Source organism: Perissodus microlepis, chromosome 7 (genome assembly GCF_051167445.1).
Source record: "Perissodus microlepis isolate ML-2025 ecotype Zambia chromosome 7, ASM5116744v1, whole genome shotgun sequence".
NCBI lineage: Eukaryota > Metazoa > Chordata > Actinopteri > Cichliformes > Cichlidae > Perissodus > Perissodus microlepis.
In genome coordinates this window covers 6,258,891-6,547,248 of record NC_140467.1, presented here as the reverse complement: position 1 = coordinate 6,547,248, position 288,358 = coordinate 6,258,891, and the positions used below count along the sequence as shown (strand labels likewise).

Here is a 288,358-nt window from a genome sequence, read left to right as displayed (position 1 = left end):
TAAAATGTGAAGCTCACTACTTGCTAGCATGACGCCAGTTAACATGGTGACATTTGAAAAGCTGAATTTAAAGCTCTTGCTCAGGAGGGAAATGTTAATATTGGAAAAATCAGCATGCGGTCTGATTTCAGACACTATTCTTGTGTTGTGTGTGCACTCTGATTTTGCAGTCCCTCAGTGAAATGCAGTGGAACAGCTTTACATGCAAGCACATGTACATGCACACTCTTAAAGATGAAACAAGTAATCAAATGATTACACAGTCTGTCTTGACTCCCTGAGTGCTATCAAGAGAAAACTTGAGAATGTCCTTTCAAGAGATTGACAGTGAAGGAAAACATTCCCCCCATGGCCAAAGTACTTAGCTGTTTTATGAATATGAAGCAGGAGAATGAACAACAGATTCAGTGACAGCAGTCTAAGTCATACATAGAATATTCTGAAGAAATGGGTCAACAGTTATCTTGCTAAAACCAGTTATGTATATTATGTAAATTACTACAACATATATTTATATTGCATTTTTGCAGAGTGTATTCACAAACAATTGTGCTGGTTCATTTATGTCATTGCCAAAAAAGATTTTTTGCCAAATTAACAGCTTTGCTCACAGGATGATGATAGGTCACTATAGTGCATTTTGTCTGACTGCAAGCAAATGCAATGCTCTGAATTTTTTATACAGATGGGTATGTGAGTGTGTACAGATTTGCTTTTTATTGGATGATTTATATTTATTACTCCACAAAACAATCCGGTTCTGCTGTGTGAGCTTTGCAATGAGTGCAACAGGCTTTTTGTTATTGTACCAGAGAACATCAGCATAAAACTGAGCATTTCTCAAATTTCCCTGTAATGTCAGTGTGTTCCTTTGCAGTTTCTATAGCTCAGCATGCAGCACCAGACTGAAATATGGGGTCCCATTCACAATGAATAAGAGCTGTCCTAGATATTGTCTGCGTATGTCCCAAAGTGTCTTACAATGTGTTCTGCTATGAGACACCATTGGAACATTGCATAAAAAGGGCCTTTATTTTCTTTCCTGAAGCAGCAAACACAGTGCACACTCTTGGATAACTGTTATACTGATGCTTGATCCTACTGAGACACTTTATGGCTGTCTTCAATAACTTAACTATAGTTACAACTTCACATTTACTTCACAGTACCTGTAGTTACATGCCAATATTGTTACTTCTCACATGTGCATGTTACATTCTCCACTGATCGCTACTCTGCGGGTATTGAGGGATCTCTCACTACCTATAGTGAAGCCCCATTTCACACACAGGTTACCAACAAGGCCACCTTCCTAAGAATTAAAGCTCAGATCTTTGTTAACATAAATCTTATGTTTTGATACTTTGTAAAAATGCTTAAGTGAACAAAGCATGCAAACATAATTTTGATGGCTTCCTATTTCTAAGCACTTTTATCTTAGAACTACAGCATCTGCAGCAAAGTCTAGTTTCTGTAGGAGCTCTGTGCAGTGTAAATAATTATCTATTCTAGAGCATTACAGTAGAAAAGTAAACAACCACACACTAAAATGCATCACATTACTTCAGGCATTGCCCCAGGTGGTGTCCAATCATTTAAAAGAATTCTGAAAAAAAAGACCTGGTAACCAAACAGATCATTATGGACAGATGCGGGGTAAAAGGTCTGTGGGAGCTCAGGGCATGGCCTGTGGCAAAGACTGGATATAATTGTTTCACCCTGAATTGAGATATCTGAACTCTGACATACCTGTGTATAGGAGAGGAACACTGTCGAGTAGGGTGAAAGAAAACAGGAGGAAAGAGGCGATGGAACAAATTACGGACTTACACAACAATGTTTAGTGCAGTGAACTCAAAAAAGACAACTAATGGCAAATAATCAGGCCATATTACAAAGACAGATCGAAATGTACAGAGGAAATGACAAAAATGAAGCAAGACACAGTTTAAATGTATTGTTGAAAATAAAAGGACGTATGAGAAATAAAATAAGTAATTATCTAATACTTTGAGGTGTTTAGGAGACAGAGTAAATTTGGATTTGGAACAGTCATTAGCTATGTGAAGTAAATGTGGGTCAGAGAATAACAAAAACCAAGGCATGAGCATACAGAATCTCCATAGGCATGCATTATACAGCCATCTGTATCTGTACATCAATCTAGTAGAATGACATACAGGGCGTCTGCGAAGGAGACATTTAATGCCTTGTCAAAACATTACCCCTGTGACTGTTCTCCCTAACTTTGACAGACTACCTTGTCAAGGCATGGAGCGTTTTATGTCTCCCATCTGCCTCGTCCTGCTGACAGGCGGCTGAGTCAGACGGTCTGGCCTGAGAATGGATGCATAGCACCATACTCAAACACACACACTCCCCGGCCCATTTATCTTTTATTTGTTCGCTTACGCAATGTGCAGCTGATGTGATATATGACTTTTGTGTGTTATCAATCTGTTTATCGCCAGATTCTGCTATGAAACTATGATTATGGGGCTATAGTCATAGTCTTAATCGATTCAAAGCTTCATGGGGCATGACAAATTAGTCTGACTTGAGACAAAGAGAATTATGGAACTTTAAAAAAAATCCTGCTCACCTCAAAACACACGTAAGAGAAATCGTTATCTCTACATAAAGAATAGATTCACAGTTCTCCAGTGTAACTTCATATACAGTAAATACTCTAAAACTTGACATAACAGTACTGCTTAGAATGCGATATGTGAATTGAAAGCATTGATGTTAGGTTAACGTAATACTTCCTGTGCATATTGGGTTTGAAGAGAAAAAAAGCGCAATAACTTTTTGTTTTTGGCAGTAGCAAAGTTCAAGTCATCACTTTAAATTGATATAATAGTAAATTATATTAATTTATTAGTGCTGAGGGCCAGGCCCCCCTTCTGTGGATCCAGGTGACCCTGAATCCTCTGTTAGTTAGGATGCAATAGGTCTAGGTCCAAGTGCTTCTTCTTCTTCATTCACTTTTTTCACTCAGTCATTATTTTTTATTCATCTCTGGTTCTCTTGCACAGTGTGTCTTCGTCCTCTTTTCCGCCCATTACCACCAAGCAGTCGCAGCAGATGGCTGCCTCTGCCTGAGCATGGTTCTGCTGGAAGTTTCTACCTATTAAAACAGAGTTTTTCCTTCCCACTGTCACCACATTGCTTGCTCATAACGGATTATATGATTGGTGGGTTTTCTCTGTTTTATTGTGGGGTCTTTCCCTTACAGTATAAAGTGCCTCAAGGTAACTTTTGTGATTTGGTGCTATATAAATAAAACTGAGTTGAATGAATTGTATTTATTTATATCTCCCCTTAATAGTAAAGCTTCTGAGATTAGCTAGTCAGTCAATATCTTTTTGATCCTACAAGGAAATTTTCTTTCTGGTCACTTTGTGTTTTACCTCTAGCATAGATGTTCAAGAAGTAAGTTAGAGCCTAAAGCTTTTGCTGAAGGTAAAATATTTTTGACAAGCAGAAACATTCTTCTTTCATCTAATTTAATGTTTTTCAGGTATATTCCTATAAGCTATTGCATCATCACTTTCTGTGTGAAAACAGCTGAATAAATTATAGACAAAGTCTTGGATTTTGAAGCCTTGGACAAAAGCAAATGCCCTGACTAAGCCAGCGTGTCTGTTTTGTTTTTGTTTTTTGTTGTTGTTGTTTTTTTAAGGCTCTGCCCGGTGTAGAGTATAAATTTTCCAGAGCACTCAAAGAATGTCTTGCTTTAAGTCGGGTTTGGATCGAAAAAGTTGAACCTACTCGGACCTACTCATCAACTGGAGTAGAAAAAGACAGCAACACATCAATGTTCCCTCTAAACTGCGCACGTGCGCACTGCTGGCACGGTCTCTGCGCACAGAAAATCTGCGTTGCGCACAAAAAAGAAAAATCTAACCTGAATTAAAATTGAAATTAATACTTTAACAATTCTGTTTTGCAGTGTTAGTCAGTAAGTGACAGGCTGCTCCCGTATGGGATTAGAACGATGCCACCTTATCCCATAGTCCAGCCAATAATGGATTCACATTCGTATATATGCAGCTAATCATCGTCATTGACAGGCTATGACAGCGTCCTTATGTGCCGACACCGGTGTTTTAGCTAGCAAAGCGGCTGATGTGGAGTGAAGCAAAGTTGATGACAACGTGTACAACCATTGGAGATGTGAGCAGGACAGACGGAACAATTGACGGAAAAAGTGTGTACCAGTTTTGATTTTGTGTTGATAGGCCACGTAAAACCAGAGTTATGATAAAAATATATGCAATGTTTGGTTTTCTTCCTGAATACTATAATTGTTTATATTTACTGCGGGAAGAAACGGTAAAAACGGCGTTTTATAAGGAAAACGCTCGAAAGCACTCTCGGCCTGTGAGCAAAAACAAAACCAAAAAACCCCACCCTTTCCTATTCGTCGAAAAAAGTACCATGTCGACCAATCAAAAAATGATATGGCAACGTGGCATCTAGTTGTTAAGAAACGGGGGGAAGTTTTAGGAGTGACGGCGGGGTTTTGAGATGTGAGAGATTTGAGACGCTTAGCGCAAATCTTGTGAAGTGAGTATGTAGTGTAGTCAATAGTTTTGTTGTGTGTGTCAGAACAATGAGGCGACTACTGAATGTTACAGGTGTTACAGGAGTGACACATCTCCTGTTGTCAGGCCTGCAGGTATCAGGCTGTTCTTTATCTCATAGTGGACCAAATTATTTTTTGGAGTGGCACAAATAATTTGTGTGGCATCAAATTTAATGCAGAACAGCTGATTGTTCTGTAAATAGTTTGAAATGTTTGTTTAAAAGCGCATTGGCAGCATTAAAAAAAAAAAAAAAGAGCTGCAAAAAGCTTTGCAGCTACCAGACCACAAACAAGTCAGAGCTAATATATATATATATATATATATATATATATATATATATATATATAGTTCAAGTTATTTTTACTTCCAATAGTGTTAACATACTGCACAGATCAATGACTAGATTTTTTTACATTGTCATTGTAAGTGGGCTAAAGCAGTTAATTAAAAGTAGTCTAACATAAATGTAAATACTGTAATTTGATTATTTTAATAAACCATGTAAACCACGTCTGATGTCGCTCACAGTGGGACCGCTCAGGGAGTTTGTGTGTTCGCTCACATGAAAAATTAGAGGGAACATTGCAACACATTCACTGTTTATAAACTAAAGGCTAGATATTCCCATCAATCATTAGAATTTATCTCAGACAAAGTACATCATAATTAGAAAATGTGCATGTGGCTGATGTATATACATATATGTTCCTACTCACAATAATTTACAAAAAATGTAAATAATTATTGAAGTAATCTGCTGTCTTTATACAATTTATGTAATGCAACACACATTTGGACAACTATGTATAAATTAGCATTTTGAGTTACATGTTGCCGTTTTTAACAATTTATTTTTTCAGGGCTTAATGGAAGTGCACACAACTGCCGCTTCTGCAGGCAAACAAACATGTTTCAAGCAATTAATTAACGGTCTTCTGTTTTGATTTGTCTGTGTTGTCAGTTTTTCTCCCTGAACTTTGTTGACGCTTGTAGGTTTCGTGTTTTGGTTAAAGTAATGCAACATGGCAGGTCTCGTTTGAAGGGTAACAATATCAAACAGAGAGAGGAAAGAAAAGCATACAAATAAACACAAGCAGCTAAAACCTACATTTTAGGAGTGATCAGTATCATTTAATATTTGTTTTTACAGAGAGACTGAACACATTCCCAGCTCAAATATTAATTAACTGAACTTGCTTTGTTCATGTAAATAGTGACAATTTATGTACACAGAAATCAGTACTGGGAGCTGCAACTGTCATGGTCTGCGGTGGGTGGCTGGAATTTCCATAAGGCTCCTGAACCTACCTGGGATCCGCCCCTGGGCAGGGCCACCTCCTCCAGCTCCTGCACACCTGGAGCCAATTGCAGCCAATCAAGCCAGAGGGATTTAAGCCAACGCTAGTTCGTCATCAACCCATGTTGGTAACAGGCCCTTATGCTTCAAGTTCTCTCTGATTTAGCTTGTTAAGAAGACTTTCTTGTGCTGTAGTTGCTGGATTAATCTTGGCTCACGCTCTACCTCCGGACTCAGGATACCAAGCAATCATTTTGAAAATCACTCTGTGCCTCACCTGCCTGCCCTCCTGCCATCACACTCTATCTGAAGACCCCGGATCTCAGGTCAGCCTTGCAACGCCACTCAGCTCCCCTGGATTCTCGTCACTCCCCTCTCAACACTCTGTCCCCTACTGCAAATAAGAATTGCTATACTTACCACTTCAAAGCTACCTCCGCTAACTCCACCGTCTTCTCTCTTCAGTGTGGCTGTTCCCTGCTCAGCTCCACTCTGCATCTCAGGCCCCGTTCCCTCGCCGTAGCCACGTTTCCCAGGCCACGCCACAGTCTTTTTTTTTTTTTTTTTTTTTTTTTTTTTGTCCTTGCTACGTTTCTAGTGCTTAAGCCTAATAAAATATTGTCAAACCAACTGCTGTCTCTGCTCTGGGTTTCTGCACCTGAGTTCAGTTCAGACCACTTGGTCCCGTGACAGCAACTGCATAGATTATTCTGCACAACTTTTCTGGAATCAACTGGTTTGTGTCTTTCTGATGTTCAAAATGTGTTGCTAACAGGTAAACTGCAGAGAAATGTCTGGTAGACATATTATGCAACATCAAAGATCATAGCATAGTTGAAGGTTGTTTCTCCCATCTCTTTTTTTACTTTAACTTTTTGCTGATATATTGGCCCCGCCAGTATATCAGCTGGATACCAGTAATAATGTGATTAATGTAAATTAACTTGCATGCAATAAAATGGTCATTTCCTTCCTGTATTTGGAATTATTCTCATGAGTAACACAGGTTTATAGTTTACAGTTAATGTTAGGATAAATAATGGATTAATAGGTTTCAGTCACTACCCACAGCTGACTGTTACACACCATCCTAGGGGGCTGGAGTGCAACATAAGGGAAAACAAAAAGACAGCAAAGAAGTAAATCCCACAGCTTTACAATGACTAGTCGTTTTATTAACTCGACAGGTAGTGCGCGTCAGGGTGGGCATGGCCAAAACAACAAACAAAACACACTAGAAATTAATCTGAACTGACTTACCCTATAGTGAGACAACCCCAAAAGAAAATGCAAGCCTCTTACCTGTCTCCCTACCAGAAAAAGGTTCTAAAAGAAACTGCTTCCCACCCCTACAGCTACCATGTCCAGATAGAAGTCTCTCTACACTATTTTCACTGCAGCCTAGCTCTTCTCATCTCGGAAAAGTCAGTCACATGGCACGAAGGGGCCAAACGCAGCTCACTGGCAACAGGAAGTAGGAGTGGGCTGCCAGTCCAGTCAGGTCCCAATATGTAGCCGGCCTCATTCCATCTTCCACAAATGGTCAGCCTCCACCTGGAAACTTACATAACACAAACATCACAGAGTACAAACAATGCCCCCGCCTGGTGTGGCGAGTAACAGCACCACACGGCAACAATGACCTGGGTCATAACAGTGACCATAGGTGAGGGCGGAGATCGAATCTCTGTTCACCACAAAAGACCAGTACAGCATCAGCACCAGTCAGTCTGTCAGTCTTCTGCTCTACTCTTCCCTCACTCATGAGCACCCAAGATACGTAAACTCCTTCACTAGGGGCAGCATCTTATCCCTGACCCAGAGTGGGCACTTCAGCTTTTTCCACCTGAGAATCATGGCCTTAGGCTAATTCTCATCCCAGCTGCTTTCACTCAGCTCCAAACCAACCCAATGCAAGCTGGAGGTCACTGCCTAATGAAGCTAAGAGAACCAGTAGAGAACCAATGTGAGCAGAAATACCCTCCTGGGAGTGAAGAATCCTCTATCTGCTGATGTGATGTCCCTGAGGGGACAATAAAATATATTGTATTGTATTGTACATAATCTGCAAAAACCAAAGATGAGATGAGATCCTGAATCCACCAAAACCTGACACTATTGACCCTTTGGCTATGCCTAGAAATTCTGTCCATAAGTTATGAACAGAAACTTTGACAAAGAACAGGCCTGGTGGAGACCAACACCCACTGGGAACAAGTGTGACTTTTGTGTGAATAAAGTTCTTACTACAGTTGCATTGGAGAAAACAAAAAACAGCTATAGCTAAATACAGGGAGTTATAGCACACTACCTGCTATGCTCAGCGCATCATCGCACGTGACAAGAGAAGCAAACAGTAGCTACCCTCCTGTCTATGTTACCTTTTTCTAGTAGATTTTCCAGCCAAGCGCTGGGCAGTCACATCAGCAGATAGGTAAGGGAGTGAGGAAGGAGGGCCATTTCTGCTCAGATTGGGGCTTGTAATGTAGCAATATCAAGTCTCCTTTCATGTCCGGCATGGCTAGCCCCACATGTCCCAGGGAGATCTGACAGCATTGCCAACATTCTGATAACTTCCAGTTTGGGAAGTTCCCAGCAAAAGCACCAGATGATAAATGCAGCAATGAAGTCGTTCTTCATTAATATGACTGACAGAGGATAGAAGATAGTTTAATTTATTTAAACTGCATAGGCAGAATTGGATGCTTTTGACTGGGGTCTCCTGGGACCCCACAACACTTGTATTTTTCAAAAGCACTAATCAAAGCAGTTCAATCAAGTTCACAATACAAAAATGTGAAAACAGTGAGAAAATAAATAAATCTGCAATGAGCTTAAATTTAAAATATATTTAAGTGGTATGAAATGGTAAAGATTTTCCTGTCCTTCTAGCAGACTGAAAACAGATGTTAGAGAAAGTGTTCAATTGCATGTCCAGTAACTGGTGCAGAAGGTTCTCAGGATCCATTAACTTTCCACGGCCAGAGTAAGGTGAATGATCTCTCTGTTAGCTGCAGGAGGAATCCAAAAAGTATTTGATTTAAACTGGATTCAAACAGCAAGAGCAATGATAAATTCCCTCAGCAAGTAATGGACACATTACACCAACTAACTCTTCAATATTCAGGCAACAAAAGCATTCCTTCACAATAACATGCCTGGAATTACACCACTTTGACTGAATTGTGATAATACTGGGATTGCACAACTAGTGCACCCACCACGTTTCGTTTTACAGTTAGATTAATATTTTAAAGTGTGTTGAGCAGGTGAAAACGATCTGTTCCCAATAGTGTAATGCAACAACAACAAACAAAAAAAACTTCCTAGCAGACTTGCAAAAAAAAGTAGCCGTTTCACCTCTGTTTAAATCATAATGACCAAGAAAAAAAACTTAATTAGCTGGTGAAATCATGAAAATAAAAGTAACAAATAAACATATAAATATTTGAAACAGACAGCAACAAGACATGCTTAAACAAATTGTCACCTCATGCAAAAATTTCAATAGTAGATAATAATAGATCAGTAGCAGATTAAACCAAATTCCCAGCAGTATAATGATTACCTGGAAATAAAGTTTCTATGTAACAACCATGAATTATGGATACAAAATGCAACTTGTTTCTACTGCATTTCATGGTAATATTGCCGAAAATTGAAGACCAAAGACAAAAACAAAACCTTTATATGATCAACGTAAAAGTTATAATATTGAATAGAGCATGTTTTTTTTATGACTGTTTTAATACCCCTGGAAGTGTGACTTTATTCAACCCACTATCATGGAAAAGTGTGTACTAGACATGCCTGTCCACCGTGTCTGTGTCACGCTTTGCCTCTCCGAAGCATGAAATGGACATGCATGCAGAAGTTGCAGTAAGCTGCAGTACCAGCAGAGAGAGATTTTATTGCAAGCCAACATGAAAATAATCATGTGAAGGCGTTTCAAAAGAAAGCTTTATTGTTTCTGCCATAGAGGGACCCTGGGATGTATTTGATACTTGCCTTGGTCACTAGCAACTTGCTTTATAATTTCTCTCTGCTGGTACTGCTTCAACTTCGGCATGCGTGTCCATCTCATGCTTAAGAGAGGGAAAGCGTCACATACACACAGTGGACCGGCATGTCTGTTACATGCTTTTCTGTGTTACTAAGTTGTTTTATTCCATTAGTTTATATATGTAGCTACATAGAATGATAATCTGTCTTCAAATCATAGTTCCCAAAACATTTATTATTGAGCAAATAATAAAAAAAATAAACAGGCTCCAATTACACCATGAATTCACCATAAAACCTATAAAGACAAACAAAAGCAAAAAATATTATTATTATTTCATTTAGGTTATTTATTTATTTTTTATTTACATTCAGACCATTTTTAATCAAGCTTCTCAGTAATCTGTAGACTTATCCAAAATCAGATTATGGCATGACAGCGAGAATCCACCCTGCCTTATATAAACATTTCAGGATGGTGGTAACAGTGCAATGGTGTGTTCGCTTTAATTATTTATTTATTGTTCCACACTTTGAGCCCCTTAGCAACTGAGCTTAATTTAGATGGCACATCCTACCTGACCTTGCTGACCATGTCCAACCCCATTATTACATTATTACGTTATCCAACCTCATTACAGCCTACATCATATTCAGATTCTAATTGTTACTTTCAGGTGGAAAACTAACCATATCACAAAGCTTGTATAACCTCTGGAGGGGTTTATTGAACATGATACCAGATCTCAAACCACTGGAATTTGTTGATTCAGGAGATTTGCATCAAGGCGTAACTGATAAAATGGATAATTATTGTAGTTCATTTGTTTCATGTAATTGTTGAGCCTATATTGCTAATTATATGACCCCATGCATATTTTTAACAGCTGCCATCAGCCTAACAAAGTATACTAAAACTGTATGCAACTTTTTTCAGGACCTAAATACATTTGGGAAGCACTCCCTAATGCCAACCTTTCAGGCAGAATTTTAATATGTACATCCACGGAAAAAGAGAATACAATTATGTGAAATTTAGCTTTTTCCAGTTAATTTAATGGTCTATAGCTGGTGCAAACTAATTAGGTTGTTTGAATAGTCTGTTGGATAGTCCCAGTGTAAATATATAGTTGGCTTAATGTTTTATTGTGGTGTGGAAATTAGAAAAGCACAGAGCAGAAACCTTAATGTGCAACTGTCAAGCTATATAAATATTAACATAATTGGAAACAGCCTTTTTTGGAAAAAGGCTGTTTCAAAAACACATTTGTGTTCATACGCTCATTGTTGCAAAAAAAAAAAAAAAATGCACGCAGTGAATCTTGTGTACGCAATGGTTTGAATGAAACAGGTGTAAGTATTGTATAGACTGAGATGAAATAGGGTCCTCCACAGGAATAGATTTTGTGATCCATATTTTCCATGTGGGTCATTATTGGGTAACACTTTTATTTGAAGAAAACTCTTGTTCACTGCTTTTTTCGGTACTATTGTCACTGAAACCAAAGAAATCCAGGTTTGCATTAACCCTAACCCGTTCCCTATTTATACACTAATACTACCCAAATAATAGATTTACATGATGAATTGCAAAAGCAAATCTTAGCCAAGCCCATGACAGTAATTACAGCACACGTCCTATATTATTTCTGAAGCAAGTAAAAGGACTGCCAGCGCTGAAAGCTTGGCCCACTATGGTAAGTAGGAGATAATGCTACAAGCACATAGGAAGGCTGAAGGACAGGCGCTCTCATGACTGTCAACCTCAGAGCACAGCTAAGCCCAGTGGGACAATGAGCTAATGCAATCTCTCTCTCTGTTGTCCTCTGCCTCTGATCCTCTCCTTGCACTTTACTTTGCTTCCTTATTTCCTTTCCTTCATGAGTTATACTCCTCGCTTATTCCTATCTTCCCTTGCAACTTTTAGGGTTTTTCTTCATACTGTAAGCCTTTCTCTTTCACCCTCTTATCCTCCTTCTTGTATCTCTCCTGTTTCCCCACCACCAGCTTTGTATTGTAGCTGCCAGGAAATGAGAAAGGCACTCAATTACTGTGCTCATTGAATCATTAATGTCAAGGTTGCTGTGTCTTCTGTTGGCCAGTAGGCAACAGTTAACAGACACAGTGCCTAGTAGCAAATCTTCTGCTGTATGTCCCAACAAGACAGACACAGTTTGATATGGGTCTCACTGATAACAAAGGCTTGGATGGAAATCATGGCAGAAACAAAGATAAGAGCAGTATTAATGATGGACCTGGCTAGCTCTGTATACACAGTGATAGAATGGCTTGGGCTCCTAACAGCAGCACCAGGTACATATCAGATGAGAGGCTGGTCTGGCAAAGAGACTCATTACAATGTAACCTTGTAAAACTGCCCCTTCTGTGAACATGACAGAGCTTTTATACTACTTAACCACACATGGAAGATTATCTATGGATCACATGAGGTTGTGCAGTTGCCAAGAATCTGCTTTCATAACATATGTTTGTACCTGTCAAGCAAGACAAATAGTCCATGTGGTATAAATTTCAGGGTTTGTAGGTTCGAAGCAGAATTTATGTTCATGTGTATGATATTATCTAGCTGTTCATTTTGCACCGTTTCTTTCAGTGTGAATATTTTTTCATAGATTTTGTGTCTGAACATGTGTGTTTTGGTGGGTTAAGACACAATAATTTTAATTTAATATTGCATCTAAACACAATGAAATAATTTATTTTTTAACCTCCTAAGACCCGAACTCTTCCATGGCATTAATTTTTAATTTCTCTTTGATATTTGTGCATATTTGGACCCGATGAATGTAAAAACAGAGAATTAACAGATTTTTTTGTTTGTTTTTTTTTGTTTTTTTTACCAGATTTTTGTTTCTGAGAAAAATGAGATCCACATATGAGGATATTCGTCTGAAATTTCGATAGAACAGTGGCAGTACAATGTCCTCGTAAGTGGATATCAGGCCCTTGTAGAGCAAAATTTAGTATTTTGGTCTAGACAACCCAAAATGTGATGTCCACATATGTGGACGCCAGGTCCTAGGAGGTTAAACTTAAATGTAGTGAATGTATAGTAAATTGAGTTGATGTGATGCTTAAAAACATCTTTGCAGCTATCTTTCAGTTTCTGAAAACTGAAGACTGAAGAACTCTAAAATATTGAAGTATGAGTACCTCTCAACATCACTTGAGTGCTTTGAGTTTACACTTTTATATGTAAGTCTGCTAATCTACACTTCAGAAGGAAATCTTGTCTGACTCCTTTTTATTTTTACTTTGATCGATTTTGGTTACACAAGTCAAAAGTCAGATACAAGAGTCTTACATACAATGATGTAAAACATCATTTTCTATTTTTTATAGAATAAATATGAACTGTTTTGCTTTCTAGCCTTGAAGCTACAAATACTAGGTTCTTCAAGGTTACAGTTTTGTGTTTTGATGTATTTGCAGTGATATTGTAAAGCAACCGTAACATATTTAGCACTTCTTCTATTTTGCTAAATATTCTTCTTTCTCCAAGTTGCATGTATGTTTTTTTATTTATTTTTTTTATTTTTTATGATTTCATCAAAACAATTGAATCTTTCAAAAAAAAAAAAAATTAAACAAATGCCTTTTAAATAACACACTTACTCCCCCCTGGTAACAGAAGAAGATGGTCAGTTGTTTGGCGAATCTCCAAGTTCCAGTTCCCAAACACCTACACATAAGGAGAGGTTAACAGGGCACAAGTTTTCCCCAGTGTGCTTGTGAGCTTTTCCTAGCTCTCCTATTTTGACCTGCTGTTAACGTTAACTTTGTCCAGTTGCCTCTCTAATGAATACAATATTGTAGTCATTAGCACTGTACAAATGTTCACAGCAAGAGGCCTTTCAAGTAATTACATATTGCTTTTCTTAAATCCATTTAGCATCTAAGAATATCAGTTGTTAGACAAAACCTATTCACATACAATCTTTGTTAAGAGTATGTTTTATATAGCCAGTTAAGTGAAACTCTTACATTTTTCTGTCTCAAGAGCATCCTGACTGACATATGTAGCATTAATTAAAAATAACAGGGAGAACATTCTAATTCATTACAAAAGAGCTCAATCTAGCTTTGAGCCCACACCATCTTTATGTAAGAAACCAGTGTAATAGTGCTGCCTAAAGCACATAACTATAGTTTGGATACTGAAGTAAAAACCTTTCTGAGCAAACTTTGTTTATTTTTAAGTATTTTGCAGAAAAAATGTATAACTCCAAAATGTTCTCATCCCCAGGCATCAAATATCCTTTGTTATCTATGCTATCACATAACTGGTCTCTGCAATATCATATGGTTAGATTTAGGCACCAAAGATTTGTGGCTGGAGATTATGAAAGACTTTGATTTGGGTTGAAACCCTTCACAATATAATCCTGGACATTCAAAAGATGACTCAGTTGTCTTGTCCATTTTGACATGAAGTACCTTCTGCATATCTCTGAGACCACAGTGACTTTGACAGAAAAACATACTTTTTAACCTTGGGAACAATCATAGCCTAAAATAATCAGAAATCAGGCAGTTATTGTTAAAAAAATATTGGTTAGAAAATATTATCATTTATGTATATATTTTGTCTCCTGTCTTCCTTTAACCATTTGCATGTACCTACCACAGGGTTCTTGTGCCTTTTTGCCAAGGTTTCTCCACAGGTTGGCAATTGTCTGTGAATAACGCTGCTTTAAATTCAGAGCAAACTGCACCAGCTGTCATATAATTCAAGTACCTTTACCTTGGTGAAGAATTTGAATTATTGGCTGTACTGTATGCTCCCTTATGCAGTATTGTAATCTGACAATGCTTACGGGCTTCATGCCATGAAAAGATATTTGCAGCACAGAAGCGTACTGAGACAGCACAGAGACCGAGGACATGTTTTCTCCCGAAAAATGTTTTCCCCAATATGACTTGATGCTTGCATGATAGTGAAATACTGATTAATAATTTTATCACACACGTAAGAGACTGCTGCTGTTTTGTGCAGGTGCACCAAACTACCCTTAATATTACACTGACAACCTATTCCAAACTGCTGCCAAAACATGCTCAGAACCAGGACAGAACACGTCATTGCGCAGTGGCTCCCTCATGTAACGAATCGTTTTAGACTTAAACTGTCTGTGTGGGTGCTGTTCTCCAACTGATCTTACCCTGACTTCTAAAGAGTCAACAGATGGTAGGTCTTTCTCCTTCACTTCCCTGGAGTGGTCTGTCTGCTTATTTTAAGGAATAAAACACAGTTTCTATTTTTAAAAGCGGGCTCCAAAATTTACTAAGATAATTTGCATCACCATCTCCTTCTTCCACTCTCCATGACCTTGCTCTGCTCAACACACACCCTAAAGGCCATGTCATTACCTCACCCCTCACACCACCAAAAGCACTATTCAAGTGAAATGAAACATTTAAAGCTGAAGTGAAACCGCTGGATTACAGTGACTCACTTCTGGCTCTAGCTTCTGCATGTTCTTTCCCCACCTCTTTTTTGCCCTTTGCAACTCATGCCCTTGTCTGTGGCCTTCCCAAATTGATGCATTTTACACTCTTCCTGTTTTTCCTTCAGCCTAGGGAACAACACAACCCTCATCTCTCCCATCAGTAATACTCAGGTTTGCACTGCACGTCTTCTGGTGTGTGTTAGTTCTCTAACCTTGTACAAACCTTTGACCACCTGGCTGCTATTCCTCTATGTCCTTGCCCTCTAATGACTCTTTATCCCAGTAGCAAGGACTGCAGTGTCACTACTGATGTGCCATCATATCATTAAAACTCATCTTTTTAAACTTTTTATTAGCTGTGTTAATGTGAATTTTGATTTTCTTCATAAAATACCATAAGTTTCCTTTGCCAGGCCGTATGTAAGCTGAGTGTGCTGTTACACATGCAATGCTATGGGAGAAATGTGATGCATCTGCACATTTCCTGTGCCACTGCCTTGTTATTGTGCCAAATTTAAGTGCTGCCTCTTTATAGTGCTTTTTGATATATGACTATACTTTCACCTTACACCTTGCCACACTCAACAATTTATGATTTTCACTGTCTTAGGTAACACACTGTCAAAGAAATGCTATTTATTTTTTCCAATCACACTTATTGACTTATCTTTGCACTTACAAAACAGCATATTACCATGTATTAGTTGTGCTATACAACTGTAAAGGCAACCTAAAACAAATCTCATTTCCCTCCATTTATAGGCACACAGTGATTGTGTGGTGGGTCTTGAGTGCTTTTAAATTGTGGTTGACCTAAAGCTCAATACCTTGCCTGATTGCGTCCAGTGCTGGTGCAGAAAGTGCATCAAAGGTGCTGCTCGTCCTGCTCACCACATCTTCTGCTCACATTTCACCTTCTGTGCAGATTCTAATATTTAAATTAGGTGTGTTTTCTTTTCCTTTAGATTTCCACAGTGTCTTGGTTTCAGACTTCAGTGTGTAATAACTTGGAATAACAAGACTAACAGTCAATAACTGTGCTGATGAAGAGGAGGTATAAAGCATGCCATGTTTTGCATCTTAGCACTAAAGACAAATTCCTATTAAAAACAAAACCAACATCATAAAAAATATTTTTTAATATAATTTTTTTACATAAACTATATTATTTTCAAATATTGAGGTTTTAATAATGGTCCTTTCAAAAACAAATATCATATTGCAGATATTAAAGCTATTCCAGAGAAAAAGATAAATGTTCACGGTAGCATTAAAGAAAACTTAAACAACTAGCAAAAGAACCTGCCTTTGTTATCATTTTAAGGACTGATAGACATTCCTTTAATCCATTTGAAAAATTAAAGGTTTTACTCTCACTCACTGTTTTTCTCATTACTTATACTTTAATATTTAAATGGCTCTTTTTCACTTTAAATCACATTTTCTCAAGATGCATACAAAGAATAAAACTGACAAAAATATCCCCCATTCCCATTCAGGAATGGCTTTCATTTCATTTGCAAATGATGCAAAATAAACCGCAATTAATGAGTCCTGAATGAAAACAGGCATGGGAGAGATGTGAGGCAGTGATTCCTGCTTTGAAAGAGGGCTTCTAAGAGCCCTCAGCTTCTTTCATGTATAATAGAGTAATAAAGCAGGCACTCTCTCAAGCAGGTACTGTATTTCATTACCATTCCATTGGGCTAATCATTATGCCCTCGGGAATAATTTTCCCATGTTTACCCAAACAGTGCAAAACAATACTGATGGATACTGTGATAAAGAGGGTCAGAAATTGGTGAGATTATAGGGGGAATTTGATTGTGTCATTTATTTCTCTTGCTGTGAGTAATTCTTCAATCATGCATTTCAAAGTCCTTTTTAAACACAACGTATCAAATTTCTTGATACACCTCTGAATCCACCAGACAGATTTCCATTTAAAGTGGTCCCCCTCTGAGTATTTTGCTAAACTGAGTGTACTAAATAAAATTATTATTATTACCGAATGGACAGCTTCCAATGGCCACCTTCCAGTGGATTTTGCAGTGTTTAGTTGATTCAGCCATGTGACATGTGCGAAAGATCCATTTCACAGTTGCTTTTGCAAGAATAAGAAACTTTTATCTGTAGATTATAAGTTTAGATCAGACTTTTTTTTTAATTCTTGCAAAACAGCTTTTTTTTGCTCCACTTGCCTTTATTGTCCAAATTAACAATAACGTATCTATATAATGATTTTATAACAAGCAGTCTGCTGTGAAAATGAGCACAGACCAAGCTCCAAACACAGACAGTAAGGTAAGTAAGATTACATTCATCTTAGTTTGACTGAGCTGAGTATAGGAGGAATTATTGCTAATTAAGAACACCTGAAACTAAAAGGAAAATCCATTCAGAAACTCTCTGTGCCTCATTATGATAAAACTGTAAGCGTTGATATTGATGCACTTTGTGAAACATTAGAATATTTATGTGGTTACAAACCCAAGATTCCCAGTTTTGCTTGGTAATGTATGACTGAGCTCTTATGAAGCATCATTATTACCAATCAAGCATAATTACTGAAATATGTTCAGAGTAGTGTTCTGTGTACCTTTGTCATCATTTCACATTCACTGAACTGGCCACATTATGCTTCACTGTAACTTTGTTAAGCCATTATGTCAGTACTACAGATGTTACATACTTATATATTCTATGTGATGTACTCCGCAGGTCCAAACAGCTGCTTTATGGTTTCACTAACAACAGATCAAAGGACAAATATAGGATGATAAACATGTAAGGATTCATCGCCCACCTCTGATGAACTGTATGCGCCGATAAATACATACTTGTCCAGCTGTAAATAACGTCAGCTGTGGCACAACTTAGAGAATAGTTAATCTGTGAATGAATCAAAATACAAGTATAAAGAGGTTGATACCTAATGTACATTTGTTTCATTGCCATTAAAAGTACACTAAATGGATAAAAAATTTCTCCAATTCTGCTGCCGTGGGTTCAATAAGTAACTGCTTAGTGTTGACATACATGTTGACAATATGAGCATAAGAAAACTATTTGTTATAAATGTATTACGGTGTAAAGTAACCAGGCTCATAAGTTATGGAGGATGACAGACAGATCTGGTTTAAAATGCAGGCCCCCTGATTAGGAAACTGTTCCAATTAGTAAAGACTTTGTGAACTTCATTTAGCTAATACTGTCATTAACAGTGCGTGGGTGATTGACTGGCACCCCTATTTACAAACCTTTGCTCTTATTGCAATTAGACTTGTGATTCTTACCACACATGTAAATTTTGTCTGCATGCATTCATGTATTTTTTCTAATGATGCCATTATTTGTTTACAATTTATTGCCATGTTTCTGTGTGCTCATATGCAATGGTAGCCCTTTACACTGAGCTAATATGAGAAGAGGTGGTTTCTTCCATGATGAACTGCTTTAAAACTGATCCCATTATTCCCAGGCCTGTGCCTGGCAGCGGCTGTAAAAGACATAAAGTCTTGGTGCTTAATCCTGTTAGTGCTGCAAACCTGACACTGCTTATTGGCTCTGTGGTAGTGTGTGAACATTCAGGACCTAACAGTTTGCCCTCTAAATATACTGTACAGAATTAAATTATTACAGTTAGACTTTGCTGCCTTTGCACTGATATGGACTCTTTTCTATAAAAGAAAAAAATGGTTTGCTAAATATATACATATTTCAACAGAGACAACTTTTTTTTCTAATTTTGGTCATCTACAATACCACAATGCATTTTAAATGACACAACTCTGATTCAGTTGAAGAGCACACTTTCAGCTTTGATTTACTGGGTTGAAGAAAAATATTGCATAAAAATGTGAGGAACTAAAGCAACCCCTTCATTACAGGGGGTCAAAAGTAATTGGACAAATTAAATAATACTTGGTCAAAAACCTTTTGCTGGCAGTGACAGCCTGAAGTCTTGAATTCATGGACATCACCAGATGCTGGGTTTCCTCCTTTCTAATGCTCTGCAAGCCCTTTACTGCAGCAGCTTTCAGTTAATGTTTGTTTGCAGGCCTTTCTATCCAAAGTTTAGTCCTCAACAAGTGACATGGATGCTCAGTTGGGTTAAGATCGGGTGACTGACTTGGTCATTCAAGAATATTACACTCCTGGCTTGCTTTAGCTGTATGTTTTGGGTGATTGTCCATCTGTATTATGAAATGCTGCCCAATCAATTTGACTGCATTTAGCTGGATTTGAGCAGACAGTATGTCTGAATTCATTCGGCTGCTTCTGTCCTTTGTCACATCATCACATCATGCCAGTGGCACTAGTGTCTCAGTGCCACTGGCAGCCATGCACGCCCAAATCATGTCACATGTTAAAGAGCTGAAACTCCTAAACCCTTCATCCAATTTGAATGTGGAAACCCTCAAATGAAAGCTGAGAGTCTACAGATTATTCCCGTGGCCATTATATAACTATATTTGGAACATGTAAACAGTTAAAAAAAGAAAAAACTTGTGTTAGTGTCCAAACATAATATGGACCTAACTGTACATTTTTGAACTTGAACAACTATCACATCAATTTAAGAATGATTGTAGAAAAACAAATTATAAATTATACATTTATATAATGAAGAATTTTTTTTATGTCATGATCACTGAGGAAGCAGTGAACATTTTAGCATCTATTTCAGTTCTCCTTGGTAGAGGACAGGTAATGATGACAAAGGGAGTAAAGTTACTCTCTGCAGTTGAAGATGGATTGGCTTGTCAACCGGGGGATCAGAAGTAGGTATAGTTTGGCAGGTCTTTGTCAGGACTGGGATCAGGGGACCACGCCTAGAGGAGGGACACCAGTGGCTTAAAATGATACCACAGTGGAAGCAGGACTGTAATATTCACTGTGGCATAAAGACCACATGCTATGTCGGTTGAAATGGCAATTTATCAGTGTGCTAGCTTGAAAGACAAAGCACGAGTAGGTAAGCGCTCAAGGTCCTGTAAAGTCATATTATAATCTTACAGTATGCAACCAAACTTTTTTCACGTAACTGAATTAATTGAAATAAAGTCTGGAGAGACTTTGTTAGCGGGAACAAATAGATACTTGACAAAAAGTTTCAAAGCCACCCACGTCGGTGCAGAAAATCACAACATCTCACTTGAAAATAAGTGTCCTATTGCAGAGGATAATGGACCAATCTGCATGGTAATGGATATATTTGGAATGGTAAGTGAGGAGTTAGACAAAGCTGAAATGGGCTGTCATGGTTTGGTAATTGTGCTGGGGAAAGCACACAATTGCTTCTCATGGAAAGATGAATATAGCATTCAAGAACAGGGGTCTCTGAAAGACAAAAACACTTGCCTGAGAATATTGACTTCTGGATAAATTAAGTTTTTAGGTTTAGGCATTTTCACATCTAGTTAAATCTTGTTAAATGTTAATTTCTTTATATGTTTAAACAAAGTATTTAGATTTTCTCGAGACTTGTATTCTTCTGAATTTATTCCTAAATTAGGAAATAGTATTTTGAACATATTATATTGATAATTTATATGTGATGTTTTTATCTCTAATGTATTGCTTTTCCATTAGTTGATGTCCAATTAATGAAAATGCGGGTAAAGGAAATAATTATATTATATTATATTATATTATATTATATTAAATTATAAAGAATTATAAGAATTATATTTTTGTAAATTTTATCTGAAACAGAGTACTCATTTATTTAATTCAGATAAATATTGAAGTGATAATAGATAATAGTTAAAAAAGGAATTATTTGTGAGTATGCTAGTGTTTAAATTTACAGATGCAATTCCAACATTAGTTTTAGTTTAAGAATTCTTGACCTGTATCTAGATTTTAATAATCTTCTATTTCAAGCTTGGAAGTGTTCTTATGATGCTGGCATGATCTGTTGGTTTTTAATGTTTAATGTGTACAAATGTTCTCACCTTCTGTGTGACCAAGAAAAGCACCGCCTTTCTGTTACTGTTAACGAAAAAAAACTAAACAAATGAAAGATGGGTGGATGGATGAAAACTAAACACTGTTTTAGGGTTCGGTGTCATTAATGTAGTTTTGCTGGTACCAACATTTCTATTTGTATATTACAGAATGAGGCTCAACGACATTTTCATAATTTTTTCCAAAAAGAAGCATGTAACCATGGTAACAATATTTACAGAAACAAAACAATTTAAAAGGGAAAGATGAAAATTACAAATTGCTGATAAATGGACACTGACACTATATAACTGCCTAGACCAAAGATGAAAATGAGCTCCTTGACTCTTGCTTAAGGAGCAACCATGAATTTCAAAATACCCTAAGGATCAAATTCATTAATTGTTTTACTTTGTTTTATTTTTTTAAGGATGCTTGCACTCAGATATTTATTAGTACTGTTGTTGTAGATGCAAAAAAAAATATTATTATATAATTATATTATATTATATTATTTTTTAAAATAATAATTTTAATGTTTGTTTTCATGTCCTTTTTAACTGAATGATCATGTTTTATGAAAACTATAAAAGGCTTTAAATAAAGCATTAAATGATTTGCTTTCCTGTAAGATTTAATCAAACTAATGTAATGATGCATCCGTAAGTGCAGTTTTAGTTAGACTGAATGGTGATCCTGCTGAGTGACAACATACACCTCACAAACAATCTGGACCAAGCTGAGTTCAGTACTTCTTGGCTTGTTGATTTTTACATTTTTTTTAACACAATGCAGTGATTACTAACACATTTGATGCAATTCATTTTCAATAAGCAAAACAAACACCTAGTGAGACATCATTAATTTGAAGCTTCATTGACAAATGCAAATTTTTTTGCAATAACACACTGTAAACACAAACACTTGAAATACTTAAATACAAAATAATCAATGTAAACTTATTTTTTTAAAACAATCCTACTAACTCAAATAGCAATGCTCTCTTTTGTATACAGATATTATGACTTTCCAAATTTAGGGGGGCGGGATTAATGAAGATTTAATGAATGATGAAATAGGCCAGTAGTGACATGGTAAGTGACATGAGCTAGTAAAAGAGAGGAAAAGTTAACCTTTGGTGATATGATCATGTAGAGAAATGGTTGCACTAGAAGCTTTTCCAGTGTGTCACAAAACAAATTGTGCCTTTGTCCATCTCCCAAATGAGAAACTAAAGCTGGATTGCAGAAATCAGTTATAAATGCACTTGTTAATATAGTTCATATGATCTGATGATGTGCTTGGCAACTAATCACACACTTAGATGTTTGTATCGGTAGTCAAATACAGAGAGAGAGAGAGGCATCACACAACACAAATGCCAAGTTGGTGGTGGCACTTAATGATCACCTGGTAACAGAAATGAGGAGGCTTGTATCTAAGCATGTATCTAACACACAATCGTAATCATGCAGTATCAACAAAAGAGTATGACATCATCAAACTACTGGGCAATTATCTGCATGTGAGTCGATACATGGGCATAACTCAGAAAAGCATTGGAAATAATACCAGAGGGCTAAATCATCAGCTACTGGTTGAAAGAGCAGTACACCAGGACTCAAAGACAGTACAGACCAACCTAAGTACCACCTGCATTGTCTTGAGGAAAGCTTATGACTTGGTGCCATATCAGTGTCATATATGGACTAGAAGTACCCCAGTCTTGATGGGAAACACCGCCAAGGGTGGTCGGGAACTTCAGGGCTAAGGTTCTTTGGGACTTTAATTTCCAGACAGACAAGCAGCTGCTGCACAACCAACCAGACATAGTTGTGGTTGACAAGAAGCACAAGACCATATGTGATAAATATGGAAATCCCAGTGGATAGCAACATCACACAGAAGAAATATGAGAGAACAGAGAAGGAGCTGAAACAACAATTGGAACAGATGTGAAGCATTAGAAACTGTAACCCTGTCTGTCCAGAACAATGCAGTTGCAGAATAATCTATTTGGCAGAGAAGATTTGGCAAGTGTTTCATGGGCCCAACCCACATACTCGAATCTGCTGCTCAACCCACAAATCAATTTTCCTTAAAACAGGCTTTCCAGCGGTATAATGCAAGTAGAAGTAATCAACCAAGAAGTTATCAACCACACAAATTTCCTTATTTTTGTGCAAAGTGTATACTTTGTGCTAACTGTATTTAATTGTTTAGTATGAAACAATTTGGAGCTGGTAAGTCTCCAGAGAAGGACATAATTTGTCAAAGCCACACATAAGAGATGTCTTAAAACTGGTCTTTAGAAGAATATCAATCATGTTTGTACTAATCATTTTTTTCCTCATAAAAACAAACATCCTTTTAGGGCAGGGCATGGCTTACTCAACACTTGATAATCAGAATAATAGCTGGCATGTCGACATAATTCCAGAGGTATTTTTAGCTAACACTTAGTTCCTTTGCCTGGAAAAATATAATGTTGTTTAATACATATAAATATAAAAGACAAAGCCAATAATGAGTAATCAGTGCTATTTCACAATGCTGAAGGCTATGAGTCATATTAAATATTGTCATATCAACTGTTTTTTTGTTTGTTTGTTTTTACTCATTTTTGACACTATTGTCCCCAGTATTCAGTGTCCTCTAAAACAGGGGGTAATGTTTTTAAGCTTTGCCAATTCTAAAAGACAAATATGAAGTGCAAACAAACTGAGTGAAACAGCCACAGCTTACTGCTATTAAAGGTACATGTGCATGTTTGCTTCTGAAAAGCTCCCAAAGCTTGCTGTGCTCATATCTGACGAGGCCTATCAGTGATACAAACAGCAGAGAGGACACACAAAACTGGTTAAAATGACCGAAGCTGTTGCAACTTTTTGTAAAGTTAATGAGCTGAGTGATTAAATCACAAAGCATAAAAGGACATGCAGATTATTGGCAGCAAGATTTGCTCAGGTAGTTATGATGGATTTTAATTGTAGTTACCATTTTCTTACTCAGGTATTATGATGGATATCAGAATTCTAGATCCATTGATTTATATTTTTCTTTAATCACAAATAATTAATTTTTCCTCACAATATACAGTAAAATATCACTTGTGCCAAAATATAACTTGTACATTTGGAACTATGTTGTAACTATTTTTACTATTTTCCACTAATAAAAAATGAAAAAAGAAATAAAATACAAAATAATAATAAAACAGTTCACAATAACAGAATACAAAATAAAAGAGGAAGGAACAAAGCACAATGGTAACAAACCAGTATATGCCTTAAAAAGATGAAGAAGAGATGTTTCTTAGAGCAGCTGTCCCCAACCCCCGGGCCTCGGACCGGTACCGGTCCGTGAGTCGTTTGGTACCGGGCCGCGAGAGTTGAGGCTCAGGTGTGAAATGTATGGTTTTCAGGGTTTTTATCGGTTTTCAGAGTTATTTTGTTTCGGTTTTCCTGGGTCTTTTCACGTGTGTTATGAATAAATCTTCTTTTTTTTTCGGTACCGGTACTAGTTTTATTTTGTTGTATTTATCCGCGACACCTTAAAGGCCGGTCCGTGAAAATATTGTCGGGCACAAACTGGTCCGTGGCGCAAAAAAGGTTGGAGACCACTGTCTTAGAGTGTCTAGAGACAAGGTTTTCTAGGATTTGTTTAGCTTTTGGCATGTGACATGCATACAAGGAAGGAGTTCAGTTCTTCTTTGTAGGTATTATTATTGATAAATATAATGATAAATTATATATCCATGTAGAGGAGGTGGCTGATGTTTGCTCTACTCCATATTTGCTATTCTTTTTAAGTTTTGTTAATGATCTGACTGAGGGTGTTTAGGCCAATACAGCACAGCAGTGGGGACAGGGCATCTCCTTGTAAATGCCACACTTGATGGTGACTAATACAATTGGCTTGAAGTTGGTCTCTAGTCTTGTTCGCCACGTCCCCATCGGATTCCTGATGAAGGCTCTTAGGGTCCTGGTGAACTTGTATACAAATGTGAGGCATTGAGTCACAGGCTTTCATGCAGTCAGTCCAGGCAATGCACAGGTTGATCAGTCTTATAGTCTTGAGTAACTGCCACAAGTCGCCGGTGTTTTGCCTTCTGCCAATTCCTTTCTGGCACATGCTCATCTAGTGAGTCATTTTCCTGTTCACTGCGATGCCTGACACGATTTTCCATGTTATTGGTCAGTACTTTTCAGATGTATTATTAGACTGTACATGGTTAGAGCTGCTCTCCTCTCTCCATCATACCGTAGTCAGAATCTTCCTGGCTAAATCACTGATAAATCATTGAAGCTTGTTTACTTACAAATGCTAGTTGTGTTTCCACACAAAGCGCAGACTGTAACTGATTGTAAAGCAATCAAAACAGAGTTAGTGGCAGCTTTCATTGCATGCTAGTTTATAATGTACAATGTTTACAATCTGCATTTGCAAACCACCAGAAATAAGCTGCGGGCTTCTTTAGCTTGACCATATTTTGATTTTTAAAAAATAGGACACTTTGTCCCAGTCATGAAGAACTTTAATAATACTGTTTGTTTAAAGAAAACGTTAACATATTTACATGATGTCTTCTCTGTGTGGTTAATGAAGGGTGAAATAAAAAATGTCATATAGGCTTTTAAAAGTCAACAAGTGAAAAAAAAGAGGACAGTTGGTCACCTTAGCTTCTTAGCTTGCTTAGACAGACTGTAAAATGGAGACAGCTAGAGTTTCCTATGAGTATAAAACAAGCGTACATTTCAGAAACAACAGGTAGTATCTTGTTCAATTATTCAACTTGTAAAATGAAAATTAAGCAGTCATGACACATCCTGGAAACAGACCAAGTGAAAATTGTGACTTTTTCACATAGTCCAAAATAAAATCTAAAAAAAGAAAACATATGAAAGAAAAAATAGGTTGTGCATTTCTAAATGTGAAAAAAATGACACTACACAAAGATAAACTATTCAACACATAGATATTTACATTAAATTTCATTTTTTTTAAATAAAGGCAGTATAAAAACAGCACTATTTGTGAAACAGATTGAACGGCTGATTGCCCCGTTTTTCACGCATTGGGTAAGACACTCCCTGTTCTGCTTCTGTTTAAATTCTCAATCACACCTAGCTACCTATAAATATATGATGATGAGGTTTTGATTTAACAAAGTTACAAAATGTTACAAAATGGAAATTCTTGTGTTAAATGTTACCACTGCAACAAACAAATTTCAAAAGGCACAGCGTTTACATTGAAGGCAAAAAGTCTCTATTTCTGGTTTGTTCAGTTTTCATTGTACACAATGAATAATGGAACAAGCTGATGCTTCAGTGAACTTCAGTGAGCAAAGTTTTCAGATTGTCTAGGCAGAGGTAACAAAAGCAAAGACATTTTCTTCTTAAGTAGAAGTGTTGAAACTTGTTTTAGTATAAATTAGTAAAAGTGAAAAACTGAAGCGAAGAAGTACAGGCTCTGAAATATGCTCAAAGTAAGAAAGTGAAAAGTAGCTCTTTGAGGACGTTTTTGCCAGCTATCGTTGAGCAACTCCAACTGAATCTTGTGCTATAATAAATTTACTTTAGTAAATGGCAATACAAACTTTATTTCCATCTAAATTGTAATTGTAATTAATTTACTCAATTATGAATCAATTATGTAGAACATGAGCAGAGAAATAGAAGGATTATTTTTTTTCTTTAAAAAAAGCTTGATTTTCTGTTGCCAATATTGCAAAGGGTGACTTTGCCTCCACAGCTAAACAGGAAAATGACTACAATCAGTGGTTAAAGTGGGATTCAGCAGGTGGGGGAACCCTGAAATGGGTTCTAGTGGCTTAGCCGCACAAAATTAGTTAAAATAATTTCAACTTTGATCAGCTGACATTTTCTGCTCCTGCTCTGAGGTTTACTACTCTATGTGGATTCAACAAGATGTTTCATGAGTTGTCTTAGTGGATTTCCATCCTCTACATTGATGGTTTATATTGTTTTTATAGTAAATAGTAAAAAGTTGGTATCAAGGTGGAATTCAGCAAGTAAATCTGAACATCATCAGCTTAAAAAATGTATCTCTGCTGTACTTAATGTAACCTAACTCTGACCATGAACACCATAGCTGCTGTGGACCAGTCCAACACACTGTTCTTTACTTTAAATCCATCACAGTTCAGAAAACTAGCCTGTTTATCATGTACTGAACTGCAGAGTATTTAAATTCAGTATACCTCAATTTTTTTTGCAGTACATTTCACAATGTGGAAAACACACAGCGTCACATTATATATAGATGCAATATCTGATTTTAAAAATACAGAAGAGGATAAAGGGCCACTGGAAAAAAAAAAGTCGGCACATCTTTTTTTTTCTTCTTTTCCAGAATTCTGAGGAAAAAAAGTCAGAATTTTGAGAAAAAAAGTCAGAATTCTGAATAAAGTCAGACTTTTTTCTCAGAATTCTGGAAAAGAAGAAAAAAAACAAGATGTGCCCACTTTTTTTTTCCAGTGGCCCTAATCCTTTTCTGAAAAAAAATTAATGACGACTTACATGTAAACTTTAAATTTCCAGTCTATCAAATACCACTGAGCAATCCTTACCTTTATATATAACCGTTCTTCTCACTCTCCTGCCATGTCTTTAGTATATTTCTCTATCTCTAAGTGATGTTAGCTCTCATTCTTTCACCAGGGCATTTGTGTTTTTTGTTTTGTGGAAACTGTTCCTCAAGCTAGACGACTCCAAATGGATCTTGGAACTTCAAGTCGGCCAACCACACCCGCTTGCCCACTCTCCAACGAACACTCCCTGGATCGCCATACTGACTAACCCCTCCCGGCTCCGGAAACCTTGTGGCAACATGAATTTCGGGTCCTGACAACCCGGAGTTATGATATCTTTTCTCTTCATGGGAAATACAGCAGCTGTACCATTAGCTACCAGATACACTGTGACTAACTGCACACAGACAGTTGGAGAATTTGCTGATATTTGTTGAGCTGAGCGAAATATTGCATTTGAAATTACCTGCCACTTTAAAGGTGTTACTAAACACTTCTTGTAAATGTTGAAGTATCATGACCACAACTTATGCACATCTGCACTCGAAATATCCTCCAAAGTGGCATTTCTCATCATTCAGCAATTTCAAATGAATTATTTTTTGCGCATGAACCTCTCTAGTAGTTATGTATAATAGAACGCTTATCTTTAACAAAGGGGTACCTACTTTATGCAGTGGTGTTAGAAAAAGACAGACTGACACAAAATATGTGGATGTTACACTATTTGTAACTTTATAATAATTTATAACTATAACACAGTGCATAAATCATCTGCTTAAGTTCTAACATTTAAATCAGTAGGTTGGGTTTTGATTGAAAACAGTAAAGTATGCCAAAGCATAAAAAATGAGCTTAATTTTGTGCAGTGAACTATAGCCTTACTCCCACATCTTTCTCTGCAATTAAACAGGCTACTTAGTATATGAATCCCTCTCTTTCAGTGCTAATGGAGGAATGAGTAAATCAATAATGCAAGTATTTAAGATAATCCAATTCTAGGCACTATTTTGAGCCAGCATCTTCTGCTTTTCTTTGAGGCGGGGAAGCCTCAAAGAAAAGCAGGAAAGCAACAAAAGCCAATTGATATTTTTTCTGTAATACCATTTGCAGTCTTACTGAATGGAGTCCAGAGAAGCCAGAATTCTAAAAAGTGACTACAAGACGAGGACGTCAAACCTGTAAAATAAAGTGTTTAATTAATATGAAATAAACATATTTCTTTTGTGCTTTTGTTTAGGTAAATGCAATGTTACATTCATCTACCTATAAGTTTTAATATTCTCTGGTATCAGAATGACAAAATTAATTAAAGATCTACAGTCGGTTAGTAATATTAACAAAGTTAATGACTAGATTTCATCACGACCATGATGTATCTATACTGACATACACACACCAGCTACCAATTAACAGCAAACTAACAAAGTGTTATCAAATATATAATTTTTTTTTTTTTTACTTATCTGCTTGTTTTAATTTTCCCAATACATAAACAGTATTGTACTGAGCACAAGTTGAATTCTATTCTATTCTATTATGTTGTTGTTTTTGTTGTTTTTAAGCAAATCCTTTCTTTACTGCTAGACATGTGCTTTTAAATGCACGTCTTTCTCTGCATATTAGATTATTAGAGACAGGGCCTTCAGGTCAGTGTCTAATGTTGTCCAGTGCTTTCTAGGGGCTAGGGCATGTGAAACAAGGGAGACTATAAGAACAAAAACAACAGCAAATAAAAGAGAACACTACACCACTCTGTGGCATGTAGTTAAATTTGACTGAGCATTAGCTCTCCCTATTTTACATCCCCAAAAGAGTCATTCATGAGTGTAGGCTAAATTCATTTTCCCTCTATTGTTATAGAGGTGACCGATACAGAAAATAGCCTGTATGAAATCTATATTGACAAATTCTCATTAATATTAGATATACTATTATCACTCATTTATTGCCATTTTGTTAGCAATAACACAAAGTGCTGTTACTAGTGGCTCAGTATTGTAGGTTGTTTGCAGAATTTTAGTTCTCCTGACATACTCAGGAGCTGTTGTACTTGCAACAGTGTCATACCTGATACCTCAGTGCTTGTATTTAGCCCATAATATAGTCTGGCTGTTTCTTGTGACAGAGCATGTTTCCTGATAACTGTGCATTCATGTTGTCCATTTCTTTTTATTTGAAAATTATGGTCATCTATATTATAACAATATATTGTTTGTACTATTCTCAGAGATTAGAATGTGGCATGTGCAATTGTATGTGAATACATGTATGTCCAATACAGTGATAGGTTCCATGATTTAGCAGTTGATCAAAGCTAATAAGTAGCTGATGTTCTTATTTTTTTCAGGCACAAAGCTGCAGACCAAAATAGCCTGGAAGTGGCTGACAAGCAAGAAACACATAGACAGAGCAAAAGAAGCACTGCCTAGTTAGCAAGATGGAGCTTGAAGAAAAAATATTGCAAGAAAACACTCAGTATCATTTGTCATCAAACTTGCTGATGAAGTTTACCTCCTGTAATATTGTTTTGTTTCCTCTTCCTGTATTCATAACTCTTTGAAGGAGCAGAAGGGTAGGTCAGTTTCATCCTCTGTTTCGCTTAGCCACAAAAAAAAACAGTAGAAAATTGCTTACTACCAGCATCTCGAACACCACCACACTGAGCACTGGAGCCCATCAGGGCTGTGTGCTCAGCCCACTGTCCACTTAACATTGATAGATCCTCTTTGGAGGTTGTCAAGAGCACCAAATTCCTTGGCGTTTACCTGGCAGAGAACGTCTCCTGGCCCCTCAACACCAGCTCCTTAACTAAGAAGGCCCAACAGCGTCTCTACTTCCTGCGGAAGTTGAGAAAAGCCCATCTCCTACCACCCATTCTCACCACCTTTTACAGAAGGACTTCCTGAGCCCACGCACTCCTCACACACTTTTCACCTTGCTGCATTCTGGCAAGAGGTACCGGAGCATTTGGGCCCTCACTCCCAGACTGCAAAGCAGTTTCTTCCCCTGACACACAGACACATACCTTCATACATCAAGTTACTTTTTGCACAATGCTCAGTCTTTTGTACAACCCACTGTCATTGTTGCGTTTTTCTATTGCACTGTTGTGTCTGCACTGTCTTGCGTCTGTATCGTTCTGTTGTGTCTGGTGTTCTACTGTTTTTGTTTTGGGTTTTTTGCAATTTTTGCACACTTGCACTTTATGTACTCCTGTGTTGATTGTCTGTTATATGATATACGTAGGACCATGGTCTCGGAGGAACATTGTCTCGTTTCACTGTGTAGTGCGATGCAGGATCACACTTTACACAACTAAAGGATAAGTCAGTCGAAATGAACAGTCAGATGATGTGATGCTTTTTTTTTTTAAATTTCCACCAAAGACCTACCTGTCTCTGCCAACATGGAGTTAACTGTGAGCTCCCTCCCCTAATATGTCCTTGGTTTCATTCATTTTTCATAAGACAAAATTGTAGAGACCAGGGTATTGCAACAATTAGTCAGCAAAATAGAGGTTCTTTCACCTCTTTTAAACTACTTTTACTACAGCTTCATTGTCAAGTGAATTCCATAGAGTTAAGTGACGAGGTATGGTCACAATATCAATGAAAAGTATATTTCAAAAAAAGATAAGAGAACATTTGCATACTTGGATTTTAATATGTGAGTAATATAGTCAAGCCTTTTCTGAACATCCACATTTGAGGTCTGGTTCTGTATAAAATTAGTGGCAATTTGTGAGGGTAAAAAATGCAGTGGGTTTCTTTTATGCAAGTGAAAGACAGACAGCGACAGAGAGAGAGAGAGCGAGAGAGATGTTTAAGGTCTTTGCAAAGCAGAAGCTGTCAACCAGGGATTAGCAGAATGAGCAGAAAAGCGACAATAGGCAGCAGCTTATATACTTTAGAAGACAGGATTTCAATTTTAATCCACTATAAATGAGGGGGAAAAAAGCAAAGAATACAATTGCCACCAGTAGGACTAAATATCCACACTCAGGAAGCTTATATTAAAAATGAAAAACATGTAAGGAACAATTGTAAATATAAGAAGTAGGAAACTCAAGAAAGTAAAAAAAAAAGTCATTGTGATTATAGTAAAGAATGGAGTAATAGGGTGCATACCAGTTAGATGTGTTTTTATTTTAGTAAAATAATTTTTCATTAAACATTGGCAGATAGAATGGGCAGCTAGATGAATACAGTCAGAAACATCATTCAAAAGTTGGAGTACTTGGAACTGGAATCCACAAGGTCCATAGCTATTTTACATAAACACATCCTCCATTTCATTTCCAAAATCAGAGGACACCTCTTTGTTTGCCAGGAGCTTTTGTCAAAGGGTAATTTTATGTCACGGACCCGGTTCCAGGGACTCGGGGTCCGTGAGCAGTGTGGACTACTATTATTATTATTATTATTATGGTTGTTGTTTGAGGGTTGTGTCTTCTGCACTGCTGCTGTCCTGTGTTCCGTGTTTGTGTACTGTCAGGTGTGTATGGGTGTGTGTGTGTGAGGGTGCGGTCGTGGCAGGCACTTTCAGGCCTGGTGGGTGGGGCCCTGCCAGCTGACCGGTCACACCCAGGAATCTCCACACACACCTGGCGCCGATCAAGCCTCATCAGAGGAGCTTTAAAACAGTGTGGCTGAGAGCTCCTCGATGCTGGATCGTTGAGTGACTTCCTGTCAGTCTCAGTTTAATGTGCAAGGTTAGTGCAAGTCTGCTGTTAGGTTTTGTACTCACGGCTGCCTTTTGTATGCGTGTTTTCCCAGGAGGAATTGTGGCAACCAGGAGGCAGCACACAGACAGTACACAGGGAACGGAGACAGAGCACGGGATAAGGCAGAAGACACGGAATGGGAGTCGGGATCTTCATCATCAAGTCCTGCATTTTGGGTCCTCATTCCTCTCATCCACGCAGACCGAGACATTTTATTATATTTTTAATCAAAAGTTTCTATTTACTTCATAGCTATGATTTCACAGACCAAAAGAAGATTCAAGATTTTGATCACCTTGTATGTGAGGAAAATAATTTTAAATTTGATTCTGTATTCAACAGGGAGCCAATGAAGAGGAGCCAAAATGGGGAAAATATGCTCTGTCTTTCTAGTCCCTGTCAGTACACTCCCTGCAGCATTTTGAATCAACTGAAGGATTTTCACTGAGTTTTTAGGACAACCAGATCGATAATGAAGCATTACAATCATCCTGGAATGAATGTGTGAACAACATTTTCGACATCCTTCTGAAACAGGATGCTTGTAATTTTAAAAGTATTGTAGAAAACAGAACTGGATGAAAGGAGTCATACATACGAGTTTAATACGCACACTGAAGGACATATCATGGTCAAAAACCATTCCAGAATTCATCACAGTGTTACTGGAGGCCAAAGTAATGTCATCCAGAGTAAGTATTTGGTTAGACGTGATGTTCTGTCCCCCATTATTTTTTTATTTTTTTTTATTTTTTTTTTGGTTTTAGGTTAGATTCTTAGTTCCTAGTACAGTAACCTCAGTTTTATCTGAATTTAGGAACTGAAAATTACAGCTCTTTCAGGTCTCTATGTCTTTAAGATTTTTCTACAGTTTAACTAGTTGATGTATGTCATCTGACTTGATGCATACATAAGGCTGGGTATCATCTGCATAGCAATGATATAGTACATCATATACTACTTTTAATAATACTGACTAAGAGGAGGATGTAATGTAAATAGCACTGGTCCTAGCACAGAACCCTCCGGAACTCTATAATTAATGTTAGCTGGGTCAACGAACCCAACAGTGACTTCTTATTAGTGCTGTCAGCGTTAATCTTGTTAAAATGACGTTAACGCCATAACCGCATTAAAACGGTAAATCTCTGTTAGCGAGTTAGCGCGGATCGCCCGTGCATGGGGCTGGATGGCGCTAATGCGTTAACGAGCTAACGCATTGACGCCGTGCAACCCCACGCGGTAGTGTTTTGGTTGTTGTTAGAATCAGAATCTTTCACTGTAGGAGAATGCAGCATCAGCTTTAATGCAGTATACTGTTGCATTTAAATCCGTCATTAACTGCACTAAATAACTATGTATATTTTCTTGTTTTTAGTTGTTTAAGATTCAAGAGGAATTCAACATTATTTTCATTATTTTATTTACATTATTTTTTCCACCTACTTTTAAGTTGATTGATAGCACTGAAGTACAAAACACAGCCTCACTTTGCTACTGCTTGTTTATAAAAAGTTCTTGCGTTAACATAGAAACACCCAGCTTTCAACCAAAAATAAAAGTGTCAAATGACATGGGCTTACTGGTTTTCTCAGCAGAGGCAGCAGTATTAGGTTCCACGAGTGCCTCTCTACTTACTGCACTTTCTCCCTTCTTATTTATTTGCTTGAGGATTATGTAAAAATACTTGAATGCTTTTAGAGTCTTAGTGTGACAGCATCTGCTTTCAGGTGCATCAGTCCATATTCAGTTGAGTTTGATTTTTCAAAAGTAATTCTGTATTTATTAAGAACAGCGTATTTTTTTAACAACATATTTGTAACAACAACTGAAGTAATATATTTGAGCTTATAATATTGCGGATATTTATTGAAACATGTTTAAATCTAAACAGATATACATAATATAATGTTAAGACCGAGTTCATATAGTTCTGACAAGCTTAAAAGTACTTGGTATGGCCACCTGTATGCTGGCCTCTTAAGCAACACTGTAAAAACAAAAACAAACAGTAATATTCCAGCAGCTGGGGCGCCAAAATAATACCATAAAATAACTTTCTCATAAAAATACGGTTATTTTCAGTAATGAAAATACAGTTTGTTGCCCTAATTTTACATGGGATTTTGCCTTTTTCAAGTGCTTTTAAACATTAAATTAGGAACATTTTAACGTGATTAAACAATGAAATTGTTAGGATGCCTGGGTCGTTGACCCAGGGTTTTTGAGTTTATTATATTATTAATTATAAATTCTAGTCTTTGGTTTCTTTGTTAGAGTTCTGTCTTTTGGTTCATGTCTCTGTCTCCCCTGTCAGCTGTCTCCCCTTGTCTAGTTCGCGTCTCTGTGTATCCTTAGTTGCTATATCCCCGTGTCCAGTCAGTGTCTGTGTCTGCCCTGGTCCCACGTCTCTGTTCCCTCTGTAGTGCCTGCATGGGAGTCTGTGTCTTTTGTTCAGTCTGTGTTTTGTGTTTCCTGTTTTACTTTGAAGGTCTCTGTCTCATTTCAGTGTGTTCAGGTTACGCTTTCTTGTCTCGTCAGTTCTGATTTGCCCCAGCTGTGTTTCCCTCCTGTTACCCATTCCCTGATTGCTCCCTCTGTGTATTTAAGCCCTGTGTTTCTTTGTGTCTGTGTCGCGATCTACCGTTTACTTAGCTGTGTGTTCTGTCAGTCCTCCGGTTTAAGTTGATTTTGAGTTTTTCCAGTTATGTTATATTTTGAGTTCTATATTAAAGCTGTTTTGAGTTCACGACTGTCTCCGGAGTCTGCACCTTGGGTCCTATTCCTGTCTGCACACAGCCACACATAACAGAAATTACCTATAAACAAGGTCAATGAATGCGGCAATATGAATAATAACACTTAAATGTACAGAAATATACAGTTAACAGTTGGTTTAAATAATAATAATGGATTGCATTTATATAGCGCTTTTCGAGACCCTCAAAGCGCTTTACAGTTCCACTATTCATTCTCTCTCACATTCACACACTGGTGGAGGGAGCTACAGTTGTAGCTACAGCTGCCCTGGGGCAGACTGACAGAAGCGAGGCTGCCATATCGCACCATCGGCCCCTCTGGCCATCACCAGTAGGCGGTAGGTGAAGTGTCTTGCCCAAGGACACAACGACCGAGACTGTCCGAGCCGGGGCTCGAACCGGCAACCTTCTGATTACAAGGCGAAGTCCCAACTCTTGAGCCACAATCACTCTAAAGAACGTTATTTGATGTAAAAAAAAAAAGTTTATAAGAATCATTTTATATATTTTTCCATAGCATCACATTTGAATTTAACAGTTCAATCTTTCAAATAACGGACCTATATTTGTGAAATTATGATACATTTGTGAATGTATTTTAACAATCTAAATATGCATATGTACAGACAAATATATTTAAAAAACAAGAAAAATATGTTTTATTACATTTACAGTGATTTTACGTTATATTACATTTGAAATGTAAAATCACAGTCTACTTATGTAAATTTAATGATATTCTAGAAAAACAGTACAAAACTGTAAAATACACAGTAAAATACTTTTATATTACAATTTTTTTTTACAGTGAAGCTTTCATTTCTTTAAGAAGTCTTCAGGAATAATTCTCAAGGCTTCTTGAAGGACATTAAAAAGCTCTTCTTTGAATGTCTACACCTTTTGATCTGCTCTGTGTATCTTTAAAAATGATTCCACACTGGTTCAGTAATGTTAATATCCTCTGTGGAGCCCAATTCGTGACTGATACTGTTTCACAGTGTATGTGTGTGTGTGTTTTTTTTAATCCAAATGCTTTTACTGCATTGGCAATGTGTTTCGGATGACTGTCATAATAAAAATTAAAACTGTTACCAATCAGACGCTTTCTAGATGATATTGCATGGTGGATCAAACTCTGACGCTACATTTCTGCCTTCATATTTCCATCAGTTTTAACAAGATCTCCAGCACCACTGGCTAAAATGTAGTCCCACACCATGATAGAGCCTCCACCATGTTTTACAAACCTCCAAAATGTAGACGCTCACTGTTGTGCCTTTTTCCTGACCTCCTCTATCCTGACGGTGAACAAAAAAAAAAAAATCTAATTTGGATTCAACACTCCATAAAACCACTGATTTTCAGTGCAGTTTTTGGGTAACTGGATATAACTTATCTCCTTTTTCTCCTACTTCACTTCTTTAAGAATGGCCTTTTGACAGCCACACTTCCACTGAGACCATTTATGATAAACCTTTGGCATAGACTTCAGGGCCAGGTGAGTCTTTTAGGTCTTGTGTCAGGTCTTTGCTGGATTTTCTGCCCTCTTTAAAGACACAGCTTTCAGATACTGAAAGTTTAGATTATGTACAGATTCTTCTCATGTAGAAACATTTTTTCTTCTTTTGATATTTACTTTTCCAGTTTTATTATTTTTTTAAATGACACACTGTGACAATTTGTCTTGCTAATAGCTCTTTAGGAATCACCTTGTTGTTGCAGAAATAACAACAGTGCTATTTATTCACACATTCAAACACATCCCGTACACAATTAACTACACCCTGTCTCCCTGATGTGCAATAGTACCAAGTGCAATATTCTCAATATAACACAGTATTTTATTCTATTTTGTATAGTATGTTATTCTTTTTTATCTTATTCTACTCTATTATTTGTTTGTTTGGTTGTTTTTTTCAATTTTCACAGCTCTTGTACTTTCTGCCATGACCAAAATATTTCCCACAGACTAATAGAGGTTTATCTTATCTTATCTTTTTCCTGTCAAATTGTGTTATTTATTTTTTATTGATTTATGTTGGTTATTTGCTATATTATATTATAGTATGAAATGATGTGTGGCTCAACAGTTTTTCACTTTGCTGTATACAAAATATGTGCATCTTAGCATCCTGTTGATAGTTTCATTACTGTCATTATGTTCCAACATTTGTTGCAAAGCACACATTCCTCTCATGAAGTCCTTTAATCAGTCATTGACAGCTTAAGTACATTTGCTTTCTCAGCAAGCATACAGTATGTCGATATATTCCATTTTCTTTGGCTGACATATAATTCAGCAGGACTCCTTGCTGATAACCTATGCTCTGAAGCGACAGCTGATGGTCTTTTACAAAGACTCATGCTCCCTGTGGAATCTACAGAACAGAAACAAAAGCAATCTTGCCATTTCTCAAGATCTGTCCTCTTGAGAGAGTGAAAAGTATCTAGTTCTAATTCTATTCAATTATCTCTCTTTTTCAAATATGTGCTTCTGCTTCACCATGAGTGTTAACCTGAAAAGAGTTGGCAACAAATGGGGGAGGAATTTTTCTCTTATTTTTATTGCCTTGATGAAAAACAAATACGAAGGTCATATTAGTGACACATATCAGTAAATTCATACGGAGGGGTGCCAATTAAAGGTTCATAATTATTAGGCTGCTATTGCTTTGCAGTAATTGCAGTTATCTGTTTGCAAAGCATGTAATAGACACACTTGTCCACTGTGTCCATTTCTGTCTTTGTCTCTCCCAAACGTGAAATGGACACGCATTCAAAAGTTGCATTACTGCATGTGGAAATTGCATTACCAGCGGGGGGAGATAATATATTTAAAGCCACAAAGTTGCGAGAGAGCAAATTATGTATTAAGTACATTCCAGGTTCCTTAATCATCAGAAATGATTAAGCAAGGCAACTAATATGCACATACATGTAAATATGTTAATAATATCTGTTTAAACACTTGTGGCTTGGAAAAAAAAACCCCTCCCTCTGCTGTTACTGCAAATTCTGCATGCATGCACATTTCACATTTTGGAAAGGCAAAGTGTGAAATGGACATGGTGGACCAGCGGGAAGAAATAAATAAATCAAGTGGTTACCTACATGAACTGGGTACAAACCCTTTTCTCAGTTATGAGACAGTTTTGGAATCTGGAAGAAAAATTGTAATATCTTTATGTGAGTTAGTAACACTGTGATACTGAAGGACACAGAGTTAAGCCTTGAGAGCTAGATGTTGTCAGGATAATAGTGAAAAAAAAACAAAACAAATAAATGCATGTAAATGAGAAACCTGCCAAAATATTTTTGTTAATTGTGAGAATTTATCATGTTGTCCCTGAGTGGTTCCTGTTGATCTCACATAAGCACTGTGCAGCAATCAACCACCCACTTGTGGTAGGCAGAGCTAAAAACAAACAAACCCTCCTCTGCACTGAAGTTGGCAAATGCATTGACTGTTATGGAGCAGGTAGACGATACAAAAGTAATTTGAAAACATGGATATCTATTGTTTCAAACATGTTTCAAAAGAAGAAGATTCTGTCAGAATGGTGGTGCACCTTTACCTATATGTCAGCCAGAATCAGCTGACATGTGATTTTTTTTTTCCCCTTGGGAGAAACCATGAGACAGAGCCCTCATGTGAAAGACACTGATAGTTAACAAAATGCACTGCAGAACACTTCAAATTGGTGTCAACACTTTCGACACGTACAAGCAGGCATAGCATAAAAAGAGAGCGAAAGAGGTGAGTTGAGCACTGCCCACAGCTTCTAAATATATTTTATCACGTGTTTGTGTTTGAGGATATCTCTCAAATATGACAGGATGAGTTGGTCAGTCAACCAGTTAACAAACTGCTCTTGTTTACCAAGGCCAGAATCCTTTTGGGGTGTTTATTAGAGCAGACTCTGCAGGTCCATGGTATTTCTCTTCTGCAGATACTGCTACCACCTCATTACATCCAGACTCCAGCCAGAGTGAAATTCCCCAGGGGAGCGAGGCACTGAAGCAGAGGCCAGACAAGCCCAAGATATTACTGGATGAATAAAGACCCTGTTGCACTGGGATCATCATGTAACAAGATGTTTTATGACCTTGTTTTAAAAAGATGAAATCACATTTGTGGCTCTTTCTTGCTCATTTTTTTTGTATTTTCTGCTTTCGCTTAGTACCACTCAGCAGTTTTATGTTTTGTAAGGCAAAAACAGCAACAGATGCAAACAAATGAGCATAATTTCATGCTGATCAAAACGCTGCAGCAGAACAATTTTGTCTCTGTTTAGTCTTTTTGTACTTTTATTTCTGTTGTCTCAAATTATAGTAAGGATTCCAGATATACACCATGAAATTGATAGACTATCTGAATGTTAATTCTTGGGAGTCCTCGATTTCTGTATCTATGCAGACCACAAGAGTACACTGTTATAAAGACCATTATTCCAGTGTATGTATTCTTTTCAACACTATCCTCAACAGTACAAAAAGTTATAGTTATATATAGTTATAGTTAAGTGTGTCTTTTAGTGTGCAACTGCCTTCATTATTGCTTTCAATCCAAACAATCTCACTAAGCAGTCGCTTACATTAAAGACAAAGAATTTTGACCCCCCAAGTGGTTGTGTCCTATTTAAGAGACAACCTGACAGGGGATAATTGATGATGATTGCTATTTTTTTCCCAGCAGGATAAAAAGAATGCAGTTACATCATCACAAGAGTTAAATAAGTAAGTAAACACACATTTTAAGTCAAATTCCTCATAATTGTTTTTTTTAAGCCTTTTGTGTCTAGTAGTAGAAAGAAAGTTCAAATGACACATCGGTTTTCACCATAGATTTCTCGCTTCAACAGGCAATGGAAAAAATCTCATGCACCTAAAATCAAGGTCAAATAAGACCCCATGAAAAGTAGATGGTTGGTCATTCATAAAATTACTCATCACAGCTAAACATTAAAATGTGTTCATCTCGCCACAAAAGCTTTTGGCCAGGGTAGAAGGCCAGGGTAGAAGTCTTTACAAAAATCTACATGAAAGTTTAATGTTTGAAAAATCTGTATTAACAATAGTTGTAAAATAAACAGCCTTGACTTTGATAAAGTCTATCAATCTACTAGCAGAACATCTACAGCTTCTTTTTTATAACAAATTGGAACCAATTCAGTTTGATTTCCTCGAGATGTGAAAAGTGCCAAATCAAGATAGAGTTTAAGGGTGACTGATGCATCGCTCAAAAGCCAAGTGCAAGTAGAAACAACTGGCCACTAGAGCTAGACAAATGTGCCCCAAGGCTAACCTCAGGCTGGCTAGAAATGATCTAGTGAGGGGAGTCAGAGACCTAAATGTCACAGACAGTCATGGGTCAGCGGGGCTGTCACTGTGAGACACAAAGGAGTGGGCTCCTCGTCATCTGAGGACCTTCCCTAAGGTGTCACTCAGATGAGGAGGAGCATTCAGTTAGGGTCCTGCCACATACTACAGCACACTTAGCGCTACACATCCTGTATGATGACAGGGAACAAAGGCCGCAACAGGATGCAACATAATTTAGAATATCCATATTTGTCTTTCCATATTAATCACATGTCGGCAGAATTGCCATCAAATTAAACATCATTACACAAGTCATTATGAACAATTCATTTCTGTTAATCACTATGGTATTAATAATTATCCCTGAGCAGATGAAAACTGACACACAAAGTAATCCAAAATCCATTTTAGGTTAGTAATTCATTTGAGCTGAAAGCAGCCAATTCTTTTCATGTGTCATTTGGGACAAAAAAGTGTCATGAGTGCTCGACTCTACATTTGGTTATACGAGAAAGGTGAGCCTGAAGATGAAGCTGTTGATTGATTGATCTATTTACCACCCTTACCTATAGCACTAATTGATAGCAACATAAATAATTGAGCTTCCTCCAAACGGTGCCTGCAGAGGCAGAGATTGAGGTATCTCTGCTCACATTGCAGCCACAGTATCCCAGACTTTGTGGATGGATGAAAGTTTAAACATGAGATGATATATATGCTTTGCCTTTGATTTAACTGATAAGGAGTTATCTAGAAGAATTTACTAATGAGTTTTCCAATCAGAGTAATCTACATCATTATTTGTTTTTTAAATATCTCTCTCTCTCTCTTTCTTTTTCTTTTTGCATCAAGCCAGATGCTTAGTGGGTCAGCAGTAGACAGCAGTGTCTTTTCCCTTTACTTAATTGTTGGAATAACAGGAAGCACCAGTTATTTATTTCTACTGTAATACTGCAGAAGAAGTTGCTGTGCTTTTTATTCACTGACTGAAAGAGACAAAAGAAAAACTTTTGCAGCATTGTAATAAGATATAGCAATTAATCCCCAGAACCAAGCTCCCTGCAGAAAACTGATAGTTCAAGGTGACCAGCTACGATTATGCAGTTAATTGACTGAACATAAATTATGAGATGGGGAAATCCAAAAGAGAGGTTGTTGTGCTTTGTTTAATGAATCTAAAACATAATATCATAGGTGGTTCAACTATACTAATACTCGCGCATTAGTAGTGCTTGGCATAAAGTGCTGATTGTAGCCAGTGGTAGATATTATCTATGACTGACAGGAGGTTTGGCAATATCTTCCTCTCTAATACCTCGTGCCCTGATCTACACATAATCATTTAAAACTCTAATTATAAATTAATTGATATTAACTGCTCAGATATGTTGTCTTCTTCTGTGTAGCTGTGTCTGTTTTGTTAACATAGAGTGTTGCTAATATCTCTTAATCCCTCAGACATAGTTCCCAACTGAGATTTCCCAGCCTGCTGTGACTACCTTATGTGCATTCAGTTGATTCCTATAGGTTTTCAATACAGTAAGAATATGAATTATTAAAACAGGATGTTATTAGTAAAAGGTCATTAAAATCACTCAATACAGTTCATTTGAGCTACTAAGAATCAACATTATTAAAGAATTATTGTTTTTATATTTTATTTATATTTTTAAAAATGTTGTCAGGTGAGTTATAATAAAGCACCATGTACAGTACAATGGCCAATTAAGGTGTGATCATGTTAGGTCAATGATACTCCACAGCCGTTTACAGCAGTCTTTTCAAAACCATTGAATCACAGAAAGACAAAAGATTAAGCCAGCAGAGTAAGAGTTGCAAAATTAAATAAATAAATATATGATTAATATATAATTTTGTTTAAACACAAATTTAATTATTTCACTGTTTAATTAATTATTTCATGATTCCTGAGCTGCAGGAGCCAATAAATTATTAAATATACTTTAAATGAAAGAAATTGATATTTTAATTAACTAATGGTGGATTTAATTAATTAATTAATTAAATGTGTATTTAAGAAATTATATACTTTTTCCATCCATCCATTTTCTTCCACTTACAGTACCCTAAACAGAGTTGCCCAGACCTCTCATTCCTTATCCATCTTCTCTAATTTTCCTTGAAGGATACTGGATTACTGCATTATGTCCTGAGTTGGCTCCAGGGTTGGTGGGGGTAATTGTGGAGGCCTGGTATCCCCTACTGTCCACACCCTCAGTAGGGGATACCAGGACAGTGAGAGTCTTGGTGAGCTAATTGTTAGAACAGATGAGATCAGGCAGATGTCTCAGTGGACTATCTGAAGAGAAGATTTGTGATATGTAATGAGAGTAGAGAGTGGGTGGGAAAGAACCTGATAAGGTGGAGGTATACGCTGAAGAAAGGAGGAATGAAAATCTGCAGAAGCAAGACAGAAAACATGTGCGTGAATGAGAAGGAGACAGGTGTAACCGTTGAGATGCAAGAAGCCGAGGTATAGATAAATACCTGGGTTCAACCATCCAAAACAATGAACAGTTCAAAAAAGAGGTGAAGAAGAGAGTGTAGGCAGGGTGGAGTGGTTTGAGACACTCATTGCGCATGAATGCCGTGGTAATTTTGGACTTTTAATGATTTCTTTGAATTGTTCTTTTTCCAGCATGGAATGATGATGGACAACATACATCTCTAATAACTCAAAAAAGGAATGGATGCACAAGTTCAAAATTAGTTTTTGATTTTCTCTTTTTCACACATGGTCAAAAGCATACATATATTCATATATTTATATGTATAAATATATATTTACATTCAAAAATAAAGTGGATGAGCTGTGAAATCGATGTCCATCTCAAACCGCACTTATTCTAAAAAAAACAAAAAATAATGACCCTAAAGTTGTGCTGCTGTTATTGAAATACTGTCCAGCTTTAAATAATCAAAACCTGGAGGAAGCTGGTCACATGTACAAGGCAATCGAGGCTGACCGGCTAACAGAGATGAAAATTACTGGATCAGAGTGATGACAGCAGAATTGAGTTTAACAACATGAGTTGCTGATGTTCTTAACTGATAAAAAGATTCCTATATTTTCAATACAGACACAGTTCAACAATTAGTGTTGAGCTGTTTCTCACGAGAGGTGGCTCCTGTAAAATCTGCAGCATAGATATGTTACTATTATGGATCCCGTCTATACAGAAAACTGACATAGGAGACCACTATTAAAGGCACATGTCCAAGGTTGGGCTCCAAGATGAGAGGCTGCAGCTGCGTCAGAACAAAATCAATGAACACTGTGGGAATAAATAGGCCAATCACTCAAACGGTCAGTGATATTGAGCGGGTGGAGACAGGCCACAGGCTTATAACAGTTAAGAGACACATGAAAGGGTGTCAATAATATGAAATAAGAGACCATGCTTGCTACTGTATTATAGCAAGGAGTTCTGGGATGTATGCGGTTTGCAACAGGGTAAATTAGATTACTTCTAGCTTTGTTTGGAACACCAGAAGAAATAGAAAGCAATCAGGAAACTTTTCTTTGTCAGTGTTTGATGTAATCTACACAATTTTACTTACAGTTCAACAAAGGTATGATAGTGATGATAGAAGAGGATTTTTTTAATCAGTCCTTCTATCCATTGTGTCTGTCTTTTAAAGTCCGATCCTATATTGTATAAAGAACCCTTTTGACACCTGCCATTCATTGACTAATAACAACAATGCTATGTATTTATGTATGTAGAACAAGTTTATTTTAGTATTGCGCCTTGGAATTCCACCTTGCCACTGTTGCCCATATACTATACTTTTTCAGAATTTTTTTTTACTGTATTCAATTATTTTTTCTTAAAAATGTTTTCATCTCATATTCTTGTGTAAAAGAGGACTGCACTGAATGGAGTTCTAATCAGAAAATGTTCTCATTTGTTTTCATGCTTACATTTCATTTTCAACTCAAATATTGTAATTTTAGCCTGTTTAGATCAGGAAAATAGATGCTGCTTTAAGTGGCAACAAAGCAGAACAATTTCAGGAATTTATGAGCAAAAGACTACATCTGCACCATCATCTAACACAGCAGGAATCCACTGATACTCTGTCTGTCGAGGACAGTATCTTCTGAAGTCTACATTTCTTGGCTGAATATGTCATAAGGCGCTGACAAGATCTGTCATATTTCAAAGACTCCTCCAAAATGCCGCTGAGAAAAGCAGCCGTCTCTTGCTCGAATTTGGAGGACACACTTGGTTCACCCTTTTCAGCATTCAGTATCCCATCTATTTTTATGGCTGAGTTCTGTCACAATCACTGTTTGGGAATAACAGTGATGAAGGATATGATATGAAGGATTTTTTTATTCTCATTATAATTCGTCAATAGTGAATCTAAAATATAAAATACATTAAATCAGGTTGAACTGACAATTAAATGGTAAATGGCCTGTATTTGTATAGCGCTTTACTTGGTCCCTAAGGACCCCAAAGCACTTTACACTACATTCAGTATTCCACCCATTCACACACTGGTAATGGCAAGCTACATTGTAGCCACAGCTGCCCTGGGGCGCATTGACAGAGGCGAGGCTGCCGGACACTGGCGTCACCGGGCCCTCTGAGCACCACCAGTAGGCAGCGGGTGAAGTGTTTTGCCCAAGGACACAACAACCGAGACAGGCGGAGCCGGGCTCGAACCGGCAACCTTCCACTTACAAGACGAACTGCTAACTCTTGAGCCATGATCGCCCCAATTAAGAATATACTGTCTGATATTCTTCATAATATGGACTTTAAAAAAAAAATATATATATATCATGTTGTTAATGAAAAACGTAAGCTGGACCATTTGTCTTTTTGGAGATTGTGCCATTAAAATGAAACTCAACAAGTGGATGTTATCAACACTGGCATAAAATGATTTTCGGCTCTTGTGGAAAAACAGGATTTTTTTTTTTTTTTGTTTTAATGTGACACATTCTGGATACATATGACTGTCAAAATCAAAAACTGCACATGCCTTACCAAAAGAGCACGAGAGCTGTTTTGGTAATTGGTGTGGATTTAATAACAACACATCTCATTGACTGATTTTTGAAATAAAGGCAAAAGCAAATTGAAAAACATGTTTTTGAACATGACAATCTGACTTCAGGTTCTTCACAGTAAGCAAATAGTTAACACAGTAAATTGTTTGCAAAATTACAAAAACTGTTGGTAGCCCATTCGTTGTTTGTTTTATTATATGTTTGGTTGGTTTTGGGTTTTTTTTTTCATTCAAAGACTTTGGAGTCCAGAATCTTTCTCAGGTAGCAACATGTCTCCAGCTGTACTTGTTTTGTTCCAAGTTGAAGAAGCTAAACCTCAATAATGATCTAAACTGCTGCTCCAGAAAGTAAGAAAAAATGCCCAAGTTAGTGGAAGTGCTACAAAAACAAACCCCTTCAGATCATTTAGACTAGAAAAATATCAATAAACAAATCACCATCTGAATGGGATTTTTTAATGGAACAGGACAGAGTGTAGCGACAGTACACTCATTCTCTCTGCCAACCAGCAATGTTAGTTTATTTACTATGAAATCACTTTCCAAAAAAAATAATCTGCTTTAAGTCCTAATAAACAAGCATTAATTGGAAATGCTCATCTTGTATTTATTATTTTTGTTGTAAGCAGGACTTGTTTTGCTTTTTTAATAATTTTTTTAATCTCAGCGTGATCTACATGCATTGGACATTCATTTTTTTGCTTGTTTTAAAAAATTTAATTGGTTTATCCTTGACAGGAAGTCTAATTTATACTAAGCCACTTTTATTCACTGTAATGTACATTACAGCTCAGTAATGTAGTCAGCCATATTTGTTCCATATTAATGCCTCATTTATTTATTCAGATTGTATTCATTTGTTATTTTTTTTTTACCAAAACAATACAAAAAATAAATAATCTGTCCTACTTGACTTAAATAATTGTCATGGTCTGGGTGGGTACCTGCAGGTCTCCAACAGCGGCTCCTCCTCCTTTAGGCGGAGTTCGGTTGCTCCTCCCTGGCTGACCACCTGTGAGCAATTATTCCGGCAGTATATCAGACCTGCGCTCTCAACCGTTCATCGCCTGAGTATCTGCTATCCCCATGTTAGTCAAGTGGAGCATTATTGCTCTGTTCAGAACCCGTGTGACGACTTACCTGTTCTTCTTGTTCTCAGAGGTAGCACCTGGAGTGGAGGTCTTGTCTCCCTCATTCCCGCTCTCCTGGACCTGGGCCGCCTGCTGCTGATACGACGCTGCCTGCCGGCCCACCACTCACTTGCCTGCCTCCCCACGTCTTGACCGCATCCGGGCCTTCCGCCCCACCTGTCCCCTCCACCTGAAACCAAGTAAGGCAACTCAGTTTAACTGTGGAGGATCGTTGATTGTCTGCTGGATCCCACTGACCGTGATCTCCTCTCATTACAGTGCCCCGGCCCCTTCATAGTCCTGTTTCCACCTCCCCGCTGCCTCAGCTGTTCAGCTGCCTCCTAGAGGTGTCTAGGTCACCCTTAGTTATCTTAGATTATCCTACGCGCCACTAGTGTGGTGGCGTCGTTTTGTTTTTGCTTGTGTTTACTTGTGGGCGGAAATAAATCCTTTGTTCTCTTACCGTCTCGCTTCCGGGTTGGTTTCTGCACCTGTGTCCATCCCTGTTCCCTCGTGCCGCTGGGCCGTGACAGTAATCAACAAAACAAGACATTCATTGCTTTACTAGCTCCTTTCAGCCAGCCACATTCCTCTCTACTTTGAGTAATAAGAGTTTGTAATAAGTGTGGAGGTAATTCACCCAAAAAAGGGCAACTGTGAGACAGGAAAAAACCTAGTGGCAAGCAGTAATTAAATTGCTCCTCAACCCCACATTACTGGTAGAAACGAGTGACATAAGAAAAGCAAAAGATGATGACAAATGATTAACAAACAGGCCCACTCACTTCAAACATGTCTGAGTATTCCCACCCCAACCCCCCTCCCAATTCTTGGCACGAAGGATTTAAAACTCCCTCTAACAACCACACATCAAATTTCAACATATCAAAGCTTGACATTGTAGGAGGAAGCTCTTGATGACTTCATTCTTTTCTTATTTTGGCTGTACAACACATCACATGGAGACCGATAACAGACACGTGCACACCGGCTGTAAATAAATGAATTTGGTCAAACATTTAATAATTACAGACTAGAAAAAGAATCAGCATGCAACAATATAAACATTTGAAACATGCCACAACTTCCACCAAAGTGAAGTCAGTGTTCCTCGATCTTTACCGCTACAATTGTTCATAAACAGGAATTGCAATTAATGGAACTGCTGCCAAAACAGATCAATATCCACACAGCAATGGAGCTTGAACTAATTAGCACATGTTTTCTACTGAACAATTTTTCATTGCAACAAGCAGAATGGTCAATACATTTATACCCTGTACATATGGATGATTCTGGTGCTGTAAATTGATTAGCCATGAACTGTAAATATGAATCAGTTTATTTTAAATACTTAAATGCTGCAAACAGCAATTGGGTAGGGGATGCGGGGGAGTAAGAGGCAGTTAAACTGCGGGATAGCTTTTTCATATATCGAGATCTTCTGATATAATTATTTTATTATATTTTTACATTTTATTGGTGATATAATGTGTTTGAAATAGCAGTGGGATGACTCAATAAGAACAACATGAATAATCCTGAATATCAATGCTTTCTGTGGCGCTTAATTGGCATGGTGACTAGAGACATTGATTAAGCTTTAATAGCTAATGATTCTGTCAAGTACTTCACCAGTGACTGAACTAAGTTTGATTTATCAGAAGGTGAATCAGGAAAGGATGCCTAAAGGATTCCATAAAGGACTGTGTATATCTATGATGGATGCAATTGTGCTAAAGCAGTACAAAAAGGAACATGTAAAGCAGCTAGATTGTACCTGTTCAGATTATAGTGAAAAAATCTGTGGTCTAGCTGGAGTCTCCCATAACCTTCATGCATCCATTTGGGATCCACCTGTTTAGTCTATAGTAGTGTGAGCTGCAGTCCGATAGAATCGGTGCTGGTGATATCTCACTCTGCTGTACAGCTAGACCTGCATTCAGGATATTGGCAGGATAATTAGTAGCAGTTAGCATGGGACACAGTGCTTTGAAGAAATTTGGGAAGCACCACACATGAGGCACTGGCCACACCTAGGGTCCTCTGAGATGGTTGCTAAGCAATAACAGAAGGTTAAATCCACTGCACTCACAAAGCATTTTGAATTAACAGCAAAGAAAGAAGAGCAGATCTTTACTCACTGGGTGCCTTCTCTATTGTGGAGCAATAAGAGCAAATGAATGGTATATCCTTTGTAATTAACATTTCTTTAACCTCATACCTAACAAAAATTATGACCATGTTTTAGCATATGTAGTGCAAATGCTCAAATCATAAGTGGATGCCAAATGGTATGTTTGTAATTATCACATACTTTGATATTATTTTGTACTCATATTTTTTTTTTCAAAAAAGCAAATATGAATTTTCTCATAAAATAAAATATAGAAACATGTTGCTTGTGATAACCTTATTGAAACTTATTGTGATTTATTTTGCTTATCTTAGTCCTGAATTAAGATGAAAGTCATGGGTTGTTGTTATGGAAGAGCATTTCCTTTGCTGTTCTATACCACAAAGTCATGTTTAATAAGAAACTTTAAAATTCCTAGTACCCTCTGACCAATTGACAGAGTGACTTTCTAGGTTGGCTTCTGATTTCTCTTTTGCTTCCTCTCTATTATTTATTCCCCAGTCAGCTCTTCCGGCTTACTTCTTCTCAGAAAGTTTGTTACAAGTTTTTTTTTCCCTTCCCACTTCATCTCTCTTTCTACCATTTGCCTCCGCCAGTAATAATTCTTCCAGACACAATTTTTAATGCATCTGGGAAAAGCGTGGTAAAATTTAGAGATAATGGCTACTGGTGCTGGTGTAGTCAAACCCTACATGCATAATCCCCCCAAAGGTGTGTTTACAAAATCCCTGCAAAATATTATACATGTTCAAGCCTGCCATTGCAGATTTTTTTTAATCACCCTGTAGTGGCACAACAAAATAACAAAATGAACAAATCCTTAAAGAAATATGGAACACTGCAAAACTAAAACCAGTAACAGAATGTAACCAGGTTAGATTATATTACTGACATATTTAATTAGTGTTATAACAGTTATTGAAGCACACAACACCTTGTGTAAACAAAGACTGAACCATGATGGTGAGGTCTGAGATGTCAAGTGGTCACAACATTTCATGTTGTTTATGTTTCACAAATTCATTATGAGAAATATAAGAATATTTAGTCACATTCAATATGTGACTAAATATATTGAATATTCATACAGCTGAACAAACCTGCTGCTACACTAATACCTGTTTTTGGATGCATTTCTCAACCCAGAATCACTCACAGCCCAACTGTAGAGTAGCATGGCGACTTATTGTATTAGCAAAAAATCTTGTATGTATGTGTGAATTTATGACAGCGTAGTGGTCCGGTGGTTATCTCTGTTGCCTCACAGTATGAAGGTTCATGGTCAACCTTTGGGTTGGTTGAGACATTTATATGTTGAAGTTGGTCTAGTTTTCCTTTGCCCATTTGGGTTCTCTCTGGCTACTCTGGCTTCCTCCCCCAGTTTCAAGACACACTTGTTGAGTTAATTGGTGATTTTCAATTTTCCATAACTGTGAGTCTGGCAGCTAGGATAGGCTCTAGCTTCCTGGTGGATACAGATACTACTTAGTCTGGTCTGAAACTAATCTTTGAGTAGTTTCCAAATAGGCGCTAGATTTTCTAAAGCCTGAAAACAGAGCCCAGTAAGGGCGGGCACAGGCTTACTTTGCCTGAAGTAGTACCCATACCCATAGTTTGTGAAATATATTATTATTATCTTTGCACAAAGTCTGAGCATCATCATATACCACAATTTATATACTATAATACAATTTTCATACGTTAGTATAACTGAAATTCTGATATCCATCCATTGGACTGGATCGGATTGGATTGGATGAATGCCTTTATTTGTCGGTTGCAGTTGGCTGCAATTGAAATTACTGACCTTACCGACCATACATAACATACACAAACATCACATTGGGGAGACAGGTCAGGCTAGATAGCAAAAAGGAAAAACAGTGAAATGTGTAACACAGAAGGGCAATCCAGGAGAAAAAAAGAAATTCTGCTCATACTGGTCCCCAAAAGGGAGTCAGTATAAGGAGAAAACAAAAACTCCATAGCACATAAAGAAAGGACAGATAAGCAACATCTGTGCACAGCTGCATCTGGGATGCTGTGATCTCGCGATCGCGCCTCCGGCTGAGCCGCTGTCCACATCGGATGGGAGGTAAGCATGGGAGGCGTTGGATTCAGGGAAGGGAGGGTGGTGGTGAGGGCGTATCAGTATTAGTGTACATGTGTGTGTGCGTGTCGGGATGTCTGTCCTGTGTTCAGCCTGAGAAGGTGTCCTTTCACCTATTAGGCGAAGATCAACAGTCCGCAGCCTTAATGTCCATCACTGGTCTCCCGGTGTATCTCCCCTTTAATAGCCGTGAGCTCCTCAAAGATCTTTCCCATATTGCGTTCAGTAAGAACACCCTGAGTACTTACAGCTCTTCCCACACTTTCAATCATAGCGGCTAGCCTTGTAGGCTTTTGAACCGCCGCTTTCTTCAATTTCCGATAAGCCAGGGCCATGCCAGCGCCGATCAGCAAGAACCCCCCTATCATGGTTCAGAATAGGTAGATGTCTTCCATGTCCTCAACAGACAGTCCCGCTTGGCACACGGCGTGCCACATCTGCCACCCGTCCATTGTGTATCCAGCAGGGAATATCCCTCCAGGACACTCGGGCTCTCCTGAACCCAGGCTTCTCGTCGAGAATAGAGTGCCAATTGTATTAAGGGACCAGTTGATCAAATCAATAGTTCTTCTTTAGGTTTTAGAGAATAAGAGAAAGAATGAGAGGCTCTCACAGGGTTAGAGTCAGACAAGACCAGACAAGGACATAGAAGCAGCAACCAAGGAAGATAAGGGAAGGAGAGGGTGAAAGATGCGTCTGCCTCCTCCAAGAGCCAAAGAGTTCTTTTCTGACACAGACAGACAGATGTCTTTGGATTGTGGGAGGAAGCCGGAGTACCCGAAGAGAACCCACGCAAACACGGGGAGAACACGTAAACTCCACACAGAAAGTACCCAGCTAAATGAAGTCAAACTCAGGACCTTTTTGCTGTAAGGCAACAGTGCTAACCACCACAAAATCATTCATCCAGACTGGGTAGAAATTAATACCATTGATGTATCTACTAAAAATCTCAGGGAAGTTTAAAGTTTCGAGTTTTCTGAAAAGCTTGTGAATGCGAAAACTGCAACGCAGGATTCTGAAATTCCTACAACTGGTGGATCTACTAGGAGGCTGAATGGTATTCTGGCCACCGCCAATATTTTTACTTCTAAAATGATATTGGTTAAATGATTTTCCTGTGCTGATGGTCTCCTTAGAATTCCCCAGTACAGTATTTTAACTGCTACAAAGGTAGTACAGAAAAATTATCCGCTTTACATTCTCAGTTTGTCTCAACACTTGCACATAATTTTCTAAGCCAATGCATCTTACTTAACATACTAGTTTTGAGTTTAAAACAGTAACAATATTTGATGTATATTAAATATCCAAAAAGACCGGTAGAGAATAATTTTTTGCAGATTTTTGATTTGGGCTCATTAAAAGATTAAAACATTAAAAAATTCTAGCATGTCAGATTTAGTGATGAAAGACTCCAAATGCAGACTCTTAGGCAATTCAGTTCAATTCAATTCAATTCCATTACATTCAGTGTTGTGACAACACAGTGTTATACTGTGTTGTCCCACAAGGGGAAATTAGTTTAGTAGCAGGGGCAACAAGGACGACATAGATGGGGAGACATACCCAATGAGTAAATGATTCCAAAGAATAAAACAGTGTCACAATGAATAAAAAACAAACCCTGAAACAAGACAATTCTATTAATGCAATAAAATTAACAATGATAAAAACCCATTAAAGTGGCTATTTGTCGTTAGGGGATGGGTTGCAATAGGAATGAAAGAGACCTGGAGTCTTTTGGTCCTCCTCACAGATACTCTAAAATGATGGCCAGTGGGCAAAAGTCAAACTCAATGTGGAATGGGTGGTTAAAACAATTAATAATAAAATAAACCTTCTGCAGCACATGCTTGTTATGAATGTCCAAAAGCCTGTCTTTCTAGTGCACTGAGATTTTTCTGGCAGTTTTTGCCAGAAGTCGTAACCTATTCTTGTTCTTCAGTCATATTACCAAATCAAGCAATGATATGCAACAGCAGGCAAGGATAAAATGAAAGCTATCTATTACTGAAGGAAAAAAAAGAATACACAGAGACACTAGGGAAACACTGAGAGCAGGGACTTGGTACTCAGTAAACAGAAAACAGGATGATGCGACAATGAACTAAGACAAATGGTGGGAATAAATCCATGAGGTAATGAGCATTTACAAGACACACCTGGGAATAAAAGAGAGCTGAACTAAATCTGCTAATAAGACATAGGAAGTATCTAAAAACAAAAAATACAGCACGAGGACAAATGACTAACAAAATAAAGCAAACAGAACTAAACAAGCCCATATGGAAAGGAAATAGTAAAAACTTATAAAAGTCTTGCATAAGATGTGGCCTACTTCATATAGTGAATCATATAAGGCTTATATGACTTACTCATGAAAGTGGGCACTCTCTCATTACTTTCATAAATTGTTTTAGTAAGTATCCAAAACATACAAGTTTCATTTATATAATTTTTCAAGGGATCTTATATCTGTTTTCACTGTTGTATACTTTTCATACAAGTTTCACACAAGACAGATACAAACTTTATAAGATTTATATATATCTTTTCCATATGGGAGGAAGCATCACTCACTTAACAATACATGAGGAACACCAGGGAGATAGGGTTAACTGAAAAAGGGAATGTGATAAACACAATAGTAACTGGTACAGAGAAAAAAAAACAATATACAAAAGAAACGCAAGACAATTAATGGTCGATAGAACTTAGGAGTCCAAAGAAAACACAAAATGCTGGGTCAAAAAACCCAGGACCAAACTTGGAAAAAACATGGGAAAAAAAGGCCCCCATGTTCAAACCCAAATATTTTTCATTTTCAAATATGCTTCTATGATTGATCAATGTGAATATTTAAAACTGACATGACTTCTCAACCTAAACCAGAGGAGAGACAATAACTACATTTTGCAAGCTAGAGTTACTATGGATTTTTCTATGGCTGCATGGTACTGCGTATGATAAGACCTCTAGTTTGTTCCGCCAATCATCTGAAGTGTATTGCTGATTACTTTTACAATTTGGCAGAAACAGAGTGGAGGTAAAGCTTACCCTATCCATCTTATTACAAATCTATAGCTTTTAATATTAATAGGCTTAACTCAGTATAATCCAGATTTTTCATCTCTGCTTCCTTAAAACGTGCAAATCCTGTTTTTGACTGAAGAAAATACCAGGGTGAAGTGAGGTTCTTGTGACACAAAGTAATGTTTTAATTTACATATAACATAAATTGACTGTTTGCTATTACTGTATACAGAGTAGACTTTTCTATACTGCTGTTCCAGTTGGAATCAACACACATCAAGTTAAGGTGTCCTAAAAGTTAGTGAACAGAAAATACTTTACATCTTCAAAGATTCAAATAAGCTGTGTGTGACATTCTTGATTTTTTTCAGTAACAGATGTTGTTTAAACATTTCCCCTTAAGCTCATTTTGTTCATTCCATTGGTTAATCAATAAGGAGTTGTGAAGAAATAAATTAATAACTGGATGAAAAGATTCTGATTCTGAGCCAGAGGTTTTCCAGGACTTTAATTTACATGAGTACTGTATTTTGTTTGTCCGTCCTAGGTTGATCGATGGTTCCCAAGCTCCTGATGAAATGGAATGCATCAGTTAATTGGTTTTACTTAGATAATACTATTGTAGTGTTACTTATAAGCACTGTATTTTTTATCTGTTTTTGGTTTTTATCTTTAACATATAAGCCATAGAATGTTCTTCCCTTCAGTCAGTGCCTGATAGCTGTAAATGACTCCCTCTTTTCAACGTCAAACTAGACTCATTTTAGACATTTTTATGCTGCTTCTATAGAATCAGTAGTCATATGTTTCCATAGGGTGGAAGACATGCTTTCTATAGAGTACCACTTAATCTTTCTGTAGCTTAGTTTACACCTTTGCATGCGTCTCCAGCTACAATCTGAGCTGAAAATGATCTGGAACAGTATGCCACCTTCTGAAATGGGACTAAATCATAACAGTTATGTTTGAAGGAATGCAGAGTGATCAGTGAACATCTAAAGATGGAGCGGGCTCTTGATGCTAAAGCAAAAATGAGCAGCTGCAGGGTGGATTTTGAGCAGAAATGTCCCGAGTCAGGGCTGGACTGGTAATCGGGAACACCTGATATTTTCCTGGTGGTCCGACGCACTTTTGAGCTGATGGACCACTAAACACTGGCTGTACAGGGACTAAAAGAAGCCTTTTTTTCATTACTGACACTGGTTCATGCAGATTGTAGAAAAAGTTTAGTGTGGAAGAAGTGGCAAAAAGGTGGAGCTAAAAGCTGAGATAAGATAATAAAAAGAAACTAAAAATAGATGCAGCAAAATGTGTCAAATTAACTGACATGTTAGCTATCAGGCTGCTGCACTGCGCACCGTGAACAGTAGTACCAGCAACAAATAGTAACAACTAGTGACCAGGCCTCACAGTTACAGGAGGTTGCTGTTGCTAGTGTGGAGAAGTGCGCAAGAGACGAAGAAGGTGAAATTAGCATGGTCACAGATTAGATGAGGAACATGATTAGGAAGGGATTCAATGATTCAGATAAAATGAATGGCCACGTTGCTAACAGATACTGTGTAACTTTAAATTATTGTCATATGCTGAAGTGCAACTGAGAACTAACCCAACAACGACTTGTGATTATAACTGATTAAAACCTGTTTCAATCAAACAAAATGAAACATATACATGAGAGAGAGAAAGAGAGCGAGAGAGCGAGAGTGATCATGGTGGGCCGCCTGGACCCGAAATGCCAGGGCTGAATTTTTGTCTCAGGACACTCAGTCTTGTCTCCAGATTCTCACAAGCAGTTTGCATAATGTGCATATCAACAAAGACTGTCGAGCAGATAGTCCAGGACACCCCAAGGGACACAATCAATGCCTTCTCCAAGTCCACAAAAAACATGTAGACTGATGGGCAAACTCTCATGCACCCTCAAGTGTCCTCAACAGGGTAAAGAGCTGGTCCAGCGTTCTGCAGCCAAGATGAAAAGTGCATTGTTTCTCCTGTATCCTAGGTTCAACTAATAGACGGCTCTCTTTTCCAGCACCTTGGCATAGACTTTCCCTGTGAGGGTGAGAAGTGTTGTTCCCTATATTCCCCTCTGGTCTCCTTTTTTGAAGATGGGAACCAACACCCCAGTCTGCCAATCCAGACCCCTAATCTCCAAATAACATTGTAGAGGCGTGTCAACCAAAACAGTCATATAATATCCAGAACCTTCAGGAACTCAAGGCCAACCTCATCCACTCCAGGAGCCCAGCCAGCAATTAGTTGTTTAACTGCCTCAGGGAGCTCACCCCTGGTATAGACGAGTCATCCCCAGACTTTCTCTATGGAAAGTCCTCAAAGTATTCCTTCCACTGCCTGACAATGCCCTCAGTCAAAGTAAACAACAGTGCTCCACCGCTTTCCCTTCCTGGTTCGCCTGATGGTTTGCCAGAATCTCTTCGAGGCAGTCCAAAAGTCTTTTTGTATGGCCTCTCTGAACTCCTCCCAAACCTGAGCTTTTGCTTTAACCATTGCCCGCAACGTGCTCCACTCGGCCTGTCGGTACTTATTGGCTGCCTCAGAAGTCCCACAGGCTAACCAAGCCCTAGAGGACTCCTTCTTCAGCATAATGATTTCCTTCACCTCTGGTGTCCACCATCTGGTTCAGGGCTTACCACCATGACAGGCACCAACCACCTTGTGGCCACAACTCAGTGCAGCAGCTTCAGCAATGGAGGTGCTGAACATGGTCCATTTGGACTTGATGTCCAGAGTCCAGAGAATGGAATGCTGTTTCTCTTCACCCAAGTGTCCAGAAAGTATGGCCGTAGATCTGATCATACGATTACACAATCAAGCATGTCCCTTCTTCGGGCTGTGCCTAGCCGGGCCTGATGGATTAAGGCTCTCCACTAGATGCTCGCCCTTGGACACCCTCCCCAGGCCTGGATTCAGGGCAGGGAGAAAACACAACATATATATTATGACTGGTTGTTTGCTTCTGTGTATGTATGTGTGTGATAGGTTTGTAGCTTGAACCTTTTCGCTGGAACGTTGAAGACAATATAATTACACAGCAAAAGCATTGAACACCAAGTAGGCAAAGTTCTTCGTGTTACTCATGCATGAGGGAGACCTGCCTGGAGTCAAGTGTCGTTCCACCACTTGACCCCCGTCAGACTCTCAGCCAGGTTCCCCATAGCACTCCTTTTATTGTGGTTACATGAATATGCATAGGGTCATTAACATATAACATCTTACATAGGTATACATGTGAACAAAGAATACTGTGTGTGTGTGTGTGTGTGTGTGTGTGTGTGGGGTCAGAGTGTGACCCCATAAATGACTTCCCTAAACCTGCTGGTCTGGAAGTCCAACAGTTCATCTAAACAAAAGGCACTTAGCCTAAAACAGATATAACCACGTTTATCCTACCATAAAACAATAAAACAAGGTACGACCTCTTCCCATGCTCCCAGGATGTAGGTGTGCATTCCAGTGTGGAATACACACCAAGCCTTTGCAGCCTGCTAAAGATCACACATCCTATCACTACACAATTGATTATACACCTCTAAGCATATATGGTTAAATATTTCTAAGCATAAATGACAATCAACAATACAAAACCTAACATTCCCCCCTTTTTGACCTTTATGCTAGAAAAGTTCCCAGTTATGAATACCTCATGTCTGACAGTTTCAATGCAAACATTTTTATACTCAGCATATGTCAATCACCCTAAATTACTGTAAAAGTACACAGTTTAACAAATGTATTAGCAGTTATCCCATTCCTCATTGATCTCATCCAATGGCAAACTGCATCCTACGAGCAAACAAATGAATTGTTAATTTAATAGTTAAAATAAGAAAGTAACATTTTCAAAAACATTCCAGCTTGGTGGTGCTTCCTCCGGGCGTGCAAATCACATGTCTCTCTGCAGAGTGGTTTAAGTTCTGCAGGGCGTCATAAATGTCTCTTCCAGTTGTTTCCATCATTGTCCATAGGACCAGAGTCCAAATGTATGTAGAATAAACATTCAAACATACCAGTTGGTTTTGTTGTTTGTCAACATGGGTCTCAGCTATCTCCAAAGCTGCAGACCTCTTCAGCACTCTAGTTTTATGGCCTCTACCAACCCCCATCACCTCACTTCAGGCCTTCGTCCTGCGAGGGGGATACTTATGACTCCTCCATTGTCCACGCTCTGCAGAAAAACCCCTCTGTGAAAAGGGTGCTGGGTCCAGTTATCTTACTGCTGTTATGATCCCAGCAGTCTTCAGAGTGTCATCGTATGCACAGTACAGTGACACAGCATTAGGTGATGTTCATAAGAAACTGCTGTCATCACCACCATAGCTTCTGGTTCCTGTGCTTTTCACAGAATCACGATGCCATCCTTAGACTCCCTCTGCGCTGTCGATGGAGCTTGGCACGCTCCCCTCATCCTTCAGGTGCCCGTCCGTTGTCCACAATCTCCTCTGTTGGCCTCTGGAAATCCCCTTTGCACAGCTCTCACTCCCACGCAGCTTCATGGTCCTTGCTGTGGCTCCAAAGTCTGATCTCATGATGGGCTCCAACCAGCTCGACCTTTGACCTCAACCACTGCCTGGGCTGTCAGCCATGCCTGGAATGGTTCTTGCTTCTCACTGGGCCTCTGGAGATTTCTCAGGAGATCCCTTTCAGCAATACTCTGACTGCTGCACCTGTATTTCCTTGCTAAGAGGAAAAAGTTCTATTTGGAGAGCATGTCAACAATCATCAAACCACATTCTTTAGTTCAGTGAACTTCACTTATAGACCATCAAAGCCTCATCTGAACATGGATGCACCACTTGCATAGGTTTAATACCTGTAAATGAACTGTTAATCACACAAATCACTGCAACAATCATAAAAAACATTGTTTCATGTTAATCCTGGACCCCTCCTCTTGACGCATGGACACTCCCATGAGTCAACTCATCAAACCTAGATTTCTGTCTTAAAGAAAAAGTTTAGCTAGATCATGTCCCAGGCAACATCAGGGCATCTCCGCTGGAGTAGCTCCGTAACCCTGCAATAAAAGATGTTAGCGTGATTTGCATATTAAGTTTGCTTAACACCTGGCTCTGCCAGGAGCCTGCATACACACCATCATGGCCTGGAAAACAAGATCTGGAAGTGAAATCAAACTTCACACTTATAAACAATTGTATCAGAAGAGTAATAAAGCATTCAGCATCAGCAAGACAAGTGTCATGTGCAGGTTTTCTCAAATCAGTAAATTACAATTATTTCCATAATTTGCCTCAGACATGGATCATCCCATGTACTCAGTCAACATTAATGTAATTGGTGACTTCTCTTAAGCAAAGTCACTCCACTCATATATTACTATGGGCTCAAAAGTGGCCAGCTAATGAGCACCATATTAAACTATTCCATAAACACTGCATCTCTTATTTGTTTTACTCATGTCACTTGTCCGCTTCTGCTGAATCCTCTACATGCACTCTTAGAAAAACAAACATTAGCAATACACATTGACCGTGGTCAGACGGTGGTCAGACACAGGTCGACAGGTTCCAGAGGTGCTATAAAAATACCATAAAGTTAGCCATCCATAGCTGTGGAAAGAAGTGACACTAATTTCTCACATGTTATTCACATTGTCAAAGTAACCTTCACATTTTCCCAACTCATAACCTATAAACACAGTTTCTTCACACATTAACCCAGAAATCCTGTAGTAGGAAAAAACATCAACCGGTTGTCCTGGTATAAATCGCATCATCAAGTCACATGAAAAACTGTAATGCTGTAGAAAAGAAAATGCAAATGTTAGCGCTGCGCAGATGTATACACACTTTCTCACAGTAACTTCTGTGAGCAACACAAGGTAGTGAATAACACCCCTGGTAGATGCACAGACACAGAAAGTGGCACTTAAAAGGTTAAATCATCACGCAACCTCGAATGTTGCCGTCATCTTTCTGCTCCTGTCAAAGGAAACACACATAGATTCATCTGCACCTTTGTCAGGTGGGGTTAACTTCGCACAGTCGTGTTACATCAGTAAAGTCTTGTCAGCTTTTGTCAGCTTTTACCAGTCAGTCAGTTTTTTTTCTCTTTCACTCATTCATTCATGCATTCATTCTTTCTTTGCTGATAGTGGAAACTATCGTCGCATTTAGTTTCCACTCTCAGCAAAATGACGTCATTTGAAAAAGAAAAAGAAGAACTTTAGCTCGGATTACATCACTGAATCCTTTTTGGGCAGGGACTCTCATTTTCTAATTGTCCCAAATAAGTGACTTTCTCCAGAGCCCATTTTAATGTGGAGAAACTCACTTGTAACAATTTCCTCGACGACGTGTCGTACAGCGCTTTCTGTTCTAATCGTGCAGATCTGCTCAAACGACAGAGATTATCGAACAAAACTTTCAGTGCACTATGAAAGTATCAAAATAAAAAGGCCTCGTTAAGTCATGACACAAGCTCCTCATCTCAGGAGGGTAAATCATACCATTAGCATGGTTTATCATACCATCATACTAATTGGCAGGCTCAACTTCACAACAAAAGAAAAATCATCAGCTAGATTAACTCCAAACCAACCATCAGCTGCACAACACACAACATAATCCTAATATGTCTTAGCTATGAGTTTAATCCTCAGGTCTGTGATCTTCACTCATTTAGGCCACACACCCATTTTATTCAGTTTTCCTTTTTCTCTTCATCATAAAACATGTGACATGTTGTCATGCACTTCACAAAAGAAGTTTGTTCTGACGTATTCAGAGTCGTGTATCTAGGTACAGGATTCACTCGCACATCAAAACAGGAAACTCAGTGTTTTAGAGTCTCCACTCAACACACAAAAAACTCCAACACATCTCATTCACTCGTGCTAGAATTCAGTCACCTTTCCTTAATCTAAGAACGATCAACTAATTTGCATATCAGCTATTAACCTACTAAGATGACAGGACAACAGAAATGCATGTTCAAAATCTTATCACAAAAATAGAATTTTCCTCATACAGTAAATTACTTGTGCTGCATCAATCAAGCAGGAAGCATCTCCCAATTTACTATATCAACGACTAAATTTATTGTCTGATCACTGGTTGGTCAAACCAGAATCTTTTTTTCCCACAAAAATTTAACTGTTGTCCTGCAACCTAGAGAGTCAATTGTCAGCATTGGATAAATTCAGTATTTGATAACGAGTGTCTGTTAAATTGACACTATTTTAACACTGATGAGAGATAACAAGCTGATCTTCATTGCATGTGTGTTTGTGTTATTAGGCAGGTTTAATGCATGTCTGTGGAGCTGCATATCCAGCAGAGCATGTTCTTAAAGCTGCCTTTCCTACACACTTCTCTGCTATTATTTGATCATTTCTTAACTAATGTGCTATGAGTCCACTGGTCTTTGCATCACACGAGGTGACTTGGACAAGATGATAAACAGACTCACATGCTTAAGATGTTGTCTAATCTTCATGAGCTCTCTTGTGTTTGTGTTAGTAGGGTTAATACATGTTCTGCTTGTGTGTGTGATTTTGTATATGTTTCTATTTTTGCAGTGTTTCAGACTTCTTCACAATTTTCCAACTTAAGCAGTCAGTTTTCTTTTCCCCAGGTTTGCTAACCCAAATTTTGATTTCCCCGTTAAACAACAAAACTCCTATGTGTTCTCACCACTCCTCTCACTCTGTTGTCCTCTCCCACTTCAACAGTCCAATAGCCGGCAGTTCTCTTTCAGCTTTGTCCTGTGTTCCACTGTCTCTTCTTGCCATTTTACTCCAAAGGTGTCAAATGTCAGTTCTCCTCAAACGTTCTTTTCACATGCACAGTGAAGTTGCAGCTTGTTGGAAACACAGTGCCATTCATCCAATCAGACAGGATGATGGGTTTGCTCTTCTTCTCTGATGCTGTTTGTCCACACTGCTGCTGCTTGCTGGGACTCTTTGCTCAGGACTTTGCTGCTGTCTCTTTATCTGCCATGTTATTGCTCTTTGGAGCTGCATTCCTTGTCTTCAGGGAGGAGTGAGAGCTCGCTTGTGAGGTTGAGAGACACATGGTGCTGTAAATAAGTCAGCCGGAAACTTGGCCTGAATGTTTCCAATGATGTTAAACTATGACTTTCTTCCGACCGCTGCATGTGGAAAATTGATTCAGGTCTGCTTTTCACCTGAAAATGACAAACTAAGACATTTTCATTATTATCATCACTGCTTAATCAACACACATCTCTCTCTCTCTGTTTTTGTGAACAGTCCTTACTTAAAAGCAGAAAATGAGATTGTCGTTGTTCTTGGCTGATCAACACAAAACCTTTTTCCTATGATTATTTTTCATCTACAATGTAAATTTTGTCTCTTTTTTTACTCTTTTGTTTTTTTCTTTACAATAGCTGGTGACCTGCAGAATCACCGCTCTCACAATTGGAGGCAATTACTTTTACACAGCGCACAAAAACACTGTGACGTCAGACACATTCACACCCACTTTTTCATCTGCGTAAATAAATCATTTGGCCAGTGGCATGTGCCATGGTGATCCATAAATGTGATCACAAGTTCATTTAATTATTTTCAACCCAACAAAACAAATAAACAAAAACATGATGCTGATGCTATGAACACTCTACACACATGAGTCAAGATGCAGGAAAACTGCTCACGGAAACGCTGCACACTCCAGTTATCACAGTTATCATAGTTCTGTTTCCCCTCTCTTTGAGGAGTTCTCAGCCAGCTCTCGATCTGATAATGTGTAGCTTGCTCATCAGCCCAGAAGAGACCGCAACGCAACCTCACACAGTGGATGCGTGCTTTGCCCCACAGTGGCAAAGACTTGCACTTTCATATTCAATTCAGCTTCTCCATCATGTACTTTTAGATGTTTCATACAGGGTTCAGCATATTAGTTGTTTTCACAGGTGTGCTCTATATCTCAACAATGGCTCATAATAAGACGACAGTCTTTCACACAGGTCAAGTGCCTCTATGCACTTCATTAGTTTAAATATTTGTCTATATCACTTCACCTCATATGTCATTGTACTGAATTTCAGCAACCCTAAGCTTAATGCAGATTACTTTTAACAATTATCCACCTCAATTAAATCTATGGTCTGGAGACAGTCTGTTGTCGATCAGGGCAAGCTAAGGAATAAACATTTTGTGTCAGTAAGGGGTGGGGGGAAGCCATTCACCAGAGCATATCTTAAGTGCTGCTGATGTGGACTGGCCTTCTCCACACGCTCTTCAAGGCTGGTGTGTTTTCTGAAAACTTCTAACATTTGAATCTCTTCCATTTATAAGCCTGCGATTAACCGCACGGCTCAGGTCCGCGTGAAACCCGCGCGACCGTGCTCGCGTGAACCCGCGCAGCTAAGGAGCCGTCGCTCTCTTTTATTTAAAGTCCAGCATAAACGTCTGTCACCCTCTGACACACTCTTGGTTGCCTAGGAACCCATGATAACAACAACAGCCGGTGTCACAGACCACGTGTTCTGCTCCACACCCACTCACACAAACACACTCAAACACAACAACAACAACAACACAAAATAGGCCTATTGTCCAGCACATTCTGGACCCCGCGGAACTTCTCAACGCCCCACAAAGTGGCGGAGAACTCACCTCTCGCTCCACAAAGCAGCGAGGAACTCACTTCTCGCTCCACAAAGCAGCGAGGAACTCAGTTATCGCTCCACAAAGCAGCGAAAAACTCCCTTATCGCTCCACAAAGTAGCGAACTTCTCAACGCCTCACAAAGTGGCGGAGACTGCACAACCACACGGTTATAGAGTCGGGCTCTAGGGACTTACTTGGTGTTGCTTAGCGTGTAATATCAGCCTCGGATCCCGCCGATCGTCATTCATCGAGGAGAAAAGACAGACAGTTAATCCACAGGAACTTCCTGGCTGACGTCAGTCTTTCAGCGTGTCTCTTCTCCCCTTGGTGAATGTCGACTCCAGGGATCCGGCATCGAAGGACCAATTAATGATAGGTTTGTAGCTTGAACCTTTTCGCTGGAACCTTGAAGACAATATAATTACACAGCAAAAGCATTGAACACCAAGTAGGCAAAGTTCTTCGTGTTACTCATGCATGAGGGAGACCTGCCTGGAGTCAAGTGTCGTTCCACCACTTGACCCCCGTCAGACTCTCAGCCAGGTTCCCCATAGCACTCCTTTTATTGTGGTTACATGAATATGCATAGGGTCATTAACATATAACATCTTACATAGGTATACATGTGAACAAAGAATACTGTGTGTGTGTGTGTGTGTGTGGGGTCAGAGTGTGACCCCATAAATGACTTCCCTAAACCTGCTGGTCTGGAAGTCCAACAGTTCATCTAAACAAAAGGCACTTAGCCTAAAACAGATATAACCACGTTTATCCTACCATAAAACAATAAAACAAGGTACGACCTCTTCCCATGCTCCCAGGATGTAGGTGTGCATTCCAGTGTGGAATACACACCAAGCCTTTGCAGCCTGCTAAAGATCACACATCCTATCACTACACAATTGATTATACACCTCTAAGCATATATGGTTAAATATTTCTAAGCATAAATGACAATCAACAATACAAAACCTAACAGTGTATTTTTTTGAGCCAGATGCACATCAAAACGTTTCTCAAACAGTTTGCTGTTGCAAACATCATCATTTTAAGTTGCAAACATATAGTATTTTTTTTAAGTCTGATGGTGCGGCTATTACTTTGTTTCATTTCATTTGCAAAATGTGTTGCAGTGGTTAGTGCTATTGCCTCAACAAGAAGGTCCTGAGTTCGACTCCATGATCTGGCTGGGCCCTTTCTGTCTCTTTGTGATAGCTCTGCATCCGACCGATGACTTGTTTTGTCCGCTTACCCTGTGATAGCTGAGATAGGTTTCATTTCCTAATTAGTACTTTTTCCAAAATATAATTTTGAACTCAAACACACTTACAAATGATTTTGGATGGAAGTAGTCTATAAAACTGTAAAAAGAAAAGGAAATACCAGAGGAAGCTCAAAATGTCAGGGCAACTTGATTCAATACCTTGTTTTTTTTTTACTTTTTTCAACTTAAATAAAATGTTAACGTTTAGACGTGTTCTATCAGCTTGCATTTTTGTTGTTGGGCAAGTTACTGAACCTTCAGCTACCTCCGTGTGAATGTGTCATGGTCCCCGTACCTCGCCAGCTGACGTCAGTCAGACGCCTGGTTTTGTTTATTCTCCCTCTCTCCCCTCTGCTCTCTCTTTCTCTCTCACTCTCTCCTGCTCTCTCTTTCTCCTGCCGGGGCGGAGCTCAGTGTGGGCTCCCGCCCCTGGCCCACGCACCTGGGGATGATCAGCACACCTGCCGCTGATTAAGAATTAGAGTGCTACTTAAGATGGCGGACCTGCTCAACTCGTCGCTGGATTGTTGAGCCGTCAGCGTTAGTCGTCCTGCAATCTGCAAAGTTTAAGTCGTGAGTACTCCTGAACCTGGAGACTAACGGTTTATCTGTATGTGTGTAGATTCCCCCCTGGACCCATTCCCTGTACACTGTGACTGAGCGTGAGCCAGAGTGGTGGTGGAGAGAAGAGGAGCTATTGGTGTTTAAGAAAGCTGTGTGGAAATCTTCCCTTCCTGGACTCCTGCCCCTTTCACTCCCGGACCCTGGAACCCCAGCCCCTTTCCCCAAACACCTTTGTATATATATTTCACTGTGGAGAGCACTGTAAATAAATTCACTCTTGTTTGAAGGAGTTTGTGGTCTGCGCCTGAGTCTGCTTCACTAGTCGTGATAGAAAGTGTGCATGAGAATGTTAGGTAAAAAGCACTTACATTTCAAAAAATGAAATAAAAAAGATTGTGTGTGTGACTGGATGAATGAGGCTAGTAGCAGTAAGTGCTTTGAGTGCGCAATTAGTATAGAAAGGCACTATATAAGTACCAGCCCACATTCTTATAACTGGATTCAAGAAATGCTAAATAAAGAGGATCCAGTTAGCTAAAACCTTCTTTTGTATAGTGTAGGGGTTTCCACATTCACTTCAGCAGCAAATGGTATCAGATAGTAGACTTGTAGTCAAGACTGCCTAAACTGAGACCAAGACAAGACCAAGACCAGAGGGTATTGAGACCAAGACAAAACCAAGACCAAGTCGAGACGAGACCAAGACCGAGACAGAAAAGTCTTTAAACTGCATCCAGATGCTGCTTCGTTTACAGGTGTCAGGCATATTTATGTGTTTTTGCGATGCACTCGCACAGCCCTCCTCACCACTGTCTCACTCACTGAGAGGACAGACACACGCTCCACTTGACTGTCGCGTCTCTCACCCTCGGTGTTTTTCACATAATGATATTATCCTATATCCTCACATGTGATTGGCCACAATATGGAGGGATTGGAGCATAGCTGAGCCACTGTGTGAGAGCTGAGCACCGAAAAGGAAATCAAGTGAGGAGCCGGCTCTCGCTCCTCAAAACTTACATTTAACTACTGATTTTATCTACTGTTTTGTTTGTTTGTTTGTTAATTAGTTAGTTAGTTTGTTTTCTTGTTTTAATCAATTTTAAATCATGCTTTTTATTTGTTTTTGTTTCTAATGTCTCTGTAAAGCACTTTGAATCACCTTGTTGTTGAATTGTGCTATACAAATAAACTTGCCTTGCCTTGCCTTGCTCAATGGGAGTCGACTCTTCTGATTCACTACAAAGCAGTCTCTAAGCACGGCAGAAATTACTGAAAGATTTATTAGGCTGTGTTTTGCTTTTTGTTCAAATAAGAATGACTTCATATAGGAAAAAAAATATATATCACATATGCAGGACACCTTAAACTAGTTTTTTAATTAAGCAGCAAGGCAGAACAAAATCAGGGCTGCAAGACAAGAGGACTAAACCCCAATTCAACCAGACCCAGAACTGATCCGGAATTAAAACAGGACTACAACAGTTCAAAATCAGGACTACTTAGGACTTAACCAAGACAGAACCAGAATCAAAATTAGATGGCTCTTGTTCCATCTCTGTTCTGTCCTCATTCTCCTCTCCATCTCCCACTCTGTTCCTCTCTCTCCCTCTCTGTTCCTCTCTCTCCCTCTTTGTGCTGACAGTCAAGCCAAACACCAACATCATCAAATATACAGTGAAACCAGATATTTACATACTCTTCATATAGAAACACAAACACTTTTTTAATAGTAACATCAAATCAGACTAAATGTTCATTTTTTTAGCTTGATAAATATATAAAAAACATATTTGTTAAATTTAAGAGTAAAGAGAGACATTGTATGTATTTCTTAATTGCAAATGGCACCCAAATTGTAATCAAAATTGAGCCACACTTATGGAGGTCCACAATTCTTTTCCTGGTGTTTTGGTTGATATTTCTTGATTTTCCAATGTCAAAGAAGTGCCTTATATGCATCCACAGGTGTGCCACCAGTTTACTCAAATGGACTCTACTAGTCTAACCTATCAGAAGCTTCTTAAGCTCAGAATGGAATCGTCTGGAGTTTTCTTATTAATTAACAATAAACTTAGTGTATATGTACTCCTAAATTTGATGAAAGTGATAAAAAATAGACAGCTCTCTCTCTCTTTATTCTGACATTTAACTAATTCAAAAGATATTTCAATATTTATTTATCTAAAACAAAAAAGTTTACTCTAAATTGATGTTTAACAGTAAAAAAAATGTTTTTATGTTTTTTCCCTAAAGTGTATGTGTATGAGTTTTTTCTGTGAAAGAAGCCCCTTATGTCCATTGTTGTGTTCATCAGTACATAACTGAAACCGATTTAGAGTGCTTTGTTTAGCCGTGGAGGGTAACAACTAAAAATATGAAATAAACACACATGTAAGCTAAGACTCTTTAAAAAAACAGCATTGTTGTTCGGCTTTTCATTCCATTTGTTGATTCACTCGAAGAGCAAGTAACGTAATATGGGTCAAGTGATCAGTTTGATATCAATCTTTTGTGATACACCGTCATATTTACATTATTTGTACAGATTTGCTTTGGTACCTGGTCAAACTTAAGCCCTCCTCTGTCTGCCTGGCTGCGCTTCTCCTACAGCAAACTCGCAGGCGCTCACATACAGGGAGTGCAGAATTATTAGGCAAATGAGTATTTTGTCCACTTCATCCTCTGCATGCATGTTGTCTTACTCCAAGCTGTATAGGCTCGAAAGCCTACTACCAATTAAGCATATTAGGTGATGTGCATCTCTGTAATGAGAAGGGGTGTGGTCTAATGACATCAACACCCTATATCAGGTGTGCATAATTATTAGGCAACTTCCTTTCCTTTGGCAAAATGGGTCAAAAGAAGGACTTGACAGGCTCAGAAAAGTCAAAAATAGTGAGATATCTTGCAGAGGGATGCAGCAGTCTCAAAATTGCAAAGCTTCTGAAGCGTGATCATCGAACAATCAAGCGTTTCATTCAAAATAGTCAACAGGGTCGCAAGAAGCGTGTGGAAAAACCAAGGCGCAAAATAACTGCCCATGAACTGAGAAAAGTCAAGCGTGCAGCTGCCAAGATGCCACTTGCCACCAGTTTGGCCATATTTCAGAGCTGCAACATCACTGGAGTGCCCAAAAGCACAAGGTGTGCAATACTCAGAGACATGGCCAAGGTAAGAAAGGCTGAAAGACGACCACCACTGAACAAGACACACAAGCTGAAACGTCAAGACTGGGCCAAGAAATATCTCAAGACTGGTTTTTCTAAGGTTTTATGGACTGATGAAATGAGAGTGAGTCTTGATGGGCCAGATGGATGGGCCCATGGCTGGATTGGTAAAGGGCAGAGAGCTCCAGTCCAACTCAGACGCCAGCAAGGTGGAGGTGGAGTACTGGTTTGGGCTGGTATCATCAAAGATGAGCTTGTGGGGCCTTTTCGGGTTGAGGATGGAGTCAAGCTCAACTCCCAGTCCTACTGCCAGTTTCTGGAAGACACCTTCTTCAAGCAGTGGTACAGGAAGAAGTCTGCATCCTTCAAGAAAAACATGATTTTCATGCAGGACAATGCTCCATCACACGCGTCCAAGTACTCCACAGCGTGGCTGGCAAGAAAGGGTATAAAAGAAGAAAAACTAATGACATGGCCTCCTTGTTCACCTGATCTGAACCCCATTGAGAACCTGTGGTCCATCATCAAATGTGAGATTTACAAGGAGGGAAAACAGTACACCTCTCTGAACAGTGTCTGGGAGGCTGTGGTTGCTGCTGCACGCAATGTTGATGGTGAACAGATCAAAACACTGACAGAATCCATGGATGGCAGGCTTTTGAGTGTCCTTGCAAAGAAAGGTGGCTATATTGGTCGCTGATTTGTTTTTGTTTTGTCTTTGAATGTCAGAAATGTATATTTGTGAATGTGGAGATGTTATATTGGTTTCACTGGTAAAAATAAATAATTGAAATGGGTATATATTTGTTTTTTGTTAAGTTGCCTAATAATTCTGCACAGTAATAGTCACCTGCACACACAGATATCCCCCTAAAATAGCTAAAACTAAAAACAAACTAAAAACTACTTCCAGAAACATTCAGCTTTGATATTAATGAGTTTTTTGGGTTCATTGAGAACATGGTTGTTGTTCAATAATAAAATTATTCCTCAAAAATACAACTTGCCTAATAATTCTGCACTCCCTGTATGTGCTGTGCTCTAGTGATGGGTCGGTCGCGAACGAAATGGCTCTTAGAGCCGGCTCCTTGACGTGAACGACGCGAGCCGGCTCCTTATCACGAGCCATGTTTTTTTTTTTTTTTTTTCTTTCTCTCACCCTCTCTCTTGCACTTTTTTTCCACTTCACTCAGCATGCGAGCCTTGTGCTTTACGCTGGGAAGAGGGGGGAGGGGCGGTAGTTACACTCAGTAGCACAGGAACAGAGCGGGAGGGAGAGACAGAGAAAGAGAGCCAGGGACAACAACGTCACATTAGAAAGGTATAGTAATCATCCACAACTATTTTCAGTTGCAGATGATAAAGGATTCAGAAAGTTTATTCATGCAGGTCCATATGACAGAGAATATGTATCTTCTTTTTGTTTTCATATTATAATTTATATTTAATTGTGTTGTGGTTTGCAGTGTTTTGTGTTGTTTCACTTTAAATTTGAAAAAGGAAAAAGCTGAAAATTTAAATAGTTAAAAGTTGAAATGTGAATAGTTGATGATTTATTTATTACATTTTATGTGGAATGAATAAATAAAAGTATATTTACGGTGGCCCCTACAGACAAAGCACATACAAACTTCAAATCACGTACGAACACTGAAGCACGTACGAACACTGAAGCACGTACAAACTCCAAAACACGTAAAAACTCCAAAACACATAAAAACTCCAAAACACGTTAAAAACTCCAAAACACGTACAAACACGTACAAACTCCGAAGCACGTAAAAACTCAGAAGCACATAAAAACTCAAAACACGTACAAAAGACAACAGAAGTGCTCCAGGATGCTAGGGGCAGTGTTGAGCTTTTGTTACCTAGTGGCTACACAAGCCAGCAAGTACCAACGACCGGATTTGGTGTGTGGTAATAACAGGTAAATGAACATTTTTTTTTATTATTTGACTATATATGAATGCTTGTGTATAAATACACAAACAATACACATATGCTTTCATGCTTTCAATTGTGTAATTTAAGTGATCTAGGTAGCTCTGTTTTGGAAGTTCAGTTCATGCTAGAAATGTGTTTTGGAGTTTGTATGTGCTTTTTGGAGTTTGTACGTGTTTTGTCTCTAGGGGCCACCGCATATATTTATATATAAACATATATAAATAAAACCACTTTTTTTTTTACATTAGTAATTCCTTTTGTGCATAATTTTATATTATTGTTAATAATAAATAAATGAAAGCAACAAAACAACCTGAAGAGCCGGTTCGGAGCCAAAAGAGCCGGCTCTTTTTAGTGAGCCGAACCGAAAGAGCCGGTTCTCTAAAAAGAGCCGGAAATCCCATCACTACTGTGCTCAGTCGCGTAGTGCCTGAGCTCGGATTATACCAAAATTAGGGGGAATCTACGACTGTGCGCTATGTGCTTCGAATATTGTGTGTAGTTTTTGTTTTATACAGTTGTCAGTCAGGCATCTAACTATGAAACAAATTACACTCCAGAAGACCCCAGGCTTCTGATAAAATGACCCGAGCTTAAGCCCAGTAAGCCACCCCCCCGCCCCGCCCCGCCAATGGTTGACTCCAAATTTCCCGAACACTATGTCAATCTGAGAAAGCAAGACCGAGGGATCCGAGACCAAGACAAGACCAAGACCGAGGGATCCGAGACCAAGACAAGACCAAGACCAAAGTCCGTCGAGACCAAGACAAGACCAAGACCACGTAAAAGTCTCGAGACATCCAACTCTATCAGATAGAAGGAAACACAAAGGATAGATAGATTGATGATATGTATGTTAAATACTACTTGTCTTTCTTTATCTGGTATTATATATTTTAATCGGAATTTTATGAGATTAATTTGTGTCTTCTGTCAAAGTCTCAAAGAAAGATGAATTGGTATGTCTGGTTTAAAATGTTTTAAAGTGTCCCAGTTTGTAAGCATGGCACATTTTCTCCAACGTTCTTACTTCAGAGTCAGGGTCTTCTGACTCAACAAAAATGAGAAAGAAAAGGGTGAGATGGCACAAAGGTCTATTATATGTTAAAACACCACAACAATATTTCATTTAAAACTGACAATTAAGATCATACATAACCAGATTTCCACCATACACTCATTAAATACTTGTTAGTTCCATGTCTGCTTCAGTGTAAGTCTTCATATGCCATGTCTTACTACTTGGGCTGTTTCTGTTTGTTATTTTTTATAGTGCTTATTATTAATTAATTGCTGTCATGTGTTCTACCCATGCTTTTGGCTTCCTCAGAAAAATCTGTGTATCAAACATCGTTAAAACACTACAATATAAATCTGAAAAAAAAAATCACCTGTTCTAGTATCACGAATTAAATTCATAAAAAGAGCTAGAGCTTTACTTCTGTGTAATTTCATGCCTTTGGGGGGAGCAAAAGCCTTTGATCTGGACATTCATCATCCAAATACATTTTGTTCCTGCATTGAGCTTTAGATTAATGAATTGGCACAGTTAGGAGGATTTTTCCCTCTTAAGACCTGACCTTCAAATATGTGCTTGCCAGTTGCAGCAAGCTCACTTTTATAAAACAGGAGTCTATAAAAGTAGGTTGTTTGTAATTTAGAGATGTAATTTATATGTACAAATTTAGAGCGTTTAGTGATAAACTGAACAATGCAATGATAAGCACCCCTATTAGTCAACAAGCAGAACATTAGAAAATGCAGCAAAATTAAAAAATATCAAATGGAGATTAATATGTGATTTGTTAGCTGTGGTGAGAATACAAGAATGGGCCTTTAATGAGGAAAGATCATGTTTAAAGTGCAGGCCAGATGTTTTTCTCAGCAAAAGCAGAGATCAAAACTAAGGTAAAAGTATGATTTTCATAAGCTCTACCAAGTCAGGTAGCCAGGAGTGTTAAAGCAGTATTATGCAGTCACTCGTATTAACTACTATTATATGGTAACTGCCTGTTACTTTAATGCATTGCTTTACTTACCCAGCAAATAGCCTTGCAAGAGGAACATTCTGTCCCTGGCCAAAAATGATTGTGGTTTGACAAGCAAGGCAGCAATGTGTTTTTGAAGCAGATGGCCTACAGGGCTCCTTTCTCTATTAGTATGTTGGGTATGTTAGCTTAGTGGAATAAAATTAAATGGCTGACAGCACGAGGCTGTTTCATTACACCTCACTTTGAAAACTACTTTTCATTTTCTCTTTCCACATCCTTGAATTTATTTATTTTAACCACCAAGGCGCTGGAAAGATTTTAAGAGATGTTGGTCCATACTGTTGTGATAGCATCACACAGCTCCTGCAGATTTTATTTAAATGTCCTGTTCTGGGACATCCCAAAGCTGCTGCTCTATTGCAGCGGTCCCCAACCGAGTCGTTTGGTACCAGGCCACAAGAGTTGAGGCTCCGGTTTCCCTGGGTCTTTTCCCATGTTGTAGTTGTGTGTTTTATTTTGAAAGAAATGTTTACGCTCTACCATAGCGACCAGAAAGCATTAAGGGGCAGAGAGGAGGATGTTACTCAATGTTGTTGGCGCATTTCAGGAGGACGCTGCTAATAAAGTTACACAATTACACAGTGAATTATTATTATATTTACAAAATACCACAGTTTTTGTCTTGGTTGTATCATTTATTTTGTTGTATTTATCCGCGACACCTGAAAGGCCGGTCTGTGAAAATATTGTCTGACATTAAACCGGTCCATGGCGCAAAAAAGATTAGCAAGATAATCTAAATGATTGAGATTTTTTGACTAGGCCATTGTATTCAGTAAACTCATTGTGATGTTGAGGAAACCAATGATTTGAGCTTCATAACATTGTGTGTTATCCTGCTGGAAGAAGCCATCAGAATATGGGTATGCTGTGGTCATAAAGAGGTTGACATAGTCAGCAACGATGTTGATGTTTACTGTGGTGTTTAAAGTTCTACTGAACCCAAAGTATGCCCAGAAAATATCCCACACATAATGACTCTGCTGCTTCCACCCTTAACCGTTCATAGGTGAGATTAAATCATGCGTTCATACCGTTTTTGCCTAATTTTAACCCTACCATCTGAATGTTGCTGGAGACCAGCCAAGAATTTTCCTGTGTGAGCCTGTGCAAACTGTAGCATCAGTTTCCCCATTCCTAGCTGACAAGAGTGATAACTCTGCTACTGCTAGTGTTGCAGCTAATCTGCTTGATGGGTAGGTCATCTATGAATCGGAAGGTTGGCTGGCTGCTCCAGTCTGCATGCCAAAGTATCCTTGAGGAGGGTATTAAACCCCAAGCTGCATGAATGTTGGATAGAAAAGCAGTTAGGCATAAAAAAGTGCTTATGAGAATGGTTGTTGAGGCATGTTGTATATAGTGCTTTGACTGCTCTAGTAGAGTAGAAAAGCACTATATAAGAACTACTTGATTATTATTTGCCATCTGCTTCAGGTTTCATTTTGAAAGAAGCTCTTCTGCATACCTTGGCTGGTAATTATTTTAGGTTACTCCCTATTAGCTCAAAGCTGTCTGGTCATTCTCCTCTGACCACTGACATTAGCAAGATGTTTTTCACCTAGACAACTGACACTCATTGGATAGATCATCTTTTTCAGGACATTCTCTATAAAACCCTAGAAATGGTTGTGCACAAAAATCCCAGAAGATCTGTTAGCCCATCTGGCAACAAACACTATGCCACATTCTAAGTTTCTTAAATGACTTTCTCCATTCTGATGTTTGAAGTGTAGCAGGTGGCGATAATCTTGTCATGTAAATATAGTTGCTGCCATGTGATTGTCTGATTAGGTATTTCCAATAACCAAGGTGTATGCATGTAACTAAAAGACGAAGGTATAGTATCATCAGTAAATGTGAAGAATAAAAGAAAAAGTTCAATTATTTTTCATAAAAGCTTGACTCTGGTGACAAACATCCCCAAAACTGATAGTTGCCCCTGAGGGCTGTAAGCAGACAAGTCAGTGAGTTGGTCAGTAATGCAAAACATAACCACTTGCTATAATACCATACAACCAATAGCAAATTGCTTTTTTTCCCCCCAAAACTACAAAATTTATAACAGAAAATCATGTTATTAATTATTTATTTAATTTTTATATTGTATGTAATGTATATGACAGAATAAAGGAGCTAGCTGCAAACTTTCAAACACATAATAATAATAATACAATTATCAATTGATTTTAAGTGTGATATAGATGACCAACAACTTTTTAATTTTACTCCCTACATTTTAAAACACATTGCTGTAGCTTCTACGCCTCACATTTTTGAGAACAGACTCATTACTTTAGGTTCATGTATCGTTTATACTCTAGGGTTAAATTAAGCTGAAGGAGTGCAGGTGTCCGCAAGTTGTAGTTGCAGTAATTCAGAATCTAGGTAGCGTGATAGAAGAGGAGTGTCACAGATTAGTAGGCAGAGGACTCACTCGCAGGACTCTGAAGTTTAGGGAGAAGGTGAGGGTTTATTTGCAATGTGACACCAAGTGAGAATATATACATATATACAGTGGAACAGATAACACGGGGCTCCAGGGAGTAGGCCGGGGTCCGAAGGGAAGGTCCAAGACGGGGGTACACACACGCTCTTCTTCCACTTGATCCGTAACTCACTCCAAATGTCCACACCAAAAAGCCCACGCTCACTCACACACATCCACAGAAATCCAGCCGGCAGGGAAGACGGGCAGGGAGTCTAGAAGGCCTGAACACAGAGAAAAAAAAAATGTCAGGAGGAAACTCTAGGAGATCAAAGGAACACTTTCATAGACTAGGCTACACTGACGCTAGGTAGTGTGACGATCCAGCGAGGAAGCAGCCTCTCTTGCCATCTTAAGTAGTCTGCCAGGATCAGTGTGAATGAGCCACAGGTGCGTGTTCAGGGCGGGTTCAGAGGCGGGGAATCAAGGTCCAGTTCCGCCCTGGTGGGAGAGGCTAAGACAGAAAATACACACCACGACCTCACCAGATGTTGAGAACCATGACAAAGAGGAAGCATGAAGAGAGCAATGTTTTGTTTTGGGTTTTTTTGGTTATTTTAAGTGGCAGGTAATTTCAAATTCAATGTTTCTAGCAGCTCAACAAACATCAGCAAACACACAAACTGTTTGTGTGCAGTTTGTCACATAGTGTGTTGTTAGCTAAAGGTTCAGATGCTGTATTTCACAGGGAGAGAAAAGAGTATGAGATAAATTCACTTAGTTAAAAATGTAAGACAAGACAGGACATGTTGAGAAGAGAAGTTAGATTTAAAGGTAAGGATGCTCAGTGATGCCTGATACACTTTAAAAAATGTAAACCTTAAATGTGATGTGATGTCATAATTTTAATCATATATTAGATATTCCTGCAAAAACAAACTAAGGTATACTAACTTTGTGTTATTCAAATGTCACGCGAAAATACTTTGTAGTTAGTATGGGATGCAAAGGTTAGCTTGTAGACTGTATACAGTCTAATATAAAGACAGTATACAGTATTGTGGCAGTGTAGAGGATGGTATCAGCCAAAAAAGATGTGAAAAATCTGCCGACATCTTGAATTCATTTGTGCAAATCTACAAAGAGGAGCGGGTCAGCTGATCATATCATGTATACCAAGAAAACCTACTCATATAAAAATGATTGTGACTTGTGATTATTGTGCATAGCTATCTTTTGACATGCTAAAGAGGGTCAGTCATTCAGTGCATCCTACTATCACAGTTTCCACGGGAACACAGACGGAGAATACTGCATCAGGCAACACCACCTCCTGTGATCACCCACACAGAAAGAAGCTTTACCATTATTCCATCTGTGGTTAATGCATATATATGGTTTTAAGAGAAAAAAGAGAGAAAGGCAGAGAGAATGAGTGTGGCTGGTCACATGGCAGGTCACCTGTGTTTGCTGTACTGTATATGCAACTGGGCAGTTGGTTTGCTGCATTGTTAGTTAGATGAAGCATAGTAAACCCACTGTTCTGAAATAATTTTGTCATAATGGCTGTCGGTTTGCTTTAGTTTCTCTCTTTCCTCCAAGTCAATTATCCTCCATGCACTTTTCTCCCATTTGGGTGAAGCTTTGGATTTCACGTTCTTCAGCTGTGCACACCTAATTATCATCTTCTTTGTCAATGTCAGTAAAAGAAGACCAGCTGTGTCATGCAGGCTCTCCCAGATAACCTGGTAAACAGGCCAAACCTAGGGTGCATTCAAAAAAGTATCTCCTATTCCTGGCCTCATCGAGGTCAATGAAGAGTGGGTAGGAGTATTGCTAAGGACTTTAGAAGGACCATGCGCTCAGAATTGGAACAGCATTACATCAGAATCAGAATCAGAATCAGAATACTTTATTAATCCCTGGGGGAAATTATTTGTCTCTCCTTAACATTTGTCTCTCCTTAACAATGTGACACCAGCTGTCCACCCTGCTGAAACTACAGTCATTACATTACAATCAACAACAGAAGATGGACTACAAAACGTGCATATTACTTTGCCACGATGTGTTCTAACCCCATTGTTTTACAGAGGACACATAAACGAGAAGAGTCTGTGAAAAATATTTCTTCATTACAAATGATGGAATTTGATAAAAAAAAGAAGGAACTTTTAGGGCCAGTTTTACTAATGTCAGCAGCCGAAAACCTTCTTTTGACATAAAAAAGATTACTGGATTTATTAAAGAGGCTCAGTGTCAGTTTGTGACTGACAGTTGTGAACAGGAGTATTTTTACAGTTGGCCTTATGCTATATATATTTCAGTAGAACTTTAAGCAGAAGAATATTGAGATGAGTCACACAAATGTGAATTACAAAATCAGTGGAACACAATTTACTGCAAATTGCAAAAACTAATGTTGAAAAAAGCACAGATTATCCCTGCTGCGGTTGTGACAGTCGGTACAAGGAGAATTTATTTTCAGGAGAGAGATGTTGTCAGAATGTGTTTGTAATTGGCAAGTTATTTCAGTGCTAAAACTTTGGCTCTGTCATAAAACTCTTCATTTAGTCCTCATGCTGTGTGTTTAGAGACGAGCCTCACTTATTGTTCCTCAGCAACACTGTTTTCATGAAACAGAGCAGAAATGAACTGAAATGAGCTTCTTTTTCTCAGCAATTTGCACAATGCAAGCAACTTCTCTCTGTTGAATCTGTAACAAATAAAAGTTAGTGTGTTAGTTAATGCCTGAATATTCCAATGTTCTATTAACATTAAAAACTGATGCGCATATACATGCATTATTGTACCATGCATACATGGTACAATAACATAGTAACTGGGATGGCTTGTGATCTGAAAGTAAACAATGTTTTTTGTCCTTCTGCATATTCAGCTGTTCTATAGAGACTTCAGGTTTATATAGAGAACACCCCAACAACAAATATATGGACACTTTGTTACTGATTAGTAGTTCATTCTATAAAATTTATGTGCTACAGTCTAGAAAAGTCTGTAGCATAACATGTCTCACATATACAGACATTGTGACTAAAACACTACAGCCACCAGTATGTCTCAGTTATCATGTAATGACTGTAATATTTAGTGAACAGAAATGTCCCATCTGGATAACATTTGTACACAAACATAAAGGGAATGACTGGAGAAAATGCCAGTTTATTTGTCATGGCAATTTCCATACTGGCAAGAGGAGTTGGGTGGTGCTAAGCTTTGGGGGATCTTAAAGACACAGAAAATGAAGCAGCTTGTTTTGAATTGTGGAAACACCCAGGGACTGCATCAGGATCCAGAATAAAATATTGTCATTATTATTATTTTTTTATGCTGTGAATCATGAACAACTACTCGTGTAGAGTCCAAGAATATAAATACTGAGCTGAAAATGAGCATAATAGGTCCTCTTTAAACATTTCTTGTAGTGACATATTTTTCTTCACAGTTTTATATGAATGCTGACATATTACATTATAAAAAAAACAAAACAAACAAAAAACAAACAAAAAAATGCCAGTAACATACCAAGCAATGCACTGGCAGAAAGCATCCATTAATTCATCTGAGCCTTAGGAACAGAATAAATAAGAAAATGAGAAGTTTAATGGTGCATTAGTAAGGAGCCAGTGGAAAAGGCCCTGGGTTATGTTTTCAATAGGCAACCATTATGAAAACCAACTTATCACACACTTTCCAGAGAAGATCACTTGGCACTTCAATTGTAATGGTTCCTCAAGAAGAAGACTTTGGGCTTTAGCTTGTTACTGATAAGAAAGTTCCACAGAAGTGGAAAGGTTGTATATTCAACCTTTAAAATAAATGAAAAGTATCCATCCATCCATCTTCATCCGCTTTATCCAGGGCCGGATCGTGGGGGCAGCAGCCTAAGCAGAGAAGCCCAGACCTCCCTCTCCCCAGCCACCTCCTCCAGCTTATCAGGGGGAACACCAAGGTGTTCCCAGGCCAGCCGAGAGATATAATCTCTCCAGTGTGTCCTGGGTCTGCCCCGGGGCCTCCTCCCGGTGGGACCACCACCACCTCAGCTGGCTCCTTTCGATGTGGAGGAGCAGCGGCTCTACTCTGAGCCCCTCCCGGATGGCCGAACTTCTCACCCTATCTCTAAGGGAGAGGCCAGGCACCCTTCGGAGGAAGCTCATTTCCACTGCTTGTATCCGCGATCTCGTTCTTTCGGTCACTACCCACAGCTCGTGACCATAGGTGAGGGTAGGGACGTAGATCGACCGGTAAATCGAGAGCTTCGCTTTTACACTCAGCTCCCTCTTCAACACGACGGACCGGTGCAGTGTCCGCATCACTGCAGCCGCCGCACCAATCCGTCTGTCGATCTCCGGCTCCCTTCTCCCATCACTCACGAACAAGACCCTGAGATACTTGAACTCCTCCACTTGGGGCAGGAACTCATCCCCGACCCGGAGTGGGCACTCCACCCTTTTCCGGCTGAGAACCATGGCCTCAGATTTGGAGGTGCTGATCCTCATTCCCGCTGCTTCACACTCGGCTGCGAACCGTTCCAGTGCGAGCTGGAGGCCTTCACCCGATGAAGCCAACAGAACCACATCATCCGCGAAAAGCAGACTCATAAATAAAAAGTAAATAAATTAAAATATGTTATTTGTGAGAATAATGCAACAACCACATTTTCACTTTGGGGTAAAAACATGTTTTGGAACAATTCCATTTAGCAGTTTCCAATTATGATTACAGATTTATTTTAAAGGTTCAGATTGATAGTTTTCATGCAGTTCAGTTGCTTATTTCTCATATATTAATTTAAATAGATTTGGATTTCCACAGGACACAGACGTTTTCATTTTTCTATTAAGTTTGACTGACACTGCCAGCAAACTATATTTACACTTGAATGCTACATTAAATCAAAACTCCTGCTTGGACAAGCAAAATTCAGTTTGTTTTTCATGTGTGCCTCATACAATACATAAAAAACTGTTAGTGGGGCATTTGAATGTTATATGTCAACTATCTGTAAATTTTAGTAAAACATTATAGTTTCTCTAAATGTATTTAACACCCCCCTTCTGTTTCTATTGAGTGGCAGTTGGAAGTCTTGGGTGCAAATATTTTTAATGACATTATGCCATTACTCGCATTATGTAAATTCTTCAATTATTGTGAATCTTCATTTATTAAAATGCATTTTCTTTGGTTACCATTCATTTTTTTGTCTGCTTTTTTGACTGCCAGTTTGTGGTTCCTTTACTCATACCTGTCTGGAATCTATTGTGCTATTTATATCTTAGAATCAAAAAACATTCTTCTAAGTTATCGTTTGTTTTTACGGCCACATTTCAGTTGGGCCTGATCCTTACCATGGAAGTTTGGGGTTGAATCTAGCCCAGGTCCTTCACTGTAATCAATTAGCGGCATCTTCTCTACATATCCAAAAATAGCAAGCAAGAGTCTGATGCATTTATTTTTTTATTTTATTTTATTTTTTTTTAAATAACATTGAATGTTCTTGTTCTCAGCAAAACTGCTCGAAAGACCCAGCTTGATGTTGTAGCTATTTCATTTGTTAACAACTTATGACTATTAGTTTTCACTTCCTCGTATGACTTTCCATTAGTCATATCAAGATTCAGAATCTGACTTTACTTGGCTGATTATCAACTGGAACAATGTCCCGTGGATGCAGATAATGGAGAATTTAATTAGAAAAATACAATCATCGTGTTTGCCTTGTGCTTTGCTTTAGATAAGATATTTTTTCACTAATATGGTTTTATTAGTTCTCCATTTGCTTAGTTTGTAATGTTAAGCTACTACGTAATCCAGTGCCAAATAAATGATATAAATTTAATTATCAGTCCTGTTTATGTAGCATGCAAGCTAGTACCATGGCTGAGAACTAACTAGGACTAACGAACACTGATATTTACCAAAAGTTTGTTTGCTTTGTCTTTGAAATTCCTTTTTTCCCTCAGAAATTACTGACAGGATGTGAGAAATTTTAGATATGATTTTGTATATTTAGCCCTGTGAGTTTTTCCTGGACAACTATGTATGTATAGTTTTTTTTTTTCAGATGAAGAAAAAAGGTAAATATTCACATCAACTATGATATCTGTAATAAATACAGAGGTTGAAAACAAGGATCAGACAATACAGAAAAACAACAATAGTTTATTTGAACCATATTTTGTGTATGAACTACAAACTGGTCTCTATAATCGATCTCCGTATCTTTTAAAGGTCATGAAAGAATGCTTACATGAAAATCGATCTCTTATTCTTTTACAACATATTTATCTTTTTTTTTTTTTTTTTTTTTCACTTTTCGAACAGGTTGTTGGCACATGTAAAATCAAAATTTAAAAATTTTTGTTTTTGTTATATTTTATTCTCAAAATGTATTTTATATAAATCTACCACTAGAACAGCATTCCTTCTCAGAAAAAGAAAAGGATGTGAAAAAAAGGAATATTGACAAAAATATTTTAGATATCTTACACACATGAGACAGCTTGACTAAAATGCAACAAAGTTACCATTGAAATTTTCAGACAGTTTACCTCCAACTAAAGGCAGAAGGGAAAGATGGTTACACTCTCAACATAAACTGAGGAGAATCGCGATCCCCTGCCTGCCAGTATGAACTGAAACAGAGAATGACACACACACATACACACACACACACACACACACGCACACACACACACACACACACACACACGCACAATATGGTTTACAAATGTGCCAGTCTCCACATAAGGGCAATTATGGGATGAATCCCGTCCTGTTGTTGAAAAAAAAAATTAAGGGGAATCATTCATTAAATCTGGACTAATATTACCCGGTGACCTCATTTTATTTAGGAATCTACAGTATTCCCCACGTCTGTGCTGTACACAGCACATCAGAACTTCTGATTTCAGAACGTCTTGGTTATCAAAACACCTTGAAACACTACATGCAGTAACCACTTGCATCTCAAATGGTGCTCATCTTAAACTTCCATAATTCCTTATCTGGCAGAGAAAAAAAGCTGTGAAAATAAACTTACTTTAATAGAATTAATATTCTTAAATATACTCTGCATTATAGGGTGTGTGTGTGTGTGTGTGTGTGTGTTTGTGTGGAGTGCTGGAGTGCATGTGTGTGTTTTTTTTACACTACAGATTATGAATTAATTAAAATATATAATCTGTGCAACTGTAATACATATATCAGGTATCCCAGGTAATAAAAACTCTGTGTGAATCAAGCATAGATCATATTGTTCTGAGGCAAACTAACACTGTATCTCATTTAATCTCCATACTCTATGCATTAAGCTAAGGGGTGCAGCATTTTATTCTTTTTTTCAATTTAAGCTAAAATCTGTATTGGCTGTAAAAGGTTTGCACTTATGTCCGGTTAAAGCCGTTTTGTTAATTTGCCTTTATTCATAGTGACACATAACCACTTGAATGAGAGTGAATTCTTTTAAAACTTTAAAACTTCTGTAAAAACTGGTTTATTTTGCTTGGCTTTGTGGATGTTTTGAATGAGGCTTGTATAGTATACAAACTTGTATAGTAGACAGTGGTTTTTTTTTGTTTGATTGTTTTTTAACCTGTGGTAGCCCATGTGTTTGTGAAACAGGTGGTGTAACGTGTGGACCTATAGACATTGCTGCTTGTTATCTTGACAGGAAAACTGTGTTTTTTGCTATATTTTCTGTAAAATATGTAAATGATTTTGAAGAAAAGCCCACAGAAAATCTTTCACTTCTTAAATCATTATTCTGAATAGCTTTCAGAACTTAAAACACCTATTGCCACCATTCATCTAAAAGTGACCACAGCAGTGGACTGTTTTCAAATTTTTTTCCAGACATGTTTTGAACTAATAGAGGACAAATGTTTCAAATTCTCAGTGGAGTACCAGCTTTTACTTAAATGATATGCATGGTGAATCCACAGAAAGCACATGACATCATCTGTAATAGAGGCATTCCTTTCTGGATTGCATTACTGCAAGTGTAAAAAAAAAAAAAAAAAAAAAAAAACCCAAACCGAATTAAGAATTTGAGTGGCCTAACTTTTTTTTGCAAATTTTTCTGTTGAATAAAAACCACAGTCAACTTGCTAAAAATAAACCTGTGCCATCTCAAATGTCTGCATAACCACTGCATTTATGGTGCTTGGCACCATTCATTACATTTGGGACTTTGAAATGCTTTCCAGGGTATGGATGGCAGCAGAGCTGTGCCCATCCAAAGCCCACGGGCACATCAATTAAAATGTAAATTGTGTTGTCACTAACGATGGAGAGAGTCAGGTGCAACCCAAACATCTGGTTGATGCCCGATCCCACACATTCACCCCATAAGCCTCTTGCAGCTAAGCCTTGCCACTCAGGGACAAGTTTTGTGGTTGGCGGGAGCAGGGTGTGAATCTGGGACTGCCAGGCACTGCCCATGTGGAAATATGGCACAAAGATGACAGGCAATGTGCTCAGACAGCTGTATAAAGGGTTTAAGCTCTTTCTTCCGCTCATCAGTCTACTTCTGACAGCACTCTTGCAGTACTGCAGATGAGGTAAGGGGTCCCAGCATGAAAATGGGGCTTCAAAGCAATCATCTTCATATGCAACACTACACAGCACTGCAAGGTAAAGGTGAAACCATGATACACTGGAAATATTCTGAGGCAGTGGGTGTTTGCCAGAATTTGAGGTCATGTACATCTGTACAGGCATTATTCCCATCCTCTCCAGTCATAATTATGTTCTTTCTAAAGTACGTGTTAATGCTGCTTCTGTAGCATGACCTTCAGAATTTCAATGGTTCTTAATGCAATTTATTATATGCTTTCTATAATAATGAGATTTGTCAAGACAAATTTGAGATCAGGGATCATTTTAAATTTTACATATACAATAGAAACACAAAGACATATAGATCAACAGTATTTAATTTAACAAAACTGTCCTTCTAGCAGTGAGCTTCAACTTTTACAGTAGCAGAAATGGATGCATTTCCCTCTTTTCAGGTCCTCAGCCTATTGATGACAGCGCAGAGTGCCTAATGTATGTGACAGATAATTAAACGGTGAATAATGATCAGATTCCATCACTGACAGTTCTGTCACTCACTCCAAAATGATGAACAAGTGTTTAATTCATCTCAGTTAGAGATGGTCACAAAAGATTTCATCAATTAATCCACAGCTGAGAAAATCACTAATGTGCTCTAGGATTCTTTGACAAATGGGGAAAATGAGGTTACCGTGTCATCTGATCGAAAATCGGCAGCTATACCAAAAAGAAAGAACAATAAAGGAACAATACTTTGTTTCATGTTTTTTGACACATCTTTGAAAGAAGTTGAAAGTATATTAGTAAACCAATTTTGTGATATGCGAGGAAAAAAGAAGAAAAAAACCCACATGAATTAAGTGTTGAAAAAATAATTGCAGAATACAGTTTTTGTGATTTAACCACAACATTTTTTTCTTAAATAAATAACTTCTGCTTTGTAAAGACACTTTTTGAAACAGTAGACATACTCTAATTCCCAAAGTCACTGAATTAACATTGCTAGTTGCTGATTTGCCAAACACAAGTCTGTTATTCCGAGCGTCAGCCGCAGTCCTCGCAACCAAAGGTCAGTAATGTTCTGTCAATAATGCCTGTAAGTAATTTCATCAGTTTTAAAATGTCTCACAAAAGTATTAGATTTGGGTCTCTTGTACATTGTCTTTTGAGCTGGCCCGGATTAGCAAAGGTTCGTGCGCTGAGCTGTGTATAGAATTGATTGTGGAGGCATGGTTGTATGCAGTCTTATAGGTGTTATAGTGGTTGAGGTGCTCGTGCTCAAGAGGAGGCAGAGTAAGGTGGCCCTCCATGCCTGGGCCTCCTGTTACACAATCCTCGTCCACATTGATGATCTCAATAGTGCGTGTGGGTGCATGGTGATTCTGCTGGTGGTGTTGTTTGCGCATCTTATAGAAGATAATAAGCATGACAGCTGCCATGAGTGTGATTGCAACAAAGCAGCCAATGATGATCTTGGTTGTCTTCATTACCTCATCCAAGCCATTCTGCAATCCCTCACCACCCACCTCTGTGACGGGAATTGTATAAGTCTTCTCTGTGGCACGTGTGGAGAGTGCGGTTCGGACAGTGGTGGTTGTTGTAGAGGTTGGTGAGATAGACTCCCATGTACCAGCAGAGGGTGTGGGGCCAACCTTCTGTTGGACAGTAGTGGTGAAGCCTTCATTATGCGGGGTTTCTATTGTCTCCACTGTCACTGTAGTAAAGTAGCTGAAACTGCTTTCCGTAGAGGAAACATTGAGTGTGGCAGACGCTGTTGTGTTACCTGCAGAATTACTCACCATGCACGTATATGTACCTGTGTCCTGCATGGTAACATTGGTAAAGTTCAGTGTGCCATCATTCAGCACAGAGATTCTGACCTTGTATGCACCGTGTGTCATGATGGAACCATTGGGTGTAATCCAGCTCACTGAGGTTAAAGAGCTGGCTCTGCATTTCAACTCTGCAGCACTTCCCTCTGTTACATTTAGGTCTGTGGGAGGCTCCACAATAACAGGAGCATAACAGTGAAAGTAATTCTGGTCCAGCTCACCAATGTAGCGTCCCTTATGGTGAGGAGGTGAACTGCAGCGGGCACAGCAGCTGGTGTTTGCAGGTACCATCTCCTTAAGCCACCAGCTTAGCCAGAGGATGTCACAGTTACAATTCCAAGGGTTGTGGTGTAAGTGCACTCTCTCCAGGTGATGTAGAGGAGTGAATAGATCATGGGGCAAGAGGGTAAGGTTATTGTGGGCCAGATTGAGTTCCACAAGTGATTGCAGGTCATCAAAAGCATTCCTTTCTATGGTCTGGATCTGGGCATGCATCATCCACAGCTTTTGTAAGTGTATAAGCCCTTTAAATGAACCAGGCCGGATGACAGATAGCTGATTTCCTGACATTTCCAGTTCATCCAGCTTCACTAGGGGAATAAGATTGGGAATTTCCTTCAGATTGCACATTCCCAGATTTAAGTAGCGCAGATTGCTCAGCCCTTCAAAGGCCCCATCAGATATGTAGTTGAGCCGTTTGAGCTCCCCAAGGTCCAGCCTTCGTAATGAGGGCACTCTGTTGAAAGCATAGGAGGTAATGCTCTCTATGGGGTTATTCCTTAGCCAAAGCTCTTTTAGTTTGGACAAGTACTCAAAAGCCCCGTTTGGGATGGTGGTGAGGCGGTTATCAAATAGCTCCAAGGTATTGAGGCTGGCCAGTCCATTGAAGGCCCCAAGCTCAATTTTGCGTATGTGGTTTTTGCTCAGCTGTAGAATCTCTAGATGTCTTAGGTGTTTGAAGCTGTCCACTTTTATGACTTGAATAAGATTTTCTTGCAGATTCAGGTAGCGTGTGTTGGTAGAGATGCCATCAGGAACATCCCGCAAGCCTCTGCGGGTGCAGATGACTTTGCTGAACTGGTTACTGCACGAACAGACAGAGGGACACGTCTGAGCGCGAACCAGTCCTGCCACCACCAGCAGCTGGAGGGCCAGGAGCAGAACAAACAAAGGGTCGGACAAGGCCCGGTTCCACCTAGGACCTCGCATCATCTGCTGCTGCTGAGAGGAGGTCATCTTGTTTAACATTCATAATTCATTGACTGGTCTTTCACTCTCTTAAAAGAGGATTTTGGCCCACTGGAATGAAATGAGAAAGAGAAAAGAGAAGACACCCATTAGGTAAGTGTGTGAACAAGTCTAATGCATGCTAAAGTTTATCCCATGCCATTTCGAATTATTAGCACAAGGATAGCCTTAAAAAAGGTATACTGTCTTGTAGCAACCATTAACCACATCCACACACAAACTGGGAACTTATATAGAAATGCGTTTTCAGGCACAATGTCCTTGTATCTCAGTCACATAATCCAAATTCCTGAAAAAACAAATGATTTCTGTGCTGTTTGTTTGCAGAAGAAGGGAACGAGTGAAAAAAAGTGAAAAAACCAGCCATGACTGCTGCGTTGTGATTTATATTTCAGTGTGGAGGAGCATAAATAATAATAAGCTCAACACCCACTAGTCCTTCAATCGAGTCAAGATATCTAGAAACCTCTGATTACAACTCACAATTCAGCAAACAAAAGGCATGAAAGCAAGTGAAAAAAAAAAAAATCTATATATATAGATATATATAGATATATATACACATCTAATGTGTGTGTGTATATCGATTTAGAGAACGTGCAATGAGTTCAACACTACAACAGTGGCCTCTCCATTTGGGTTTTTTTTCTTTATTTTTTTTTATAAATCACAAATTAACAGCTCTGTTTAAATTTACAACTTCCTTAAAAAGATTAAGGTTAAGATTTTCTCTTTTCATGTTAACTGGAAAAGCACTGTGAGTTAAGGCAGGAACATTAAGCAGCTGAAATGTAGACTAGCAGTGAGGTCAACACTACAACAGTGGCCTCTCTTTATTTGTTTTCTGCTGAATATACACTTTACATTTTTTAAATTTTTTAAATAAACTTTACTCAAGGAACTTGCAGTAGGTTGACTAACCAGTGCCTTTTTTATATTCGCAGGGCCCAAGTTGGCTTCTAAATTCGGAGACATTTTACCTTAAACCATTAGACCATTCAAAATATTTTTTCTTTTTTACTAAGCACTTCATACATTTTTTCTTACATGTTTTATACAATATGTGTATTCAGCTACTTAATAAGTGAAAGGTCAGTACAGTTAAATGCCATAAATGCCACTGATGCTCTGATGTCCTTCATTGTCAATTAATATCTCAGCCAAGTGTGTCTGTCACACAAAAATAAAAATAAAAAACCATTGGTTTTCTACAATCAATGTATGTGTGTGTTTTAGTGTTAAACATAATCATATCCATTCTGTGGAATAATAAACCCATTGAAAGATACATTGCTGACATATTGATTAATTTCATGTTCAGTATAACATCTCTGGACTTTACCGGCTTATTATTAATGACTACATTGCAACACCATTGTTCAAAAACTAATTCAAATACAATAATTACAACACTCTTATTATGTTGAGTCATACAACTTTCTCATTGCTTTGCTTATTATACAGTTCATTAGTATATTTTTTTTTATTGTCATTTTTTCCTCACTACCATCTAAGTGAAAAACAGGGAACCACTCTGGGCAGGTCGGAAGTGAGTCACAGAGCTAGCACAGATAAAGGGAAACATTTATAGAGGCTCTAATCTACCTGACCTGAATGTTTTTGAATGTGGGAGGAAACTGGAGCATGTTCAGAAAATCAATGTGAACATGAAGAAAAAATGTAAACTATACTGTTAGATTTTCAACCTCCAGTGAAATGTCAGTGATAAATACTGATCCACTGTGGAATATGTGTTGTTCGGCTATGAATAGTTCAGGAAATGTGAAACATTTTTGTAACGGAACACAATGTCTTTCACACAACAAGGTTTAATCTTTCAACAATAACAGAAAGAGCTCTCTGAGATAAGAGTTATCTTGAGATGTGTTATATATTAATTAAGTAAAATATCTTTTATATTTAAAGAAACTAATCACAAATGAACAGCTCTGTTAATTGTCACTGAGTCAACATCAAAATTTAGAAAGAATATTAACAAATTACAGTGTTCAAAAATGTTTTATTCAACACAATTTGTCTATTTAGAAGGAAAAGCACAATTTCCTTGTAAAAAAGACCAGAAGATTTTCTCTTGTTGTGTTAATTGGAAAAGCACTGCGATTGAAGACATGCAGTAAGATTGCAGTGTTGTTAGGATGCAATATTCATAGTTTCTGTAGGCATACAGTGTGTTCAACACACAGCCTAATCTCCAATAGAAAGCTCTTCACTTAAGAATGGGGAGGCTATTACTGTAACTACTGATTAATTGCTTGATTACTGACTCCATTAATTCTTCAGTTGCAAAATTTAAATTCCAAGCAGCCAAAGCCTGGGGGTGGAAAAAGAATTTGTTTTCATACGGGGGACTGAGCAAATGTGACAGAGATCACACACCAGGCTGAAAATCACATTCCACTGTTGCAGTTTTAATTTGTTCGAAATTAAAACCTTGCACAAAACAACAGGGTTTAGTGCAGCACATGGTTTAATACAAAATTTATGCTAGGATGTTCTATTGACACTGTAAGAAGAAAATATTAATATATGAAGCTGAATTTTTGTATACACATCTTTATTATACACATCTTTTTAGGTGAAAACAATGTCTTTTCAATGCCATGAATGAATATAATGACCTACTAAAAACATGCTTCAGTTAAGACTTCTGAAAACTTCCTCACTCCCTGTATCTCCACTATTTACTCATCCTCCTTTTCAACAGATCAAACCTTGATAAAAGATAAACAATGAATCAGCAGAACAGAATCCAAACTGTGGCAGTAGAAAAGATCAAGTTGATTTACAGAGCAAAACAATATATCTGCACACTGACAATGAAAGCAGCAAAATTGGATTTACATAGTGCTGTGATGGAATTAGATGAAAAGAGATAAGGAAAATAGGATTAAGAAAAGAAAGCATTTTCAACTTTTGTCCTAACAGATTATGAACTGCCAGCTGTCTCTTTGTCTTGCAGACATACTAAAGCGCGACCCTGCTTAACAGAAGTGGAGACAATTAAACAGCAAGACCTGCAATATTTGTGAATTCATTTCTTGCTTTTACAGAAACTGTTATGTGGAGTTCTGAATATTTTCTTTTGTGCCCCTGTTGTCCACACAGGCTCTTCTTAGGGCTGCTTCTGCAGTATTTGCTCCAAATTATTGCCTCATCAAGCAGCCAATAATGAAAGATGAAAAAGTTTTTGCAGCATCCACCTGTGGAGTGGTTACTAGACCGCTTATTTCCCACTGGACTTTCACCCCGAGTCTAATGCTTGCTTCCATGCTCTCAGACTGGCACTCCCTCTGCAGTACTTGCTCCATTCTAGTTATGTGCTCGCTTGGAGGAACTGCATCATTGAGCAGAAACCTTTGTCTAAGGCAGACAGTGATGGTACCTCTGTTACAAGTAGTATAAGCAATCATGAGACCTGATCTGACAAATGATGCTTGCCATCCATACTCTGACAGTAAAGCAGTCCAGATGTCCAAATAATGTTTGTCTACCTGCCTGTGTGATTCAATTGCACAAAAGCCTACAGTGCAGGATCAACAGAGCCTTTGCAGGACCTCCATGCTAACTCCACAAGCACTTTAAATTCAGCCCTCATCAGAGGGATGGAGATACATCAGCCTCTTGGGCCTCTCCATGCCGCATCATACATTTCTATTTGCGCATGTTTTGGAGTCCTCCCTGACTCAATCAGTTTTAAGTGTGCTAGACAGCCAATGACGTGTTGGGACTTTTATGCACATGCCAAGAGGTATTCCTCTAATCCCATCAAGGATTAGTGATCTGCATGGTGTGTAAAATTTCTAACATCCCACTCCTCTGCTGTAGAACTGTTTTTTCTATCACAAGGCAAGAGATGTTAAATGACCAAAATACAGCTTTTCTCACTACCTTATTGCACGTTCTATTCATGGGTCATAACCTGGTGTATGTTACCATACTGTCACAATAGGGCAATGGCCAATGTAAGCTGGGATACCATTAGTATATTTATAGTCGTCAAAATGATGGACACCACTGGAATAAAAAAACAGAAAAAAGAAGAAAAAAGCCTGCAAAAATCAGGTCAGTGTAATTAAATGATGCTGAGGTGGACTTAATGGGCCTGTTTGGAGCACAAGGGCATAAAGGAAAATCTTCAAGACTAGAACAACCAGTTCTTTACTGTATTGCTTACAGGCCCTGCCATCACTACATATACATGAACTGTAACAAATTTATTTAATACACAGATAATGAATGGAGTTATGTAATAAATTAACAAATAAAAATGCACAATGTCCTCAAAGATCAGAGAAAAAAAATATAAAAATGTTTAAATAAAAATAATTATGACAAGAGAAAAAGGGGTATAAAAATCAGGGTCAGTATTTTAGATTAACTGCCATCTGTAAAATGGCATATTTTGTTTATTTAAAAAAATGTCTCCAATAGATAGGATGGGACATTAGTAGTGGTAGTGGTAGTTTCCACATGGTCTTAAGTCTAGCCCTTCTTATGACTACTGTAATTCTGAAGTCTGGCATATTTTTACATTATAAATCGGGTAGAAAGGGCTGAATTATTTAGTTACACTGCAGGAAATTCAAGTGGGGCTAAAGCCCCCCAAAATAAGTCTGCGACTAGTTGGCACAAGCCACTGAGTTATTTTATTCTGCTTTCTTATTATGGACAGCATGAACTTCCTGTCTTCATTCCTTACAAATACATTAATTCCTTTGAAAGGTGGGGAAAATAGAGTGGACTCCTCTGACGCTTTCTACACTCAGTTAATGCTCGAGTGCTTGCTGATTATGAACTTTTCTGTAAAGAGTGACTGACAGAAGCTTTAGCTTTCACATTGCATGGAAGAGAAGGGATGATGAAAGATTGCAGAGTGTGAGACATCTGTGACAGAGGAATGTTGGTATGTATGGTAGAGAAAGAGAGAAAGGAGAAAGTGCAAGAGAGAAAAAGAGAAGGAGGGATTAATGAGATATAAATCAAATCAGGCCACTTCTTGATAATGCCAGCCACAGCTCCAAATATAAATCAGAATCCTTTAAGGATTCCAGTGTGGGAGGGATACCCACCACATGCATCACAAGCCTTCTTTTTTCCTTCTCTCGAGCCAGCACAATAAACCGATTAGATGTCTTTATATTTTCATCATGTGATCATAGTTTTGATATAGAGTCACATTTTCCCAGTGGTCTTTCATCACATTTAATCACACACATTATATTAGAGCCTAATTGGGGTAAAGACAGGACAGCTTTGTCCCTGATGCTGTCACTGAACTCAATAAGAATTGTTTTTGGTTTGATTCGTTTTGTTTAATTACAAAAGGTTTCAATAGGTGTGTGTGTGTTTGTGAAGGGATGCCAAATGCTATCATTTTTCTGTAAAGCAAATTTACATATGGATATAAATAAAGTAACCTTAACCAAATTTAGATTTAATTTTAGTTAAATAACAGCAATATCTGGAATATTTAGAATTATTAGGGTGGCATAGAGGTGGCTAACACCATTGCCTGCCAACAGCAAGGTTTCTGGTTTGAATCTTAGCTGGGCATTTCTTTGCCAAGCTGGCATGTGCACCTTGTGCCTGCGCTGGTTTTTTCTGGGTACTCTGGGTTTCTCCCACAGTGAACATGTTAGGTTAACTGAAGATTACAAATTGGCCAGAGATGTGAAACAGATAAAGTACTTGAAGTGCTGTATGAATGCTTTTTAACAATGTGACTTGTGGTCTAAAGTACTTTGTGTGTCAGTAAGGCAAGAAAAGGGCTTTTTAAATGCCAGTAGGTTACATGCATAATTATTTTATCCTACATTGTGCGAGCTGTTGGACTATAGAGTGTATAACAGGATGGATTATAATTTATAATACTGATATATGCTACATGTATATAGCGACATTTATGATTTGATATGCACTATTACTGTGCTTTGAATTTCCGCAGTTAAGGGCACTTTAAGCCACTTTAAAATGTAATGTTGAGGGATGCTGACTCCCCCCCCCTCCAAAAAAAAAAAATGACAAGAAAATGGTCAGACTGCAGCTCTTTTTCAGTGTCTTTGTTTTAACCACTCAAGTGAATCAGACAAGCCAAATACTTTGAATTGGTGCTAACTAGCCAAGTGAGACAAACTGACAGCTGCTCCCATGCCCACAGCCTTACATTCTTTCACTCACAGCTTGTCTGTGTCATCTATAACAAGATGGTGAAATGAATCTGATGCATGTAACAAAAACTGAGTAACCCAGCATGCTCTTATAAATAAGCTTATCAAATGTGTTCAGTGACAAATAATATTAATGTTAAAATGCTTAAAAATACTTAAAAATGAGCACATACATATGGAAATGATCTAAGATACGCTAAAAAAGATAATTCCATCATACTAAGACTATTACTAATACTATTACTAAGACTAAGACTAATGCTTATGTATTGCAATTATAAAATTTTAACCTTAACCACGAGCAAACCTTTTTAAACACACTATGCATTTTGCAGTTCTTATCATAAAACCCAATACATGTGCATTGAGAAAGACTTTAGAAATAGTTTGATATAACAAAGAATTTACATTAAAAATGTACATGTTTCCATGATTTTTCTTTACCAAAACATGTTTAAATAGAAATGGAGAGGGCAAAGAGGTTGCTGCCCATCTGAGGAGAGCTGTATGTGTGATCATATGAATATTAACATTACCTCAACAGTATTTTGAGTGTCACAGACACACAGACACACACACACACACACACACACACACACATATAGAACAAGAGAGAAAGATGGAGAGTAAAGACCTCTCTTTTCCAAGATTTGACAGCAGAGAAAAAGAAGTGACATTTTGACATTTTAAGCATATAGGCAACTGGGGACCTCAGATGTTAATAAATGGGATCCCTTCTAGACATTTCTTAAGACATAAGTTAACTTGTCAAAAACTTACTTCTTTCTTTACTAAAAACAACCTGGGTCTATAAATATGTTAATATTGTTCATTTCCACAGTTTAACTACTAGGCAAAAGATGTCTTCTGTTGAAAAGACAATTGTACATGCACTGTTGGTTTCACATAATAGGCTGTCTCACGTTAGTTGCATACTTCAGCTTCAAATTTTCCACATTCTTTATGAGATTGTGCACAATGAAAATTGAAGATCCGAGGGAACTAAAAATTTATTTTTTTTTTGCGATTGAAGATGGATAATGTACCACAGAGTTCAGAAATTCTTCTGTCTGATTTTATCTAAAGTAACAGCTTATCTGTCAGTTTGTATCTTACAAAAACTCTTAAAAAGGTCACAGAAGATGGGTTTTTTTTCTTTTCTAGACAATTTTGAATGTTGTGTCTGTCTAATGTTCAGACAAAGGTCTTTATCGCTGCATTGAAAAAGCCAACTGTAGAATTTGGTTCATCAGCTCTTGCAAAAATTGGTGCTGAAGAAACAGACGGTCGCCTCGCTTAAGTCAAAAATTGCAGCCTTGCAATGATACAGCTCCCGCGGTGATTCTGGCTGTGGCCATGGCCGTGCTTTGGTTATTGGATTCTTGTTGTAACACATAAATATTGACTTCATGCGGTCGTGTGGGTGCAGTCATTGTTCTGCTGGCTCTGTATCAAAACACCAGTGGTGTGTTGGTAATATATAGCTGATAGATTCAGTCCAGGTTCAACTAGTAGGACACCTGGACATATTCATATTAAAATGGATTTAACCACAGACGCAGGTGAAGTCATAATAACAACAACTATATCCCGCCCCATCTTCACATGGATCAGTCAGGCAGAGTAGCTGCAGCTGTGTTCACAGCCAGGAGCTGTGGACTCTTGGACATAAGCTTCACATCATGGAAAGCATTACATTTTCTCCCCTTTTATATTGTTAAAGGCAAAAGTTATTGTAAGGTAAACATTCCCCACTTGTGATTTTTTAGAGGTCTTCTTAAAGTCCACTTAACACCAAAGCGTGGTGTGTGATGTGGCATTATTACATCTTAGCTGGACATGCAGGTGTGGGTCAGCTTAACATAAATGCAGAGCAAATGCAAAGGCACCAGTATCCCTCTCTGTCAGAGGATGACCCTTGGACTGTTTCCTGATGAATGAAACACACTCATTTTCTAGCCTCATTGGCTACAAGTGCCAAGGGCCTCATTTAAGTCTGCTGGCATTGAAAACGCATACATACACAACTATTGCACTCACTCATAACTAATGCACACTCAAGTAAAGATGTGCACATTTTGACTCAAATTAAAATATAAAAAACCTCTGCATATTTTCACACACAAGCTGTGTACGTGTGCAACTGTGGGTCTTTAATGTGTGCTTTTAGCATTTGCAGATTTTCACAAACTGGGTGACAGCTTTCTTGTTTCACAGTAAGGGCTGTGTCGGCAGTAGGGGCTCACGGGTGACAAGAGATATTGATAAAATCATTTGTCACCTGTGAACATTTCAGAGAGGCTGTGGGCAGAAAATAGCTGCTAACTAGTTTTCAAGGATGTCGAATGAAGGAGTCTGTCTGTATACTGCTGTCACTCTAGTGTCTAGTTGAGGTCAGGGTGAGCATGCATCACTTTGAGTCTGTCCGAGCTGTGGAGAGGTCGTACTGAGGCTGTGAACCTGGTGATACAGGCAGTATGGTCTCCCTGTAATTGAGTTTGGGATGGAGAGAACATGAGAGATAAGCGGGAGCACACTGATGGTATCTAAAAACAGAAGACAGTGCTAGAAGCTGCAATGTCAGAAAATATATTCAAATAAGACCGGAATTTGAGAATTAATTTATTGAGCTTTCGGATTAATTGTTACACACTTATAATCCAGTTGGACTAAGATCATTATGTATGATTATCCACTGACAAAATAAAAAGTGTTGTAGGCAGACTAAAATGCCTGAACACACACACACACACGCCTGAACATGTGACTTACTTTAATATCATTTCAGTGTTAACATGTCCAAGGGCACAGTCTTGTAATGTCCCCTTGATTGATGTGTCACTACATTTTTAACATCAGCTAGTCTGAAGGTCAGTTATGCAAAGAATCAGGTAAAAGAAGCTTAGCTAGAAGGTACAGATGTCAAATAAAGGCAATGTGGCACAGATTAAACTGTTTTTAGAATAGTTACACTGAGGAAGAACCTCTAATGGTTTGAAAGTAAATTCAAAACAACAATTCATGATTTTTTTTAACTTTAAGTAGCTTTCAGCCTTTTCCTCACATGCGGTTTTGTAAATGTTCACAAAGTGACAATATCCTCACTTTCTGGAGTAATATAAAAGCATGCACTTTTAAAATTAAGCTGCCTTTATCCTAATTTGTTGCGATCCATCGGGTTGTTTGCTAATTAAATGACACCAGAGACAGATTCTGAAAACACAGAGGGCTTCTTTGGAAAGGCATATTGTACATTTGCACTTGTTCTGTAATAAGACTAATTACAATATTTTTCATTCAATAACACAAAACCACTTGTGACTGCACACGTTTGGGAACATGTATGTAACCCGCTGTTTTTCTGATACTCGGCACCAAAGGCAAAGGGTGCATTTTAGAGGAAATAAAAACATGTCAATTGATTCCATTGCACAAATTCAATATCATTTCCATGAAGACTTTCAATCTCCTACCCCACAGGGATGGATATAAAGGGTGGATAAAATAAGAGAAAATAAGAGAAATACCACATGAAAAGAAGCTTTGAAGTAAGTGAATTACAAAAGCAACTATTCATGCGAGTCATATCAAATAAGTTGAATGCCATGTAGCTTTTAAAAAGGTCTGACAGACAGCACTTTTATTAGTGAGCTTTTAAGACATCACTAGGGTTTCAAAGTTTCAAAGATGCCAAAGAGTCAGCGCCTGGTTCATGGTTGCATTGGTCAAAAAAAAAAACAACAACTCCAGGATGATTTTTTGTGACAGGGATAATAGACGTATTAAATTATGACAACATATTGCCAATGCAGGGAAACAGTATCATCAGCCTAGAGGAATAGTGTTTGCCAGTAAAAGCTTTCTGACACTGCGACAGCAGTTCACACCAAATGTAGAACAGACATGTAGTAGAAGTTACATGCATGAGTTGAGCTGTTCACACCAGAGGCATATATCTGTGTGCAGTCCAACAACGCTCTTAGATACGAAAAGAAAAAAGGGGGAAAAAAAATGCCTGACACAAAGGTAAAACGTCTAGTGAAAATAGACTTTTTGTGAACATAGGCACCAGCATAGAATAACTACTGAGAGTCATAAGCTTCTTTTTAGTTTTACACTTCAATAGTTCTCCTTTTTCAACTATATCCACAGCCTAACATCAAGTCATTTCTCATTTCACTGTGATGGGGTAAAGTCTACAGGAGTATCAAGTTTCTCTCTGTCCATCTCCATCAATGAGGTTATTAACTGACCAGTTTATTTGCCAATGTGTTAACTGGACTTAATTCCACACATTTAGATGTGTTCTGATGCCAAACCTTGAAAAATATATCAAAAGTGTTCTTTGATTAAAAAAAAAAAAAAAACCAGGCTTGTTTTGATCAAAAAGGTAAATTATCAGAATTTTCTCTGAACCAAAAAGATGTGTTCTTGATAATGTCCTTGTTTTCAATGGGTTTAGGGGTTTAGACATAGGTGTGAAATGATACATTATTTCATATCAATGAAATATGCATGACAAGCAAAACAAATATTTTTTTACACATTTCTATGTGTGCATCTTTTTCTCTGAAAGCATCAGACAAACCATGTATATCTCTTTGACCAGGAAAGAAAATCACCAAGGTTGAGCCAAGCTCTGCCTAAGTCTTACCTGCCAGCTCAGTCAAGATCCAAGGGGTTTTAATCATCCACATATTAGCTTTCAATCCACCAAAATGCTGGACCTGCAAATAAAAGAGGATAAATGTAAGCAAACTTTAAAATAGATTTGTAGCAATACAGTTTCTGTCCACTCCATTCCCCGGGGTCCATGGAATAGAGTCCATGAATAATGCACATTTTTGGAAAGAACATGATGTATCTACTCAGCTACCAAAAATGCAATTTTTTTAAACCCCCAGGATAGAGTACACCTAATTCAAAATTCTCTTTACTGTTTCTAAATAATCATTGAGTCATCTTGTTAGTTTTCCTTTCAACTACTTCCTCAGCACTCTCTGCTGATGCTGATATTTTAGTACCTCTGAGACCCTCCATCTAACAAGAGGGACTTTATAGTATGCTACTGTATGTCGGAAGAGCTCATTCCTCAGGGACGACGGGACAGTCAAAGCCATAAAACCTCACAAACACACTGCAAAACACATATACACACAGCACACACACAAACACTCAGAGCCTGAACACACAAACACGGACACACAGAGGACAGACCCTGTTGAATAAATTATGGGGGACAAAAGCAAATGGAGATAAAGCTCCCCATCCTGCATGGCATCCATTAGTATAGTGCAGGAACCCTGAGTCTAAATAAGTGTATGTTTGATCAACTGGGTTGTTACTACAGTAACAGGCAATCATAACACCCATCCCTGATTAAAGATTTCTCATTTATACAAAATTGCCAGTAAGTATGGTCTCTGTATTACGGTTACATTGAATCCAAAGACATACCAGTTAATGGCCACAAAACACTGCAAACATAGAGATGTCTTTCTCATATTTAATGCAAAGTTAAACTGAAAAGACTAGAGCAGAATAGAATGGACATCAATGAGTTATATACAGTTTAATACAATTGAATACATTTAATAATTATAACAGCAATAATAATAATAATTTCCCCCACTAGCCCCAGAGCTTTTTGACAATTGGCAATTGGCACAGATTTGGTGATCTTTGGTGAGTAGGTCTATTTATAGCAGATGTAGTTGTCTCAAAATAAACTCATCGAAAGGAGGGGAGAGGTCACTTTGCACAACAGTGTAGCTCACGGAAGAAAAAAGGAACCTGAATAGTTTAGCACTCATGAACATGTCATGAATCTTGATGATATGTAGGAATATAAATAGAATATCATTTACCATCATTGATAAAAGTATACCTCAATCCAAGTCTATAGCTGTAAATAACACATAAGTGTTTAAAATTGGTAAGCAATGACAAGATCCCTTACTGGAATAAGTAAGTTTATCAATAGCTATTGTAACACAATTAGTTGAGGGAGAAGTATTCAGTGCTATCTGTCTTAAACTTTGCTAAAAATGATCAATTATGTCGACAAAGTAGATGATAGCAATGATGGATTTGGACTATGTGCTATAATCATTATCACTGTTGTTATTATCAACAACATCAATATTGTAACCACCCTTCCCCCCCCCCCCGCCTTCTATCCTCCACAGAGAGCACAGAAAACGCCTTCTGACTTTCCTCTTCCTCTGACAAAGATCTACATTATTACATTTTTAAAAAGCATGTTTCGAGCCTGTGTTTTAAAAAACGTATGTGTTTTTTCTAATTAAGAAAAAAGTCTTGTCTGTCAGAGACAACTGCGACTTTGATGGTGTTTGGACATTTTTAGGATAAGAAAGTATGATGTGTTTCTTCAGTCAGTATACTATATTTTGTAATTTAACTACAAGGTAAGAAATAGCAACCCATGGATGATCTAGAATAATAGAATAAATGCCAAGCCTTGAAAATGTATCCCCAATGTTATCAAAATTATACATTGTTATTTTCTAAACATCGTTATGCAGTGTGTTATTTAAAAAAAATGGTCTAAACAGGTAAGGATAGTGACAGTTTGCAAATAAAAAATAGCTAATAAGAAAAAAACAAGATAAAAATGTAGTCTAATACAGACAAGCAGCACTAAGGTGTTGTAGTTAAATTAAAAGGAACAACACTTATTTGTACCAGATTAAACCCATAGTCAGCCTTAAAAAAAGAAAACAAGCCATGTAGCCTAACAAAGTCTTACTTCACTGTTTTCTGTCCAGGATCTCAGCATATTTTGACCAGCAGGTCACACTACATTACCCACTAGAAAAGACCAGAAAGGCATGTCAGGATGATTCAACTGACTACACATCCACTCGTTCAATTAAGGTCTTTGGTGGGGCTGGCCCGTGTGGTTTGCAGTGTGGTAAATGCATCTCCCAAAGGAGCAGTAAGTGCTGAAATCAGCTCAGCTGAGCCTTCCATTTGTCATTATCTAATGGTAAATCCATGTGTGTCTAGTAGAAGGCTCTCACCAACCAGTAAGTGACACTAAGAGAAAAAAAGGAAAAAAGAAAGAAACACACTGTATACACAATAAACACCTTTGTTAAAAATTAAATGTCTATAGACATGTTAGAGCAAATGTGTGCATACTGCTCCTCTTTTATATTGTATTTTACTACTAAAAGCAGTATGATTATATCAAGAGCTTTAAAAGATCCATGAAATCTCTCAAGTTTGCTTTGATGTGTTGTACAAGCACACATGGATTCCAAGCTATATTTTCTACTAAAAACAACAGAATGAGGAAGATAATGGTGACGAGATAAAACAAATTAACAGACTTAAAAGTAGGCATTTAGATAGAATACAATTATCTGGAACAAAGAAAGCCATTTCATAATTCTCTCAATTACATGATCTGGGACTTAATTAAATTAGAATGTGACCAAATCTATGTTATTAATTAATACATGCCTCAGCTATGTGCACAGTTTGTTGGTAGACAATATAAGGGCTTACAGGCTTTTCTGGAAAATTCAGATTTTTTTTCTCCATGTGTGTGTGTCAGTGTGCGTGTGCGTGCCTGTGTATGTTTGCATGCCTGTATGTGCTAGTACAGTTGATCATCACTCCTACTGACAACCAGACTTGCTTGAAATATGGTGTCTGATGGTATGATGTCATACTGCCAGATCTTCTTATCTGCAATTCAGAAACCGGTGCAGGATGAGGTCTGCCTATTGTAACAGAATAGTTTCATCTGTAGTGTTTTAGAGTGATGCAAAACATGGCTATTTTCAAGTCCAATAGAATTGGAAGCCCTGTAGGGCTGAAGGCTAAGAGAAAAATGGGATACATCACAGACTACAGCATGTAGCTTTGTCCTCAACATATTATCCCTACAAAAGATTCACTGTAAAAGCATTATAATTTGCTGTTTAAAAGAAACACTTTTACAGACCTTGGTTAGCACAACAGTTTGAAATGCTGCTGAACCGAGGATGCCGCACAGGAACTCGTTGCAGAGTGGAATTAGTGCAATCAGGGGAGATATGGAATTAATATGTCTGATTAAGTGCCTGACTGAATTAGCATTTGGAGTCCAAAGAGATTTCAAACATGAGGGGAGGGATGAGATATGTTCTGAGAAGAAGAAAGGCTGACAGATTGCACTATAGAGGATAATAGAGTAGCTAAAACAACAAGACGGAGGGAAATGATAGAAGGAACAGTTACGACTCTTGGTTTTACTCAGGCCAGTCGTTAAATAATTTTAACAAATAAAAAAACAACAACAGAATTTTGTTTTCTCCTGATCTGCTTGCGGAATGGATTCACACTCGCTGCCTTATCTTAGATTTTCACCAATACAGAAAGTAGCTGTCAGTTGTTCATGATGTGAGAGGTAATTGGTTTGGCCCCATCAAAAAAGTTAGCGCCTTCAAAGACACTATGATCTGTTTTCATGTAGACCCAGTAATTAGGAACTGAATGACTACATGGAGATGGTTATACTTAGAGAACAAAGACATTACAAAGACAGAATTAAAAAATGTGACAAGTATTTAGAGACAGGCAAATAAGGACACAATACCAACACTTATGAAAAAAAGGGTGATGAAAAACAGAGGGAAAAAGTAGTACGAGGAGATGAATGGAAGATGAAAGAGGAAACATGACTCACCCCTTGGAGAGAGAGAGAGAGAAATAAGTTATCAATATGGTGTTTCTTCCTTAAAACTTGAAATTCTGGTGAAAGCCGGAGAAAAAGGCATGAGAACAGATGACGTCTTGATTAACAGAGGAGGCACAGCACAGTAAGCAAAACAGAATATGCAGTGCAAATCTATTTGATCTGACACTGAAATTGAATCTGTGCGCGGTCCCTGTTAATTAACAAAAAAAAGAGAGCAAAAGTGAAAGAGAATAAAAAGAGGACAAGATTACTCTTAAAAGAACAGAGTGAAGCGATCAAGGTAAAAGGCGCAGCCAAAGAATAAAATGCAAGGTAAGACAGAGAAATGAAAACCTTCGAGCAGGAAAAAAGGTGAATACAAATTAAGAAGAAAAGGCAAAGTGGTATGTGGATTACTTTGGGCAAATGAGTGATATATGAGCAAAGAGGGTGAGAGACACATGGGGAAAGAGAAGAGTGGAGAGCAGTAGAATTCTTATTATTCATTTCATTTTGTGGTGTGATGGCTATTGAGAGAAGTTTGCCTTCATGACTTTGCGCCAGAAAGACTTTCTAGAAGAAAGCTTTCAATTCTTTTATATTCCATTCAGTTTTCTCTTACAGTTTGAATAGGTTTAGTCAACAAAACTCTGGTTAGGTGTAGGGAAGAATAATATCCACCCATTGTCTTAAACTGCTTGTCCAGCTAAGGGTAAAGGTATGCTGGAGCCCGTCCCAGCTCTCATAGGGGGAAAGGCGGGGTGCACCAGTTTATTGCACATCTAGAGACAACCGTTCGTGCTCACATGAACACCTGGGCAATTTAGCATCACCAATCAGCCTAGCATGCATGTCTGTGGGAAGAAGCCAGAGTACACAGAGAGAACATGCAAACTCCACACAAAAAGGCCCCAGCAGGTTAATGGACATGTTTGTTTCAGTATATTTCCAGTCAGTGGGTTTAAACCAGGAATTCTCTTGCTGTGACAGCGTAACCACTGCTCCTACGAGCATCGTGCCAGAAAAGAGTCAATGTTAAAATCCAAATTTTCAGCAACATAAATCACATCTTAGTGAGTCTACTTGGCAGAAAACCCTGAAAGCAAACTTTACTCGTGGCACATGTGATGGTAATTCACCGCATGTGAAATGTACACTGTACATGTGTCCTTTTTGAGAACTAAACTTGAGCAGTTGTTGAAGTGAATAACATGCTCTGTGGCAAACTGACAAGTTGGAGTAATTTCCTCCATCTGTTCTTTTTCAAATGATACTCCAGAAATTAAAAAGTGGACTTCAATTGGTGTCTCATTTGGTAGAAAAACAGACTTATCGGTACAGTCTAATTAAGCTATTTTATGATAGAATGATCCTGCTTGCTCTATCATTTTCGCTACACTGAAGATATGAAACTCTGAGTTTTAAATTTCCAAAGGCACTGACTTGTCTAATGTAATCTTATTTATATGATCAAGGTCCCTAGAGTATGAGTTCTGTTCTTGGGTCTCTTTTATTGACTGATCTCACTATGATTTCCTGATTAAATAAGACATAAGTTGTTTAGCTAGTGTTTTCTGCTGCAGTGAGACAACCATTTCTACCTCCACACAGGAAATATTAATTTCAAATAATCAGACTCCATCAGCAATTACTTAGCATATTTTTTACTGACCTTGTAGCTTTTTATGCATATTTCTCCTAACAAGAAACCATAATCTGTGAGGCATATTGCACTGTATTTTGTTAAATATATTGTTGTTTCCAGGGAGACAAGTCCATTTAATTTAACCACCCCAATGATATTTTCTGTTATGTTACTCTCAAAACAACCTTTACATTAAGCTACTGTTTTCATCATCAAGTACTTTAAAGCTGCGTGGTGTTGTGGACTTCTCTAGAGAAATGTGAAGGCTTTGGTATGTGTCCATGTGCAGAATTTTGTATTTCCCTTGACTTTTCAGCCATGTAAGAAAGATCCCAGATTCCGGTCCACAGGTTAGTATAACAATCTGTAAATACATGCATGTCTGTTTCCACATACTAAGACAATTTTTCACCCACCTGTCTGAAAATCCACGTGGACATATTTTCACACAAAAGACTTGATATTAGACTACAGCTATAACCCATGCAACAGAGTGAGGATGCAGAAGTGTAGCTACCCTTCCCTGGTGGGCTCAGCGCTATTCATGCTAAGCGGATTTACAGTACAATATCTACACCAAGCAGAGCATTCATTACAGGTATCAAGAGTTGAAGTTGATAATACAGTTAAGAAAGGAAATGCTGACATAGTATCAAAGAAAGGATGTAATATGAGTGCCAGATTATGATGTTGAACATTTTCATTGTAGACGGAGGCGGTGAAAGAGGAATAAGAGAAGAAGTGAGGATCTATAGATTAGAGTATGACTTAATTTGTGTCTTCCTGAAGCCAAGTAAAGTGAGTGCATGAATCACCAGAATATGGTATTATGTTGTAAATGTATGTATATGCAATATAAGTGTCCATACAATATGTAAATGAAATTTACCACAAAATATTATTTACAAAATCAGCATCATACTATGTAAGTAAATGGTAAAGAAAAGAAACACCTGGAGAAAAATGTTATAACCAATTAGGTTATAATTGGTTATGTTACTGACATGCTGCTAATTACTTATATTACAGGTCAGTAGCATAACGTAATATGAAAAGAATATCTTTAAAAAGCAGTTTTGCAGAAATATAGATGGGAAGAAGTTCAGCAGTCTGCAAAAAACAAAAACAAAATAAAAAAATCTGTGTCTATATTGTGGAACAGTTCCAGAATAATGTTCGCTAACATTGTCAAGAGAGTCAGAGAATTTGGAGAAAATTCAAAAATTATGATAAAAATGTAGGTTTAAGACACTTGCAAATCATTGCATTCTATTTGTATTAACAATTTTACATAGTGCCACAGCATTTTCAGAATTAGAGTTGCACCTTAACACATGCCATGAAACTGGATTGTGGAGTTTTATTATGCATGTAATACTTGAGAGAGTGCTTAAGTGGCAAGAAATGAAGGCAAAAATTAAATGTGGTCACTTTGTTAGTAATACAAGTTACTTTTGGGTGATGAACAAACTTATAAGTGAGATTATTTAACATCTGGTGCATTATTGCATTGGTTTGTAATGGGGAACTGTTTCTGCCCACAAAGAATTGACATGGTATGAACAGCATGTTAGGTCTCCAGAAGAGATTTTCCAACACAGCTGGAGTGTGTTGTGATTCCTCCATCTTTTGGAAGTGCACAAAGCACACACAAAAATCATTGTAGTTACTGTATTTGCATACACAACATACAACCATTATGTAACATAATTCCTAAACTAAGACTAAGACTAAAAAATAAAAATAGCTATGGTTTCTTACTGTGTGTCCACAGATTGGTACATCATGCCATGTCCATGTGTGTGTTTTGATGTCTTATTGTAAATATTTTATCAAAATTTTCCATACCTATGCTGTGGTCATGTAAAACTATGCTAGACTGAAATCACTGACATGCATGTCTGGAAGTGTGTGTGAAAAAAAAAAAGACTGCGTTAAAGAGGGGTGACAGGGCAATAACTGTATGGAAAGTGAACACAGTTCTTGGGAACCCTCTCTCTCTCTCAGCAGAGAGGGAGGCCGTCTGAGGTTATTTATTTTTCATCTGGAGATGGAAGCTGAAGAGCAGAGGGGAGACCCCCCAGTGGAATTACTGACTGGAGATATACCCTCCCAGGGCTACAGTCTCTCTCTTCTCCCTCTTTCTCCCACTCCTGCCCACTTTCCATCTCCCACCTTTCTGATCTTCACCAGAGAGCTGCCACTGTCTCTCTGGGAGAAGGGGGAAGAGAAGAAGAAAAAGGGAAATTGCTCATTCTCAATGCCATCTTTTCCTGCCTCACAGTCAAACTCTATTCATCCCACACGCCTGTGGTCTGCAGAGCTTTGCTTGGCTTTGCTTTGCTCTAGAAGCACCAAGAAAGCTGAGCTGAGTTGTTCTTAAGGCTCCTCCCAGGTTTGTCTCCCTCTACGTGGGAAGCATAGCTTCTTATCCCAGCCCTCCTCATTAACAGCATTCCCATCACACACCACAGTCATTAAAAGAGCCACTTGTCCTCCTCCATCCCCCTTGATATTCTCCTTTCATCATTCAATTTCTGTTTGGATGAACTAGTAGTGTGAATGGCTGACACCTTTACTCCACCAGGACCGGAGTGAATTATTGGGAGGCAGAGAACTGCGGTTACATAAGCATCATAAAGCTACCTCTCCATGACCCGTTCCAGACATTCTGGTGTTACCATGGGAGGCAATGAATAGATGCTTTTTTGTTCCCAATTTCTCTTAATGAACAAAGGTGTCAAATGCGATCTCATATTCAGGTCATTTGGGAGGTTCTCCACAGCTGCAAGAAGTCAGGATGCTAAAAATACAAGTGCAGCAGAAAGTATGCATGGCAGCTTATACTTTGAGAGTGATTTGAGACAATCCCTTCCCCTTTCTATCATCCAGGGAAGGTTTCAGCCTTTATACAGTGCAAGTTTTGAGCAACTACATAATTAAGTTGACATTGTTGCTACAGCAAAGTGCTCCTCAGCAGTGACGCTCCCCTGTAGGAATTCTCACCTGGCGCTGGTGTGTGACCCCAGGAGTTTGCTATTTCCGTGTGATGCTTTTCTCTCTGTCGTGGCACAACACAATCCCCATCTACTGTCAGATTTCATAAGCTGGATGAAAACATGATGAGGAATGACGAACCATCAAATGCTTCTACATTTCTATGGAGAGAGAGACGACGGGTGTGAGGGACGGGGGAGATGAATAAGGGACCTGCTGCAAGAGTGGGGCTTGTATAGAAAGAGAGACTGTTCATTATTCCTCAAATAGAAACAAGCCCAGTCTCTGCTAATCTCCCTCACGACTGTAACAAGAAAATGGACTCTGCTTTCACTGCCTCTCAAAGCCACAAGCTAACAATGGGTGTAGAAGAAATCAAATTTGCACCCCCCAACCACCCACCCCCACCTGTTAACCTTCTTATTTTCTTATTTCTTTCCTCGTCTAGCCTTCTCTATGACTTCCTCCCTCTCCTGTAACTCTCCCCTGCACTCCATCCTCTGCCTAGTTAACTTCACTGGTCGAGGAGGAAGAATGCTGAGAAGGCAAGACTAAGAAGAAACGAGCATCAATTAGACTCTAAAGTGCACTTTATTTTTTGTCCCCGTATGCCAAATTAAATTACACTATAAATAAAAAAAGCGCAATGGAAAAGCAATGAACTTTAATTATCGAAGCAGAACCTCAGCATGGGTCATTGCTCACTACACTCCACATCACTGTGTGCTCCTACACTACACACGTTCTGGCTTAGAGCCACTGTTTGGATCTTCTCAGGGATGTAAATTCTGCAAAATGAGTCTTATTTTATAATCAAACCTACTTGGTCACATATCACTGCCAGTCCATCATATACTGTCTTTCATACATATGTTCATTAATTCAAAAATATAACCAGCTATTAACATGACAACAACTCATTTAGGTGTGTAGACAAGGTCAAGAAAACCTGCTAAAGTCTAAACCCTGCATCAAAACAGGAAATAAAGATGATTTAAGTGACTTTGAGTGCCAGCGGGCTGAGTATTTCAGAAATTGCTGATCTGCTGGAACTTTCTAATACAACTGTCTCTAGGGTTTACAGAGAATGGGCCAAAAAAGCTAAAATATCTAGTAATCAGCAGTCCTCTGGGTAAAAATACCTTGTTAATTCCAAAGGTCAGAGGAGAATAGCCAAACTGCTTTGAGCTGATAGGAAGCACTCTCAAATAACCACTCTTTGCTTCTACAGTAAGCAGGAGAGCATCTTTGCATGCCTTGCATACAACACATCAAACCTTGAAGCAGATGGACTACAGTGTCCAAAGATTGGGTGCCACTCCTGTCAGCTGCAAAAAGAAACTGAGGCTACAATTCACACTGGCTCACCAAAATTGGAAAGCAAAGTTTCGGACTGATCAGTTTCAATATCAGCTCTGACATTATGATGGGAGGGTCTGACAACATAAAAATAACATAAAAAACATGCATCCAACTTGCCTTGTATCAGTGGTTCAGAATGGTGGTGTAATGGTGTGAGGAATATTTTCTTGGCATTCTTTTGGGTCCCTAAGAAGCAGCTGAGCATTGTTTAAACACCAAAACCACATCAGAATTGTTGCTGACCTTAGCCATCCAAGCTCAAACTATCTAACATATCACATAAGAATGAGTTCACTGTACACCAATGGCTTCCACAGTCACCAGAACTCATTTAATGTAATCTACCAAGAGTTAAAAAGAGTTCTGTACAAGATGTATTAAGACACTTACAGCTGGAAAGGATTAAACTCCTATTAAGGGGGAGGTTGGAGGAATTCCATTCAACCTGGCGACCTTTTTTGGATCTCTTTAATACGGAACAGATATAAATGATCACTGAGCCTCATTGGTAGCTTGATAGATGACATCCTCTGTCCAACCTTCTTACGTTGTTTGTTGTTGCTTTTTTACTTTGTTTAATTTTTATTGTATACATGTAATCATTTATATTTGAATCTTTGTCACCTTTATGATAAAGAAAACTGGAAAACCAAATAAAGAGATTTGGAAAAAAAAAAAAAGTTCTGTAGGCAAAAGCAGGTGCAACCCGGTACTAGCAAGGTGAGGCCAATGAAGTGGCCGGATGATATTCTATGTCCATGTTGCTCCAGACAACCTTTAATTGTTCACACTATTCATGAAAGAAGTCATATGTAATTAACAGGTAAGTTACATTAAAATGTATGAAATAATAGGTATAATAATAACAATAATAATATTAAAATGTTACACTGAAAACCCCATGGCATTATTTTTTTAAATAATCTTCTACTTATATTATATACATGACTTAATCTTCTTACCTACTGTGTCAAGACATGAGATCACTATGATAATTCATTCAGGAACGCTGGGAATACAGAGGGAAACAAATTAAACATAACTAAGATGGTGCTTTCCACAACGTGGCTTGGATGGATGGGGTAATGTGTGTCTGTGGGGGAGCAAGACACAGAGAGTGGAGAGAACGTGCGAGACAGCAGCTGTGATTCCCCTCTATTTCAGTTTTGGGAGGGCTGCCAGGTCAGATGGCACTGCACAGCAAGACCTGTGTACAATGCTGCTCCCATTTGCCAATGTTTTATCTTTATCTTTTTAAGTGAGCATTGTTGATTGTGTACCATCAACATATGACCTCGATGGAAAGTCAGCTTTTCATTTATATTTAAGCGGATTCTTTGCTGTGGTAAAATATCGGGAATAATCTAATTTAATAATCTAAAAATAGCAGCTTGTCAAGTCATCAGAAAAAAGAAAACAAACGTTCACCAGGCATATTTGGATTTTTTAAAAAAGGTATTTAATTAAGTATAATTCATTTCAAAATGGCTGCTAAATAACACAGGCTTGTGCACCAAATATCAAGGTAATGATGTGGGATTTTAGATTATTAATCTAGATACTCCATTATTAAAGTAATTTGGCTTCATCACTATGGAGCCCTTGAGGATATCAAGGACATCAACAAAATAAGAGCAAGAGAATTAAGGTAAGAGTAAGATGAGAGGATAAAATAGGCCATCAGTGTTGCATGTCAACAGATAAGATGAGAGGAGCCATTTCATTCCAGTTATTTTTTCAGTAAGGACCAAAATGCCTGAGATTCAGTAAGGGTTATTTTCATATTATTCTGATTTTTTAATGAATAGATATAATATGACTTGAAAGGTAAAATAAAGCTGTCTATTCAAATCTGAAAAACCATTAAAATGATGATATTGTCATGGCCCGAGGACTGTGTGCTGTCCCTGATATTTGACATTTAAAGTTGATGTGTATCTGAGTTGGTTTTGATTCATATGTTTTGCAGGTTAAATTTAAAAGGAGACTACAACGGGAACCATCCTGTTGCAGTCTCCTTTTGTTCTAGCAATGCTCAGACTCAGTTTTTTTGTATGATATAATAACTATTTGGAGATGGTTTACTATTCTATGCCTAGTTTTGAGGTCTTGGTCTTTTTTTTTAGCTTCAGCATCTATTTTGAGTTTGTTATTTTCTATATATAAGAGTATTTCCCTATCTATTCCATTCTGTTTCTTCTTTCTGTGTTTATGTCATCTTCCTCCAGTATTCCACTGTCTCAGTTGTCATGTCTGTTAAAAGTCTTATCTTTTAGTATGTGTTTTTCGATAAATCCTTTTAGTGCATTGTGTCGGTTCAGCCCAGCCTCCCGACAGTTCGTGATATTGTCATAACTTTAAATCTATTCATTTTTGTTGCTGGACATGAATTTACTATTTTTTTGGAACTGTTTTTTTTTTTTTACTATGTTCCTCAACACAAACTTTGTATATTATGTCCCTGAACACAACTCTTCATTTGGCTATTACACATTATTTATTAAGAATATATGACAAAAAAAGCATCAACATTTTGATTAATAATTGCAATTTATTAAGAGAGAGTGAGACTATACTTTAAAGATTATACTTAAAATTAGTGTTTTTTTTGATGAAGCTCATAGTTACGGTTAGATCAGGTGACCCTGAACCATCCCTCAGTATTTAGGTTTAAGTTGCTAGGGAACGTCTACACTAAGATGATACACTAAGCCTCTCACCCCTTTTTCACTCCTTGCTGCATATCATTTAATTTTGTCTTCTCTCTCCAGAGCCTGGATCTGCTGGAGGTTTCTTCCTGTCAAAAGGGATTTTATTCTTCCCACCATCACCTAATGCTTGCTCATAGGGGATTGTCTGACTGCTGGGATTTTCTCTCTAAAATTTTTGTAGAATATTACTGTATAAAATGCCTTGGGGGAACTGTTGTGCTTTTGCTTTATATAAATAAACTTGAATTGAACTTGAATTTGTATGTTGCGTATTTACTGAGGTGTATTTTAACTAAAGTTGATGCTGTTGTGTCTGGCAGCTGTGTATAGCTAGGGGTATTCGTGTGTCGTTTGTTCATGCAGTTTGTTCTTTGTAATAGTTGATATTTTTTCTTTCATAAATATTCCACCCATTGTCTGTCAGAGGAAGTATGCCATTATGATTTACTAAACTACTGTGTGAGTTATAACCCAAATGGCTAGGTCATGCTTGATTTGAGAATGTAGCAACAAAATAAATGTAATCTACTAGTAGTAGTGGCTGTAAGGTACACAAAAGGTGGGTCTTCAATTGAGATTAGGATGCTAAAGGCTAATTTTCCTGAGGTTAAAAGTAGCGGGTTAGGGTTAGGGTTAGGGGGGTTGGGTTAGGTTGGGTTGCTAACATAGGTAGGTCTAGCTATAAACCACTTCCTCCCAAAAGGAAGTTTTAGTTTTGATGAATTCAAACATTTTCAGTTTATAAAATAACAGACTGGCACATTTGTCTATCAAAAGTTAAATAATCTGGCTTTGAAGTGATATTATCAACCACTGCTTTACAGTATTAACCAGATTTTGATTAGCTCTTACAAACTAATTGTAATAGCCAGTACTAAAGAACTAGTGCTATATAATACAAACTGAAAACCATTTTTTTGGCAAAGAATGTATGACACAATTTTGAGTTCATCAGATAAAGTTCAACCACCAACCACTCCTAGGCACTTAATTACACATGAAGATCAAAGTCCTGAAAGAAACAGTTGAAGTAAAACTAGAAATCAATCAAATGACGCAGCCACCTCCTTACACATTCTCACTCACATACATTGCTCATGATTCCTTGAATTAGGCCCGTTACACAATTGAACTGTGGTGAATCATTATGCGTTAGTGATGTCTGTTCATGGTTTACATAACCAGGATTTAATAATAAAACAAGTGTGTGAATGCTCTCCCACAATACTACTGCTGCTCCTTGTCTAAGAAGCAGTACTTGGGTTTGTAGAGCTATTCTGAGTCAGGCAGAGACCTGTAGAAATACAGAATGAGAGAAAGAGAGAGCATAGAGAGATGAAATGAACCGAAGAAGTACATGGCTCCTGCCACATGCCTTCCTTTTACCCTGCAGAGTCTCAGACATTTTGGTCACTGAGGTTTTACAGATGTAGAAATCTTTCAAGGGCTTGTGCATTCAATTTGGCATCAAAAAGCATGGATCAAAACAAGAGCGTATACAGTTTGTTTCAGATCTGCAAACAAGACAGGGTGAACCCTTTCAGTAGATACTGAAAGTGTATGCTGTACACAAAATTCAGAACCAAACAATCTTTAGCCTGTTTTTCTTTTTTCTTTTGTTTTTCATATTACATGACTGAAATATATCCTCGTATCACAGCAAGAGGAATTATAGGGAATGGACGTATCAGCAAGTACATTAAACAAAGATTTCATTTTCAATTATTGTCAGTTATTAACCCAACTGTCTGACAAGCCATGAATACAAAAGAGGAACAAATTAATGGAGAACCTGAATGCTTGACCCTCACAGTGAGGGGATCCGGTGATTCTTGTTGACAGCTGGGGGTATTTTACTGGCCCATTCACAGGATCACAGAAAATCTCCGATCGCTCAGAACACTCACTTTGTTCTGAGTGATCACGTTCATCTAGCGATAAAACATTTCTGTGATGGGAGTGTTTTCTTCCAGGATGAGAATGCTCACATCCAAGGGGTTATAAAGCTCACTAAGTGGTTTGATGAAAATGATGTCAATCATATTCCGGGGCATTTGCTGTGGGAGCTGTTATTGGCTGAAGTGTTACTTTCATCCATCATCTTCAAAATACCAAATCAGGGAATATCTTTTTAAAGGGTGATGTTCCATCTTTCTAATAAAGTTATGGAAGCTTGAGGAATGAATGTTGAGATACAAGTATAAGGTACAAAATTCAAGGCACTCTGGGAGCACACACCTTACTAAGGGACTTAATGTCAATTTCTCTTAACTTATCACCTGTGTGTTTGTTAACAATGAACATAATATTGTTAATTGACAACACATTTTCCCCTACAGAATATTTCAATTCCCAGTTTTTCTGCCGTTTGCCACTACAGGATTAATTTTGGTTATGCTGCTGCTAAGAATCATTAACATCAAAAGCTTCTAGATGTGATGTGTATATTTACATTAAACCAAACTCACAGTCTATCTATAATCCCCAAAAGTGCTTTTGTTTGCTAAACCTTAGAATGACAAATGGCCATCTGGATAAGAATCTCAGTGGATCTCTGGTTCAAGGTTTTTACAGTGGAATTAATTAAACCCAGTTCCTTCCCAAAATTACCCCAACAAACATCTTACTGTGACAATAATGCTTGGGAGGGCAATTTAGCAATGCATGAACTAAAGAAATGACAGAAATCATTGCACACAGACAGCGTACACACCTATACACCCATAAAGTAGACAGTGTTTAGAAGTGAAGCCTGTAAGAGCAGATGCTTGCACACACACAGGCTCACTCTCTATGTTAAAAAGCAAAAAATATTAATTGAAAATCTCAGCTGTGTATTTTTATATTTTATATAACTTCTGACAAACTTGGCATCCCTAGGCCTTCGTTCCTGACAAATTACTGGCGGACAAATTACAGAGCTTCAGCTGGAAATGAACAAAAGCCCAACTGAGGGACACGCTCAGCTGGCAGACATTTAACTTTAGCTGGAGAACCCCCGAGTGTGTGTATGTGTGTGTGTCTGTGTGTGTTTATGTATGTGTGTGTGCGTAAAGAAGAGAGAGAGACTTCATGTTAGCAGTCACATCACATCACAGTTTGCAACCACATTGATTAAGAGAGTTACCATGCAGACTAATTTGGACATGGAGCAGACTAAACGGTTACTGGCAACCTCGGATTTTATGTGAGGACATTAGAACACTTTATTTTTTTCCCTTTCTGTGCAGCTTTTATTTTTACTTTTTTAGTCATATGTCTAGGCATTAGTGAATAATGGATTATAAGCACATGTAATTCTTTAAATAAAGAAACAGCTATTGTGTGTATGTGTGTACATAGATCTAGTTATAGCCGTGGAATTGCTTGTCGGCATCTTTTGTACCATTGCATGCATGTGGAGCTTTTATTTGTTTCACGTTATTTGAGGATGTGGCCCTTTGGGACACTGAAAACAAATTCTATGTAAACTGTGAACTGCTGAGGGACCCCTAGCCATCCATCAGAGCTGGACGTATCCTCCATATGCAAGCAAATGATCCCACCGGATCCATGAGCAGAACAGGGTGCAAGGGTGTTAGGTGAGGTGAAGAAATGCCCTATAATAAGATGGAGATTAGAAAACCCTCTTGTGATGCTAGAGTAAAAGTTCAGGCAAATATAAGAATAAATGACAAATAAGGTCAATTAAATTGGCTCTGTGACAAAGCAAAGACAGCATTAAAACCCATCACGTCTTTTGAAGTGTATAGTGCTAAGCACAGTGAGGCTGTAAGATATCTAGTTATCCCTGAAAGGGTCTGTAATCACTGGAAGTAGTTGCACAAGACCCCACTCCACACAGCTGTGTATCACTTTTTGCAGCACTGTGGTACTGTCGTCCTCTAGGAATGATTAACCCAGAAGAGCTTAATATAGAAGGAAAGGAAGAAATAGATGGGATAGAAGGATGAGAGGGAAAGAGTGAGAGAGTGAGCAGGGCAAAGAGGACATTACTGAATTCCTTGGAGAGTCTACTCTTTACCTCTGCACATCATACCATGTTCACCACCGTTTAGCAATCTGTCTGCTAATTAATCATGCACTGTAATCAGTCAGATAGGTAGTGAAAAATAGTCTGTGTTCATATGTATTAGGAAACAGTACACAGAATAAAAGATACAGACTGAATGCCATTTGCTGTTTCAGTAATCTCATCTATAATAGCAATGTTAATGCAATCAGGCTTTGGCATTTACTTAGCTAGGTTCAAGTTGCAAAAATACAGTGCAGACTTTTTGCTTGGCACCTATGAGTTGTCTTTTGATGATGTACCGTGAGTTTGTTAGACTTAAAGAAATCAGACCAGTCAACAATGGCCAAGTAAATCTTTGATTCTGGAGTTATATCATCTACTAGATGGGATTGGGTGCACTATTCATTATGCTCATAGTGATCTCCAGAGTGGTGGTATCACAGTCAAAGGAGATGAATTGACTGCATTGCCATCAGGGCAAGAAATCATGTCTGCAGCTATTTAGACTAATTTTGACATGGTGGCAAAAGCAGCAGGGGTGGGCCGGGTTAGCATCCGACTCAGAACACCAGCCAAGCCTGCTAGCTCCCATACAGCCATCAGTGCTAATCTCCTGCTAAGTGCTAACAATAGCACTGATGTGCTTGCTTTATGGAGGAACAGTGCACCCCACAAGTCTGCCTTGTTTGCACGATGCCCCAGCAACCAACCATCTTTAACTTTCCCATTACCAAGGGAACAGTAGAGCTGAAATCAGCTCGGGTATTGTTGCTCTCCTGGAATAGCTGTGTGATTGAAGGCACACAGGTTACTGGATCTGCCATCACAGGCACCAGGAAATGAGGAAAATGTGGATAAACAGTTCTCTAAACCAGCTCCTTTGCATAAAGCACAATGAGATTAGTGAAAGAGAAAATGTGGAGCAGGATAGCGGCGATAAGAGGGGAAGATATAACACTTAGTGTTTAGGGTATTTAGACTGGCAATAGAAGAAGAGTTTGGAAGAGTTCAACAAGAGTGGAAATGAATAGATTTAAGCCCTTAGACGAAATGAAAGAAGCACATTCCAAAATAATAAATCTATAAAGTAAAAAAAAAACATACTGGGACATTTTGAATTGAATTATACCGATCATACATCGCATGGCTGTTTGTCAAGTATATGAAGTCAAAAGCACAGATTCTTTTTGATGTTTTCACTGAGAGACAGACATGTACCTGCTGTCTCATTGGTTGTTCACTTCATATTTCAGTAGAAGTTTGTCATGTTCACATTCTTGTTCATACAGTGAGACAATGCTCAGCTATCTGCCTGAGAAGCCTCACTACAGGGTAATAGAAATACTGCCTAAAGCGTACTTTAATTGACAATTCACTATAAGTAACCTGGTTTTCTAAAAGAGGGTGACTGGTTTAAATAGACCTTCAGTGACTTTCTTTGTCCTCACACATCCGTCTGGGATCCTCCTGTAAATCCAAGCTACTACTACTGCATAACATAACGATGCCTTAGTAGGATTAGGCCTTGCAAACCTTGCAGTATTATTTCCATTTTATATGAAATACAGTGTGCTGTTACTTAAAGCAGCAACTCGGTTGAATACTAACTATATACTATAACCTAATAATGTGCTTCCCTGATATATATATATCTGCAGTTTAATGTCTTTCTGGGACACCTCTTTATTTACCTTCTCTAATTTGGACAATTACTGTATATTTATGCTAACCACGATATGCCCCTCTCAAACACTCAGTAATCTTTCATATGTAAGCATATGTGGTCCACCACATTTCATAAAGACTTTAATCCTGTAACAGCTCTGGGCATTGAGTTTGAAACATGGTAAATCACTGTGGACCTTAGCTGCACTGAAAAGGCAAGAGCTTTACCGTGGTATATCAAAGTGCAGTTCTCCATTTTAACACACTCTCTGAAGCTTTCTTTCTTTCTTTTTTCCATCTGTATTTCCTTTTCCCACATCTTTAGGGTTTTCATAGACATAATATCAACTAATGTGTGAGATGTATGGCCTTATGTATATTTCTTTTAGAAATTGCAATTAAACTGTCATTTTAATGCAAATTTACTGCATAATCCAGAAGCTGAAGCATCATTATTTCTGTGACTTCCTTGATTGGGTAGAGAAGAAGAGAAGGTTTGCCTGATCTTGCTAAATTGAATGACAACCAAAGACACAGCTAGAGAAAGAGGGACAGCAATGTCAAACACAACACCAAGTTAGGCAGGCATCTGGTGAGTGGAATTAACTTGCTGTCTGAGTTCACAAGCAGGTCTGACACACCAAAAGCTACAGCAACCACACTCAGCACACATGACATGTGGAGTGAACAGCAGTCTTCTTGGCCAGTTACCCATTTTCAAGGTGAGGCATTAAACTAAATGTGTGATATATTTTACGGTCAAATAAAATAGATAATGCTTTGCCCCGTGGACATTTTATCCAGACATTATGCCAAAGTACAATATACTGACCAATTTGTATTAAAGTATGCATTCAATCACTACTGATTGGGTTCTACGTAAACATATTTTCCTATATCAGTTTTAGTGCCTAAAGCCAAATTCTAACCAATTAGAAAAAAGCAACAACATTTTTTTTTATTAAATTATTTGTGTGAGTGCAGGTTGAACAATCCCATAATAATGGACCTCATATACTGTAATATACCATTAGATATACGTGTTCAACCTTTGTAACTTCATGGGTTAGATTTATAATATAAATATGGAATTACATATTTCCCACAATTACACTAACACTCTTATGGAGTGTTCTTCCCAGTGAACTTGTCATTTCTAGTGTAAATTCAAAAGAAAATGTGATAATATTTTATATTAATATTATATTAGGTTAAGGTTATTATAAACCTTTACCACTAGGTACCAGGTCTTAGCCCCATCATCCAGATGGTGAAGGGATCCACCGAGCCAAAGAAGGAGTCCCACTGGGCTTGGTTAGCTTGTGGGACTCCGTAGGCAGCTGACAGGTACTAGCAGGTAGCTCTGGGAGTAGGTGAGGAAGAAACTCAAATGTGGGAGGGGTTTGATGGAACAAGACTTTCAGTCAGCCTCAAAGTGATCCTGGCAATCTATCAGATGATTCCGGAAAGGAAAGTGGTGCTCGACACACCCGGTTTACAGTGTGGGTGGGGTGCTTCTGACTTCAATGAGGATATGTTCATGGAGTGGAAGCATTACTTCAAGGCTCTCTGCAATCACACTGATGCATGGAGCAGGCATCCAACCAGAATTTCTAGGTGGCGCTAAGTGGCAGGAAGCTTCCACCTTGGTGGCCTCAGAATCTTGTCTCTGTTTTTTAGGGAGATGACATGGTTGTTTTGGCAGGATTAAAAATGAGTCTCTCCAAGTCTGAGCCCAGATCAGGGATGAGTGGCTGTCCCAAGTGGAAGAGTTTAAGTATAGGGGCCTTTATGAGTGAGGGGAGAGGAAACCATGATATTGAAACATGGATTGGTATAGCACCTGTATCAATGGGGACTCTTTATCATTCTGCAGTTGTAGTTTGTAGTTGTCGATTTACCCACCTATGGTCACAAGTGAAAGAATAAGACCATGGGTACAAGTGGCTAAAATGAGTTTTCTCTTAGGACACGGTGGAGAGATTATGTGTACCCCGGGTGAGCTGGAGGAAGTGGCTAGGGAGAGTGAGGTCTGGGCTTCCTTGCTTAGGGTGCTGTCCCTGTGATTCAGACCCAGATAAGCAGTAGAAAATGGTCTGATGATGAGGTTTTACCAAACAGCTGTTTCCACTGCTGCACACTACTTTTTGCCATCGATGAACAAGCAAGCAAATGCCCACTTGGAATTAGCAATAATAAATCTACTAGTAAATATACATACTGATATGTGTTTTCAGTCGTTATCAAACTATGTTTCTTTTTGTTATACATTGAATTCAAAAGGAGAGACCCAGTGTCCCACTTCATGTTACTGTACCTCTGTAGCACTAAAAATGGTGAAAACAAGACACTTGATATGAAGAAAGAAATTAAAATGTTCCTGACGTACAGTCGCTTGACAACACTGGGTAAAAAATGCTTAATTTAATTCTAAAAGTTTATGCAGAACTTTCTTATTGAAGCATTCAAAACAATATAGTCCTTGTTACCATATTCCAGCATTTTTCCGTCGGTTAATTTGGATTAAGGTCCACTTCACAGAGGCTGTAATCACAATGCAGCTGATCCTTTGATGTTGTTACAAATGAGTACAAAAATGGCAGAACAGTTTTATGAAGATTTGTTCTCCTATTTCACTAGTGAGAACACTGTATCTCCCCTAAGTCAGTGAATCTCGTTTTCTTCAGCATGATGAAATCCTCCATTGTCACGTTAAATGAGAGGATCGAGTATCCGAGCTTTTTGGGTTGAAAAAAGACTTTCTCCTGTTTGCCCAGCCATCCATTGAAGACTATTTGCATTTTTGACATTTATGGGTGTCCTTCCAACACTTGCAGTATAATTTATGTGACTTATACAGCTCATTTACAGATTGATAGCTGCCATTCTTAACTGGATATAATGAATACCTCATCACTGCACAAAAGTTACTGTGCTCTGACTTTATGCCAGAGACTCCACAGAGCCACTTTCATTCTTCATTAAAACCTAATTTGTCTTTAGAAGACAGAAGCCTTTTTAACACCCCCTGTTTTTATGCATCACTTTAGTCAGTACAAGGAAACACAATTTGCCATTAAGGTTCATCATTCAAAAATGAACACTGAAATGAAACTAAAGAAAGAATTCCAATTAAGAGAGAGTCACGTAGGGCAGGGTGCTGTGAAGTTTGAGGTTGATTGTCCACAGTACAGACAGTGATAAGGAAATAGCAAGACAGCAGTTCATGACTTATACGTTCTGCATTTACGGAACTGCTTTGTCCTTCAAAAGACCTTGTCCTGTTATAGCAGTCAACCAGGCATGTCTGCTGTGATCTTATCCAGAGTACAATAGGAAGAGCTTGTTTCTATTCCACTTCCTTACTGAAGGGTTTTAACCTTTTTCGCTGTAAGGGGCACCTAACATTCATATGACCTCTTTTAACTACAAAACTCCACATTCCAATTCAAGCATTGCAAAATGAAATAGAATAGCAGAACTGTGCCTTGGAGCAAAAAAAAAAAATGCAATATGATGGCTTGGACATGATAGGGCCTTTATAGATTAAAGAAAGAGGTAGAGATGAAGCTAATGAAAACAGAAAGAAACTGACTCGCTTTTATGCTCATGCATGCTTAGTGTTATGCAAATCCAGACCATACCAGTGGGGGTGGGGAAGAGGAATGATTGCATGCCAGTGACCATAGGCGTCCCACCTGTTTCATCAAGCACAGAATATTCTTTTAACCTGTCCACACTGTCCTAAAAACAATAAGTCTCCCGAAGGGCTTTGTGAGCCTCTGCTAGAAAAAGGTTTATTCTGGATTTTGTTTTGAAACGCATGGTTTAGCATAGTCCACCTGATTTCAAGTCTGTTTTTCCATCATCTTTTTCAGTAATGTTGCACAAAGAGACATACTTGTGGCTCAATACTTGTTTGCAAGTCAGGTGGAGATTTGAATCCGCTATTGCTTTTTCCTAAAAATAAAGTTGCAAAGGAGGAAACCCAAATCAGTGAAGCAAGGATAGTGCTTTCCAGAAACACAAAAGGATCAAGTGAAGAAGAGCTGTACGCAGTGATCGACCTTTGTTTCCAACACCCACGCTTGCATCAACACAGACATACAAACACCATCGTTTACACACACAAACAGACACACACTCATAAACCTCTGTACTATGCAGCCCCAGAGAGAAAAGGCAATCCTCACACCTAATGAATATTACAATGAGCTGGATCTGGGTCATTAATATGACACAGTCGTTACACTGGAGCCCAATTAGCAGTCAACATAAAGCCTGGAACGTTCCCCTGTTACTATACATAATCACTATATCACTGCGACAGACTCGGAGCAGGGAAGGATCAAACCACAGTCACATACAAGGAATATCAGAGACTCTTCTATGGATAGCGCGACTCGATGAGGAGGTCACAGCTGTTTGATAATATTCAAACAAAATAGAAATCTAGAAATATTACACCTGAGTTCCACATGACACAAAATCCTCCATTATAAATAATATCACATATTATGCAATGTCGTATGCTGTAAAATGAGTATCACCATTAAAACTCGATGATGTTTGACAGTAGATTACTTATGATTCAGCCCAGTGTGGGAGTTAGTAGCTTAGAAGTGTAAAGAAAAATCTAAAGTTTAAAGGAAGAAATACATTCCTTAAGCTATTTCACAGAGATCTGAGAAAAAAAATTCCTGAGATCCAACCCACTTTTGTGCAGTTATGCTAAATGGCAATTCAGTAGCAATAAAAATATGACAAACACTTAACAAGAACTTTGTTGTCTTCTGTTATGTGATTCCTAATAGGCTTCCCATCTGCAAGCACTAACACAAAACAGTTGGGTGTATTACTGCTGGGAATTATGTCTTAGTTTCTGTTATGTGGACACAAGTACAATTTTTCAGTCTGAGTGCCCAAAAGGAAAATTACATTCCCTAATATTTCCAGATTTCGCTGTAGCAATGTGATTTATCAACCTGTCTATAACCACCTCACGTGATGCATTTAAAACTGGCAGATATTTTTTCAGATTGGCAGCTGCCAAATGGCTCTTTAACAAACATTTCTTTTTTTAAAAACAGCTCAAAGAAAAACTCTGTGCAAGGAGTTTTGCTTTTGGCGTTTCTCTCTATGACTGCTTACATCCATCAGTTTAATTTTGTGTTTTTATCCATTAGAATTACACCCTGATGTACAGATAAACATGAGTCATTCATAGAGAACTTTGTTGTTGTTTTGTGTTGCTTTTTGGGTTTTTTTTGGTTTTTTTTAACAGCTCTCCAATTATCTTTATTGACGTAACCATCCTGCCTCTTGTAACCAGGAAGAAAATAATTGTCTCTCAGTCTTAATTCCTGACAAACTGACAGTTTGAATGTTTCATTTCATATGTTTAGAATTAAACATACTACTTGTAAATGGTAAATGGCCTGTATTTGCATAGCGCTTTACACATCCACATCTGACAGAGGCGAGGCTGCCGGACACTGGCGCCACCGGACCCTGTGACCACCACCAGTAGGCAACGGATGAAGTGTCTTGCCCAAGGACACAACGACCGAGACTGTTCAAGCCGGGGCTCGAACCGGCAACTTTCCGATTACAAGGCGAACTCCCAACTCTTGAGCCACGATCGCCCCATTGTTGTCTATGAGGGAGATGAGCCATTAGCCAGGCATGCATGAGTTCTCTTATTTCCATCCAGCATTTTCGGCAGCTTTTATTTCTTTTCACACATGCAGTTGCAGAGCGGACTGACAGCCGCTGTCACAAGGCCTTGACCTAAGCGGCGAAACAGACTGGTACCACAGCAGACTCTATAGAGACAACTTGGATTAAATCAAGTGTAAGTCAATTCTTGTCAGATCAAAACTATCATAGTAGGGCAGCCTTGCCTACATGCAGGTGCTAGGATGAGTGACACATTAAGGTCAGAGTCTAACAGGGTGAGTGGGTAGTGAGAGAAAAGCAACAAAAAAAAGATACTGAGACTCACTGATACACTGATGCATAAATCAAAAATATATCATTTATTTAAAAAATAAAAACACGATTCTGCGTGCATGCACATGTACCTGAATGAAAACGCATGATAAGAGTATAAGAGTATCTTTAAAGGTGCTAGAGTTGTCAGCAACACATGTTATATATATAGCTTGTTTTTGAATGATCAAAGATGCAATGTCTGTATAACTTGAAAGTCTAACAATGAGACAACTAACTGGTGTGTGACCATGCTGTGTTGTATTGTGGGGCTTTGACTGATGACCAGACTCCTGCTGCGGAGCTCAGTTGAGCTACCATGTGATTGCCAGCCCGACTGAGCTTATGAGTTAAAAAGCTGATCTGAGAGACAGACGGCAAAGCTAGACCCAGATGTCCAGATCCCAGGCACTCTTTCTGCACTCCTGGGTCTGCAGAAGGCACTAGTTTTGAAAGGCACCTGCATGTGGTTTCACACACATACATATGCTAAGCAAAAATCTACAGAGAGTCCATTTGATAATCAAAATTCACATGCATGGCTATTGAGGACAAATCAACCAGTTTAGATTTTGCATGTAATGGTGTGCAAACAGCTTATGCTTCAAAGAGCTTATTAAATGTTAAAAATATAACCTTTTATCAGTCAGTGAATCAACAGGCTTATGTTCAGTGGCCAGAATATGTTGTTGCTTGTTTGGGCACCGTGTTGTACTTTTTTGTTGTAGATTTTTTTTCTCTTCCATATAAGTCATTTATGTTCCAACAGCTGAATCTTTTTTTTTCTTTTATTGTGTCATTGCTTTCTTTTTCCAGGTTTCCTATGCTTTGATGCTTTCACCTGGGGACACCAAAAACTACAATAAGGGTAAAAATAAGGGGCCCCTAGTTAAGTGCTATTTTTGCTGTCTTGGAAAGTGAGATACAAAATCTGTGCATCTACCCAGCAGATAAAGCTTGCTATTTCTAAGGACACAACACTATCCGAACAAAAAAATCATCCTATCCACAGAGAGCCGTCAAATAAATATATATTTTTTAATCTCAAAAACAGTATATGTTTAAAGCTAAACACTTGCAACCATATAGACATGGCTTTTCCACCATTCATCATCCTCTTTCAGATTGATTATGCTAACAGGATTCAGGCTGCATATTACAAAACCTTATTAAGAAAGTGAAGAAAGACAGAATTGTGGTGTTTAATTTTAAAACATCCGACCGTATCGAATTTAGATTTTAGTTTTGTCACTAAAGGCTGGTGTCCACTGACAACCTGTTTTTTAGTTAAAAGCTTAGAAGCTGCCTTGGGATGTGCTAGTCATGGATCTGTTGCTATGCGACCACTAAAAACCTGTTTGAAGGGCATATCTCCAGTTCAAATGTTTTTAACTTTGAGTGTTTAGAGCACAGGGTATGAAGCCCCCAGCACACAAAGCTCACTCTTAAATTCCACTGTCAACAGCAAAAGATTGAGGAAACAGCACTTGAGGGGAAATGTCTTCTTTTGTAACCCGCCGTCAATTTAATTTTTGTCTTTTTTTTTTTTAAACAATACTTAGATATCCATACCTCCATAAGGCAGATTCTGGAGAAAAGTAAAATGAGGGAGAAAGAGATAGCCTGGCACCCATTCCCACCTCATTTAACCTTTTAATTTAAGAGCAAGAATTAATGTGGAGGCCAGGGCCAGTATCACTTTAAACAGACACTGCCCAGTTGCCCTGAAGACAGGAAGAATGACTCCTCTGTGGTGCATACATATTAATTTGCTGTGGAAGTGTGTGTATCTGTGCATGTGCACATGCATGTGTGTGACAGCAAAAGAAAGAGGGAAAGAATGTGTCTGTGTTTGCCCTGTACTTATTAAGCAAGATATTATTAACCGAGTCATCACATCATTCCTACCTCGGGTGCTGTCACTCTCATCTTAGTAGCATGTGACATTCCAGTGAGGTCAAGAAAAGAGAAACTGGCAGTGAAGAGGAAGGTGAGGATTACTAAGTCGAAAAGACACCATCATCATGACTGGTAAGGTGGGTGATGTAAGGCAAGCGGTGAGTAATGACGCATCCTGAATTCAGGTCAGTGCTCTTAGCTGAATTTTACAAGGGAAGCAACGAATCAGAGCAATTGTGATGGAGTTGAAAGAATTCTTTATTAGCCATGAATCACAGTAGCAAAAATGTTTGAATCTATGTTGATTCAAAACACCAGCAAACACCGCACAATGTTGCCACACCGAGTACACTTATCTACATTTCATTCAGTCTACTAGTGTTCCCACGATGTGAGTGGGAGCCGGGACAGAAAAAAAGAAGCAATGCTCTCTGGCCTCTAGAATGATAGAATGGCACTTTTATGATGTCTCCCAGATTATTCGCTGAGATGGATGGGCTGAGCTGGATGGGCTGAGCTGGAACACCAATTGATTAATCCATCGGCTGGTGGAATGTGCTGTGGCCGTCCCCCTGCTCAGCTGTTCTTTCTTTTGGACAGAACATTCAGACAGACATGCAGGAAAGGATGACTAATGAGCAGGGCTGCTGCAGATACCATTCATGGTGCGTGTGTGCTGTGCTGTGCCCAAGATGCTTGCTTGTGTCTAGTTGATAAAAAAAAAATCTCAGGTTCAGATGATCTTCCACAGTGGTAGAGTACTGTAACGACTACATGAGGAAGCCACTGATATAGTGCACTTACAGTGACAAAACTGTGACAAATTCCCACATTTTACCACAGCACTCTCTTCAAAAGATTACATGCGTCATCCAGAAGAAGAAACTGAGGTTAGCTTTTTTATCACACTCACAATAGCTGCATAAGATGCAGATTTGCAACACTGTGTCAGTAGCCATCACATTAGTAGTAATCCACCGCTGGCTTATGAAAGCATCTTTCAGATGTTTCCTTTAAGGTGACTCTCTTCTCGCCTACCTCTTCAGCTATGCATGATTAATCAACATGTCACACCCACATGTCTAAAATCTGCAGTCATCAGCCATGACTGTGGATTTTAGACATGCACTTCCAACAGCTTCAAAATATATTTTTGCTGCTTCTGTCCTATTCTCGAGCTCCACACACTTAAAAGTTTCTCTAATATAATATCTATGTGGATATAATATTGCCATAAACACTGTGCCACTATGTATAGTTATGCTCAACAGGGTGTTTCATAAAAATACATGCACAATACTAAAATCCAAATGTACCGTAAGCTAAGAGCACAATTAATTATTACTGCAAGTATATGGTTTTAGCTTGAGTCCATTATTATTATAATTAATTATACCATATCTATCAACATCATCTTCGTATGAAGGCTCCTTTCACCTCCAGCATTATGGCTTTCAGCTCCTATCTAGCCTAGCACTCAAGACCCCCAGCATCGCACTGCTGGTTTCCAATACAAAAGGGAGTAGATAACGGATCACTGTAACTGTTCTCTTTCTCACTGAATGAAACCCCCTGAGAGATTTTATACCCAGAGAAGATGAAAAATGTAGGGGTAGTTCCATTATTGATACAAGTCTCCGGCAGTGAAAGAAATGAATGCTAATGGTGTCCTAAGCCAGGCTTTACAGAGATTAATCCGATTTGAAAAATGAACATTTTATTATAAGGCACACAGTGCTGGCCTTGATCTGAACTGAGTCACAAGCTGAGGAGGGGGAAAATGACAAAGGGAGAGTGGGGAGGGAACATGGGTATACAGCCTGTCGCTTTGCAAGACCCTGGCACCTTATTGCAATGGTGCCCTTTCCCAGATGACAAGTTCATTAATTTTCTGACGCGACTGCTTGGAATGATTTTCAATAGATAAGTCAGACAACAATGGCTAGAGAAATTGGACATAAAACAGATGTCTATGGTAGAAACATCATCAGCCGAAGACTGGATTTGTGTGAGCAGCGGAAAGTCCCACTTGGTCCCTGAGTTGCACCTGCTCTAAGGCTATTTCCTACTGCTTAGAAGGACTAATAGGGACACACTGGAGATACAGTTGTTGTCCATCTAGTGTAGTGAAATAAACAAGCACTAATCCAGAGTGGCCCAGTGAATCAGTCAGTTTCAAACCCATTTGCTCCTTATTTTGGCTGGATCCTTACAACCCATAGCTACAACCCACTTCCCTCTCCAAGAAAATCTCCACGGGGACGAAAAAAAGGTTTGAGTAGTGTTAAATGGGGAGGAGGAAGAGTCTCTCTGCTTATTACTATGAATCACTCTGTACCAGCTGCCAACAAACATCAGCAAACTTGGGAAAATGTAGGGGGGATTTATCTTGCATAAGCCTCTGACAGGGCAAAAACATAAAATCAGCAGTCTAATTTGTCTCCCCAAGGTGATGCCACTCCATCATATGGAGGGCTTTCCTTTCAAGTGGGTGAATAATGTCTGCCATGTTTCTCACTTTCACAGGTGAGAGATGCAATTTATTCTTTGTCTCAAGAGTGACAGCCACCTCTATTTATGCTTTTACCACCAACACTGGTTTGTCACCTTCTTGACAAACATCTATGTTTAAGCCCACCACCAACATAACACAAAACCAGTGGCACTTCATGTACTTATCTGCATATTTTATGAGTTGTGGGTGTGGCGTGTGTATATGTGCTGGGGTTGATACTTTAATAAAATGTTTAATCTTTAATTCGAGGAGCAGGTAAAATGAGTCAGATTACAAAATGATTTACAAAACATGTTGTGCCACATGAAATGCTATGAACTTAGCCAATATCACATCTGTTGCTTAGTTGCACACAGTCAAGGATATTCTTCAGCCTGTTTAGTGGTTGTGATTTTTGAGCCATCATCTACAACATCTATGCCTTTTCCAGTTGAGTAGAGGATGAGTAACTGCCGCCACTTTTAATTTCAGCACCAGGAGAAAGGACAGCTCCCTTACCGGCTACCACGGAGGGCAGTGAACAAGTGCTTTTTGTGTAAGGGACCCCGAGAAAAGAAGGGGGAGGGTGGAGAGGAAGAAAACACAATATTTGGTCATTAATCAATCGTCAGCTAGGTCATCCAAAGCTTGGATTTTCAAATCTAACTTGAACATGTTTTGGCTGATGTTAAGTATTTTTCGCGGTTGCTGTAGCGTACAAGAACACGTGCTAAAATATGGCAGACTTTCCTATACTGAAAGTAGGTTGAGCGCACAGAAGTACAGACTGGATGGATTGATAGGCGGGTGTAGGGATTGCAGGTGGCGTGTCCCCGTTTAGTCACGTTACGGTGTGAAAAAAACAAAATCAGATGCTTTAAGTGCACTTCCCTTCACAAAGATTCCTCTTTACCTGTTTAATTTAGAGGCTCAAATCGGTCTCTCTCTTTTTCTTTTAACAGTTTAAGACATCTAATCTTGATACTGCGCACTCGAAGACGCGCAGTTAAAACAAGCACACCAATGCGAAAGCGCGCGTCATTCCATTATGCTCTGAATCACCCCACAATTAAATGTCTCTTCGTTAGAGGTCGCAGTATAAGTAATGTAAATGGCAAAACCTCGGGAGCGCTGCGTGCTGATTTTGTACATATCAATCATCAAACAGCGAAGATAAACTTCCGCATTTTGACATCCAACGGAGCAAAAGGGCTGAATAGGATAGTTATACTATAGAGAATAGTAAGACATTTAGAAATATGCTTTCCCTCCCAGTACATTATAAACAATAACTTACTTATTTACAGAGAAATGCCAAGGTCTGGAAGATCTCCGCCGGCGAAGAACAGCTCTTCTTCCGCTGCCTCCGCAAAAACTGCATCGAAAAAAAAAATCCGCAATACTCAGGCAGTTTTGGAGAATCCTTTGTTACCTTTCCTTTTCACACTCATTTTCTTCCACGTCTCAACACGACTTTGTATGTAATCCAAACATTAGTCCGGATGCAATGCAATTGTGATGATAATGCATCCGATATTTCCTCCCTTTTCAAGACGCACATTTCAGAAAGCACCCACAAGTGCCATTGTTGAAACAACTCGTGGCAAAGCGATGCCCACTGTGGTCCAAGATTTTCTCCAAGTGACGACTTTTTATTTTCTCTCTGATATCAATAATATGCTCTTAAAGCCTTTCATGTAGACCTTACGGTAGACCATCATCCATACGTTGAGCTGTTAAGGTGGGGTTATTTTAAGAACCCGACTGCTCGCCTACGTGTCAAATGTAACTTTTCATCAAGTCCCTATTGCTTCTTAGCTATCAGCCCTGATTAAATTTCACCGCACAGCCCAGTGCGGATTTCAAGATGCTTATTTCTCTTCCCCCTCCTGGTTTTACCGATAAAAAAAAGTTCCGCAGTACAGTGATTGAAAGGGTATCCTTTAGGATGGAGAAGTGATAAAGTTGTCACGATTAGAGATAATCTCTCTCTTCAGATTGCTCCGTTCTCCATATTTAAGAGGGAAATTCGTTATTCTGGGATGCAGCATCGGAAGAAAAAATTCCAGGCGGTATCCTTCAGAAGCCTTTAAAACCCCATCACAAATTCAGGCAGCGGCTCCCAAGTGTGAAGAGCCTTCGTTATACACCAAAAGCGCTATTCTTACATGTTTTCCGAACGGAGCTTTGATCTCACCTTGTCTGGACGGGAGTTATGGTTCATCAAAGGCTGTCATCACTTCTGCGCCCCCGCTGTATATTTCGGATATTCGACCCTGGCCTCTCCATTGATGTGACACACACCGGGGTAAGGTTTTTTTTATTTAATGTTTAATTTTTCTTTTAGGGTTATTATCCACAAATGGGTGGTTGTCCAAGTCCAGGCTTCCCCCCTCTCGCTTGTAGACTGCCGTGTGCTTTAGGCTGCTTCACAAAATAACCCGTTCCAAGACGCGCAAGCAGGATGTATCCATCGGTGCGCTTTACAGTGCCTCAGTGCGCTCAGCATTTTCGTACCAAAATAAAACGCCGGGCGCAGCACGGACAGACGATGAATTGATAAGTTCAGGAGGGGGCATCATGTAGGTTACCTCCCACTGACAAGCTGCTTTCTCCAACTGAGACTGTTCCGCCAGTCACTGCTGGTGGATCGACTCTGCCGTCAACCGCAGGACTGGAGCAGGGAGGGCAGGAGATATTGTTTTCCCTCTCTTTCAGTCTTCATGGTGTTCTCTTTGAACTTCTACAGCTTCTAAAATTTCACCGTGTGCGTCCATGTCGTCCTGAAGATTGGCATTCATTAACCGATTCTTTACCATTGCCCCTTTTATTCACTGGTCAGTTTAAAAAAGGGGGAAACAAACACAAATAGTTGTTTATTAGTGTGTGCGTGCGTGGCAGAAAACATCCAGCAGGCGAGCAAGCAAGCAAGCGACAGAGAGGAAGAAAGAGAGAGAGAGAGAGACAGAATGAGAGAGAGTGATTTAGCTTAAGTGCAGTGACAGACAGATTCCTCCCATGTGTATCTTGCAAATGGGACGCCACTGCCACCTACTGGTTCGCTTCTGCTGTTAGGTGTATGGTATTCTGAGGATGGCCTCGGGCAGATTGTCGCATAGGACTGCTCTCCCATGACAGACTAGATTTTGTTTATATTGGGTTATTTATATCATGTCTATTTGTATTTTAAAATGCTGTAAGAATCATCAGGAGAGAGGGGCCTATGCTATACTGCAAATAAAACAAAGTAAATGAGAATGAAAGATAAGAGAAGAAACACCTTTGACAATTCTGGAGGTCGATTAATATGTGTTATATTCTCTCACAGGCTTCAGCACCTTAGAACTTATTTATAAATGCTGGCTGAGTTGTACATGAATTATGAAATAGGCCTACACGATGCAGTTTTTTAACATGGTGGCTGACACCAAAGACTTCAGGTCTTCAGGAAGATTATTGCTTGTGAAGCGTTTATCTTAGGCAACCTGCTGTACTGCACATATGCTAAACTCAGGTATATTATACAGCATGTATAATAGAGCAAAGGGGAAAAAGCAAAGCATTTATTTACAGATAGGCCAGTTACAGTATGTCTTATCTTGTAGAGTGTATCCATTCATGAACCATGCAATAAGAGATGTGAGAAAACATTTGAATGCCAGACCAGGGATCTGTCGATCTAGCTGTCAACATCTGATCTCATTTCCCTCAGTGCTGAAGGCGTTGCATCATTCATCTGTCTTCATAACTGTCGACCTGCCTGTCTGTGTGTCTGGCATATGGTAGTAAAGAGCACCGCCCTCTTTGCTTTCCAGTTGAGGGAGACATCATTAAGTAAATCCCCCTTTTCAGTAAAATCTTCTTGCTACATATTTGCCTCAGAGCATGAATTAAACCTTTTAATGTATAAAATCGCTTGAGTATTCAAGCACGCCATTTGACATATTCTTAACTAAACCATCGCAATGAACTGTTGCTATTTGCACAGTTACACAATTTATTTATTTAGTTTTGCTTTGGCACATTCAATTTTAAAAATGATACCACGTGAAAATGTCGAGTGTCTAAAAACAGAAAGGTGTGGGAAATTCAGTCAATTTAGTATAATTTAGCAAATATAATTTTTGCACATTTGATGTGAATTGCAAAAACAAAACTAAAGGCATTTGCCATTAATTCTTATTTGATTGCACATTGTTTAAGTAGAGAATATCATTTCACTCCTTTTGATCTTTCTAACGTTTTTTATTATTATAATACAAGTATGCAGGAACATTCTCTGTGGTCAAAGTTAGCTATAGTATTTTATCATACAGCAGGACACCAGTGCTGCTTGAGTTGGAATATCTATGGCTGGACAAGCCAATCAGCTGTTCTCAAGCTGACCACTGGTAGACCACATATCAGGCAAGAGGTGAAGGTGGCTTTAGTACAGAGTAAGACGTGTGGGGCCAGTCATTCTCAGAGTGACAAGGGCAAGGAATGCTCCCTTACAGACTAATGGTCACCATTGGCATTGTAAAAATAATAATTGCCTAACAAGAACAATATGAATTACACACGCACAAACACACAGTGGTGTTGCAGGCTTCAAAATGATTGCCCTTTATTTTATTTATTTTTCTTCCTTTTATTATCGCTTTGCAATGACGCCCTTGGAAAAAAAATGTTGTTTTGTAAGAAGAGAGGGTAAAAAGTAGTGCCAGTGGCAGCTTAACACAAACATCTCTTCCTTTCCATGACAATATTGCATTGTCAGGAGCTGAATAATTCATGTGTTGGGATGCAATTAGATAATGTTATAATCATGTTGGGTATTTCTTCGTGTCTCATTCAGTTACTCAAAAGAAAATGTTTGTACTTCCTGAACTTTTTCTCAGACTGGACAAAATGTAGACATATGTAACTATAATATAATGTTACCCAAACATTATGCATATGTTGGCAGCTGTATCATTTTATATAGATTATACACTCAGCAGCCAAAATATCAAAACCAGTGACCGGTGACAAAAGCTTTTCAACATTTTATCAGAATAAAATGCTTTGCTGGGACACTCTGAGCCCTGGCATTTTTGTAGCTGTTGGCTTCATTCCATAGCCCACCTAAACACACAATTTCAGACCAGGCACAAAATGTGCTGTACCTCAGCACCAAAAGTGCATAAGAACAACTTGACACAAAGTCCAGAATTTTTACTTTGCTCCCAAATTCCAAGATTTAAACTAAACAAGCACCAGAACAAGAAACAAGAATTCTCCTAATAACCCAGAGGACCCAAAGACGCTGCACAACCAGAGGCCAGATGACTAAAAACACCCTCAGAGGTTGGTGGCCATGTGCAATTCTGCAGCTCTAGCAACAAAAGCAAGAAATCATTTGACTGACTAAATTTTTTAAGTTGCGTCCTCATTCACCTCTTGACCACCTACTTCACGGTTGCACAGACAGCAAACCTCAGTTTCTTTTTCTGATCTAACCTTCATATTTAGAACGATCACTGGTCATGAGAACTGGGTACAACTCAGAACCCCAAAAAACAATCTTCAATGAGATTCTTGTCGTTTTTGCTGATATTTACAGGATCATGCACTATAAATCTGTCCTCTGTGGTCAGACAAAGAATAAATGGTGGGTGAAAATTGTGTTTGTGTGACCTAAAACGTTGAGTGTGCCATCTGCCCATTGAAAGCCCAGGAGTTTTTTGACCACTCCAACACACTCTTCACTCAACGTTCGCCCTACTTCTCGTCGCTCTAAAATTCCCATCTCTCCATTATTTGGTTTTGTTATTTTACAGTTGCATTGCAGATTTGATGAAGTGCACAATACCCTTCCCATTGTTTAGTGTTCTTTGTGATTCTACATGCTCACATATTTAGTGAGAAAGGGGTGCTGTGGCACCTACAGCTGCCCCCTCTAAATGAGGCTCTGAATACATTAATAATGTGTGTTATTTATTTTGAGATCTTCCATTCATTATTCATGATGTTTTTGGAGGGTACGAGACATCACAAGTGATTTCCTGCAGGGCTCAGCAGCAATAAAATAATGTTGTAAGGTGTGTGAGAGATAGGACAGAAAGGCAAGACTGCAGGCCTGTGAGTATTTCACTAGTTGATCACTTGTGTAATTGTCCACATCCATATTTACTCCTTTGCAGTCACATATCGTTTTGAATTGGGTTAGCGTGTAGAGCCAATGGAAAATATTTTACTAACGCCACAGTAAAGTGGCTTCTGAAATCCAAAGCAATTCATCATATTTCACAGACTTGATAATTAGTGCATCAGTGTGTTTCTCATCCTATTTAATGTCCACTTTGATCCTCACTAATCTCTAACTGTACCGCTTATCAGTGGCTTCCTTTGGCCCATAAGGCTCATGTTAGAAGAATGAATTTGTAGTTTCCATCTTTAACCAGTTTTTGCTCAGTTTTTGATTCATTCATGTATCTGGAATTAAAACAAAAAAAAATTAAAACCATGCTTTAAAATAATGAACTCTAAAATGTTCTAACTGTGATACTATAGTGAAGGGACTGAATAACTAGCTTAGTTATTAAATCAGTTCATCATTAAATAACCAATATATTACAAATCATGTCTTGGAGCGTTGCCATGTGCAAATAGTATCTTTTAGCATGTGTACTGATATTAACAATGATAAAACATGAACATTTATCACATAAATTATATACACTCACTGTCCATTTTATTACCTTGCAAGAAGCAATTCCTTCTTTCATGCTCTTTCTTTGTCTCTCCTTTTTTTTGGAACGAAAGAAGCACTCTGTAGATCAGCAGTTTAAGAAACATCTGCCTGACTTACAACCATGATTTAAGTCACATTTCTTACTTTCTGGCCCTTGGTTTGAACTTCAGCAGACAACCATTTAAACTTTTTGCCTCTATTATGGCTCAAGATGTGCTTTGAACATCGGTTGAACAGAAGTACTTATGGAGTGAATGAATGGCTAAATAAATTAATGAGAGCCCTTATTCTCATTGCAGAGACACTACAAATTTTGAGTCAGTTGAGGTTAATGAAATCTGTAATGAGATCCCAATAAAAAGCATTTTACATAAAGTTATTAAATATTTCTAAGCGCTTCTGTCTTTTAAAAGATGCTAAACACTACATGCACACTGCATATCTATTCAACCATACTTCCAGTGAGGACAGCACATGTTTTCGCAGAGCTTCCTCAGACTATCTCTGTGATTTCAGGGAGGCTTGCGAAGAAAAGAAAGGAAAGAGATTTTAACCAAAATATTATATAAATAATTTAAGCAGTGCCATATGTTATAGTGCCAAAAATTACATAAAAAAAATAAAATAAAGTCATATATTACATCCTTTGAAATACTGGATAAAACTGTCATGTGCTAAAATTTGTTAGAGAAGTTCAAAATATATTGAAGTCAATATGTTTTTTTTGATAAGCAATGAACTCCTTTGGCAAAGAAGTAAACTTAAGCTACCTTCTATTTTTAGTTTAAATAATGTACAGTGGAAATGAGTAACTAACATCATTTTTCATGTACAAAATTAGCCATTTTGACCTACCCATACCCATCATGACTATGGCTCAAATAACTTGTCAAAATCAAAGATTCATTCTTTCTTTTTCAGTGTTTTCTCTTTGAGACCATTTTATAAGAAGCTGTGTGACAGCAGACGAGTTGTTGCCAACCATATTGCCAACTGACTCTCTGCCACTGTTTGGGCAGTAAAGTACAGCCCAACCAAATATGGTCTGACAAACTTTCAGGGTTATGTGAGGTTTGGTTGCCAGAATGCGTGGGCATTAAGAAATTATGTATTCCTTTTAGCCAGTGAGTAACTTCTTTTGTGGATTATGGCTAAGTATCAGAATTTAGTGATGCAAAGATGATGTAGGCAGCTGAAATATGCTGTGTAAAATTTGAAAGGAAAAAAAGGTGATAAGGGAAAAAAACAGATTTATGTTATAGATGATATGTGATTTAGTCCATCCAAATTATGCATCTGAAGGTCACATTCTTTAGCAAGTTTGGTTGTGTTGATTTATTTCAAATAATATTTTTCAAATCCTTAAAATAAAAACCATATTATTTACTGTACTTGGCAGATTATCATGCTGAATCCTGAGCTATCCCCACTACTTTAATGTCAGAAATTAAGCTTTAATTTATTAGTCATCAGCTGTTTCCCCAATCACCCATTATAATTTTGATATCCCCTAATGAATAAATATTTTTTATGCCCTCATCACAAAACGTGAAGTGCCTCTGGCACAATCATACATTACTTTTTTTTAATAGCGGATAGTGTTAATACATGCGTTACACTGTAGACTGTCACATTAAGAAGATCACTGAAAAAAAATTAATAATAATTTTTCCATACAGACCTTAATGTGAGTGTTGAAGGCATTTCATGTTGTAATTATGGTAAGAGAGCTATCGCTGCATTAGTGCAACAGTGTGTCTTTGGAATAAAATACAGTGTACAATGTAGAATCTTCATGAAATTACCCAAAACGAGCACATTTTGAGTCATAACCATGAAACCAGTTATATGACTATAGGTTATCATCAGTGTCATATAAAATGTAATCAAATGAAAAAGTCTCTTTTTGAAACTAGTTTTATTAGTTTTAATCCTTTAACTTTACGCATGAAGCAAATATTAAATTATATGCAACATTCTCTGGAAGAAATTTGTTTAACATTTAAACCTATTTTCTGCATATTCCAGCATATAAAATAAAATAGTTTTTTGTGTTTACACATAAATGCACGTAAAACACAGCAGAAAATAAATAAAATCAAAGACTCAGCGCTCCTGTTGCTCTATTTTCACCTGTATAGCAGGAGTGGGGCAGGCGGAGGTTTGCCCTGGTGCAGGTGTGTTGTAGCGGTTAGTGGAAGGATCTGGGAGTTTCACATTCCCGTGGCAGCGTACTGTTGGTGCTTGCTCGGAAGTTTAGGGGTTTTTTTTCGCTGTAAAAAGAAGTTTTCTTCCCACGCAGTGAGCAGCGGACGCTAATGTTTTTGTCACTTTTTATGGAATCAAATTCAAAGTAAGGTCAGTACTTCCACGTTTTAAACGCTGCACGGGCATACTCTCTGCCACACTCCTTATATTATCCATTGTTGATCTGTACACAGCTGTTGTCACAAACGTCTCCCTCGCTTACATCATTGCCATGAGACACTCTCGCAAAAAAAATCACGGTTTTAGTAACGCAGCGTGCTTACGGGAAAGTAACAGTAATCTAATTACCTTTTTTGCAATAGTAATCCCTTTCTTTACTCGTTACTTGAAAAAAGTAATCGGATTACAGTAACACGTTACTACCAATCTCTGGTTATCATCAGCATGCTATACATCTCTTCACAGCTCCCATATTTCTGTTAGAATTATCTGCTAATGCACAACCATTAAAGGCTTAGTAAGTTTGCTACTGAGGAAATCTTGAGTGACAATCAGAGGATAAAGATTTAAGCATGACATAAACCTTGTAATCCTGTATCATAGCAGATTTAGATTTGGTGTAACCTCAGTTTCAGCTTATTTATCTCCATGGCCATGTCTCTGTTCTTGCAAAACAAGCAGTGTTCTAAACAATGGTATACCTATTCACATGTGAGGCTGGGAGCAGATTTGCAGCATCTGGATCTGACGGCCGATCCTCTCTCACTCTAATCCTCTGTGTGGCTGTATTTCTGCTCAGGCTCATAAGGGATCGAGTGGGCCATCTATTCACAACCTGCCTGCCATAGGGCAGATAAACAGAGGGGGAAAAAAACAGTAAATGGCCACTAAACCCCAAAGAAACATAAGTAGTGCACATCTGTGTTTGCATTTTTTTACTTAGCAAGATTTAAGGTTAGATAAAGACCATGTCATTTTTCAGTGGTTTCACTTTGGAAAAATGATTCATTCATTTACTCAGTGCAGTGATTGAGGTGTAGATTGTGTGAACCTTTCCATGGCAGTTTTAACATTCTTGCGTTTAGTCTTTTTTTTTTTTTTTTTTTTTTTTAATAGATTTCAAAATGTATTAAATGTATTAAACTGAGTATAGGTCTATGAAGACCTGCCAGGTTTGTGTATATTATTGCCAATATAAAAAGGTATGAAAAAACAGGGTATGGGGGGTACTATGAATTGCTAGTGAGCTGCATTTGCATTTGTAGCATCTGCAGTAAACAGTGATGGGTGAATACAATCAACATTATCCAGTATGTTATGTAGTCTGTGTAACATAATAATTTTAATAGCTTTAGTAGGTAAAAATCGCCCTGTAAAGACTCTCATTGACACCTAGCTGATGTAAGTAATCCAACCATTAATCATACTTGACTTTAATAATGTGTAAATCATCATTATAACATTAAGGCTAAACTACACATTGGTTGGTGATTCAATCAATCAATAAATCTGTCTCAAAAGAATCTATAATTGTATATGTGAAAGGAGCTAAAAAGCATATGGATGCAAAGAAAACTGTTCAGAAGGCTCTCATTAAAAGTCAATCCTATGCCTTTGACTTCTTACATGCCAAAATCCCAATGTAAGCTTAAAAAAAGGACAAGTGGAAAGGAAACATGCAACATTAGGTGTTATTAGGTAGTCTTTATTTGGCTGCTACAAGGTATCACCTTGAGAGGTTGAAAATAATTCAACACCATGAGGCTCCCTCTTGATCACCTTAATCATCTTTCTCCTTGAAAGGTCATTTACAGCCTGGTTAAGTAAGACAATGGGAATCAATGCCTGGTAAATGATAGCATTCAAAAGAGCTGCTTGTGTTAATGCCTAATGGGCAGGCTAACAATATTTTAAAGTGATTAGTAAGAAGAGGAATAGAATATGGAGCCAGATGTGACACGGGATAAAAAACTCTGACCATTAAACAGCGGATGACCAGAACATAATTTGCCACCTCTGCTCTCGGCTTAGTTACTAAATGGCTACTTCATGATTACTTTTTAACCTTTTTAAACCCTCTAATAAATCAGCTAAGGGTAAGATGATGTCTTCCACGCAATTCCAGTAAGTCCGGATCAGAAATATACCTTTTTTTTTGTTTTAAATTAGCAGTTCAAAAACAGCTGTCAGGGAAAAAAAAACTTGTAGCAATTGTAAAACCTTGTGGATAATATTATATGTTATAAGCAATACGATGTAAATAAAGTTTGTTAAATCTATATGTTAAATCTATATCAGCTCTAGCCTAGACTGGTTTAAATGTTATAGTATGGTTAAAAATATTCAACCAGTGTTACTTTATACCACACTGAAGGACAACGTTTTTGGGGGTCATTACATTTTCAATTTGAAAAGACCTTGAGGCATTGTATTTGGTTCACTCACCTACACACACACACACACACACACACACACACACACACACACACACACACACACACACACACACACACACACACACACACACACACAAAATAAGTACAATTACTTTCTCTGTGGAAAAAAAAACATTTGGGTAAAATTCAAACGTACTGCTTGTTGTTCTTTTATCAAGACAAATGTTCATGTCAGGTTGTGGGTAAAGTAAAGGAGGACGTCTCAGTGATATCCAATCAGAAGTTTTCTCTATATTCAAGGATTCCCGCAATACATGCAATCTATGCATTTATACAATAAACAATCTACCATTTCAAAGGAAGAATGCCTTCAATTCTGACTACTTCAGCAAATAGACAATTAATATGAAGAACTTGAGTGAATACCTAACAGCTGTTGCCAAAAAATGTGAAGGGCATGTACTGTAGTGTTCTTTATGAAATGTAAAGATTGCTTGCAGGTATTACTCTTCTGTTCCACCATACCACAAAAAGCTGTTGGCACAAACAGTCACTTGATCTCTGCCACTTGCAATATGACTAGAAAACAATATTAAAATATTGTATTTCTGTTTGGAAGAGGAAGAAAGTGGGATGGATAGTAGATCCCCCTGCCAAAACAAATTACTCACAAGTGGGATGGAGGATAGACTACGCAAAGTCAGAAGTGCAAATCCAAACTTTGAGTTGCTTCAAATGACTTTAACTTTATAGCAGTCTAAATCGCAGTCTTTCATCTTTAAAGTTTTATTCTGATTTTTTTTGATTATTCCAACATTGCCATAAGGTTGAAGGCACAGTCGCCTAAAAGTGGACATCTACTATCATGCAAACCTCACTATAGTGGGCTCAACTAATGGTGCATAGAATGAACCCAATAGCTATGGAAAAATTAGGAATGTTGCCAAAAACAGAGAAAATCACGAAGAAAAAATTATATATATATATATATATATGTATATATATACTTAATCTAAGCAAAAAAGCTAAGATTAACCCTGTGTTCAGAGTATTGTCATCCCAAAGATACCAGTGATGACAGCTTTTCTCCAAACTCTGTAACTCTCTTCCTTTTCCCATAATGCCCCCAGACTCACTACTAGCTGACATGTAGAAGAGTATCTACCGTGAATAAAGTAGCCAAACTGCACCCAGTTTGTAATGGTCAACAAGTAACCAACTGATGAAAAATAACTCCCAAGATATTGATGTGTCTTGATGGCCCTTCATTTTACTTTTGATGCAAATGAATAATAATATTACAGAAACCACTTAAAAACTTTTATTATATCCTGTCCTTTATACTGTATCAAGCAATTTCATTGCAAATAGTGGCCAACACAATACGCTGAAGATGCTGCTTATTAAAAGATGGCTTTAATTGTTTTTTTTATTGCATTAAAGGCAATATTTGAGCTTGATATCAGATGCTCCCCCCCATGGTAGAAAAAAAAAACAACTAAGTGTCTGTTGTAAAAAAAAATATTAGAAGTAAAAATAATATTTTAAATAAAACATTTCCTATTGGTGTTAATATTAATGCTGCATATCTTTAAGGCTGAGTCCATATGAAAGTATATTAAAAAAATATTAATTAAAAAAAACTGAATTTAAAGGTTTGAGCAGTGTGTGACATGGTTAACTGTCAATATCTACACTGGGGATTAAAACATGAATAAAAAAATAAAGGTGGAATGTTGGCAAAGCAGCTGGTTAAACTTATTACTGTCATGTTGAGGCAGTGTGCAGGCAGGAGTGGTGAAATGGAGGACCCAAAGTGCAGACTCCAGAGACAAAACATGAACTCAAAAAACAGCTTTAATGCTGAACTCAAAAGTAAGAAACTTCAAAATGGCTGGCTGGCTGGACACAGCATGAAAGAGGGTAGATCACGACACAGACAAAGGAAAACACAGGGCTTAAATACACGGAGGGAGCAATCAGGGAATGAGAGATGGAAGGGAAACACAGCTGGGACAAATCAGGGCTGACGAGACAAAGGAAGCAAAACCAGACACTTGAACATGAGACACAAGCTGTGTCCCAAAACATCGGCTGCATCCTCCGGAGGCCGCATTTGAACCCCGATTACGTCACAGCCAGGCGACGAAGGCTGTCCCAGTTCGTCGACTCCTTCAAATGCGGCCGACAAATGCGTCCTTCATTTTCCTGAATTTGAAGGATGGGTCGGGTGTGTCCTTTGTGGCCCACCATATCCCAGAATTCATAGCGCGGCCCAGCCAAATTTCAGCTGCCAACAATGGTGGCCGCTACTAAGTTTTAAAATTACTCTTATTAATCTTTCTGGGCCACAAAATAAACTTTTAACATATTTTAAGGTGAGAAAGTAGCTGTGTAAATTACAAATATCTGCTTGGTTTATCAAGACATCGCATATTTGCAAAAGTGTGCTGACGTCTTCATCGTTTTCAGACCCCCGCTCTTTCGCTACTCAGGTTACACATGATATAAGTCACTCGGATAACTTAAAAATGTAATTGTTTGCCTTTTTTCGGTCAAAGTTATTAGATTATTAGATTAAATAAAACTTTATTAATCCATCGGGTGGGTTCCTCCGGGATTTTCACACAGCTGAATAAACGTTAAACAGAAAACTGATTAAACAGAAGTGTGAGACGGTCGAGAATTTACGCCAGTGTCCTGTTATATTTTAGATAGCAAGGAGCAGACGGCCGAGTTTATTAAACTTCACCGACACAGCGGTGACGCATATCTGAAGGCTAGACCGTCCCATTTCACAGGCTCGTACTTCCGGCCTTCTCGGTCTTTGAAGGACCCGGCCCACGTAGACCGTGAAGGCCGGGTCCTCCGAAGGATGCAGCCGACGTTTTGGGACACAGCTACAGACCTTCAAAGTAAAACAAGAAACATAACAGACACGGACTTGACACGGGGATACACCAGACAGGGGAGACAGCAACTATGGATCACAGACAGAAAACCAGAAGACTAAAGCTCTAACTAAACCCACACAGAGAACCTACACTTAGAATAATCCAATAACCCATAAGACAAAGCTATAATATAATGAAATAAACAAAATCAAAGAACCAAAAACACAAAACACTGGGTCGACGACCCAGGCACCCTAACAATTACATTCAGACATTTTCATAGATGCTAATCTGAAAATGGTGACTGAGTCTGCACCTCCTCAAACTGTTTTATTAAAGCAGACATGGTCAGAGCTGCTGTCCCCTCTCCATCATCGTCAGAGCTTTCCTTGCTAATATATTAAATGAGTAATTAACAACTTTTTCAAACTCCATCTTCTCTACATCACTCTTGTTGGCCAAGGCGGTTAGCAAGATGAAACTCATCTGATGATAAATCACTGAGGCTCATTTGCTTGCTAATGCTAACTGTTTTTCCACACAAAGCACAGATTGCAACAAATCTCAGAGCAGTGAAAGCTGAGCCATTGGCTGCTTGCCTCCCATCCTGTCTCCTATGCCTGTATGACAGAGAGCTACTATAGTTTCTTATGATCATGAAACAAGCGCAGTTTGTGGCAGCAACACCTGACTGCAGCCACAAGATGGCAGTAATGCAAAGGATGAATGCAAACAGGAGAGGCGCTTATAACACCACTGTCTGAGATGTGAGAGATCGATTTACCTTGGTACGTTAACTTAAGTCCATTTTTAGATTTGACAAGGCAAGCACTGCTTGGCTAGTTTGTCCTGATGGAAAGCCACCTCTTTTAGCGCTAATTTGAGAGACTCAGAAACTGAGATTTGAGATATCCCTTAAACATTTTGACTTCATGCACTTCCACTATTGGCAATACTACTTAATCTTCAACTATACATTTTTACAATCTATTGTGGTCGCAAATTTTGAAGCCATCATGATAACCTTCTCCCACCAACGATGTGGAGATCCAACCTCTTTAGATCCAATTAAAATCAAGACACTCAAAAAGATGCTCTGGAAAAGAGTAGAATTCTTGGAACAGAGTTTAATACACTGAATCATATGAACAGCAGGAAAAATACACACAGACATTTAGCAAGAGAATTACATAGCAGAAAGCAAGAAAAGCAAAACCCCGGGGTGTACAGCCTTAAGCACAGACAGCAGAGCAACACAGAGACGGACAGAGACAAACAGCAGAGGGGAAAAAGAGCTGGGGGTGTCCTCTGGTCCCCTAATATATAGGGATCAGTATCCCCGCCCCCTGCTGCTGGGTAACTTTCCCACGTGCCCAAACACAGCTGCAGGGGTCAGGTAGCGGCCAAGGTCTTGGCCAAAGGCCAGTCAGGACTCCGGCTACCCCTTGGTCTGGCTTATCACAATAGGTCATGACACGGTCAAACATCACACATTAATCCTAATTATTAAATCTTACACAGCAAGTGGCACAATCTTAAACACTTCAGTGTAGTTTAAAGTATATGTGTGTGTGTGTGTGATTATATCGTATGATATTTTATCATGTTGTGTTCAGGATCTCTGTTACAATGTTATTGCTTTGGTTGTGCTGCATGAAAGACGTTGAGTGTGTATTGGAGGAGGTTAGTTACCGGAGCTGGAGAGTGAGTTATTCAGGCGAACTCTCAACAGCATTAACTACCCTGTTACTGTAAAACCTTAATAAACCACGGTGAAGCAAAATGTCTTGTGCTTAAGACTCTACATTAAAGTTAAAATATATATGTTCAGTGCACATAAATATATAGTGTATATATATATATATATATATATATATATATATATATATAGTGTACATAGTTATACATATCAAACAAAAATCCACCACACTATGTAAAGATGATGTTTACTTGAGAGAACTATAAGGCATCTGCACAAACATCCACATATTGTGCCCACAAACATTTATTTTATCTACCACCACTGTCAGGAATTCTGTTTTGCTGCCAAACAACTAGTTCTGAACAAACTCAAACAATCAAGAACAAACTGATAACAATGATAAAAGACTACAAAAAGAAACTCTTCGTAAAGTATATTTTCTGCAAGATATATTTATCATATGCAGAGGCCTAAGATTCCTAAAATATAGCTCAACCTTTGAAGTTGTCTAAAAAGGCTCTATAGACTATTTGTCATAACAAATCTTATTTTGTCTCCTTTAGATTGATGGCCTGGTTACTCCACTGTGTAAAGTGAAAAATTAATCATAAAAAAGATACAACCATGTCCAGAGCACAACCATGCAGCATGTACACATGATCTTAATCTAAAATGAAGGCCATAGTGGTGGTTATGTGATCCATAGGTGTATCTGTGGATGTTAGATCACTTTAGCTAGTCAATAAAGACACCTTTAACAAGGACTTACACTTCAGAAGACCATATTCACAGCATTATGAACCCAGGAATTATGGTTAATTAAACAGAAGGTGTATCTGTGGATGTTAGATCATTTTAGCTAGTCAATAAAGGCACCTTTAACAAGGACTTACACTTGAGTTCACTTTTTTTTAATCATTTGCAATTAATAAAAAAAAGAGAGGAAAACCATATTCACAGTACCATTAATCCAGGTAGTATGGTCAATTAGACAAAAGTCATCTAAAAAAAAAAAAAAAGACTGCGACGGATCAGCAGCACCTCAAAGGAAACCCAGATATGCATAAAGAAACAAATATTAGTAATGATAATAATCGAATATACATCTACTATCATGCAAATCTCACTACAGTGGGTTCAACTAATGATGCATAGAATGAACCCAATAGCTATGGGAAGATTAGGAATTTTGCTGAAAACAGAGAAAATCACGAAGAAAAAAAAATTATATATATATATATATATATATATATATATATGTATATATATACTTAATCTAAGCAAAAAAGCTAAGATTAACCGTGTTCAGGGTATCGTCATCCCAAAGATACCAGTGATGACAGCTTTTCTCCAAACTCTGTAACTCTCTTCCTTTTCCCATAATGCCCCCAGACTCACTACTAGCTGACATGTAGAAGAGTATCTACCGTGAATAAAGTAGCCAAACTGCACCCAGTTTGTAATGGTCAACAAGTAAGTAAGCAAGCCAACTAAGCAACCAACTGATGAAAAATAACTCCCAAGATAAGACCATATTGACAGCATTATGAACCCAGGAATTATGGTTAATTAAACGGAAGCCATCTAAAAAAATAAATAAGAAAGAATGTGGAAGGGAACAGCAGCACCTCAAAGGAAACTCAAACATGCAAAGAGAAATATACAAATAATAATAATAAAAGTAATATTACTACAAACAAAGACCGCAGTCAACCCAATGCATCGCCCCTTAAAAACACACAAAAAACAAACAAACAGACAAAAAGAAAACATTAAGAAAACGTCTCAGATTTGTTATTAGGAACTTTGAATGAGTGTTTTTTTTAGTATAGTTGTCTTACTACTATGACGAAGTCTCACAGTGCACATTTTGGCCATCAAGACAAGAAAGTCAAGTCTGGTGTAATTTTCACAGCTCAAATATAACCTCAAATGTGGCACATTAATAAACACAGTATTCTACTTTGCCAATTGGTGAGTCAAACAAATAACTTGCTCTGTTTCTCTCACTGGATTCACTCAAAGTACACACACACACATACTTCAGTAAGCGTTGTATATTTAAGAAAGCAGATTTGTTTAATACTTGCTGTTTTCCCAGAGCCACAACCACTACCATGCAGGGCTTTTTTATAGAGCAAAGCAATGTACTTGCATTTGCCAAGTCACAAGCTGAATCACTTTGCAACAGAAGCCCTGCGGTCCTTCCCTTGCTAGAACGTAACACAGATTCAGTGTGTCCACTGTGCAGACTTGCAACGCTGTTAAAAACAAATTATGATCCTGTGTTTTTTTAGGGTTAGGGCAAGTCTATTGGACAAGAGGTGAAACATCTTAAAAAAAACAAAACAAAAAAATAAACAACTTAAAGAAGTTCAATCACCTTCTTTTCAAGCTCCTTAGACTACCATGACCTGGATGAGTGAGAACCTACAGATCTAGGATGCTATGTGGTGGTAGGAATATCTGGGATTCATCAATCATTCTTTGTATTATGGGCAAAATAACGCTGCAAACATTAAAGTAGTTCTCAGAGTGTCAAACAATTACACTGATACATGCACTTATTCTATTTTTGTACGGTCTTTACCCTACAATATAAAGTGCCTTTAGGTGACTATTGTGAGTCAACACTATATAAATAAAACTGAATTGAATTGAAATAAAAACAAATCTCCATAAAGAGGCAGATAAGGGAACAAACTTTAATTTTTCATTTTTTAGTGATCAGTCACATTGGGAGAAAATTTCTTCCTTAATTGGTGCATAATGTTAATTCTGTCACTGAGTGGTGGATACTGCAAATTGTCCCCAGTTGCTGTGTTAAGCTTGTGTGTCCTAAGTCGGAGTTTTGGTCTGTGTGTTTCCTGTTTTATTTTGATAGTCCTTGTCCAGTGTCAGTGTATCTAGTTTTGCTTTCCTTTGTCTCATTATGTCTGATTTGTCTCAGCTGTGTTTCCACATATCCCCCATCCTCTCATGTTTCTGCCTGTGTATTTTAGTTCTCAGTCTTCCCTTGCTTGTTGTCACGTCATATCTCCTCAGTGCTGTGCATTTCCTTCGTGTTCCTAGTCTCCATAGTTCCTAGTTCTGGTTTCTTTTTTTCCAGTTCCTTTTGTCCTTAGTTTGTTAGCTATAGTTATTATGCTTTGTTTTTTGTTTTCTGTATTTGAGTTTTTCACAGTGCAATAAAAGCTGCCTCTTTTAGTTCATCCCTTTGTGTCCTGCGAGTCCTGCTTTTGCGTCCAATCTCCTGCCTGCCACAGCACACATCACAACAATTTTCGTTGTTTTAAATAATGTGATGATAAAAGTTTGCTCATTAAAGACTGCTGAAAAAGAGTTTTACATGTAAAATAGCATATCAACACTAACTGGAAATGAAAATTATTATGACTGAGTAAACACTCCCTCTTTTTGAGCCATATTTTCATATTCACTTGCTGTCACCTGCATTTAGCTTGTACAACTGAAAAAGTAACAACCGTATAAGTGCATTTAAAGTACATTAGTATCAATATAATATAAGGTAGGATTCCAGAAGGATTCCTTTATCATCATCATCCATTAAAGGAAATTCAAGTCAGGTAAATTATGAATGAGGCAAGCGTGCTGAATAAAATGTAATAGAGTTAACTTATTGACTCCTCTCTCCTCTCATGTGTTTTTAAGATAAATGTCATGGTCCACAATGACAGGCATTAATATTTCCTGCTCCACTGGAATAAAATGGAGGCACTGCTCTTTATTTACCTGTTGCCATGGAAAATCATGGCATCAGAGTTCCATAGATAATGGCCGTTTTTTATGATTAATTGTACTGAAATCTGGAACAATCTCAGGGTTCATCAGCTCAGAACTCAAGGTTAGGCTCGCTGTAGAAATGAGAGGGGCTGAAGAGAGAGTATGAGCAAGAGAGTTAAGATGATTGTTATTAAGACAAGTAAAAAGTCTGACTTCTCTTCCCTACTAACAGAAGGGGGCTTTATTAATTCAAAAACACTGGATTTGCACATGGAAAAAATAATACAGGAAAGTTCTGCTGTTCTGAAATAACTTGATATCATGATAATATTATGACCATGTTATCACTTTAGCTAAAGGCCCATAGCAAGGAGGTTAGAGATGGGTTACAGTGTGCTTCTACAGTTTTAATTATTAAATACCTATGTTCTTCTGGTATTGCCTCTGCCCCCAGGTGAATATTAACATATGGCTGAATTACATGCTTTCTCCCTCTCTGCCTTTTCATATCCCTCTGTCTCTCCCAAACATATAAACACCTTGAGCTTGCCATGCTCCTAAACTTGTCTCTCTCTCTCTCTGCTGCTCCGTCTCTGAGTTGCAAAATCTCAGGAGAAAGACACATCATGGATGATAATGGCTTACCTGTTGTGGTGATACTTATTCATATCCTGAACAACAGAGCTGGCAAGCCAATAATTACTACACAGTGTGGGCAAACACTCCACAGACATTATCTAGAGGGGCCAGAGCCTTGTGTGTAACTGGTAGCACAAATCGATACCATCAAATGGCAGCTTGCAGATCTCATATAATTAGACAGAGACACAGGGAGGGAGCTCTGCAGGCCCAGACAGATGAACATTAAACAAGCATTTTTAGCCTGTTTCTCAACATGTTCCACCAAACATGCATTGGCTTGATATTGAATAGCAAAGCTAATCCCACACAAAGTGGGGACTGACTGGTAAAGAGACCTAAGAGACATTTAACAAAGCAGCTTAAAGACAATAAGTAGCAGACATATATCAAAGAATCAGAACCAATTATATCTTTTTGCATTTAAGCTTCTCTTTAATCTGATTGCAAATCTAAAGGAATAGACATGTCAGCAACTTTTTTGTTTCTCTTTTTGTTTTACTTTTCCCTTTGGCATCATGATCATTTGTATCAGCTGTGTCTCCCCAGGTGTTTCCACTTCCCTCATTACCCTCTTGTGTATTTAAGTCCTCTGTCTCTAGCTGTTCTTTTTGTTTTGCTACTGCTCAGTTTCATTTGCATGCTCATGTTTAGACTTTTTCATGTTTATGTTTTGCATGTTCCTGTTCAGTTTCATGTTCTTGTCTCTCGTCATTGTTTTCATAGTTAGTTTAGTTCTTTCCCAGTTTAGGTTTTAGTGTAGTTATGCCCTTGTCCACCTTGCCTTGTTTTTCTGTTTTTGGACATCAGCCTGAAATAAATGGCTCGCTTTTTGTTTGAGCATCAGTTCACTTCTCCCGTGTCTGCTTTTGGGTTAGGGTTCGCTCCATAAACACACCGGTGTGTTTATGGAGCTTATTTAACTGAACTGAACTGAAATATACCAGTTTTTAAATTGTGTTGATAGGTCACGTGAAACCAGAGTCATGATAAAAAAATATACAAAATGTTTTTTCCTAAATACTTTCGTCAATTTTAAGAAAACAAAAAACACCCCTTTACTATTGGTGGAAAATGTACCATGTCGACCAATCAAAAAATTATATGGAAACATGTGCCGTTGTTTAGGAAGAGGGTGAAGTTTTAGGAGTGACATCGGCAAGAGAGACAGTGAGTTTTGAGATGTGAGAGATTTGTGACGTTTGGCGTGTTTGGAGTGTATAGTTAGTGTGTAGTGTAGTCAATAGTTTTGTTTTGTATGTCAAAACAATGATGCAGCGACTCAGTGTCACAGTGGCTGCCTAAGTGCCACCAAAGGCAGTGTAAACGCTGTCTCCAGGTGGAAAACAGGAGGAGTGATACGCTTCTTGCATTCAGGCCTGCAGGTATCAGGCTTCTGATGTGCTCCTCTGTCTTATAGTGGACAGAAATTATTTTTTGGAGTGGCACAAATCATTTGTAAAACTTCTTATTTGATGCAGAACACCTGAATGCTCTGTAAATAGTTTGAAATGGTTATAAAAAAAAAAATTCCTTGGCTGCATCTTTAGGTAAATAGTTGCATATAACTTTGTTGTTTGCAAAACTTGTGCATAGGTTTTTAAAATTTACAGTGTATATTTGCATTTCAAGTTATGAAAATGATTCGTTAAACATGTTTGTGGTTGTTACAGTAAAAAATATAACTTTTTTTCTACTCTGTTTTATGTGGGTTTTTTTTGTTTTTTTTGTCTGATTTTATATCAATTGTGTTAATACAGTATGTCAAAATGAAAAAATAACATCAAATTTAAACATGTGAGGTTGTGCTGAAAAGAATGATACCAAACAAGGCAAGATAAATAGTTTTTAAAGGTGAAATGCATAGGTAAAATCAATGATACGAAAAAAACAACAACAGCCAATTATACCCTGGACCCCAGAGGGTTTTTTTTTAAAGTAACACAATAGTTACTTTTCCTAGTAATTAGGTACTTTTATAATAGTGTAACTCAGTTACTTTTTTGAAGAAGTAACCAGTAACTATAACTAATTACTTTTTCCTTCCAACACTGGTAGTTGTGCACTTTGTAGTCTACCGATCAGTCATTGAAACAATTAAAGAAGCATTGACTTTTATTGCTCATTACCTAATGTCACTATTTTAACATGTGGTCTTTATAATTTTATATACAAATATTTCCTGCACAAATATCAGCATGGCAGCATAACAGTGTTCAAGGAATTTCACTGCATTGTTCTGTTTTGTTGCTGCTTTTTTCCACTTGTTCTTTTGTTAAGAGATTGTTACTTCCCTGTCATCAACTCGTCTGTCCTGACATGAAAATTCATCTTTTGTGGGGTAACTGTAGAGTGAACAGGACTACGTAGTATAAATACCAAGTATTTGGTTCCAAATTTAATGCCATTCATCATTATATATTGAGACAAGTGGAAAACAAGATGTGATGTATACCATCCTTAAAAAACACTCCAAAGAAGAAACAAAATGTTCATAAGTCCTTTTTTAGATTTAAATTAGGCAGCAGATGTTAACAATACAGACTCAAAGGTATAAAATTATGCTTTTTTTTCCCCATGTTGCCTTATTTATATAGTTAAAACTTAGTAAAATGCCTCTCCTTTTGATTCTAGATGATGCAGTCAATAATAACAAACTTAAGAAGTCATAAAATAACTTCTTTTGGATAAAACCAAATCTCCAGAGATTGCAAATTTGTCACAGCTTTGCTAACTGCTGAAATCCTGGCATCTCTATTTCTCCAGATTGACAAATCAGAAACTTTATTTCCCTCCATTTATTTTTTAACCATGGGAAAAACCGCTAATATTATGATTAATGCATATTTGGAGAAAAATTTGTACAACTACTGCATATTTGTTCTGTTTCATGTCTAATCTAAGGCTTCTGATGATCACAGTGCTTTCCATATACTGCGTAGCCATCCATCCGGGGAGTGTAGAAAGTGCTCTGATATGGAAATTGAGATTCATGCATGATGTCATCTGTTGATTTTATGTCAGTTTTTCAATAGCAATGGTCCTTGGAAAATAATTTCCTAACACAACCAAGGAAAAGGATCAAGCCATAAATGAGATTTCCACATCTTTACATGAACATTAAAAAAAAAAAAAGTCGCTAAATTTATTTAATGAATATAATTGGTGAGAGAAAGGAGAGCGCGCGCGAGAGAGATACTTTCTAACCCCACTGTGCACTGATATGTATAAAGTACATCAAATATATTTGGAATCGAGGCTTCCAATGCATCATTTATGTTGTGTGTGCCGCTGCTACTGCTTCAATCAACATTTTTGTTAACATTTCTACCACAGATAATTGCTGAAGCATTCAATTCAAATAGGTATTTCAGACCTAAATACTCAAAACAAAATACAATAAAAAATAATCCCTCTAGCTTTAAGTTCATGTTTTATGTCAATGTTTATAAAATACACTTATTTGCCTGCTACTAAGATAAACAGAAGAAAAACTGCTGATAATATTTGCTAGTTTAATAATTTCCAAGTCTGAAATTTATTTCTGTTTATTCTGTCACTTGGTCATTATTTTTAAGCATCTGGCAGCCTGTTGTAAATTGTGGAAAGACTAAGTGCAATATGGAGCAATCTAAAAATTTGAGCAATCAGTGAATCAGAGTAACAAATGTATCTCATTTACATACTACGGGGTAAAACGTGCACTTCCATGTGTATTATCCTATGACTGGAATGCCTGTTTTAAACGGTGCCTTAATCTTACTCTTCTTAAGAAGGATAAGGCCTGTGATGTGGAAAAGAGTTTACATGAGCCAGTCTATTGATTAGTTTAGTATCATGTTGATTAGCGACTGGTCCTGGTCACCATGGCTACATGAGTGCATTAACTGTTTTTTTTATCTCACCAGAATTCTCTATTTTTATTCATTCGTTTTATTTCGTTTTTGCTTAAATGACTTCCTGTGTTTAACCCAGAATATACAATACAGGCTGATTAAAAAAAACTAACATCTGCTTTTAATAAAGTTCTTTGTTAGGCAATATGGAACAGTGGGTAGATGGATGGATATAGACAGCCATCCATTTGTCTAAAGACACAATATCATTGGAGAAGCATTCATACTGAGAAAACACGCAAGTCAATATAGTCTGAATATGACAGTGTGGAGGAAAAAAACAGACAAATATGACACTCCTGGAAGCTTCAGAGGGAGGATATAAATCTCTCTTTACTAAAGCCATATAAGAGAAGCAAGCTGGGCAAGCATTCATATAAGACTTTCATCTTCCTTTACAATATTGGCCTTTCTAGTAAATGACTTTCATGATTCAAATGTGTCAAGAAGGTTTCCAGCTAATGCATGAATTATTCTCTCTTTCATTATTACCTTCATTCTCATTCACACTAGATGGTCCTTGATTTTTGTTGACAACAGTTCTCTTACTATCTCAAAGTACAGTAACAGGATGAAAAAGAGACTAGTGTGCTTTCTGTATTTCAAGACTATTTCTTTAGCCTTTAATCATACAAGATGTGTATGTCAAAAAATGACAGAAAAGGTAAAATTACAGACATTTTACAGAAGGAAATGCAGAGAGCAGTAAGACAAAAAGAAAATGTGAATATATTAAAATGATATAATGCGCATCATCAACATTAGCTATAGTTTGAGAAAGCAGTTTCAGATTTGAACATCTGAAGGAGCACATGTCCTTGGGATGGAAATATGTTATCGCCACGTGTTGATGTAACATGGGATAGTGTCTCGATGTGTGATTTGACCATATAAGCATTCTTAAAAAAAAAACAAAAAAAAACAAAAAACAGCCCAATGATCAGATTCCTGTCTGTGATAAAACAGTTTGCACTCAGCATGTTCAAACAATTTCTTGGCATTCTACTTGCATCCAAGTAATGCCATCTGTTTCAATGATTACTTTAAAATTCAACTTGTGTGTGAGATACACTTGTGTATGGTACTGGGCTGGAAGAAAATGAGACAGTCTGTGTGTTCAAAGAGAAAGCCAAGTTTCTACTGTGGGACACACTGCTGAGTGCAATATCAGATTTAATATCAAAATAGCACTTTATTGCATATCAGTAAGTATTTGCAAAGGTGGGGTCGTGGGTGGCATTACTGTAAAATCAAAAGACATCAAACATTCTTTGAGGATGGCATCAAATGAAGTACAGAGAGTGAGCTTTCGTCTTTGTTGCATTTCAATCACTGAATAATGGTGCCAATGATACAGTACATGGATAGTTAATCCCAATGGATACTGGAAGCTTTCTAGGATATCGCTCTGAATACCCATAACTCAGAAATTCCTAACTCCGTTCTTCAGATCCAAGTTCTTTACAATATGATCCTAATCTTTTCTTTTCTAGTTCTTAAGGAGTGCCTTTAAGATTTGTTCTGGAGGAGGTTAGAGTGTGATTGAATTCTTAAAGGATTTTCTTGTTAGAATATTAAAAGACTTTTTGGTCTGAGTACAGATTGTTCAGCAGAGGTCAAAATAACCTCTGCTGTTATGGGGAAGACAAGTTTAGGAAGTTGGTTATGAACATATTTGAAAACTGGGGAGATGTGATCCCTCAAAAGTTATCACAACCACAGCCTTGCAATAATGTACAAACTTTCACATCCACCTTACTTTCCTTTCTGACTTTGTGTAAAGTAAAATATTTTACTTAAGCTCTGTTGCTCCAGGTTCATACTCCTCAAATCAGTTCAAATTTCAAACACATAATATATCTTTCAGCTTATAAATGTATCGACTATTACTGTTAAGTGTAGTTCCTACAAATAAATAATAGGGACTAAAAATACTGGGAAAAAATCAACACAAGGAAAAAAAGAAAAATCTTCTTTTCTTGAAAACTTTATTCTACGTATCAGACAAGAAGAGTGCCAAATAATCTATTTCTTAGTTAGTCCAAAAACAAGTGTGATATTTTTGTCATTTATATCAGGAGCCTTTGAATTTCATCACATTATATCATTTTCATTTCGGAGATAAGCACTTGATGAGGCATTATGTGCAGTACTTACTAGTACTTCCAAAAGACATTAAGTGGACTGTTCTACTAAGATACTCAAAAAAAAAACCCACCAGGAAATAAAATTCCTGGAAGATGCTGCTTCCACGACATTTTATTCTATTTTAGTTTGTATTTACCTTTCTGGATCAGAAACTAAAGCAAAACACTGTAGCTAATAGATGAATGCATATATTGATTGGGAGAGCTCAGTCAATGGGTCTTTACACCAGCAATTCAGACTTCTAAGAAGAAGAAGTTAGATGTTGTTATATCATTTTTTTCTATAGGTACTATGTTTTTTAGTTTTTTCACATTTCAAACTGAATACTATTATAGTATTCATTGTGCCTCAGTGTTGTGAGCCAAGTGGCTTTGCTACACAAAACAGTAAAATGGCAGTTTATGAAATAGTAACTAAGTTTAAGCTTTGATGCATGGTTTCAACACACTTTTTATATTTTTTATTTTTTAAGTACACGGATTGAAGAATGGCTTTAACACAGTCTGACTGATGGCAGTTTTTAAAATAGTAATCTATTCATTCCTCTTCATGGACACAAATTGTACTTGGAGTGTCAAGGAACAGCATAGGAGTAAGGAGGTGGTAGCACTGACATGAATTACACAGATTTCACATGAAGAACAACTAAAAATCCCACGTCTTATTTGTCTTTTGCCTAGGAAAATAATTACTATGGTTAACTTCATATTAGTGAAAATGTGCTTCTTGCATTTTTTGTATTTATTTATTATCTCAAATGTATCATATCCATTGTTAGGGGTTTTTTTAATGACTTTTGTCTGGGACTGTCTGATGCTTATTTCTTTGTGGAGTGGAGTCAAAATCCAAATTAATCCAAATCAATGGAATTAGTTTCCGTGACTACGGCCTTTAAAGCAATTGCTCTTGGCATTTTCCACCATATTACATTCACTTTAACTCTCTTAAACTTATTTAGAAAGTGCTTCAGGCCAAACACAGTGACAGCACTGCAATGTCCCACTAATGCTATCCAGTTTTTCAAATTGATTTAAATCATCCATGATTTAATGATACCCGATAATAACCAAGACAAGTATCCAGGGGACCTGCTGGACACAGGAGTAACACATTCCCATATATGGCTAATTTAAAACCACTACTTAACCTAACATGCATGTCTTTGGAGTGTGGGGAGAAGCTGGAGTACCTAGAGAGAAGGCAGATGCACAGGGATGACATGCTAACCAGTGCAAGGCTGTACCACCTAGTATAAAGGTATACTATGTTTCACCACGTGTTAGCCTGGCCTAGGTTTTTATCAAGAGCAGTGTAACAATTAATGAGTTACTATTTTTCCATCAAAAATAAATAACTGGCAAAGAATTCATGGTTTGGTCACAGGCCTACAGTACAGTCTATGCAGTGAAGCTGTTGAAATCATTTGGTAATGTCTATTTCTGAATCAGTAGACTTCTAAAATGTATTAAAGTGTATTGAACTTGTTCACCTCTTTCAGTGCCTTTACTTAATTAAATGCCAGATATATTGAAAAGAACAGTCAGTAAGAATGTTATCAGTCTTGGTTAAAATTGAATTCCCTCCCAAATCTTTAAATACTGTTTTACTGCTCTGAGCTCATGTCTGTCTTGTGCAACCTTTCACATTTAACAGCCATGGTTGTAGCAACTTAACTGTAACTCTATAATTTTTATCCCTGTTGTGTCTGCTGTGCACAAGGTTGTATGACCGCTGGCACTAACTGTGTTATTAAGTTACTTTTGTCTTTCTGATGCCTGTGGCCTCTTTCTGGTCCAGCATAGGTTGTCCTGGTAATCACTGTAACATCCCGAAACTGTTCTTTGATTGGTCTACCAGAGCAGCACTCTGGGCTGTCATTTCTTATTTGGGAAAGGGAGGAAGTTCATGCCCACAGACAGGACTAGATTTGATTGGAATAATACTGGTGTGCACTGAGCTCACAGAAATGCCCATCTTGACAGTGACAGCACTGTATGTTTGCTGCGATGCTGCAGAAATGGAAACCAGCCACCAAGACAAATCATCTTCTACTAGCTTTTACTAAAAATTGTAGATATGAATGTCTTTCTTCACAACAGCCATTTCCATGGTATTAATCAGTTTGAAGGCTTACATTTTAGGGGGATTTCCAGGCCGTGTGTGTGTGTGTGTGTGTGTGTATGTGTGTGTGCGTGTGTGTGGCGATTTAATGGAGAAAAATAAACAAGTCTGCATATTTATAGAAGGACCAGGGTCAAAAGACAGAGGCGAATAACAAAGCCCTGCCTACATCATTATTTTGGCCCCTTGATGAATGTCTTTCAATATTAAAAGTCTAAGCTTTCATTTCAAGATATTTATTGTTCTTCAAATGAAAGAACAATAAATGCATTGTGTGGACTGCTAGGGTGGTTGTTGTGTGTTATCAGAGTTAAATAAATATGCAGCTATATTTGAAAAAAACAGAGTTAGAGTTTGAGTCCAGGCAATGTGCAGATAACTAAAAGTGTCAAATTTGTTTTAAATAAACTTAGGATGCTCAATTTTCCATATTCATTATCCTTATTCACATGTGTTTTCCGTTAAACACAGAAAAGCATACTGCAGACAGACAGTGACATACTTCTACAAAGTGCAAATACCCCATGACTTTGATTAATCAGTCTCGTTGGAATGATGTCACATTTTCTTTATTTTCTCATACAGAGTGCAAGTGGAACAGATGGTATCGGGGAGTAACATATTCTCATTAGGAGGTCCAGAATCTGCATATATGAAAGGGAGAACGAGAGAAAAGGGGGAGGGGGTAAAATCCTCAGAGTTTTGGCACAGATCAACTCTCTGACCTTCTGTCCAGTCTGCTGGCCGACAGGCAGGAATAAAAGGATGAAGCAGGAAAGGAAAACTGACAGGCTCTCAGTAGCTCTAGATCTGAGTCACCAAAATCAGTAATCACTGATATGTTGCTTTCACATTTTACAGGACGTTTGTTAGGACAAAAAATCAATAAGCAGCAATAAGACATCAGGTTGAGTCTGTACTTTCACTATACTTAAAAAAGTTACTGTACCACTGGAATATGTTTGTGCTTGTGTTTAGTTTTAAAGAGGATGAAGAAGAGCACTTGGTTGTGCATAAAAGCCAAATCTATCCATCTGTCCTTTTGTTATTTGTTTCATTAAGTCACCATGATTTGCAGCAAAAAAAAATATTTTGGGTTTCTGGGGTTGTCGATATTTGTTTAAACATAGAATGTGACCTTTATTCCACCTATTACTGCCTGGCAGCTAAATAGCATGTCATGCACTTTGACTGATGTGTCAAAAAGGGAAGATGACTGTCTGGTTGAATTACTATGTGTCGAATTCATCGTCTCTATTAGAACACGCCGTGGTTTCTTCCACTGACAAACACCTCCAATAGTAAAATGAGTAGACTATGGCTCAAGATGGGAGGTTGACTCTACTAAGTTCTGCCATGTTGTACTATTATATTTGTAGGTGAAGAAGTTTTGTTTGTCCATAGGCTAAACACATTTTAAGATAGCAGAACATGGTGTGTTAACAATGAAGGCCTACAGTTAAAGTTTATGTTGCTTTAACTCTGTCCATCTCCTGGATTCATGTAGATTTAAATAACAATCAGCAAGATTGCTGTTGTTTATCTGTCACAACTTCACTTAGTAACAAATAGCAGATTTATAAAGTAACACAGTACTACAGTAAGTCCCAGAGTCACCACAGACATTGAAGTGGCTCTGTTGTGTCTTCTTCAGCAACCATAAACAGTTTTTGAAATAGCAAATCAGAAACAACGTTGGATACACTTTTAGCATAATGTGACACTATCACCCTGTTTAAAATATTAAGAGATAAGAGCAAAGAAATTATATTTCTTTTCACAAAAACATAAGTACATTATCATCATCATTATTTTTTTTGTTTATTTTGGGGTTTTTTTCTTCAAAAAACATTTTCTTACATTATAAATATTTTAATATAAATACAATTAATATAAATATTAATAATACTGCACACTTAGGAATAAGTTACTACAAATGTAAAATGGGCAACCTGGACAATTGTGTTCAAATATTAAAAGTTTAGAATTTTCAGTTTGACATAAAGAATTATTATTATTCCTGCCTTGAAATACGGACGACCAGAAATAACTTATACACCTGTAAACAGCACAATAGTACTCAAGAAAAATGGTGGAAACTGTTGCCTGAAAATACTCTGAATACACAAACATTTAAAATCCATGAAATAAATAAAAAATACATAAAAATGAAATAAATGAGACACAAATCCAAGAAAAACACATGACTAAAATTAGCAATTAAAAAAAAAATAGGTGTTAAAACATGTTTAAATGGCTCAGCAAAGCAATTCTGGCCATTTGCATTGAAAAGAGCCAGTTGGGGGTAAATCAGGCATTGATTAGGATGCCTTCCAGGCATCTCCCAATAGAGCCATTCCATCAGAGCCAGACTGGCTTCAAAATACCTCTGGATTTCACATGAGTGGGAGGTGGATGTGGCATTAGGGTAAAGGGTTTCAGGTTTTCTGTTCTATGTCACTTCAATACAAATCCCCTGTGTCAAAAATGGCTGGCTGAATAAACACATTTGAACTGTGTCCTATGTAACTAACTGCAATGTCTGCAGTTCTGAAGCTAGACTCCCTCTTTCTACTTCTATAATTTTCTCATTCTCCACTGACTAGTCATCATGCCAGAAGTCTGACCTTAAACCCAGAGAACATCAACACTGTCACTGACAAAGATCAAAAGAGAATTCATGTCTTGAAGAGATGGAGACTTGCAAGTAACAATGCTGTTATACACAGATACCACTGAATACAAGGGCAGACTTTCAAGGAAAACAGTAGATTGTTTTGCATCCACCTACTTTCTCTCAAGGGATTATACAGAAAAGATTATCCTTCCCAAATAAAGGACAGAATAATAATATTAAAGTAATTATTGTGTGTTTTAGTAGCAGTTTGCATGCATGATGCCAAACCACTAGTGATCCATGTTTGTTCCTCCTTCTTCTCCACAACCTCTTTGGTGGTGAAGTAATATAAATATGCCGCAGGAACCACCACTGGGAAAGTGGCCTTGGAAAAAGCCCTTGTAGTATGACTCATTCACTGTCCTACACAGCAATCACAAAAACACCCCCAAACCTCAGGCTCTTTAAGGTCAGATGATTAGAAGCTTTGTTGCCAACAGGTCAAAGTATAAACACCAGTTATGACAGCAGGAGGAAACACAGACCCATAACCACTTCTGCCCCCAACTATGAAGGTGAAAAGCAATGATGTAGTCCTTTTATTTATTTATTCGTTTTGCCTTCATCTATCTTATTAAAAGAAGAGCTCAGACATATAGACTTTAATATGACACTATTAGCTCATTAATTATTGCATACTTAAAATTAAGCAGAGTATATTATTTCAGTAGGTTCCCACCACACATTTGCGTTCACTCTGCTGATAGAATATACAGCCGGAGATGGTACCAACAATTATGGGAGTTGCACATGTTTTATTGTGTACATTCAGCACACATTATCGGTGTTGTGGTCAGACGTTTACATACACTCATCATGGGCATAAATGTCATGGTAATTTGGGGTTTTAAATGACCTCTTTGAACTGTTGGTTTTGCAGGATGAAATGATGGTACAGCACACTCCTTTAAAGTCTTAAGAAAACAAGAATTGTGAGCACAAGTTTCCAACAAGCTTCTGACATAATTTTGCTTTGCTATATGACCAATTTTCTGGGCAGAATTGGCAGAGTCAGTTAAAGTTGTCTGGTTTCCTGGCACAGACCTTTTAAGTGTAGTCTATAAATTTGCTTTGGGAAAGATTTTTCAGAAGCTTAATGCTAGCCTGCTTCATCAGGACCAAAATCAGTCTTGATGTGTATTTGTCCTTTTGAAACACACAGTTGTAACCAATATGGTTGAACATTAAGCTAATGAGTGAGGTAACAATGAAGAATTTGGAGGTTGTTCTCTTCTTCATTAGTCCATCCAGTTTATGCAGTCCACCAGAACAACTTACAGCAAACAGCCCCAGAGCATGATGCTACCACCTTGCCTGACATTTGGTACAGTGTTCTTTAAAAGCCTCACATTTGCTCCTCCAAATATATCTCTTGCCACTGTGTAAACTTGCTCAATCTTTGTCATAACTAACCATAGTCAGCTTCCTTAGAGATTAATAAAGTATTCTGATTTATAGAAGTTTTCTCCAGAAGGCATGTGAACTGTCCAAGTGGACAGCGGCAAATTTCATTCAAGTTTTGAAGGTGTTGTTTGTGAACCAGGGGCTTTATTCATGGTTCACACCCTCTCAATCCGGCATAAAAATCATTTCACTGTGATTCAAAGTTCCAGAATGAGACATTTCCAATTTGTATAAATCTACAATTCTCCTTAAATCTTGAGTTCTTTGGACGTCCCCAATGTTCTGAGTGCTTTCAAACAAATCCTTATTGTATCCTGGAAAATAAAAACTTCCAGTTCTAGATAATCACAATCACAAAGGAGATTCATTCATTCACTTTGTCAAGTAAAAGAAAAAACACTCTAGAACCATCACTGCCACTTATTAAACGATTTAAACAAAAATATGCATACATTTGACCCTGTGTTGATTACAGAGAAACCAGAATAAATTCTTGTTGTTTTTTTTTTAAACATGAACATGTATGCTCTATGATAATTCCAACACTGGACATTAAACACATAAGTACCATCGCTTTCATGTCCACACTGAATGAATGTAAAGTTCTGTGTATCATCCCTGTTCTTTGCATCCTTATTTTCAGTGGACACTAGCATGATGCCCTTTGCTTTGAACATTTGAATTGTGATGAGTAGCTACAGGCTGGCCTCTGAATCTCTTACTCATTGTTTTAGAGAAAAATAATCTCAAAAAAGGTAATGCCTTTTATGACCTGCCACCATATTTTTGAGAAAGCTCACAGTAGCTCATAGTCTTGGAGGCGGCTGTGATCTCTCTGTCTTCCTCTAAGATAAACAATTATACTAGACAAGAATACAAAAAAACAAACATTTCAAACCCATACAGCAATCAATACAATGAACTCTACCATTTTTGCCTCAAAACTTGGGAGAATAGGACTAATAGAAAACTTAAATTGTTTATGTCCCAAATCACCAGTAGTAGTCTCTGAATAACACTGTGAAAGTTTCTATTATTATTTAATTGCTTGCAGCATGCTGCAATAACCTTTCCATTCAATAAGATTATTGTAAAACATAATACAGTATCTATTACTATTACACACCAACCTATCTTGGCTCATAAGGCACATATATGAGAAAAGTTCTTACAAAAGTTGCCCCAAGTTTGTAAAGAATATCAAAACACCAAACTTCTACTTCTTCATACCTCCACCTATTGATCTTACTGATACTGTATCTTTTACTGATGTATGAATAATAATAACAATAAAATCAAAAATGTATTTACTCTTTATAATAGTCTATGCTGTGGTCTAGCTTTTCTATTTTTATTTTCTGCTCTAATAATAATACAATAGAATTTGAAGAAGTGATTACATAGTGTCACTTTCTTTTCAGCCTCGCTGTTGTCCATCTATCCTCAGAAAGTGATTTTACATTCTTTATATTTAAGGCACAGCTCTTTTTGACTGCAGGTTATGATACCTCATTTAATCCTGTGAAAAATACATGTTTTTGTGAGACTAAAGATTAAGCAAAGAAGCACGGTAAACGGAATCACTGTCTGCTTCAAAGTTGAAAGACGAAGAAGACGTCTAAATCCGATAGATGATGCAAGAGTGAGCCTTCAACAACATGTGGCTGAAGAACAATTTTGCCATTTTAGGAATGTCTGAAAATGTGTTTTGGTCTTCGATGATAAAAAACAGAAAATAACTCAATTTGAAATATCATCATGGGATGCTGAGAAATGCTGCTTCCATGCTAATTGCATGATTTTGATGGCTCTGATCTATGCTTCTATGGTTTGTGTACTTTGTGTCCATGACTTAGACAGATCTCTACCCTCCATAGAAGACACAAGATAAAATAGTCTGAGAAAGGTTCTTTTTAATGAGAAAGTTGTACCCTTGAGTAGTTTCATAAAGTGCCTTGTTTTTTCCTGAATCAATCAGTACTTTCTGTGTCAGACAACTGGAGAAAACTGTGAAATTATAACACTGTATCAAATCTTTGCATCTTGTAGCTCAGGCAAAGCACAGTTGTGCAAAAAGTCCCAAATATATTCAATTTGTATTCCAACTGAGGAAAGATCTCAAATGTGGCATTGAAAATCCATTTAGTAAAGACCCCCTAAAGCAATGTATTTTAGCAATCTTTATCAATCCCAGGCAGATTATGCTATATATATGAAAAAGGGATTAAAAACTAATAGATTTTAACACAATGGCTTCACTGAAGGTAAAGGCACATAAGGACAAAGCTGCTCTGTTGTTTTCAGTCCTTTCTCTGTTCCCATATTCTGGCTTGAATCTCTGCCAAGTGAGATACCATTCCTCATTCGGGAAGGGAAATTAGAACCACTATAACTTTGCAGCTGTCCAGAGGTAGAGTCCCTTAGTAGCTCATCTCAGCTCTAATCTCATAGTCTAATTCTCTTCACACCTGTAACACTACCTGGTTTGCCTTACTTGCGTGACTATCCCTAAATTCCGAGACACCTAATCCAAAAACATAAGCCTAGTGCTGCTGAGTCGGGACAATAATATTTTGGGGAGGGTAGAGAAAGAGGCAGAAGGCTGTGGTAGTAAGCACTTTTGCTGACCACAGCCTTCTATGTAATTATTTATTTATTTCCTTGTTGAGTTATTGCTGGTTCACTCTAGCATTTTGACAGCCATCATATTTGGAGCATGACAAGTTTAATTTAAATAGATGTGGTACAGAAATTCAAAAAATAGCCCAATTTCACTGTCTGAACAGATGTAATTGGGTGGTGTCAGCACTGTATACAAATGTGTTAGTAATGCACTTTTTTCCTGTCAATCGGTAATGTATTAGATGATTTGTGAAAAAATGCAAGTGCAGGAGCTAAGATTTAACTAACTTAAAAGGTGATCAAACACTAAAGGTAAAGAACAAAACCCAAACGAACATGAGATAAAAGGTATCTAGCATGCTACAACAGTCTACTGAACTGTTGCTGTAGTAGTACCCTGCATTGATCAATCTCTATGATTTTAGCTCACAAATGTTACATTTTTGACATTTTTTTAGCTAATGACATACCTAATGACATTTCACATTAGCTTTCCTGTTGTGTTTTTTTTGCTTTGTTGAGCTTTCTCTATTTCACTTATTGATATGGATGATCACGCTTAAGAAGTGAAAACATTTTGCCTTTATTTTGTACAACTGGAAGAGCAAGTGCTGACTTTCTCTTTTGTAAGCCTTGATTTACCAGGGCTCTAGAGTGCGACCTAATTTCTCAATGGTGCGACTAAAAAAAATCCTAGGTCGACCAACGGTTCGAGGAAAAAAAAAAAAAAAAAAAAAAAAAAAAAAGAGTCTCAGCAGCTCTGAAAGTCTCTGTGTGGTCAACAACAGACACACATTATGCCCATATCGTGGTCTAAACCAATCAGCGATAGTCAAGGGTGGAACCTCTCAGATGCCCATGCCCAAGGTAAGATGTTCAGATATTGAAATGATGCGGTTGAAAAATTTGGGTGCACGTAAATTTTCCACTGATACACCTAAGAAGTTAGTGTAGAGCCGTGTTTACAGTTGTTTTATGTTGCCCTCTTCATCTAAACTTTTCCTCAATGTTTCCCAAGTTTCCTGCACATAAATTAGAGTAGTGCAAGTAAACAAATACAGTATAATATACACTATATACTGACGGAAAAATGGATGAATACTGTTTCTATGTGGCCACTATTAAACATAAATGCAATTTAATCATCAAAAGGTGCAAGTAATGTGTGCATGAATTAGAGCCGAGAAAGAAAAAAAAAACTGTAATTGACTGTTTGCAGTGGTAATTGTAGTATACTGGACTGGAGTATACTCCTGCTCAGTCAGAGGCTAATAAACATAATTATTCTGTTCATACATCTATGTACTGTTACTGTTACTCACCCTGAAATGTGTCAAATCTGAGATAACTGCCCCAAATCCCACTCTAAAATATCCTGGTCCAACCATTAATACAAAAATGTTCCAACAACAAACTTAAAAATGTTGTTTATTTTCTTTATCCCTTTTTTCAGGTGAAGCTATAACTGTGATTGAAAATGGTAATCATCAGCTGCTGTGAGGTTAGCTGGCGTTAGCTGAGGTTAGTTCATAGACTGCAGACTGTTGGACTTGATGGATAGCATTAACAACCTGCTAGCTACAAATAATCATGTGCAGTTCTGAAAGCAGTCAATGAACTAACCTCAGCTAACACCAGTGGCAAGTAGTCTTCAGTAATAGTAATAAATCACACAGCAATTGTACATTCAAGTAGTTGTAAAAAGCATGACAATATATTAAGTAATATTAAATAATATATTAAGTATTCAGAATACGTTACTCACATTGAGTAACTTAACGGAATACGTGACAAACTACATTTTGGGGCATGTATTCTGTAATCTGTAGTGAAATACATTTTAAAAGTAACCTTCCCAACACTGAATGTGTTTATATTACCTTAACCACAGGTCTGTAGATATCCACCTAGCACATCATTATATACCAGCTAGCCCAAATTGAAGAACCTTACAAACATTTCTGCTGTTTAGCTTTCTGTTTTTATTTATGTCCAAAGTAATACCAGAACCATTTTTTTTTTTTTTAATTCCTCACTCATTCCTCAGAGCATGGCATAAACCTAGCAAGATAACTTCAATAGAAAAAGTTGATTTAAGAGGTTAGCATGATGTCAATAAACTTTATTTTAACACCTAGGAGAGTTGCCACATTAATCATTTTATTGAAGATGAAATGATTTGGGCCATTTGTAACATTTGTAACACGTTGTCAGCAGCAGCAACAGCACTATCATGTAAAAGTAGGGACACAGCATAACTCAAATGTAATGACAAAAGTAGCATAGATTGTTTTCCCTCTAAATTTTTATAGTAAAACTATAAAATGGCTGATTAACCCTTTAGTTTAATAATAACTTAAATAACAGTATAAGTCTTCAGAAGCATACACCATATTGTCTGCTGATTGGACCATGGAACACGTGACTGCGTTCAAAAAGCCGCTCTGACAGCTGCCGCCAGAGGGAGAGAGAGAGAAAAGCGAGCGAGCAGTTTGACAGCAGACGGGGACCTGGCCCTGGTTTCCAACCTATACTTTTCTGTGTATCTGTGTGAGTGTGCTCTGTGAGAGCCGCCACTGGTGTATTAACTTAGTGCTTAGGCACGCATAGGCTGAAGCGGAAGGGGTGAGCCGCCTTTTTACATTTACAACATAAATGGGGGCCCGTAACATAAATGGGAGCTGGATCCTTCTCGATCGAAAGACGCTGTTCCCGTCACTGTAAGTACAACCCCCGACACTTCCATTGTAGACCAGTTTAACGCTAGCAAGAAAATTGTTTTGGTACCTCCTTTTAGGGAGGGAGAGGTTGATTCCTATTTCACTGCTTTTGAGCGCATCGCAACAACTTTAAAATGGCCAAAGGATGTTTGGAGTCTATTGTTGCAATGCAAATTAGTAGGGAGAGCGCAGGAGGTTTGTGCGAGTCTTTCCATTGCTGACAGTCTGGATTAGGAGATTGTCAAATCCACTATTTTGCGGGCTTATGAATTAGTCCCGGAGGCGTATTGGCAAAAGTTTTGTGCCTGTAGTAAGTCCGAGAGTCAAACGTTTGTGGAGTTTGCACGGGAGAAAGCTGTCTTATTTGACAAGTGGTTGGCTGCCAGTAAAGCAGAGAACTTTACTCAGCTGAAAGAGTTGATCCTGTTGGAGGAGTTTAAGACATGTCTCCCTGAAAATATTGTGGTGTACCTTAATGAACAGAAGGTGGGGTTACTGTCTAAAGCCGCTGTCCTTGCCGATGAATTTGTGTTAACTCATTGTGCAGCACTCTTGACGGCGCGCCGTGAGTACGCTTCCGCAACTCATCATGCCAAAAGTTATAGGGTTTCTCCTAAGCGTCAGACGCATTCTGCTGCTATTCCTGTGTCAGATCGCAAATGTTTTTATTGTTGTGAAATCGGTCATCTCCTCGCTGCTTGTCCATCACTACAGTGCAAGGAGCAGGCTCACACTGTAAGGAAGCCGAAAAGTGTTGGTTTCGTTCGTTCTATGTCTGCTTCCACTTCACCTGGCAATGAAGTGAGAAGTGACAGCCTTGATGATAGCTACCGTCCCTTTGTGTCGGAAGGATTTGTTTCTTTGAATGGAAAAAAGGAGGATCGGGTGCCGATCACGATTTTGCGTGACACCTCATTTTGAGGGGTATTTTACCTTTTTCTGATGACTCTTTTTGTTGTTCGGATGCTCTTGTCTGGGGAGTAAAAATGGATGTGCTGCAGGGGCCACTACACAATGTGTTTCTTCAATCGCCGCTCGTTTTGGGTTCGGTAACGGTTGGGGTGCGCGATCATTTGCCAGTGCCCGGAGTTGCGATGATTCTGGGGAATGACTTAGCGAACGGGAAAGTGTTTTCTACTCCGAGAGTGGTTGAGAATCCTGTGCCTGATACTTTGTTATCTGACCCTGCTGCTGAGCGCTCCACCTCCGTTTTCCCTGCTTGCGCTGTAACTTGCGCGCACAAGCGCAAGTATGGTGACGTTGATTTGTCGGATTCTTTTCTCTGCGCTAGTGGTGAGCCGGAGTCGGAACCTAAAACCTGTGATCCACTGATGGGCGACCCTGAGGCGATGCTGTCTATTAGCCCATCAGTGACATCTCAACTGCCTTTGGAAGTTAACAAAAAGAACTTTGTTTTGGCACAACACAGTGACCCGACTCTTGTGGGTTGTTTTTCAGTTGCCAACTCTAGTGACCAGTACCCTCGTGTTTATAGTGTTGAGGATGATGTGTTAATGCGTACCTGGTATCCACCTGCAGCTGGTGATCTCAGCTGGAATGTGTCTAAACAGGTTCTTGTATCTCAACAGTACCGACACAAGGTTCTTAGTCTTGCCCATGACAATTTTTCTGGACATTTAGGTATTAGAAAAACCTACCACCGCATTCTGCGCCATTTCTTTTGGCCAGGACTGAAGAATGACGTTGCTAAGTATTGTCGTTCTTGTCACACCTGTCAGATTAGCGGTAAGCCTAACCAAGTCATTCAACCTGCTCCATTACACCCTATCCCAGTTTTAGGGGAACCTTTTGAACACATACTCATCGACTGCATTGGTCCACTTCCTAAAACAAAATCGAGCCACCAGTACCTCTTGACTTTGATGTGCGTTGCTACACGTTTTCCTGAGGCAATTTCATTGCGCACCCTTAAGGTTAAATCAGTTGTTAAGGCGTTGGTGAACTTCTTTTCTACTTTCGGGTTACCAAAATCTGTCCAAACGGACCAAGGCTCTAATTTCATGTCTAAGATTTTTGCTCAAATTTTGCAATCATTTGGTATTAAACATCAGAAATCTAGTGCCTATCATCCGGAGTCGCAAGGTGCACTCGAGCGGTTTCATCAGACATTGAAATCTATGATGCGGAAATTTTGCCTTGAGTCTGAAAAGGAATGGGATGAGGGGCTGCCACTGCTTCTTTTAGCGGTGAGGGAAAGCATGCAGGAGTCGCTAGGATTTAGCCCTGCTGAGCTGGTGTTCAGTCACACAGTGCGTGGCCCGTTGCAACTACTCAAGGAGAAGTTTCTGTCCGACACAGGTGCTCCTAAGGAAAATGTGTTGGATTATGTGAGTTCTTTTTGAGAGCGTTTGCATAAAGCCTGAGTAATTGCACGCGATGCTCTCGTCGCAGCGCAGGGTAAGATGAAAAGGAAGTTTGATAAGAAAGCTGTGCAAAGGAAATTTGAGGTCGGTGACAAAGTTTTAACACTTCTACCGGTCCCTGGTTCTTCTCTCCAGGCAAAGTTCAGTGGTCCGTATACAGTACAGGCGAAATTGAGTGACACGGATTATGTCATAGACACCCCAGAGCGAAGGAAAAAGTGCCGTGTGTGTCATATTAATATGATGAAGCCCTACTTTGCTAGTGGTGTGTCAAAAGTTGCGACTGTGGGGGTGCCAGGTTCCGAAACCCGGTATGACCCCGTAAGTGATGATTTAGTTTTCGGTTGTGCTGAGGGCTGCGCACGTCTTAGAAACTCTGAAATCCTATGTGATCTAAGGTCACATTTAACTGAGTTACATGATGACGTGTGTCGGTTGATTGAGAATCATCCTAATCTTTTCTCTGACACTTCTTCCCGTACCACCGTGCTAGAGCATGATATCGATGTGGGGGACCATCCTCCAATCAAACAGCATGCCTACCGGGTGAATCCCACTAAACGTGCTCTTTTCCAGACAGAAGTTTCTTATCTGTTGGAAAATTGTCTTGCTGTTCCTAGCTCTAGTGCGTGGAGTTTCCCGTGTCTCCTAGTGCCTAAAGCGGATAAGACCCCACGGTAGGGATGGGTATCGTTTAGGTTTTATCCGATAACGGTGCCGGTGCTTAAACAGTGCTCAAACCGGTGCTTAAAGAATGGACAACACAAAATTGGTCCAAAAACCTCTCATGTTCAGCTGTTTTTTTGTAAAAAGATAACAATGTTAGCCTTTTCTGCAGCTATGGGCATATATGGTATCATTCTTGGCTGGAAGCAGTGCTTAATCAATGGAAAAAACACAAACTTTGTCCAAAAACCTCTCATGTTTAGCTGTTTTAGCCTTTTTGGCCAGGGTGAAGGGAGTATCTCCCATCAAACAAGAAGACAGCCGCATGTAGCTATGATGATGTTTGCTAGTTCACCTTACATGCATTAATGTAATAACGTGGTTAGCCTACTCAACGTAAATTACACACAAACAACATTAAGCTACTCACGCAGAGAAGAACGGCTGCTGCTGCCATCATCATCCGTCATCATTTCTGCTACACTGGCAGGGCTAGGGGCCAGGACTCTCCTCTTTGGGTTCTTGGGGGATGTTGCTAACTCCGGGTCCGATAACAAGCACCACACCCGCAGTAGATGTGCACGGTGTGAGGTCTTACAGCAAGCTATCAAATACGGTGCATTTCTCGGCTTTTAAAAAAAACGCTATGCGTCGCCAGGTGTTTCATCGGATTTGAGGTGTTACCTCCTTTGACAGTATCACAGTATCAGCTTAAAGCACTTGTTGCAGGCTGCTGAGTTTGCATATTTTGCCGTGAAGTACAGCCAGACTTTTGACCGCTTTGCCTTGGGCATTTTTAATCTGTAGCTCTGCTCTAAAAGAACGTACGTGCCATCATGGCACCGGATACCGGTACCCATCCCTACCCCACGGTTTTGTACGGATTTTCGGAAGGTGAATAGCGTGACCAAACCTGACTCCTATCCTCTTCCCAGAATGGAAGATTGTGTCGATAGGGTCGGTTCTGCGAAGTTCGTTACTAAGCTGGACTAGTTAAAGGGCTATTGGCAAGTTTCTCTAACATCACGTGCGGCCGAAATATCTGCCTTTGTTACTCCTGACCATTTTCTTCAGTACACTGTCATGCCTTTCGGGTTGCGCAACGCCCCCGCCACATTCCAACGGCTCATGAATATTGTGCTGGGAAGCGTTCGCAAGTGTGAAGTGTATCTAGATGATATTGTTGTATACTCAGACACCTGGTCAGAGCATATGGAAACACTCACTGATGTGTTCCATCGCTTGGAAAGGGCATCCCTCACCCTCAACCTCGCCAAGTGTGATTTTGGTAAAGCCATGGTGACGTATTTAGGGAAACAGGTGGGTCAGGGAAAAGTGCGCCCTATTTTGGCCAAAATCCAGGCCATACTGGACTTTCCTGCCCCTCGTACTAGGCGTGAGCTCCGCCATTTTCTCAGCATGGTGGGCTACTACCGGGGTTTCTGTCGAAATTTCGCGGAAGTGGTCGCACCCCTCACTAGCCTCACTAGTGTGTTGAAACCTTTTGTGTGGTCCTCTGCGTGTCAGAGTGCGTTCCTGGCTGTTAAAAGTGTCCTGTGCAGTGCGCCAGTGCTGGCTGCCCCTGATTTTGCACGCCCTTTTAAATTAGAGGTAGATGCCAGTGCAAACGGAGCAGGTGCCGTATTGCTACAGGAAGACCAACATGGTGTGGATCACCCAATCGGCTATTTCTCAAAGAAATTCAATGTCCATCAGCGAAGGTACAGCACGATTGAAAAAGAGGCCCTTTCTCTGCTGTTCGCATTGCAGCATTTTGAGGTGTACGTTGGTTCCAGCCCCTCGCCTGTGATCGTTTATACCGACCACAATCCCCTAGTGTTCCTAATGCGAATGCAGAACTCGAACTAAAGGCTTATGAGATGGTCTCTCCTGGTGCAAGATTTCAACTTGGAAAGCACTATCACGTATCTTCCTTTAAATGTAACTGTCAAAACATCTACACAGGAGATGTCTTTGATTTTGGGAAGGGGGTGTTACGGCTGTGGCCATAAAGACTGTGTGGGCTGCTTTGTTTCTGTGTCTCTCTAATGTGCTTAAAACTCTTTGCAGGTCCCTCCCCTAATGAAGAGTAGTGAGCTGCTGATTGGACCATGGAACACGTGACTGCGTTCAAAAAGCCGCTCTGACAGCTGCCGCCAGAGGGAGGGAGAGAGAGAGAAAAGCGAGCGAGTAGTTTGACAGCAGACGAGGACCTGGCCCTGGTTTCCAACCTATACTTTTCTGTGTATCTGTGTGAGCGTGCTCTGTGAGAGCCGCCACTGGTGTATTAACTTAGTGCTTAGGCACGCATAGGCTGAAGCGGAAGGGGTGACCCTAACCCTAACCCTTTTTCTTTTGAACAGTTTTCTCCTGTTTTCGGAGCCAGGGAGCGAGGGATATTATTGTCATTTGTTTGTTTTGTTTCTTTCTTAGGGTTTAGTTAGTTTCCTCTGGTGGGACTTAGTTGGTTTTGTTTATTATTTTGGCCTGGGTTCACCCTGGAGCTATGCTTCCTGACCTTCAATAAAATCACCTTTGTTTTACTCATAACTGGTTTCGGATGTTTGGCTTGGGAACTAGGGCGGGTACTTGTCTCTCTCTCCTCCAACCTTATGTGCGTCTCTACACGCCTAGACTAGGGGCGTAACACAGAGATTCTTATTTTCAATTTTTGAAAAATTTTGAGAAAAAAGTCGTGCCCACTTTTTTTTTTCCAGTGGCCCTCATCCTCTTCCATACATATGTGTAAAAATAATAAAATACGTAATTTAGTATGTAATGCTTCAAGGTGATGCTTTAACATTTAAAAATGTTGTAAAAAAAAATCATAAAATATCCCCGTTTTAGTATAGCCCTTGCCCTTTGTGCTCGTTGAATGTTCTTGTCTTATTTGTTTGTAAACCTGACCTCTGAATTCTGGATCTTGTACATTTACGAAGTTTTCAGATGAGAACCAAATTGCCTTTTGTGGCACAGTGAGGGAGATTACTTGGTAGAGCCCAAAAACTTGTCCAGTCTAAAGTTTAAATGTTGAACATCCAAATTGTGGAACTAGTTTGGTTATGCTATGTCTGGTATGGTTTCTTGATGACAAATCCGAGTTGCATGAGGTACCTTTTCGTTACTAGTACTATGAGGTTCATATTTGTGCCTGTGAGAGAAATATTTCAATAACTACAGGACATATTGCCATCAAATACCCTCAGGATGAACTGCAGTCACTTTAATTGATGCCATTTTTTAATCACAAAAATAAACAAATTAAAAAAGGTTAATCTAACAGAATACATGAGACTTTCTCAGTCCCAGAAAACAAAATGTTATAAATGTTATATATCTATGTTATACATGTTTGTTAGTGTTAATTTAATGTTTTATGTGTTTTTAACATTCTTACACTGCATTGAAAAAAAAGGAGAAAAAAAATCGATATGCCCAATAGAGGAAGATGGAGACAAATAACAGGTTAGTGTTCCCTTTGTCTGCTGCTGTTTCAGTGCACATTGTACTCACACGAGGTTCTATACACATTAATGAGATTGTGTTTGTTGTGGAAAGCGTTCTACATTGATTGATGCTGCTGGGGACTTAGTGGCGCTTGAAAAACGATAGCATATTCTCCCACTAGAATTTCTATTGTAGGTCTTATTTAAAAAAGGAATTGAAGGAAAAGATACAAGTGGTTTTAAAGTGAAGATTAATTCAAGCTCATTATTATTACTCTATTGCTTGATTTTATTTTCTAATGGTGATGAAGGATTGTTTAAGAAAAAAAATGAAGTTAATGTAATTTGACTGAAAATTATTTTGGTAAATGTCAGCAAACGAAACAAAAAGCACCACGGCTACCAGGAGATCACTGCCGAGAGGTATTGTGTTATCACATGCCTATCAACTCTTTTTGGTGGTGGAAAGAAAGAACAATTGTCTAGGTCAGACTCATAGATTTGTCAGTCTAAGCAGAAATGCTGTGCCATCTCTCTACCAAGTCACCTCCTCCACCTTATCCTGGGTGATGCCGAGGCATTCCCAAACCAGTCACAAGTCTCTCATGTGTTCTGTGTCTTTCAGACATGACCTAAACATACCTGGGAGTTGTTCCTAAGAATACTATCTAATCTAATGCCTGAACCACCTCAACTGGTTATTTTTGTTGCAAAGAAATCACCTATCTACTCTATGAGTGTCTCTTGAATAACGGAGCTCTTCACCCCATAGCTGTGGGTGAGTCCAGAAAGTCTTTAGAAGAGTCACTTCAGTCTGTTATCATAGATCAACACCTATGACCCAGTCACACTAAAAAAGTATGTCGGACAAGTAGACTGGCCAGCTGCTGTCCTGTTCTGGTCAGTGACATTATTTCACCTGCGAAGCAAGCAGGCAGATGCAACAACAATGACAGAATTTTTATATCAGTAACCTATTTTCATATTACATGAAGCATCATAAATTACTGAAATAAAACTGCAGTTCTTAGTGGTGCCGCAGGACTGAACAGAGTGGGCATTTCACTAATATTTGTGACTAAAAGTCGAGAAAAATATTCAACCCAAATACTGTTTTCTTTTTCACAACAGCAGTTAAAATGCCACTGTTATCGGTGAAGCTGGCCCATTTCTGACACACACAAACAGTGTGCAGCAATGAGGCCAAAGAGACGAACCCAGGTGGAGTGAGAAATAATTTTTTCTTGATTTTACAATGATGGCATCTCACCTCAGAGCTGTCCCAGAGCATACTAATGTGATGCTCAAGCCACCTCCACTTGCTACTTTCACTGCAAAGAAACTCCTACTCTATCTAGCCTGAGCACCTCTTGAATAACTGAGTTCCTCACCCTATATTTGAGGGTAAGCCCAGAAACCCTTCAGAGGAATCACTTCTGCCTCTTATCAGGGTTTGACACAACCAGCGGCCTGGGGCCATGAAATATGTTGGACAAGTAGATTGTCCAGCTGCTACTGTAACTGCTATCAAAACCTGTGTGGTTAAAAGCCAATAAGAGTCCTTTATCAAACTACCTATTTAATAAGCTCAAACGTTATGAAAGATGGCTTTTCAGCTCTAAACCTCTGTACTTCTATGCCTCAGACTCAGAGAGTCTAATTTTATCCTGACTACTTTGCACCGAGCTTCTAACCACTCCAGTGCACAGGTTTCAGTCTTTGGCTGTGCCAACAATTAGTTACAAAAATGAACAGAACAGAACAGAATCCATGACAAATGGCAGCCTAACATATAGACAGGGACCAAATACCCCATAATAACAGGCTTGATACTGAATACTCCCAAAAAGTACACCCTGAAAACAAATGTTGAATACCTTCTCCATGTCGACAAAACACAAGTAAACTGGTAGACTTTCATGGACTTTAAATCTGGAGTTTAAATCAAGTAGTTTAACAGAATAATTGGATTAATTGTTTGTGATGGAAAGAACTTTTCAACAATTCTCCACGTCAGATTCACAGATTTGTCAGTCTAAGCAGAAATGCCCAACCAGCTCTCTCCCAAGCCACCTCCAGATCCTCCCTGGTGATGACAAGGCATTCCCAAGCCAGTCGCAAAACCCTTGTGTGTATTTTGACCCTTTGAAATATGACCTAAATGAACCTATGACTTATCCCTATAAGCATACTAACCTAATACCTGAACCACCTTATGTATCTATCTGTAATAGCATTAACTGTTTACATATTGCAGCCACTTTATACAGTGGCTTGCAAAAGTATTTGGCCCCCTTGAACTTTTGTCACATTACAGCCACAAACATGAATCAATTTTATTGGAATTCCACGTGAAAGACCAATACAAAGTGGTGTACACGTGAGAAGTGGAACGAAAATCATACATGATCCCAAACATTTTTTACAAATAAGTAACTGCAAAGTGGGGTGTGCGTAATTATTCAGCCCCCTTTGGTCTGAGTGCAGTCAGTTGCCCATAGACATTGCCTGATGAGTGCTAATGACTAAATAGAGTGCACCTGTGTGTAATCTAATGTCAGTACAAATACAGCTGCTCTGTCATGGCCTCAGAGGTTGTCTAAGAGGATATTGGGAGCAACAACACCATGAAGTCCAAAGAACACACCAGACAGGTCATGGATAAAGGTATTGAGAAATTTAAAGCAGGCTTAGGCTACAAAAAGATTTCCCAAGCTTTGAACATCCCACGGAGCACTGTTCAAGCATTCATTCAGAAATGGAAGGAGTATGGCACAACTGTAAACCTACCAAGACAAGGCCGTCCACCTAAACTCACAGGCCGAACAAGGAGAGCGCTGATCAGAAATGCAGCCAAGAGGCCCCTGGTGACTCTGGACGAGCTGCAGAGATCTACAGCTCAGGTGGGGGAATCTGTCCATAGGACAACTATTAGTCGTGCACTGCACAAAGTTGACCTTTATGGAAGAGTGGCAAGAAGAAAGCCATTGTTAACAGAAAACCATAAGAAGTCCCGTTTGCAGTTTGCCACAAGCCATGTGCAAACATGTGGAAGAAGTCTGTGAAGGTTCTCAGTCATCCAGGTCATCGTAGTCAAAGGAGCTTGCAAAGAAAAGCGTCTGGACTTCTTTAAGTTGCTTGAAGACGTTTCACCTCTCATCCGAGAAGCTTCTTCAGTTCTAAGGTCAAATGGTGGGGAGTCCCAGATTTAAACCTAGTGGGAGTATCCCCCCACAGAGGGACAAAAGGACCCCCTGATGATCCTCTAATCGCCTGAGCCAAGGTGTGAAAATGGGTGTGGGTCCCAATCAGCCACGGTTTCGGGTGAGCTCATTGTGAAACCTGGCCCCACCTTATCATGCGAATTCCTGAGGTCAGATGGCCCAGGATGTGAGTGGGCATTCAGGCGTCTGGGGAGGGAACTCAAAACTGGATTATAGATGTCAGACAGTTGGTGTCGTAAACCACCGCCTCTGTTCAAAGATGGTCGCTCACAGTGGACATAGATGGCTTCTTTCACTCCTCTTTCAAACCATCTGTCCTCTCTGTCCAAAATGTGAACATTGGCATCCTTGAAAGAGTGTGGAAGAAGGTGCTCTGGTCAGAAGAGCCTAAAATGGAACTTTTTGGCCAAAATGCAAAACGCTATGTGTGGCAGAAAACTAACACTGCACATCACTCTGAACACACCATCCCCACTGTCAAATATGGTGGTGGCAGCATCATGCTCTGGGGGTGCTTCTCTTCAGCAGGGACAGGGAAGCTGGTCAGAGTTGATGGGAAGATGGATGGAGCCAAATACAGGACAATCTTGGAAGAAAACCTCTTGGAGTCTGCAAAAGACTTGAGACTGGGGCAGAGGTTCACCTTCCAGCAGGACAACAACCCTAAACATAAAGCCAGGGTAACAATGGAATGGTTTAAAACAAAACATATCCATGTGTTAGAATGGCCCAGTCAAAGTCCAGATCTAAATCCAATCGAGAATCTGTGGCAAGATCTGAAAACTGCTGTTCACAAACGCTGTCCATCTAATCTGACTGAGCTGGAGCTGTTTTGCAAAGAAGAATGGGCAAGAATTTCAGTCTCCAGATGTGCAAAGCTGGTAGAGACATACCCTAAAAGACTGGCAGCTGTAATTGCAGCAAAAGGTGGTTCTACAAAGTATTGACTCAGGGGGCTGAATAATTACACACACCCCACTTTTCAGTTATTTATTTGTAAAAAATGTTTGGAATCATGTATGATTTTCGTTCCACTTCTCACGTGTACACCACTTTGTATTGGTTTTTCATGTGGAATTCCAATAAAATTGATTCATGTTTGTGGCTGTAATGTGGCAAAATGTGGAAAAGTTCAAAAGCCTAAAAAGAATAGAAAAGCATGGGCAGGAGAGAAACAGCAGCCAGGGATCAAACCTCCGACTTTCCAATCTATAAATGCCCTATACTTAAATCATAAACAGTAGTGGTGCAACAGATCAAAAATCTCACGGTTCGGATTGGATCACGGTTTTAAGTCACGGATCGGATCAGCAAAAAAAGAAAAAAGACAAAAATTGAACATTTAATTAATTACTTATTGAAGTATTTTTTGCCTGTTAAAAACATTAAACTCTAGACTCATTCCACGCAATTATTAAAAAAAATTATGGTAGAATATAGGGCAGTATAGGGCTTTGTGTATCTACCACTCAATTCAATTCAATTTTATTTATAAAGCTCCAAATCACAACAACAGTCATCTCAAGGCGCTTTATATTGTAAGGTAGACCCTACAGTAATACATACCGCTCATTATATTGCACTCCGCTGTAATATAATGAGCTGTCATGGTCACGTAGCTTTCCGTTGCCCTGGAGGTCCACCCGTTTGTAGTAGTTAGGGCAACAGAAGATGCCTGGGACAGTTCAGCCACAACTTAAATCTTTTCCTGCTCATACATGCTTGGAACGATCTTGCCACTAAAGTGGACGCACAACGGGATATCATAGTGTGGCTCAAGCATGTTCATCATAGTTTAAACCCCTTGTTTTGCACAACGGAATACGGCCTCCCGTCTGCAGCTAAACACCCCAATAGCTTTTGTAATAGCTTTAGCCCGGTCGGATTGGGCAGCAAAGGGCTGCTTACACACCGCAAACTCCTCTGCCCCTCCACTTGGATCGCTAGCGCTGGCCATAACTATCGCTTGACAGACCCACCACGGCACCATACACATACTTTTTTTTCTTCTTTTTTGAATCTTCGGATCACGTGCGTGCCGAACCGTGGAGTGGGATCGGTTCGGATTACGGATCAACCGTGATCCGTTGCACCACTATTAAACAGACATCCAGGTACTTCAAGTAAACAACTTCAAGTATTAAGTAGTTTTTAAGTATTAGTAGTGGAAATATGTTTGACAGTGACGGCTCAGACAATGTGAAGATATTGCTTTGCAAATCAACCCCTACGGTCAGTGTCTAATATTAAAAAAAATAATGATAAACAGAATGTAAAGAAAGCCAAAAACATTGGCTCTTCCTTTACAACATTGCTTTTGTAGCGTTGTGATAGTGTGGCAGACATTGTATCAGAACTTAAAGTATCAGATGTTGTTTTTCTAAACAAAGAGAGGATTTCTCAGTGTTGACATGATCATACTGAAGGTTTTTACGGGAGTAGTGTATGGCACTAAACCTCTTTCTGGAAACTGGATCAATTTCCAGAAACCTGAAGCACAATCAGAACAAGAGTGATAACCCCATCAGAAGATTAACACAAGCTTTGTTCAATGGGACTCATATAATCAAGATTACTGTAAAAAGAAGGGTATCTAATAGTGATGTCAGAGAATGAATAGCAGTCTATAAACTATAGTACTTCTAGTGGAAACAAGGCCAGACACTTAAAGTGGGCGAAGACATATCTACATCTCAGAGTGAATGACTGAAAACACTGTTGCAACAGAAGGGTGACAAAAAGCAGGTTATACAACATTGCAGTTCACAGTGCAAGTATGGTTAAGTTGCAATAAAGATTAGTCTATAAAAATCATGAGATGTGATGAACTTAGGACCCTGCACACAAATATTATTAAGAGAGTCTGCAACACGTGCACTGGAGTATACAAGCCTTGATACAAATCTAACCAAACTCCAGATAGCCACATCTATTTTTTTCTTGCACTTTTTTTCTGCATTGAATCTGCAATGTCTTTAACTAAGGTAAAGCAACCATTTCCCAATTTCTACATTGTCTAATTTGCTGAGTGCAACTGACTGAACTGATCTTGTGCAATGCAGGCTTAATAAAAAAGAAAAGAAAAAAATGCTGTGTTGAGGCAGTATCTTCTTGAAATAAATTAAACCATTTATTTGGTTTGCTTTCCTGCCAAAAGACTGAGAGAGATGTGCAGTGAGGCTATGTGTTCTTACTCGAGAGAACTAAGGGAACCAGTGAAAGCAACCAAATCGAGACTGCCCCAAGAAATGCCAAACTCTAGCGATGTGCGATACCACTGATTTCCTTTCCGATCCGATACCAAGTAAAATTCAGGGTATCGACGATACTGATCCAATACCGATACTTTGTATAAAAACTTATTTTATTTATTGTATCTCAAATTATAGCATCATAATGATTACAGGACATCAAATTATTTGTTCTTATTACTTAATAATGCAGAGTTCATCATATAGAAATAAAAAACCTGAAGTTGTGCACTATTTGAACACCTTGTCTGCCTGCAGCACTAAAGGACTCCATGAGAGACGTCTGTCTGCCCTAGCAGCACCTGTCCCTGTCCACTCCTCCTCTTCAGTTCTCCTTAACATACGCTCGTCATATTCTGTGATATGATTTACTCTGAGGTGTTTGACAAATTTGTGGTGTTGCCACAACACCTCACTTTCCTGCCACATGTATCGCAAACCACGTCTCGGTTGTTTGTGGATGTAAAATAGGTCCGCACATAACTCCAATTACGCTCAGCCATTGTTGTGAGTGTGCACTCCAAGGGGCTGCCACATTTATACAGCCGTATTTCGCACATGACTATGAAAGGCGGAAGAGGAAGTAGTTCCTTCAAATTGTAGACAATCTGAATGAAATAGGTTCTTTCCATTGTGTTCCTGTTAATGATAAACTACAAATTTACCCTAAATTACTAAAATATCAATATTTTAATGTGAGAATCGATTCTAGAACATAAATGACTGGTATCGGAGGAATCGATATTTCAGTATTGATCCGCACATCACTACCAAACTCAACATACACAAATGTGGCACGGGACACAAAAGTCACATGTGGCGTTTGTGTCCGAGAACTTAAGACTGAAGAATCTTAATTTCACAAAACCAAAGGTAAAACCTTTGTGTAGGTGAGCATTGAAAATGTTCATGAGCTGTTCTTTTGCATTTAGAGTGAATTTATTTTTAACACGTCATGTAAAAATGACACCTGAGGCTTTTACAAATGATTGATGTGTAATTTCAAAACTGGTACAGAAAGCAGACATGGTGGAGAAAGGATAAGTAAAATAATATATTACAGTAGCCAAGCATTAAATCATGTCTTTTATTATGGATACATTTAATGTTTCACAAAATTATATCTATTTTTTCTCCATTAGAATAATATGCTCTGCACATACAGAGTACAACATGAGTGCAGGAAGCTGAATATATTGAGGTAGGATTGACTAAAATCACACAGACACTGGTAAAATACTATGGGTGGGTGGAATGCTTCTCACGTATGCCCCAAATTCAGCTCTGTAAAAGGACAGAATAGGACCTTGAGGAACAACAGAAAACACACATTAATAATTCTTTAATAAATGTACTATAATGGAATAGGTGTGCTGTTATGTATATTTCTCATGTACTTTAAACACGAAGTTTCTAACCCAGTTAAATAATAAGCTAAAGTCATTAATGTCATCTTCAAAACCAATGCCAAAAAAAACATAGTTTATGTAATACCACTAATTATATGTTATCCTTTCGTAATGTATTTGTGTACATATGCAAATACATTTCTGTACATTAATTTACTACATTTTATTATAGGTTATAAGCATCTTAGCCAATTCAGCCTAGGACTTAAGGCCAAAATTACGCTCTTGATTTAAACAGACCTTGGAACTGCAGTGCAGCCTCGACTACAGGATCAGTGTCACAAAGGACCAATTGATCTATCTTCTAATTATTACCTTAAGATGTTCTGTGTGCAGCATCATACTAGCATCCAATCAAATCCAATTAACACTGGTGGCCCCCTCCAGAAAACTGCATTATAGAGGGATTACACAGCTATCTGTGCTGGTCTGATTAATGGCTGCAGTAATTAATGCTGAAGGGGTCTGTCCGAGTGCCTCAGTGTAGAGGAGCATACAGCAGTGAGCCAGCTGCAATGAAAAGAGCTTACACTCACACACATGCATACACCAAACACCTGGATGCTCTCATGCATGCATATGTTGCACACAATGAGGTGTTATTTGTAGATTTTTGTGCCTTGATAAATACAGAAATAGGCATGAACTTAAGCAGAGAACCCAGTCCCATACATGCCCACATTTATAAAGCCTTTTTCTACTGTCACTGACCACTCAAAACAGTTTAGATTACTGAGAGTAGAAGGCACGTTTTCACCATGTATTCATACATCATCTAAACCACACACACACACACACACACACACACACACACACACACACACACACACACACACACATATAGAACAACTGTAATTAGAATTGGAAAATAAGAGAGAAAGGTGTTTGAGATTGCACAAGATTGTAATAAAGCTCATAACTCATTTTTATTTCCCCAGATTTACCCACATTCAGGCATTTAAGTGCTTAATGTACTCAGTGTACTTTCATTCAGAATACACACAGAGAGAGGGAAAGAACACACTGAGTAAAGGAGTTTAACAGATGTAGAATGACAGCTACAGAACTGAGCTAAATGGAGTTACAGAACTCTCCTCGGTTCAAATCAGCAGCATGCTTTCTGACATTCTGTTTTATAAGATGCTTAAAGTGTGCATGTCATCAACAAAGTGCAAGTTTAAGAAATATCACATCTAACTGGTAAATCTAGCCCACCCAGACCATTTTTTTTAATGAGAATGCATTTTTGTATATTTATATATTTCTTAAATTCAAATCTAGTTTCATATAAAGTGAGCAGTAACCTTTTTTTTTTTTACCCCTAACAAAATTGTTTTATTGTAACATTTATAAAATTCAGAAAAAAAGGGGAAAATCTGGCAGTTGAAACTTAGCAAAGAGACATGCTGTTATGTATAATTCAAGTATACAAATAATTCATAAAGCAATCTACTCACAGCATATGATTCCACAGATAACAATTTTCAGCATCTTCAGCCCTGAATTATCACAGATGGTTGAAAGCCTTAAATCTGATCTCCAGGATGTGACATGCAAATTTAAAGGCTCTTCCTTTGCTTCACACAGTGTGCATCTATCAGTCTATTTCAACATCAAATGTTCTTTATCATGCAATGCTATCTCATATTTCAAAGACTGTGGCTGATATGGCATGTCTCCAGCCCGATAAGAGCACAAACACCTGCTTTTTCTGTAGCTGCTTCGAGAGCCCTTTATATTTGGCTTGGATTGCTCTACTCTCTGTTTTCCACCTCAATCTCTCCCTTTTTTTCCTTATACTGATGCAAAATAACATATACAAACTGCAGAACAAAGTTTCTGTGCATGTATGTTAGCTACTGGTTTGCTTTACCTTGTAGGTTAAGCATTGCAACAGAGAAATCCACAATTCCTGAGGGAAAAATACTCAATTATCAGTATTCTCTGAAAAAACTATTTAAAGGTATAGTCAAATTACTCTTATGAATGATGCATGGAGGTATTCCCTAAACAAGTGATAACCAGTAGGCAAATTTCACTGGAAATAAGTGCAATGGTTAGTATTATTTTAAAATTTCACACACACAAAAAGCATCTACATCCAGGCTTTGGAAATGAAATGCCAAGTCCCCTTAAAAAGCTCTAAAAAATGTGTACATGTGCAATGTAAAACTGTTCAAAAATGGTTCCTGGGTGCTGTACAGTTTGTGGATTGAACATATATTAGCTCTAGTAACAATACACGCCCCCTAAACATACTATACAAAATTCACTGTACACATGGAGGATCAAGTCATCATGACACATTTTTATAGGTTATGCACAACTGAAATGCAATGGACTGCATGTTGATCATTTAAATAACTGTCGGTCAGCCAGGAAACTATTAGTTATTAACATACCTGGCTTGTAAGAGTAGCCTTTTGTTTCAGGTATTACTTTGATGTCATTATTAAGGATGTCCAATCTTTATAGGAACAACCAAATACAAGTGTCCTTGCAATAGTACTTATAATCCTGCTGTATAAAACGCTAAGACTCTAGTCACACAGGCTTAGGGACTTGTTGGTGAAAACTACTTGCTATGGTAAAATGTAAATTCCCCAAATGGTTGGCGAGTGGTTGCTGGAAATCGCTGTGAAATCGATTGCTAAATCCCCAGACATGCAGGACTAAAGACTCCCCCTCCCTCCTCCTCCCCCCTTCCTTTCAAGGAACCATAGATCTCAAGTAAAAGCTGGGGCTTTTGAAACATGTTTACTGAAGTGCAGCAAGGCACGACTTTTAATATGAAAGCAAATATTTCCAGATTTGGTCACAATTTTTCAACTTTGATTACCACTTGGTGAGTATTTGGCTAGTGTTTGCAGATAAGTCAGCATCTTTTTTTATACAAAATAAAGACAACCACAGCAATCTGTTAGAGCCCAAAGCAAGCACAAGAAGGCTTTTTTCTTGCTACATTTTTTTCAACTAGCAACAACCAGCAACAACCAGCAATAGACATTTTCCCTTAGTGACCAGGCAGTTTCTACGACTTGATGCCTAACTTGAATTTTCCTTGATGTCTACTATATATTAAGAATTCCATGTATGCATTAGTGTTACTGTGAAGCATACATTGCATGACAGTAGTACTAATATTCTCCCAAGCAGATCCCCACCCATGCATATATAATTCTGCTCAATAACACAGTCTCACACGTGTACAAACACATACAATATGTACAAACATTTTTTATTACTATGTGTGTAGGATTAATGATGAGACAGCACAAGCAGAAAGGGAATCCTTTCAATTTGACACGTTTTATTATTCCTGAATTATGCAACCATTGCTAAATGTCATGTAAATGCTTCAATGAATTTCAATTTACAATCAAGCCACTAAGCCGCAAATTGTATTTTCAGCTGATAAAGTGAAAATTGAAGGCTGAAAAAAGTGTTTGGGTAGAGACACTGCACAGGACACTTCCCTGACAGTAGTATTATCCACCATGAATGCAGAAAGTCTCTAGCAGTAAGGGGGGGGGGAAGTAATTTGTCAGCTCTATCAAGACTCAGGGAGTAATTAATGTAGAAACAGCAGTGTTGTGGTTACCCTTGCTGAACAAGTACAAGATAGGAAGTGCTCATGTCTGTGTTCAGGATACAAAATCTGTATCTGTTGGTACCTGACGGCCTGATAAGTCATCATAATTCTATATGTTTATGAAAGTTATACATTGTAGTATGTAAATTAAACTGACAGTTGCTCAGACTTCAATCTGATTTTTCCAATGCACTTAGCCAAAGACAGACAGAGAGGGAGCAAGCATTCTAATGCAATCCTGTTTTTTTTTTTTTTCACAAGGTAATCACAAATATTTACTTTAACAAATAACATGACGTTATCAAGTTATCGGTGTTATCAAGTTACTGAATCTAGAATGGCATCCTCCAGCCTAAACAGTTATATTGGTTGCTAGGGCTATGCAATTTTATTCATAATGATAATTATGATTATTTGTTGCAATTATTGAATTTATTGAAAGAAATATTTTTATTCCTCTGCCATTTAAACATAACATTGCTTTCATATCTTCACTGTACAAAGCTTTGTATCAAAATAAAATGCATCATCCTCATTTATCTAAATTCAGTGCAATTCTTATAAGAAAAAATATCAAAATCTAATACAAAATTAAATTATCATTATTATTAAAGATCATGTAGTTCATTAACCTATAAATGAACCTTTAACCCTCTCAGGCTCAAATTAAACTTTGTGTTGCTAATGCACAACCAAGTCCTGCATTGGTACTTCTGAGTAAAAAAAAATCATAAAATATGTATGTGGGATAATCAGGTTGTTAGTGTTTAACTGTTGCAAATCGGCAACGCCTGCCTTGAGAGGGTTAATGTTAACTGTAACAAGTAATGTTCAGTTTTTCACTCTACTTATTGTAGATGCAGTATAGAATTCAACACCTATAAACATGTCAAACTACATCAAATAGGTAAGTTTGATGTATGTATGCATATAGAGTTAGTGCATAGAGGGAAATTCAATTAAATGTGTTTAAGCACGTGTATAGTCAAAAGAAAAAAAAAAGAAAAATTGAAATGTGTGTAAAATATGTGCTACCTAGTTTGTAGAAGAAGAAGAAGGTGTTTCATTTACTACTGGGCACATGAATGCACCATTTCTTCCTTCAGGCATTGAATTTTCTCCAAATTATCATATTAATATAGCAGATGTTGAGATGGATTCCCATGTATATTGTATATTTGGCACTAGAGATGAGGCAGTTATGTAGACAAATCCAATATACTGCTCCACATAGAATATTGTGGCCACTACTGAGAGATTATTAAAAGGTTTTACTTTTTTTTGTAAAACTTTGATTACTTTGTGTGCAATTAAAACAAATGACCATTTCAACTCCTTTATAGTACAGCTGAGTAAAATTACCAAAAGTAGAAAAAGCAATATAAGGTAAGATCAGAAGCCAAAAGTAATCATTTAAAAAATAAAGAATAGAGTAAGTTAACTGTGATTTAAATTGCATATTTTTAGTGCACAATTTCTTCTTGTGCATGTGATCATCCATCACTGATTCTCACTGTGGAAATGCTGGTGGTGTGTGTCACAGATGTGGTGGGAGAGAGAAAGGAAACAAAAAAGGTTCTTTTTTTGTCAGAGGAAGCATGTGCTCTTCCCAAAATTAATTTCATCTCATATACAAGCGTAAATCTCGTCAGCCCCCATCTCTCTCTTGGCGGGAAAAGCCGTTCAGAAAGACAGCTGAGATAAATCAGTGTGTGGGGCCCTGATGTAGCCTGTGTGGGCTGGGACAGAGATGGAGCCACTGCAAGCAGCCTCTGACTTTAATGATGTGCAGTGAGCCAGTGGAGGCGTGTAAATCTGCAGCTGGCATCTCATTCTCTGTAGCCTCAATTCCTACCTAACCTCTGAGATATCTCTGTCAAAGTCACCCCTGTGCACCTGTATTAGGTTCATGTGTAACAATCTCTACACTAGGTTGAGAAGATACAGAAGATACAGTAGCAGGTTTCTCAGAAAGAAAATAACTACTACTCCTAAAACAAAATCAGCAACAAATGAGGATACTTTATTTAGGTAGACCTCTTTGCTAATAAAGAGGGAAATACTGGAGAAAAGAAAAAAGCAGATCATGTTTTTGGCACCCCGTGACCCACATAAAATATAAAAAGCCAAATAATGGTTTGTAAGACAAATGCACACATCATTAAAATGTGCATTACTGCTTGAACAATACATGGAGCATGATGTCTCACATTTAATACGACAAACAACAATGCTGTGTGTGTTATCTCCTACAAACAGAACAGTTTTATATAACACCAACCAATGCAACACTCTACTTTAAGGAGTTGCTTTTCCTTATTATAATTTGAATAGAACTTGTAAGGATAAAGTTCAGTGACTGACTTTGAGTGAGAGACACAAATATGAAGCCATAACAAGGTGTTGAGGAACCAGGACACCCTGATGAGTGGGCTACTGGAACAAGACGGCATTGGTGGGCAAGAGATGAAAATAGGCCACTGTCGGAATGCTACTACACAAGTGACCCCAGTCGATGGGGTTACATGAGTAGGATGAGGGACCTATGGAATCTTTGATACCCAGCATCTGCATTGACAGCGAAACAACTAGTAGCTCAGTGTTCCAACATTTGGAAGAAGGAACTGCTCTTATGCCTAGAGATTGAGGGGTACAACACAAATGCTCTTGTAAGGGGGAGTTAGGACGACAGGTCAAGGAGACGATATCATCACCCCCACCCGAGATTGGGTACCAAGCCCCAAGTGCGATGGAAGAAAGATTGTTGAGTGCGAGTGGAACTGACCTGAGAGATAGGATCATGGCAAAGCTTGAAACCTGGATCCTCCATGGCCAGTTACCAAGGCTATGTGAAGTACCCTTAGAAGATATACTAGATGATGTGAATGCACCACTACGGATACAATCTTCCACAACCATTACCAAGATTAACTAGCTGATCTACAGTACACCAGCAGTGATCAGTGAGAAGCTTGGCTACAAGTTGAACAGCCACTAGGAGCAGTACCCTCCATGGACAAGGAGACTAGAGGCCACGATCACAGTAGCACGGTGGAAGGTAAGCCAACTATCGGAGCTGCAGAAAGGTGTGATGAAGAAGGTACCTGAGAAGTACAACAGGCTATCCATACCTGAGGCCTAGAAAACTGCCAAGCAAAGACTCACGGCCTTGGCCAGCCACTTGAAGAGGTACACCAGAGATAGAAGGCAGGAGTATAAGCCAACCGTTCTCCACAGAACAACCAAGGTGTACTCTCAGTGGCAGGGGAACAATATGAGAACAGCACCACCAAGGCTGTAGACAGAACAGTACTGGAAGAGCATATAGGAGAAGGACACAGCCCTTAACAGCAATGGTCAATGGCTAGTAGATCTAAGAGCAGACCACAACAACCTCCCTGAACATGAATAATATATTCATAAATATGAAACAATAGAATTGGTGTATATAGATAAGTATTTACTATATATTTGGATCGTTACACATTACTTGTTACTTAACTTGAAAGCAATACAGTATGTTACTTAATTACTCAAAGCGAAAGAACTTTGCTACACTACATATCACATTACCTTTGTATTAGGGGTCTTTATAAACTGAAATGTATTCACATTATCAGCTAACAATATAATCCTTATGTTACAGTCCTTCATACCAACACAAATCTTTATCCTAATGCTATTCCCGGCCTTGTACTTTCACACTCCTTAGGTTGTTTCTCTAGTCTTCTCACCAGTCTGTGCCTTTTCATTACAATGTGATTGCAGTTTATGTTGGGAATCTAACTGAATGGGGCTGGGCTGTTTGGATAAATTTGGTGCTAAAGCTCAAACTGCTATTGGTTTAAACCCCTTAAGTAGTATTCTTCATGACCTCTATACTTGCTATATTTAAAGCTCCGAACGGATACTCCAAATAATAACATGCTGATTATTTCCCTTTTATATTTTTGTATCTTGAAAAAAAGAGAAGAAAGTGCTATAAGGAATAGAACTGTTTATTTCAAAGTTTTGGGCCTTCTTTTAATAGGTAGTGTGGGGTAGGTTTTCAGTACCTGTCCTCCTGAGAGTACCTACAAAATGAGCTCAACTCTCCCTAGACTTCACCTGCAGACACATGGGTAAGAGCCACCCTCAGCTCCAGTGGATAAGCCTGCCTGTAATTGAATTTGCCTCAGCACTGTACTTGAGGAAAACACTGTGATGTGTTTATCTTTTTTTTTTTTTTAGCATAACCCAGACACTTTGCCATGTACTGCATTTTTCAAGTAAGAAAATGATGCCATTTTTTTATATATATATATATACATGGGCTGACAGCATCTCAACGGCAAATACTTTCTTAAGCTGTATCATAAGACATTGTCTTGTTTATGGAATATGGAAAATTTTAAATAAAAAAAGTAAAAACAATAATAAAAATAATAATGATAATAATAATAATGATAATAATAAAAAGTGTGCACCGTCTGAATCCCATAAGCTACTCCCCAATTCTAGACATTTAATAGTTTCAAATATTCAAAACGATCATTAGTACTCATTAGTGTCAATGACCACAGCTGGCAAAACTGCCATTTCTACATCTTGTATTTATATTTTTGGGGCACACAAACTGAAAGATGTAAGTCTCTTTACCTTATACGATTTAATTTAAAAATGGAGTTCACACTGCTATTAACAGAAAACCTTCATTTTTTTAAGTTTCAATTTTTATGTTTTTTTGATTCCCTTTTTTTTTTTTTACAGCAGAATGACCACAGACCTGCTGTACTTTGGGTAACATTGCATGAGCCGATTTCGGCTTTAAATGCTGTAGCAGATTGGGCCAAAGTTTCTCAAATCTCACAAGACTGCAGACACGTGTGAAACCTTTATTTTTCACAACCATCTTTTTGCCTGTTATTTTGACATTGAATGCAGGTAAATAAAAAAGTTTACAAGGTTATTGCTTAATGCATTTCACACCTTTCTGAGCACTTACTGTGTATCTGATCTGCATGAGCCTTTGATGAGATAAAGATTACCAACACAGGTGTGGAACAAAATAAATTATAGTAGCTGCCTAATTCATTAAACAAATAATTGTATTCTTAGGCACAAATTCTTCAATTAACATTATCTCATAATAACTGTGTGTTAATATAAACCTTATATTGTGTTTTCTATAACATTCACTGCAAACAGGAATGTTTTTGGAAAAATGCAATATATGCACTCAGTGTCTCTCACGGTCAACTGGTATTACATGTGGCACAGCGAGCGTTTGTGCAGTTTAATATTTCACAGAATGTATTTACACTCTCCTCCTTTTTTCTGAATTTTCTTTTCTTTTTCTAAGACAGAGGCAGATAAAGAAGAAAACGCAGAAAACAGGTGAGAAACCCTTCATTCATATCAAAGAAAAGTGTGTCTAATCGTGCTGTTTTTAGGTTAGCTTTTAGATGAGCTTATCAGAATTCCCAGAGCGGGGTTGGCAAACATACCCATAGTGCGATGTCAGTGTAAATAAAAGTCATTGCTGTGCAGTGTCTTACTGGGGTAGTGAGTGCCGTCTGTCTGTAAGAATCTCTTCAAGGCTATTGTACATGCAAGGATGGATGTTTTTGAAAATACAAACTGATGTGTGAAGGACATGGTGAGAGTGAGATGGCTGAGTTGTTAGACTTAGTTTTGGTGAAAAGTCATTTAAATTTTTTAATGTTTTTTTAATGCAGACATTTGTTTGTTTTACTGCTGAATCAAAAAAAAAAAAAAAAAAAAAAACAGCTATTAGCATGTCACTTTTGGCAAGAACCATTTCCTCTAAAGAAATACTATGAAGTTGTTTCTGTAAAAGCATTTGGAGGAAAGCTCACTTTGCCAAGCCCTTTGATACTTCTAATTAAATATCAGTATTTTAATTAAATTTTTGAATGTGTTCCCACTTTGCAATACAATGCGAAAAGAAATCCCACAAAGCATGTATTCCTCTGAATGTAGGGTAATTTTTCTGTACAGATTGCATTTTGGTCAAGACACTTTATTACCACTATCCTGCACACACATCAGGCTTAAAACCCATAACACAAGCGCTGGAACTTTGATTTATGCAATCATAAAAAAACACATTTAGAAAAACAGGGATAGAAATTTTATGTTAGCATTTAGCATTGCAATGCAAAATAAGCGGTCATTATGCTAGTGAAACTGGTGTAGTTATCAAAACATTTTGGACTTAGAGGGTCTACATATCTGTAGGTATAATAATTATATAAGTGTTATATGTTGTTATTGGATGGAGAAAGGGACCAAATGATGCTATGATGACACATGTATTGGCAATCATATGTAGTGAGCAGTGGCTCATCTCAAACAGCTGATATGTTACACATGTTCCAGTAACCATGAATATAATTACAGAAGAGCCAAGCAGACAGACGAGGAAGGAAAAGAAAGAACTAGAGAAGATAGATCAATAATTACATCAGTATTTCTGTCTGAGACAGAGGAGGTGAGGAGTCTACTAAATTAAACAAAATGAATTTTATGTACTTCTTTAAAGAGTAGCTGTTCTAGCTGATTCACTTCAGTGAAACACAGTTTGGGGCATCAACTATAAAACTGGCTACTTTTGGTTGCTCTGTGGTCAAAAAGGGTTGCCACAGCAGTCAGCTCCACATGTTTGATTTTGGAGTTTTATATTGGATGCCCTTCCAGATGTCATGGAATCCATCCACTAGGAGCCCCACCCTGAAGACACAAGGCCTCATTCAGGCCCAGGCCAGAGCAGTCCCATAGGCCACCCTAATGGGGTACTTGAGGGTGGACACAACCTGCTGTGGTGAAGGGAGAGATTAGCATTAAAGTTAAGCCACTGATGTTGATCTGTGATCCTACTTTACTTTCAGCCATAAATTAGTGATTGAAACTGAAAGAATGAGAATACTGATACAGGCAGCTGAAATGAGCTTCTCTATAGAGTGTCTGTGCTCAGCCTGAAATATGGTGAGGAGTTTAGTCATTCAAGAAAGACTCTGAGTAGAACCGGTACTCTTTTGTAATGAAAGGAGCAAGTTGGGGTGCTTCAGGCATCTGTTCCATTCAGGGCACTTCTTAGGTGAAGTGTTTTGGACATGTCCTACCTGGAGACAGATTGCCAGACAGACCCCGGGCATACTAGAGGCATCTCATCTTGTGGCTGGCTTGGGAACAACTCTGTGTATTGGTTGCATTAAATAAAACAACGAAACACACTAACAGTAGAAAACAAAATTCACAAACATTTAATTGATATTAAAATGTATCCAGATTAAGAATATTGATGGTGCAAACTTTGCAAATCATGAGCTGCTTTCATAAGTTATAAGTATCAATACTGGCACATGATATCTGTGATCCCTGTATTTACCCAGTGGTTTACCTGAAGATGCCGAATTAAAATGAGCTAACAGGCTATAGCAGATTCTAGAATTATTTCTTTTTATACATTTTTGTTTTTAATGTATCATATCTCCGCAAAGTTGCGGTTCAGAGTTTGCGGCCTCAGTTGTTCACAGATCTTTCCTTAGAACCTATTTAATAATTGTTCATGGAAATCCCAGCACTTTTATGGAAATCTAAAATATCCTCTGCAATTTTTTTAGAGGAAAACACAGCTTGGGAGAGTGAAATATGTCTACATCATAACATTGCACCGCGTGTAGCGATATCGATTGTTTCACTGAGTATTCTCCTGTTTTTGGTTTTGTGATGACATGCCACCCAAACGTATATTTAATTTTGAAATACTATTTATTGAATACTAGTTTTGACTGAGGCAGGTGATTTTGCCTGTTTTCACCATTCCTGGTTATCAAATTATTGTATTAAAAGCTATAGGTAATAAATATCTTTCCTACCTAGAATAGTATGGATGCATCTAACATAGCTGAAGTAAACATTTGGCCTTTTTGAAAAGCAATTTCCTTAATCCTGTATGAATTAAAAGTTCACTTAACAGGAGCAAGAAATGTGGAAGAAAAGAAAACATTTAACAGTTTACAGAGTAATCGAGGGAAAGTACCTTTGAGCTTCTTGCAGGGTGCAGGGATGTTGATGATTGGTTATCTTTGTGGTTCACTTCATTCAAAATTGTTTGAGGTCGGTGGCAGGACATTATTTCCTCCCATCTTAAATAACATCTCTCTAAAAATAATCAGTGACGGTACAAAAGGTTCATAATCTTGCACGATACTTGAAATGCTCTGATTACAATCTTATACAATGCACTGATCTTATGGTGCAGTCGTAGTTAAGTGACATATTTACATTCATCATTTAATGGAGTTTGTTGTTGCAACAACAATCAAAATGCTCCTTCAAAGAACAGGATCATGCTGAAACTAATCCACATACAGAACATGTATGCACAGAACAACTCCATAAAACAGCTGGATTTTAACATTTTAAAAATTGTAGAAACAGTTTAAAAATTCACAATTTTTTTTAAGTAAATTTGGCTGAATTGATGCACAATTCAAAAAATACTTCTGTAATGTAGTTCAGATCATGTTGTGTTATATATTGTAGATTTTTTAAAAGTAACATCTTCATCCACTAGATTTGTTTAAAGTCCAACATGTGTTATAAGCTGAATTATTCAAATACTGCATGCCATTGAATTCCATTTAACCTTAAGAGCATAACACCATAAAATATGTGAGTCTGCTTGAATTGTGCAGTCAAATTTAATCAGATGCACTGCACACAAATTTAGATAGTAAATGTAAATGCTTTTTTTGTGTGAATTATGTTAATATACATAATTTACAACAAGCAGGCAACAAAGCACTTCTACCACTTAAAGAAACACATTGAAAACCAGCATGTTAGTGCTATAGTAAATATTTAAATGAGAGAGTTACTGGTTCCACTTGGAAATATCATCTTTTTCCTTTGTAGGTGTTTCCTTGCTGGTATATATCCAAAGTAACACATCAGTCTCCTCATGTTGCTTCCTTTTCTATTTGACCCAAAACTCAGAAGGCACCATGACTCAAACAGAAACCTTGGAGATTGTTTTTCTTGCATGGGTGGACAGAAAAGCTTGAATGGCAACATCTAACCTTAACAGACGCAGAGACAAAAACCTTGCTACAAAAAATGATGATTATTGGAGAGTATTTGTGAAATATCTGACACTGAGAACATTAAATTAGTAAATGTTATTTATCAAGCATCAAAACTTTACCTCACAGACATCTCCCTTACAAGGGAGAACATCAGCTGAATTACTTAAATTGTAATTTAAAGTTAAGTAAATAAGTAAAATATAAAAGTTATAGGAGGTGATAATGAAAATAGACAAAGAAAAAAGAGAAAGAACAGCTCAAAAGTCCAATGCTGAAAGATGTCTCAATTCTTAAAATGCATGTGGAGTAGAAAAGACATTTGCCAGAAGTGTTATAATCGAGGACGCATCCTTGTATGATAGGTGTATCATTTGCTGACTTGTTTCTTTCATCATGCGTAAAAGTGTTGTACCACACACCTGGACTCTACAACTATGTTCCTCTATGTTATTAAGTTATTTTAGTTATTTATTGTAAATCATGGACAAGGAAGAAAAACATGCACTTGTCTAAAATATTAAAGTTGTCATGAACGCTGCTACGCTATTATAGTGTCTATCATGGGGATGCTATGGGTAGCTTTGAATTTGTCAGTAAAATCATACAGTAAAAATTTATTTTATTTGTAAAGACAAATAAAACATACAAACTGTAGTCCACAAATATAATTTGCTCCACTGTTCATCCTTTTCCTTTGTAAGAATTGCAAAATATGTATTGTATGCATGTTCCACATCGGGAGAGGTGTCTTAAAAATCATACACCTTGTGGATTTGTCCCTAGGCTGATTGCAGTTTCTATCAAAGGTTGTGAGGGCTTTATTTATATATACACAACTATATTTGGCCTTTAAATTTACATATCATATCATGAAGTGTATAAATGGGATGCTGCTTTAGGCGAATCTTGTGTGTGTGTGTGTGTGTGTGTGTTTTTGTGTGTGGTGTATAATCATTTGCAAGTTTTTATTTGGCATTTTGTGGTCTTGAATGCAAAGTTCTGAGGACTAGGGTCAGGTTTATGGTGTCATTAGTGATATAACAAGTGAAAAACAAACAAACAAAAAAAAACCCACATTGTTATACGGACAAAATACATTTTCGATTAGATTTTTTTCCACCACAGCCCGATATATTCTCAAACATAAGTGTCTGACTACCTCTTCTCGAAAGGGAAGCCTTGTTCTCTTTCTTATCGCGTCATTTCTCTCTTTCTGATGTTGAAAATGAGATAGAAGTGCTGCTGCAAGGGAATACATTCATGGAGCTGTGCTTTTTAATACCATGTCTCATATCAATTCCAACAACTACAGCGTTTTTAAAGAATCTATATATTTGGTCAAAAGAATGAGACTGAGCTTATATACTAAAAAGTACAATATCCACTTGTAGTATCAACAGAACGGCAACTCTTTGGTACACATATAAAGCACATCTCCAAACATTATTCAGTTTGTTAAAATGTTCAGCTTCAGTTTATGTAATAAAAAAAACATTTAGCTCTCTAGAAAAAGACATTTCTGTGAGATCTGTGTCTCTAATCTTAGGAATGCTCCCATTTTTATCTAAGTGTAAGCAACATATGGGTGTTTAGGAGCTATGGGGCTGAGCAGAACTGTATCAGGGGAATGGACTGCAGCCTTGAGGGAAAAGCTTTTTTCACTGCCCTGCACATTTTTATACATGTTGGTTTACCCTTGCTGACCACCAAAAGACACCACTCAGTGTAGAGTGTACTGTGGCTTTCTAACATATGGAAGAATATCTGGTGTATTCCACCATATGAAAGCAAGATTAAACAATTTAAAAAGCCACCAATTACACATGACTAAAAATCTAAAATAAAAATTCTCTGATCTTTAATATTATTCCTGCCCCCCTCTGTGTTGTTCATATTCAAACTTTCAACCATCAGTCTTTGCAAGACAGCAATGAGCATGCACCAATGTACAGCTCACTTAATGCTATGCTTTCTTGGCTACTCCAAATAGCAGAGGGGAAATATAGTCTGCCACTCACTGCTTCCATCAAAAGCCATTTGTCAAAGTTTTTTAGTGCACCTCAGTACACAAAGCTGAGAGGTCTAACCTGGTGCCCCCATACCAACTGTGCGCATACTGCATCAAGTGGAAAATGGGCCTGAAATGTGCAGTGATGTGACAGACACTGTTAATATGTGTGTGGGAAAATTGGCCTTTCCTGCACTGAATGTTGAAAGCATGTCACTGTTGCTGAATTTTAATGTTGCTTTAAAACAAAAAAACAATGTCAAAGACAAGAAAAGTAAATCATAAGAATGGATTTGTGACTTTCTGTTGATCTTGTATGATATACATATATTTAATCCAAAACATGCCATGGTTCATATCTTAAAATAAAATGTGTTGGTTATGAGTCTCTCATGTTACTGTTGATTCTCCACATTTTCCATCCAAAAAGAAAAACTAGAGAAGTGTCAAACACATTGGTGTAGTATGATAAATATGGATGGCATAATAAACAGGATGTCATCTAAACAGTGTGTAGTTTCAGAACTGTATGTACTTATGAGTGATACTGATAGTGATAGTCATTATATTTAAGTGTGTGTCATAGAGATATAGATTTTTATATATAGTATTTCTAGATGGAACTCTTCGGAAACCTACACTGCACTGACACCTTCTTCAATCAGTGTAAAATGCACACTTTATTCATTGATGTGAAAAATGTTGAGCAAGAAACCGCAAAAGGACTTCAGTTTATTTGTAGCTGTTACAATTTCTGCTTGTCATACTTTAACCACAATGACAATAGGGATTGATAAGTTGATTAAATTATGCTTGAAACAATCCTAAAAAAAAAATAGGCCGCCAACAGTTATGCTTGCTGTCACCAGAAAAACCACAAAAATTAAATAAATCTTTTTTTTTCCTTCCCCTGATTCGCCTCTGTGTGAGCTCCAGTCCCAAGGGTGAGGCAGAAGAAAACACCCACAAAGAGATTGACTCAGCATACCAATGCAAGCTAAACAAAGTGGGCCCAACCATCCCCTTTCAAAGTGTGAGCCCTCCCACAATACGCAGGCCTAGCACTGAGGACCACCCCAAGAGGGCCACCAGGAAATCACCCAACCCCAGGGGGAGCCAGGGCACCAGAAAGAACCAGAAAGTCCAGACTCGAGCAGACCGGACCAAGCACCCCCATGGGCAAGACAGTGGTGGTCAACCATACAGCCCCCATCAGAACATAAGGGTCTCCCAAATTAAAAAAAAAAAAAAAGAATCCTATTGACTTGTGCTGGAACCCTTAAGTGATCAGTAACTGCCTCAAAAAAAAAAAAAAAAAAAAATCCTGACCGAGATCTTGAAGTTGCAATGCAAAATAGAATATCAATTTCTATCCATAATATCAGTGACAATAATGTAGATTGCAACCCAATCGATAATAATCACATGCTTAGAAAGGACAATAAGGAATATACATCGTCAAATTTGATGACAGGCGAAATCAGGATTCTACAGTTCTATCTAATGAGTTAGGAGACCCCATTTCAATAATGTGTGTCATCCTTTTCTGTCAAGACTGGAGGCGATGCTCAAGGAGATTCAACCGACTGTAAGTGTTTATTTTTCCAATTGATAAGTATTATTTTCTTGGCAATGGCTAAAGTGGTGAGTGTGGGTTTAGCATGTTTGGTTGGAAAACTAATTGAGGTTTTGTCACTGGGTAAGCACAAATGAGGAGATAATGGGATTCTGCAGACCAAGATGGAGGAAAGCTTGAGTGATTGCAAGCCAAAAACAGGGGAACAGTGCCATAATGCATGGGAATATGTGTCTGTGGTGTTTTGAGTACACTGAGTGCCAATATCAGAAACAGAAAAGCCAATTTTATTCAACCTGTGTTGTGTGATATAATTTCTGTACAAGATAAATCAATACATTTACGAAATCTAAGTTCATATTATGATTAATAGTATCTATTGCTGTAGCTAATGGACAGAAACACATTTGATAATACTAAAAAAAGCCAGTGGTATTCAGTAGTTTCAGTATTTGACATATGACATGGCATACAAATACACATATATCAATCAGATGTCAAAATTTAAGAGAAACAAATAGTGGAAATCATTTTGCTTCATACAATAACTACATTTTTATAACCGTCGTGGCAGATGTATGTATATATGTGTGTGTGTGTGTATATATATATATATATATATATATATATATATATATATATATATATAACCAAAAAAAGAAACAGAGAATATGAATAATGCCAGGAGGCATCTTATCTTTGTATATACATTGAACAAAAAAAAAAAAAAACCCTTCTGATTTACGTAACCGTAATATGGGAACATTTTGTCTCCTGCTCCAGTTCCTTCATCACAAATTAAATGCAGTGTGCCTGGCAAAAAAGATGAATAAATTAACAGCTTTAAAACACAAAATGCAAGTGACAGGCTACTGCAGGAATGAATGCAACAATGATAGGCATGTGAGCAGGGAACTGGGGTAGATTTTTGCTTCCAGGCATTTAAATGGGATTGGGACTCAGAGACATGGTGTATTCACTGTGCAAACACCACCTGCTGAAAACTATTTGGGCACAGCAGTTTCCACTCCAGACTTTGCAATCTCAACAAAACACAAACCCAAGTAAAAATAAATAAGTTTTATATGCATGCATATACAGACATGCACACACAAAAGTAGTGTTTGCCCATGGACAAAACAACTACTGGAATGATAAACCACACCTGATGTAGTGCTAAAAAGGTTACTCTTGCGCATCACTTGTCCAATTTCACTTTAATATTTGCATAAGTCGAGCACATGAATTGTACTTCAGTGTGAATTGAAATAAAATGGTTATATTCAAAACAGTTTTAGCATTTCAGTGTAAAATGTAGGTTACATGAATAGAAGGAAATACCAACTTATAAAGCAAGAAATAACAGTTCCTTTCAAGCTACTTTGGGATTTCAGTGTATTTGGACTATTTTTATCTGACTTGTGTATGGCTTGATTGACATGTGAATAACTTTTGGGGAATAACTGTGAAGAACAACAGGAACAGATACATTTAAGTTGCAATAAAGTACAATGAGTATTTTTTCAAAACAAAAAAAGCACCCCCAAGCAGATGATTAGCGTTTTTGTATTACCCAGCCACCCATTTTTAACCACGTACCCAATTTAGGGTGAGGCTGGAGCCCATCATAGCTTTCATAGGATGAGAGATGGAGTACACAGAGCTGTTATAATATGTATTATATTACTATTATCATTATTATTATTATTATTATTATTATTATATGTATATGTATATGTTTTAATATGCATAGCTAAGGTACACTTGTTTTTGGACAATGGCAGTTTGTGGTTATTTTACCACAAACTGCAACACACTAAACACGACAGTGTGTTTTAAATCAATCAGTCAATATGTAATTTACGTGCTTCATCTTTGGGGGATTTCACAAAAGCATTGTGTTAATCATTTAGGACTACCAGCATTTCTACACATAGAATCCTTCTTAGAGGCCCAAAGTGAATTAGACAAAATTAAAAAAACAACAATAATAATTTGAAATATATATCTTTAATACTAGTGTAGAACCCAAGTCAGGTACCCACAGACATCACCAAATGCTATGATTGTTTGTGGGTCCCTTACCTCTTCTCTAAGTTAAAAGCATTCTTGGTTGGATTGAGATTGTCTTGAAAAACTCTTTGGCTGGTTTTGTTGTGTGCTTTGGGTCTTTTGCAGCATTTTGCTACATCTGAACAGAGAGTAATGGCTGTCCACATCACCAGAATCAATAAACACTATTGACCCAGTTCCAATGGCAGTTATTCATAACCCTAACACTGCCTCCACCATGTTTGATAGCACATGATCTAAAGGAACTTTTCCTATGCTTTTCCATAACTTTTGATATCATTCTGGTACAAGTTACTCTTGGTTTGCTCAATGCAAAGATGCTTTCCAGAACTGGGCACATTGTTTCAGACAAAATATAATCCGGCACACCAATTCTTGAGTAGAACTTTGCTCTAAATCTATATTTATATGTATTTTTATTTTACCTTGACAGCGATATGCTTCCCTCCTTGACAGCACTCTTGACTTGTCTAGATATTGTGAAGGAATTTCTCTTAAAACCTCAGTGACAAAGGCTTAGAAACTAGTCAGTCACTCCCATCGCTGATCTCACTGATAGATATGCCATAATCAGTTAACAAGTGGTTGTTGAAGGTTACTGGCTGTCACCAGGTGAAATATGTTGCATATGCAGAGGACGCTACATCAAAAATATCCCTGCTTTGGTTACAAGCAGATTGCTGTAATCACCCACAGTTTGACTAGTGTTTGCAGAGAAGTCAGAGTCCTCCATGCTTTTACTCTCCAAACTATAGTGAAACTTGCAAAAGTGTTCCACAAAGCACAAATGGAGAATGTTTGCCATGACAGTAAACAGTGTGCTTTACCGCTACAACCAACACATTTCAAAAGGCACAATGTTTTACTCTGAAAGCATTACACACTTTCACAGTTTCCCTCCTGCTTGGCGAATAGTTTGCAAATGTTCACAGGATAGTCAATGTCTTTCATGCAATCATGGCAACCTGATAACAACACCATAAACCTCTTTGTATGTGGTGTTAACATATAACCCTAACCGTATTTCACACTATTGACTGTCGATCACCTCCATTAACCACAGGTCGGTACGCATGTGTGTGGCTAAAGCCTAACCAAGGAAAGAGTTCTGATATATTCCACTGTACTGCATTCCACTCTGTACGTTTTTACTATGTCGTTAACTGATTAATTTTGGTTTTTCTGCATAATGATGAGCTCTTTGCATTGACATCTCTTTGAAATGGATATCACCTCACATTGAGTGTTCCAGTAAAAAGCTACCAATGCAAGTAAAACACTTGGAATCAACTCCAAATATTTCATCTGCTTAATTTGTCGTGAATAATGAGGGAACAGGCCTCACTTGTACGTAAAACAGCTTATCAGTCAAATATCTGATTTTGAGTCTATTAAAAGGTAAGACTTTGCAGCCAATTTAGTATTTGTTGTCTAATCCCTTGTATTACATCTGAAAGACTACATTTCAGTCACATCTTGATTGACTGTGTTCTTGTGCAAATACTTGTGGACAAAAAAGTACTTTATTGTGAGAATGTATTTCAGTATTACATGCAGTTATTCTGTGGGATTTTTGGACATGTTTCAAATAAATACATTTTTTATTATAATAGAGAGTGAAATACTAGAAACACCTTACATAATACTACTTTTACTTTATTTTGCTTTCTAAAAAATGTTTTTATCCAATATACTGTATGAGAAGTAGCTTGGTATTTTTACAAGCAAATATCACATCATCATGTGTTCCCCATTATTTGGTTGCGTTTCTGACCTTTAAAATAAACACACAGGCAAACAAATCATACCACACAATGTGACACAAGCTTACCTTTCTTTTTGTTTTTACTACAAGTACTCTACTTGTCTCTGTCGAAAAAGTAAACCCACTCTATTCAGAGTAATCCAATCCATGAATATTAGCATGTAAAAAGAAAATCTTAAAATCTTATTCTTCATGTTACGTGCGTGTGTTGTTGGTTTGTTTGTTTCTTAATGTGTGTATGCTAATTCACCTGTGCAGGGGCTCGGCTGTGATTGGTGGACGGAAGGCACGGCCTGATGTAACTGCTCGTTTTCTCCTGTGTTGTTAGACCAGGGAGGTCAGACTGTGTCATTTCTTTGTTTATTTTCTGGAAGAGGTAAAAGGGGAACCGAAGCCTAGGTTGGGTTTGTTTGTTGTGTTGGCCTTGGCTCACCCTGAAATCATACACTCCCACTACCATTGTATTGAGCGCCATTGCTGTGAATAAATTATTCTTAAAAGTCCGATGCTGTGGCTGTGTTTGTTTGGGCATGGGAAGTCGCGGGACACCCCGCTCTTGTTACGGTCATTCCGAGCTGGGTCGTAACACTTCAACATCAAAAGCACTAAGCCTTTCTTTGGGTCTCTGTTTCATCTGAAATTAGCCTTTAAACATATGGCGCTGCACATACTCTCCATATTGTCATCATTGGACCGTTACTCCCACAAGATATTAAACTTGTAACCATCAGAGTTTTGTTACTTTTATCAACACACCACATGCATACCATACCAGTATACACTGAAAATACTCTGGTAGATCAGGCATGGTGTGTTTGGTAAAGAACACTTTCTGTATAGAAATATTTAAATCACATAATGTAGTTTGGTTGGACTATGCTGTATGTATCCATTCAGGCTCAGTCAAATTGATACGTGTACCTTCAACATTGACTTTAAATGGGATTCATGACTCAGGTGGGGTTTGCTCCATGTTTCGAAGGGTACAATCCTTCAGCAGTGAAAAAAGGACAAGAGGAGAGCAGTTACCTCTCAGAGAAGCAATTACAGGAAGCAATAAAGGCGCAGAAGTGCATTCAACAGAAGCAATTTTTGGTACCTCTCTCCCTTTGGCAGTCCACTTGTTTTCACTTGCACAGAGAAATAGAAAGAGAGAGGGAGCAAGGGGGTTACAGTCTCTAAGGTGTCATTCCTTCCCCTTCTCCCTGCTTGCCATTTCTCATTACAATACTGCATTGTTTACTTTCTACAGATGTGGGCTGAAAATTGTGAAACAAAGAGAAGCAATTTGGACTAACTAGATATTGCTGAGAGAGCACAACAAGGTCACAGTAAGGCCTGATGAATGGTGGCCCACTTTCAAGCAGAACTAAGACTGCCTTCTGTAGCAGAGGACCTTATGCTTCTGGTAATGGTAGAGATAGGTCATTAAAGTGAATGACTATAGTAAAGTGCAGCATCTACAACTTCAGAGAAGTGTGTAATCTTGATATCAGTACAATCATAAAGAAAGATAACAATGAGGCTAGACACTTGTGGGTAAGTGAGGCTAATTATGTAATATTACTGTTTATCAAATGCAATGAACTACACACACAAAGGGTTAATCCACCTAATATTTTGGAAAACATATATTTGAACACCTTTTGGAAAGAATGTTCAATCATGTTTTTAATACGTAAAATCAACAAGTCAAACGGGTGTAATGTCTTTTATCATGAATTTATGGTTACCCTGTGGAGTTGTCTTCCAAACAGAGCAATGCTTGCATTCATTGTCTCTCATTCATAACCATTGTGTGCTTTCTTGAGGTCTAACAAATGTGCTGAATGTGCCTCCTTCTCCATAAAATATTTGCAATGCTGATTTTTTGAAATGCTTGCCTTATGAAATTCATTTACAATCATGTTTACATAAACAGCGAGTGGATTTGGGCTTGCCTGCATTTTGCTGGTACATTGATACATGGAGAAATGCTTTAAGTCATTAAATTACTAGACAGAATACACATTAAATATATGTATGCTAACCAAAATAGTACATGCAGCAGTGCTCCTAGTGTCTTTGCTTTGTTTTGAGACAAAGGAGGCAAAGCAGAATACACTGACATAGGACACAGACTTTCAAAGTAAAACAGGAAACACAAACACAGAGGCAATGATGACAAGGAAGACCGAGAACATAGAGACCTGAAACGTGGGACAGGAAGGCACAGAGTAGGCATAACATGGAACACAGGGGAGGCACATAAACAAAACCTAAAGACTAGAAATACTAGAGAACATAAGGAGCTACAAAACAGAAACCAAAACACTAGCAGTGATAAACCATGAAGAAATCAAAGATTTATAATAACACAAAAACTGGGTCTCAGACCCAGTCCCTGACAAGTACTTTTCTGCTAATGTTAGCAAGACAAGAACCCGGTAGTGAGCAAAAAATGTATGAAGCACATCCCAGAGTTCTTAATTGTCAGAAACCATTAAGCTAGGCAGCTAATATGTATTTACATGAAAATGTGTTAATAATGTTGCTTTCTGGTGACAAGTTTAATGGTGGCTAGAAATAAAATATCTCCCTGCAACATGTCCATTGCACACTTTGGAGAGGTATAGTGTGGAATGGACACAGTGGACTGGCATGTCTATTGCATGTTTTGCCATGATAGTGGGTTGCACAGAGCACACTGGAGACAATGCTGTGGCTGTCACATAGTTTGCCTTCTCCAGTCCTCCCACCTGCTACATCTTTACAAACTGAACATGTACTGGGTATCTCATAAATAAGCACTTCATAAATAAAACATAACATGATATTGTGGGAGTGGGAGTTAGAACTGATTATATCATCATTAAATCGTCAATGGAGAGTATATAAGAATAATAATAAGAACAAGCATAGGAAAAGTTGGAAAATTATATTAAAGTAGATCATTATAAACAATGCAGTTTAATAAAATAAACACAATATCTCAGAAAAATGGAAAGCACGAAGGCAAAAAATATGCTAAACATAAATTTAAATGAAATAGAAAATACAACAATGTCAAAATCTAAATAAGTGAAAAGCTCAATATTCTAAATTATTTTATAATAAGAGCTCTAATCTAAAAGGACTACACGTATTAAGATTTTTTGCATCTATCCTTGAAGTAGTGGAGCAGAAAAATAATGCTAGCAAAACTCTTCACTTACATATCCAGTAAATAGTGCAGATATGGTTATATCTTAAACTGCACATGGATAAGTGGTATATAGAGCAATATTTTTAACCACACAAGAATTTTTTAAAAAGTATCTTTGTATTGAATGCCTTTATCTTTTAGTTTGTCTACAAATGTACAACATATCACACACGATAAATATTTTTATGAAACTAGAAACTACCTTTTTTTTCATTTTGAAAATTACTGAAAATTTGTGTCAGCACTACTATCATGTACCTAAAAAATAAATGAACACCTAGTGATATTACCGGGAAACTTGCTTTGTTTCAAACTCTTATTTGTAAGATTGCACATGGCAAATCAGTGATATAGGCAGGAAAACAAATCCAAAGTTTTGCATTGAATACAGCAGTATCCCCTTGATTCCCCCCTCAGGCGTGTTTTTTCTGAGAGATGAATGTTTGTACCTCTACTTGCACTTCCCCTTGGAAAAATTCATCAGAAGTGCTAGCTGCTTTCACTTTATAACCTCTTTCTATACGTATCAAGCCTTCTGTATCTTTCTCTCTCCCTTCCTCTCTAATGGCTTAACTTTTCCCTGGGGGGAACTATAGCCAGGGATGATGCTTCTCTAGATGGATTTAGAGTTGCTGAAGGTCTTTCTTGTCATGGGAACAATATAAAAATTATAAAGCATGTATTTTTCTTTTTTCATAGTGATTTCTTGATGCATTTTATTTTGTCAAAGCCAGATGAATCCTCTTCGCTTGGATAAAGCCCTGGTTAAGCTTTGAGTCATATTCACAAGCTGTCTCTCCTAGTTATAGTATTCTTTACTACCTCTACTATATTACCGCTAGCCTTGTGTGAATATTCAAATGAGAATCTCAACAAGTCCCTTGAGGGTAATTTTCTTTTCTTTTTTCCCCTTTTTATCCTAGAGGTGAAAATCTTTGCATTATCGATAACTAACTGATTATAGATTGCCTTTCTTGTTTGTTTTATTCCTCCTGATATGTGCTACACTCTCGGTGCACTAGTCAGACACTAAACATATTAACATAACAGGTGGTACCCTTAGACAATATTCTCTTTGCAAATATTATTTGAGAAAAGCGTACTCTCAGGAACAGCTATGTGGAATTAAGTGCTTTATGAAATTTAATATAGGAACCATCAGGGCAATAAAGGAGTGACAGATATGTGTAACAATGATCCATTGCACCAATGATCCACATCTGCTATTTATTTTTTGCTCTTTTTTTTTTTTTGTTAATTTATGGAATTTTTGACAAAAAAATGTGCGACATTACTTACACGTTAATAACCTTTTTGCCAGCAGTATCATTATTATCATGGCAGCAGCACTGCCATGGACATCTCTGCTGATATACAGTATCATAGGAAATGAGATGTCAGACTCTAAACATGATACTAAATCCAATAATGTGCACAGGTTGCTGTGACAGTATAAGTGGCATGCATTTTAACAACATTTTCTTTCGTCTGTTAACTGAGAATTGTCCAAGGAAAAATTCCAAGGAAAACCTTCAAACTTGACATCGGACTGGAATGACTGAATTAAATTTTTGAACATAGCAGTCAGGTTTTTTTTCAAAAAATGTCAGATATATTTAATCTACATGCCTTCTGTATTGCTGGCACATACTTCCTTTGGCCCTATGAGTGAGAAAAAATAATGATAATAATAGTTTTAAAACATACTAAATAAATAAATAAATAAATAATTGGTGAATTCTGACAAAAATGTCCATGTCTTGAGAACATAATCACACAGCACCACCTCAAGTCTTATATAATCAGGGACTAAAAATAGTGCAGCAGATGGAAATGATATAAAAAAAATAAACTTTGGAGTACTCCATTTGCAGCAACACAAAATGCTGTAGGTGTTTTTTCAGCATGACTCATTTGCCTGAAGAAAAAGCACAGAAAGCTGTCGAACCAGTTCTACAGCACACTCCAACACACAGTTCTCCATGGCTGTACGCAGTACTGTTACTGAACATTTTGTCAACGGGGGAATCTTTTACAATTTTTTGTTAAATTCTATTACATATAGAAACCGGATTTTGTTGATTTGCACATCTCCATCAAAACTATTGCAGTTTGTTAGCAAAAGCACTGAACCTTGTCAAGTATGGCTAGTATGGGTTTAAATTACTCAATGACTAACACCATAAGACAATGTACAACTTATTTATCGTCAGAAAATTATTAATAATATAAATATTATCTGAAAAACAGATGGTTAGTTTGCAACCAAACCAAGCGGTACTTGAGATAAAATCTTTAGTTAACTAAAGATTTTATCTCAAGTACCGCACACATGCTGTATCTCAGAAATCAGAATTCAGAAATACTTTATTAATCCTGAAGGAAATTATAGGTTACAGCAGGCAGCACGCTAAGGGGGCTAATCTGTGCCCCCTTACCCCTTTGATTGTACGGGATTAGCACAAATATCAAAACATTAACACAATAAAGAATCCCTTCTATATTAACATTGACAAGGACAATTCTGTGTTTTTGACTGGGATTACCTGTCTTTTTGGTGCCTAGTAGTTTGGTATTAAAAGCACTTACTCAAACATAAACAGGAAATGATAATATGAAGTCAGTAACAAACGGACAGAGGTACCACAACACCTCTTACAAGAAGTATCTGCAGGTACGTTGTTCAGTTATCAATGAAAACCCTTAATACTAGCATTACTGTCCCATTTCTGAGTCCTGCAAATGTGTTCTCTCATATTGTTGTCTATTAAGCACCAAGATCTCTGACAAAATTTCCTCGTAAGCACATTTTGTTCCTGTGTGCAACTTATTTGCTAATGCTCCTGTTAGAATAATGATGAAATACAACTATTAATTTTAGCAAGCTGATTCACAATTATTAAAGAGGTCTGCTGAAAATATACAAATGGAGCTAAGCAAAACTGGGTTCAAATGACAATTTCTAATGAAATCACCCTACTCATTATACACTGTTCTTGCCTATTTAGAACATACTGCTTACTGCTGGCCTAACGGAAAGAGAACTTTGGTAACCAGAAAGTACAATAGTGAGCAACAGAGTTAAAATAATGAGGCTATTAAACTCTTTTGGAAAACTTGAATGTTCTACTGTTACAAAGCTGCATGAAAGTAGCAATGCACAAATATAGAATATGACTGATTAAATTGTGCCTGTTCTGATCGTCTTTAAATTTGTCTGCCATTAGTATCACTTAATATGTTTAGAAATAGAAAAAAAAAAACTAAAATAAACTGTAATCTTTGATATTAATTTCGATGCTTGGTACTACAGCGAGTCTTGTTTCCCGCTGAAAAGATCCAGGATGGGTCATCAGTGGGAAAATGACAAATCTAGGCATTGTTAATCAATATAAAAGACAGAAGAGCTCTGAGGCAAAGAATACTGGAAATAGCACAGTTTGGGGGCAAATTATCCTCTATGCCACCCCTGGGCACTGCTAAACCTGTTTCTTCATAACAGAAAGGTAGACTCCTAACCTTACCCACACAGCCTTAATCTTCCAAATGCTGCTTGGGCATTTGAATTTCTACACATCAATCTCAGGGCCCCGTCCTGCCTTGATTAATGGTCCCCATCTATCATGGCACCATGTGGCGTGCAGGCCTTGCCCCGCCAGACAGCTTTGCTTTAGAATAATGGGTGCACTCCATCCCGGTCCCCGCCATGCAATGATTGTGCATCTTTGTGATCTATCTGTCAAGCCCCTCTGTCAAAAGGGACAAGAGGGGACAGTGCAGGGGTAAGCAATCAGGATGAGGGAGGCATTGCAGCATGCCATTTATGTACAGTATGTAACAGAATGCCTTTTATTGTGGCTAGCTGGGCTGACTGATAAACAGAAATATTTTCTCATAGACAACACTGTCTCTCTCATTCTGTCACACATGGGAGCATGAAGCCTTGGAGACATTCTGTCTGCCATCAATAATGTTGGCAGGGAAAGCAAAAGCAATGATGGTGACTGCAGGTTCTATTCATGTATGGTTGCTTTCTTGCTTCCCTAATATTCCTAACAAAATCAAATATTTGCTCAATTGTATATGTGCCAAAACAAGCTGCAATATGAGAATGGAGGGCGGCTTAATGTTTTCTCTCCAACCAAGGAGAAACGCACTGCATGGACATCATCACAGAAATTAAAAAATACTCATTTTTATCAATATTCTGAAAATAATTAGCTGCAGTTAAGTCTATCTCTTACAAAGAAGATGAATGCCACGTTATCCAGCCTTTTATGTGGACACACCAGTATTGTGTGAGTCAAGAGCTATTCATGCTTTTAAACAAGCCATTCATCATTGTCATCTGAATATTCTTAATTCTTCATGGTGCTTTTGTATGTCTTGTTACTGGCAGGCAGGCGAACAAAAACTCTCAGTCCTTATGGAGAACACACAAATCAGGCAGGAACGTGTGTTCGTAATTAAGAACTCATTCACAACAACAATAATTAAACTCTCATCATATTACATGGTAAAGGGACGAGCTTGACCACATTTACACATTGAGTCTCAACAGTGAATCTTGGTTATTTGATGTTCTTTGGCATGTTTTTGAAATACCACAGTCTTATGTGTGAACATTGTGGTGTTGCCTGTTGCTTACATTTTGACTGGCTGCCATGTTGTCCACAAGCATGAGCTGTTAAAATGCCTTCCACTTCTCTCATTACATTGCAGCCTCATCACTTTGGTCCTCACAGAAGATTATATGACAAATCAGGAAGGATGGCAAAAAAAGAATAGTTACTAATTAGGACAGATAAAGTAGAATTACATTTAAATCTCCTGTTCACTTCTAATGAAAACCTATTTTCCAAACCATTCCAATTTGTTCTGATTTTGTTAGCTGTGAGAGTAAATAACAATTTTCCAAAAAAAAAAAATAGAATAGGCATTGAAGATTAAAAATATACTGGTTTGTTTAACTAATTTAACTAATTTGCCATTACCTATCTAAATGCACAGCAATACAAAATACAAAAGAGAATGTGTTTAAGAATTAAAGAAAAGAAGCTGCATTAAATTAAAATTCATGTGCACTGTTTTACAAGTGACAGGGACAAAACTGTTTTACTGAGTGCTCTCAGAGTGATGCAAAATCTTCATGAGCCTTTAGTTTTGTTTCACCTTCTGAATTTGTTTAGCTTTCTACAAGAGCAGAAACAGCATCGTGATACGGCTTTAAGCGCAATAACTGTATGCATGAAAAAGCGATTTTCATTCCTATGAAGCCGTGTGCTGTATAATGAAAAATATGTTGCAGCCATTCCTCATTTTTAAATTACTTTCCTTGGAAAATAGTTGGAAATATAGTATAAAAGGTGTACAGTGTGTAGAATTCTAACAAACTGAATCTCGATATTTGGTATGTCTCCTTCTATTGTTCAACACCGCCTGAACTCACTTAGACAACCTTTTTTGAAATTCGTCTAAGTCTTTGGGAATAGTTCTTCAGGCTTCCTAAAGGACATTTAAAACCTCTTCTCTGGTTGTTGGTTACATTTTGTTCTCTTCTCTGGCAAGACAACTCCACACTGTTTCACTAATGTTGAGGTTCAGGCTCGGGGGAGGCCAGTCCATGACTGACAAGGGTTCTATTTAGTGTTTTGGTGTTGGCTCTTTCTGCAGTATTGTATCCCTGTCCTGCTCCACAATACGTTTTAGCACTGTGGTGTTTTGTGTAGGTTATCTGTGTAGTCAGTTTAATTAAAAACCTTCAGATAAAGAATTTCATAGTCCTTTAGCCAGAGCACACTCTGTTGAAATCACCTGCTTATTCACAGTATTCATTCATTTGTCTTTACATATATGTGAGCTTAGCTTAGCTTGTAGCCGAGTCATGGTTTTTTCACTTGTCCCTCCTGCAGTTTCCTGATCCGTGTCAGATGTTTAGCTACTCCTAAGCCTCTTTTAGTATACTTGTAAGAAATATAGCCTGTTTTGTAGGAGGCTAGGCTTACTGAACTAGAAATCCATCTCCACATCCTGGAAAATCCTTTGCTAGCCAGGCCCCTGTAGTCAGTGTGGGCGAAGGTAGTTTAGCCACCATTAGCTCTCCCCAGCAGATTGTTCTGAGCGGCCCGGAAAGCAGGTAGGGAGGTTGATGGTGAAAAGTTGGTGTAGCCCTAAATAGAAGCCCGCGGTACACCTCCAACCCATTTACGTGTAAAATTGTTTTTTGCTACTCTACGACACACCCACCGAGAAGCAAGCTCTGGTTATTAGCAACTCTTTTTTTTTTGAGATGTGAAGCTAGAGACACCATAGTGAATTATCTTACAGGGGCCAGTGTGCAACACTGAAGGAACCCTGAAATTGCAGGCTAAAGATAAACAAATTCCTCCACTGCCAGAGATTTCTACAAGCTAAAAGGGAGTTTTTCCTTCCCACTGTCACCAAGTGCCTGTTCAAAGGAGGATCATTTATTGGGTATTACTTTGTAATATTTATAGGGTCTTTACCTTACAATATAAAGCACACTGAGGCGACTGCTGTTATGATTCAACACTATATGAATACAATTTAATTGAATTTTCTACCTAAGTATGGTATTACTGCATTGTGTGCATTTGGGATAATTGTAATGCTGAAAAAATGAAGACATTACCAGATAGCATTGCATGGTGGATATTTTCTGTAACTTTTCTGTGTTCATAATTCCATCAGTTTTAGATGGAATTATGAAGATCCCCAACATCACTTGCTTAAATGCAGCCCCACAACTTCCTCCATGTACACTGATGACAATTTCAAATTTTAATTCATTATTCTATAGTATTTTCTTCTTATTATAGTATATTCTATAGTACTTGTTCCCATTGATTTTCAGTCCAGTTCTTGTGCAATTTGGCATACCTTAGCCTATTTTTTCCATTTTGTCTTTCTTAAGAATGGCTTCTTGACAGCTAGCCTTCCACTGAGACCATTTCTTATGAGGCTTCAGTGAACAGTAACTGGATTAGCTGAAGGGCTAGATGCATCTCTCAGGTCCTGTGTCAACCCTTTACTGGATTCTTATTCCTATTTCTTAAAGACATGGCTTTAGGTTACTGTTTATCTGCTGTTAGTTTTGTTCATTTTTCTCAAACTGCACACCACAGTGACATGTGTCAACTTTTCAGGTAAAAGCTGCAGTATTTACTGATACAAATTTAAATTATTTTTTACGAAGTTTTCTGTCATCTATAGACACAACACTGGTTCATCCCTTGAGTGAGGTGCCATTTTTATTCTTGCATAATTCATAGGTTAGTGTTACGTGGTTCCAAAAATGATCAGGTAGAGGGACCGGGCGAAAAGTGATTGAAAAAGCAACTACTATTCAAAGAAAATGCTAGAGAACTATTCCCAAAGACCACCAAAAACTTACAAGAAATTCTGGATCCTTGGAAGTAAAATATAAAGATATGTGGGAAGGCTTAGAAACACATACACCTGTCTTAACATTACTGTGTCCCAAAGTGAAAACAATAATCATCTTGCAATCTCTAGTGTGAAATGAAGAGTGATCCTTTTGTTAGAGTGAATAAAATAAGCTGCTAATTAAATTTGATATGCATGAAATTTGGAATAGTTTGCAACAGTGTTGGGCATACCCCTGTCGTGTTCTCTGAACTACTTTATAGGCAGTGTGGTTTTGTTTTAAAACTATTTATGGGGTAGTGACAAGCTTAATGAGCACGGATTTTAGCTTGCCAATGTTGAATACAAAATGTATGTTATTCTTTTGCCAGTGTGGTCCTATTTTGTTGTATTTCAAAATTCATTAGGCTCAGAGCCATGTGTGCTTTATGAGATCTCGGTGGCATTAAATGATGAATTCCACAGTACATATGTCATGCACAAAATAATAAACAGACAGACACAAGGCAGACTGAATGAGCAAGAACACGCACAATGTATTGCAAGTTTTCAGAGTTACTGATCACCGCTCATTATCATACTGTATAAAACTGCTTTATCAATCTATCTATAGATAGACTCCTGCATGCTTCTCCAGTGTTGCCTAGGCATCTTTGTTTTTCTGCACTCCCTTTGTAAAATATTATTACTTCAGTAGTTGTTACTTCAAAATATTTACTATTAACTGACAATAGCGAGTAGTGAAGAAATTTTCCTTTAGTAAGAGAAGCAATAAAACACTGTGAAAACACCTCCACATATTATTGGCAAATTATAAGAAATCATCAAAAGTAACAATACTTATTTTGCAGAAACAATGTTTCTAACCAGTCTTATATGAATCATATTACTGTTGCAGATGTTTAAGCTTGAGCTTATTTATACTTTACAGTCTGTTTAATGTACAATAATGTTTCATATTGTATAATAATGTATACAAATCACTGAATAAATAGTTTTTAATAAACTCAGAAACCCTAGCCTACATCTTGATTTAAAAAAGTTAAAATTAAATATCTGTTTACAAATTAAAAATCAGAACCTAATTAAAAGGCTTGAGTACAATCTGACAGGGTTCACTGTCAATAATCTACAGGGTCATTCAAAATATTAATGAAAAATTAAGACAGTTTCTTTGCAAAGGAGCCGATTAAATTTTGTTTGTTCAACCAAATGATTTTCTCATATATGTCACTGTAAAAGTACTGATGGAGTCTGCACCTATTCAACTTGCCTGTCTTATTTAACCAGACAGGGCAGGGGTTGATGTCTGCTCTCCATCATCAGGGGTTTCTTTGCTAATGTTTTTATTTTTTAATTTAACCTCTATTTATACAGGTTTTCCCACTGAAACTCAATGTCTCATTTACAAAGGATTGTTTCAGAAAAACATATTAAAAGTACAACAATAAAAGACACTAAACACTAACATTGTCCAATATTTACACAGTCTCAAAAACAAATGATCAAAAAAAAAGAATGTGCCGAAGGAGTTAAAAAAGGAGCTTTTTCACACTACAGTGGTTAGTAAGAGGAAACGTATCTGTTACAATGAAGAAACACCAAAGCTTGTTTTCTTGCTAATGCTATCTCTACTAATTCTATGTATAACGGGAAACACATCACATTCTTGTCAAAACCTAGATGTTTATCTACAATATGCATGCACAAACAACCAGAAAAAGGCTGCTGGGCTTTTAGCTTGACAAGCTCAAGACATTGTTAACAGGACACAGGCACAACTTCAAAACACTGGGCCCATATACATTTCATTGGGATTGTAGTGAAGCAGCATTAATCGTGATTCCAGAGACAATATTCTACAAGATCACATTAATTTAAAAGGATGACTTAAATGAGATAAGCTTTCTTACAAAATGCTTTCACTTTCATCTTTTAAATTGACATCTATTTTTAGATTTTACTAAATAGCACCTTTTGCTTTGCTTGCACTGGTGGAATGTCAATGAATTAGTAAATAATTTATTAAATAATTAGAAAAATTGTTAATAAAACATGACTGAACCTCTGTCATTGTTCTGTACCTTGATAGACATTACTCGTGCCAGTCTTAAGACCATTACACACCAAGCCTGTTGTAAAAAAGCACTAACATGGCAAGTTAAGTCTGCAAGAAAAGACAGAAAAGGAAGCAAGAATGGGACAGAGTGTTTCATCCACACATTACTCTATTTGGAATGTCAGAGGATTCTGTGAAAAATAGGTGTGGGTCATCATGTCATATGGTTCAGCTGAAAGAAATAGACTTAGTATTACAGACAGGGAGAAAGCTTGCCAGCCAGACTTTGTGCAACCCTTCATCACTTGGCCTTGAAGGCTTTTCTGCAAGTAGAGGTACATACAGCATGATGTCAAAATCACTCTTGTACTGTCTGGAGTATCAAAGACAATGGTGCAGGGACAACAAGCAGTGGATTATATCCACAACACCTAAGGTGATTTACTCTTAGGATTTCTAAATGTCAAGCTAAAGTTAAATCATGATTTACGGGAAAGATGGAGGAGAGAAAAAGATGTTTGTGAATGTTATCTGCAAAGAAACTATGCATTAGTCCTATCAAATAGGTCAGGTCCTTCTGCCTTTTGACGTAAATTGGAGTGCAGTTGTTGTTCAGTGTTGTTGATGTTTGCTGCAGCATAAAGGGTGTTTCTAATATTTCCTATGGAGCCCCGCAGGGGACATGGGAGAAAAAAAAATTAAGATGGACTTTTGCGAGATCTCGCAAAAGTTGAATTCCAACAATGGCGGCAGCTACTTAGTTGTAATATTACTCTTTCTGGGTCACAAAATACACTTTTAAGATATTTTGAGATGTGAATGTAGTTGTGTAAACGTCAGATATCTGCTCGGTTTACAAGACATCACATATTTGCAAAAGTGCTCCGACGTTTTCGGAGATGTATGAAACTTTTGCGAGATCTCGCAAAACAAACTCGGGATCTTGCGAGATCTCGCAAATCTTTTGTGAGATCTCGCAAAAGTCCGTCTTAATTTTTTTTTCTCCCATGTCCCCTGCGGGGCTCCGTAATTTCCTGCTGCTCTTAAGTTGATGATAAAAGATGGTGATTCTTTTATGTTCATTTTTTTTAGAGTGGACATGTAACACTACATCTATAAAGTCAAATTTACCATAGAACCATGCTCTCAAAAACTGACATTGATTAACACTGTCTGTGAAGCTGGATTAAGAAATAAGCGCTTAAAGTTTATAGAACATGTTTAGCGCCATCTTGTGTCAATACAGAACATGACAGACTGAAATTATTTTATGTTAGCTAACTAGAACCAACAGCTCAGTGGAATATAAGTAGGCTAAAACTAAAAATCAGTTTAAGCTGTTACTTTTTTACTGGTCCTGTTAGCTATAATGTTGGGGTTACTACATTTTATAGATGAGAACAGTGTGGATTAGATCCTGTTTGAGTCACCAGACCAACAAGAGAAGATTTTCGTCCCCAGGCAGGGTGCACATTACCACGCAATCAGCTGATAAAGCATATGTTTGCAAAATACAATAAAATAGTCTCTTTTTCCTGAAGCACATCCAAACAGTGTAGAACATAACAGGCTACTATATTCACATCACACGACAACCATAACTGTTTTTTACCGAAGCACGACCAAGAATCCCGACATCCGTCAGCATGTACTCAGGGGGGGAAACAATTAAAAAATCTCCACTTTAAACTCTCCTTCACTTACATTTGGGATCGTATACTAGTGTGAAAAAAGACAAACAAAAAAGTATCAAAACCAAATGAGTTTTGTTTGTTGCGTGAAAACCACCTTTGGCCCAGCAGTGAAGCCCCTTGGATTCCCAGTTAGCTTGGCACTAAATACAGCATGAAAATAGCTGCAGATTAAAGCTTAATTAGCCAAGGCTTTTGCAGCTATGTATCATAAACACTGTTTCTCTTATCCGCACCTCTGTTTCTATCAACAAGATGTGTGTATGATCAAATATATTGAAATAAATTGAGAAGAATAACATTTCTCAAAAGAAATAGAAGGCAACACTTAGAGAGACACATGCAGGTCTTATCTAACTGCATTGAAAATGTCTGTGAAGGTTCTCAGTCATCCAGGTCATCGTAGTCAAAGGAGCTTGCAAAGAAAAGCGTCTGGACTTCTTTAAGCTGCTTGAAGACGTTTCACCTCTCATCCGAGAAGCTTCTTCAGTTCTAAGGTCAAATGGTGGAGAGTCCCAGATATAAACCTAGTGGGAGTATCCCCCCACAGAGGGACAAAAGGACCCCCTGATGATCCTCTAATCGCCTGAGCCAAGGTGTGAAACTGGGTGTGGGTCCCAATCAGCCAGGGTTTCGGGTGTGTTCATTGTGAAACCTGGCCCCACCTTATCATGCGAATTCCTGAGGTCAGATGGCCCAGGATGTGAGTGGGCGTTAAGGCGTCTGGGAAGGGATCTCAAAACTGGATTATAGATGGCAGAGAGTTGGTGTCGTAAACCACCGCCTCTGTTCAAAGATGGTCGCTCACAGTGGACATAGATGGCTTCTTTCACTCCTCTTTCAAACCATCTGTCCTCTCTGTCCAAAATGTGAACATTGGCATCCTCGAAAGAGTGTCCTTAGACCAGACACCAGCGAGGGAGGATAAGAAGGACAGACGCAACAACATTGTCATCCCCTATGTAGCCGGTGTATCAGAAAAACTTAGGAGAGTTTTCTCCAAGCATGACATCCCGGTGCATTTCAGACCCAGCAACACGCTCAGACAAAAATTGGTTCACCCGAAAGACAAAACGCCAAAACACAGACTTAACAATGTGGTGTATGCTGTACAGTGCAGCGAGGAATGCCCAGACCTCTACATCGGAGAGACCAAACAGCCACTTCACAAGCGCATGGCACAACACAGAAGAGCCACCTCCACAGGACAAGACTCAGCAGTCCATCTGCATCTTAAGGATAAAGGACACTCTTTCGAGGATGCCAATGTTCACATTTTGGACAGAGAGGACAGATGGTTTGAAAGAGGAGTGAAAGAAGCCATCTATGTCCACTGTGAGCGACCATCTTTAAACAGAGGCGGGGGTTTACGACACCAACTCTCTGCCATCTATAATCCAGTTTTGAGATCCCTTCCCAGACGCCTTAACGCCCACTCACATCCTGGGCCATCTGACCTCAGGAATTCGCATGATAAGGTGGGGCCAGGTTTCACAATGAACACACCCGAAACTCTGGCTGATTGGGACCCACACCCAGTTTCACACCTTGGCTCAGGCGATTAGAGGATCATCAGGGGGTCCTTTTGTCCCTCTGTGGGGGGATACTCCCACTAGGTTTATATCTGGGACTCTCCACCATTTGACCTTAGAACTGAAGAAGCTTCTCGGATGAGAGGTGAAACGTCTTCAAGTAACTTAAAGAAGTCCAGACACTTTTCTTTGCAAGCTCCTTTGACTGCATTGAAAATGTTTTATTGTATAGACCTTCATGGATGGGATTCAGTTTTTTCACTTCCTTTCTTCTCTCTCTCTCATTCAATCATGCAAATTGAATTATTGATGGTTTTATCAAATGCTAGTGTTATCTGATGTATTATATCAATTAAATTGTCAATTTATTTGTTATTATCTTCACAACAGAATTTAACAAAATGCATTTTTAGTAAAAATATTTTAAAATATTGTAAAAATGTATACTAAAGGTGTAATTTCAGTATCAGCATAAGAAGATGCCTGTGATGACAGAAACTATGAAATTTGTGCTTAGGTAATCCAGACACTTAAGTTCAGAGAAACATCTTTAAGTTTCCTGAGGCATTCTGCTTAACATCACAGACTCATCCACAGGTGACAGAAAATACCCTGTGGCACACTTTGCAATTTGCAATGTATTTATTCTCTCCCACACAGAAACGGAGAACATGTTTAGTTTTCTGTTCTGGCCAGTACTTTGGCAAACTTGCATTTGACAAAGGGAGCTTGAAGAAAAGGTATAGGCCACTTTTAAATCTAATTCCAGTTTCAAGTGCCTGCCAACAGAGTAACAGAATATAATTTGACACACAACTGTATTGTTGTTTAACTGGAATATATTATTATTTTTTGTTCTTAATTGTACAATCTAAGTGATAGGGTAATCTTGTCTTCACTCAGGTAGTTTTACTTGATCAAATCTTCCCTGTGAACACAAAAAGGTTGAACAATAGGAACAATTCATCATTGTAAAAAAAAATCAGAAACATATACATTTCTGTTCTTACCACATGTTATTTTTAACTAAGCCACATTTATTTGTATACTCACGTGTTTCATATTTTGGTTAATACAGTCTTTGTTAGATTTTTAACTTTAACAGAGTTTTAACTTTGCATAATCCAATACTGCTGTCATTTCTCAAAAATCTTTAGAGAATATGGTGAGTTTGAAAACATCAACGGTTATCAGTAGACACTGCAACATGTATTAGTTTCCTCCATGGGACAAAGAAAAATTATGTCTAATATCCAAAATGTGCACCTTCAAATAAATGTTTACTCCCATTAATTTGAAAACCTTCTTTAAAATAGAGATGCAGTACTGTGATGGAAAAGTTAATTTGGCAATCTTGTTTTGGCAGTCTTGTGATAAAGAGCAAGAGTAAAGAGCAAGAAACAGTGAGCCCGTCATATGTCATCAACAGTATTTTTATAGCCCAGAACCTTAGTCAGAAATCATCTTCTGAACCCCATATGAGGGTCAGACCTGCAGTAAATGGTAAGTGTTAAAGCTTTTGAAACTGTGACACTACTTAATTATATATATACAAGGATATGCAATGGAGTTTTTTTTTTTTTTTTATCTGTACACTAATTATTACCAAGGAAAACGTGTTTTGTGTCATTTTATTTTGCTGCAAAAATTTAGAGTGCAAAACAGGTTTTAACCTAATTGTTCTCTCATTGACTGCTCAAAAGAATGTTTTTTTCAGTCCTAGCTGTGAAACTTTAAGGCTTGTGAAAGTTATCACTCCCTCTCTCAAAAACAGTTGACCTGGAAAACACTGCTAACCAAACTTATTTGAACAACATCAACAAAGGTGACCCCTGAACAGCAGGGCACACACTGCACTGGCAATGCTTCAAACAGTATTTAACAGAAAATCAGATGATCCTGCTTTATTCTCATTGAGTTCGTCCATCAAAAAGTAATTTAAAGACATAGTTCAGGCTAATGTTGCAATTAGTGTGTTCTGCATTTCATTTCCTCTAAAATTAGGTTCTGTAAGAGCAAAAGCAGTATGAATGTTGGTGGCTCTGTGGGCCAACTCAAGACATTTTCACCATGATTTGAATTGCTGATGATAAAGACCTTTATTAGGCTTTGGCCACAAGCTAAAAAGCAGCTATTAACCTTCATAATCAAATTCATATTAATGGTGTAGTTGTGTTTTAACATAGCTTACACCTAAGATGTTTATTGGAAATTATTAGTCTCGCCCACACTTGGAAAACTAACCCTTTAGTCTATGCATGCGTCCTTGCACCAATGTTTAATTTCACAGTTTACTGTTAATGGCTTTTTTGTAATTGGTAATGTTGGCAGTGAGTGCCTCCTCTACTCACAACCCACAACAACAAACCTCTAATAGCGCATTCTCTGTATGTATGGGGAAAAAATAGATGAGAATGGTGAAGCACCCTATTCCTCTATCGGTCACTATTTATAGCCCAAACAATTAAGCTGAGAAGACCTTCATTAGCCTGCTGCTATTCAGCAGGACCCCGAGTCGCCTTGCCAGCCAGCTAAACAGGTGTTCCTTAATAATCACTGCTGAATTGCCAGCAACACTGGTTTGCGATTTTCCCTCCATATGTTTCAAGCTGTTAGCAGTCCTCTACTGAGAAATGAATGACTTTCTAAGCCTCATTACAATATCTTACAGTTCACATGGCTATTGGCTGGCAGTCTGACCCTAAAATAAGACAAACTGGCAATATCCGTGACTTTCTGCAACAGTACCAATATAACACATTTGAGAGTAGCTACGTAACAGTATTATTATGTCAGCAGTATTTTGATCAAAATGAAACTGTCCTTTTTGGAACTCCTGAATCTTAAAAATTAGCCTTTTTTTTTTTGCCTTTTCTTTATAAGATCAACACTAACGCAGGTGTAATGCTTTGCTGTAATGCTGAGGGATACCTTCTTTGCAATTTAACATTCACTATAACCTATATAATTAAAACCAAACATATATGGCCACTTCTAATGCTGCAAGTGACAGAAGGCAGAAAATCTGTAGCTGTGCCAAGAGCTGTAGATGACAGGCTGCCAGAGATTTTATAAATACTGCTGCGGTGTGACACCACTTTATCCAATTAGGTTCTGGTTCATTAATTATCTGATCAAGCAGTGCTAGAATATAATCAGCATTTGTATAATAGGAGTATGAGTTTGGTTTGGTAATGTTTCAAGCTGCAAGTATGAGCCAGGTCTTGAAAAACAATTAAAAATGACCAATTAGACAACAACAACAATAGCATAACATAACAACAGCATAATGAAACAGTAATATAATATTAATGATAATAGTGATGTTTATTATTAAATCTCAGAAGTCCACAAATAAGCAAAGACTTATGCAGTTTTATGCTGAATTAATTGGAAAAATATACTCCCAGTTTAATTCAGTGATGGAAAGGAGCTACACATGAATATGTAGGTCTGTAATTCTGTTCATTGCACCTACCGGAATATAAACTATTTCTGTCCTAGTTGAATATTATGGACTCGGTGCCTTGTCCATTAAGAATCTGTCAGTTGCTTTTAATGGCTTTGAGAGGATTTAATGTAATTGGACACTCTGAAAGCCTACCCAAACTCAATAATATATTCCCCCCTCTACCAATGTATTCATCTTGTTTCATTTCTTTTCCAAATTGTGCCTTGCTGTGGCAGTATTTTACTTAACTTGGGCTACCAAAATTAGATGTCTATATTCCCTCGTCACACATTCCTGTGCATTATATGTATATAAGACGGTGAACAATACTCAATTTGTATTTATGTAAGCCATTTTTGTGAAGTTCTACCTGAAAATCACTATGCAGATGATACACATTTGTACTTTTCTGTTAAGCCCAACAACCCCTCTGGTCTTAGTGAATACAGCAAATGCTTGGTTTCGTCTTTGAACAACATCTGAATTTTGAATCTCAAATCTCTAACCTGATTTGGACTTTCCATATCAGATATCCATATCAGAGGCGCTGAGACCGTATCACTGCAGCCGACTTTTCATATCATCGGATCAAGGGGTCTTAATTGTTCCATGCTTTTACTTTAAAACCAGAGGTCATCACATCTTTGAAGTTGCAGCAACCAGACTTGGTAACAACATTCTTAAGCCTGTCAGATCTGAATCTGTTATTTATTTTAATTGACTAGTGAAAACCCATTTTTATAGGTTAGTTTTCCTTTAATCTTTCAGGATGTATGGAAGTGTGTATGTTGGAATAAATATCAGACTGTATAGTTGATTATGTGTCTGTTTTTTGTAACATGTATGCTTATCTTTACTGTATGATTTTGTTCACACTCTGAAGCATTTCTAACTTTGTGTTTTGAAAAGTGATACAAATAAAGTTATTATCATTATTATATCTCCTAGAATGGTAGGGTGATATTTCTATTAATTTAGTGACTATCTACCTGCAGCATTGTACCAGATTAAATAGAGCTGTCAGTCTGTAGTCTCACTGTAATTATGATAAAATACTAATGAGGGCAGAAGCAACCTGTTCAAACATGCCCACGCTTTCAAATGTCTACTGAAGATGTCAGCAGGTACAAAGGATTTTGGGGGAAGGGACATTTATCCATTAGCATAGGCGAGACCTGTCCTACCAATCTTTTATTACTAATTTGGTCAGTTTACCAAAAGATTATGTATTTTCTCACTATTACTTTCATGCATAAATTTGAGGCATAATATTTTAAAAGCTGAAAAATGTATTGAAGAAGATTTATTTGAAGATCAAGTTGAGTTGATTATATTATCTGAACAGATGCATCCAAGGAAGGTACAAATCAAGGACATATTGTTTTTAAAAGGGAGTTAAAACTGTCAATATTTGTTTGAATGTAATCACAGAGCTATAGTACAGAATCGTTAATATTTCCTCTTCATTTTACGTGCTTTGTGTCATAATGTAATGTCTTTTTAAAGAGTTTATAAATCATCAACCTGCAAAATAATTTTTAAGGTTTTATAAGGTGAAACATTTTTATTCTCATCTCAATTATTGGAGGCCACTGATTTAACACATACACAGTTAAAATACATAGCAATGTTGATCTGTCTATGAGGTGACACATAAGGTTGCAACAAGTCTTTTAGAAAGTCAGTGACAGCTGGTCAAACCTTCCAGTTTAAGCTACCTAAACTTCTCTGCACCTGATCTCTAACTGCCAAGATCTACAATATGAACAAGGCATAGATCAGTGAGGTTGTGTTCCTCTTTCACTCATACTGCCACTCTGCTGTAAGAGACATCAGTGAAGTGCATAGATAACCACTGATATACACAAAGAAAAGTCCACAAGTCTGGTTTAAAAGGAAAGTCACTGGATTAATTCATAGCTCATGAAGGATCTCCAGTGACCTCATTAAACTTCTTTCACGCACAGTTTATTCTCAGTTTGTCTCTAACAAAAAATTTTCACTTTAATGATACAACAAAAAGCCATATGGGTATTTGCATTAATTTACTTTGTGATAACATTTGATCATCAGTTCAAAAAAGTGTCTTTTTTTGGGACTAATTATTGCCGTTGTCATCATTCCTGTGGAAACACAGAAAGCGGATAAGCCAAGAATCATCTGATGTGATGTTGCGTGTGTTCTTAATTCAGTGTTACTGGCAAATAATAATGCTTTGGTGAGAATATGACAGTGAAAAAAAATAATTTTGCCAGGTCTCAAAGTGACATCACCACATACAGATTCCTGTGTGCTAGCAATGCCACTAAATAAATAGATAAATAAGCAATGCACAGGTGAGAGTCTAAAATTCTAATTATGAACTGACTTAAAACTTGATAGGGTTTAGGGGGTTAGACAAAAAAATGCCTCTTGACTTGAAAAAAGCCTAATATAATGATGCTAAAGATTAAACAAAACAAAAGGCATAGTTGGCATTAAAGTATTTTTAAATAGGGGTTTACATGACACATAAACTCAATTTATTGTAGCATGTTATATTAGAGAGTGTGATGAAATAGTGCCAATGGAAATAAAGCAGTTTGTAACCATTCTGTTAATATTTCATAAATCTACTTTATTCCAAAAAACACCACATATTATATCAGGTAATCGTGACGAGATAAAGCTAAACAGAGAATAACAAAACCAGCAACTTCAGCAAATACATGCAAAATATGTGGTTTGTAGTCATCAGTTTTGCAACACATCAGCACACATTAATAGATTTATGTAGGTAAAAGCCAGCTGCAGATCACTCTTGAGGTCCACCCGTGTGCTTCTGTTTCTCACTTGTTTTTGATGCTGTTCCTATTGTTTTCCTTGTTCAATAATATATGGCACATATGCTTGCCACTGAGACTAATGTTTTTGCTATGGGATTTGTGCTGGATTAAGCTTCAAAAGAATGGCTGATAGTCTGTTGTTCGGAGCTGGCATGCTCCGTTCCCCACAGGGCTGCTGGTTTAGAGCAGTTTGGATTTGTAAGAAGAAAATAGAACCAATATTATGCAATCTTGTTTTCTTTTTTTCCCCAGCCATAATATGTAGAGTATATGCAGTCGGATGCATACTGGCTGATGGGTAAAGAGTAAAAAGTAAGAATAACAACCCATGCTTGACAATTGCAATATTGAGCTATGCTGCCACAATGATTCATGTATTCAGCTCAGGCCGAAAGTATTGTTTAACAAGACCTAACCTATATCCTTTTGTATTGAATTGTGGGTAAATAAATCAAATTCTGTTCACTTTTTTAAGTGATCCTGTTTTGATGAAAGGACTGTATCAATTGAACTATGTTTGCTCTGATTTTGATGACGCATATAATTTCATTAATCATGGGTGAATGCTTTTCTAATATCTTAATCAGCGGCAATTACCAGCCTTTCATCATCACCTTACTGTTTCGAGAATCACAAGTGGCATCAAGGGTTGTGCACATTGGCTCATCATCACATGCTCTCTCAAGGGTACGCCACTTGTCCGGCATCTCAGAGGCCCTGATTGCATACAAACAAGTGATTCCGTAATCTAAATGTGTGTGCAAAGCTCCTTCTTATCTCAACATGCCTATGGGTAACAGAGTAGCGTGATTGCAGTAAATAGAAACCGCCCACCACCAATACTCAAATCCTGTAGGACACAGGCCACCGGTGTATGGTGCACTTGATTCTCAGACTGCTTAGTACTTCACAATTACAAGAATGTGTTATTATAGTTGATATAGTAAGAGGTTAGAGAAGACTGAACAAGCGGCAGGGATCTGTAATTGACATCAAGTTCCTTGAAAATGAACCACATGGCTTCTTTATGAACCTGATAAGATGCAAAGGGAGGCTTGTTTTTTTTTTTGTTTCATCCCGAGACGGTGTCAAGGCAAAGCAGTAATTTATGCTGTAAACAGAGCTGCAAATCTCTTACAGAGAAGCCTGTGGATTCACACAGGAAAGTGACAATTTATCTTTTACAACAGACATCGATGCAGATTTTGCTGCATTTAGTGATTATGTTTTAAGTGGTGAATAGCCTTAGTTACGCTTAGATCTGTTTTTTCATGAACTGTGATATGTGCTTACATTATTGTTATAGCATAAACAACCTTGACAGTTCAGCATTACAATTCAGAAAGCAACAAACAACTAAGAAATACAAGGGAATATGATCACTTCATCCCACTAGAAGAACTTCAGTCCACCTTGACATTGAGTTTACAAGTCTCTAAAATTCTACTGACGAGATGGACAACTAGTCTTCTAAAACAATATTCCATAAGTTGGTGTTTAGATAACCGCCTAATGTGTCATAGGAATGTTTCATCATGTTTCCCTAGAGTACTACTCGACCGATAGCTTAACTTAAGACAGCTACTAGATTGTCTCAATGGTTTATGTTTTTCCTTTAATTTGTCTATATGTCTATATCTATATGTATAACATAAACAGCTAAATGGATGTTTCCACCGTGCATCTGGACAGAACAATTCAGCATAAGCTTTAAGATCCAAAGTAATAAGTTATGCTGATATCCAAACATACTAAATCATGTCACTGTTGACAGCCTGGATGATTACTCTCACAGCAGGGAACTGTAGCCTAGCAACAAAATTACAAGAAGATGATTTAGAAGAAGTCTGACCACGTAACGGTTAGCCAGTCAGTGTTGTTAGCATAATGCATGAAACTCTGCAGGCTACAAACATGACAAAAAAGCTAGATTTTCTTTTTTAATACAATTATAATAATAATTAAAATATTCCAGAATTACAGAGAACATCTAAATTATATTAAATATTACAAACCTTACCCAGTAAATATCAAAATGATTACATTTCACTGAACATATTACACAGTTATGCAGTGTCATGTCAGAAACAAACAGTAAGACTCAACAGATGTCTGTCAACAGCCAGAAAAGGTTTACATGAACATTAGAAAATTGTATTACTTACCAGTGTGTTTTAGATCAAAGTCCTGGGCACCCCGCAATGCACAAGATTGAGCAACACTGGAACTGTGAAGCCAATAGTGGAGCTGTTTGTTGTCTTTTGTGTGACCAAACTTTGACAAAAAATTAAAAATAAAATATAGGTATAGAAAAAATAAGTGAAAAAAGAAAGGCTAAGGCCTATTTGGAGCAGAACCTGTTATATATTTAATGACTGATATCCCTTGACTTTTTTCCATTGGACGAGACACAGTGATATGATAAACTCAAGACAGATCGCAGAGGATTGGTTAGGAGATTTACATATCTTCAGTCTTCTGCTGGTACTAATGTCTGACCAGTAAATAGGCAGGCACTAATTCTCATTTAAGCCATGCTCTCTGTTGGTATGAATATTCCTTAAAATCAAACCAAAGGCAAGAAGTAAATGGACTGAAGAGTGTCAGAAGGAAAAGAGAACTCATATGCTGCAAGGCAAAGCTCGAGAAGCCAATATAGTAATCCAGAAATCATACTGGTGGTGGCATTAGAGAGGTGTTGTGCTCCCAGTGTGTAATCCCTGTGTCTCCGCCTCTTTGTGTCCACCTTGTCTCCAGCTGTGATAGAGGCACTGAGTGATAGAGCAGTTCTGAGTGCTGCTGCCGCCGCTGCTGCTCCTGCGTCCTTCCTGCTACAGCAGCAGTCTCTGCTCAAATAAATGCCTGGTCTGTCACAGTTCTTTGCTGCAATGCATTAGATTCATGCACTCCCTCCCTCTTTCTGCCCTCTTCCCTCCTCGCTCACTCTTGTTCGTTCACTTGCCTCAGTCACACGTGAGGAGACACAGTGAGAGTCTGGAATACAAATAAGCTGTCTTTCTTAAAGACGTGATTGTGCTTCTTCAATTTGATGACTTTTTTAAAGTCACAGTGAATGAGTGTGGTGAATAAAGTAGAAGTGATCTTGAGATGACAAGATTAAGATTTTCAGTGGACTGGGCTGTTACCGAGCGTTGTTTTTATCCTGGTCCACGTTTTGTTTTTGTTGGGTTTTTTGCTTGGTCTTGCATAAATCTTGCAGGTTACCGATCATAAACTGGTATCATCCATTTCAGTTAAAAATAAATGTTAGTTGAAACTGCATATTATAGATTGCAAATATAACATTATTTGCACTGCTAGAAAATACCTATACAAATGTGTTACAATAAGCTGAACAAAGCCGCAAGAGCATGAAATCAGCCGAATCTAGCCATTCATTTTTAGAAGATCCTTACTGTGACTTATGAAACAGAAAGAATAGATACGTTTAAAAGTAATCACATTCTTTTGATGTGTTTATGAACCTGATAATAACTCTATTGTATAACTCATTCCTAGAGCATTGGACACTGCTGTTTTGTCAAAGCTCCTTGTAGTCCTAGTTATATCTTACATCAGTGCTGTAACACATGGGGTTATGGTACCGCCTTATTGGTGCAGAACTTATTGACTATACTTTCTACTCATGAAAATTTGTCTGAGATCTGATTCTTTTAAATGGCATAATCTTTAGCTGTAGATTTCTGATTTGTTTCGAGAAATTTCTTGTTGTGAAAAAGGGTAAAAATATCCCAAGTGGCAGTTCCAGGGTTTTTAGAATCTAGGAAGTTCTGGTGTTAAATACTCTGGTCTTTTGTCATTTTCCCAGGGAAGGAGAGTAAATCTCACAATGTAAACTGAATTAATAAATAGCTCAACTAATAACAGTCTAAAACAGGGATGTGCCATGAACAGCCCAGTGTGAAATGGGCCAGAGTAAAGCCAAAGTACAATAAAATAATAGGAAAATAAGAATTTAAAATCTCCAAATAAATTTCCAGCTGATGAAAAGCCCAAGAAAAATGAGTGAAATTTTAACTTTGAATATATACTGGTTGAAACTGATTGACATACTACAGATTGATAGAGCTTAAGAAATTTAAAATCATGTTTTAAAAATGTAAAACCTTTTCTCATTTCCATTATAAATGAGAGATGCTATAAACATGCCTGTGTGCATGTTTAAAAACAACTAAGGTGATTTCCTGATGTAATCACAGCATAGTCCAGCCTACTTCCCCAGTTTCCCACACGTAACAGCCACAGAACCAGTAACTGACACATATAATTTAACTGATGTGTCATGTTACACATTTGGGACTTTTGTGTGTATGATTCTTCCTTATAATGTCTGTGCCTTTAAAAACACATTAAATAAGATATTCTAGTTTTCCGTGACACAAAGTAGCTGATTGTCCATCATCATTACTAAAACAAGCAGCTTCAGAAACCAGACTCAAATCCCAAAGCACGTTAACCACGTGTGCTTTGGAGCAGCAGTAGGAGAATTAAAGGGAGCATTTTCCTTTGGACAGCCAAGGTAAACAAAACACAAGTTAATCATTCAATTAAAGTCACTGTTCATTGACGCAGGTGGGAGGAAGACAGCTGTGTACAGCCGCCACTCTCATGCTGCACCATCATTAAGCTCTTGTTTTAAGCACAGCTCTGCAAACGCTAGCCTCCAACCTCATCACTCTATTTTTGGATCGCTTCGATAGTCCCATGCTGACCTGTGTTCAATTTTGTGTTAAACTAAACTACTAAACCTTCACGATGATAATCTGTTTAAGAGCTGAGGAGTTAAAGACGGAAAATAATAGTCTTAAACAGGGGTGATTTTAGCCCATTTTTGGGGGTGCTGAATGAATCAAAGCACCCCCAAAGATTTCTTACTTTTTTTGAAAATATTTGCTGTTTGTGGGACACACTACTAAAAATATAAAAAGCATACAGTACTTAATTGAGATGGAACATTTTAACAACAAAAGTATAGATAACCCCTCCCCCCTCCCAAAATGGTTTGTTCCAGCTCGGCTCTCCCCTGCTCTGACTCTAGCGCTGTTGCTGCCAGAGCGATGGTGGCTGAGACGCAGTGGAGCAGAGGTGTAAGTGCCTGGCTTAAAACAGGACATATTAGCTGCATTTAACTTTCAGTTACTCTTTATATAGTTAGGTAGGAGTCAGGCCATGTTTCTTTTTAGATGAAAAACATTACACCCAGGTAACCTGCTGTGTTGAAAACGTGTTTCCCGACTATGTTTGCTACCCTACAATCCGTCCTGCTCTGTAGTAACATCAGCAACATTTGACCGTCCTGTTGCTCCCATTTAAATGCATATAGCCTATTTAAAATCTAAAACTTAACATTGTCCGTAGCCTGCTGTTGTTACCACCGTCCTGTTTGTAATGTAATGAGAGAAACTGGTTATTTTGTCCTATGTGTATGTGCCGATATTGAACCCAAGGTACTAACTAGCTAACTGGCTGGATGCCCATTAACTTTATAACTCCTGTTGTGTGTGTGTGTGTGTGTTTGTGTACAGAGAGACAGCCAGGTTCATAATGGATATGAGGAAGTTTTTTCAAAAAAAGGAGCCACATTCAGGTAAAAGTGTAAGATCAAATGATCCATCAATAAAGGATAATGTTGGATCAGTGTTTCAATATTTATATCCTTTATTAGATGTACACGTGGTTTGGTTATTTGCCTTTTGGTTGAAAGTACACTGAGAGAGGACTTTTTTTATTAGTGATCTTAATAGTATTTTTTTTTTAAATCTAATTGAATACAATCTATTTGTGTATGATTGTCAGTCCAAAGAAAGAAAGAGGAAAGAGGGGAACATGAGGAGAAAGTACAAGGTCAGGAAGAACCAGGTAAGAAAACAGACAGGGAGTACTAACAGGCAAAACAGAAACTTTTAAACTGGCAAAGAAAAAAAAACAACAACAAATTTTACTCATACAATCTGGAAGTTGAAACTCAAGAGTGAGGCTGGTGCCATTCCAGATATGTTAACATTGTACAATCTTCTGGATAATCAGATCTTCCCCAAACTGAAAACTGTTATTCAGGTTGCCCTGACAAACCCAGTTAGCAGCTGTAGCTGTGAGAGGTCTTTTAGTGTCTTGAGTCAGCTCCATACCTGGCTGAGAAGGACCATGGGTCAAAGCAGACTCCAGCACCTGGCTGTGATGTCAGTTGAGAAAGAGATGCTTGAGAGACTTGACCACCAAAATGTGATAGACAGATTTGCCAACCTCAAGGTGAGGCGACATAGGATAAAAGAAAAGAAAATATCTGCAGAGCCATAGTAGTATCTGCAGTACAGATCTTTTCATACATTGTATACATTGTACCATAGGCCACGGTGTCTCAGTTTTCTAACATTTCAAGGACTCTTCTATTTTTGGAGTGTATTTTTTATGTATCTGTATTGTATTATACATACACTTTAAAAGTGAATCTCTGTCCAAAAAATGCACTGAGTTTACGTTTTACTCACTGTGAGCATCATTCATTATTCTCCCCCAGTAATTAAGGTTAGGATATGTATTTTTTTTTTTTTTAAATTCCAATCCATTCTTCTTTAGCAGCATTTAAATAACCTTTATCAGATTTGATGGTTTTGTTGCAGACTTGTCAAAAAAGTGTTTTGCTTTTCTTTCACAAATGTGGGGATTAAATTGTGTTAAAATGTACAAAACAGTGATGTCATGTTTTGTGACGAGGACCCAGGCACAGAGAGACTTGATGAATTTAAGAATCTTATGATTTAATAAAGAAATTTGCAGACTTGCACAGAGAGGGTAAAATTATGATGACTGGTAATGGAGATGAAGACAACAGACGATGAGGACAGGGAGGAACAGGGGTTTAAATGCACCAAAGAGACAGTCAGAGGGAACACGGGACAATGGGAGACATTTAAGGATGCAGGGACTGACAGAGACAGGGAAGAAGTCTCATCGTGATGAGTAAAGTTGACCTTGCCTGGATGGGCAGCTCTCTGGGTGCTCAGCACCCCCAAAGCTCTGATCCTAGAATCACCCCTGGTCTTAAATGGGAGAGTCTGCCGTATCCAAGCCTGGAGGTGACACATCAAGTCTGTAGCGACAACAACCTGAACCTCATCATGCACTTAATCCAAACAACTGGAAAACAAACGTTTTTTGGCAATGTGAACTGCATAGCCACCAACCCTATGTGCCTACCGTCCTGTTGCACTGACATCCGTCATCATGAAGTGCCTGGAGCGGCTGGTCAAAGGTCACATCTGCTCCTCCCTCCCTGACACACTGGACCCTCTTCAGTTTGCCTATCGGACAAACAGAGCCACAGAGGATGCCATCGCCCTGGCAACGCACACCACCCTCACTCACCTGGAGAAAGGGAATACATATGCAAGGATGCTCTTCATCGACTACAGCTCAGCATTTAACACCATCATCCCCTCAAAACTTGCCATGAAGCTCGTCGACCTTGGGCTGGAAACACCAATCTGCAGATGGATTCTAAACTTCCTCACAAACAGGCCCCAGGTGGTGAGAGTTGGTAAGCACACCTCCTCACCACTCATCCTAAACACAGGTACGCCACAGGGTTGTGTGCTTAGCCCCCTCCTATATTCCCTGTTCACACACGACTGTGTTGCTAAACACGAGTCCAACATCATCATCAAGTTTGCGGATGACACAACCATCATAGGCCTCATCACAGGCAATGATGAGATGGCCTATAGAGAGGAGGTGATGACACTGCACGACTGGTGTCTGGAAAATAACCTGACTCTCAACATCAGCAAAACTAGAGAGATGATAGTGGACTACCAGAAACGACCAGTCAGAGAACACCAGCCCATCCACATCAACGGTGTCAAGGTCGAAAGGGTCAGCAGCTTCAAGTTCCTTGGAGTCAACATCACAGAGGACTTCTCCTGGACCCTTCACACGGACACTGCTATCAGGAAAGCTCGCCAGCGGCTTTATTTCCTGAGGAGGCTGAGGAAGTTTGGCATGAACGCCAACATCACCTCAAATTTTTACAGGTGTGCAATTGAGAGCTTGCTGACGAGCTGCATTACAGTTTGGTACGGAAGCTGCTCTGCCAGCAGCCGTAAATCACTACAGAGGGTGGTGAAGGCAGCAGAGCACATAACTGGCACGAGGCTTCCTGCCATTCAGGACATTTATCTCCAGCGATGCCTCCGTAAAGCACACAGCATCATCAAGGACCACAGCCACCCAGCACATCAGCTGTTCTCCTTGTTACCATCTGGCAGACGTTACAGGAGTCTGTCTGCTCGGACTACAAGACTCAAAAACAGCTTTTACCACCAAGCCATACGACACCTCAACCACAACACTTAAACACACACAACACAGTCCACAGGACGCACTCAGAAGCTACCTGCAGCTTCACAAGTACTCTGTTTAATCTGCACTGGTCACTCCACTTTATTGTTATTGATATTTATATTTAAAAGTGCAATACTGTAATTTTCTGCTGCTCATTCCTGTGCAATATCCCATCTGCCCTCCCGTCATATTTCTTTTCAAGATTTTCTTATTTAATCACTAGTGTACATATATTTATATTTATAGATACATATATATTTAGTCATCTTTTCTCTTTTACACGTCTCTCTAATATTTTGCTCCTTACTATTTTTCTATTTTTTATTACTTTATTTTATTTTATTATATTATATTTTATTATATTTTCTTCTACTGTATCATGCTGCTGAGTGACTGCTGCTCGTCAAACACATTTCATTGCAATGTTGACCCTGTGCTAACTTGCATATGACAAATAAAACTAAAAACTGAAACTGAATATTTGCATTCATTTGACATTCATTTGACATGCACTACATACTGTACATTAATGCCACTGTTTTGCACAATATCCAACTACAAACCTCTGTATATTTTATATATTTTATTTTATTGTTTACTCTATTTAATTTGTAAAATATGTATACACACACACACACACACACACACACATGTAGAGAAACATATTAGTATACACATCCAGTAATGCATATACTATTATATATTGTACATATATTTATTAGTCTCAGATTTAGCCATTCTTATATTTTGCTTGTTTTACGTTATTGTATTTTTGCACAACTCTGTTGCTTGTGAAGCTCGCACACAAGAATTTCACCCACATGTACTGTACCAGTGTACCTGCACATGTGATGTGACAATAAAAGTGATTTGATTTGATTTGCATCCCTTCCTGGAGAGTGAAATCACATTGAAAGTTGCTGTTCTGACACAGCATGGATTGAAAGTTTCACAAGTCAAGCGGTTAGAATGACACTTTCAGGGAGAGATCTGAAAGTAGCAAGAAGCCCTGGAAGCACCACAGTACCAAACAAGGAGACCTTGAAAGAGTTCAGGTATAACTTTTGGGAGATATCACTGGAATTCATATGAGTACCTTTCCAAACTGCGAACAGAGAGAGAAAGACAAACATAATATTACTGATCGGACGAACAAATGGCATGTAACCACGTTTTCAATTATACACACTACACCTTTTCTCTTTATGGTGCTGAATTAAGCTGCAATTGTACAATTTACCAGAGAAGCTGGAACAAATTCGATTAAATGTTTTGTATTTTTCAAAACATAAAATGTGTTGTTTGATTTTCCAAAAAGTATTTATAACAGCGTACTGGACGTTTTTGATTACACATCTGAATCCTCTTTTTTAAACATAATAAACACTACAAAGGGGAATGAGCTAAAACAGACCATACAATAGATTCATAAAAGACATTCTGCAGCCCATTCACTACTAAATAAAGTTTCTTAGATGATGCAATTTAGTTATCTATTATTTTTTACTTTTTTTAGATGTCTTTCTCTCAGTACAGACACAAACATAAGTCAAACCCAGACACCTGTCACTCGCAGCTTTAAGAGACAACTCTATTTTTAATTCATCATTTTTCTGTTCTCAAAGGATTTTACAAACAGCCTGTGAGGCACGCTGCAGTTGCAAGTGTTATTTCTCAATGTGCTACCATCAGAACTATTGTTAAAACCTCTTTGTTGGCAGAATAGATGGGGTTTTTTTTTGTCTTTTATAAATTTGCTCTGTGTGGTAATTACTTATTAGTAGGACACATATGTTTTCCCTTAAGTGGTTTATACATCATTCCCCCCATTTTCTAAATTAATTACATCAGAGGTCCAAAGAAACGGTGGAAATGCAAATGTGGCCCACTAACACCACTGCTGCAGGAGTGAGAGAATTCAGGTCAGAGAAGAGCAATAGTTCTTTAGGCACAACGCAGGACCCAGAGTCTCTCTGCGAGTAGTATAACTTAAGAAAAAAGCTTATACAGAGCCAGATGTTTTTAGATCATTATCACAAAATTGTTACGGCCTTTGACATTTTGCAATCTAGGCAAATTGCCCTCATTACTTCACATTTTTAATGGTCAGTACCAGGGCTCATGTCTAAAATGGAGTTTTAGAACTTTGTGTTTCTTTAGTGAGTTATAAGCTAAGTAGTTTCAGTTGTTTGACAGTTATTATAATCAAATTAAGCAACACGAATAAATTCACTGTGTAGTAGAAATACTGTTTCTAGGATCATTTCATTAGTTTTTAAGTCCCCTATGTCCTTCCTTACTACATACGCAGAGTTAGCTATAGCCCTTTAAGGAAACACAAGCTTCACAAGCTGAATTGAAACTTTAAGATTAAGAATAAATAAAAGGGAATAGTATTAGATGAAGGGGTCATCAAAAAACAAACATAAGAAAACCAATTTTGGCTGAATTATTTATTCAGTTGACGTGTGAGTGAAGCATACATTTATCTGCACAATAGTACACGCAGTAAGTGCTCCCATACATTAAACTAAGATGTCTGTGAAGGTTCTCAGTCATCCAGGTCATCGTAGTCAAAGGAGCTTGCAAAGAAAAGCGTCTGGACTTCTTTAAGCTGCTTGAAGACGTTTCACCTCTCATCCGAGAAGCTTCTTCAGTTCTAAGGTCAAATGGTGGGGAGTCCCAGATTTAAACCTAGTGGGAGTATCCCCCCAAAGAGGGACAAAAGGACCCCCTGATGATCCTCTAATCGCCTGAGCCAAGGTGTGAAACTGGGTGTGGGTCCCAATCAGCCAGGGTTTCGGGTGAGCTCACTGTGAAACCTGGCCCCACCTTATCATGCGAATTCCTGAGGTCAGATGGCCCAGGATGTGAGTGGGTGTTAAGGCGTCTGGGGAGGGAACTCAAAACTGAATTATAGATGGCGGACAGTTGGTGTCGAAAACCACCGCCTCTGTTCAAAGATGGTCGCTCACAGTGGACATAGATGGCTTCTTTCACTCCTCTTTCAAACCATCTGTCATCTCTGTCTAAAATGTGAACATTGGCATCCTCAAAAGAGTGTCCTTTATCCTTAAGATGCAGATGGACTGCTGAGTCACAAAGTGTGAAATGAACAGGCTTTTAATTATATGTAAGAGAGTAAAAAGCAGCTCTTTGGAGGACATTTGTGCAAAGGTAACTGCAGGTAGTGCTATATTAATATGATAATAAAATAATATTATCATGTGGGAATTAAAGATTTAAAAAAAAAACTTTTTGTGGTTGTAATGTTTTACCAAGGGGAAAAAAACACACCTCAAAATAATTTCAAGAACCTCAAAAATAATTTCTATTGTGAACTCCAGTGGATTTTTCCTGTGCAAATCCTGTGATCAGCTATCCTGTCCTGCTGCGTCTGATGTGTATTGCTCTTCGTGGATTCAACAAGATATATGCCCATGTTTCACAAACTGTCTTGGCTGATTTCCTTTCCTTAAACTGACAGTTTACTGTTTATACTGTCTCTGTGCTAGACAGTATAAATTTTGTATAAACGTTGAATTTGGGGGGGGGGGGTCAAGATCTCTGTCTAAATTTATTAATTTAGACATGCAACTATTTTCCTGGTAATACCTGAAATGAGTAAAGAAAATCAACACCCTATTTATGCAACATAATTCATAATTTTATGGGGGGGGGGTAAGATTGGTTGGAACTGATTATTGGGGGGTCATAACCCCCCTGGAAATTACACCCCTGGAGCTGACGTTGCTGTTGAGCAGTGCAGCATCAACAGCAATGAACACAAATAACCCTATTCTGGCTTGTTCCGGTCCACTTTAACCCTGTGTGTAGAGCTATAAATAATATTTAAATTTATGTTTTGACCTTTTTCATCATCTTTGCTATTTGCTCTAGGTCCATATGATTGTCTAATACTGGATGTTTTACTGTTTCCTACAGTTTGGCAATTGAAGGCACGTAATGACGTAAAATAAAAACTTCACTCACATGTCTTAAACGTAAAGTAATGAGCCTCACCAAGTATCCATATGTGGGGAGCTAGAAGGAAGACCAAGCTCAAGTGATAAGTATGTAACGTCAACATATCCAGGTATGTGTCACTAAAAATCATCAAGTTACAGACTCCTGAGTACAAATACCTTGGTGTGGATTGTCAACTTGCTTTATGATCAGTCTGTTTTTATTAGCAGTTAAACATGGCATACCTGAATGTGTAAATGAAAAGTAATGTGACTCAATTGAAAAAACAAAACAAAAAAAAACAATTCCCTGTGAAAGGTTAATTTCTATATATAATTGTGAACCTTATTCACTGTTAAGAAGACAACAGATCAAGTGAAAGGGCATAATTTACCTCCCTGGATACTCGCTTCTTCAGTTGTGAAGGGCAACAGCTCCTCTACTGATGACAGTAAACTCACTCCATATCCAAGCATAGTTTCAGGTCATAAATTCACTGCTATTGTGAGCTCCTGACACAGGTAACCTTCAGGCTGGATTTCATGTCATCTTTTTATCTCAACAACTTGAAGGTAGTGCAAATGCAATGTTTTAATAGAATTAAATAATACAATTTTTTTTATAAAAGTTGGACAGCCCTCTACTTTTTTCTACACATGACATAATTTTGTTCCAATACAAATATGTATATGTGTGTTTCAATAAAAATGTGTGGGACCCACAGTATTGTTGGTGGTACTATGTTCATTTATCCTCACACTGACTTATAAAATGCTCACAGGCAATTCAATTGTAATATTTTAGTAGGCTAATTATAATCCTCATGAGTGGAGCTCACACAGGCACTGGGGGTCAGCTTGGGAGCCCTTTGAGAAGGCTGCAGGGGTCCTGTGTTGTTTTATGCATGGACGTGCCGCAGACTGCAGCCAGACTGGAGTGCTTGTGTTCCTGTATTTGCAGGTATGCAAATGTGATGTAAGGATGTAGAGGCAAAGCAGCACAGATGTTAAGAAACATGCTAAAGAAATAATGCACTGTAGTGAACGTAAACAACATTAATGTCAGAGTTTGCAGTTAATGTACATAAACAGTGTTTCAGGGAATAAGTGAATAAAACTATAAGTACCAGCAGTTATCTATATTAGCAGTTATGTGAATGTGCACAATATTGAAAATGTGACAATGATAATGTGTAATATATATATATATATTGTTAACATACGTTCAGGAGTAACATGAAGCCTTATCATGTATGTCATTAAGTGCATAGATAGCTTACAGAGTGAAGCAATGCTGAATTGAAATGTTTGTGTTTCTGTATCTCCAGAGCAAAAAACAGTTTAGGGGAAACTATTATAAACTCATGCACGCCTGAAAGTGTCTTTGTATCCAAGTGTACAACACATTGTTTCTGGATCTAAAGTTTAAGAGAAAAAAATCCTTGTAAGTTTCTTTCTTTATTATTTTTTCATTTGCCTCTTGAAAGGGCCACCAACCACGCACGGTCCGAGAATGCCCACTGAATACTGAATACAGCTCGGGTCACCAGTGTTCTCCTGTCACAAAGACAAAACAAAAGCTGTTTTTAAATTGTTTAAACATATTAAATATACTAAAGGTCCTTACTGTGCAGACATCAGGACTGTCACACTGCTAAAGCATGGCAATGTATTAATCGCATGCTGTGTCCTGCAAGTGACAGTGAAAGGGTTCACCAAGTGAGACAACGCCTACGTTGGGAATTTGCCAGTGGGCCCATCCCTTCAAATGGCATGTGATGATAACCTCCTTGTCTTTTGCTCAGAGATTAACAACCGGGTAGACTGTATTGATGGATATGGTCTGGTGGTGTGCTTGGGCATGGAGAGACATAGAGGTCATAGTCTATCTAAACAGCAGATGGTTTGTTGCGCCTCTTTGGGAGTATGCAAAAATAGACTGAATATACAAATCCAAGTCTGCTTATGAACACTCCCTTTAGATTTAGAGAAGTAATCTACACTCTGATTTAAAACTGATAATACATGCGAACAACGGGGTAATGTAGTGAGACAAGTCTGCTAAACAATGGCAATACTAATTATCCGGACTAAAGCTATAAACAGCACAACAGTGCACTGAATGCAGTCTTCCTTGAAACTGCACACCAACCAATAACAGTTGACATTGAACAGCTAGCTCTTTGGCCCTTATCTTCAACCAACCCAGCGTATGAAGACTACTTGTTTTGATGAACTGATTAGAAGCTTGACTATTAACATAAAACTGCAATGTTAGGTGGCACCTGTCACCTCATCGTGGTATGTGAAGTGGCAGCTGTTGTTTGCAAGAGCTTCTGGACCAAACTATTAGTTGGATGATGAAACTAGAGCTGCATTTTAAAATTAAATGCTCCCCTGAGCTGCATATTTCCAACATCTGGAGTATACACAATCACATCAGACAAGGCAGTCATTATAAACACTGGCCATGCATGAGTTGAAGCAGGTATGTTCACACTTTATTGACACAGAATGGAAGACACTTGTGCTATTAAGCAGAAAAGTATTAACACATTCTTCCAGAGTAATCTGACACTGAACGTGGATCACATTTTACACATTTTCAACATAAAAATATAAACCCTAGGGTGAAATGCACAAGTAATCAGGGCTTTCAGTACACAGAGAAAGAGGATGGCAAAAGGGAATTGGGATTTTCCGCACATCTTGTTTTTGGAAGTATAACTCAGACAATCTGCAGTAAAAACAGTTAGAAAGTAACTTTCCCCAGAAGACAATAGAAGATGATAAACATACCCAGACATGGCTTGGCTTGTTGCTGCCACAGTTTCTAACTTAAATTTACTGAAGTTATTCAGTCTGCCATGCTGTTGGAAAATGAATTGCAACTTTTTATTTACATATTGTAATATATCACTGAATAAATATTTTCCGCTCTTAGATTTGTATGGTATTATTCTATATCTTTTTACCAAGGGGTTTTCAAAATACTACTGCATACTACACAAAACACGGAAAAACAAGTATAATCAGAAAACTACTGAGGCAAACGGTCTTCTGTTAAAATGTTTTTTTCTTAAAGCAAACTGTTAGGAAAAACAAGAACAAAAGCAACACATCAGCTCTAAACTTTTCCCCATTAACATCACAATTTCCATGACTTGAACTATTGACTAGTTACTTGTCTGAAACTTTGCTCAGGATAGATCTCTTCATACAAACCTTGCCGCACTAAGCCACCACTTCATCTCCTACTTCTGAAGTGAATAGTAATGGTTATGACCGTGTCCAAGATCCCTTTGCACCAACTAACTGAAGAGTTTCAAGATTTAGGGCATGAGAGCAGCTGCTGGAAATATCCATGCAGGTGGTGCAAACCTAAAGAAAAGTCTCACACTGAGTTTTGGCCCAGCATACTGAACTCAGTTCTGAGTTTTTATCACTTACATATGTGAATCATCATTTATCATTCTTGAGAGACTCAACACCTTGAGCCACAAGTTTCTCTTTCTACATTGGCTACAATAAATTTCCAATAAATACAATAGAAAATGGAAAAAGACACTGGAATTTGCAAATTAACTGTATCTCAAAAATTTCATAAAAAGTGAGATAATGTAGGTAATTCTAGGTAAGCCAATTTTATTTGCAACTACAAAGAAACACATAAAAAGGGAACAGCCTTAAACATTAAACTATCCAGTGTTAGTGTTTGATACTGTACATTTAAAGAAATAATTAAAGAAATAATTTTTAACAATCATATATTCTGTTTATATATTATATATTTTTCATCTGTTTGAAGCAACAGTTAGGAAACCTGTACACATTTTTCACCTGATTTTCACCTGTGGCCTAATTGTTTTAGCACCCCCTCAGCGGCGCCATTTCTCCAACCCTCTTTGTGTTTTCCTAATCCTCTGCACTCACCAGGGTAGCCCAAACGGGTTGCCATCATGTAACCTTACTGAGAATTACAGTATTTGATGTGCTTACTAAAATGCAAAGTATAACACCCTGAACCCAATTGCCCAGTATTCTCACACTTGAGAGGAAGTGCTCACTAGAATGATGATGCAGAAGGATTTTTCAGCCAGGACCTCATATTTTGTAGTATGTTAGTATTTCATGACAAAATGTAAGCATGCATGCATCTGACTAAAGATAAATAAAACTTTTTGCATAATTTAGAAAAAGTATTCATTTGTATTGCTGATAGAGGTCTGACATTATGTCTCTTAAAGAATGGAATTAATCTCTGCATTAATCTGGAATTAACCTCTTAATTAATCTCTGTATATTTTTGTACACACTTTTAACATGTGTGTAAAAGAAACACATAAAAATGAATCAGGAATAAAAATATACATATATGTCTATGGTGGGAGTGTGGTTTGTGGCTCAGCTGCAGGGGGGAGGGTGGAGCAGTGTGTTCGGGGTGTGGTGTTAAGGGAGGCTGACTCACAAGCCTGATCTCCATCATCTGATCATGTCTCCTCATTTAAGTATGTCGACCAGCGATCGGCTGGCCCCAGCATGTCCCTCTATGTATGGGGAAGGGAGAGGACCCCTGGTCCTTCCTGGACATCTTTCAGGCCACGGCAGAGGCGTGCCGTTGGGCGGAGGAGGAGGCGTGGACGCTGAGGCTGCTCCCGCTGCTGTCAAGTGAAGCCCAGCCGGTGACTCTCAGCTTGCCCACAGCAGCGAGGAGCAGCTTTGAAGATGTCCACCAGCAGTAGTGGACCACCTGGACCTCATGGGGATCTTCACAATTATCCTGTTATTCTGGGGACAGATTGGCCAGGGTTTAATAACCTGTTGTGTGTCTGTAGTGTCTGTGCTGCACTCAGCGGTGACACAAGGTAGTCACCGCTGGCCTTCTTGTGAGGCCTGACGCCCCCAGTAATTACCCACTACAGCAGTCTCGTGATGAAACTCTACACTTAGCCTTTAAAAGGTGATGGTCACATGGTGCACCTTAATGCAACGCTGACCTACTGGCATTGATTAAAGATAGGCTTTATTGAGTGAGTCATGACACTTGCACAGAAGAGGAACACACCCAGTTGTTGGTGCCTAAAAGCCACCCAGAAATTATTTTTCAGGCGGATATTCTTGATTTGAATTATTGTTCGGCAGTAAGCCGCTGGGGTTTTGGACCTTATAGAGAAAACTGGGAAGAAGGTACAAGCCCAGCTAAAATATTAAATTCAGTACGTTCTGGACCTGAAGAAAAACTGCACATGTTGGGGATGTTGCCACAAGAAAATTTGCTCCAGGCCCAGGAGTGTTGGAATGCCTGTACAGCAGACAGGCTAGAATAAGGGCCTTTTCACCAGTAGATAAAGTGCTTGCATTACTCCCTTATTCTGGCTCAAAGTTTTTGCTGAATGGCAATGGTTTTTTATGGTCATAAAGCAAGTGGGGGACATTGACCATGAAGTGGTACAGTTGGACAGGGGAAGAGCCACACAGATATATCACCTCAACCTACTCAAAGCATGGAGAGAGGCTGAAATTGTTTCTCTAGTGATCCCGGTGAAGGGGGGGCCGGAGGTGCCAAATTCTACCTCCCTCCATTGTGATGACCATCTCACACAGGCCCAGAGAGTGGATGTTGCTGCATTGCAACAGTATTTTGCAGATGTGTTCTCCCCCCCTGCATGGGCGTACAAATAACATAGAGCACCATTGGTGTGGTGGTATGTTCACTCTCCTATCGGTTACCTAAGCATAAAAGGCAAGTTGTTCAGAGGGAATTGGCTGAGATGCTAAAGGTGTGAGTAATAGAAGAGGCACACAGCGTGTGGTGTAGCCCGATACTTCTTGTGGCAGAGAAAGATGGGTCTATACGGTTCTTTGTTGACTACTGCCAGTGTTGGGAAGGTTACTTTTAAAATGTATTCCACTACAGATTACAGAATACATGCCCCAAAATGTATTTTGTAACGTATTCCGTTACGTTACTCAATGAGAGTAACGTATTCTGAATACTTTGGATTACTTAATATATTATCATGCTTTTTACAACTACATGAACTATTGCTGTGTGATGTATTACTTTTACTGAAGGTTACTCGCCATACCAATACCAACAAGATTTTTAAATCATAATATAAAATGAGTAACAGTAGGTTGACATTAGGTAAGGCTGCACTTTTTGCAGCAATCTCGTATAGAAAACTATTCCGCACCTGTAAAATAGGTTCGTGGCTCCGAACCGTAAAGGCGTAAAACCGTAAAAGGTTCTGTCTCGGGCTCGTAGGCGAAAACTAGCTTTACTTTGTTGTCTGGGTCAACGTTGCTAGCGAGAGACAGAGAGAGGCGTTGAAAGGCTGCTCCAACGGAACTTATTGTTTCGGAGGAAAACACGAACACAGTGTACAGTCGAGTCTTAACAGCTTACTTACAACTGGGCTCGTCAGGCACTCTTTTTGGCTGCAGTGGTTATTATTATATTTACATGCTTCCATTTCCCGTTTCTGCTTGGTGACAACTCGTACTTTTCGACTCTTTTTCTCCCTCCCTGATGCTCACAGACACATAACAGGTATGGCAGTCCATTCTCCCTGCAGCACAGACTACACTGCCCATGAGGCTACATTCTTTAGGGCGATGCCTGTAACACTCTGCCTATTGCCTTCATATTAAATCATTTTTTGAATAATAATTTAAAAAAATCTTTCTTCACGTCATTATGCGGGCCGCAAGTAGAGGTGACATGGGCCGCGAGATTGAGACACAGACATTAGAGCCTCTTAATGCGTGTTTTGTTTGGGTTTCCACCGGCGTGAAAACTAAAAACAGAGAGGGCATAGCCTAACATATGAAACAGGAAAATACCGCCATGTAATCCATTCATTTCAACAAAGTAACTGTATTCTGAATACCACCTTTTTAAATGGTAACTGTAATGGAATACAGTTACTCATATTTTGTATTTTAAATACGTAACGGCGGTATATGTATTCCGTTACTCCCCAACACTGACTACCGCAAGGTGAATGAGCTGCCACAGTTTGGTGTTTATCCCATGCCCCGGGTCGACGAGCTCCTGGACCGTTTAGGGACTGTTCGCTTTTTTACTACGCTTAATTTATCCAAGGGCTATTAAGATTCTAAGAAAAATCCAGCCATCCCCACTCGGCATGGTTTGCACCAATTTGTCACACTTCCGTTTAGCTTGTTCAGAGCCCCAGCCACTTTCCAACGCCTCATAGACCCGGTGCTGCATCCACACCCTGCATATGCTGCTGCCTACTTGGAAGATGGGGGCGACCGTGGTTCAGGGAGTTGGGAAGCTCATCTTGTAACCGGAAGGTTGCCAGTTCGATCTCCAGCTCTGTCTGTCTTTGTCGTTGGCAAGACACTTCACCCACCGCCTACTGGTGATGGCCAGGGGGGCCGATAGTGCAATATGGCAGCCTCGCTTCTGTCAGTCTGCCCCAGGGCAGCTGTGGCTACAACTGTAGCTTACCTCCACCAGTGTGTGAATGTGAGAGTGAATGAATAGTGGAATTGTAAAGCGCTTTGAGGGTCTTGAAAAGCGCTATTTAAATGCAATCCATTATTATTATTATTATTATTAAGATGTCCTTATCCACAGCGACACCTGGGCAGAGCATGTGCAGCAGGTGGCTGTGGTCCTGGAGTTCCTGAGTTAGGTGGGGCTCACGGCCAACCTGAAGAAGTGTGCAGCTGGACAGAGGGAGGTACAGTATCTCGGGTACCACTTGGGAGGTGAGCAGGTGCATCCACAGATAGATAAAACAGCAGCCATCACATCCTGCCCGCCTCCCAAAACCAAAACAGAGGTTCTTGTGGCTGGCTGGTTACTACCACCTGTTTGTGCCCGGCTTTGCAGACCTGACCCATCCCTTGACCGATCTCACATGAAAAGATTCCCAAGATTTGGTCCAATGGACAGAGCCGTCTCAGGCGGCATTTGTACAAGTTTATGCAGGGGAAGAAGGCTCTCTGCAAACTAACGCCTCGAACAGAGGGCTGTGGGCCATTTTGTCCTGGCAGGTAAGGGGGGGGGACGACCGCCCAATTGTTTACATTAGCAGGAAACTTTTTGGAGTGGGATGCCAGGTACAGCACAGTAGAAAAACAGTGCCTGGCCATCTGGTGGGCAGTCGACTCTCTCTGTTATTACCTTCTGGGCCACCTTTTCACTCTGTGGTCGTATCATGCCCCTCTGCAGAGGGATGCCAACGCCCGTATCACCTGGTGGCATCTGGCTCTCCAGCCTTTTAAGTTCAAGGTGGTCCAAAGGCCAGGGGCAAAGATGGTCATGGCTGATTTCATATCGCAGGGTTGTGTGTGTGTGCGTGTATGTATGTTTTTGGGGCGGGTGTAGACCGGATGGCTCCCCAGCCTAAACTGGGCGATGGGGGTTTGTGGCTCAGCTGCAGATGACAGATGGAGCAGTGGATTCAGGGTGTGGTGTCAGAGGAGACTGACTCACACACCTGACCGCCATCATCTGATCATGTCATCCCATTTGAGTATGTCGCTGGGACCAGAAAAGAGAACTGTGTGTGGTGTGAAGCCGGAGGAGGGCAGCTGGAAAGCTCCATTAGAAACTGATTGAAAATAAAAACAAACACTCAATGTGTAATGTGGTGTGTGTGTTTTCTATATTATCACAGTGTCAATTAAGTATTTTGTTGTATTATATTTTTAGCTCTTACTCACTTCAAACATTCTGGACGACATTCATTTGTGGTAAGTGTAGGCTGTCAGCCCAGTGCTTACCTCAGTGTGAAGCGTTCACATCTATTTATTCTTGAGAAGAATCCGTCATGGGTCAGTGAGTCAATGAAACAGGTCCCTAGTCTGTTTAGGGCTAACACAGAGAGACAGGCAACCATTCATACTCACATTCACACTAATGGCTAGCATATGTATGTGTATATGTGTGCGTGTGTGTGTGTGTGTAGAGAGAGAGAGCGAGAGAGAGAGACTTTTATCATCAGATGGTGAGCACGAGAGTCCATGTAGAAATTTGTGTGTTTGCCAAGTTTTTGAGACTGCAGACTTGTCCACTACAATGCCCCAACTGTGCATGCGCCCCATGTGATGGACTTCAAACAAGTATAACCGTAATGACTACTTGAAAATTGTGTTTCCACCTGTTCATGTCTGTGTTTGCAACAAATTACGGACAAGGTTAAAGTTATGATGATAATCTGGACATGTAAAAGAGAACCACCACTGTCACACTGAAAACTTTAAGATCAACATACCTCATTTTAAATATTCATTTTGTTTGCAGTACAATGGATCTTTAGCAAGAACTTTAGAATAACTTTAGTGAGAACTGCAATAGCAGCTCAAATAGTGTCTGTGAATGATTACTGCTTTATTACTTACTCTTTAGTTTGTGTGTCATTAATTCCATTTGCGTCCATGTCCTTGCTCTCTTCTTTTTTTCTAACTTTATTTTTGTTCATAGCATGATCACAAAGAGGAAATGCAAAGGTAAGAGCAAGTGACCTAGTGGGGAGATTTAAATGGATAAATGCAAGGCAGAGCTAACCAAACCTAAGTAGTGAATGCTGGTAATGGAATGTTTGAGTAATCCTGAAATACTTGTCAATGTGATAACCCACCATTTAAAATCATCTTTGCAAAACTTTTGTGAAAAATATAAAGTTTTGTCTACTTTAAACAGCAAAACAGGGTTTTAGTTTCTGTCACAAATACTTCCCTGCAACCAACAGTGCAATAAACTGTAATATAATGAGACACTTATACCTAAAAGTGGCAATGAAAGTTCTGTAAGAAATGGCAAAGAAGATTTAGCACAGTGCAGCTTTAAAGGATGTAAGAGACCTTCAAACTATGGCAATGTTTAATGTTCCCCAAGTCACTCAACTTCTAATCTTAAGAAGTAAGCAAAGGGCATCTGCAGACTATTATCCCTTGAGTTACCTAAAGCTCACTTAATCAAAACAACTTCTAATCCTGGTGTAAGACGCTGAAGATCTGTTGAGTATTATGGCACACCTGCAGTACATAAGCTGACTTCTGATGTATAATGCCAGTGGTGACAAGAGAAATCCCTACTGCATAGGCAGTGAAGACTGCATACATGACGATACTGGTATGTGAATTTACCCCAGTGTCTCTCTTTTTTTGCAAAACAGAGAGCATGTCCCCTGAGGAATGATTCTACAAAGACTGACAGTCCAGTTCCTGAAAATGAGTACTGTGCATCTGATATTTTCTTTAATAGTTGTACTAAAGCTATGCAACCCAGGCTTCAATTTTATGCATGTTTTTGGCAAATGTGTCATTTCCTTTTTTATTTCAGAAGTGGCCAATATGAGCACACATACTTTTAAAGTAAAAAACAGAAAGTGAGTCATGGACTATTGTAAAAAAAATAATAATATGTGCATACTTGTGTTGACTTAAATTAATTAATGCAAGTCTGAATTAGTTTAATGCTTGGAATTTATTACACTTTTGCTGCTCACATAGTTGATTTTTGGGACGTGGATGGAATGCCTCTATGCCACCAAAACTCCAAACTTTAGTCTACGTCCACACGTACCCGGGTATTTTTGAAAAGACAGATTTTTCTATGCGTTTGCACCTTTCGTCCACATGTAAATGGCGTTTTCAGTCACTGAAAACAGAGATTTTTAAAAACTCCTGCCAGGGTGGAGATTTTCAAAAACTCAGTTTTTGCATTTACGTGTGGACGAGGAAAATGGAGAAAACGCAGCGTCAAAGGTGTGCGCCTTTTTTGACGTCACACTGTGCGCCACGTTATTATTTCGGTGTGTCACTCCCTGATCCGTACCGGAAACCCGATCGGTACCCCGCATGCGCAAACTTACATCACTTCCTCTCTTTGCCAACATTGCGACATTCAATATATTTGAATGACACGGTTAGCGCCCAGTAAGCTAATATTATTTCTCAACAGCTCTGCCTCCTTTTCGACTGCTCGGGACATTTAAACAATGGATAATCCGTATACAAACAAATTCATGCTTTTCTCCTCAACAGAGAGCGTCCCCCGATTGAACAAAAGCTCCTTAAAATAATGAGAATGGCGCCTAATTACAGACTTAATAATACTGACTTAGTAATGTGTCACGTGAAGATTCATCAGCCAGATTAAGTGTTTACTGACAATTGACAGTGATAGCGGACATCATCATCACTATTCCAACATTCCTCTCCTCACAGACAAGCATAAACACACCCGACTATCGCTAAATCAAATTTAACAAACAGTTGAAATGACACTAATTCAGTTTATAATAGGGTTCATTCGCTCGGTCAGCAGGTGGCGGTATCCTTGTACACTGGGGAGTAAACTGCCATTAAATGAAACAGAAGAAGAAGAAAACATCTGCACATGTGCGGTACGGATCGGGTAGACCCGATTTGTACGGTCCGATTTTGCACATGCGCAGTAAGGATTAGGGAGTCCTGATCTTTTTTTTCGTTTTTGTCTTCATTATATTGAAATGTTTCGTTATTGCAAAAATTTTAAGAGGTACTTATTATTCTTAACAGATACTCTGACCCGTAACTATCCTTTGACCGGAAGTAGAAGCCTTTCGCACATGTGTGGTACCGATCGGGTTTCTGGTACGGATCGGGTAGTGAAACGGATTTCTACAATGGCGTACTTAGACAAAATACTGTTAACTTTACTCTCTGCAGTGTTTACATGCTTACATATACAACACAGTTTCTGCCCCTCCACATAGGACTCAGTTCTGCTTCTATGCGCCATCTTTGTTTACTTTTCCCACCCAGGCTTCTAGACTTCTAATTGGCCAACATTTCTACACGGTTAGGAATATATCGACACCTGTTGCTTTGGCATGTTCCTAGCAGCGGTTTCCTTCGTTTTTGCGTTTACGTGTGGATGGGATTTTTTTTTTTAAACGAAAACGGAAAATCCGTTTTCAAAAATACCTGTGTACGTGTGGACGCCTGCGAGGCGTGATTGCAATGCCGTGCAGGTGGTGTCAATCGCACCTGCAGCAGCATCGCAAACCACGCCCCGCCACACAATTATTCCGTCTTTTTCTGCATTTTGATATTTTGAAGACGCAATACCTTTACTTCCTTGACCACATTTAAGATTTCATTAACCTACAACTTGACAGCAGAGACTCAAAGAATGGAAATGAATTGAATTTTTGAGGTTGTTGACTTTTTCCTTCTGTATTTTTTTTTTTTTTGTCTAAATGTCTAATCTGTCTTTTACTAATACAGACAAACCAAAGCAGTTAAGTGAGTCAAACATTTGAATAAAAGACATGAAACATAGGATGTTGCCATAAACCATATGAAAAAGCCAACATTTGGGATCTTTTTTAAAGGTTTGTAACTGACACTAATTGTAGCATTTAATTATTAACAAATACAGTGAATGAATGAATGAATGAATGAAATTAAAATATTTTACATTTCATGTAAAACTATTTAAATGTTTTTATTTACTTTTATACCAGTTGTCTGTTTATATGTGCTTAACCTCATTGGGATTATTATTTTCATTCTCAGAAAAGATTTTCTTGTTGTTAAGCTGTATGTATGGCCTTCCTTCTTTTTTAATGTGAAATGAATTTAACAAGGTCTGAACCCAAGCTGGGTGCAGTATTAGTTGTCAACATGATCTACATTTCTGAAATTTCAGCGGAACACAGTTGACATTAAATAGTGTTTCTACTAAAACTGTCTTCCACATAGTTTAGTTATGGAAATGATTACAGCATTGGCATCTGTCATATCTGAGAAACTTTCACAATCATGCTGCAAAACAGAAAATAGCAGGCATCTTTTCAAATTGCTTATGTGATTGAATAAACTGACAGTCCCCCATAATAATTCTGCTTAGAACAGAAATTATGCTTTTGATTATGCACGGGGAATGGTGTGTGGATTTATTTAGTTTAAGAAATGTCTTAAGAGCTTTGATCAAGCTCAAAACATATTGCAGTGGGTCAGGGCTGTTCGGGGTTCTGTTTGTACAGTTATGTTTTGTTTATGTTGCCATAGTGACAGGTGACGCCCTCTCGCTGCGACGGTGTGTCCTTCCGGGGTGAGAGGGCGCCCTGTGTTGTTGTTGTTGTTGCCGCGCTGAGCAGTTAGCTAGCGGCAGTGTTCTTCTGCAAATGTGAATAAACGGCTGTGCTCCCTGGCTAGCTCACGGGAAGCAAGACCAAACGATACCTCCGTCTCCTCCTTGTCTGAGCTCGCCGCATTGGTGTCAGAAGTGGGATAGCTCACCCTCGCCATAATGGAGAGAGACATTCAGAGGCTGGAGCAAGCCGTCGAGGAGAACATTCCCCACTTGGGAAACTGGCGATGGAAGAGAGAGGATGTGAGCGGCCATGTAAGTCCCCCGACGGGTCCCGATGGTGCGAGCGCACCGCGGCGGCGGCCCGTCGCGACAGATGCAAGGCCAATGCTTCATGGGCTACCTCTGTCGACCCACACGCCGAGCCCCCAACCGCGAGCAGTTATGCCTACCACGCCAGTTAAGGTACCGAAATACAACGGGCTAACCCCGTTAGAGCCCTACCTCTCACAAGTGCGGCTAGCCGCCAGACATAGTGGCTGGAGCAAAGAGGAGACTGCTACACACCTAGCACTAGCATTAGAGGGAGATGCACTGCAGATACTCCTTGACCTAGCCCCGGCAGAGCAGCATGAGCTCCAGGCCCTCACCGCGGCACTCGAGAGGCGATTCGGGCAGCGGCACTCCACTGATCAGAGCAGAGAGCAGCTAACCAACTGGAGCCGTCGACCAGGGGAGAGCCTGGGCACCTTTGCAGCAGACGTGTTGCTGTATGCTCGTCGTGGCTACCCGGAGTTTCCAGCAGCGGCCCATGAGGAGCTTAGCCTGCATGCTTTTCTGCGAGGACTTTTCCCAGAGCGACTACGCCAACACGTCCGCCTGGCCATGCCTCAGACCCTCCGTGAGGCGCTTCTTGAGGCTGAAAGGGCCGAGCCGGTGCTCACCTCGCGACCTAACCAGCAGGTGCCCCCCCCAAACTACCCCCAAATCAGAGCCGCAGACTGCGACGGGGAGGGGGAGGTCGCCGAGATGTCCCAGCTGCAACCCTCGGTGCCCCGGAGGCGTCCTCGTCGACCAACCGACCGCTGCTACTGGTGCGATGAGCCTGGCCACGTGGCGCGTGACTGCCCAGCACCAGCCCCGAAGACCGGAACTACGCAGCCTCAGGGAAACGAGGAGGGAGCGGTGTAGCGAGGGGACCACCGCTCCAGTTTCCTGCCCCCCTCCAAGGACGATGCACAGTGGTGGGCCGAGTTGGGCACCTCAAGGGACTCCACCTGAGCTGCTGTGTTGAGGAAACATCCGGGCCACTGGTGAAGGGTTGGTTGCCCACAGACACCCAGCTGATGACAGTGACGGGGGAGAAAACTGTTATGCGGGGGAAGAAACCGTTGCGGATCCAAGTGAAGGATCTAGAGCACGACTTCTGGCTCGCCGACATTCAAGACCAGTGCATCATTGGCCTGGATCTGCTGAGCCGCTGGGGGGCCTGAGTTGACACCGCAAAGCTGGCTATCACTCTTGGCGCAGAGACTTTTGCTCTCCAGCGCGGCCAAAAGCAGGGAGCGGGGACCAGACAAGACAGGCGTCGGGCAGCTGCCGCTCAGCAGATTTCGGATGCCGGTGGCTCCGGGTCATCTCCACTCGCCTCAGCCTCTCAGCCTGACAAACCTCCTTCGACCGAGACCATCGAGTGGCTGCGGTCCGGGACTGGCCGACTCCCTCGAACGTCCAAGAACTGCGGAGCTTCCTGGGCCTAGCCTCCTACTACCGTCGGTTCATCAAAGGGTTCGCGACAATGGCCAGCCCCCTCCACCGCCTGACTGACAAGGGACAGCTGTTTGGCTGGGGGGATGCCTGTGCTGCGGCTTTTGAACAGCTGAAGGAGGCCCTCACCAGAGCCCCAGTCCTGGCCTACCCCGACGCCCGGCAACCTTTCATTGTGGACACTGATGCTAGCAATGTAGGGGTCGGGGCGGTCCTTTCCCAGCAGGACGAGGCTGGAGAACGGGTGGTGGCGTACTTCAGTCGTGCCTTGGGGCGAGCCGAGAGGAACTACTGCGTGACCCGGCGGGAGCTGCTGGCCGTAGTGCTAGCGGTGCGGCACTTCCAGCCATATCTGCACGGCTGCCGGTTCCTTCTGCGCACTGACCATGCATCTCTGACTTGGCTCCTGAACTTCAAACACCCAGAAGGGCAGGTGGCCCGCTGGCTGGAGGTCCTTCAGGGCTATGACTTCGAGATCCAGCATCGGCCAGGTTGACAGCATGGCAACGCTGATGCCCTCTCCAGACGGCCCTGCGTAGCCGTCGAGTGCCGCTACTGCCTGCGACAGGAAGAGCGGGCCCAGGAGGTGCTGGGGGTGGCTACTGCTCAGGCCACAGCCGGCGGAGGGGGGTGGCTCCCATTGACAACGCAGCAGCTGAAGCGGGAGCAGGAGGCCGACGCGACGTTGGTTCAGGTGGGGGCCTGGCTGGAGGCGGCACAACGCCCTGCCTGGACGGGGGTGTCGGGACAGGAGCCCGAGGTGAAGGCCTACTACTCCCAGCACAACAATCTGGAGACCCACGACGGCCTCCTGTACCGGAGATGGCGGGCCCCCAGTCAGGGCAGAGATCTCCTGCAGCTGTTGGTGCCTCGGTCGCTGCGGTCGCAGGTGCTTGAGCTGGTCCATGGCTCGGTGGGGGCAGGACACTATGGGAACGCCAAAACTCTCCGCCGCCTCAGGGGACGGTTCTACTGGCCTGGCTGTCGACGGGATGTGGAACTCCATGTGCACTGCTGTGACACCTGCACGGCACAGAAGGGCCCAACTCAACGCTCCACTGCCCCCCTTCAGCAGTACCTGGTGGGGGCCCCAATGGAAAGAGTGGGAGTGGACGTCCTAGGGCCTTTCCCCGTCACAGAGTCAGGGAACCGGTATGTGTTGGTGGCTATGGACTATTTCACGAAGTGGCCAGAGGCCTACGCGGTGCCGTACCAGAGCGCAATAACGACGGCCGAGAAGCTGGTGGAGGAGATGTTCACCCGTTTTGGGGTCCCGGCTGAGCTCCACAGTGACCAGGGGCGTAACTTTGAATCGAAGGTCTTCGGGGAGATCTGCCGGCGACTGGGGGTGGAGAAGACGAGAACCACACCGCTCCACCCACAAAGCGATGGCTTGGTTGAGCGCTTCAACCGCACGCTGGCCACCCAGCTCGCCATTCTCACCAGCCGCCACCAGCGAGATTGGGACCGACATCTGCCCCTGGTCCTTTGGTCGTATCGGACTGCGGTGCAGGAGTCCAGCCAGTGCACACCTGCCACTCTGATGTTTGGACGGGAGCTCCGGACGCCTGTGGATCTGGTGTTCGGGTCCCCCCCCGAGCCGGAGATTGATGGTGGGCCAGAGATGGACTACTACAGGAGGCTCAGGGAGCGGCTGCAGGTGGTTCATGTCTACACCCGCCAGGCCCAGGCCAGCGCCGGAGTACGACAGAAAAGAGCCTACGACACCAAGTGCCGAGGGGGGGTTTTCATGCCTGGCGACAAGGTTTGGGTGTACTGCCCGGTTCGCAAGAGAGGAGTGTCCCCCAAACTCTGCAGTCACTGGCAAGGGCCGGCAGAGGTCGTGGAGCGGCTAACAGACGTGGTGTACCGTATCCGCATGCCGGGCCCGGGGCGCATAGTGGTGTTGCACTGGGACAGGCTCTCACCGTACCGACCGCTCGCTCCAGCAGACGCCGGAGCAGGGGATGATGGTGGCACCCCATGTTCTGACCCAAGTGACTTTTCCCCCGCCGGTCGTGACCAGCCGGTGCGCCAAAAGAAGGCACCTGGACATTTGCAGGACTTTGTGTGGGGTAATGGGGTCGTCGGGGACGACTGACCCCTTAGGTGGGGGCTATGTAGTGGGTCAGGGCTGTTCGGGGTTCTGTTTGTACAGTTATGTTTTGTTTATGTTGCCATAGTGACAGGTGATGCCCTCTCGCTGCGACGGTGTGTCCTTCCGGGGTGAGAGGGCGCCCTGTGTTGTTGTTGTTGCCGCGCTGAGCAGTTAGCTAGCGGCAGTGTTCTTCTGCAAATGTGAATAAACGGCTGTGCTCCCTGGCTAGCTCATGGGAAGCAAGACCAAACGATACCTCCGTCTCCTCCTTGTCTGAGCTCGCCACAATATTATCCTGATTCAGGGGATTAATCTAAAATCCTATGAATTATAAGTTGCCTTTGCAATGCATTAAAACTAGAGAAGTCATTTATGTGTTTTATTAAATCTATGTTTTAAAACACTACAAATTAGTTAATCTAGCTATGCTGTTTGACCAGTGCTTAACAGCAACTGCTCAAATTTTGGAAAACCTATTAATCATTCTGTGTGTACAAGCATTTATTTTACTAAAAAAGAACAATCTAATTACTGCAAAAGGTTGATGATGTGTTTGGTAATAATTAGTATTAACCTTAGCTGACACAGATGTAGTGGTAATGTATCCAAGTTTCTAGTAGGAGAAAATAAATCACAATCAAAGTGGTAAAAGGCAGGGAGTTTCAGAAGAGCTGTGTGAGCTTGACCATGCATGTGCATGTGTATTGCATTCCTTACACAAGCCAAAATTTAAAATTCTTCTGTCGCTGCATTTGTAAAGTAAGTTGGTCAAAGCTGTCTGGACTGCTATTGCACTTTTGTTCAATATCCAGGAGCAGAACATTTGGGACCAAAAACCTTATCATAGAAGTGTAAACACAAAATGCCTGACATATAAATAAAAGTGGCATTATATTGATATTTGTATTATTGCTGGCTTGTACCTGCGCAGAAGCTTGGTCAGTCACCAAATGGGACCTATTGACCAAATTAGAAAACAAGCTTAACTGTTCTACACTTGCAATATGGAAATCTGTGTAGATTATATCCAGTCAGCTTCAGTGCTTAATGGCAAACCTCAAGACACTAGAAAGTAGTTTAATTTTAACCAAATATGAGAGTAAAACCCTCAAACAGCCACTGAGTTTTTGAGCAATCTGCACAAAGGTGTATTCTTGCCTTTAGCAAGGACACATACTGTCAGTTCAACAGATACCGGATTTTTGTTGAGCTGACAGTAACTGTCTACAACTTCAAAGCAAGTGTGTTGCCAAGGTCTTGCTGCTGCCCTCTGGCTATTAGATATACATTTCCATCTAAGTGTTATATTTGTTATATTTTGTGATCTGTTGGCCAAGCTCTTTTTCAGATCTGCTTTCATTCCCTCCTGGTTCACTGCATCATATACTTGGCTGCAGGTGACATGACAGTTAAACAACTGTTGCTTAAAACGTTTAAAAAAAAAATGAATTTATCAAGCTAAGGAAATGAATGAAATTCAACAAGACACCTTGGAGAGCCACTTAGATTGGACAGTCCAAGCTGAGCTCTTCTATATCTAGGTGGTGTGAGGTCTGAGTGTCTAGTGACAGTGCAACAAAAAACTCAATACATAAACCCCTGTGGAGATGGATTGTGTATGGACATGAAATGTGATTGTGTGTTTTCATGTGCAAGTGCATGTGTCAGTTTACAGCAACATTCACAATACTGTCAATGGTTTAAAACTGAATATCTGGTAACGAATAGAGACAATAATGTAGCTCTTAGGACCTCAGAGGACTGTTCTGAAACAAGCATGTGAGTTCAACAGTTGTGTCCAAAAAACTTGTCCATTCATTAAGCTGATGGTCCATTACTTTGGCCCATTTATTTGATCAAATCTTGGATAAATAATGACTACAACATATATTTAAAAAACGTATTGATAACAATGTGAGGGATGGCGTTCCTCCATTGTCTCTGCAAAATATAATATGAAAAACAAATAAAACACACACTGTAGGAACACTGAATGAATATTCATGTCCTGGATCATGCTCACAAGCTCTGTGATTCTTAAAATGCTTTTTCACTGTCTATAGACATGCATTCTCTTTGTATTCTAACTGCATTTGCCTGATTGCTTTTTCTGTTTGTCAATGGTTTGTTTGTAGAAAGGCCTTGGCATGGGGTATAAGGCACCACTTAATCCGCTGGCAATAAGAAAGAAAGGATAAGAAACAATGTGAAGACATGGCAGAATAGGCAAGCAATGATGCTTCTCAATGGTGATCATGCCGGCATATTCTGGCACAGCGTGCTCAATGGATTTTCTGGTTATACTGTATGCATCAGTTCCTGCCAAAAGCAACCAAGTGAACTGGCAAAATGTGTCATTTAAATTTTTCTTGAATGATGTATGCTGTTCTGTGAACATAAAGATAAACAATGTTAAAATGTGACTGAAATAAAATGTCTTTGTCACATTTCAGCATGTATTGAATTATCATTTAGGTGAAGATGCTCACATGCATATTCCACTACAATACTACTTGATGCAGTAACTTTTCTAATATAGAAGGGACTTTATTATGCTGTAACTAAAAGCTAGTTCTCCTGAGTAAGACTACATTTTAGATAACTCTTTAATTATTTGTGGCAATCATTTGTGGTTCAACTTGAAAATGGTGGGAGAGTATCCGGATGGCATGTCAGTTCCTGTTGTATATGTGCAATGAAAATCTTTGACTCACTAACAGTATTGCAGAATCATACAAGAATGAGTGTCTCATTTTAAACATGTCTATAAACTTGTTTGGATGCAAGCTTTCAAAAGAAGTGTGCGTTTCTTTAATGGGTTTTGGGTTTATAATGTTTGTTTAGTGGGAAAATGAAAGAAATTCAGCAAGCTAATATAAAAATATCTAAACATCATACTTAATGATCCATTACACTATGAAAGTGTTGGATTTCTGAATGCCAACATACAGGAGAAGTTTTTTTTTAAATTCTAGGAGAAGAAACTTTTACAACAGATTCAAATGTGGATGTTCTTGTTTTTAAGGTTGATTTAAGGTCACCTTCTTTGGTTTGTCCAGACAACCTTAACGACAACAGCTACAGCCTTTTACTGTGTGTTGTGAAATGTCACCACAGAATTCAAAACATGCACAGAGAGCAACTTCTCCTTCACACTGACCTGAATTACATGCAGGCATTGTTGATCGTTCCAGCTTAGTTTCCAGGTACAAATGAGCCGCTATCAACAGCTACTAGTCTGCAGTTTCCAAGGAATGCGTCAAGTTGAGGAACAAGATCAAGGGCAAGCTAATCATTTTTTGGATATTAACAAGCTTGTGCATTTTAAATATCTTCTCTAAAACAATACTGAGGGACACTTCTACTGATGCAGAACATTTAGTGAAAGCACCTTGAACTGTGGTGCATATCAAAGCCCCTTAAAAACTCAAGAGTTTAATTGCTACACCAACACTTCATTCACCAAACGTTAGCCAGATTTCCAAATGACAAATGGCAAACAAGTTGAAGCAGCACCACTTTGACAGATTTGTACAATTTCTCAAAATAAAAGGAGACATAACAGGACTTGTATTGATTCATGTAAAAATATTAGCTATACTCTGTAATTGACATGCAAGATAAAAATGATGAGCCATCAGCCAAATTGTAATCTGGTAAAAGGGACTGAAACCTTTTGATTGCACGTAACACAGCTATTAGTAGTAACTTATATATAATGTAAACTCTTCTTGATTAAAAAAACATCAAAAATAGTAAAAAAAAAAGTATCTTTTTGTTACATCCTACATAGGAAACAAAGATAATCATAAAGACAATAGACTAAAACACATGAAAACTTCACAATTGCAAAGGCTGCTACTTAAATTTAAATTCCCCACATAGCATATAGTGGGAATTTTACTTTGCAACAATCTCACTAAACTAAACTCTAAAGGGGTGCGATAGTATCTATATGAAACTCAGGGAAATGTCATTAGTGTAATTCACTAAGAATGATACCTTGCTTGAGACTTGATATGAATTTTTTGGGTTGGTTTAACAAAGTTTTAACCTTTTAACTCTGAACATTTTTTTAATAGATTCTTAAATCATGTTGTGCTGTGGATGAGAGGAAGAGAATTGTTTCTGATGCGTTTACAAGTGTTTACTCTATCCTTTCATCAGTTAGAACGTGGTTGTTTAGTTTAGCAGTTCCAAAGCTACATATTCAGATAGGCTGCCTCCAGCTGTATCTGCCTCCTCTGCCCTTGACGTCCATGTTCTGCATATCTAATCCTTCACTCACCCCCTCACTTTGTCTTCTCACAACACTTCCTTCTTCTTTTACTGTCAAGAGTGCCTTTCCGTGTGAATTTTACAGGTTCAAAGATCAAAGTGGAGAATTCCAGTGGAGATAAAGACAGAGAGAAAATGAAAGAAAAGATAAAGAGAGTTTGAAATCCCCTCCAGCCACTTTGTCACTTTGTTTATATATTTTACAGAAACCTTAGATTCTTCTCAGCTTGCCATGGTTTTTCACTCAGTTGCCTTTTTTGGACATATTTGGTGTACAGCAGAGAATTATCAAATGTTTACCTGCATCCAAGTGTAATTTCTTTTTAATCACAAATTGAGTAACAAACTTTGTTGGTTGAAAAAATAATAAATAAGTTATGCCTTTTGAATAGAAACACTTTTTTTTTATTATCAAAGCTAATGGTTTTTTCTCAATGTGCAATGTGAACTGATGCTCTACTACATTTAACTGTATATCTAGTCATCTAAAACCTTTAGATATTCACCAAATACATACTTTCTCACCGAACAGTTCGGATTTTTCTGCTGTCAATTTTTTGTAGTCACCTGACTGCTGCCTAGCAGATGGTGATGAGGAGTTGGCAGGGAACATTTGGTCTTAATTAGCCTTTCTATTCTGTAGTGTCATTAATGTCAAAAGGATGCTGTCACCAGAGATGAGCATTGCTGAAGAAGAGAACAGGGTCAGGGTGCAAATGGAGAGAGGAGCAGTGCGAAGGAGTCATGAGGGTCACTCAGATGAGAGAACGGTAAGTCAGAAAGAGGGGCGTTGAAGGTCAAAGCAGAGGAAGGGTAAGCTGTACTTTGGCCATGTGTGAATAAAAGATGGAAAAAAGGAGTTTGTGAGATGTTTTTTATTTATTTATTTTTGACTCTAAACTTCATGCTGCTTCCCTGTGGTAGCCACAAGCAGGGCTAAATGCTTGCTGAACGTATGACCTGCATTTTAATGAGAAAAACTTGTTTCATAACATGACAGAGAAAACAGATTAGGGAAAACAACTGCTCCAGAAGCATCTAAAATGCCATGGTCTTGTTCTCTTTTATATCACTATGAAGTAGGGCAGACAAAGTTAATGGCTCTTTTTAAGCCAACCGATTGAAATGTTTGGCAACTTCTTCAGTCATTTCCGGCTGATGGGGGGTGGGGGGTGATGGCTGATAAGAATGTAAATGCTTCACAATTGTGCAGACCTGCCATTAAAGAAATCAGAGCTTTACGACGTACATTAAAGAAAAAGGTAATAGTGCATAAATTGTTTAACTGTGTGTTATATGCATATCAGATTGCATGGCTTCAAAGACTTTTTCTTTTCCTTTGAGGCATTTCAAATTTTAAAATGTCAAAGGTCACATGCATTGCATTAAAACATAGTTAATTGTACACAGTAAGAAAGTCACTGTAGACAACATAGCAAAACAAGACTATTACATTTAGCAACTCTTGGGGCAAGCATAATTTTTTATAATTATAAATATGCAGAATAAAGTGCTGGGAAAATGATGTTAAGTATTATATATGTGGTCTACACTGCCATGTCGAGAATAGCATCAGCCTCAGTAAGTCCAGCGATTTAGAAAAAATAAACAAACAAACAAAAAATGCCCTCGGCCCTCAACCACCTTCCAGGTATTATGGAAAGAGTGTAAAATTAAAGCTTTAGAACCTTAAATTACATTACAAACTCACTCATTTCAAATGAGCCTCGGGGAATGTCGTTTATATTTACACCCTGCCACAATGTTACATGCACAAGCCTCTTTAATTAAGATAGATGGATATTCCTTTTGTACGGTGCTGAGACAGGCAGGAGTAATTGAGAAGATAGTTAATAAGCAAAAATGTTCACTATAGTGTTTTACATATATTTTTAAGAGACCGTGTTATGATGTCTGGAAAGAGACATTGCTTTTCAAATGTATTATTTTTATGGGCTAAGCACTATGACACAAGTGTCCCTCAGTTCCCTTACAAAAACTGGGCAACTCCACGAGCAACAAAGAGTCTACAGAGGAACAACATGTAAATTAATTTTCGGATACACTGTCCCTTTAAACCGGGTTTCAAAGCTACATCCAGCCATTGTAGTGTGTGTATAACCTTAATTGTGAAAATTGCAAGGGAAAAAACCTCCTTCACAGTGTCTCTTTTATTCATCTGTTTTATTTTGTTCACTGACCTTGTAAAAGTACAATAGTATGAGCTATTGTACACTTGAAGCCGAGAAAGCAGTTTAACATTTGATCTGCAAAGGAAAGAGATGTTTAATTAGCAGGATTTATATTTCAAACCAAACATGCAAGAGAATCTAGATCTTGCATCATATCAGTACTGGAACTAGCACATTAGATTCAGCCCTCGGTTGAGTGACAAGTTAAAACCATTCCCATTTTGCTTCTGGCTGATATGAATAGTGTCCCCTTGCTGTGGTTATAGTAAAAGATTGATCGGCAAGACATGCTTGACAATTAATTCATGAATTGATTTTCTGCTTGGGATTAGAACAGCTGCAGACTTTTTGAAAAGCAGTGGTGCCTCGAGCCTGGAGCAAACTTTGTTCACTGACAAGTTGAACATAGAGGACATCGAGGTCAGGGAATGTTCAACAGAATCAGAGTGACTGAACTGAAGGGCAGACTGAGCAGATGTTGAAATGGGGAAACTATGTTCACAACTGTTGCTACAGTTGACAAACACTGATGGAAAACGTCAGTGGATAGGTAGCTGTAAGCAGGAATGGAATTACTGTTTTTATTACAAAGACATTTTCAGCATCATGGTCTATTCCTGAGAAATTAGGCCACAAGGACTGAAAATACATTATATAAAATTGGACCACCTGTAGCAGTTGGTGTTAAGTCCTAACCTGTAGGATTCTATCAGTTGCACAAACCTGGCTTCCAGCTATATCTTTTTCCATACTCTGGTAAGTTTTTATCAATTACTCTGCTTGTATCCTAAACAGTATCCTTATATATTAAATATATATATTTTCCTGCTTCACTGAATAATCTAATAATATAAACATATAATATAATAGTATAAAAAATAATAATGATATAATAATATAAAACAATTAATTCGTATTATCAGGATGCAATATCTCTTATATATCAATTTGTGTGGAACCAAATTCCAGGCACGGAGACAAAAACTGAACGCAGTCTTATCTGGTTACTTACTGGATATGTAGCTGAAGGAACAGGAAACATACATGAGGAGAGATAAACAAGGTGGCAAAAACCAGAGGAAGACTCAGACAACAAATACACAAGAGGGAATCAGAGCAGAGACACACCAGGGGGAGATGGCTGAAAGCAATCTAAGTGATGAGAGACAGGAAGCAAAGCAGAACATGAATGAGATGAAGGACTGCCAAAATAAAAGCAGGAACAAGACACAGACAATGGTGCCCAGACAACTTAACACAGGGAAAAGGTAAACAAACACTAAGACCTGACAGACTGGGGAGACAGGCCACAGAGATAGAATACAGATTGACGCAGAGACAGAAAAGTAAACAAACCTGGAGGCATGACTGATTTCTACAAGGGTCCTAAAGAGGGAAGACTAGGGCAGAAGATACAGGGGGCCACGACTGGAAGGACAGGCAGGAATTCAATACAAGCAGAAAGCCAGACCAGAAGTAGATGACAAAACTTTAAACGACCAAAATGTGTAGAAGAAGCAGCAAAATATAGAAACTAACTATAACTTACACAGGGACCTTAACAATGCCTCCTTGGAGCTCTGGCTATACGGAATTAAAATACATCACTCATGTTTAGTTATCATCAAAAATATCAAGCAGTTTTTCCTAAAAAGAAAGGCTAGACTAGAGTTCTCTAAATCCTGACATATAGCAAGATGGATGATAATAATCAGCCTTTACGTGGTTGTAAAGTATGCAGCAGCATGTAGTGCCCTCTCCGTCTGGCAAGTCATTATGAGTCCATCATCAGGGTCTTCTTGCACACCTGGAGAATCAGGTGTGGGGCCTTGACCTCATAATGGAGAACAAGGTCTTGTTGAATAGTAGATAATGCCTATTACAGGTAGGAGTGGGTACCTATGTGCATTTCAGGTAAAAAAAAAATTGCTTTTCTGGTCAGCTATTTAAGCAACAAACACTGTAACCCTGTAAGGGAGAACTAACGCTAATTCCACAGCACACTCCAGCTTGAGCTATTATCAGTTTGATATAAAATATTGAAGAAACACATCACATCCAAGCAATCGGGTTATATTTTGCATACAAAGTGTTATTGCCTCTCATATGACTATAAATCATGCATTTAATTACCAGTTTAAGGGAGGCTTAGATTAAAAAACTCATTTGCATTATCGAGCATCAGACCACTCTGCAAGAAAATATATGTGCTTCGTCAGAGAGATAATGACTCAGTCGAAGAAAATGCACAACAAGATGGTGTCACATTTTACTGTACATCATAAAATTAATCCAAGGCATAGATTAAGTTGCTCTAAAACAAGACGGTCCCATGAGGATAAATTGGTGTGTGATGAAAACTAGGTTTACGTGAGGAGACACGGTAATGGCTGTTGATTCTCAAGTGTCTGTTTGACATTGGTTGTGGCCCTTAAGAGCAAAATGCAATACTTATGCAAAGTACTAATCAAGTAGTATCAAAATTCACCATGCCAGTCTTGCTTAAGTGCTTTCTTGGCAGACATTTATTATGTGTGTGTGAGTGTGTATGTGTGTGTTTCACAGTGCAAGAGAGACAGATATAAGTTCCCACCTCATTTTATAGTCGTCATTACAGCAGCCTAAGGAAATGTTTCTTACACAGTTCTATTGAATGAATGCTCCCAATACTCCCCTATCCTGATGTGAATATAAAACAACAGACCCCTTGTCCATAACCTCGAGCCAGCCATTTGCCATGGCATCTGTGTAGGTAATAGGAGTGGACAAGAGAGGGTGGAGATGTGACACTCATTGCATGCACCTCTGGCTGTGCGGACATGCCTGAAGAGCTATGTGAAAGTGAACTGATTTAGGCTGCTAAGACTAGCGACCATCCGTCACACCAGCTGCAAAGTAAATTTGAGAGAAATGAACCCTTATAGATAGTGTATTGGTCCTGACTGCAGGCAGTCAGCATCCATTTATGGTAATGGTGGGCCACATAAACCAAGGTGCCTGCCTCAGGTCCTGCTTATTTCCTTTTTCCTCCTCACCACACTCTCTCTCTCTATGTTAAACCGTTCTTAAATGATTTGTTTGAGTGTTTTTTCCTCTGCTGAGAAACAAATGGTTGAGTTTTTTAGATATATTAGAGTGCGGGGTTTGTGTGACTTTTAATCACTCTGTACTCATGATTTTGTTTTAATTTTATTCTACTAATCAAATTTGACTGTTTAAAATTCCCCTTCATATTTGATTCATGGGCATATTCAGCTAAATCAGATCTAATTCCACAATGTTAAAACACGACCCTGGGTTAACGTTATAAGTTAATGTTTCATTCTGTCGTGCTGTAACTTTGGTCATTGAGACAGTGTTGATAGGCCATTATTAGTGAGTGATGGAGTGACTGCTAATGAGGAGGATATATTATGCAGCTGAGACCTAGTTGATGAAGTGTGATAGATAAAGGAAGAAATTGTCCTGCTAATGTGTAATTGAGTTTGAAAAGACATCATCATCTTGAGGTGAGGGACGATTATAGATGACCCCCTATTATTTTATTATTGCAGTAGCTTTTTAGAGATGAGAATTTTCATGTTTTCCATGTCACTTCCCTTTACAGTTAATAAGAGGCATGAGGAGACAGGCACTGCTGAGGTGGTAATTTCAGAACTGATTTTAACATGGTGTTCATTTTTTGTACTTAAAAAAAAGAGGGAAAAAAACTGTAATATCCACACACTGAATGGAAGAGACAGGTGGATAGTGCCATATAGTTAATGAGTTAATGATTGGTGAAACATATATCTCTGTCCCAGTGCCCCACCCCCACCCCCCTTTTCTTCTTTGTAAAAAATGAACAGCTTTAAATAGACAAGCATATTCCTCATATTGTTAGACAGCCTTGCACATAAAAATAGGGCACAGCTTAAAGTCACCATATATTTCTATGTTTCTACACATACATAAGAACACCGTTTATGTTGCATTTGCAGTTAAATTACACAAGTAGTGACCTCACCATTTTCTTTCTTCATAAACAGCCACTTAGCTTGATTACCTCCTACTCACAACTCTCCAGTGTTTGCAGACCTGCCAAAGGCTTTTGCACAACAGCATCCGACCACTTCATCGTGACACTGTCGGGATGATTAAATGTATGGATCACAGTTTCCCAGGCCGGACCACCTCAGTGGCAATGAGTCGAGATAGCATCACCTCCCTATCTGGGCCATGCCAGAGTACACTCAGGTTCCAGACCAGCGGGAGTTGATCAGTCAGTGGGCAAGGCATTAATCTGCTGTGACACATAGACTCTCCCCTTGGAGACGTTGTATGCTGGGAAGCAGTCCAGGAGCAGTGCCCATTGCTGCTAGAGTAATGTTGGGTGTCAGAGGAGCTAGCATGGATGGAGGGACAAGGTATGGAGGGACTGGGGTGAACAGACAGAGGAGGAGCTCAGATGCTGGATCAGCAGAGGAGAGAAGAGGCATATGGGAAGGAATAAGAGGGATGGAATGTGGCATAGAGCAGATAAGGGCTATAAGTTAGTTTGAAAAGAAGCTGAGTTAAACTGCAAGGGAGAGTGACGTCTTCACTGACCAATTCTTTTTCATGTTCAGATTCTAGGTGAATGTGCTGCCTTCAGAATTCTGTTATGGTATATATTACAGCTTGGGTTGAAATAGTCGGGGGACAATAATATAGAAGCAATTTCATGAAATTTCTAGAAAAATTGATTAAAAATACATTGATTAAGACACAGCAACTTTGTTATATTTTTTGTGGAATACTTTTGTTTTTAAAGGTGTACTCCTGCCCTGTTATACAACCCATCAATCAAATAACATACAATAAGACTTTCCTTTTATACTCAGTTACCTGACTGCCATGCCCATCTTGACTTTTCCCACTATAATAGCAGTTTGAGATTTAAAGTGATAAATCATAATTTAGCCCCCTTAGCATTTCTGAAGTGTATTACAGAGACCAAGCCTGAGTCACACTTTGCATTTTCGTCAGAACCTGCCAGCAGCAGTCAACAATACACAACTCTAAGCGACAAACAACAACAACAAAAAAAACAAGGAATATTTTACTGAGGAGCTAATGTAAGTTTCTCTGTCCATAGGGAGTAATAATTTATTTTGAATATTATTTCATGCAAATATGTTACTGCAGCTGAGGCTGGCATGTTTTGTTGATGGGGAAGGAAAAGTGAATATGAAAATAGAAAGTAAACTAGGATGGGAAAAAACTAATGAGTTCATTGCAGATACTCATTCAAGTGAGTTTTTATGGTAAAAAAAAATGTCACCATCTCCAGTACCAGTCTGACATGATTCAGTAGTCCATTTGACATAACCCTTTGAGTGTATCCACGTCAAATCAATTCCAGGAATGCAGAGCATGTCATATTCTGAGTCTGAACTTGGGGTCAGGAGCTATATAAAGGCAGAGGAGGCTGAGAGAGGAGAGAGACCAATGCAATCCTCAAGCAGCCGCTACATTAATTTTGTGTCTTTTCTTTGTGTTTATTTTTTAATACATTGTTTTTCTATTTTCTCAACCGTAATAAAAACCTTGAAATACACAGCCACCCTGGGGCGCACTGACAGAGGCGAGGCTGCCAGACACTGGCGCCACCAGGCCCTCTGACCACCACCAGTAGGCAACGGGTGAAGTGTCTTGCCCAAGGACACAACGACCGAGACTGTCCAAGCTGGGGCTCGAACCGGCAACCTTCCGATTACAAGGCGAACTCCCAACGATCGCCCGTAATATAAAAAGGTAAAAAGAAAGGGTTAATGAAGAAGGTGACTGCAGCATGGTGGCAGGCTCACATGATTGCACTGCATGCTAGACAGAGGAACATCCTCCAGAACATCCTCATAAGAAACCGCTGCTGGTCTACGGTTGCAGTGATCATAATCTAGTGCAGCAAGACGGGCCCCTGCTTCATATACCTGTGGGCTGGATGTCAACCATGCAAAATATATGTTTAGGGATGTCCTGCATAAAACAACCAAGGATAGAACATATTTTATATTTAGGACGGAGAAGGTGAAAGAAGGTACAAAGGCATAAAGGCATCTGGAATACTGCAATATATCTGACAAATGTTTACATTTTCTTATAAGATCTGAATAGAAACTATAAGTCATAACCTGGAACATACATAGATAGCAAAAAATGAAAATCCAAACACTCTTTTTTTATTTTCCTTAATAAACTTCATAAATCAGACCATTAACTCTTTGGTATAGTTATTTCAGAAGAACATTGAAATTTTTTCTGGCATTCTTCAGCTAGCTTATGATAGACATCGACTGTAAGAGCCTGGTGTGCAGCAGAACCATGGACAGAAATTCTGTATAGTAGTATCCACAACTTCTTCATGTTTTCATGCTGTGCCAGCTTTCTCATCATAAACTCTAAAAAAGTTCTGACTTCACACCACACACAGCTCATCACAGTTCCTGTCATCTACAGGGTCATGGTCACAACTACTGAGGGACCAATGGTGTGACATGAACATGAAGTCCTCAGCCTGCATCCCACACCTCAGTAAGGTCTGAAAGAGTCGACAGAAAATAAAAGCACTAGATGAAATAATATTACATTTAGACATATAATTCCCATATACTTCAATATAATGGGAACAGGTAAATCCACACAGGCTGGCATAACAAATGCTGCATGAAGTGAGTAACTTGTGCTGGTTGATATTGTTGTCTGCTGTACTTAAAGTATCATACACACAGATTGTTGAGATCAGATTGTTAAAACTGATCTCAGCCATCGCTGTGATTGTCACTCTGCATGTCTGCTTATTTGTGTGGTCATTTAGAGCAAATAAAGAAAGAGGGTCATCATTCCTGCAGGTGCAAATGTTGGTGGAGGTGGAAAGCTTGGTGTTGGTTGTTTTGGTGTCATTTATAGCCGGCAATAAGTACAAAAAAGTATTTCAAATAATACACTGTTGCCTCATTATATGCAAAAAAAGGCAGGTTACATGTCAAACCAAAAGATCCAAAAATGTTAAAACTTGCCATGTTTTACTGGAGGGTAAATATTTAAAATCTCCCAATTTTTAAAAGAAGGAAAGTGGAAAGGAATGATGTTGTCCTTGTTTAGCTTAGAAAACCTTAATGAATCCTACATGGTTTGCATGGTAGAGTTAGTTGTAGAGGCAACTATAAATTTTGCTTATTTCAGTTACAGAAATTATAGAGTTGGATTAGTAAGAATGGCAGCTGGCTGCAGAATATTTGAAATAACATTGCATACACACACACACACACACACACACACACACATACATATATATATATATATATATATATATATATGTATGTGTATGTGTGAGTATGTTCGGCCTGTGAGTTTAGGTGGACAGCCTTGTCTTGGTAGGTTTACAGTTGTGCTCTGTGGGATGTTCAAGGCTTGGGAAATCTTTTTGTAGCCTAAGCCTGCTTTAAATTTCTCAATAACTTTATCCCTGACCTGTCTGGTGTCTAAATTCAATCGAGAATCTGTGGCAAGATCTGAAAACTGCTGTTCACAAACACTGTCCATCTAATCTGACTGAGCTGGAGCTGATTTGCAAAGAAGAATGGGCAAGGATTTCAGTCTCTAGATGTGCAAAGCTGGTAGAGACATACCCTAAAAGACTGGCAGCTGTAATTGCAGCAAAAGGTGGTTCTACAAAGTATTGACTCAGGGGGCTGAATAATTATGCAAACCCCACTTTTCAGTTATGTATTTGTAAAAAATGTTTGGAATCATGTATGATTTTCATTCCACTTCTCACGTGTACACCACTTTGTATTGGTCTTTCACGTGGAATTCCAATAAAATTGATTCATGTTTGTGGCTGTAATGTGACAAAATGTGGAAAAGTTCAAGGGGGCCAAATACTTTTGCAAGCCACTGTAGCTATGCATACCCTGCCCTTTCCAACTTGAAGTGATGACCCCAGGCACATTTCAGTTGGACTCTTATTCATCTAATAAGATTTATCAAAGACAAAGGCCTCAGTTAAAATCACACTGTTAATTAATCCTCTGAGGTCTAAGTTGTGGGTGAGGTCCTCAAGCTTAATCCCAACCATAAATCAAAACCTAAGCAGCCAGAGTATGCAATTTTTAAAATGTGTTTTTATTAAATTGTTCTCACAAGTTTCTGCAGTCAAGGAACAAAGAACATTTTCTACAGCAGGCTTGGAAGTTTGGTTTTGCGTTGCATTACCTCCTACAGTGCCTTAAAACTCAGTGGGTTAACAAATCTATGATGCAAAAATCCACAAATTGCTCCAATTAACACACTAAATGCATACAATTATACATAAACCTCTCTATGCAAGAGGGCTTTTCAAATGCTTGTGTAATGACTAGAATTATATATTAAAGTGTTGCAATCCTTAGACAAAACAAAGCATATAGGTGCATGGATAGTTAGTACAGTGTGAGTGAAGGCCTGTGGGGCCGTCATCCACCGGTATGGTATAGGACAACTATAACTAGTGTGAATAGATGCCAACTTAAAAATATAAATAAGAGGACGTAGACCTGAGGGAGGAGAGGTAAGTGACGGGGAAAGGTAAGCGACCCATGTTGTAGGTGACGTCAGACGCCGGAGATTTGGCGGAAAAAAAAAGCGAATGGTAGCATAGAATTTAACAAAGTTTCTTTAAACTTCAGTATTGCCAAATAAACTAACCAACTGTCATATAACTAACAACATCTGTCCTATCATCTCTAACACCCTGGAGGACAACGAGGAGAGTTTAGACGCTCTCCAAGAATACATCGACCGGTGCTTTGAAGATTTAGTAATGAAGAAGGCCCAGAGCGCGTCTTCCCCGGCCAAAGCTGAGACGCCGTCATCTAAAAGATATCGCCCGGCAGACTCCCCCGGCACAACATCGCCTGCCGGCAAAGATATCGTCGACATCCTGGAGTCAATCGATAAGCGATTGTCCAGTTTCGATGCAAGGCTGTCCCTGGTGGAGATCTTACACCGGGAATTTAAATCTCTAAAAGAATCCCTGGAGTTCAGCCAGCGGCAGGTGGAAACACTTGCTGCGGAAAACGCCACGCTACGGGACTCGGTCAAATCTCTAACCGATAATGTGACCCAATTAAACATAGAAAATAAAAAAATAAAAGAGACCGTTATAGATTTACAAGCCCGTAGCATGAGAGATAATCTGGTGTTTTCTGGTATTCCAGAGTCTGCCGGAGAGGACCCGGAAACAACCGTGAGAAGCTTCATTAAAATCCACCTGAAGCTGCCGGAGGACACGGTGAAAAACATAGGGTTCGATAGAGTGCATCGCATAGGGGCTCCGAAGACAGGAAGTGGGAGACCACGTCCTATTGTAGCCAAATTCGGCCACTTCAAGCAGAAGGAGCAGGTGAAGGGTCGCGGCAGAGAGCTGAAAGGAACGGATTTCAGCGTGAACGATCAGTTCCCCAGAGAGATCCTGGAACGACGCAGGGTCCTCTTCCCAGTTCGACGTAGTTTTATCCAGAAAGGCTCCCGGGCTGTCATCGCCGTGGACCGGCTCTACGTGGACGGACAACTCTACCGCGACCCTGGCACCACTCCATGGCTGTATTGACCGCACACCAGATAAGAATCCGCTACACTATTCTCTTCACTCACACTCTCTTGTATTAACTTTTGCTTAACTATGTAATTTCAGTTTGCTAATTTAGTATAACGTCACCGTCACTCTCCGCCAATGCTTTAATTGGAATGTTTCTGTTTTTATTTCTTTTTTCCTCTCTCTCTCTTGTCGTGCACCTTGCTCTTTGGTTTATTTGCTTCTCTTTTCTATCACTATGTCGATCACCTGTTTCCCTATCCATTCACAAACGACACTGTCTATTTCTACATGCTTACTCTGCACGATCACGCACACACATGCGTTTAAAGGCAACACATTTACAACAGCCACACAGCGCACACAGATATAGGACACATGCACACATTTGCTCATATTAGTTATTATGCACACACATAGTCAGACCTATGGAGCTTCTTGCCGCGCATTTTCTTCTCTTTACTTACCAAAAAAAAAAAAAGATGTGTTTCCATTTTCCTCACCCGTCTAAGCGAGACACACAGCGTACATCATTAGCCACAAACACACAACTATGGGCATGCTAAGATTTGTCACATGGAATGTGCATGGAGCTGGCTCTAGGGAAAAAAGGTTAAAAATACTTAACCAACTTAAAAAATTACAGGCAGACGTTGTTTTATTACAAGAAACCCACATGCATGTCACAGGTTTGAATAAACTTAAAACACCTGAGTTTCCTAATGTGTTCTCAGCCTGTTATAATTCTAGACAAAGAGGAGTAGCAATTCTAATACATAAAAATATTAATTTCACAGTACTCGATACAGTTATAGATCCAGAGGGCAGATTCCTAATCGTCAAACTATCTATACTTAACCAAAAGCTAGGTATTGTAAGTATATATGGTCCAAATGTTGATGACCCCTCATTCTTCCACGGTTTTTTTAGTACACTCTCCGAACACCTAGACTGCACAATTGTTCTGGGGGGAGACCTCAACCTGGGACTAAATGAAGAAATGGATAGGCTCAATACAGCAGGAACTCAGCGTAACTGGCAGTCCACAAATATAATCAAACAGTATATGAGCGACTTTGGTCTTTGCGATGCATGGCGCTCCCTTCACCCCAATAGTAAGGAATATACTTTCTTCTCACATGTCCATCACTCCTACTCTCGTCTGGATTATTTTCTGGTCAGCAGCTCACTGCTGAGTAACATTACAGACACTGAGATTCATCCTATAGCTGTCAGCGATCATGCTCCTGTATCTTTAACACTAATACAGATGAATAATACTACACCAAGAAAAAACTGGAGATTTAATACATCACTGCTCAAAGACGAAGAGTTTATCAAATACTTTAAAAAAGAATGGACTCTATATTTAGGTTTTAATGACATTCCTGGAACATCAGCATCTGTCCTCTGGGAAGCAGGGAAAGCCGTGATGAGAGGTAAAATAATCTCTTTCTCATCACATAAGAAGAAAGAAGAAAACAAAAAAATTCAGGAACTAGAGAAAAACATCAAATCCTTAGAAAAAGCCTATGTGTCACACCAAGATCAAAAAATATTAAACAAAATACGCAAGACAAAACTAGAATTAAATGAAATTATTAATAAAAAGACTAAATTCTTAGTACAAAGACTTCGCCTGCAAAATTATGAACACGGTAACAAATCCGGACAATTTCTTGCTAACCAGTTAAAAATCAATAAAGAAAAAACAACTATATGTGCTGTTAAAGATTTATCTGGGAATACAATATATGATCCTAAAAAAATAAATAACATTTTTAGGGATTTCTATGAAACTTTATATACACCACAAATAAACCCATCTAAAAACGAAATTGATCAGTTTCTCGACAACATAACTCTTCCAAAATTATTAGACACCCAAGCAATGGCACTGGATTCGCCACTGACGCCAGGTGAACTCCAGGAAGCTCTGATAAGTATGCCCAATAATAAGGCTCCAGGTCCAGATGGTTTTCCAACAGATTTTTACAAAGAATTCTGGACAATTCTGGCACCAGTTTTTCACAGGATGTTGCAGGAAATCAAAGAAAATGGTAGACTACCACCAAATATGAACTCTGCAAATATCAGTCTCTTACAAAAACCAGGCAAAGACCCTGTATATCCCTCAAGCTATTGTCCAATATCCCTTATTAATGTAGACCTTAAAATAATCTGCAAAGCTCTCTCAAAGAGATTAGAGAAAATAACCCCCCTTTTAATTCATCCTGACCAAACTGGTTTTATAAAAGGTAGGCACTCATCAACAAATACACGTAGATTACTTAATTTAATAGACTACTCATGCAGTAAAAACACTGAAACCATAATATTTTCTTTAGATGCAGAAAAAGCATTTGACAGAGTTAACTGGAAATTTCTATTTGCAACTTTACATAAATTTGGTTTTGGACCCTGTTTCATAAACTGGTTAAAAATATTATATAACTCCCCAACAGCTTGTGTCAGAACAAATGACCAAACATCCTCCCACTTCTCTCTTCTGAGGGGCACCAGACAGGGATGCCCACTCTCCCCTTCACTGTTTGCAATTTTTATTGAGCCATTAGCAGCAGCAATTAGACAGGCTACAACAATTAAGGGCATAAAATGTAAGAATATAGAACATAAAATCAGCCTTTATGCAGATGATGTGTTACTTTTTCTCCAAAACTCACAAACCAATATCTCTGGGGTAATTGCATTGATAAATTCCTTCTCAAGTGTCTCAGATTATTCAATTAACTGGTCGAAATCAACAGTTCTTCCAATTAATTGCTCCTTCCATAATTCTTCTCCTTCCCCACTGCAATGTGGAAATATAAAATATTTAGGTATTAATGTCTCTCCTAAACTTTCAGAATTAACTAAATTAAACCACATCCCACTTTTAAAGACAGTAGAAGGCGACCTGGCTAGATGGAAATCTTTACCCATATCACTCATGGGAAGGGTCGCCGCTATAAAAATGATGATCTTGCCAAAAATAAACTATTTATTTTCAATGATCCCAAATAAGCCATCACAAGATTGGTTCAGATCTCTAGACTCGTACATTTCTAAATTCCTTTGGAAAGATAAACCCCCACGTATCAGCTTAAAAACACTACAAAGGACCAAGGATAAAGGAGGATTAGATCTGCCTAACTTTAATCACTATTTTTTAGCCAACAGGCTTCAGTTCATCTCTAGATGGTTTAAACACACCTTCTTAGATGAACCTTGGATAGATGTAGAACAGGCACTATGTAATAACCTAGAAATTTTAGACCTACCATTTATCAGCTCAAACATCAAACGACATGAATGCTTTAAAAGCATCAATATTAGCTCTTCTCTGACAGCATGGTGGGAGTTTCTAAAAAATGACAGAGTCTTCATTAATCCCATGCAAACGTACACCTATCTGGAACAACCCGGACATATTACAAAACAATAATATGATAAACTTTTCAGATTGGAGTTGCAAAGGAATTAAATACTTGGAACATATATTGGAAGGAACAGACTTTATTTCGTTTGACAGACTAGTTATACAATATGGGATCAACAAGAAATGATTTTTGGAATATCAACAAATTAAATCCATAGTAAAAAAGAAATTTAATCCCAGTGAAGCTGAATTACAAACACCACCAAGTGTGGTACAATTTCTTAGTCTAAAACCCCCCAAATTATTGTCTAAAATATACAGAACACTTTCTAAAATAGATGAATCAATATCCCTTCCTATTGCAAAATGGGAAGCAGATTTATCAATCAACTTAGACCCAAACCTTTGGTCTCAGATATGCTTAAAAACCTTTCAATGGATCAGAAATCCCAGTTTGCAATTAATACAATACAAAATATTACACAGAGTGCACTATACTGGTCATAGGATGTTCAAGATGGGCTATACGCCTTCCAACAACTGCTCACACTGCACAGCAAATACACCGGACAATTACATCCACGCTCTTTGGTTCAATTCAATTCAATTCAATTCAATTTTATTTATATAGCGCCAAATCACAACAAAAGTCGCCTCAAGGCGCTTCATACCAGTTCAGAAATTTTGGCGTGAGATATGTGAAGACTTATCAAAGTGTCTGAAATGTAACATTCCAGCCTCCCCTTTAGTATGCTTGCTGGGCAACTTGGATGAGGTCACTGCAGAAATAAACACAGCCCACGTTGTTTTTACGGCCCTATGCATTGCCAAGAAAATGGTCCTCATTAACTGGAAAAATAAAAATAATCTTAATTCTAACCAATATAAAAACCATCTAATAGATCACATTAGTCTTGATACAACCTCTGCCATCACATTTGATCAATCCCTTTGGGCTCCTTTGATCGGCTTCATCACCTAGTGGGGGTGGGGGGTCATGGTTTGGTCCTGCCTTCGCTATTGTGGTTTATGTGGGGGTAGGGACGGCCTTAGGGCGTCTGGGGAGTCCCTAGGGACGTTTCCCTGGAGGGCCTAACCTGGGGGCTGTGGCCATGACCTGGTTAGAAGCTCTGGGGCTCTTGGATGGTGTTTTCCTTGTGGCTGCGTACAGCGGAGATGGGGGAGGGTCTGTGCTGGCGGACGTTGGTTACTGGCCTGGTAGCCTGGCTGCCCCTGGGAGGGTCCGGGACGGGCGTGGAGGCTTGGGGGTCTGGGGGTGCTCCGCCCCCCGGTCTGGGGTGCTGGCCGGGCCTTGGGGGCTTGGGTCCTGGCTGTTGTGTCGCCGGAGCAGTGGGCGGGTGGGTGCGGGGGGGCTCAGCCCCAGTGCAGGGGACCTCTGGTGCATCGGCCCAACTAGGGGGCTCTCTAACTGGTGGGGAGGTTGTTACATCTTTGCAGGTGGTCTCCTCACTACAGGAGCTCACTCTGCAGGTGGGGGGAGAGATATAGGAGAGGGGGAGAATGAACTCAACCTGGGTGTCTATTGTCTTGTGTAGTTTGGGAGATGATTGGATGATGGGGTGGGTGCAGTTTTCTCTGGGGTGGAGTCGGGTGGGCTGCCCCGGACTCTGTGGGGCTGGGCAGTGCTGCTGCTGCGGGCCCCGGTCCGGCTGGGCCTGGGCCTCCTTGCCCTGGTGGGTTCCAGAGCGTGGGGGTGCCTACTGGGGTCAGCGGGGGAGCTGGCCCCAGGGAGGGGCCGCTTGCCCCTCCCTTTCTTCCCTCCCCATCCTCAGCTGCCTCCCTATTCCCGCACTACCACACCCACCCACACACGCAGGGCTTGGGGTGCAGGTATGTCACCAGGGTGCAGGGGAGGCACTCCCCCTCTGTCCCCTTCTGGCCGCCTGTGCCTCAATTTTATTCTGCAACCTAGACATCCACATTACTCACACTCTCACATAACACATACATATAGGGCCTTGGGGGTGGGCACGTTTTACAGCATCCAGAGGATGGTCGTTGTACTCCAACCCACCTCTGGCGCTGGTGCCCTACCCTCAATTTTAAATGCATTTAGACACTGAGGGTTTTCGGGAGGAGCCGTGCTGCTCTCTGAGAGGAAGCTAGTACCATGCTCTCCTGAGTTTTAAATGCACTTTAGAACAGCACACAACAACATTACATATGAGCGGGCGTAGGGAGGTTTGAGGTCTTCACTCACCCCGGTTCTGTTAGCCGTCAGGGCTGGGGGGCTGGGAGGAGGTGCTGGCCGTCAGACTGGGGTCTGGGATGCGGGGCCTCCCTGCTACTGCAGATAAGGAGGTGGTCCGCTTGCCTCCACCCCAGAGAGAAGGGTTACATCTCCTGGGTCTAGGTGCGGCTTGCCCCTTTTGGGGGCGGGGGTACCTGGACCTGGGATATAGAGTATGTTTGGGGAGTGCGACTGTCTGTGCAGTGTCTATTTGTGTCTGTCTACACGTTGGGTGAGTGCCGAGTATTTGGTTGTGCATATGGGGGTGGGAATGCACGTCTGTGTCCGCGTGTGCCTGTTTGTCTGTGTCTATATGTCAGGTTGGGTCTTAGACTCAACCTCTCTGGGTACATCTCAGGCCCTCTAAAGTACGGAGGCCTATCTCCCCTCACCACACTCCCTGCCGGTGGCTGATGCCCTTAGACGTTGGTGTGTTGGTGGTCCTTGTCATCTGGGGCTGGGCGCTCATGCATGTACCGGCTCACTCCTGGTGGCCGATTGGCGGGGCCGGGCGCCTGTGGCCCAGCTGGGCTCCTTCCGGGGGGTGGGATGCCCTCAGGCCTCTGGCCTCTGGGCCTGAAGCTCGGTCCTCTCTGGCACAGCTGGCTGCCGGCGGAGCCCGCGGGCAAGCCACTGCAACCCCCTCTGGCCTCTGCTCCGTAGCTGCGGGGTGACCTCTCGTTTGGGGCTCTATTCAGCTCTTCCCAGGAGGGTGGCACGGTTCCCCCCCCCCTTTGGTGGTCCTCCTCGGGTCCTTGTACTCTGGGGCCTCTGGATATCTGGGGCCTGGATCTCCTCCATACCTGCTTCATACCCTGGTGGACGGGGCTATGGCTCCCCACACTCCCTAGCAGATCGTTACATGGAGAAACCTTTGGAATACAAGCATGCTGATCCACACAGGTATGCACACAGGTGTACACACGGGTGTTCACAGACGCGGACTACACCTTTCTTGGCTGCTGCCTCGAAGCACATTGTGCGCTGTCTATCTTGCGTGCTGCACAATATCATTTATTATTTAGTATCTACTGTTATCTACTGCTAGCTAGTTTATTGTGATGGTGCTGTTTTTATTATGTTGCTCTTTGTTGTTTGCTTTCTCTTCTGTTTTTTTTTCTCCATACAGGTGATCCAGGCGTTTTGTTTGTTTGTTTGTTTTTTCCTTTCTTCCCCCCTTCTCACCGTCTCTTCTCCCCTTTGGTTTTCTTTCTCTCCCTCTCTTTCTTTCATTCTTTCTCCCTGTCCTATCCCCCAGTCACGTCTGTCCCGTTTGTAGCAACCGAAAATAAAATAACTACATAATTATAATAAAGGTCAATCAAATGGACCAATATGGCAAGGCCATGATGATCCACTTGGTAAAATAAATCCGCTTGGCATCTTTCTTGGCCTTAAGACAACAATTCTGATGGCTAAAGATCCAAACGGGACACAAAAAAAAAATATATATATATATAAATAACATGATCTTTCTTATGGATAAATGTAACACCTACCCTACTCTTCAGCCTAGATGTAGTGCATTAATGAAATGCATTGCTAGCAGTGGGATAAACCAAATAGCATTTTGTCTTCTGAGTCCCTTCTGCCTCCACCACACAGTTTGTCTCCTTGGAATGTTGAGCATAAACATCAAAGCGGAAATTACATTAATCGAGCTGTCTGATGTTACATTTTGTTCCAGAAACTTTATTTCCTATGAAAATACACAAGAAGTCCCTATGCCTCTCGGCATGCTAATAATACAGCCTCCAGATTACAGTCATTGTCCTGCAGTGGTGTGGGAGTGTGGGAGAGTAATGGGGCAATGCGTATGCCATAGAGGGAATCAGGTGCTAGGAAGTCAGGGTTGCTGCTCTCCCCCAGGGCTTGGAAGACAAAGGCTGGAGACCCGCCCCACAAATGTCAGAGACAGCACCTGCTGCCATGAATAACTACAGATATAACACAGACAGGACACATGCCCACCTGCTGGGAGGGCACACACAGGCCACCGTGCCACAGTGAAGACTGAAGAGGTTCAGGGAAATGCAGAACACAGTCACAGCATGGTGTATAATTAACACAACATATTGTACCAAGCCAGATTTTATTTTATTTTCATTAGCACTTTAAGTAAATAGGTTGGAATTTACATTTGGACTAAAATACCCTTAGTTTAACTATGTACATTCCTTCTTGTTAGCAAAGTGTTTTTCACTACAATTTCTACCCAGAGGTAACAATATGTGTAGTAAAATGACTCTCATCATGGCTTCTGAACCCACTGGGAGAAAAGATGACCAAGCTTTTTAGTAATCTGGTGATTCTGGAGCTCTGGCTGACAGTGCCAAAGAGCTGTCAACTAATAAAAAAAGATGAAACAAAATGGGAAAATAATGTTTAAATAACTCAGAGAAAGGGAAGGAAATGAAATAGAAATCCAATTATGATTTCAGTTTGGTCCTGCTAAATCAAAATTAATTCACAATCAGCTAATGCTAATTTCTCTGAGGAACATAAGATCTCCTGCGTGTGAAGAAATTGTTTCTGCCTCTTAAGCCTGAGTGTTTCATTTCAAAAATGAATCGAATGTGCAAAAACATTTAAAAGCTACCAACAAAAATTATATTCATTTTACTTTTAGGTATGTTGTCTTGGTCCTGGGTCTTATTTTGAGTTTTTCAAGCTCTGTGTATTTGTATGTTTAGTATTTTCAGTGTTATTCTTAGTTTGCCTGTTGTAAGTTTTTGTGTTTTCATTAACGTTTTCAGTCTTTAGTCCTTTTCTTCCTGTTGCAATTCTCCTTTAGTGCTGTGTCTGCATTTATGGTTTACTTATTCTCATTTCCTTTTTAATTTTGGTCATCTTTTCTCTCTTGTGGATTGTGATTTATTTCACTTCTTTCCCTGCCTCAGTGTATTGATTGTCAGTTGTTACCTCTCTTAATTTGCTCCAGCTGCCTCCACTTACATCATTACCGTGCGTGTATGTAAGTAGTGTTAGTTTTCCTGTATTCGCTTGTCGTGTTGTACTTTTTCCCTTGATGCCTGTTCCTTTGTTTGTTTCTTGGATTTCTGACACTGTATTTTGGACTTATTGGATTTATTATTTAGTCTACCAGTCATACTAAAGGTTTGCGTTTAGCTTTTAACTCTGCATCTGTGTCCTGCATTTGGGCACTAGCCTGCAACCTTCCAAGACATGACATATATATATATATAGCACCAGTTAACAGCAGGGACTTAAAAAAAACCAAACAAACAAAAAAGCAAAGTACAAAATAAATATATAGAAAAACAAGCAAAGCTATAAACTCTCCTCTCAACTATTATAGTATTATACAATTAATAAACAAATACATAAAAATGTCCAGGGTAACAGTCAATATAGTTAAAGCTTTTCTCCTACATCACAACTGGCAAACTGCCGTATCTCATACCTTGAGTAGTTAAATTGCTGAGGTGTCTGTGTTATGCATGGACCAGATAAGTGAGTGCGTTTTTGCAGTAGCTAAGTATCAAAAACCTGGAGAATAGTACTGCTGGAGTGGCCAAATGCTAAAGTACAACTTGAAAGTATTCACAGTAAAACATCACAGGGGTATTCCTTTTATCTGACTTTAGTGTCCACCAAGTGGTTTGCGTTGTAAGAGGCAGGCTCAGACATGTTGGTAGTGAAAGTGACATTTTCAATTGGTGACACTGCAATACTCAAAATTACTAATATACAACCCTGTAAATTATTCCTAAAAGAATAGATCTACACTATCCTTGAGAATGGCACTGGTTAAAGAGTGGGGCTATTTTTAACAGAAAACCAATAACTTTAATATCAGTTTAACAGGAATATACACTTAGCATTTGGTGAAAATATGTTGAAATAATAGGTATTTCATCCATTACACAATGGTTCAGAAATTATCTGCGGAGGCCGGTGTGGTGTGAGGCAAGTCCGGGTGGGTTTTAGGATTTTGTGACAACCATCCATCAGTATTGCAACAAATAACTCCACAAAGAATCACTAATTGCCATTTATTTCACCATATTAGCACTTCATATATAATTATTTTCCCTAAAAACAACATAAAACAAAACACGAAAAACCCCCAAAAACAAGTCTTTCTCTGATGCAAGGTGGTTATTAATCATAGGACAAGACAACAATATTTTCTATATTTGTCACATTTGCATGTTTCAACTCGAGTGATGATGATTTCCAGGGGTCATGAAGATCATGTCAACTCATCTCAATCTGATTTAACCCAGAACTATGACTAGGCCACTACAAAACCTTCATCTGTTTTTTCTGATCCAGTCAGAGTTTGGTTTTCAGGCGTGTTTAAGCTCATTGTCCTGCTGCACAACCCAAGTGCGCTTGAGCTTTGGGGCATGAACTAATGACTGGAGATTCTACTTCAGGACTTTCTGTTAGAGAACAGAGTTTGCCAAGTTGTGTAGGTCCTAAAGCAGTAAAGCAGCCCCAGAATATCACACTGCCATCATCATGTTTGACTTGTTCGTATGATCTTTTTTATGAAATGTAACGGCAGATGTAACAGGATGCAAACCTTCCTAAAAGTTCAACTTTGTCTCATCAGTCCACAAAATATTTTTCCCAAAACGTCTTTAGGATTATTAAGATTACAATTACTTTCTCACACAAGGCTAGGTACATTTGGATGGCTTTTTCCCATTAATAAATAAAGCAATTTAAATGCTGTATTTTGTATTTTTTGGGGTCATTTTTGTCTAATATTTTTCTGATTATCTGAAACATCTAGCTGTGAAAGAAGAAATCTGGAATAATTTTTCATAGCACTCTAGGTACAGATGTTTAGAATGGGCTGTCAAAAATGGTTTCATCTCACCATAGAAGCAAAACAAAAATCCATAACGTAACAGATAGCATAATTCTATATTGAAGAGAAATTAATGTAGGTATGGATATTTTGGCATGTGCCTTATTGCAAAAAGTTTGAAACCACTGCCTTACAGAAAGCAAACAAGTCTGTGTACTGACCGAGTGAAAAGTAACAGAGCACCAGTTGGAGAGTTTGGATCTCAAACTGAAATAAAAAGCTACAACAGAGCTTGTGCGAAAGTAAACTCTTCATGATAATTTTGTTTCTGTTGTTGCAATAGGACACATAAATAGATATTGAAAACTAAATAGAACAGGTATCTTTTTCTCTAGTAAATTCAAAAGAAGGAAATTCTCATCTACGGCTTTGTGCTCAGGTGTATTGCTCGGTAGTCTACCGTACATTTCCCTCATCATGTATTGTTCAGAAAGCTGAAGAAATGTATTTATTTTGTGAAACAAGAAACCACGCTGTTAGCCAGAATTAAATTTCAAGTTGTATGAAGAAGACTCAGGGTGTGGTAAGAAGTGCATGTATTTACCTACATATACAAAGAAAGACTTAGAAAACACAACTTTATGTCTTATTCAAAGAAATGTGATTTGCATTACCCTGAACATGCTGCACTAAAACTAATCACGCAATGCAGAGTGTCAAGGGCAGTGCATGCTGATTTGTGAATCTCCTTGTGTATGTGGAAAAATATTAACCCAAAACATATTATCCTAAGCTGTGTGTATGTTGACAAATTTGTAATATATTTAATTGTAGGTTTAATTTAGAAAACCCCTAGCTTTTATTCCTGTCACATTCTTGGAAATGATCACTGATGCAACATCCTTGTAAAGCTAAACCTACATAAAATTATTAATAGGAAAATTATCCTAGTTGCTAGAAACTGCAGATTTAAAGCAGACTGAAAAGATCAGAAAAAGTTTCCACAAATGGTTTTGATAGCTTGATAGGAATGTTTTAACTGTAAAATCTCCATTCTCTCTAAGTACTGTTTCTGCCCGATAACAGTTAATTCTTAAAATGGCTTTAGCACAGCTGGATAGTTGTCAATTCATTTGTTTTAAAATAGACTTTCACAAACTAAATTAATTAGTCTACCACACTTACATCTGGACCTGCAGCAGTCCATGGTCAGTGCTCTTGGCTCGGTGAAAAAGATGGGTATATGGGTGGTTGGCACTTCATATTGAGTACAAACCTTGCAAATGCAGCCTGATGGTAAAGACAGATAGGGGTGCAGAGGGCAAGAGGGGCACCATAAATCAACATCTATCTAAGCTGCCACATTTAGTTTGGAGTGATGCCTCCTCAGCATCCCAAAGGTAGTAGAAGCAAACCTCACAGCACTTCTGCTGTTCCTTGACAGTGTGTGCGATTGCATAATTCACAGAAACATTGCTCAGAGATAACATTCTTTTGTTTATCTCTGTCATGTTGTTTCTTCGTTTTGAGAAGCTACATTGCATTACAGACTTTATAGCCTGCACTGCCACAGTACAAACTATAAAGTGTACTGACATAAAGTGTACTGGACCAGACTATTTTGTATGATGTATAGTATCAGATTTTTTGAACAAACATATGAATAATGTTGCTCTGTAGGGTATGGAAATCTGTAAGGGATTTGTTGGGTTATACAATGACATAGCACTGAAAACCTACAGGATATTAATCCAAAATCAAGAAGTCGCTATATATGCAAACTGGCATCCTCAAAGTAACCTTTTAAACCTTTGAATTGTTCGCACAAATCACATTATATAATTACTATGAAACACTGCCAAAATTTTCTGAACATTTTAAACTACAAGAAATAAAATAAAACTGTCTGCATACATGTGCTATGCATTTGCGTTACTCGTGCTGTGTGCGCATAAAACCAATGACAGCAACATGAGGGACTTAGAAATCACTCTACTTCACTGTGTTTAGTTAGCATGTTCTAGCTGTGTATTCTTGGGTTTTCTCCGGGTATTTCTGCTTCCTAAGTGCGCATAGGTGTGAATGTGAGTGGTTCTCTTTTTGCATGAATCCTGTGACAGGCTGACAACCTCTCATCGGTGTACACCATCTCTTGCCCTAAGGTAGCTAGGATAGGCTACAGCCCCCTTGAATTGGATGGGGGAAGAGGATGGATGAATGGATGACAGATGGATGGGTGGATGAATGGATGGACTTATCTGTCTAACGTCTGATCTAAATATGATCACTCTTTGCTTCAAAAATTAAAGACATATCTGAGCTTAAAGGTAAACTTCAAAATACCAGTCAACAATCAAATGAGATATTATTATCTCTGTCCATCTTTTATAGAGAGTCTTGGAGGATAAAAGGCTTTGTTTTGTTTAATTGTTAGGGTAAAGGTAGATTTTGGTTTATGTTACAATTATGGCAAAGATCGAATTAAGGCAAGTGGTAAAAATAGGGGTAAAGTTAGTCCAGCGCTCTAAAAAATTATGCGGGTTATGTAATGTCATCTGGAGTGCTTTGTCAGAGTGCAAATGAGTAAGACAATTTTGGTAACTTTAAGTAAAATAATACTGCAAACATACCTCCACTTTCTCTCACACCATATACATTTTTTTTATGTTGTTCATCTGTCCCTATTAGAAAAAGGGGCATTTCTCAAGTGTTGTAGTGATTAAGGTTCTCGTTAGCGATAATGACTGCTTTTGTGTTTTTTACCTTAACTTAATCATTTAATATTCAAATAATAATAATAATAATAATAATAATAATAATAATAATAATAATAATAAAAACATATTAGGCAATCAGGGTTATGGCAAGGGATATGAAAGAGCAATTTAAGTATTTTAAGCTTAAATGTTTTATTCAGGGAGAAAAGATAAGATGAAGTGGTGAATACGCTTACAAAGAAAAAGGCACATTCAGATATGTACTGTTATTTCTCAGAAACCCATTAGTGGAATTCTTGGCCTCCAATTGTACAATGCACTTGGTTCAAGCTTGATTTTGACAATAAGACAGTGACCATCAATATTCAGGAAATCTCATGATGCATAGACCTGCTTTCCATATTCATTTCTTAAATTCATCAAACACACTGACATGTTCGCTTATTTGGCACAAATGTGTAATACTGTAGTTCTCTATGTGTTTTTTGTTTTGTTTTGTTTTGTTTTTTACAGTATGTCAGACTGACAGCTCACCAAATTACAGTACATATTTGCATTTAATTGCAATAGTAAGGTTAAAAGGGCCTGTCAGTTCTTAGTACCAACCTCATTTGGGACTTCAGCAAGTAAGACAATCAGGCTACTGAATGCACCCATGCCTTTGTCATGAGAAATTACCAGCAGCTTGTTTAATGTCTTTAGGATTATAGTTATGTGAATGGTAATTACAATCATGGTGATGATGATTAAAATGTGGATGCCTCCAAGGTAAAACAAAATGAGAAAGAATAAAAGGCTGCAAATGAATCGGTTGGTAAATGATCAGTTACCGACTCTGAAAAACTAGATGTTCTGAAGAGTGGTTATCTTTGGATAGCTCAAACTGATTAAACGAGTGTAGTATCTCTGCCGTCTTACTTTCTTCAGGTATCTTATCCTACATTTAGTTAAAGACGTTTTTACTATTTTTCCAAAAGAGATTACTTGCAGAGAACATTTGTTATGTTGTGCGTAGTTCCAGTTCCAGGAAACATTCATATTGGCTTACACTTTAATACCAGGAAGACGAACCATGAGCTGATGGTTATTGTGAATCTTTGAACTGAATCACATATTTTCAGGCAGTGTGGATATTTATTTTGTTGACTTTTCCCAGAACAGTAATACAGTGAGGCAGTTAGTCAAACATATTCAGAAACAAGCAAGGAGGATATGTTTTTCACTCTTTCAGGCAGCGATATTGAAGGGCTCATTTTGAAAGACAATACTGTTGCATGTGGCAGAGTAATTCAAAGCAACTCACAACTGACCAACATGCAAAAGTGCATCTTCTGGACTGTGAATTAAGAAAAAAAAAAAACTGGTAAAATGTGATTGTATATATTCTACTAATTCTAAAATTATTAGAGTTTTATTTATGTATTTGTTTTCAGTTTTAAAAGCTATGTCTTCAGAACCAGAGGCACTGACTGGAGCTTATCAGCATACCAATTCAGGGTCAAAGAGGGGGCGCTGGAACCTGTCTCAGCTGCTATAGAGCGAGAGGCAGGGTGCACCCTCGCCAGCCTGTTACAGAGTTAACACAAAGAGACAGACCATTCACATTCACACCTATGGGATATTTAGATTCACCATTAGCCTGACCCCACTAATTGCATGTCTCTGGGCTATAGGGGAAACTGGAGTACATGCAGGGAACCCACAGAGACATAGGGAGAACATGCATAGTCCACATGGTGGACTCAAACCCAAGACCTTCTTGCATGTCAGGCAACAGTGCTAACCACCATGCTACCATGCTGCCCAAGACCCTATACCCTACCCTGACAGCTTGGATAACAGAAGAAAAACTAATTATATTTCTTGTTTGGTTCAGTGTGTAGCACTGTCACCTCATGCTACAGATCTTTTCTCTATGGAGTGTGCATGCTTTCTCTTTGCCTGCATTTTATCCGGGTGCTGTGGTTTCCTCCTGTAGTTCAAAGATATGCTTGTCAGGTTAATTGTTGATTCTTTGTGTTATCCCAGTGATGTTGCACAGTGGAATTCCCTAACCTATAACAAAGTGAGTGTCTATATGTAACCATGAGGAAAACCGATAATGATGTCACTGCTAGAGGAAACTGCATACCAAGATAAAAATTGTGAAAAAATATTGACAGAAATACAACTGATATCTTTAGTACTGTACAACTTGTTGAATGTGTACTGGATTTTTTTCAGTGTATGTTCAAGTTCGAAACTCATTCATCTGTACAGTACAGATTGTTTTTAAGTTAGACTTATAAAAGCAGACTAAAGGGTGAGACAGATTTAGACAGAGTCCCATAGATTACACATTCCAAATCTTTTTATTTTTTGTGTGTAATTTTCTGGCAAAATTGCCATTCATAACCACAAAAAGGGGGGGGAATGATTTCGAAAGCTTCTTTGAAATCACTGAATCAAGCATCACAAAGTGCCAAAAGTAATTTACAAAGAAACACATCATGGCAGTGTGCAGAACTGGTTACATCAATTGGTGGAAAGAAATCACCTTCATTTTGCCGCAAAACCTAACAAATGGCAGTCCTGATGGCAGAGGGTGGGTCATTTTATGGCTGCTATTATTTCTCTCTGCACGCTGTCAACTCACTCTTAATATGTTTCAAACGAGTCAGCATTCACTTTGCTGAAACTGGGTAAGAAGCTGTCTTTTTTATGTAACAAACAGAGGTAGCTGTGCAAACCTTTTTTAAAAAATGTATTTACTTTTAACTTTTATTTCAAATTCATTATTTTGTTATGAATTTTACTTATTTCATGTGATGGAAAATGAAGTGCAATCAGATGGTTGTTAATAATAAAAAACTACATACATATTTTGCAAACATTCGTCTTTTCCTAAGAGCTGGTATTATTGACAGTCTCGCTTCACATGCCAGCTAACATAAAATGCTACAGTTCCTCACTTGGCATTTAGCTAAATCACCAAAGCAAATGTTGATGTTGTCAGGCCCAGGAGGAAGTGTGAGCAGATGCGGGTAATCTGTGTGCCAATAGGATCATGGGGGGTATGACAGTAAGGTGTATCATGAATATGGCAGCAGGTAATGGACCAAGGGAACCCTTGAATGGAGCTCAAGCAGGCAAACAAAGGCATCAAAGTAAGCTCTCAGTATCGCAACTAAAAAAAACAAAAAAACCCAAAAAAACAGGAGTGAATAGCGCAGCTCAGAGACACAGATCAAACAGTTCACCTTTTATTCATGTGAACTATTGCTGACAGGTCAGACACAGAAAACATGGAAGATGCGGTGAATCCTCATGCAGCTACTTCAAAAGCTCAAGACTGCTACAGGGTTAAAACTTTCCACCATCAACTGCAAGTCCCAAGTGCACTGCAATACTGCAATTTTATTTTCTTTGTCCAAGGAGGTAATTAGGAGCAGCCAGCATTTGAAATTCCTCAGGTGGTGAGCAGGTTAGGGAAGATTACCTTGATTGTAACATCAGATGGTCAATAAAAAAAAAAGACACACAAAAAAAAGATGGGCCACTACCTCTACTCTATTATCACGTCATATTTCATGTTACTTAAGGGTCTACTATAAAATAAAATTTGAAACCATGCAGTGTTAACTGGAGCAGTGACCCATGACTGTTTCAGCACTACCCTTCATTTAAAAAATATGAGCCAACTTAAATCTCAAATCAGCACTGTTTCACTGTCACGTACCTCTCCTCAGTGGAGATTTTTGGACAAAATGCTACTGACACTCCTGTTCAGTGCAGGAGCACACGACAGAGATGCCCATACATCATCTACAACAACACAAGTGGAGCATCAGGACATTTCCCTTCTTTGAGGATATGTCTATAGTCTTAGTATAACTTGAAAACTAGACCATTTTTTAATAAGAACTTTGGGTAGATGTCTTTCTAGATGAACATATGGCACATGTTTCAGCATTAGGGGAGTTACTATATATTTAGCAGTACTTAAACTGTAACATTTACAAATATGGTATCATGTTCTGAGAAATCTTGCTCTTAAAAATGTTATTTCTGTAAAGATTTTGTAGATGGAATGATATAAATTCTCTTCAACTGTCTTTTGAGTGCAAATTTGTTCATGTAGCTGACTGAAATCATCATTTATTTTATTTGTTTACTTTCAGAATTGGATTTTCAATTACATCAGTAAAGTGAATTCATGCAAAGCAAGAAATCTTTTCAATCTGCCACTGAGGTGCCATCTACACCATGTAGATGCCACCTAAGGGTTTATCAGTCTCCAGATTTGAAATTTTTTGCTTAATTTATAAGTGGTTACTTATTTAAGTTGTACCATTTCTAAACATGCTGTTAGCATAATATTGAACAGTAAGGCCCTGCAGAGGGTGGTGACAGCAGCCCATCTCTGAAACAGCCTTAACCAACACCTGTAGAATACTGAGTCATCAGAAGGACAGTAGCCACCCTCGACAGACACTGTTCACACTCATACCACTAGGAAGACACTACAGTGTGAAAGCAAGAACAAGACTGTAAAACAGGTACCACTGCCCTCTTTTCTAACAGTGTAGAAATAGCTTTGCACCCCAACCTGCCCCCCCCCGCCACACACACACACACACACACACAGATGCATACATGGACATACACAGAACTACACATTTTTTGTATATCATTGTATGCCATGAGTTTAAAATGAATACATTTTAGCTTTGTCCCTTACGTTAGGTACTTTTCAGCTACTCTCCTATTTCCAAGGGGTCGCCACAGCAGATTAATTTGGATGTTTGATTTTGCTTGGGACCATCACTTGAAGTACATTAGCTTGTAACTCACTAAGGCTTAGCATGAGTCTCCCCCTTGTCTCAAACCATGAAGCTTATGTGTGTGTGTGTATTAACTACTACATGGAACTTCTCACCTTGTCCCTTAGATTAACTCTGTATTAATGTATCTCTGTGTTAGTTCTGCAACAGACTGGTGACCTGTCCAGGGTGTACCCCACATCTCACCCTATGGTAGCTGGGAATGGCTCTAGCCCCTCCTCTCCCGACCCTGATAAGCATGAGCGGAAGAGGCTGGATGGATAGATCGTGCAGTCACGTAAAGACTATTGGCAAGATGGTGATGTCTGATGGTGTTATAAAATTTATATTCACTATATTAATTTATAAATGGGAAAACTTGCTAACTAATGAATTTATATTGCTGTGTGAGAGATGTATTACAAAAATGCAGGGCCTATATCAATGCCTTCAGAATTGATTATTTAAGACTCATTCCTGGTGATAAATAAAAGCTTGTGTAAAATGTTCCAGCTAGCATCAAACCCTTGTTGCATCACACCCAGCTAGGATCATGGCCTGGAAACAAGCCGATCACTACCCCCTGTTTGAGACCTTGAAACAGATCTGCTGGTTTCCCCTATGCAAATAGCTAAACATTTAACCTATTCAGTGAAAAAATTGGGCAATGCTAGATCTGCTGTGGCGCCACTCCAGGCAGGATCAGTGGCTGCCACTCATACTCACAGATCAGTTAGAGCTAAGGCCTGTCACTGCCTGGCACATGAGCTCGGGGGGGGGGGGGGGGGTGTATGGAGGGTACCCTGAGACAGAGAGGTTTTGTTTCTTTTTCTCCCTTCTCCCTTCCTCAAAACAGTTTTATGTATTTCATGTGTGTAGCTGGAACACTGAATTGCTGCTGGTGCTATATTTCATTTGTCAACAAATGAATCAATTGGAATCAATTTGCAATTTGTAAGTTTTTGTTTTTTAACATTGAACATTTTAGCACAAAGACTTCTCCAAACGTATCACACAGAGCATTATTGGTAAACCAATGAAAGTAATCATCAAACGATAAAAATAGGACCTAAAGTGCATATATGCACTTTAGGTCCTATTTTGTCACAAAATTATGTTGCTTCATAGATTATTTTATGCTTTCAAGCATATTTATTTATATTATTATTATTTAGAACATTCATAGTTTATATTATTAATATTCATAATTATTTTAGACAAATACAGGATCAATCAGGACCATCAGACAGGTGAGCTGTCACATCTGTTCACAGCAATGATCCCCATATTAAGTGTAATCATGGGCCATAAACTTACAGTAAGCATTTCCAGTATTTCAGATTATTGTTCTGCATTTTTTGTGCATTAACTTTTCCTTTAAAAAAAGTTAACTCTAAAATCATTACTGCCAGGCAATAGGTAGCTTGGCAATTATTTGGTTATTAGGTGCAATCTCAGTTACATAATGTTTCACAGAAGTAATGTGATCAGTCTCTAATTTGCACTTCTTCTGGACTATTTAAAAGCCGGTTTATCCAAATTGTTCTTAAAACCTCTCGTGGAGCTTTTCACTCCTCATGTTCACCACAGGAGCTGATCCTTCTTGTGTCACCAGCCACCACTGGTATGTACAAAATTTATGTATGTTTGAATGAACCAGTGGCTCTCATACATCTCCCCAACATTTTATCCTTGAATTCCTTCATGTTTAATCTGTCTCCATATTGAAGAGGGCTGGCGCGATCAGTTGTGGCTGCAAATCGGCTTTCCTCAATCTAGGAACAACAGTGCCTCCTAGGGTAACAAAAAACAGTGCATTTGTCTTCCTTTTCCTCTTTTTCCATCTCTTTTTCTTTGTTTTTGTTATTTAGGGCCAGAACTAAACTACAGTATTTTTGACAGAAACACAATTCACACTACTTAAAGACAACTTGATGAAGTTTGAGAGTGACAAAGTAGAAAGAAAAAACGTTAAAGAGAACATTTAGAAATAATTGATTCATATATGGTAAATGCGTCATCAACAGTGAGAGAAAAAAATTTTGTATCTAATTTGGCCATGCAAAGAAATACAAAGGAAGTCATGAATGAAGGTGTTTAAATGCCTCTAAGCTTTCTGAAGTATGCATATATATCCAGCAACTTGTTTCCAGTTTTATAACAACTAAACATAACACAGCTTTTTTTTATTTTTATTATCTGGTGTATTATCCCTACTCACTTTCACTCCTACTGGCAATCTATTTACTGTAAATGAGCACTTCTTTAAATGAACAGCAAGCATGCTGTATTATAGTACTACCCGTGACACAGTGAGGGTAATAATTATTTGATTCCCTGCTGAATTTGCAAGTTGGCTCACTTACAAAGAAATTAACAGTGTCTATTTAAAAAAAAAAAAAAAGTTTATGAATTGAATTGCATTTTCCCATATACTGGATGTGTGCCCATGTGGGGCACATGGGCACACGACCGACCAACCGATCGATACTCCTGATCTCAGTTTATTATGTAAATAACACCCACCTGTCCACAGAATCATTTCTTCCAATCTAGCCTCTCCACCACCATGACATCAGGGACAAGACTGTAAACCTGCATAAGGCTAAAATGGGCAACAAGACCACCAGCAACAAGCTTGATGAAAAAGGTGACAACTGTTGGTGCAAAATGGAAGAAATATAAAATGACCATTAATCGTCCTTGGACTGGAGCTGCATGGAAGATCTTGCCTATTGGCGTGACAATGATCATGAGAAAGATGGTGGATCAGCCCCAAACTACATGGAAATGCCTTATTAATGACCTGAAAGCAGCTGAGACCACAGTCCCCAAAACACAACACTACGCCTTAATGACTGAAATCTTGCAGCCCTTCAGAAGGTCCTTCTACTTAAGAAGGAACATGCATAGGCCCATCTTAAGTTTGCCAGTGAACATTTATATATTTTTATAAATTGTTGGTAATATTCTATTTCTCTCCATTAAAATGACACTATCATAAAAATCGAAGGCATTTCATTTCTAAATAAGTGAGCAAACGTACAAATTCAGCAAGGAATCAAATAATAATTTCACGCACTGTAGATCTGGGGCATGTCTTATAAAGCAAGTTATATATTTAAAGGCTTTCTTATGTGACTTTACTCAGCTTAAATATTGCAGTCATCCTAAACTGTTTCACACTGGTGGTTATCACGTTATTTATTTGGGATTTGAGTAAGGAGATAGACATGGAAACAATGTACCTAACTGCAGCCATTAAAATATTTTTGTAGAACCATGGCACAGTATATTGAACTCCTTACTTCTTCATTTCAGGTTTTACTAAGGGAATACATTAGCATATATTAGCATATTTTTTAAAGTAAAGCCAGCAGTGTAAATTCTAATTCCTCTATTGTTACTCATAAACACTTAAAACCATGAGAAACTGAAACTGTACTGCAGGTTTTACACTTTTTGTTTCTGGACATTGAATATGGAAGAAGTTGTTATGCATTCCCAGCGACATGATTTACACTGTAGTTACTTTATATATTATCATTATGTTTTCTTTTGATTCTGTGACTAGATCCAAAACTACCACGCATCTAATCTTTGATTGAACATTCTGCAAACAAGTTTCATAACCAAACAATGCATGCACAGCTTAAATCACAAATGAAAATGTCAGCATGGTGGGAAGTACTATGCACACCAACTGTGCAGAACACGCTTAGGCAAGTGTTCAAAATGTTCACTGTTCTGAAGTAATGGTCTGTTTTGTAAAGGAGAGCCTCGGTTAGAGTAATGTAGAAAGATGAGAAGCAAACTACTCAAGGAGAAAATAGAATTTTTGCAAGACAGGGGATTGTGTTTCTGATGTTTGAAGCATGGCCATAAGACCTATAAGAATTGGCTGCCAAGAAAAGCTGTGCTGACAAGTGTGTTCCTTGATGTATTCCACATGACAAAATGAGATGATGCGGATGATCAGATGGGTAATGGTCAGAGACAATCATCTGTATTTTGTATGCATAAAGTAAAACGTGCACATCCTTCCTTAAAAGGTGTTAATAACATCTGTGTTACCTACTTTTTCACTAGTGTAT

At 38.7% G+C, this 288,358-nt stretch overlaps 2 protein-coding genes and 1 long non-coding RNA gene across 7 annotated transcripts; 2 read left to right on the top strand and 1 right to left on the bottom strand.

Annotated features, from left to right (window-relative positions):
* The first annotated feature begins 46,652 nt into the window (after positions 1–46,652).
* LOC146382396 (uncharacterized) lies at positions 46,653–47,316 on the top strand. Its single transcript, XR_014800605.1, has 2 exons — positions 46,653–47,053; positions 47,133–47,316. It is a non-coding gene; the product is annotated as an uncharacterized LOC146382396 (long non-coding RNA).
* Positions 47,317–81,343: 34,027 nt separating this feature from the next.
* Positions 81,344–223,446, bottom strand: LOC146382395 (leucine-rich repeat-containing protein 4C-like). Of its 3 annotated transcripts, none has more exons than XM_084933010.1 (3): positions 223,179–223,446; positions 97,679–97,751; positions 81,344–86,887 (listed from the first exon to the last, which is right to left on the bottom strand). In XM_084933010.1, exon 3 carries the CDS (start codon positions 86,834–86,836, stop codon positions 84,893–84,895), a length of 1,944 nt encoding a protein of 647 aa, XP_084789136.1. In that variant the 5' UTR covers positions 86,837–86,887; positions 97,679–97,751; positions 223,179–223,446; the 3' UTR covers positions 81,344–84,892. The 3 variants fall into 3 exon arrangements, with proteins under 3 accessions (XP_084789136.1, XP_084789135.1, XP_084789137.1); XM_084933009.1 differs by lacking the exon at positions 223,179–223,446 and adding an exon at positions 127,790–129,447; XM_084933011.1 differs by lacking the exon at positions 223,179–223,446 and adding an exon at positions 128,690–129,447.
* Positions 128,708–269,262, top strand: LOC146382394 (uncharacterized). Of its 3 annotated transcripts, none has more exons than XM_084933013.1 (3): positions 128,708–128,800; positions 187,696–187,726; positions 265,956–269,262. In XM_084933013.1, the coding sequence occupies exons 1-3, from the start codon at positions 128,708–128,710 to the stop codon at positions 266,345–266,347; spliced, it is 516 nt and encodes a 171-aa protein (XP_084789139.1). In that variant the 3' UTR covers positions 266,348–269,262. The 3 variants fall into 3 exon arrangements, 2 of the variants coding, with proteins under 2 accessions (XP_084789139.1, XP_084789140.1); XM_084933014.1 differs by lacking the exon at positions 265,956–269,262 and adding an exon at positions 194,387–199,367 and having other exon boundaries at positions 187,692–187,726; XR_014800642.1 differs by lacking the exons at positions 187,696–187,726; positions 265,956–269,262 and adding an exon at positions 169,499–169,978 and having other exon boundaries at positions 128,713–128,800.
* Positions 269,263–288,358: the final 19,096 nt, after the last annotated feature.

Bases quoted from the DNA above. Each gene is read 5' to 3' on its own strand.
- LOC146382394 (XM_084933013.1), top strand. From the start codon at position 128,708: ATGGTTCATCAAAGGCTGTCATCACTTCTGCGCCCCCGCTGTATATTT. The intron at 128,801-187,695 runs GTAAGGTTTTTT...TTTCTAAGACAG, and splicing joins TTGATGTGACACACACCGGG to AGGCAGATAAAGAAGAAAAC. The intron at 187,727-265,955 runs GTGAGAAACCCT...CTGGTATTCCAG, and splicing joins GAAGAAAACGCAGAAAACAG to AGTCTGCCGGAGAGGACCCG.
- LOC146382395 (XM_084933010.1), bottom strand. From the start codon at position 86,836: ATGTTAAACAAGATGACCTCCTCTCAGCAGCAGCAGATGATGCGAGGT.